The sequence below is a fragment of the Ranitomeya imitator genome, chromosome 2, assembly GCF_032444005.1.
Source record: "Ranitomeya imitator isolate aRanImi1 chromosome 2, aRanImi1.pri, whole genome shotgun sequence".
Lineage (NCBI taxonomy): Eukaryota > Metazoa > Chordata > Amphibia > Anura > Dendrobatidae > Ranitomeya > Ranitomeya imitator.
Window position 1 is genome coordinate 581974252 of NC_091283.1, and position 276805 is coordinate 582251056.

Sequence of the window (276805 nt, forward strand, 5' to 3'; positions counted from 1 at the left end):
GACAAATGTAACTTTTGTGACTGGCAGAACGGAAGGTGTAATCTTCCAACTTTTATAGATAACAACTACGGGAATGCCTGTCACAAATGAGAATATGATGAAGAAGTAGAATAGGAAGAATAATAACAGTGGAATAAAAAGAATATGTAGAATAGGAAGAATAATAATAGTTGAAGAAAATGAATATGAAGAATGTAATAAAAAAAAAAAATAGGTAGAAGATGAAGAAGAAGATGAATAAGGTGAAGAAGTTGATGTCAAGGATGCTGATGATGATGAAGATGAAAGTGTGGGAAAAGAAAAAAAAAAAAAGAAAAAAAAGAAGGGGAAGGGCGTGGAATAGTGAAACATCAATATCTGACAAAATAAAAAAAATTTACATACTCAATATCTTTTTCAATCCGAACGTCTTTAAAAAAAAAAAAAAAACATGCTATTCTATTTGATTGGACTAATCCTCATTGCCTTTAATGTCTCCGCCACCTCCCCCATACATCCTACATTATTCTTAGTTGTTTTCCTTCAGGTAGAATGAACCTACAAGGAAAGAAAGGGTTTATTTTAATTCCGATATTTTGGTCCCATTGACTTGCATTGGGATCGGGTATCGGTATCGGCGATATCCGATATTTTTTGAATATCGGCCGATCCAAACCGATACCGATACTTTCCGATATCGGAAGGTATCGCTCAACACTTGTCGTGACAGTTCCCCCATAGTATGACTGAGCCCCTAACCCCCACACCCAGTATGATGCCTCACGGTATTGCACACAATTTGATTACAAATACCCATGTTTTAAGTATTTCAGAGAAAACACACTTTAAAAGGGGCTTGGAATGAGGTGACTAAGAAGACTAAAAATCTAGGCAGTCCACCACTGGCCACTCTCGGCCAGATTCTGTATGATTGACAGATCTCTGCCTATCTATGTGGTTTGGGCAGCATGAATGATATGACAAGTTTCCTTCATGGATTTTTTTTTTCATAAAATTCCATTTTATAAACCGGTTTTACACATGATCCAACAGAAGGAAATAGAATGATATCAGATGAGCCATATATATAATAATGTATAACACAATGAGACATACAAGTATACAAGTAAAACTTAGATGATTTTTTTTTCATTTGTCATTCATATGTTTTTTTCTTTTTACAGCCGCATCTATTAAAAATCTCCAGGAACAATTACAGTTTCCTACAGAACTACAATGTAGTGATAAAAATAGGATGCTATACAGATCTATACGTATGGCATCTGTTTATTTGTGGACCTATAGGCTTCAATGAGCAAGTTTCATCTGAAACTAGTGCATGCTGTGATTTGTTTTTCCACACGCAGATATGGTACATGAAAATAAAAGCTTATATGTACTGCACCATTGAATAACATTGGTGCGAGTGCTGTCCAATATTTTTATGGACAACACTCGGACCGAAAAGGCGGTCATGTGAACAAGCCCTTTGATGTATTTGGGTAAACAATGTCGGAATACATTTTCTATCTTTTTTTGAATACAAGGTCTTTGGCCATTGGACACCCTCTTGAATAGTTTGATTCATTGCTTGCATTTGATAACATATCCTATTTACCCCTCTTGGAATTTTAATGATTGTGTTAAAATTTAAAGGTATTTTTTCCTTTTCACTAGCTGTTGTATGAAGAGTTAGAGAATATGAGAAAATCTGGTTTAACCACTACCTGACATCTTCAGTACATGTACCCAGCAGATAATGACTGTGCATAGCAGCCAGGATGCCTCTAAAAGCTGCGGGTGGAGCGGAGCTTTGACTGCGACTGTTAACCTGTTAAATGCCACTGTCAATCTTTTACAGCAACATCAACTATACATCCTTTGGACTTCCCATGACGCAATTGTGGTGCACCAAAGGATTGCTATGGTAGTCAAGGGGTCAGTGGAAGACTTTAATGCCTGCCTGTGTCTTATTTTGTATTAGAGTAAAGTGGGGTTGGTGCAATAGGTCTTGTGCCATCGTGTCACAGCACATAAGTGGAGGGGGAAAAGGTGTTCAATTCACCTCTGGTAGTTGTGCATGCCAGGCACAACGCTGATGCCAGAGGTGAATGATGGTGGTCCGGGAGAGCCTTGATACAGTGAAGAACGATGAAAGATGGGCGGTGGAGATCCACAGGGTGCCACGTTGAGTCAAGAACCACTCAGGTCACATAAGAGAAGTTGATTTATTCAACACACAACGTGTATCAGGGATGATCCGTCCCATTTATCAGGTCATTACAAAATGCATACCACACTCAGTGCTTTAAAGAGACAGGCACTGATGTTATTGCTTGATAATACCATACAGGCTTTAAAAATCATGAATACACATAAAAGTTACATGATTTATATAGGACAAAACAATAAAAAAATCAATAATACTAAAAATGAATTGTTGGAAAGAGGAGAAAAAAAATATTCTACTATGTTTTTGAAAATCGTTTTCCAGTATACTATATGGTAAAATCAATGACACCATTCAAAAGTACATCTTGTCCCATAAAAAACAAACCTTCATACATTTATGCAGGCAAAAAATATTATAACCCATGGAAAAGGGGATGACCTAATGATAATGCAAAAATGGGAATTGGCCATGTAGGGAAGGGGTTAAAAGTAAAGTTGTAAGAAAAGACGATCCAGCTTTCCATTGCAATGTTCATTAAAAATAATCTCCCCCTTACTTCATACACACTCAAAATATTTAAAGATTTACAATAAAAGGAATATCTTTAGTTAAAAGTTAAAGACAGCTGGAGAAATGGAGTGGATTTTTATAGGGAGGGAATACCCTTTTTCCCCTTTGCGTAAGATAGACATGTATAAGATGCTTATTGTTTTCTCTTTTCTTTTTGCTTTTCATCTCTGTGATATACTATAAAATAAAGTATTTGACAAATTAGAAAGGAAAAAAAGGAATATAATTATTAATAAGCGTCATTTACCATTGCAGACATTTTTGCATACTTTACTGCAAAGGGTTAATTTTAGCAGCATAAATTTTATGCATATGTACATATGTATGGACTGTGATTACCAATTCAATCAGAATGATCATTAATATAATAATTGGCATTCATTTCCAACAGGTTGTGTCTTGTTACTGGAACACAGTTCACTTGTTCCACTTTGGGAAATATCTCGTAATAACATTTTAGGCTAGGATCACACTTATACAGTACATACTTGTTTTTATAATATTGTGTAAGGGGTTGTAGGGGCATCATAGTATGAAAGGCTGTAGGGACATTATTGTTAGGGTTGGCAGAATGCATCAAATATATATATTAGTAGTAGGTGCGTTGGCAACCTGGGGTCCACCGTGCAGGCGAGTATCTGCTGCTAGAAAACAGGTGGAACTATATAGCGGTATAAGTAAACTCTGTTACCTCACAGAGTCGCTTTATGACAAGAGAACGCTGTGCCCTGTTATCCTCACAGAGGAACACAGCTATTAACAAGAGTGAACAGTGGTCATGCAGTCAACAGCATGCGCAAAACTCCTCACCGGAGGTGCCAGTATTCTAGGGGCTTATTTCAGCCGGGCCCTGAATCCATACACACGAAACTCCTCACCGGAGGTGCCGGTATTCTAGGGGCTTATTTATTATTCAGCCGAACCCTGAAGACCACACTGGCGCTGAACATGTAACATAGTTGATACTAGCGAATAGCCGTGTGGCCATGCAAACTTTATATAGTTGCAGCAACTTCAGGACCTTCCAAGAGGACCAATGGAAGCTGCTACAGGACCTGCGCATGTAACCCCCGACCTCCAATGAGAGGTCGTCCCTTGGGCATGCTCAGTAGTGGAAAAGCAGGACTTTGCCCCAAAAGCATCTGCTCGTCGAGGAATAGTGCTAGTTACAATGACAGAGCCTGAAAAGGCAGCAGTAACCATCCGCACAGTATCAGGCTGAGCCAGACGCTGGGACCGATGTCTCCTCTGAGCAGAGTCCACTGCGGCTGGAGGAGAATGGGAACCGCAGCAGACATGGTTCGAGATTCCGCCTGTGCAGCGGCGGGAACTCGACCCCTAACAATCATCATGCTGAGTGAAGGGTTGTGGTTACATCTTACTTTGTGAGGGATGTGAGGACATCATACTTGTGAGGGATGGACTGTAGGGACATCATGATTGTGTGGGGGCCATAATACTGTGTGAGGGGCTGTGGAAACATCTTGCAGTGTAAGGGGTTAAGAGTACATCATCATTGTGGGAGACAAACATTTGGGATTTCTTTTTTGTGAGCCCATAAAACTGTATTGGGAGCTGTGGGGACATCATACTTATATGAAGGGTATAATACTGTGTGAGGGGCTGTGAAAGCATTATACAGAAGGGTGTGAGGAGCTGTGAGGACATCATACTGTGTGGAGTTACCGGGGGTGTCATACATTGTGTGGAAGGAGCTGTTAATCAAAGAACATCTACTTATTAAATATACTTAAAGTTGAATAACAGGAGCAGTATGATTTATAATCATTATAAAAAGCAGTAAATGGTATGGTTTTGATTAACTACTTGATGTTATTATCTAGCGGTGATTGGCTCAATCTCGAGCCATGGTGACTTGATTGATGATGTGCAAGCCTAGGTTCCTTTGTCCACAATGTGAAACATAATCAAAAAGTTTAAAACACATGGCAATGTAGCTAATCTGGATGGCAGATAAAAATTGGTTTTCAAGATTCCTGGAATTGTACTTGAATCCTTGAGATTGGTGATATTTTTCAATAATTTTGGATCTCAAGTCCTCTAAAAGCTCTCTTCTCCTCCTTCTGTTTTCCATGCTCAGTGTGGCACACACAGACCTATATTGCAAACACTAAGTCAACTTTCCCCCTTGTATCTGGTTTCATAATGTTCACACCTATTACTTGCTACAGGTCAGTTTGAACGAGCATTACAAACTTGAAACAAAGTTATTTACCCGCATTTTTGGAAAGGTGACAACAATTTTGTCCAGCCCATTTTGGGTTTTTTTTGTATAAAATTATGTCCAATTTGCCAATTTTTCTCTTTTTTTGTGCTGTTCCAATACATAGAAAGGAAATAAACATGTGTGTAACAAAACATCTGTAATTGCAATAATTTTCTGGAAGAAATACTTCACTGTCTCTCACAATTTCAAGGGTGCAAACACCACTGTCTCTCACAATTTCAAGGGTGCAAACACTTTTTCCATGACTGTACATAGCTATCATGGTTCCTTTAAGAAGACAACACATAACAGTAGTGTGAACAGAGTCTAGCTTCACTTACATTATGACTTAACAGCTGTATGTATCTATAAATTAATTTATAGAACCCCTTAAAGTCATCATCGTTTCCCTGTTGATGTTCTCCTCAAATTTGGCAACATAGCCAGGTCTGACCTATAATGAGGATGTTGTAATACTGTAAACTTTTACATTCATTGCATCATATAATTATATTTCATTAAAACTGGCCTATGACAATCTATCAGCCATCTAATATGAAAACAATCTTTATTATATTTGACTCAGTCAATAGCGCAAAATATCTTCCTTACTTCTTTACACTACTGATACTTCTCAATCACTGCCAGGGAGTAAATAAAAGGGATCTGGGTTCTCTTGGACTAAATGTCATGAGCATCTAAATAAAGACATTATCAATTATATTTTGGGTTGGCTTTATATGTTGCATTTGTCACTTGCATTTTTTTATTTTTCAGGAGCTACAGGCAAATAGGCCATAGGTTCCTTCTGGCTATGGGACCTTGGGCACTACTAATGACCTGAATGGTCACTTAGACTGATTACTGCATTTATTATATGTAGGGGAAAAAATATTAGATCAAGAGAGTCTTTCAGATGTATAGTCATATAAAGTATAATTAAAGATTGGGGTAGATGGCTCAGCTGCACAGGGCACAAGTGATGAAAAGTTGTGGTGTTACTGTTGGTGGTCACAATGTATGTTTCTCACTCTTGACACGTTGGCCCCCGATTCATTAGGACAGGCTTTTTATATATGAATCTCAATGAAGGATACCGTGGATTAAGATGAGCTCATTCATTGTTGGAGCTGACCAAGACTGGCAAAAAAGGGACAAAAGTCGCAAATGTTTTTTGTTACAGAAATATTTTACTACATTTCAAAGACTTTTATGCCAGAAAACTGGAGAAAACTCCTTGATGAATTGGGGCCATAGTTTTCTCTCCTTACGGGCTCATTGAGACGCCCGTTTTATGGTGGTTATCAAGCATAGCACTCATACCTGTGATAGTCTTTGGAGATATTCACTTGTCCGTGATTGGGTACATGTCCGGTATTCATCCGAGTGTCAGATCTTGTCTAATTTACTACACACACAGCATGCAGGTGCCTGTTTGCAAACTTTGTGATTTTCCTTTAGCTTTTAAAATGTTGTGAACTTTTTCCACCATATGTAATGGAGTTTGCTTGGTCACTTCTGTTGTTTGTGTTTTATTATTTACTAGCTGAAGAGCCTGGCATTGCCTGGCCATAGTGTTATGCTAGGCAATTCAGTAACACAATGTACATAGCGATCAGAGCACATACAGTGATCTGACAATAACCCAAAATAATAGAACGAGCTCTGAGACGTGGAAACTCTGTAGACCGCAATTCCTGATCCTCTCCAAACACAACTAGAGGCAGCTGTGGATTGCGCCTAAGGCTCCCTATGCAACTCGGCACAGCCTGAGAAACTAACTAGCCTGAAGATAGAAAAATAAGCCTACCTTGCCTCAGAGAAATACCCCAAAGGAAAAGGCAGCCCCCCACATATAATGACTGTGAGTAAGATGAAAAGACAAACGTAGGGATGAAATAGATTCAGCAAAGTGAGGCCCGATATTCTAGACAGAACGAGGATAGGAAAGATAACTTTGCGGTCTACACAAAACCCTAAAGAAAACCACGCAAAGGGGGCAAAAAGACCCTCCGTACCGAACTAACGGCACGGAGGTACACCCTTTGCGTCCCAGAGCTTCCAGCAAAACAAATAGACAAGCTGGATAGAAAAAATAGCAACAAATAGCAAAGAAGCACTTAGCTATGCAGAGCAGCAGGCCACAGGAATGATCCAGAGAAACACAAGTCCAACACTGGAACATTGACAGGAAGCATGGATCAAAGCATCAGGTGGAGTTAAGTAGAGAAGCAGCTAACGACCTCACCAGATCACCTGAGGGAGGAAACTCAGAAGCTGCAGTACCACTTTCCTCCACAAACGGAAGTTCCCAGAGAGAATCAGCCGAAGTACCACTTGTGACCACAGGAGTGAACTCTGCCACAGAATTCACAACACCATAGTAAATATCTGTGGTTAGTTATAGCACCTCACTTCTCTTATTTTCCCATCACGCCTCTCATTTTCCCCTCTCATCTCTCATTTTCTCCCTTACACCTCTCATTTTCCCCCTCACTCCTCTTATTTTCCCCTTCACTACTCTCTTTCCCCCTAGCACTTGTCATTTCGACCTCACATCTGTCATTTTCCGATCACTCCACTATTTTCCCTCACTCCTCTCATTTTGCACTCACACCTTTTCATTTTCACCTCACACCTCTCATTTTCCCCTCAGTATATACATGTTTGTCATCTCCCTTATATATGGTATACACCTGTATGTCATCTCCTGTATATAGTATATACCTGTATGTCATCTCCCCTGTAAATAGTATATACCTGCTGTATGTCATCTCCTCCTGTATATAGTATATAACTGTGTGTCATCTTCTCCTGTATATAATATGTACCTGTATGTCATCTCCTCCTATATATAGTATATACCTGTATGTCATCTCCTGTATATAGTATATACCTGTATGTCATCTCCCCTGTATATAGTATATACCTGCTGTGTGTCATCGACTCCTCTATATACCTATGTGTCATCTCTTTTATATAGTATATACCTGTATGTCATCTCCTCCTGTATATAGTATATACGTGTGTCATCTCCCCTGTATATAGTATATGCCTGTGTCATCTCCTCCTGTATATAGTATATACCTGTGTGTCATCTCCTCCTGTATATAGTATATATCTGTATGTCATCTCCTCCTGTATATAGTATATACCTGTATGTCATCTCCTCCTGTACATAGTATATACCTGTGTGTCATCTCCTCCTGTATATAGTATATACCTGTGTGTCATCTACCCTATATATAGTATATATGTGTGTGTCATCTCCTCCTGTATATAGTATAAACCTGTGTGTCATCTCCTGTATATAGTATATACCTGTGTGTCATCTCCCCTGTATATTGTATATATGTGTGTGTCATCTCCCCTGTATATAGTATATACCTGTGTGTTATCTCCTCCTGTATATAGTATATACCTGTGTGTCATCTCCTCCTGTATATAGTATATACCTGTGTGTCATCTCCCCTGTATATAATATATACCTGTGTGTCATCTCCCCTTTATATAGTATGTACCTGTGTGTCGTCTCCCCTGTATATAGTATACCTGTGTGTAATCTCCCCGTATATAGTATATATCTGTGTCATCTCCCCTGTATATAGTATGTACCTGTCATCTCCCCTGTATATAGTATATACCAGTGTGTCATCTGCTGTATATAGTATATACCTGTGTGTCATCTCCTCCTGTATATAGTATATACCTGTGTGTCATCTCCTCCTGTATATAGTATATACCTTTGTGTCATCTCCCCTGTATATAGTATATACCTGTGTGTCGTCTCCCCTGTATATAGTGTATTCCAGTGTGTCATCTCCTGTATATAGTATATACCTGTGTGTCATCTCCTCCTGTATATAGTATATACCTGTGTGTCATCTCCTCCTGTATATAGTATATACCTTTGTGTCATCTCCCCTGTATATAGTATATACCTGTGTGTCATCTCCCCTGTATATAGTATATACCTGTATGTCATCTCCTGTATATAGTATATACCTGTATGTCATCTCCCCTGTATATAGTATATACCTGCTGTGTGTCATCGACTCCTCTATATACCTATGTGTCATCTCTTTTATATAGTATATACCTGTATGTCATCTCCTCCTGTATATAGTATATATGTGTGTCATCTCCCCTGTATATAGTATATACCTGTGTGTCATCTCCTCCTGTATATAGTATATACCTGTGTGTCATCTCCTCCTGTATATAGTATATATCTGTATGTCATCTCCTCCTGTATATAGTATGTACCTGTATGTCATCTCCTCCTGTATATAGTATAAACTTGTGTGTCATCTCCTCCTGTATATAGTATATACCTGTGTGTCATCTACCCTATATATAGTATATATGTGTGTGTCATCTCCTCCTGTATATAGTATATACCTGTGTGTCATCTCCTGTATATAGTATATACCTGTGTGTTATCTCCTCCTGTATATAGTATATACCTGTGTGTCATCTCCTCCTGTATATAGTATATACCTGTGTGTCATCTCCCCTGTATATAGTATGTACCTGTGTGTCGTCTCCCCTGTATATAGTATACCTGTGTGTAATCTCCCCATATATAGTATATATCTGTGTGTCATCTCCCCTGTATATAGTATGTACCTGTATGTCATCTCCCCTGTATATAGTATATACCAGTGTGTCATCTCCTGTATATAGTATATACCTGTGTGTCATCTCCTCCTGTATGTATATACCTGTGTGTCATCTCCTCCTGTTATAGTATATACCTTTGTATCATCTCCCCTGTATATAGTATATACCTGTGTGTCATCTCCCCTGTATATAGTATATACCTGTGTATCATCTCCCTTGTATATAGTATATACCTGTGTGTCATCTCCCCTGTATATAGTATGTACCTGTGTGTCATCTCCCCTGTATATAGTATGTACCTGTATGTCATCTCCCCTGTATATAGTATATACCAGTGTGTAATCTCCTCCTGTATATAGTATATATCTGTGTGTCATCTCCCCTGTATATAGTATATATCTGTATGTCATCTCCTCCTGTATTAGACCGCGTTCACACGTTATTTGGTCAGTATTTTTACCTGAGTATTTGTAAGCTAAATTGGCAGCCTGATAAATCCCCAGCCAACAGGAAGCCCTCCCCCTGGCAGTATATATTAGCTCACACATACACATAATAGACAGGTCATGTGACTGACAGCTGCCGTATTTCCTATATAGTACATTTGTTGCTCTTGTAGTTTGTCTGCTTATTAATCAGATTTTTATTTTTGAAGGATAATACCAGACTTGTGTGTGTTTTAGGGCGAGTTTCATGTGTCAAGTTGTGTGTGTTGAGTTGCTTGTGGCGATATGCATGTAGCGACTTTTGTGAGATGAGTTTTGTGTGGCAACATGCGTGTAGCAACTTTTTGTGTATCGAGTTGCATGTGACAGGTTAGTGTAGCAAGTTGTGTGCAGCAAGTTTTGCGCAAGGCGAGTTTTGCGCGTGGCGAGTTTTATGTGTGGTGCGTTTTGAGTATGTGCAAGTTTTGTGTGAGGCAACTTTTGCATGTGTTGCAACTTTTGTGCATGTGCCAATTTTTCCGCGTGTGCAAGTTTTGCGTGTGGCGAGTTTTCCATGAGGTGAGTTTTGCACATGTGGCGAGTTTTGCGTGAGCCTAGTTTTGCGAGTGGTGAGTTTTGCGCATGGCGAGTTTTGAGCCGCGACTTTTGTGTTTCGACTTTTATGTGGCGAGGTTGGTGTGTGTGGTTAAATGTGTGCTGAGGGTGGTATATGTGTTCAAGCACATGGTAGTCTGTGGCGCATTTTGTGTGTGTGTTCATATCCCCGTGTGTGGTGAGTATCCCATGTCGGGGCCCCATCTTAGCAACTGTACGGTATATACTCTTTGGCGCCATCGCTCTCACTCTTTAAGTCCCCTTTGTTCACATCTGGCAGCTGTCAATTTGCCTGCAACACTTTTCCTTTCACTTTTTCCCCATTATGTAGATGGGGCAAAATTGTTTGGTGAATTGGAACGCGCGGGGTTAAAATTTCGCCTCACAACATAGCCTATGACGCTCTCGGGGTCCAGATGTGTGACTGTGCAAATTTTTGTGGCTGTAGCTGCGACGGTGCAGATGCAGATCCCGGACATACACACATACACACAAACACACACATTCAGCTTTATATATTAGATTTTTTGTTTGACAGTAAAATTAGCTAAGCTACGCTGCTTAGTTGCTGCAATCAATATAGGCGTGAAAAAATGAAAAAGTATGGAGGGCACCACTATACTGTGCTGAAAGAGGGGTTCTCCAAAAGCATCCTAATGAATAATGATGAAAAGCAAGAGAAAAAGCAACATGCCCACAAAGATGGGAACACCCAAATTTTAAATAGAAAAAGGTGACAATATAAAATCAATCAAATAAAAGCTCCGGACAAATAACAATTGTGTATCAAATGTGTATAGAACCAAAATCTTATGGTGCCAATAGAAACAATCCATTATAACATTTGTATGCGTGTATGTGAGGAAGCGCCAAAGCCATAGTTGTGGCTGAGCATATCAGATCTTGCGTGTTCTGGTCCCCCTTCACATAAAAAACTGTCTTTTAATCAGTGTACGTGCCTCTCTGTTCTCCTTTTCTTTAGGATCTCCTCAAGGTTGCTGGAGGCATTCTCCATACGTTTGCGTACAAACAGACACAGTCTGGTTTGTCTGTGCCCATCCTTACTTGATACAACATAGCATAGGGCTCCATACAGTCCTTATTCTTCACTTTCCATGCACCTCTTCCTACGGTCTTCAGTACGTGCCCGGGTCCTACCATCTCTTGCGGTAATGCATCGTCCTCCCTGTTCAGACTCACTATGCTCAGGAGTTTCCTCGTCCGTTTCGCACAGGATCTGAGGATATCAGCCCATGCAGTAAGCTGTCACATTATAGAGCCACCAGCATCCCTGTACTGTTGTGACTGCTGCTGTAACCTCTTCTCCACCACTGCTGGCACACTGTTGCTCAGGTTCTACTTCTGGCCCACTGGGCCCTGGATGGCTGGGCTTCTCACTTCTAACATTATGGAGCTACTGGGTAGCTCGGGCCCTAAGGCCCACCCAAGCTGTTCAGGCTCCCTAGCCCCTCTGACTCTAACCAGGAAACTGTTCCTGCCTTACCCCAGTAAATTCCTCCTATAATCAATGGTTTATTATATGCCCATCTTGTGGCCCAACTAAGGTACTACACTGTCCCTATACGATTATGGAAAAAACACTACACATAGTAGTATAAAACATTCATATAATAGTAGAAGACATCATATAAATAGCAAAATGAAATTATCTTTACACAGTGCAGCAACCAGGACATGATTAAAGGAGAAGGGGTGTGTACCAGTCTTTGTGAACCCTTACTCCTATTCACAGCACAATATGAGTGACTATATGTAAGAGCAAGGAACAAAAAATGCAAAGATGTCCCAGTGTATGCTCATACAGGAATTGCTAATATAATAGGTTGGCCCACTAAATAACCAGAAGAAGATGAATCATGTGTGAAAGACATGAATGGAATGAATAGCCAAACCAGTTCCTATGGCATAGCGGGGAGAGGCAGCCTAGAACGTAAACCCATTAGTGTGGGAAAAGAAGGATCAGGTAAAGAGCCATGAATGCTGGAAGGAATAAAGGGGGGTACAAACCCCACACATAATCGCCACAACCACTGTGGCTTCTTCAGGGGCAGATAATGCCAAAATAGTTGTGAAATCCAGAGGCAGTGGAGCGGGACATGCTCATAGTGGAAATACATCTATTTCAAGCAATTAAGTTTTATGCACCCAGTGATGGACCTAAACCTGTAAACGCATTTGTAGCCAGTATTAGATGTTTAACGTTAGTTTGCTTATTAAAGGGTCTCTATCAGCACAGTAGGATTGTCTAAAACAAGTACCCGTGCTCGTTGCATCATCGCGGGGCCAACATTTTCATGCACCTTCACATCTTTTCACTTTGGTCACCACTCTCACCTCTGGCTTTTATAGTGTCAAATACTATAAAAGTAAATGACAGTCATTGTGTGCTGACAGAGTCCCGTTAAAAAAGTCATACTGTATGTTTTCTAAATAATTTTCGGTGTCCATTTCTCAAAAAAAAAAAAAGTAACTCGCATGTCACCAAATATACCAACCTACTGAGTCACAATGTATATGGTGGTTCATAGTGTTTGGTGTAATGCAACATCCACTTGTATAGGCAAGTAACATATATCCATGTCTTTTTTAAATTAAATTTTACTTGCAACACTCAAGTCTGCCAGAATGCATGTCTACATGTACAGGAAATATATATATCTTTGCACCGTGTTAGCCAGTAGATAGAATAATATAAAATATAGAATATCTAGAATATATATAGAATATATAATAGAATATAATATATAATTATTATATTTAATAATTTAATTTATAATAATTATATAATGTACAGTACAGACCAAAATTTTGGACACACCTTCTCATTTAAAGATTTTTCTGTATTTTCATGACTATAAAATTTCATGACTGAAAATTGTACATTCACATTGAAGGCATCAAAACTATGAATTAAAACATGTGGAATTATATACCGTATATAGAGTTGAGCGACCTTGACCTTTTTAGAGTCGAGCCGGGTTTCGCGAAACCCGACTATCTCAAAAGTCGGGTCGAGTGAAATCGGCCAATTATGACGTAAAGTCGGGATCGACCGAAACACGAAACCCAATGCAAGTCAATGGGGCAGCATAGTCGGCAGTGAGTGGGGGCCAGGAAAACACCTAGAGTGCCCATTTTAATGTCAAAACCATCCATTCTTCTTAATGAAGCTTGTCAAGCGTAATTTACCTTATAATAATTGGAAGGCATTTGAAATTGGGGGTCATTTGGCTAAAGTTGTGGTGGGTAGGGCTGGTTCAAGTAATTAGTGGGCCCAGGAAATCTGGACCACGTCACGGCAGTGGAGCAGGGAGAGGTAAGTATTTCAACTTTGCAAGTGCTGTGAACCTGAGCAAGCAGGGGGGGCCCACTCGTTGGCATTGGCACTGGCACAGGGCCCCTCAAAGTACAGCGGTGTGTTTGCACGGCGGGGGCGCCTCCCACCAGCAGCAACACTTTTGCGTACTATGAGAGGCCCTGTGCCAGTGACGTCGCCAACTAGTATTCGTCCCCCCCACCTGATGAAGGAACCTGCACTTTCATCTGCACCTTCCTCTTTGTCCCCGTGTAAGGTGGTATGGTATGCGGGAAGAGCAACCTGACTTTCAGCAGGGTCACAATGTTGTTGTGTAGCGTGCACGGGGAATGTTGCGTTATGGGTCAATGTACCAGCAGACTCATCTATCACTGGCTGGGCAATGGGCAGGATGAGGAGGAAACACAGATATAGGCCCAAAGAATAAAGTTGGCTAAATGCAGTTCAAAATTGCTAACACAGGAATAACCAGGGGGCATTGCAGTGGAGGACAACTGGAATGAGAGGCTGACACAGAGAGTAGGCCCAAATCAGTAAGTAGTCGAAATGCAGTTCAAAATTGGCAACCGTAGTAAACAGGCGGCACAGCTTTGTTCAGTGGAGGAGAACAGCAAGGAGTGGCAGACACCGATAGTAGGCCCCAACCCAACTAGTAGGCAAAATGCAGTCTAACATTAACAACTACTTAACGAGCGCCTGAAAACGGAATTTCAGGACAGGAAACCAGGAGAACAGCAAGGAGTGGCAGACACCGATAGTAGGCCCCAAACCAACTAGTACGCCAAATGCAGTTGTTCCGTTTAACCACAATTTAATGAGAGCCTGAAGATAGAAGTTCAGGAAAGGCAACCTGGAGAACACCTTGGAGTGGAACACACCATCTCTCTACACCCCATACCCAATTTGTAGGCCTAATGCAGTGTAGTTTCCAAGAACTACTAAACGAGAGCCGGAAGATCGAAGCTCAGGAAAGGCAACCTGGAGAACACCTTGGAGTGGAACACACCATCTCTCTACACCCCATACCCAATTTGTAGGCCTAATGCAGTGTAGTTTCCAACAACTACTAAACGAGAGCATGAAGATCGAAGCATTGGCGAGGAAACCTGGGGAACACCTTGGAGTGGAACACACCATCTCTCTACACCCCATACCCAATTTGTAGGCCTAATGCAGTGTAGTTTCCAAGAACTACTAAACGAGAGCCGGAAGATCGAAGCTCAGGAAAGGCAACCTGGAAAACACCTTGGAGTGGAACACACCATCTCTCTACACCCCATACCCAATTTGTAGGCCTAATGCAGCGTAGTTTCCAACAACTACTAAACGAGAGCATGATGATCGAAGCATTGGCGAGGAAACCTGGGGAACACCTTGGAGTGGAACACACCATCTCTCTACAGTGGAACACACCATCTCTCTACACCCCATACCCAATTTGTAGGCCTAATGCAGCGTAGTTTCCAACAACTACTAAACGAGAGCCGGAAGATCGAAGCTCAGGAAAGGCAACCTGGGGAACACCTTGGAGTGGAACACACCATCTCTCTACACCCCATACCCAATTTGTAGGCCCAATGCAGCGTAGTTTCCAACAACTACTAAACGAGAGCCGGAAGATCGAAGCTCAGGATAGGCAACCTGGGGAACACCTTGGAGTGTAACAAACCCTCTCTCTACACCACGGAAGGGCTGATTCTTAGGAAGGAAGGCTGTCGGAAAGAAGCAGGGCGCGTCCGAGGGTGATTATATTCTTATTAGGTATATACTCACCCTCGGACGCGCCCTGCTTCTTTATTTGTAATGAATGTTTATTTGCAATGTGGTTTTGACTTACTCTATTTTTTTGGTAAATAATGATTTTATTATTTTCATTGTTTTGCATCTTCTTGGCAATAATATAAAGAAGACGCGACAGGACAACACTCGGTGGATGCCATATCTGTGTTTAAAATTGAAAAAACCTTTCAGTTACTACTTGCAGGAGAAAGTTATTGTAGCTGGTGGCCATTTTTAGTACTGTACCAGATTTTTGTTGTATGTGTTTGTTTTTAATGTTAAAATGTCTGCATTTGATATCTCTCCAGTATTTTCTTTTTTATAAGCAAAATACTTATTTTTATATTTTCTGATGTTGGTTCCAGGGGTACACGGGCAGCAGTGGTGTGGTCAGTGGAGGCCTAGTGGAAGGAGTGACCGCAGACAGGCATCGAAGGCCTAAAATAATAACACATGGCTGTAGGCAATTTTAAATTGGTTCCAGGGGTACACGGGCAGCAGTGGTGTGGTCAGTGGAGGCCTAGTGGAAGGAGTAACCACAGACAGGCATCGAAGGCCTAAAATAATAACACATGGCTGTAGGCAATTTTAAATTGGTTCCAGGGGTACACGGGCAGCAGTGCCCTGGTCAGTGTAGTAGTAGTTGAAAGAATGGACCGCAGACAGGCATCGAAGGCCTAAAATAAAAAAATTGGGCTGGCTGTAGGCAATTTTAAATTGGTTCCAGGGGTACACGGGCAGCAGTGGTGTGGTCAGTGGAGGCCTAGTGGAAGGAGTGACCGCAGACAGGCATCGAAGGCCTAAAATAATAACACATGGCTGTAGGCAATTTTAAATTGGTTCCAGGGGTACACGGGCAGCAGTGGTGTGGTCAGTGGAGGCCTAGTGGAAGGAGTGACCGCAGACAGGCATCGAAGGCCTAAAATAATAACACATGGCTGTAGGCAATTTTAAATTGGTTCCAGGGGTACACGGGCAGCAGTGCCCTGGTCAGTGTAGTAGTAGTTGAAAGAATGGACCGCAGACAGGCATCGAAGGCCTAAAATAAAAAAATTGGGCTGGCTGTAGGCAATTTTAAATTGGTTCCAGGGGTACACGGGCAGCAGTGGTGTGGTCAGTGGAGGCCTAGTGGAAGGAGTGACCGCAGACAGGCATCGAAGGCCTAAAATAATAACACATGGCTGTAGGCAATTTTAAATTGGTTCCAGGGGTACACGGGCAGCAGTGGTGTGGTCAGTGGAGGCCTAGTGGAAGGAGTGACCGCAGACAGGCATCGAAGGCCTAAAATAATAACACATGGCTGTAGGCAATTTTAAATTGGTTCCAGGGGTACACGGGCAGCAGTGGTGTGGTCAGTGGAGGCCTAGTGGAAGGAGTGACCGCAGACAGGCATCAAAGGCCTAAAATAATAACACATGGCTGTAGGCAATTCTAAATTGGTTACAGGGGTACACGGGCAGCAGTGGTGTGGTCAGTAGAGGCCTAGTGGAAGGAGTGACCGCAGACAGGCATCGAAGGCCTAAAATAATAACACATGGCTGTAGGCAATTTTAAATTGGTTCCAGGGGTACACGGGCAGCAGTGGTGTGGTCAGTGGAGGCCTAGTGGACGGAGTGACCGCAGACAGGCATCGAAGGCCTAATATAATAACACATGGCTGTAGGCAATTTTAAATTGGTTCCAGGGGTACACGGGCAGCAGTGCCCTGGTCAGTGTAGTAGTAGTTGAAAGAATGGACCGCAGACAGGCATCGAAGGCCTAAAATAAAAAAATTGGGCTGGCTGTAGGCAATGTTAAATTGGTTCCAGGGGTACACGGGCAGCAGTGGTGTGGTCAGTGGAGGCCTAGTGGAAGGAGTGACCGCAGACAGGCATCGAAGGCCTAAAATAATAACACATGGCTGTAGGCAATTTTAAATTCGTTCCAGGGGTACACGGGCAGCAGTGGTGTGGTCAGTGGAGGCCTAGTGGAAGGAGTGACCGCAGACAGGCATCGAAGGCCTAAAATAATAACACATGGCTGTAGGCAATTTTAAATTGGTTCCAGGGGTACACGGGCAGCAGTGCCCTGGTCAGTGTAGTAGTAGTTGAAAGAATGGACCGCAGACAGGCATCGAAGGCCTAAAATAAAAAAATTGGGCTGGCTGTAGGCAATTTTAAATTGGTTCCAGGGGTACACGGGCAGCAGTGGTGTGGTTAGTGGAGGCCTAGTGGAAGGAGTGACCGCAGACAGGCATCGAAGGCCTAAAATAATAACACATGGCTGTAGGCAATTTTAAATTGGTTCCAGGGGTACACGGGCAGCAGTGGTGTGGTCAGTGGAGGCCTAGTGGAAGGAGTGACCGCAGACAGGCATCGAAGGCCTAAAATAATAACACATGGCTGTAGGCAATTTTAAATTGGTTCCAGGGGTACACAGGCAGCAGTGGTGTGGTCAGTGGAGGCCTAGTGGAAGGAGTGACCGCAGACAGGCATCGAAGGCCTAAAATAATAACACATGGCTGTAGGCAATTCTAAATTGGTTACAGGGGTACACGGGCAGCAGTGGTGTGGTCAGTGGAGGCCTAGTGGAAGGAGTGACCGCAGACAGGCATCGAAGGCCTAAAATAATAACACATGGCTGTAGGCAATTTTAAATTGGTTCCAGGGGTACACGGGCAGCAGTGGTGTGGTCAGTGGAGGCCTAGTGGAAGGAGTGACCACAGACAGGCATCGAAGGCCTAAAATAATAACACATGGCTGTAGGCAATTTTAAATTGGTTCCAGGGGTACACGAGCAGCAGTGCCCTGGTCAGTGTAGTAGTAGTTGAAAGAATGGACCGCAGACAGGCATCGAAGGCCTAAAATAAAAAAATTGGGCTGGCTGTAGGCAATTTTAAATTGGTTCCAGGGGTACACGGGCAGCAGTGGTGTGGTCAGTGGAGGCCTAGTGGAAGGAGTGACCGCAGACAGGCATCGAAGGCCTAAAATAATAACACATGGCTGTAGGCAATTTTAAATTGGTTCCAGGGGTACACGGGCAGCAGTGGTGTGGTCAGTGGAGGCCTAGTGGAAGGAGTGACCGCAGACAGGCATCGAAGGCCTAAAATAATAACACATGGCTGTAGGCAATTTTAAATTGGTTCCAGGGGTACACGGGCAGCAGTGGTGTGGTCAGTGGAGGCCTAGTGGAAGGAGTGACCACAGACAGGCATCGAAGGCCTAAAATAATAACACATGGCTGTAGGCAATTTTAAATTGGTTCCAGGGGTACACGGGCAGCAGTGCCCTGGTCAGTGTAGTAGTAGTTGAAAGAATGGACCGCAGACAGGCATCGAAGGCCTAAAATAAAAAAATTGGGCTGGCTGTAGGCAATTTTAAATTGGTTCCAGGGGTACACGGGCAGCAGTGGTGTGGTCAGTGGAGGCCTAGTGGAAGGAGTGACCGCAGACAGGCATCGAAGGCCTAAAATAATAACACATGGCTGTAGGCAATTTTAAATTGGTTCCAGGGGTACACGGGCAGCAGTGGTGTGGTCAGTGGAGGCCTAGTGGAAGGAGTGACCGCAGACAGGCATCGAAGGCCTAAAATAATAACACATGGCTGTAGGCAATTTTAAATTGGTTCCAGGGGTACACGGGCAGCAGTGCCCTGGTCAGTGTAGTAGTAGTTGAAAGAATGGACCGCAGACAGGCATCGAAGGCCTAAAATAAAAAAATTGGGCTGGCTGTAGGCAATTTTAAATTGGTTCCAGGGGTACACGGGCAGCAGTGGTGTGGTCAGTGGAGGCCTAGTGGAAGGAGTGACCGCAGACAGGCATCGAAGGCCTAAAATAATAACACATGGCTGTAGGCAATTTTAAATTGGTTCCAGGGGTACACGGGCAGCAGTGGTGTGGTCAGTGGAGGCCTAGTGGAAGGAGTGACCGCAGACAGGCATCGAAGGCCTAAAATAATAACACATGGCTGTAGGCAATTTTAAATTGGTTCCAGGGGTACACGGGCAGCAGTGGTGTGGTCAGTGGAGGCCTAGTGGAAGGAGTGACCACAGACAGGCATCGAAGGCCTAAAATAATAACACATGGCTGTAGGCAATTTTAAATTGGTTCCAGGGGTACACGGGCAGCAGTGCCCTGGTCAGTGTAGTAGTAGTTGAAAGAATGGACCGCAGACAGGCATCGAAGGCCTAAAATAAAAAAATTGGGCTGGCTGTAGGCAATTTTAAATTGGTTCCAGGGGTACACGGGCAGCAGTGGTGTAGTCAGTGGAGGCCTAGTGGAAGGAGTGACCGCAGACAGGCATCGAAGGCCTAAAATAATAACACATGGCTGTAGGCAATTTTAAATTGGTTCCAGGGGTACACGGGCAGCAGTGGTGTGGTCAGTGGAGGCCTAGTGGAAGGAGTGACCGCAGACAGGCATCGAAGGCCTAAAATAATTACACATGGCTGTAGGCAATTTTAAATTGGTTCCAGGGGTACACGGGCAGCAGTGGTGTGGTCAGTGGAGGCCTAGTGGAAGGAGTGACCGCAGACAGGCATCGAAGGCCTAAAATAATAACACATGGCTGTAGGCAATTTTAAATTGGTTCCAGGGGTACACGGGCAGCAGTGGTGTGGTCAGTGGAGGCCTAGTGGAAGGAGTGACCACAGACAGGCATCGAAGGCCTAACATAACAAAAATGTCAATACAATGGTATTGTCAGTGGCAGGCATTGAAGGATGTCAGCGCATAGACTAAACATTGGTGGAGCTGTGAGATAATTTTGCAAGTGGTAGAGCACTGTTTGAGCTGGGGTGGGGGGAAACTGTCTTGTGGCCGGCGGTACAGGCCCAGGGCCCCTCATATTACAACGGTGTGTCTGACATTGGGTGCGCACCACCACCGCCAGAGACACTTTATTGTACTAGGAGGGACCCAGTGGCAGTGCCGTCGACCAAAAGCGGGCTCACCCACCTCTTCAGACAAACTGCACTCTCACGGGTGCTGTCGCCAAGTGTTGATACCACGGCCCCGTGTGGGGAGTTTGGCCATTTAGTGAGGTGTAAACATGTCGTATGCTGGACAATCAGGTGCAGAAAATTACGAGATTGGAAAAGGCATTCAGAATAGTCCACAGGCAAGACCTTTTCATAGGAAAGCTAGGTGTCAGCCGGGCAAGGTGGGGCAAAAGATTTCGAAATCCAGTTGTGGTTCATTTTAATGAAGGTTAGATCATCTACATTTTGGGTAGCCAGACGAGTCCTTTTTTCTGTTAGTATTGAACCTGCAGCACTGAATACTCTTTCTGATAGGACACTAGCTGCCGGGCAAGCAAGCTCCTGCAATGCATATTCTGCCAATTCTGGCCAGGTGTCTAATTTTGATGCCCAGTAATCAAATGGGAATGACGGTTGAGGGAGAACATCGATAAGGGATGAAAAATAGTTTGTAACCATACTGGACAAATGTTGTCTCCTGTCACTTTGAATTGATGCTGCAGTACCTGTCCTGTCTGCGGTCATAGCAAAATCACTCCACAACCTGGTCAGAAAACCCCTCTGGCCAACGCCACTTCTGATTTCTGCCCCTCTAACTCCTCTGGTCTGCTGGCCCCTGCAGCTCGTGTGAGAACGATCACGGGCGCTGTGTGCAGGGAATGCCAGAAGCAAACTGTCAACAAGAGTTGATTGTTTGGTTGCTAATATTAGTTCCAAGTTCTCATGTGGCATTATATTTTGCAATTTGCCTTTATAGCGAGGATCAAGGAGGCAGGCCAATCAGTAATCGTCATCATTCATCATTTTAGTTATTCGTGTGTCCCTTTTGAGGATACGTAAGGCATAATCCGCCATGTGGGCGAAAGTTCCAGTTCTCAAATCTGCGGTTGTGCTTGGTTGAGGGGCAGTTTCAGGCAAATCAACGTCACTTGTGTCCCTCAAAAAACCAGAACCCGGCCTTGCCGCGCCACCAATTTCCAGTGGCCCCGGAAAAGCTTCCTCATTAAAAATATAATCATCCCCATCATCCTCCTCGTCCTCCTCCTCCTCTTCGCCCGCTACCTCGTCCTGTACACTGCCCTGGCCAGACAATGGCTGACTGTCATCAAGGCTTTCCTCTTCCTCAGCTGCAGACGCCTGATCCTTTATGTGCGTCAAACTTTGCATCAGCAGACGCATTAGGGGGATGCTCATGCTTATTATGGCGTTGTCTGCACTAACCAGCCGTGTGCATTCCTCAAAACACTGAAGGACTTGACACATGTCTTGAATCTTCGACCACTGCACACCTGACAACTCCATGTCTGCCATCCTACTGCCTGCCCGTGTATGTGTATCCTCCCACAAAAACATAACAGCCCGCCTCTGTTCACACAGTCTCTGAAGCATGTGCAGTGTTGAGTTCCACCTTGTTGCAACGTCTATGATTAGGCGATGCTGGGGAAGGTTCAAAGAACGCTGATAGGTCTGCATACGGCTGGAGTGTACGGGCGAACGGCGGATATGTGAGCAAAGTCCACGCACTTTGAGGAGCAGGTCGGATAACCCCGGATAACTTTTCAGGAAGCACTGCACCACCAGGTTTAAGGTGTGAGCCAGGCAAGGAATGTGTTTCAGTTGGGAAAGGGAGATGGCAGCCATGAAATTCCTTCCGTTATCACTCACTACCTTGCCTGCCTCAAGATCTACAGTGCCCAGCCACGACTGCGTTTCTTTCTGCAAGAACTCGGACAGAACTTCCGCGGTGTGTCTGTTGTCGCCCAAACACTTCATAGCCAATACAGCCTGCTGACGTTTGCCAGTAGCTGCCCCATAATGGGAGACCTGGTGTGCAACAGTGGCAGCTGCGGATGGAGTGGTTGTGCGACTGCGGTCTGTGGACGAGCTCTCGCTTTTGCAGGAGGACGAAGAGGAGGAGGAGGGGGTGCGAACGGCTACAGCCAATTGTTTCCTAGACCGTGGGCTAGGCAGAACTGTCCCAAACTTGCTGTCCCCTGTGGACCCTGCATCCACCACATTTACCCAGTGTGCCGTGATGGACACGTAACGTCCCTGGCCATGCCTACTGGTCCATGCATCTGTTGTCAGGTGCACCTTTGTGCTCACAGATTGCCTGAGTGCATGGACGATGCGCTCTTTAACATGCTGGTGGAGGGCTGGGATGGCTTTTCTGGAAAAAAAGTGTCGACTGGGTAGCTCGTAGCGTGGTACAGCGTAGTCCATCAGGGCTTTGAAAGCTTCGCTTTCAACTAACCGGTAGGGCATCATCTCTAACGAGATTAGTCTAGCTATGTGTGCGTTCAAACCCTGTGTACGCGGATGCGAGGCTAAGTACTTCCTTTTTCTAACCATAGTCTCATGTAGGGTGAGCTGGACTGGAGAGCTGGAGATCGTGGAACTAGCGGGGGTGCCGGTGGACATGGCAGACTGAGAGACGGTGGGAGATGGTATTGTTGCCACCGGTGCCCTAGATGCAGTGTTTCCTACTACGAAACTGGTGATTCCCTGACCCTGACGGCTTTGGCCTGGCAAAGAAACCTGCACAGATACTGCAGGTGGTGCGGAAAATGGTGGCCCTACACTGCCGGAAGGGATGTTGCGTTGCTGACTAGCTTCATTGGCCGAGGGTGCTACAACCTTAAGGGATGTTTGGTAGTTAGTCCAGGCTTGCAAATGCATGGTGGTTAAATGTCTATGCATGCAACTTGTATTGAGACTTTTCAGATTCTGTCCTCTGCTTAAGGTAGTTGAACATTTTTGACAGATGACTTTGCGCTGATCAATTGGATGTTGTTTAAAAAAATGCCAGACTGCACTCTTTCTAGCATCGGATACCTTTTCAGGCATTGCAGACTGAGCTTTAACCGGATGGCCACGCTGTCCTCCAACAGGTTTTAGCTTTGCCGCGCGTTTTGGGCAAGATACGGGCCCGGCAGATGGAACCTGTTGCGATGTTGATGCCTGCTGCGGCCCCTCCTCCTCCGCTTCAGAACTGCTGCCGCCTGCACCCTGTTCCCCCAATGGCTGCCAATCGGGGTCAAGAACTGGGTCATCTATTACCTCTTCTTGTAGCTCGTGTGCAACTTCGTCTGTGTCACCGTGTCGGTCGGTGGTATAGCGTTCGTGATGGGGCAACATAGTCTCATCAGGGTCTGATTCTTGATCAGCACCCTGCGAGGGCAATGTTGTGGTCTGAGTCAAAGGACCAGCATAGTAGTCTGGCTGTGGCTGTGCATCAGTGCACTCCATGTCAGATTCAACTTGTAATGGGCATGGACTGTTAACTGCTTCACTTTCTAAGCCAGGGACGGTATGTGTAAAGAGCTCCATGGAGTAACCCGTTGTGTCGCCTGCTGCATTCTTCTCTGTTGTTGTTTTTGCTGAAGAGGACAAGGAAGCGACTTGTCCCTGACCGTGAACATCCACTAACGACGCGCTGCTTTGACATTTACCAGTTTCACGAGAGGAGGCAAAAGAGCTAGAGGCTGAGTCAGCAAGATAAGCCAAAACTTGCTCTTGCTGCTCCGGCTTTAAAAGCGGTTTTCCTACTCCCAGAAAAGGGAGCGTTCGAGGCCTTGTGTAGCCAGACGACGAACCTGGCTCCACAGCTCCAGACTTAGGTGCAATATTTTTTTTCCCACGACCAGCTCCACCACTACCACTACCCTCATTACCAGCTGACAATGAACGCCCCCGGCCACGACCTCTTCCACCATACTTCCTCATTGTTTTAAAAACGTAAACAAACTAACGGTATTTGTTGCTGTCACACAAATTACACGGTGAGCTATAACTTCAGTATGATTTAGCTACCCCTTTACAGGTGAGTGAGACCACAACGAAAATCAGGCACAATGTTACACACTCTGTTGTTGGTGGCAACAAATGAGAGAGATGCCACACACGCAGGACTGTCACTGAAGCACAAATGTAAATATTAATCTCCCACTGATTTGATTTTTTTTTTTTTTTCAGGGAGACTTTAGGAAAAAAAAAATAGAATAAAATGATTTTTTCAGGAAGAATTTAGAAACCAAATAAAATTAAATGATTTTTTCAGGGAGAATTTAGAAAACAAATAAAACAAAAAAAGGCTTTCTATGGCCCACTGAGTGAGAGATGACGCACACAGGAGTCAGGAGTGGCACACAAGCCCAGAGGCCAATATTTATCTCCCACTGATTGATGTAGTGATTTTTTCAGGTAGATTTTGGAGCCAAAATCAAGCTAAAAAAAATAATAGGCTTTCTATGGCCCACAATTGGAGAGACAGAGAGAGAGAGATGGCACACCCAGGAGTCAAGACTGGCACACAAGCAGAAAGGGCAATATTAATCTCCCACTGATTTGTTTTTTTTTTTTCAGGGAGACTTTAGGAAAAAAAAATAGAATAAAATGATTTTTTCAGGAAGAATTTAGAAACCAAATAAAATTAAATGATTTTTTCAGGGAGAATTTAGAAAACAAATAAAACAAAAAAAGGCTTTCTATGGCCCACTGAGTGAGAGATGACGCACACAGGAGTCAGGAGTGGCACACAAGCCCAGAGGCCAATATTTATCTCCCACTGATTGATGTAGTGATTTTTTCAGGTAGATTTTGGAACCCAAATCAAGCTAAAAAAATAATAGGCTTTCTATGGCCCACAATTGGAGAGAGAGAGAGAGATGGCACACCCAGGAGTCAAGACTGGCACACAAGCAGAAAGGGCAATATTAATCTCCCACTGATTTGTTTTTTTTTTTTTTTTTTCAGGGAGACTTTAGGAAAAAAAAAAATAGAATAAAATGATTTTTTCAGGAAGAATTTAGAAACCAAAGAAAATAAAATGATTTTTTCAGGGAGAATTTAGAAAACAAATAAAACAAAAAAAGGCTTTCTATGGCCCACTGAGTGAGAGATGACGCACACAGGAGTCAGGAGTGGCACACAAGCCCAGAGGCCAATATTTATCTCCCACTGATTGATGTAGTGATTTTTTCAGGTAGATTTTGGAACCCAAATCAAGGTAAAAAAAATAATAGGCTTTCTATGGCCCACAATTGGAGAGAGAGAGAGAGAGAGATGGCACACCCAGGAGTCAAGACTGGCACACAAGCAGAAAGGGCTATATTAATCTCCCACTGATTTGTTTTTTTTTTTGTTTTTTTCAGGGAGACTTTAGGAAAAAAAAAATAGAATAAAATGATTTTTTCAGGAAGAATTTAGAAACCAAATAAAATAAAATGATTTTTTCAGGGAGAATTTAGAAAACAAATAAAACAAAAAAAGGCTTTCTATGGCCCACTGAGTGAGAGATGACGCACACAGGAGTCAGGAGTGGCACACAAGCCCAGAGGCCAATATTTATCTCCCACTGATTGATGTAGTGATTTTTTCAGGTAGATTTTGGAACCCAAATCAAGCTAAAAAAAATAATAGGCTTTCTATGGCCCACAATTGGAGAGAGAGAGAGAGAGAGATGGCACACCCAGGAGTCAAGACTGGCACACAAGCAGAAAGGGCAATATTAATCTCCCACTGATTTGTTTTTTTTTTTGTTTTTTTTTCAGGGAGACTTTAGGAAAAAAAAAATAGAATAAAATGATTTTTTCAGGAAGAATTTAGAAACCAAATAAAATAAAATGATTTTTTCAGGGAGAATTTAGAAAACAAATAAAACAAAAAAAGGCTTTCTATGGCCCACTGAGTGAGAGATGACGCACACAGGAGTCAGGAGTGGCACACAAGCCCAGAGGCCAATATTTATCTCCCACTGATTGATGTAGTGATTTTTTCAGGTAGATTTTGGAACCCAAATCAAGCTAAAAAAATAATAGGCTTTCTATGGCCCACAATTGGAGAGAGAGAGAGAGAGAGATGGCACACCCAGGAGTCAAGACTGGCACACAAGCAGAAAGGGCAATATTAATCTCCCACTGATTTGTTTTTTTTTTTGTTTTTTTTTCAGGGAGACTTTAGGAAAAAAAATAGAATAAAATGATTTTTTCAGGAAGAATTTAGAAACCAAATAAAATAAAATGATTTTTTCAGGGAGAATTTAGAAAACAAATAAAACAAAAAAAGGCTTTCTATGGCCCACTGAGTGAGAGATGACGCACACAGGAGTCAGGAGTGGCACACAAGCCCAGAGGCCAATATTTATCTCCCACTTTTTTTTTTTGTTCCAGGGAAAATTTATAAACCCAATAAAAAAAATAATAAATAGGCTTTCTATGGCCCACTATCTGAGAGCCAGAGAGAGATGGCACGCTTAGGACTGGCACACAAGCCCAAAGGCCAATATTAATCTCCCTTTTTTTTTGTAAGGGAGAATTTATAAAACCAAAAAAAAAAAAAATAAATAGGCTTTCTATGGCCCACTATTTGTGAGAGAGATGGCACGCTCAGGACTGGCACACAAGCCCAGAGGCCAATATTAATCTCCCACTTTTTTTTTTTTCCAGGGAAAATTTATAAACCCAATAAAAAAAAAATAAATAAATAGGCTTTCTATGGCCCACTATCTGAGAGAGAGAGATGGCACGCTTAGGACTGGCACACAAGCCCAAAGGCCAATATTAATCTCCCACTGATTGATTTATTGATTTTTTCAGGTAGAATTTAGAACCCAAATAAAGCAAAAAAAAAAAAAAATGGGCTTTCTATGGCCCACTGAGTGAGTGATGATGCACACAGGAGTCAGGAGTGGCACACAAGCCCTAAGGCCAATATTTTTCTCCCACTGATTGATGTAGTGATATTTTCAGGTAGATTTTAGAACCAAAATCAAGCAAAAAAATAAATAGGCTTTCTATGGCCCACTGAGTGAGTGATGATGCACACAGGAGTCAAGAGTGGCACACAAGCCCTGAGGCCAATATTTTTCTCCCACTGATTGATGTAGTGATTTTTTCAGGTAGATTTTATAACCCAAATCAAGCAAAAAAATAAATAGGCTTTCTATGGCCCACTGAGTGAGAGATGACACAGACAGGAATGGCACTCTAGCAAAAATGTCAATCTTAATCTCCCACAAAAAAAAAAAAAAAAAACAGGGAGTGTCCTTCAATTACTATCTCCCTGCAGTAATCTCAGCCAGGTATGGCAGGCAGCAATAAGGAGTGGACTGATGCACAAATTAAATAAAAAGTGTGTACAAACCAAAAAGATAGCTGTGCAGAAAGGAAGGAACAAGAGGATTTGTGCTTTGAAAAAAGCAGTTGGTTTGCAAAGCGGCATACACACAGCAATGCAGCTATCAGGGAGCCCTCTAGGGCAGCCCAATGAGCTACAGCGCTGAGGGGGAAAAAAAAAAAAATGTAGCTTCCACTGTCCCTGCACACCGAAGGTGGTGTTGGGCAGTGGAAATCGCTACAGCACAAGCGGTTTGGTGGTTAATGGACCCTGCCTAACGCTATCCCTGCTTCTGATGAAGCGGCAGCAACCTCTCCCTAAGCTCAGATCAGCAGCAGTAACATGGCGGTCGGCGGGAACTCCCCTTTATAGCCCCTGTGACGCCGCAGACAGCAAGCCAATCACTGCAATGCCCTTCTCTAAGATGGTGGGGACCAGGACCTATGTCATCACGCTGCCCACACTCTGCGTTTACCTTCATTGGCTGAGAAATGGCGTTTTTCGCGTCATTGAAACGCGACTTTGGCGCGAAAGTCGCGTACCGCATGGCCGACCCCGCACAGGGGTCGGATCGGGTTTCATGAAACCCGACTTTGCCAAAAGTCGGCGACTTTTGAAAATGAACGACCCGTTTCGCTCAACCCTAACCGTATATACTCGAGTATAAGCCGACCCGAGTATAAGCCGACCCGAGTATAAGCCGACCCCCATAATTTAGCAACAAAAAACTGGGAAAACTTATTGACTCGAGTATAAGCCTAGGGTGGAATCTGCTGCTCCACTCCTATGGGAGTGGAGTCCATATTCATTACTTTAATGAGCGGCACCAGTGACTGCTGAACAGGGGAAGAAGCTGCCGTGCCCGGAAACCGTGGGACATGCAGGCACCGCCTCAGGAGCGCCAGGAGCAGGTGAGTATTTGACAGTCCTCGCTCCCCCTCACCCGCCGACCATGACTCGAGTATAAGCCGAGAGGGGCACTTTCAGCCCATTTTGTTGGGCTGAAAATCTCGGCTTATACTCAAGTATATACGGTACTTAACAAAAAAGTGTGAAACAACTGAAATTATGTCTTATATTCTAGGTTCTTCAAAGTAGCCACCTTTTGCTTTGATGACTGCTTTGCACACTCTTGGCACTCTCTTGATGAGCTTCAAGAGGTAGTCACCGGAAATGGTCTTCCAACAATCTTGAAGGAGCTCCCAGAGATGTTTAGCACTTGTTGGCCCTTTTGCCTTCACTCTGCGGTCCAGCTCACCCCAAACCATCTCGATTGGGTTCAGGTCTGGTGACTGTGGAGGCCAGGTCATCTGGCGTAGCACCCCATCACTCTCCTTCTTGGTCAAATAGCCCTTACACAGCCTGGAGGTGTGTTTGGGGTCATCGTCCTGTTGAACAATAAATGATGATCCAACTAAATGCAAACCGGATGGAATAGCATGCCGCTGCAAGATGCTGTGGTAACCATGCTGGTTCAGTATGCCTTCAATTTTGAAAAAAAAAACAACAGTGTCACCAGCAAAGCACCCCCACACCATCACACCTCGTTCTCCATGCTTCACGGTGGGAACCAGGCATGTAGAGTCCATCCGTTCACCTTTTCTGCATCGCACAAAGACACGGTGGTTGGAATCAAAGATCTCAAATTTGGACTCACCAGACCAAAGCACAGATTACCACTCGTCGTCTAATGTTCAATCCTTGTGTTGTTTAGCCCAAACATGTCTCTTCTGCTTGTTGCCTGTCCTTAGCAGTGGTTTCCTAGCAGCTATTTTACCATGAAGGTCTGCTGCACAAAGTCTCCTCTTAACAGATGTTGTAGAGTTGGGTCTGCTGCTAGAACTCTGTGTGGCATTGACCTGTTCTCTAATCTGAGCTGCTGTTAACCTGTGATTTCTGAGGCTGGTGACTCGGATAAACTTATCCTCAGAAGCAGAGGTGACTCTTGGTCTTCCTTTCCTGGGGCGGTCCTCATGTGAGCCAGTTTCTTTGTAGTGCTTGATGGTTTTTGCCACTGCATTTGGGGACACTTTCAAAGTTTTCCCAATTTTTCGGACTGACTGACCGTCATTTCTTAAAGTAATGATGGCCACTCGTTTTTCTTTACTTAGCTGCTTTTTTCTTGTCATAATACAAATTCTAACAGTCTATTCAGTAGGACTATCAGCTGTGTATCCACCAGACTTCTGTATAACACAACTGATAGTCCCAACCCCATTTATAAGGCAAGAAATCCTACTTATTAAACCTGACAGGACACACTTATGAAGTGAGAACCATTCCTGGTCACTGTTAGAATTTGTATTAAGGCAAGAAAAAAGCACAGGTACAAAAAAGGTACATCTTTGTAGACAAGTATATTTCTATATAGAAGTATGTATGTTAGAAAAAAAAAAGTAAACAATCTTTTCCCCTATTAAATTACAAAATTAAATGATTGACAATTACAATAATCCACATTTTAATACACTCTTTAAGTATCACAAACCAGTAAATGATGTGGACATATTGGGTATCACTGTAACTTACAGTCTTATTATTTATGTTGATCAGTAAGTGGTGTAAACAATTGTGTGAACGATTAAAATATTAATACAAATGTAACACTGGTGCCGGAGAGCAGATTAGAGCAGTCTGAGGCAGAAGGACGGGTGAAGGGGCCGTACAGCCTTAGGTTCTGTAGCTCCTAGATAGTGAGATACAGAAGGAAGAACAGCCTTTAGCTAACGTGCCGGAGAGCAAAGCACAGGAGTGTGACAACAAGGGAGAATAGCTGCGACTGGGCTACGTCCCTGATAGAGCGCAGATACCGGGAACCAGAAGACCGAGGTTGTGTCATACTCTTGGAGACACAGCAGAAACCGGTAGGACAGCTATACTATACGTAACTTGTCCGCCCTATTGCCCAGGAGACACAGTGACACATAGGACCCCGGTCATGATAGAGACCCTGTAAAAAGGCTCAAGTCACCTGTCATACGGGTTTGTGTCCCACTTCAATAAAGGACAGAGATAACTGAGAGGACCTTGCTGAGAAGCCATAGGCAGTAAGGGACTATAATACCACAGCGCTAAGAGGAAGGCTTTTAACTTCACCTGGTAAAGCTGAACTCTGAACTCGCTTCCAAGCCAGCCGGACCCTGCCTGTACCTGTGATCTGGTGCCCTGGACTGTGGCTGCCTGCTACCATCAGTAAACCAGGTAAAAAGACTGCACAACTGCGTCCTTCGTTCTTTACTGCGCCACTCACCATCTTCCATCTATTCACCAGGAGCCCTGGGGTTCTACTTCACCTGTGGGAAGTTATACCATCTGGCTGCCATAACATCACCCCAGAGGACCCCTTTAAGAAGTGTTGGTCATCCCTGACCTAATACCACAGGTGGCATCACAAACTTTCTTTATTTCAAAAACCCCTTTAAAGACAGTCCCTTTAACATGGGCTCCCAGGGCCACGGACCGGGTCGCCACTGCCGTGACGTATCCCTTTAAGTACCGGACCCGATACCGAGTACCCCACGGCCCTGGAGGGCTTTTCACATATATGCTTGACTGCATGATTACACTATGTACTGTATATGCCTGCACAATGTGTAAATGTGTGCATAATGTATTAACATGTGCATATTTTATATATGTTTGCTTGATGTAAATATTCAAAAAACAGTATTACTAAAAACTCTGTGTTATTTAAATGCACTTTTGCTTTTTTACTTAGTTACATCAGGGTTTTCGTTTACTTTTTTTTCTTGTAGGTTTTAATGTTTTGTGGCCAAAGTGAACATGCGTTTAACCTCTGCATGTGTACCAACTTAAGTTAAGCTCAATTTTGTGTTTTTTTTGTGTGTTTTTTTTTTACACATGCAGGTGGTGCCTGACAGAGGGGGAGGGGAGAAAGAAGACATAAGAAATGCACAAGGGCCCTCAGTTTCTGTCCCTGCTTGAGGAAAATTTGTCAATTTAAGTATGGTACAAAAAGGCCGTGTGAGAATAAGGGTGGTGTCTGACCCTATCTCCTATTCTGGAACAGTGTAAACTGTAACCTGCGCATACCTCATGTCATGCGTACTTCACATCCTTTGCATTATTACAAGTGGCATCACAGTGCCTTGTTTGTGGAGCCTTTCCACATTTTGTCTCTGCTCGTACCTGTTTTGTTGGAAGTAACTGTTGGAACTCATCAACACAGTGGTCTTGACTACTTCAACGCAAGTTCTGGGCAATACAGGTGCTGTGTTGATGGGAAGCAGCATTAAATAGTACAGTGGTGGTGTCAGATGGTCCTTGGCACTGAAGGGTAGAACTAGTCAGCAGGTGACCAGCTTGGGTTACATCAACCTTGAGACATGTCAAACTCCAGTCTCTGGGCCAAATCTGGCTCGCAGGGTGATTATATTTGACCTACGATGCCAGCACCCCCCCATTATACTATATGGAGGACTATATGGGGCCCACTATTCTGCATGGAGGACTATGTGGGCCCCATTATTCTGTATGAAGGACTATGTGGGTACCATTACACTCTATGGAGGACTATGTTGGGCCCATTATACTGTATGGAGGATAGTGTGGGCCCCATTATACACATTATACAGTATGGAGGACTATGTGGGGCCCATTAGTCTGTATGGAGGACTACGTGGGGCCCATTATACTATAAAGAGGATTATACGGGACTATGTGGGACACCTTATACTATGTGGAGGACTTTGTGGGGCCCATAATACTGTATGGAGATCACAGTTGGGGTTATCATACTGTGTTGAGGTCACCATACTTTGCTGGGAGGGTACAGTAAGGTCATCTTACCGTGTGTGTGGGGAGGGTACTGTTGAAGAATTCACTATGTGGTATCATACTGTGTTTGGGGGGAGGCACTTTTGTTGCCATCTTATTTTATTATCTGTATTATTTATTAATTAAAGGTTTTTGATCCTTTGCGATTAGATAATTAATATTCGACCATTGTGCCATAGGCTTTTACTGCACTTATGTCACATATTATATTATTTCAGTATGCCCATTTATGATTATATTATGGGTTTACTTTATTCTAAGATCTATTAATTAAAATGTACTTTGTTTTCTGGGACAACCCCTCACTTTCTCTCATCATTTGCACACTTCATGGCAATTAAGGGACTAATGGCAATTAAGGGACTTTTATGGCGGTGCATCTATTGGGGAAGGGTCTCCGCTCCTGGCCAGTAGATCAGGGTCCTGCCTTCCCAGTTTAAATCCCCCTCCAAGGGATCCATCCTCTTCACCCAGCAGCCCGGGTTCTAATTCCCTCCCTCATAATTGAATATTTTTTACATTTTTGCTATGGAATACAATGTCATACAAGTCACAGCTGCATTCATAGTGGAAAAAAATTGGTCAAGGGCAGACTTGCACACCATGATTGATGTCAGCATATCACTTTCTTTCCTATTCTGATTGGAACATTTGCTTCCTCTAGTGGCCAGCAGAGGAAAAAATATTAACATTTTCCAAAACATAAAACAATTAATTTTTTTAAACTACCACTTAGTACTAATTTTTAGTACTTAATAATTATAGTATTTTCGAATTAATAGGAAAAATATTTTTGAGACACATTCCTTTTAAAGATAATAGGTCCCTCAACTCTGAAAATCATTTAAGTTCATCATGCTGAAAATTAATAATAATACCTAAGATGTAAAACAGATTTGTGGCAGCAGGTTTTACATGTAATTCTTATAAATTCACCTAAGCAGTCAGTAAATGTAGTGTACGATGAATCTATATCAAATCTATTATTTATAGTGGTCACACAAATCATCATAAGTAAAGTTTCCTTGAAATGTTACATCAGGGCGCCATCTTGTGGTTAAATGCAACCAGAACAGGTTGAAGATGTCGCAGGTGTAACATTAGTTCTGTACTGTATTTAGTACTTACCGCTAGGGTTGAGCGAAACGGGTCGTTCATTTTCAAAAGTCGCCGACTTTTGGCAAAGTCGGGTTTCATGAAACCCGATCCGACCCCTGTGCGGGGTCGGCCATGCGGTACGCGACTTTCGCGCCGAAGTCCCGTTTCAATGACGCGAAAAGCGCCATTTCTCAGCCAATGAAGGTAAACGCAGAGTGTGGGCAGCGTGATGACATAGGTCCTGGTCCCCACCATCTTAGAGAAGGGCATTGCAGTGATTGGCTTGCTGTCTGCGGCGTCACAGGGGCTATAAAGGGGAGTTCCCGCCGACCGCCATGTTACTGCTGCTGATCTGAGCTTAGGGAGAGGTTGCTGCCGCTTCATCAGAAGCAGGGATAGCGTTAGGCAGGGTCCATTAACCACCAAACCGCTTGTGCTGTAGCGATTTCCACTGCCCAGCACCACCTTCGGTGTGCAGGGACAGTGGAAGCTACATTTTTTTTTACCTCAGCGCTGTAGCTCATTGGGCTGCCCTAGAAGGCTCCCTGATAGCTGCGTTGCTGTGTGTACGCCGCTGTGCAAACCAACTGCTTTTTTCAAAGCACAAATCCTCTTGTTCCTTCCTTTCAGCACAGCTATCTTTTTGGTTTGTACACACTTTTTATTTAATTTGTGCATCAGTCCACTCCTTATTGCTGCCTGCCATACCTGGCTGAGATTACTGCAGGGAGATAGTAATTGAAGGACAGTTCCTTTTTTTTTTGTGGGAGATTAAGATTGACATTTCTGCTAGAGTGCCATCCCTGTCTGTGTCATCTCGCACTCAGTGGGCCATAGAAAGCCTATTTATTTTTTTGCTTGATTTTGGTTCTAAAATCTACCTGAAAAAATCACTACATCAATCAGTGGGAGAAAAATATTGGCCTCAGGGCTTGTGTGCCACTCATTTTTTTTTTTTTTTTTGCTTTATTTGGGTTCTAAATTCTACCTGAAAAAATCAATAAATCAATCAGTGGGAGATTAATATTGGCCTTTGGGCTTGTGTGCCAGTCCTAAGCGTGCCATCTCTCTCTCTCAGATAGTGGGCCATAGAAAGCCTATTTATTTTTTTTTTTTTTATTGGGTTTATAAATTTTCCCTGGAAAAAAAAGAAAAAAGTGGGAGATTAATATTGGCCTCTGGGCTTGTGTGCCAGTCCTGAGCGTGCCATCTCTCTCACAAATAGTGGGCCATAGAAAGCCTATTTATTTTTTTTTTTTTGGTTTTATAAATTCTCCCTTAAAAAAAAAAGGGAGATTAATATTGGCCTTTGGGCTTGTGTGCCAGTCCTAAGCGTGCCATCTCTCTCTGTCTCTCAGATAGTGGGCCATAGAAAGCCTATTTATTATATTTTTTATTGGGTTTATAAATTTTCCCTGGAACAAAAAAAAAAAGTGGGAGATAAATATTGGCATCTGGGCTTGTGTGCCACTCCTGACTCCTGTGTGCGTCATCTCTCACTCAGTGGGCCATAGAAAGCCTTTTTTTGTTTTATTTGTTTTCTAAATTCTCCCTGAAAAAATCATTTTATTTTCTTTGGTTTCTAAATTCTTCCTGAAAAAATCATTTTATTCTATTTTTTTTTTCCTAAAGTCTCCCTGAAAAAAAAACAAAAAAAAAAACAAATCAGTGGGAGATTAATATTGCCCTTTCTGCTTGTGTGCCAGTCTTGACTCCTGGGTGTGCCATCTCTCTCTCTCTCTCCAATTGTGGGCCATAGAAAGCCTATTATTTTTTTAGCTTGATTTGGGTTCCAAAATCTACCTGAAAAAATCACTACATCAATCAGTGGGAGATAAATATTGGCCTCTGGGCTTGTGTGCCACTCCTGACTCCTGTGTGCGTCATCTCTCACTCAGTGGGCCATAGAAAGCCTTTTTTTGTTTTATTTGTTTTCTAAATTCTCCCTGAAAAAATCATTTTATTTTATTTGGTTTCTAAATTCTTCCTGAAAAAATCATTTTATTCTATTTTTTTTTCCTAAAGTCTCCCTGAAAAAAAAAACAAAAAAACAAATCAGTGGGAGATTAATATTGCCCTTTCTGCTTGTGTGCCAGTCTTGACTCCTCGGTGTGCCATCTCTCTCTCTCTCTCCAATTGTGGGCATAGAAAGCCTATTATTTTTTTTAGCTTGATTTGGGTTCCAAAATCTACCTGAAAAAATCACTACATCAATCAGTGGGAGATAAATATTGGCCTCTGGGCTTGTGTGCCACTCCTGACTCCTGTGTGCGTCATCTCTCACTCAGTGGGCCATAGAAAGCCTTTTTTTGTTTTATTTGTTTTCTAAATTCTCCCTGAAAAAATCATTTTATTTTCTATGTTTCTAAATTCTTCCTGAAAAAATCATTTTATTCTATTTTTTTTTTTCCTAAAGTCTCCCTGAAAAAAAAAAAAAAAAAAACAAATCAGTGGGAGATTAATATTGCCCTTTCTGCTTGTGTGCCAGTCTTGACTCCTGGGTGTGCCATCTCTCTCTCTCTCTCCAATTGTGGGCCATAGAAAGCCTATTATTTTTTTAGCTTGATTTGGGTTCCAAAATCTACCTGAAAAAATCACTACATCAATCAGTGGGAGATAAATATTGGCCTCTGGGCTTGTGTGCCACTCCTGACTCCTGTGTGCGTCATCTCTCACTCAGTGGGCCATAGAAAGCCTTTTTTTGTTTTATTTGTTTTCTAAATTCTCCCTGAAAAAATCATTTTATTTTATTTGGTTTCTAAATTCTTCCTCAAAAAATCATTTTATTCTATTTTTTTTTTTCCTAAAGTCTCCCTTAAAAAAAAAAAAAAATCAAATCAGTGGGAGATTAATATTTACATTTGTGCTTCAGTGACAGTCCTGCGTGTGTGGCATCTCTCTCATTTGTTGCCACCAACAACAGAGTGTGTAACATTGTGCCTGATTTTCGTTGTGGTCTCACTCACCTGTAAAGGGGTAGCTAAATCATACTGAAGTTATAGCTCACCGTGTAATTTGTGTGACAGCAACAAATACCGTTAGTTTGTTTACGTTTTTAAAACAATGAGGAAGTATGGTGGAAGAGGTCGTGGCCGGGGGCGTTCATTGTCAGCTGGTAATGAGGGTAGTGGTAGTGGTGGAGCATCAGCTGGTCGTGGGAAAAAAAATATTGCACCTAAGTCTGGAGCTGTGGAGCCAGGTTCGTCGTCTGGCTACACAAGGCCTCGAACGCTCCCTTTTCTGGGAGTAGGAAAACCGCTTTTAAAGCCGGAGCAGCAAGAGCAAGTTTTGGCTTATCTTGCTGACTCAGCCTCTAGCTCTTTTGCCTCCTCTCGTGAAACTGGTAAATGTCAAAGCAGCGCGTCGTTAGTGGATGTTCACGGTCAGGGACAAGTCGCTTCCTTGTCCTCTTCAGCAAAAACAACAACAGAGAAGAATGCAGCAGGCGACACAACGGGTTACTCCATGGAGCTCTTTACACATACCGTCCCTGGCTTAGAAAGTGAAGCAGTTAACAGTCCATGCCCATTACAAGTTGAATCTGACATGGAGTGCACTGATGCACAGCCACAGCCAGACTATGCTGGTCCTTTGACTCAGACCACAACATTGCCCTCGCAGGGTGCTGATCAAGAATCAGACCCTGATGAGACTATGTTGCCCCATCACGAACGCTATACCACCGACCGACACGGTGACACAGACGAAGTTGCACACGAGCTACAAGAAGAGGTAATAGATGACCCAGTTCTTGACCCCGATTGGCAGCCATTGGGGGAACAGGGTGCAGGCGGCAGCAGTTCTGAAGCGGAGGAGGAGGGGCCGCAGCAGGCATCAACATCGCAACAGGTTCCATCTGCCGGGCCCGTATCTTGCCCAAAACACGTGGCAAAGCCAAAACCTGTTGGAGGACAGCGTGGCCATCCGGTTAAAGCTCAGTCTGCAATGCCTGAAAAGGTATCCGATGCTAGAAAGAGTGCAGTCTGGCATTTTTTTAAACAACATCCAATTGATCAGCGCAAAGTCATCTGTCAAAAATGTTCAACTACCTTAAGCAGAGGACAGAATCTGAAAAGTCTCAATACAAGTTGCATGCATAGACATTTAACCACCATGCATTTGCAAGCCTGGACTAACTACCAAACGTACCTTAAGGTTGTAGCACCCTCGGCCAATGAAGCTAGTCATCAACGCAACATCCCTTCCGGCAGTGTAGGGCCACCATTTTCCGCACCACCTGCAGTATCTGTGCAGGTTTCTTTGCCAGGCCAAAGCAGTCAGGGTCAGGGAATCACCAGTTTCGTAGTAGGAAACACTGCATCTAGGGCACCGGTGGCAACAATACCATCTCCCACCGTCTCTCAGTCTGCCATGTCCACCGGCACCCCCGCTAGTTCCACGATCTACAGCTCTCCAGTCCAACTCACCCTACATGAGACTATGGTTAGAAAAAGGAAGTACTTAGCCTCGCATCCGCGTACACAGGGTTTGAACGCACACATAGCTAGACTAATCTCGTTAGAGATGATGCCCTACCGGTTAGTTGAAAGCGAAGCTTTCAAAGCCCTGATGGACTACGCTGTACCACGCTACGAGCTACCCAGTCGACACTTTTTTTCCAGAAAAGCCATCCCAGCCCTCCACCAGCATGTTAAAGAGCGCATCGTCCATGCACTCAGGCAATCTGTGAGCACAAAGGTGCACCTGACAACAGATGCATGGACCAGTAGGCATGGCCAGGGACGTTACGTGTCCATCACGGCACACTGGGTAAATGTGGTGGATGCAGGGTCCACAGGGGACAGCAAGTTTGGGACAGTTCTGCCTAGCCCACGGTCTAGGAAACAATTGGCTGTAGCCGTTCGCACCCCCTCCTCCTCCTCTTCGTCCTCCTGCAGAAGCGAGAGCTCGTCCACAGACCGCAGTCGCACAACCACTCCATCCGCAGCTGCCACTGTTGCACACCAGGTCTCCCATTATGGGGCAGCTACTGGCAAACGTCAGCAGGCTGTATTGGCTATGAAGTGTTTGGGCGACAACAGACACACCGCGGAAGTTCTGTCCGAGTTCTTGCAGAAAGAAACGCAGTCGTGGCTGGGCACTGTAGATCTTGAGGCAGGCAAGGTAGTGAGTGATAACGGAAGGAATTTCATGGCTGCCATCTCCCTTTCCCAACTGAAACACATTCCTTGCCTGGCTCACACCTTAAACCTGGTGGTGCAGTGCTTCCTGAAAAGTTATCCGGGGTTATCCGACCTGCTCCTCAAAGTGCGTGGACTTTGCTCACATATCCGCCGTTCGCCCGTACACTCCAGCCGTATGCAGACCTATCAGCGTTCTTTGAACCTTCCCCAGCATCGCCTAATCATAGACGTTGCAACAAGGTGGAACTCAACACTGCACATGCTTCAGAGACTGTGTGAACAGAGGCGGGCTGTTATGTTTTTGTGGGAGGATACACATACACGGGCAGGCAGTAGGATGGCAGACATGGAGTTGTCAGGTGTGCAGTGGTCGAAGATTCAAGACATGTGTCAAGTCCTTCAGTGTTTTGAGGAATGCACACGGCTGGTTAGTGCAGACAACGCCATAATAAGCATGAGCATCCCCCTAATGCGTCTGCTGATGCAAAGTTTGACGCACATAAAGGATCAGGCGTCTGCAGCTGAGGAAGAGGAAAGCCTTGATGACAGTCAGCCATTGTCTGGCCAGGGCAGTGTACAGGACGAGGTAGCGGGCGAAGAGGAGGAGGAGGACGAGGAGGATGATGGGGATGATTATATTTTTAATGAGGAAGCTTTTCCGGGGCCACTGGAAATTGGTGGCGCGGCAAGGCCGGGTTCTGGTTTTTTGAGGGACACAAGTGACGTGGATTTGCCTGAAACTGCCCCTCAACCAAGCACAACCGCAGATTTGAGAACTGGAACTTTGGCCCACATGGCGGATTATGCCTTACGTATCCTCAAAAGGGACACACGCATAACTAAAATGATGAATGATGACGATTACTGGTCATAACCGTCATTCCCATTTGATTACTGGGCATCAAAATTAGACACCTGGCCAGAATTGGCAGAATATGCATTGCAGGAGCTTGCTTGCCCGGCAGCTAGTGTCCTATCAGAAAGAGTATTCAGTGCTGCAGGTTCAATACTAACAGAAAAAAGGACTCGTCTGGCTACCCAAAATGTAGATGATCTAACCTTCATTAAAATGAACCACAACTGGATTTCGAAATCTTTTGCCCCACCTTGCCCGGCTGACACCTAGGTTTTCTATGAAAAGGTCTTGCCTGTGGACTATTCTGAATGCCTTTTCCAATCTCGTAATTTTCTGCACCTGATTGTCCAGCATACGACATGTTTACACCTCACTAAATGGCCAAACTCCCCACACGGGGCCGTGGTATCGACACTTGGCGACAGCATCCGTGAGAGTGCAGTTTGTCTGAAGAGGTGGGTGAGCCCGCTTTTGGTCGACGGCACTGCCACTGGGTCCCTCCTAGTACAATAAAGTGTCTCTGGCGGTGGTGGTGCGCACCCAACGTCAGACACACCGTTGTAATATGAGGGGCCCTGAACCTGTACCGCCGTCCACAAGACAGTTTCCCCCCACCCCAGCTCAAACAGTGCTCTACCACTTGCAAAATTATCTCACAGCTCCACCAATGTTTAGTCTATGCGCTGACATCCTTCAATGCCTGCCACTGACAATACCATTGTATTGACATTTTTGTTTTGTTAGGCCTTCGATGCCTGTCTGTGGTCACTCCTTCCACTAGGCCTCCACTGACCACACCACTGCTGCCCGTGTACCCCTGTAACCAATTTAAAATTGCCTACAGCCATGTGTTATTATTTTAGGCCTTCGATGCCTGTCTGCGGTCACTCCTTCCACTAGGCCTCCACTGACCACACCACTGCTGCCCGTGTACCCCTGGAACCAATTTAAAATTGCCTACAGCCATGTGTTATTATTTTAGGCCTTCGATGCCTGTCTGCGGTCACTCCTTCCACTAGGCCTCCACTGACCACACCACTGCTGCCCGTGTACCCCTGTAACCAATTTAAAATTGCCTACAGCCATGTGTTATTATTTTAGGCCTTCGATGCCTGTCTGCGGTCACTCCTTCCACTAGGCCTCCACTGACCACACCACTGCTGCCCGTGTACCCCTGGAACCAACATCAGAAAATATAAAAATAAGTATTTTGCTTATAAAAAAGAAAATACTGGAGAGATATCAAATGCAGACATTTTAACATTAAAAACAAACACATACAACAAAAATCTGGTACAGTACTAAAAATGGCCACCAGCTACAATAACTTTCTCCTGCAAGTAGTTAACTGAAAGGTTTTTTCAATTTTAAACACAGATATGGCATCCACCGAGTGTTGTCCTGTCGCGTCTTCTTTATATTATTGCCAAGAAGATGCAAAACAATGAAAATAATAAAATCATTATTTACCAAAAAAATAGAGTAAGTCAAAACCACATTGCAAATAAACATTCATTACAAATAAAGAAGCAGGGCGCGTCCGAGGGTGAGTATATACCTAATAAGAATATAATCACCCTCGGACGCGCCCTGCTTCTTTCCGACAGCCTTCCTTCCTAAGAATCAGCCCTTCCGTGGTGTAGAGAGAGGGTTTGTTACACTCCAAGGTGTTCCCCAGGTTGCCTTTCCTGAGCTTCGATCTTCCGGCTCTCGTTTAGTAGTTGTTGGAAACTACGCTGCATTGGGCCTACAAATTGGGTATGGGGTGTAGAGAGATGGTGTGTTCCACTCCAAGGTGTTCCCCAGGTTGCCTTTCCTGAGCTTCGATCTTCCGGCTCTCGTTTAGTAGTTGTTGGAAACTACGCTGCATTAGGCCTACAAATTGGGTATGGGGTGTAGAGAGATGGTGTGTTCCACTGTAGAGAGATGGTGTGTTCCACTCCAAGGTGTTCCCCAGGTTTCCTCGCCAATGCTTCGATCATCATGCTCTCGTTTAGTAGTTGTTGGAAACTACGCTGCATTAGGCCTACAAATTGGGTATGGGGTGTAGAGAGATGGTGTGTTCCACTCCAAGGTGTTCCCCAGGTTTCCTCTCCATTGCTTCGATCTTCATGCTCTCGTTTAGTAGTTGTTGGAAACTACGCTGCATTAGGCCTACAAATTGGGTATGGGGTGTAGAGAGATGGTGTGTTCCACTCCAAGGTGTTCCCCAGGTTTCCTCTCCATTGCTTCGATCTTCATGCTCTCGTTTAGTAGTTGTTGGAAACTACGCTGCATTAGGCCTACAAATTGGGTATGGGGTGTAGAGAGATGGTGTGTTACACTCCAAGGTGTTCCCCAGGTTTCCTCTCCATTGCTTCGATCTTCCGGCTCTCGTTTAGTAGTTGTTGGAAACTACGCTGCATTAGGCCTACAAATTGGGTATGGGGTGTAGAGAGATGGTGTGTTACACTCCAAGGTGTTCCCCAGGTTTCCTCTCCATTGCTTCGATCTTCCGGCTCTCGTTTAGTAGTTGTTGGAAACTACGCTGCATTAGGCCTACAAATTAGGTATGGGGTGTAGAGAGATGGTGTGTTACACTCCAAGGTGTTCCCCAGGTTTCCTCTCCATTGCTTCGATCTTCCGGCTCTCGTTTAGTAGTTGTTGGAAACTACGCTGCATTAGGCCTACAAATTGGGTATGGGGTGTAGAGAGATGGTGTGTTACACTCCAAGGTGTTCCCCAGGTTTCCTCTCCATTGCTTCGATCTTCCGGCTCTCGTTTAGTAGTTGTTGGAAACTACGCTGCATTAGGCCTACAAATTGGGTATGGGGTGTAGAGAAATGGTGTGTTACACTCCAAGGTGTTCCCCAGGTTTCCTCTCCATTGCTTCGATCTTCTTGCTCTCGTTTAGTAGTTGTTGGAAACTACGCTGCATTGGGCCTACAAATTGGGTATGGGGTGTAGAGAGATGGTGTGTTCCACTCCAAGGTGTTCTCCAGGTTGCCTTTCCTGAGCTTCGATCTTCCGGCTCTCGTTTAGTAGTTGTTGGAAACTACGCTGCATTAGGCCTACAAATTGGGTATGGGGTGTAGAGAGATGGTGTGTTACACTCCAAGGTGTTCCCCAGGTTTCCTCTCCATTGCTTCGATCTTCCGGCTCTCGTTTAGTAGTTGTTGGAAACTACGCTGCATTAGGCCTACAAATTAGGTATGGGGTGTAGAGAGATGGTGTGTTACACTCCAAGGTGTTCCCCAGGTTTCCTCTCCATTGCTTCGATCTTCCGGCTCTCGTTTAGTAGTTGTTGGAAACTACGCTGCATTAGGCCTACAAATTGGGTATGGGGTGTAGAGAGATGGTGTGTTACACTCCAAGGTGTTCCCCAGGTTTCCTCTCCATTGCTTCGATCTTCCGGCTCTCGTTTAGTAGTTGTTGGAAACTACGCTGCATTAGGCCTACAAATTGGGTATGGGGTGTAGAGAAATGGTGTGTTACACTCCAAGGTGTTCCCCAGGTTTCCTCTCCATTGCTTCGATCTTCTTGCTCTCGTTTAGTAGTTGTTGGAAACTACGCTGCATTGGGCCTACAAATTGGGTATGGGGTGTAGAGAGATGGTGTGTTCCACTCCAAGGTGTTCTCCAGGTTGCCTTTCCTGAGCTTCGATCTTCCGGCTCTCGTTTAGTAGTTGTTGGAAACTACGCTGCATTAGGCCTACAAATTGGGTATGGGGTGTAGAGAGATGGTGTGTTCCACTGTAGAGAGATGGTGTGTTCCACTCCAAGGTGTTCCCCAGGTTTCCTCGCCAATGCTTCGATCATCATGCTCTCGTTTAGTAGTTGTTGGAAACTACGCTGCATTAGGCCTACAAATTGGGTATGGGGTGTAGAGAGATGGTGTGTTCCACTCCAAGGTGTTCCCCAGGTTTCCTCGCCAATGCTTCGATCATCATGCTCTCGTTTAGTAGTTGTTGGAAACTACGCTGCATTAGACCTACAAATTGGGTATGGGGTGTAGAGAGATGGTGTGTTCCACTCCAAGGTGTTCTCCAGGTTGCCTTTCCTGAACTTCTATCTTCAGGCTCTCATTAAATTGTGGTTAAACGGAACAACTGCATTTGGCGTACTAGTTGGTTTGGGGCCTACTATCGGTGTCTGCCGCTCCTTGCTGTTCTCCTGGTTTCCTGTCCTGAAATTCCGTTTTCAGGCGCTCGTTAAGTAGTTGTTAATGTTAGACTGCATTTGGCCTACTAGTTGGGTTGGGGCCTACTATCGGTGTCTGCCACTCCTTGCTGTTCTCCTCCACTGAACAAAGCTGTGCCGCCTGTTTACTACTGTTGCCAATTTTGAACTGCATTTCGACTACTTACTGATTTGGGCCTACTCTCTGTGTCAGCCTCTCATTCCAGTTGTCCTCCACTGCAATGCCCCCTGATTAGTCCTGTGTTACCAATTTTGAACTGCATTTAGCCCACTTTATTCTTTGGGCCTATATCTGTGTTTCCTCCTCATCCTGCCCATTGCCCAGCCAGTGATAGATGAGTCTGCTGGTACATTGACCCATAACGCAACATTTCCCGTGCACGCTACACTGCAAGATTGTGACCCTGCTGAAAGTCAGGTCCCCCTTCCCGCATACCATACTACCTTACACGGGGACAAACAGGAAGGTGCAGATGAAAGTGCAGGTTCCTTCATCAGGTGGGGGGAGGAATACTAGTTGGCGACGTCACTGGCACAGGGCCTCTCATGGTACGCAAAAGTGTTGCTGCCGGTGGGAGGCGCCCCCGCCGTGCAAACACACCGCTGTACTTTGAGGGGCCCTGTGCCAGTGCCAATGCCAACGAGTGGGCCCCCCCTGCTTGCTCAGGTTCACAGCACTTGCAAAGTTGAAATACTTACCTCTCCCTGCTCCACTGCCGTGACGTGGTCCAGATTTCCTGGGCCCACTAATTACTTGAACCAGCCCTACCCACCACAACTTTAGCCAAATGACCCCCAATTTCAAATGCCTTCCAATTATTATAAGGTAAATTACGCTTGACAAGCTTCATTAAGAAGAATGGATGGTTTTGACATTAAAATGGGCACTCTAGGTGTTTTCCTGGCCCCCACTCACTGCCGACTATGCTGCCCCATTGACTTGCATTGGGTTTCGTGTTTCGGTCGATCCCGACTTTACGTCATAATCGGCCGATTTCACTCGACCCGACTTTTGAGATAGTCGGGTTTCGCGAAACCCGGCTCGACTCTAAAAAGGTCAAGGTCGCTCAACTCTACTTACCGCCATCTGGCTAATAAGGAGTCAAGAAATAGAAAGACACAGCTCCCTGTTGCTTGACGTGTTTTTCACAGATAGAACATATCCCTAGTATAGTCAATGGGTCTGTTCACATGTGACTATTTTTTCTTTTTGCGAACCAAGTAGTCCAGGCAAAAATGTGGAGACATGTTCAATATTATTCAAAGCGTCAGATTGAAATAAGCAATGCCAGTCTATGGAGTCATGGTCTGCTAGATAGGAGAAGGAAGAGAAGTTTATTTTTTTTATCCAAGGAAAACTGATGAAACTCGGACATAACTCGGATGAAACAAGGACAATTTTTCTCATACTAAAAATAAGGATATCGGAACGAACCGATGTTATGCGGCTTTCTAATAAGGCTTCTTTCACACTTCCGTTTTTATAATTTGCACAGGATCCGTCAAAATGTTGAAATGATGGATCCTGTGCAGATTGTAAAAACGTGTGCACTGGGCCCGTTTTTCTGACGGACCTGTCGAGGCTATGTCCTCCTGTTGTGTATGCGTCTTCGCAGCGGTTTTCCGCTGCAAAAACGTATACACAACACAATCCAGGTTAAAAATAATAATTAAAAAAAATTGCAATATTTTTACCTATTGATGCATAGGCAGCATCAATAGTAAAAAGAGAGAGCGAGCGAGAGAGAATTTCCCTGACGGGAAATTCTTCCACCCATTCTCAGTTTCAAAAGACGGGACCCGTCGCTTGGTTCCTGCTTTTGACAGTCAGCAATGTCCATAGGCGTCCATAGGCTTCCATTATAGCCAACGTCGGGCAGCGCAGGATCCGTCGCTGAGCGATTTTCCTACGTGCAGAAAAAACGTTCCTCTGAATGTTTTCTCCACCCGATGGACAGCGATTTTCCAACGGATCCAGTGCACGACGGATGAAACGGATGGCCACCTGTCACAATCCGTCGCTAATACAAGTCTATGGGATAAAACAGGATCCAGCAAAACATTTGCGGGATCCTGTTTTTTCAAAAATCGACGGATTTCGACGGGAGCTAAAAGACGGAAGTGTGAAAGAGGCCTAAGCTTGCAATTGTAAGGTAAGTGTGGGGTAGGGGGATGGCTTTTTGCTCCTCAACAGTTTTCAAATGGAAATGTGTTTATGAGACAGGTGGCGTGGTCCCCATTTAAAGGGACCCTGCCCCCAGTTTTATATCTAAACCTTGACTAAAACATTTTAAGGCATAATAATGGGGTTACTGCAGCCCCTTTATCATACCTCCCAACTTTTATCGAACAGAAAGAGGGTCAAACCATGCTCATGGCCACACCCAAATCCACACCCATTTACCATTTCTTTCCATCCTTGCAGGACGAGCTTTTAGAGGGAGTGGGAGGCAGACTCCTGAGAATGTGGGACTATCTCCTGTATCCAGGACAGTTGGGACTAGAGATAATTGGATCGATTCGGTCCAGCATCAAGGTCAGTGCTGCTTGGCAACTTGACAAGAGACCCGCAAAACTCTTACTTTCCTGGGTCCCTGGTATGGCTCTTGATTAGGAAAAAGGGGGATGTATCTTGCTCCAATTAAAATGAAAAACTAGATGAAAATACCATTTCCATAACGGGAAAAGTTAAATTCATGATAGACATGGTATGAAGTGTTTCAGATGCCGGCGTCCTTTGTCAGAACTGCTAAGATGGTAACATAGGGGAGTTTTATAGGCAAAGTTACAAACAGAAGAATTAATGAAGTCACATGGTGTGTAACATGTGCAATTTATTTGCATAGATCTAATTAGTATAATATCCCACCAATCTCCACTGACAACAATGAAAAGAAATATAAATTCACAAATTAAAAATATCAAAACAAGCAGGTAACATTTTCTGTCATCCATCAGTAGTGGAACATAATTTCACTGCACATGTTCAGACCATCAGGGCAGGGGTGGATTAACCCCTTAGTGACAGAGCCAATTTGGTACTTAATGACCGAGCCAATTTTTGCAATTCTGACCACTGTCACTTTATGAGGTTATAACTCTGGAACGCTTCAACGGATCCCGCTGATTCTGAGATTGTTTTTTCGTGACATATTGTACTTCATGATAGTGGTAACATTTCTTTGATATTACTTGCGATTATTTATGAAAAAAACGGAAATATGGCGAAAATATTTAAAATTTTGCAATTTTCAAACTTTGTATTTTTATGCCCTTAAATCAGAGAGATATGTCACGAAAAATAGTTAATAAATAACATTTCCCACATGTCTACTTTACATCAGCACAATTTTGGAAACAAAATTTTTTTTTGTTAGGGAGTTATAAGGGTTAAAAGTTGACCAGCAATTTCTCATTTTTACAACACCATTTTTTTTTAGGGACCACATCACATTTGAAGTCATTTTGAGGGGTCTATATGATAGAAAATAATGAAGTGTGACACCATTCTAAAAACTACACCCCTCAAGGTTCTCAAAACCACATTCAAGAAGTTTATTAACCCTTTACGTGCTTCACAGGAACTGAAACAATGTGGAAGGAAAAAATGAACATTTAACTTTTTTTTGCAAACATCTTAATTCAGAACCATTTTTTTTATTTTCACAAGTGTAAAAACAGAAATGTAACCATAAATTTTGTTATGCAATTTCTCCTGAATACGCCAATACCCCATATGTGGGGGTAAACCACTGTTAGGGCGCACCGCAGAACTTAGAAGTGAAGGAGCGCCGTTTGACTTTTTCAATGCAGAATTGGCTGGAATTGAGATCGGACGCCATGTCACGTTTAGAGAGCCCCTGATGTGCCTAAACAGTGGAAACCCCCCACAAGTGACACCATTTTGGAAACTAGACCCCTTAAGGAACTTATCTAGATGTGTGGCGAGCACTTTGAACCCCCAAGTGCTTCACAGAAGTTTATAACGTAGAGCCGTGAAAATAAAAAAATCGCTTTTGTTTACACAAAAATGATCTTTTTGCCCACAAATTCTTATTTTCACAAGGGTAACAGGAGAAATTAGACCACAAAAGTTGTTGTGCGATTTCTCCTGAATACGTCGATACCTCATATGTGAGGGTAAACCACTGTTTGGGCGCACCGCAGAGCTTGGAAGTGAAGGAGCGCCGTTTTACTTTTTCAATGTAGAATTGGCTGGAATTGAGATTGGACGCCATGTCGCGTTTGGAGAGCCCCTGATGTGCCTAAACAGTGGAAACCCCCCACAAGTGACACCATTTTGGAAACTAGACCCCTTAAGGAACTTATCTAGATGTGTGGCGAGCACTTTGAACCCCCATGTGCTTCACAGAAGTTTATAACGTAGAGCCGTGAAAAAAAAAAATCGCATTTTTTCTACAAAAATGATCTTTTTGCCCACAAATTTTTATTTTCACAAGGGTAACAGGAGAAATTAGACCACAAAAGTTGTTGTGCAATTTCTCCTGAGTACGCTGATACCCAATATGTGGGGGTAAACCACTGTTAGGGCGCACCGCAGAGCTTGGAAAAGAAGGAGTGCCGTTTTACTTTTTCAATGTAGAATTGGCTGGAATTGAGATCGGACGCCATGTCGCGTTTGGAGAGCCCCTGATGTGCCTAAACAGTAGAAATCCCCCACAAGTGACCCCATTTTGGAAACTAGACCCCCCATGGAACTTATCTAGATGTGTGGTGAGAACCTTGAATGCCCAAGTGCTTCACAGAAGTTTATAATGCAGAGCCGTGAAAATAAAAAATATTTTTTTTTTCCACAAAAAAGATATTGTAGCCCCCAAGTTTTTATTTTTACAAGGGTAACAAGAGAAATTGGACCCCAAAAGTTGTTGTCCAATTTGTCTTGAGTATGCTGGTACCCCATATGTGGGGGTAAACCACTGTTTGGGCGCACGGCAGAGCTCGGAAGGAAGGAGCGCCGTTTTGGAATGCAGACTTTGATAGAATGGTCTGCGGGTATTATGTTGCATTTGCAGAGCCCCTGATGTACCTAACCAGTAGAAACCCTCCACAAGTGACCCCATTTTGGAAACTAGACCCCCCAAGGAACTTATCTAGATGTGTGGTGAGAACTTTGAATGCCCAAGTGCTTCACAGAAGTTTAGAATGCAGAGTCGTGAAAATAAAAAATATTTTTTTTTTCACAAAAAAGATTTTGTAGCCCCCAAGTTTTTATTTTCACAAGGGTAACAGGAGAAATTGGACTGCAATAGTTGTTGTCCAATTTATCCCGAGTACGCTGATGTGCCATATGTGGGGGTAAACCACTGTTTGGGCGCACGGCAGAGCTCGGAAGGGAAGGAGCGCCTTTTTGGAATGCAGACTTTGATAGAATGGTCTGTGGGCATTATGTTGCGATTGCAGAGCCCCTGATATACCTAAACTGTAGTAACCCCCCACAAGTGACCCCATTTTGGAAACTAGACCCCCCAAGGAACTTATCTAGATGTGTGGTGAGAACTTTGAATGCCCAAGTGCTTCACAGAAGTTTAGAATGCAGAGTCGTGAAAATAAAAAATATTTTTTTTTTCACAAAAAAGATTTTGTAGCCCCCAAGTTTTTATTTTCACAAGGGTAACAAGAGAAATTGGACCCCAGAAGTTGTTGTCCAATTTATCCCGAGTACGCTGATGCCCCATATGTGGGGGTAACCCACTGTTTGGGCGCACGGCAGAGCTCAGAAGGGAGGGAGCACCATTTGACTTTTTGAGCGCAAAATTGGCTGTCGTGTTTGGAGACCCCCTGATGTACCTAAACAGTGGAAACCCCCCAATTCTAGCTCCAACCCCTAACCCTAATCCCAACCTGATCCATAATCCTAATCACTAACCCTAACCATAATCACAACCCTTACCCCAAAACAACCCTAATGTCAACCCTAACCATAACCCTAATCAAAACCCTAAATCCAACACACCCCTAATCCTAATCTCAACCCTAACCTCAAACCTAACCCTAATCCCAATACACCCCTAATCACAACCCTAACCTTAACCCTAATCCCAAACCTAACCCTAATCCCAAGCGTAACCCTAATGCCAACCCTAACCCTAATACCAACCCTAATCCAAACCCTAAACCTAATCCCAGCTCTAACCCTAACTTTAGCCCCAACCCTAGCCCTAACTTTAGCCCCAACCCTAACCCTAGCCCTAAGGCTACTTTCACACTTGCGTTGTTTGGCATTCCGTCGCAATCCGTCGTTTTGGACAAGAAACGGATCCTGCAAATGTGCCCGCAGGATGCGTTTTTTGCCCATAGTATTGCCGACGGATCGTGACGGATGGCCACACGTCGCGTCCGTCGTGCACTGGATCAGTTGTGTTTTGGCGGAGCGTCGGCACAAAAAAACGTTCAATGAAACATTTTTTTGTACATCGCATCCGCCATTTCTGACCGCGCATGCGTGGCCGTAACTCCGCCCCCTCCTCCCCAGGACATAGATTGGGCAGCGGATGCGTTGAAAAACTACAGCTGCTGCCCACGTTGTGCACAATTTTCACAACGTGCGTCGGTATGTCGGGCCGACGCATTGCGACGGCCCCGTACCGACGTAAGTGTGAAAGAAGCCTAACCCTAAATTTAGCCCCAACCCTAACCCTAAATTTAGCCCCAACCCTAACCCTAAATTTAGCCCCAACCCTACCCCTAACCTAACCCTACCCCTAACCTAACCCTAGCCGTAACCCTACCCCTAACCCTAACCTAACCCTACCCCTAACCTAACCCTAGCCGTAACCCTACCCCTAACCTAACCCTAGCCCTACCGCTAACCCTAACCCTACCCCTAACCCTACCCCTAACCTAACCCTAGCCCTAACCCTACCCCTAACCTAACCCTAGCCGTAACCCTACCCCTACCCTAACCCTACCCCTAACCCTACCCCTAACCCTACCCCTAACCCTACCCCTAACCTAACCCTAGCCCTACCCCTACCCCTAACCTAACCCTAGCCCTAACCCTAACCTAACCCTACCCCTAACCTAACCCTAGCCGTAACCCTACCCCTACCCTAACCCTACCCCTAACCCTAACCCTACCCCTAACCCTAACCCTACCCCTAACCTAACCCTAGCCCTAACCCTACCCCTACCCCTACCCCTAACCCTACCCCTAACCCTAACCCTACCCCTAACCTAACCCTAGCCGTAACCCTACCCCTACCCTAACCCTACCCCTAACCCTAACCCTACCCCTAACCCTAACCCTACCCCTAACCCTACCCCTAACCTAACCCTAGCCCTAACCCTACCCCTACCCCTACCCCTAACCCTACCCCTAACCCTAACCCTACCCCTAACCCTAACCCTAATTTTAGCCCTAACCGCTGTTCTCCTGCCGGCCGGCAGATGGAGACAGATGGCGGGCGCACTGGGCATGCGTCCGCCATGTTCTTCTGCCGGCGGCCAGGAGGAGCAGCAAGAGGATCCAGGGACCTAGGTGAGTATGATAGGGTCCCCGATTCCCCCTATTTCTCTGTCCTCTGATGTGCGATCACATCAGAGGACAGAGAATTACACTTTACTTTTTTTTTTTTTTTTGCGGTCGCCGGTAAACAGTTAATTACCGGCGATCGCAAAACAGGGGTCGCTAAAACCGACCCCCGATCATGCTCTTTGGGGTCTCGGCTACCCCAGGCAGCCGAGACCCCAAAGATTCTCCCGGTGCCGGCCGGCGGGCGCACTGCGCATGCGCCCGCCATTTTGAAGATGGCGGCGCCCACCGGGAGACACGAGGAGCATCGGGGGAGCTAGGTGAGTATTGGGGGGCCACCTGGGACCCCTTTTCTCTGTCCTCCGATGTGCGATCACATCGGAGGACAGAGAAATTAAAAAGAGATCGCTTTTTTTTTTTTTTTTGCGATCGCCGGTAAACGGTTAATTACCGGCGATCGCAAATGCGGGGAGGGTTAAAAACCCCCCGAATCATGTTCTCTGGGGTCTCGGCTACCCTCGGCAGCCGAGACCCCGGAGAAAATCGGCCTGTGGGGGGCGCTATACACTTTTTCCACAGCGCCGTTAATTAACGGCGCTGTGGTTTAAGTACCCTTAGCGGCCGCCGTTAAAAGGCGTATCGGCGGTCGCTAAGGGGTTAAGGGTAGCCTGGGCCCGGGCTGTTCAGACTCTGTGGGCCCCCTGGTCATGTGACAGGGTCATGCGACCGGGTCATCATATACCTGAACCAGATTATTCCAGAAACATAGTTGCTGCATGAAACTCCACTTCTCACCTATCACACATTAACAGTTCCCATCACCAGATCACACATATAACCGGCAGCTTTTGTTTTGGCCAAAAGATTTTTCAAGCCGCCACCATAACACAGTAGACACTTTTGGCCGGGCCCTACTCTGCTGTAACCTATTAAATATTTGTTAAAATATGCAATACAATTTAGGTATATTTTTATTTATTTTCAATTTTTAAAATGACCAATAATATCACATACAAGGAACAAATACAACACCATGACCAGACCACATATTACCACCAGTGACCGAATAATATCACATACAAAGAACAAATACCACCGCACCATGACCAGACCACATATTACCATCACAAAGTGACTAAATGGCACATACAAGGAACAAATACTGCAACACCATGACCAGACCAGATATTACCACCACTTAGTAACTGAATACTACGATACTGATCAGTAATAAAAAAACACAATACTATCACCATAAGTGCCAGTATTCACAGGAGATCTGTACTTAGTATGTAGTGTCTGTGTAGAGGTAATACAGTGATCACTGGTGGTATTATACACAGGACCTCTGTATATAGTATACAGTGTATAGTGTCAGTGTATAGGTAACACTGACTCACCAGTGACGTCTCTAGATGAAGTCCTTCATTCATCTTTCATCCAACACAGACCACCGTCATTTCTTCCAGCCAGGACTTGTCTCTACAGGGAATAACACAGTTATCTCGAGCTCCACTTTCAGAACACATTACTTAATTTTTCACAACTTCTACATTACATCACATGAAGAAAAAAAGGCGACATAGTATCACTCTACACAGTAGCAGGACCACCCCCCCATTTAAAACAGTATCTTCAAAAAATAAAATAAATATGTCACTGCAGTAATAATATCGCTTAATTAGCCCCCATGGTAATAATATCCCCCATTCTGGCCCCCGTGTGTCTCATTCCTGGCTCCAGCCCTCATGACATGAGTATCCATTCTGCCCCATATGATCTCCCCATCCTGCCCCATCTGTCTCCATCGTATCCATCCTGTCCAATGATCCTGCACAATCTGTCTCCAATCCTACCCCCAGTGTCTCTAATCATGCCCCCATGTCTTTCATTCTGCCTCGTATCTCCATTCTACCCCTATGTCTCCAGTCCTGCCCCCAGCGAGTCCACCATTCTGCCCCCAGTGTCTCCACCATTCTGCCCCCAGTGTGTCCAGCATCCTGCTCCCAGTGTGTCCAGCATTCTGCCCCCAGTGTGTCCAGCATTCTGCCCCCAGTGTGTCCAGCATTCTGCCCCCAGTGTGTCCAGCAATTCTGCCCTCAGCGTGTCCAGCATTCTTCACCCAGCATGTCCAGCATTCTGCCCCCAGCATGTCCAGCATTCTGTCCAGTGTGTCCAGCATTCTGCCCCCATGTATCCAGCATTCTGCCCCCAGCGTGTCCAGCATTCTGCCCCCAGTGTTCCAGCATTTCTGCCCCCAGTGTCTCCAGCATTCTGCCCCCAGTGTCTCCAGAATTCTGCCCCAGCATGTCCAGCATTCTGCCCCCAGTGTGTCCAGAATTCTGCCCCCAGTGTGTCCAGCATTTCTGCCCCCAGTGTCTCCAGCATTTCTGCCCCCAGCGTTTCCAGCATTCTGCCCCCAGTGTGTCCAGCATTCTGCCCCCAGCGTGTCCAGCATTCTGCCCCCAGCGTGTCCATCATTCTGTCCCCAGCATGTCCAGCATTCTGCCAACAGCGTGTCCAGCATTCTGCCCCAAGCGTGTCCAGCATTCTGCCCCAAGAGTGTCCAGCATTCTGCCCCCAGCATGTCCAGCATTCTGCCCCGGGGTCCCCTGGATCGCCGCTCTAAAAAAAAAAACATGAGTTCTTATCTGGCCGCTCTCCTGCAGCGGGCGGCGAAGCGCCCTCCCTCCACGCAGGTGAAGCTCGCACTCGCCGGCGGCTGACAATGACGTCAGATGCCTGCGAAGTGCGCGCTGTGACTCACGTCAGCTGGCAGCCTCCGATTGGCTTGCGGCTGTTAACTATTGACGTGCAGGCACGAGACCACACCCGCACATCAATAGCGTTAAACTGCCGCAGCGGCGGTAGGGTAGTCTGTCTCCATCGTATCCATCCTGTCCAATGATCCTGCACAATCTGTCTCCAATCCTACCCCCAGTGTCTCTAATCATGCCCTCATGTATTTCATTCTGCCTCGTATCTCCATTCTACCCCTATGTCTCCAGTCCTGCCCCCAGTGTGTCCACCATTCTGCCCCCAGTGTCTCCACCATTCTGCCCCCAGTGTGTCCAACATCCTGCCCCCAGTATGCCCAGCATTCTGCCCCCAGTGTGTCCAGCATTCTGCCCCCAGTGTGTCCAGCATTCTGCCCCCAGTGTGTCCAGCAATTCTGCCCTCAGCGTGTCCAGCATTCTTCACCCAGCATGTCCAGCATTCTGCCCCCAGCATGTCCAGCATTCTGCCCCCAGCATGTCCAGCATTCTGCCCAGTGTGTCCAGCATTCTGCCCCCATGTATCCAGCATTCTGCCCCCAGCGTGTCCAGCATTCTGCCCCCAGTGTTCCAGTATTTCTGCCCCCAGTGTCTCCAGCATTCTGCCCCCAGTGTCTCCAGAATTCTGCCCCAGCATGTCCAGCATTCTGCCCCCAGTGTGTCCAGAATTCTACCCCCAGTGTGTCCAGCATTTCTGCCCCCAGTGTCTCCAGCATTTCTGCCCCCAGCGTTTCCAGCATTCTGCCCCAGCGTGTCCAGCATTCTGCCCCCAGCGTGTCCAGCATTCTGCCCCCAGCGTATCCAGCATTCTGCCCCCAGCATGTCCAGCATTCTGCCCCGAGCGTGTCCAGCATTCTGCCCTAAGCGTGTCCATCATTCTGCCCCAGCATGTCCAGCATTCTGCCCCGGGGTCCCCTGGATCGCCGCTCTCAAAAAAAAAACATGAGTTCTTATCTGGCCGCTCTCCTGCAGCGGGCGGCGAAGCTCCCTCCCTCCACGCAGGTGAAGCTCGCACTCGCCGGCGGCTGACAATGACATCAGATGCCTGCGAAGTGCGCGCTGTGACTCACGTCAGCTGGCAGCCTCCGATTGGCTTGCGGCTGTTAACTATTGACGTGCAGGCACGAGCCCACACCCGCACATCAATAGCGTTAAACTGCCGCAGCGGCGGAAGGGTAGGAGCCCGGTAAGCAGATGAGACGGGGCCTGATGCGGGCCCCCTCTGCCCACCAGACCCCATATGCCAGTCAGGGTGTGGTGTATTAGGAGCTGGGAGGTTTATTTACAGAGATTGGTGTCTGGAGTTTTGGTTGCATGTTTAACCTGTTTTCCTTCCTAGTTTTTTCCTTCTCTTTGGGTTACCTCTGTGTTTGTGTGAGCATTTGGTGAGTTTGAGACTTTCAGTTACCTTGTCTGTATACCCTGTTTATTGTTGTATTTATACACTGGTGCAGTCCACCTCCTTTAGGGGGTGAGGGGGCGATTGATAGGGCCTGCACAGGAGACAGGGATACGTTGGCGGTTCAGGCCTCCTAACCATCATAGGTACCCCTGAGATAAGGGAAAGTCAGGGCCCCATTATAGTGGCAGGGACAGGTGCGGGTCTCATTTCGCCGTCCTGCCCCTTTATCGCCATTAACGGCGTGACAGCACCCCAGTTACGTATCATATGTGATAATATGGTGTTAGGAGTCGAGTTTCCTCTGCTGCACAGGGGGAATCTCGATCTGTGTCTGCTGCGGTCTCCCATTCTGCTTCGGCCGCAGTGGGCTCTGCTCAGCGGAGGCGTCGCTCCCAGCGTCTTGCTGGGACTGATTCTGTGCAGGGGGTTACTGCTGCCTTTTCTGGCTCTCCTGTTGTACCCTGCACTGATCTGCGGCGAGCGGGCTTCTCTGGGACTAAGTCCTTATTTGCACACACTGAGCATGCCCAGGGCAAGCTCTCCCGTTGGAGATCGAGGGTCACATGCTCAGGCACTGCAGCACATCCCATTGGTCCTCTTGGCAGGTCCTGAAAGGGCAAAACTTCTGTAGCTACTTCCTGTGCTGCAACTATATAAACTGCGCATGACCGCACGGCCATGCGCTAGTATTGTCTTGATATAATGTGTGTGTGTAGATGGATGTATGTCGATGGATGAAAGCTCCTAAGTATCCCTCCCTAGTGTTGTTGACTGCTCGTGGATGATGGTAGCTATCTAGCGCCCGACTAGCCATCTGCACGTAACACACATCACAGCGTCCAATTGCTGTGTCTGCCAGTACTGCGCCGTGCGCTTCCTCTGCGCTTTCCTTACCCAAGCCTGGGTGGTTAGTGGCGTCCGTCAGTGCGGCACCGCATGCACTCTCGTGCCTCTATATACTATTTAATAGTTTCCTTACACACCCAGTTGCGGTGTTGTGCCAGCAAGTGTCTAATCGGATTTCAATCCTGAGTTGGGGGTTGTGTTCGCTAACTTCTTGCTCGCGCTCTATGTGCGGTACCGCGGTCCTGTGACGCAACAGGATCGCTTCCTTCACGCAGGGTGAAGTTAACCCGTGCGTGTATACTTATAGTACCGCCATATAGTCCGTCTTACTAGCAGCAGGGTTTATACCTGCACGGTGGACCTCGGACTGCGAACGCACCTAGTTTCTTATCATCTATACTTGGTGCGTTCTGCCAGTCCCTAATATAATACTAGCGCCAAGGTCTGGCTAGTAAATGGCGGACATTCAGCAATCTTTGCGGTATATCCAGCAGCTGGAGGGTAGGTTGACAGCTCTCGAGAGCTCAACCTCAGCTGTGGATGTTACCGCAGTTGCTGTACAGGCTGCTAGCGTGGCTGCAGCAACCTTGTCCACTGCCACCCCTGTTCCGACATTATCTTGCCTCCCGTTGCCAGAAAAATTTTCTGGAGATTGCAAAACTTGTAGGGGATTCGTGAGTCAGTGCTCTATCCACCTCGAGCTCCTGGTTGCACGTTTTCCTACAGAGCGGGCTAAGGTGGGATTTATTGTCTCTCTTGTCGGACAGGGCGTTGGAGTGGGCTACGCCGCTGTGGGAGCGTGGTGATCATGTGGTGCAGAGTGCTCCGTTGTTCCTGAGCACTCTGAAAAAGGTCTTTTTAGGACCTCAAGTCACCCATGACACAGCGCTCCAACTACTGGCATTAACTCAGGGTGAGTCCTTGGTCAGCCATTTTTCCGTCCGCTTCCGTACTTTAGCTTCCGAGCTGGAGTGGTCGGATAAAGCCCTTATCCCCATATTTTGGAGGGGCCTGGCTGACCATGTTAAGGACGCTCTGGCCACTGGGGAGATTCCTGCCACACTGGAGGAGTTAATAACTGTTGCTACTCGTATTGACCTCCGTTTTAACGAGCGGAGGTTGGAGCGAGCCCAGTGTAGGCAGAAGTTTCGGCTGGCTCCCACCTTCGCCAAACCTTTGGAATCTCCAGTCCAGGCATCCGAGTCACATGAGGCCTTAGAGGTGACACGAGCGGGATCCAAGTCTCAGTCCGCCCGTGCACATAAGGTCCGTCATGTTTGCCAGCAGTCAGGACATCTTGCCTCCAAGAGTCCTCAGCGGTCGGGGAAACGTCAGCGTCTAGTGGCAGTTGGAGGAGGTACACTAGACACGGCGACGTTTGCCTCAAAGTTGTCCTTCAAGGGGACAATTACCATAGGCCCATCCACTCTTACGGTCGAGCTATGCGTGGATTCTGGGGCAGAGGGTAACTTTATGTCTTCCGCTTTTGCCCAGCGTCACGCAATACCCTTGGTGATGCTCGCCAAGCCAGTAACCGTAATGGGCCAACACTACCTTCACAGGTTACCCACCAAACCATTCCTTTCACGCTATCTGTGTCTCCATCACATCAGGAGATAATCTCCCTATTAGTCATTCCTGAGGGAATTGATGAGGTCCTGTTGGGGATACCATGGCCTCGCTACCATTCTCCTCATATTGAGTGGTCCTCTGGGAGAATTTTGGGATGGAGTAAATCCTGTGAGGGTAGATGTCAGAGGGAGTGCGTTCAGGTTGCTACTACACAGGTACCCGCAGATCTTTCCTCTCTCCCCAAGCACTATTGGCCCTATGCAGACGTGTTCTCCAAAAGAGCTGCGGAGACCCTTCCGCCTCACCGCCCCTATGACTGTCCTATTGACCTCTTGCCTGGTGCTGAGCCTCCCCGGGGTCGAGTCTATCCGTTATCTCTCCCGGAGACGGAGGCAATGTCCCAGTACATCCAAGAGAATCTGGCAAGAGGATTCATTAGGAAGTCAGTGGCAGGGGCTGGGTACTTCTTCGTACAGAAGAAGACTGGAGACTTACGTCCATGCATAGACTACAGGGGTCTTAACGCCATCACCGTTAAGAACAAGTACCCATTACCCCTGATATCTGAGCTCTTTGATAGGCTACAGGGAGCAAGGGTATTTACAAAGTTAGATCTGCGGGGTGCTTACAACCTGATTCGCATCCGTGAGGGGGATGAATGGAAGACGGCTTTTAACACCAGGGATGGGCACTATGAATATCTGGTGATGCCCTTCGGGCTCTGTAATGCCCCAGCCGTTTTCCAAGACTTTGTGAACGACATCTTCCGGGATATGCTCACCACCTCGTCGTAGTCTATCTGGATGATATTCTCATCTACTCTCCAGATATTGACTCCCATCGGAGAGATGTTCGCAAAGTCTTCGACCTCTTACGGGCAAACTCCCTCTACGCCAAGTTGGAGAAGTGTGTGTTTGAGCAGGAGTCCTTGCCTTTCCTTGGTTATATCATCTCTGCCCAGGGTTTGGCTATGGATCCTGCCAAGCTACAGGCTGTAATGGACTGGCAGGAACCCCATTCTCTTAAAGCGGTGCAGCGCTTTATGGGGTTCATTAATTACTATCGCCAGTTCATTCCACACTTCTCAACTTTGGTAGCTCCCTTGGTTGCCCTCACCAAGAAGGGAGCAAATCCCAAGTTGTGGTCAGAGGAGGTCTCCAAGGCCTTTCTCTCGATTAAGTCACACTTTGCTAGCGCTCCCATCCTACATCGCCCCGATATAGATAAACCATTTATCTTGGAGATGGATGCCTCATCCGTTGGTGCTGGAGCAGTCCTTTTCCAAAAGGATGCTCAAGGTCTGAAGCGTCCTTGCTTCTTCTTCTCCAAGACCTTCACACCAGCGGAGAGGAATTATTCCATCGGGGACAGGGAGTTGCTAGCCATGAAGTTGGCTTTTTCAGAGTGGAGACACCTCTTGGAGGGAGCTCGCTTTCCCTTCCAAGTCTTCACTGACCACAAGAACTTGGTGTATATACAGACGGCCCAGCGGCTGAATTCTCGCCAGGCTAGATGGTCCCTGTTCTTCTCCCGGTTCCATTTTACTCTCCATTTTCTCTCCTGGGAGAAGAACGTTCGTGCCGACGCTCTCTCCCGCTCCGTAGTGTCATCTGAGGAGGAGGAGCCTCGGCTTATTGTCCCGTCTGAGAGCCTGAGAACTGTAGCTCCGGTTTCGCTAGAGTCTGTGCCCCCGGGCAAGACTTTCGTGCCAGCTAACTTGTGACCGGAGGTTCTCTCTTGGGCTCACTCCTCCAGAGTGGGTGGGCATTTTGGGACCAAGAGGACATCTGAGCTTTTGGCGAGAACATACTGGTGGCCGCATATGGCCCGAGATGTCAGGGACTATATTCAGGCATGCGTTTCTTGCGCCCAGAATCCGTCTCCTCGGCCACGGCTTGCTGGGTTGCTTTACCCTCTACCGGTGGCAGACAGGCCCTGGGAGATGGTCGGGATGGACTTTGTGGTGGGCTTACCCAAGTCGCGTGGCTGCTCCATTATTTGGGTTGTCACCGACCATTTCTCTAAGATGGTGCATTTGGTGCCGCTTCCTCGGTTACCCTCAGCACGGGCCTTGGCGGTGTTGTTCATTAAGCACGTTTTCCAATTGCATGGTATGCCTGATAAGATTGTCAGCGATCGGGGTCCCCAGTTCGCGTCTCGGTTTTGGAGAGAGCTCTGCCGTTTACTCAGCATAGAGTTAAACCTCTCCTCTGCATACCATCCCGAGACGAATGGGTTGGTGGAGAGAACCAACCAGACTCTGGTGACATATTTGCGACATTTCGTCTCTGCTAGGCAGGATGACTGGGCATCTTTGCTACCTTGGGCGGAATTTGCCTTGAACAACGCCATAGCCGATTCCACTGGTCAAACTCCCTTTCTCCTTAATTACGGCCAGCATCTGCGTGTCCCTGTGCCCATGCCCGTGTCATCCACTGATTCTAGGGTGGAAGACTGGGCGGTGGAGGCACGTGACATCTGGGACCGCACACAGGATGCCATCCGGGCCTCCAAGGAGAGAATGAGGGTTTCGGCTGATACACACCGGCACCCCGCTCCGGTCTTTGCTCCTGGCGACTTAGTGTGGCTCTCCGCCCGTAACATCAGGCTGCGAGTTGAGTCCACTAAGTTTGCTCCTCGCTACATTGGCCCGTTTAAGGTTCTGGAACAGGTCAACCCTGTGGTCTACCGTTTGGCTATTCCTCCACGCCTTGGTATCACCGATACTTTTCACGTTTCCCTCTTAAAGCCCGTTCATTTGTCCCGGTTTTCTGAGTCATCTGCTGGGACATCGGGTTCATCCACGGATGAGTTTGAGGTGAATGCTATTGTGGGGTGCAAGGTGGTACGTGGCAAGAAATTTTATCTGGTGGACTGGAAGGGTCACGGCCCAGAGGATAGAACCTGGGAGCCTGTGGAGCACATTCGGGCTCCGCTGCTTATTGCAGCTTTTGAGCGTAGTGAGGCTCAAGGAGGGGGGGGGCCCTAGGAGGGGGGGGTAATGTTAGGAGTCGAGTTTCCTCTGCTGCACAGGGGGAATCTCGATCCGTGTCTGCTGCGGTCTCCCATTCTGCTTCGGCCGCAGTGGGCTCTGCTCAGCGGAGGCGTCGCTCCCAGCGTCTTGCTGGGACTGATTCTATGCAGGGGGTTACTGCTGCCTTTTCTGGCTCTCCTGTTGTACCCTGCACTGATCTGCGGCGAGCGGGCTTCTCTGGGACTAAGTCCTTATTTGCACACACTGAGCATGCCCAGGGCAAGCTCTCCCGTTGGAGATCGAGGGTCACATGCTCAGGCACTGCAGCACATCCCATTGGTCCTCTTGGCAGGTCCTGAAAGGGCAAAACTTCTGTAGCTACTTCCTGTGCTGCAACTATATAAACTGCGCATGACCGCACGGCCATGCGCTAGTATTGTCTTGATATAATGTGTGTGTGTAGATGGATGTATGTCGATGGATGAAAGCTCCTAAGTATCCCTAGTGTTGTTGACTGCTCGCGGATGATGGTAGCTATCTAGCGCCCGACTAGCCATCTGCACGTAACACACATCACAGCGTCCAATTGCTGTGTCTGCCAGTACGGCGCCGTGCGCTTCCTCTGCGCTTTCCTTACCCAAGCCTGGGTGGTTAGTGGCGTCCGTCAGTGCGGCACCGCATGCACTCTCGTGCCTCTATATACTATTTAATAGTTTCCTTACACACCCAGATGCGGTGTTGTGCCAGCAAGTGTCTAATCGGACTTCAATCCTGAGTTGGGGTTGTGTTCGCTGACTTCTTGCTCGCGCTCTATGTGCGGTACCGCGGTCCTGTGACGCAACAGGATCGCTTCCTTCACGCAGGGTGAAGTTAACCCGTGCGTGTATACTTACATTACCGCCATATAGTCCGTCTTACTAGCAGCAGGGTTTATACCTGCACGGTGGACCTCGGACTGCGAACGCACCTAGTTTCTTATCATCTATACTTGGTGCGTTCCGCAAGTCCCTAACATATGGTTTGTGATAAAATTTGTCTTATTATTTTTTGATGGAATTGTCTTGAGAAAATTATAGTAAAGCTATTTATATATTTTATAATTCTGATCGTGTTGCTACTTCACTTACTCTATTGGTACAAGTTAGTTGGTTGTGAAGAGGATCATAGTTGCTGATTTTATAGAGGAATTTGTTTGGTTGTTTGTGATAGATGTTATTTGTTAACTATTTTGTGTGGTATAACCATTTGTTTTAAAGGTATAAAAATAAAAGTTTGAAAATTGTGAAATTTTCACCTGTCAAATTTTCAATATGATTTTCATTTATTTATGAAAATATTAACCAAAATTTACCACCATCATGAAAGACAACATGTCTTTAAAAACTCTCATAATCACTGGGATATATTAAAACATTTCAGAGTTATCTAATATATAAAGGTGAATGTGTGTGTGTATGTATGTATGTATGTATGTCCGGGATTGGCATCTGCACCGTCGCAGCTACAGCCACAAAATTTTGCACAGTCACACGTCTGGACCCCGAGAGCGTCATAGGCTATGTTGTGAGGTGAAATTTTAACCCCGCGCTTTCCAATTCACCAAACAATTTTGCCCCTATCTACATAATAGGAAAAAAGTGAAAGGAAAAGTGTTGGAGGCATCGCAGCTACAGCCACAAAATTTTGCACAGTCACACATCTGGACCCCGAGAGCATCATAGGCTATGTTGTGAGGTGAAATTTTAACCCCACGCCTTCCAATTCACCAAACAATTTTGCCCCTATCTACATAATGGGGAAAAAGTGAAAGGAAAAGTGTTGGAGGCGTCGCAGCTACAGCCACAAAATTTTGCACAGTCACACGTCTGGACCCCGAGAGCATCATAGGCTATGTTGTGAGGTGAAATTTTAACCACGCGCTTTCCAATTCACCAAACAATTTTGCCCCTATCTACATAATGGGGAAAAGTGAAAGGAAAAGTGTTGGAGGCAAATTGACAGCTGCCAGATGTCAACAAGGGGGACTTAAAGAATGAGAGTGATGGTGCCAAAGAGTATATACCGTACAGTTGCTAAGGTGGGGCCCCGACATGGGATACTCACCACACACGGGGATATGAACACACACACAAAATGTGCTTGAACACATATCACCCTCAGCACACATTTCACCACACATACACCAACCTCGCCACATAAAAGTCGAAACACAAAAGTCGCCGCTCAAAACTCGCCACGCGCAAAACTCGCCACATGCAAAAACTAGGCTCACGCAAAACTCGCCACAAGTGCAAAGCTCACCTCACGGAAAACTCGCCACACGCAAAACTTGCACACGTGGAAAAATTGACACATGCACAAAAGTTGCAACACATGCAAAAGTTGCCTCACACAAAACTTGCACATACTCAAAAGGTACTACACATAAAACTCACCACGTGCAAAACTCGCCATGCGCAAAACTTGCTACACTAACCTGTCACATGCAACTCGACACACAAAAAGTTGCTACACGCATGTTGCCACACAAAACTCATCTCACAAAAGTCGCTACATGCATGTCGCCACACGCAACTCAACACACACAACTTGACACATGAAACTCGCCCTAAAACACACACAAGTCTGGTATTATCCTTCAAAAATAAAAATCTGATTAATAAGCAGACAAACTACAAGAGCAACAAATGTACCATATAGGAAATACGGCAGCTGTCAGTCACATGACCTGTCTATTATGTGTATGTGTGAGCTAATATATACTGCCAGGGGGAGGGCTTCCTGTTGGCTGGGGATTTATCAGGCTGCCAATTTAGCTTACAAATACTGAGGTAAAAATACTGACCAAATAACGTGTGAATGCGGCAAATAACGTGTGAATGCGGTCTAATACAGGAGGAGATGACACACAGGTATATACTATATACAGGAGAGATGGCACACAGGTATATACTATATACAGGAGGAGATGACACAGATATATACTATATACAGGAGGAGATGACACACAGATATATACTATATACAGGAGGAGATGACATACAGGTATATACTATATACAGGGGAGATGACATACAGGTATATACTATATACAGGAGCAGATGACCTACAGGTATATACTATATACAGGAGGAGATGACACACAGGTATATACTATATACAGGAGCAGATGACCTACAGGTATATACTATATACAGGAGGAGATGACATACAGGTATATACTATATATAGAAGGAGAAGACATACAGGTATATACTATATATAGGAGGAGATGACATACAGGTATATACTATATACAGGGGAGATGACACACAGCAGGTATATACTATATACAGGGGAGATGACAAACAGGTATATACTATGTACAGGAGATGACATACAGGTGTATACTATATATAAGGGAGATGACAAACATGTATATACTGAGGTGAAAATGAGAGGTGTGAGGTGAAAATGAAAAGGTGTGATTGCAAAATGAGAGGAGTGAGGGAAAATAGTGGAGTGATCGGAAAATGACAGATGTGAGGTCGAAATGACAAGTGTTAGGGGGGAATGAGAGGAGTGAGGGAGAAAATGAGAGGTGTGAAGGAGAAAATGAGAGATGTGAGGGGGAAAATGAAAGATGTGATTGGGAAAATGAGAGGCGTGATGGGAAAATAAGAGAAGTGAGGTGCTATAACTAATCACAGATATTTCCTATGCCCAGGCAACGCCGGGCTCTTCAGCTAGTTACCACATAAAGTGAATCTGGTCAGATTTGGAAAATGAGGCTCCGTTATTAATGTACAAAGTGGCTCGGTCCTTAAAGGGTTAATGAGTGGTTAGTATTTTTATTTTTAAACAGTACCCAGTACACAATGAACATGAATTTTTCCTTTTGAACATATCTTTTATTGGAATTTTACAAAATGTGTCACAATGATAATCACCTATTTACAAAACAAAGAAGCCCAGTAGCCAGCCCGATAGGAACAAACATCTCAACTTCCGTTCAGTGCTATATACACAATTGATGTGTACTTTTAATTGTTAATAATTTGTCTTATCAAAACACCCCATTGCCCTATATTTTTAAAAGGAGTTAGGCAAACCGTAATAGAAAAACAAAGTTCAGTAGAGCGTTTTATTTTTTATAATAAAAATGCCCCCATAAGTAAATTGCTTAGTTATTTAGATTTGAAAAATTCCTTATAATAAATTGTGAATTATCTAATTGGAAGCAACATTAATTGTTAATGACCCCTTAACATCAGAGAATTTATCACACGAGAAGTCCACGAAGAGACATCGCTGACCGGGTCTGTATGGTACAATGTCTACTTTGCTGACAGATCTTTGGTTCTTGCTCAGATAGGGTACTCTGTAGGTGAAAACAGAAAATTTATATAAGGTATAAAATTGGTGTTATCTTTCCATGGCTTTTACCAAAACAACATTCATGATTTTTTTTTTTAGGCTTTGTACTAGATTAATTTCATTGTGTGTATTATACTGGTGAAAGGCAGATGAGACACTGCCAGATACCTCTACTGGTGTCTTGTCTTTTGACTGTACAAAACAACCAGAGATGTCGAACTCCAACATGCCCGATCCTAGTTACCTATGGCATTGGCTGTTAGAAGATAAATCAACAAGCATATGCAGCTGACAACTTAACATTTTGGGTTTAAATCATTTAATCCCAGTTTCTGCTGTAGGAGCTATGTGGTTTTACATTACCACAATAATAATTCCACAATTATTTTCAATCAATGGGACACCAAGTTATACACAGTAATTCTGAAAGACAAGGCAATCTATCCGTAGGCAATATAAAAAAAGTTATGTTACTGATCCATAAAAAAAACACATACAGTGGGCTATAAAAACTGACGCGTTTCGAGAGGTACACCACTCAATCATAGTATAGTAAAAAAAAATCACATCAGTACACATTAAATAGATGGAAAGGATCAATCACAAGCAAGAATAAACCAATGGTGAAATTCAAGACAACAATAATCAAGACATTGGAAACACATGAAGGAGAAGAAAAAAAAACACAACTTTGTTTTGATTAATCTATTTAATATGTGCTGATGCGATTTTTTAGTATGCTACGATTAAGATTATTATTATTATTATTTATTTATATAGCACCATTAATTCCATGGTGCTGTAAATGAGAAAGGGGTTACATACAGAGTTACAGATATCATTTACAGTAAACAGGTTTACAGTGACAGACTGGTACAGAGGGGAGAGGACCTTGTCCTTGCAGACTTACATTCTATGGGATAGTGGGGAAGAGGCAATTAGATTAGTGTATCGCTTGAAAAGCATAATTTTTTTTACATCCCCTTGTATGTCTTATTTTTTGATGGATCTTCAATAAAATAACTTTATAGTGCCTACGGATGAATGTGTGAAATTTCCTTTTCTACTACTTATTATAGGACATAACCCAAACCGAAAAAAGAGGGGGAGCAAATGCCAGTAATAAAATTTCAATCACTTTATTAGGAATAATTTTTTCTAAAAAAGATAAAAAAGATACAAATGCATAATACAGCTGCCCAACTGGGTAGTTGACCCCTATTATTTACATCAATGTCTCCAGAATTTACCAGAGGTAAATATCCAAGGTCTGTGCTTTGCTGGATTAGAAAAAGTCTCCCTACCGAGACAAGAGGGAGATCTGCACCGCATCCTATTGCAAAGAGAGGCGAGGTGGATAATGCGCGCAGCTGCATTGGGACCCCTTGGTCTCAATGAAAAAGTGGATATGTCGGTGTTTCTTTGAGAAGAAATATTAGTATTTTGGAGTTCCTGTTTATTGCGGTGCTTATTTGTAATGTTTTTAATTGCATGTGTTATTGATTTTCATTTTTATTCTGAAAAAGTGGTGTTGTATCCATGGTGACATTTTGGAAGTGGGAGGAGTTACAAGAATTGCACAGGTAAAAGAACCCTCCTTGTTTCCTGTTAACGTCAGGACCCGTTGAAGTGCCGTCTGCACGAAACGGCCGTCGTCCGTTTGTTTCCACTTTCCTCCCTGCTGAGTTTTTGTATGTCCGAATAAAGGAATGACGAATTTCCGGTGAGTGCGCTCCATTTTCTTACTATTGTCTTGCCTTATGAACTTGTTTTTTGGGAGCAGCACCTAAGGTGTTTATGGGGCTACAGCATTACGGCTAAAACAGCTTAGAGGGGTTAGAGATAATTGAGTCTAACTAATTGCAGCAGTGCGGAAGTGTTTTTCTTTCTTTTTTGGTTCTGGACATAATCTATTATAGGACATGTTGAAATGGATTGTCCAAATGGTACAACCCCAATAGAGTCGTTTTGGTGAAACATGAATTCCATTAGTAGCAATCATTAATGCATCAGTCTTCTTCGTTTGTCTTCTGATTGTACTTAAGTGTTTAAAGAAACAGCTATTTGTTCAATTTTTATCAGACACGACCATGGTAATAAGCAATGGTTATAAACTTGAAACACTAAAGACCCCATACACAATAAACTAATGTCAGTCAGTCAGTCTAGTGGTTATGGGGGCCTTGGACAACTGATTGTTGGGGATATCTACCGGGCATGTCCGATTTCAGACTACCGATTTCTTTATGCTCCTGGAGAGACAAATGTCTGGCGACAGTTTTCACAGAGTACACCAGAGAATTCAGCCGAAAGTACACTCCTGTGTGAGAGCTGGCAGAGATGGTTGCCGGCTGAACAATCTAGTGTGCATGGCTAGCTTTAGACAGACTGAAATTAATTGTTCATCTTTAAATTGCCTTTCAAAAGATCTGATTGTAGACTAATTAAATTGCTTCAAAAATCCTCGGTACCCATATACAGGTTCAATTTAGTCAGTCCTTCTTGTCATTTTTAGTTATGTAAGCAATTGATTTTTTTTGCAAGCTTTACAGATAGCAGAAAATGACATTTGAAATGGTTGATGACCATATAAAATGTTGGTAGAAAACCACCTTGATATGAGATTTTATCAGCGATATGTGTGCAGCGCAAATATTTTCATTACATACATCCATTAAGATATTATGCCAGATCTAAAGTTCCTCCTATGAAAATAGATTTGAAGATGTGGTTCTCCAAGTATCATGGTATACCGGTGCGCACTAGTATGCAGTTTATTATTTTTTTTGTATTAAAATACTTACTCAATTGTGACTTTCTCTTTTATGAGCCCACTTCCCTCAACAATCACAACACAGTTATGGACTTCTTCTGTTGTCGGATTGGTGAATGCAATCTCTACGCTCAGAGGTTTATTTAGGTGGGCTTGATCTGTGATCTGAAATGAATAAGACAGATATCACACCTCAGAGTATGTTAGTGACACAAATTACTTTTTGAAAGACAATCAATGATGAATCCCGATTGCAGAGATGAAAAATATACATAAATATATTTAAACTATGACCATCCATGGAAGTACTTGCATAATATTAGTATCATAAGGTCCCTAGAAAGTGTGTATTACAGTAACCCAAACTAATATCTGCCGATGGTTAGCTGCTAGAGATATTAATGTCATGGTAAAAAAATTAAGAAAAATGGTAAAGAAAACGTGATAAGCAAAAGAAGGTATGCGATTGCCCAGGATCACAAAGGAAGGCCCCAGGTTGATTGTCCAAGAAGAAAACACCATGAAATGAAAAATGACAGGATTTTACATTTAATTTGCTTATTTTGAGACTCCTGCCATGAGGTAACACTGTTCTTTGTAGCAAAAGGAAGAGGATGGTCCAATCCAGACAAAAATTTAAAAGTATTTGATTATAAAATACCTTCATCACAATGGGTGGATTCTTCAGCAAAATCACAGTCTCCACCAGGAGCTTTCCGCCTTTCTCGTCTTCACATACGGCCACCACTTTAATCATGTTGTCTGTAGTTATGGCATTTTCATAGTCAGCATAGGGTATAGTGTATGGGATGTTTTTTTCTGAAAGAAGTGAAGAGTGCAGAATGTCAAATCAACTTTTGTAGTTCATCTGTGTTGAAACTCCTTGCATGTGTGCAGAAAACCCTCAAGAACCCTCTAAGACGAAGAACATAATCCTTTGTGGTAGGGAAGTGATATTCAGGACCCTGCTGGCCTAGAAAGAATCCAAGCCTGTGTTGCATTGAGGAAAAAACTCGCTAACAGGTCTTGTATTTCTTCACATAGATCAACTTGTAAAGGTATCTTAACATTTGAGGATGTGTGGCACTAAAGTACCGCCGATTAACAACTTCCTTGCATGAATAAACAATCCAGTCATTTAATGATTAGTTACAGCGTGCACTAAATGATCAGTAATACATAATTCAGTGTGCATAGGCTGATATTGCATTCTGTAGCACTCTGTGGATGACCTGATGAACCATCAACCTGTGTAGACTACAACATCATTAATAAATAAGAGTTCCCAGGAATACTCAGTCACAGTTATCTTGAGGTGCAAATGGACCTTAACTCAAGGGTGTTGGACCAGATCTGAACAGTCTCTACTCTGATCAAAGCTGCCTGAGAAATTAGTTAAAAGGAAGCGTTCAATTAGAAACTCACAAGATAAACTATTTGCATGTGCATTTAGCTCTTCTGAAGGCAAATCCAGCAATACCTTTACATGGCAATGTGTTCCTCAGTGAGAAATCAGTGTTTAAATTAATAATCAAATGGGTATTGTAGATTTGAAGCCTCTGTCACTCCAGCTCTATTCCCTCCTTTTTCCTTTAACTGAAGTCACATCGCATAGAGGATGTTCATCAAGCAGGAGGTGGCAGCACTTTGGCAGGAATGAACTGGAGTGACAGAGGCTTCAGATCTACCATAGCCAATAGCATATAAATTGAATTGCTGATATCTCATTAATCAAGGAACAGACTAGCCATTCAAAAGTATTGTGGGACTGGTCTTTAAAAGGAGTCTCTCAACAGCATTTTGCACACCAAATTATTTATTTATATCATCAAGGATAGTTATAAGTCATCCTCTCATTTAAGTAACTAGGCACTATGTAAGGCTTAATTTCCTTTATTGCCATGCTGGACAAGAGCTGATCACTTAGTATCAGGTTTGACAAATTACTGCTGATCACTGAAATTATTTTTTAAAAATGTAAAGATATTTGTAAACATATGCCACTTAAAAAAAAATCCAAAATATATTTTTTTATTAATTGCAAAGCTAAATAATTACCTTTAAAAAATAAATAAATAAATAAATAAATAAATAAATAAATAAATAAATCTACCTTCGTTTGACCCCAGTTTCACAGACTGAGCGTTGGCTAGGACATCGTTGACTGTGGCATTGGTGTATACAATAGCAGATGCAGTCAAGTGTACTTGTAGACTCATTTCATTAGTGCTTGTGTTTTTTAGATCCAAGCTGAATGTGACATCTTGGCCTACTTCTATGTCACTGCTGCTCGTAAAACTGCCACTAAACTCAAGCTTTGGGGCAGCTTCTGAGTGACTTGCTGAGAATGCGACTGTGCTTCTTCTGAGACCACTACCTTTCAGCTTACTTTGAGCCTTCCTAAATATTTCTCTTTCTTTGGGGGTGCCTGAAAATGTACAAAAACTTGATTAATTACAGTAACCGATCCCCTATAAAATTTGCCAAAGGTCTGTGTAGGCACAGAATAATCACTAGTCAAATTTGGCTATGGAAATACCAGGTACGGTTCGTATGGCTGCCATTACAGCTTTTGTAAGGTTTGCAGATCTGCTTAATTACTAACCATATTGCTGTATATAGAAGCAGTTTTACCATTTTGACTCCTTGGGATCCACCTAAGATATTTAATGATTACCATATTAAATACCAGCTTTTCCATCAACACACATTACTAATACAGTAAATGAGTAATTTTTGCCAATTTGGTACCTCAGACAAATTTGCTGCTAAGGTTGTTTTTACGATTTTCAATTTACCCATTAATGAATTAAGGGAAAAGAATCTTCTAATCAAGACAATCATTTCTTAGAAAGAGTGTAAAGCTATTGAAACAAGTATTTCGCTCTAGAGGACTCATCATAGGCATTGATCATGTAGACAACTCGGATTTTAGTGAGAATTAAAATTTGCCCTATGATTGTCCTGCAGGGAAACACTTGTTGCAAGATTACCGATTAAAATAGGAACCCACTATATTCATCTGTAAAGAACCTTCCTAACAAAGGAAATGGCCACATTTCAAACCTTTTTTTGTTTTGATGTAAAAAGAAAGATGTCTTTACCTTCAGGATATTTGTAATTGTTGGTGACATCAACACGCTCATCTGAATTAATAGCCTTGGTGCTAGTAAATCTTCCTACTGTGCTTGTGTTTAATTTATTTATTTTCTTGGACTCATCAGCAGAGATCAACCAGGTCCTTACGTCGGCATTCAATTCGGCAAATACAAAAGGTGCATCATAGGCCAAGTCCACATCACCCTCTTTAATAGCCTTCACAGAGCAAGGTCCAAGACGATATAACTCTGTCACAGAAATGAGACTGAATAGTTAGAAAGAGGTGGTAGTAAAACAAAAATGGCAACTGAACAAAGACTTAATTATGCCTACTAATTCTTCTCAAAGTGCTAATGAGGGGATGAAAAATCGCTACCAGCCTTTCAATGAATTATATTCTGTGTGCCATCTTTTATTGGTGAACCTCCCTGCAATGTAGGGTAAGGTGATACAGTGAACAAATAAACATGCCTTACAGTGCATAACTACCATATATACTCGAGTATAAGCCGACCAGAGTATAAGCCGAGGCACCTAATTTTGCCACGGAAAACTGGGTAAGCTTATTGACTCGAGTAAAAGCCGGGTACACATTGTCCCTTCATCCCTGTCCTGCTCTGTGTGGCTCCCTCTGTCCTATCCTGCTCTGTGGCTCTCCCGGTCCCCTCATTGTATGCGTTGCTTCCCCAGTCCCCTCATTGTATGAGTGGCTCCCCCGGTCCCCTTGAAGTATGCATGGCTCCCCCTTCCTCCCCCACCATATGCGTGACTTCCCCTTCCTCTCCGTCATATGTGTGGCTCCCCTGTCCTCCCCCATCATGTGCGTGGCTCTCCCTCCTCCACGTCATATGTGTGACGCCCCAGGGTCCTGGTTGTCACTGTGGCATGGGGAGAGATGTCACGCTTTGGAGAAAATTCCTTTTAACAGGTAATTAGCATATATAACACCGTTCTGACTCCAGGCCAGAAGAGGAGCTCTACACTCGACTTCAGGGAAGCTGCTCTCTCTGGACGGGAGGAGGGGTTAGTTGCTAGGCAGTTGGTGAGAGTTAGACAGTTGTTGCCGGACAGCAGACTGGAGCAGTCTGAGGCAGAAGGACGGGTGAGGGGCTGTACAGCCTGAGGTGCTGTAGCTCCTAGATAACGAGATACAGAAGGAAGAACAGACTTTAGCTAATGTGCCGGAGAGCAAAGCACAGGAGAGTGACAACAAAGGAGAATAGCAGCGATTGGGCTACCTCCCTGACAGAGCACAGATACCGGTAACTGGAACCGAGATTGTGTCATACTCTAGGAGGCACAGCAGAAACCAGTAGGACAGCTAGACTACATGTAACTTGTCTGCCCTAATACCCAGGAGACACAGTGACACATAGAGCCGGGGTCATGATAGAGACCCTGTAAAAAGGCTCAAGTCACCTGTCATATGGGTATGTGTCCCACTTCAATAAAGGACTGATATAACTGAGAGGACCTTGCCAGAAGCCTTAGGCAGTAAGGGACTACAATACCACCACGCTAAAAGGAAGGCTTTTAACTCCACCTGGTTAAAGTGGACTCTGAACTTTATTCCAAGCCAGCCAGACCCTGCCTGTACCTGTGATTTGGTGCCCTGGACTGGGGCTGCCTGCTACCATCAGTAAACCAGGTAAAAAGACTGCACAACTGCGTTCTTCATTCTTTACTGCACAACTCACCATCTTCCATCTAGTCACTGGAAGCCCTGGGGACCTATTTCACCTGTGGGAAGTTATACCATCTGGCTGCCATAACATCACCCCAGAGAACCCCTTTATGCAGTGTAGCTCATCCCTGACCAAATACCACAGGTATATAGTTAAATAAATAGGGCAGCACACTGCAGCGCCAAAACATGCAAACTTGAAAAAACGAAATTTGAACTGCATTACTGCACTAGAAATATGAAAAATGAGAGCTTTTAGCGCACAAAAATGGCCAATTTTATGTGTACCTCGTAGCCACGTTAAGGCATCTCTCTTATACGAGGTCCTACGCTTGACCTACCTCACTGAGAATAAACGTCTCCATCTGAATGGGTACATGTAAAAACCTCTTCTTGGACTCAAATTCTCTCTCTATGTGGAGGGGTATTGGACCTACTATAATTAAAACACCTGAAGCTAGGAGGCGGGGAGTGCACGATCAGAAGGCTAGAGAATACATTTCAAAAACCTGACCTGCACATCCAAACATAGACTGAGTGTGAACAGGTGCTGAACCCAGAGTCGCCAACTCGTATATAGTTAAATAAATAGGGCAGCACACTGCAGCGCCAAAACATGCAAACTTGAAAAAACGAAATTTGAACTGCATTACTGCACTAGAAATATGAAAAATGAGAGCTTTTAGCGCACAAAAATGGCCAATTTTATGTGTACCTCGTAGCCACGTTAAGGCATCTCTCTTATACGAGGTCCTACGCTTGACCTACCTCACTGAGAATAAACGTCTCCATCTGAATGGGTACATGTAAAAACCTCTTCTTGGACTCAAATTCTCTCTCTATGTGGAGGGGTATTGGACCTACTATAATTAAAACACCTGAAGCTAGGAGGCGGGGAGTGCACGATCAGAAGGCTAGAGAATACATTTCAAAAACCTGACCTGCACATCCAAACATAGACTGAGTGTGAACAGGTGCTGAACCCAGAGTCGCCAACTCGTATATAGTTAAATAAATAGGGCAGCACACTGCAGCGCCAAAACATGCAAACTTGAAAAAACGAAATTTGAACTGCATTACTGCACTAGAAATATGAAAAATGAGAGCTTTTAGCACACAAAAATGGCCAATTTTATGTGTACCTCGTAGCCACGTTAAGGCATCTCTCTTATACGAGGTCCTACGCTTGACCTACCTCACTGAGAATAAACGTCTCCATCTGAATGGGTACATGTAAAAACCAGTGTGCTGCCCTATTTATTTAACTATATACGAGTTGGCGACTCTGGGTTCAGCACCTGTTCACACTCAGTCTATGTTTGGATGTGCAGGTCAGGTTTTTGAAACAAATACCACAGGTGGCGTCACAAATTTCTTTATTTCAAAAACCCCTTTAAAGATTGTCCTTTTAACATGGGCACCCAGGGCCACGGACTAGATCGACGCTGCCGTGACACATCCCTTTAAGTACCGGACTCGGTACTGAGTACCCCTTGGCCCTGGTGGGCGTTCCATATGCGTGGCTCCTCCTTCCTCCCCATCATATGCATGGCTCCCCGTCCTCCCCCGTAATATGCCTGGCTCCCCCATCATATGCGTGGCTCTACCGGTCCCCTCCTTGTATGCGTGGCTCCCTTGTCCTCCCCATCATACGCATGGCTCCCCGTCCTTCCCGTCATACTCACCCTCCTCGGTCTGTTGCTGCATGTCCCTGCATATCCGTTGTCCCGGCGCGGCACTGGCAGCTCTCCTATGCTGAGCGGTCACGTGGTACCACTCATTAAGGTAATGAATATGCCCTTGGGAATGGAGTCGCGTACATATTCATTTCCTTAATAAGTGGTACCACATGACCGATCAACACAGGAAGAGCTGCTGCGCCAGGACAACGGAGATGCAGGGATGTTCAGCGACGGACCGAGGAGGGTGAGCCGCCGGTTCCTGCCGCTGCTCCTCCGCTCCTCTCCCCCTCCCCTGCTGACTTTCTGGGACAATGACTGGTGTACAGTATAAGCCGAGGGGGCATTTTCAGCACAAAAAAAGTGCTGAAAATCTCGCTTATACACAAGTATATACTGTAAGTGCCAAACAGTATGCTGACCAAGTCACAAAGCCATAAAGGCCACACTTTGGCCACATTACACCTATAGACAATATACTAGAAAGTCAAGTGACTTGAAATTAAATTGACCTCAGTATGTGTGTGAAATAGGTAGAGTAGGTGGTGAGCCAATAGAGTAGGTGGTGAGCCAATGATGACAATGGTTGATGATAATGCTCTGTATACCACTGCAGAATATGTTGGTGCTATGTAAACAATTAAAAAATATATAAAACAAATGGTTCTTAATGAGAATGCCTTACAGGTCTGCCACACACTGCAAAACTATTACCTATACAGTGCAAGTAGTACAAAGTTGCATTGCTACATAATGTAAAACAGTCATACAGCACCCAAATAATGACAGTACACAGTGGCCACATAGCAGCTCCATATATATCATATAACTGTGCCATGTACAAATACAGTGGCTCACAAACCTTTTCACCCCCTTGACTTTTTTTTTAACAATTTTGTTACATTACTATCTTTGATTAAATATTTTTGTAATCCGATTTGTGTGTGATGCATCAGCACTAAAATATTCCAGGTTGGTGAAATGAGAAAAATATAGGCATAAATTAAATTTAAGTGACCAAATAACTAAAAGTTGGCATGTGTATACGTATTCACCCCTTTTACTATGAAGCCCCTAAAAATTCTGGTGCAAACAATTCCCTTCATAAGTCATATGCTTTGTGAAAGGAAGTCCACCTGTGTTCATTCCAAATGTCACATGGTTAGTCAGTATATACACACCTTTTCTGAAAGTCCAGGGGATGTAACACTATTAAACAAGAGGAACCATTACCCAAAAAACACCATGAGGACCAAGAAGACCTCCAAATAAGTCAGGGACAAAGTTGTTGAGAAGTACAAGTCAGGGTTCGATTATAAAAAAAAACATTCCAATCTCTGGTGATCTCCCTGGAGCACCATCAAATCCATTATTATCAAATGGAAATAACATGGTAACACAACAAATCTGCCAAGAGATGGCACCCGCCAAAAAAACTCCCAGCCCGGTAAAGGAGGGCATTAATCAAAGAGACAACAGAGAGACCAAAAGGTAACTTTGAATGAACTGCAGATTTCCCAAGCAAAGACTGAAGTATCTGTCCATATGACCACAATAAGCCGTACACTACATAGGTGGCCTTTATGGAAGAGTGAGAAGAAAAAGACCGTTACTTACACACAAATTGTAAAGCTCATTTTGATTCTGCCAAAAGAAATGTGGGAGACTCCACAAAAGTATGGAGTAAGGTGCTGTGGTCACACAAGATCAAAATTAGACTTTTGGCCACCAAGGTAAACACTATGTCTTGTGCCAAAACAAAACAGCTCATCACCCCAAGAACACCATCCCCACAGTGAAATATGGTGGTAGCAGAATCAGTCTGTGGGGATCTTTTTGCAACAGGGACAAGGAAAATAGTCAAGATGAAGATGGATGATACCAAATACAGTGATCTTCTTGACCAAAACCGTTTTCATTCTGTCAGTGATTTGAGACTGGGATGGGAGTTCAACTTCCAAAAAGACAATGCCATACTGCTAAAGCAATACTTGAGTGGTTTAATGGGAAATGTGTAAATGTTTTGGAGTGGCCTAGTAAAAACCCAGACCTTAATCCAATTGACAATCTGTAGTCAAACTTGAAGATTGCTCTCCATCAGAGGAAACCATCTAGCTTGAAGGAGCAGGAGCAGTTTTTTCATGAGGAATGGGAATAATCAAAGTGGCAAGATGAGAAAAGCTCATAAAGACTTATTCAAAGTGACTTGCTGTAATTGCCACCAAAGGAGGCTCTACATAGTTCTGACTTAAAGAGGATGAAATGCTATGCACACTGAAGTTTTCAGATATTTAGTCCTATTTGCTGTTTGCTTCACAATAAAAAGAAAACCAAATGTTCACAGTTGTAGGCATGTAATTTACATGAACTGTTGCAAGCCCCCCCCAAAAAAAAACGGGGGGGGGGGGGCGGGGTGAATACTTTTGCAAGCCACTGTAATAGTGCTAGACTTTTAGACACAACCTTAGGGTACCAGGCCTTCTATAACACCCTCCAAAGCATGAGTAATTCATTCACATTCACCCTGTGTAATCTAAGCAACAAACATTTATTATTGTACCTTCACTTAATTCCTGTGGAGTGGAGTCCAAAACCTGCCATCCATCATAAGCAGAGCCTAGGTCACTTCTGGTAAACCAAGCTTCTACCCAAACATGAAAGTTCCTATGAAGTCAAAACAGTTTTCAGAGATATACCAGTTTCTGACTTGCTATATCGCAGTATCGCAGATTCAGTATCAGAAATCTGCTTACATGGAAAATTTCTTTTAGCCCACATGCCTAAAATGTTATCCCTTCTGTAATCTTCATATGCCATTATACTGTAGAAGAGGCGTAGCTAGTGTTTTGGTTCAGGGGGCGAAGCTTCTGAGTGGGCCCCTAACCAGGTAACCTTGATTACAACTCGCTGATGCGTACTAGTAGTGGAGGAGAACCTCAGCAGATGACCGCGCTGTTACTGAAGATAATCTCTATATAACGACCAACATGGATATTACCGCCATATGGTCAGTGGTAGATACCAGCCCTGCAGAACATATAAGAGATCACTGCACAGTTACAGATAATGTCTTACCGCTGATGTCCTTTCTGATGGAATCATTAATTTTTCCCGCCTTTTCCACCTGGCCCAGACCGACATGAAAACTTCTTCCAGCTACAACTCGTCTGCAAAGAATACAACAAAGACACGTTTCACTTCTCACATTCCTGCCCCATTACCATCTATTCCCACCCTGCACAAACTCCTCATCCTGCTGATATCCCAATACTGAGCCGCTGCCATATGTGTCCCTATTACTGCACCTGATACCCCAATACTGAGCCGCTACTGCCGTATGTGTGCCTATTACTGCCCCTGATACCCCAATACTGAGCCGCTGCTGCGGTATGTGCCCCTATTACTGCACCTGATACCCCAATACTGAGCCACTGCTGCCGTATGTGACCCTAATACTGCCCTTGATACCCCAATACTGAGCCGCTGCTGCCATATGTGTCCCTATTACTGCCCCTGATACCCCAATACTGAGCCGCTGCTGCCATATGTGTCCCTATTACTGCCCCTGATACCCCAATACTGAGCCACTGCTGCCATATGTGACCCTAATACTGCCCCTGATACCCCAATACTGAGCCGCTGCTGCCATATGTGTCCCTATTACTGCCCCTGATACCCCAATACTGAGCCGCTGCTGCCATATGTGTCCCTATTACTGCCCCTGATACCCCAATACTGAGCCACTGCTGCCATATGTGTCCCTATTACTGCACCTGATTCCCCAATACTGAGCCACTGCTGCCGTATGTGACCCTAATACTGTCCCTGATACCCCAATACTGAGCCGCTGATGCCATATGTATCCCTATTACAGCATCTGATACCCCAATACTGAGCCGCTGCTGCTGTATGTGTCCCTATTACTGCACCTGATACCCCAATACTGAGCCGCTGCTGCCGTATGTGTCCCTATTACTGCTCCTGATACCCCAATACTGAGCCGTTGTTGCCATATGTGTCCCTAATACTGCTCCTGATACCCCAATACTGAGCCGCTGCTGCTGTATGTGTCCCTATTACTGCCCCTGATACCCAATAATGAGCCACTGCTGCCGTATGTGACCCTATTACTGCCCCTGATACCCCAATGCTGAGCCGCTGCTGCCGTATGTGTCCCTATTACTGCCCGATACCCCAATACTGAGCCGCTGCCGAATAATAAAGCCCTGTGTGCCCCTTTCATAGTCACAGTAACCTGGGTTCCCCTATAACAATAAGTGCCCACTTTACGTTTAATAATGTCCCGAGTCTCCCCCTGTACAGCTCCCCTATACACAGCATGATGCTCTCTTATACACAGTATAATGCCCCCTCACTGTATAGTACCACCCACACAGTATACTGACCCCTTAGTAGCCCCCAAACTGTTTGATGGCTCCAACAATGTATAATGACCCCCGCACTGTAATCTCCATACTGTATGATGGCCCGCTAGATAGCCCCCATATACAGTAGCATAATGCACCAAATAGTCCACAATATAGTATAATGCACTCCCCATAGGCAGACTCTATAGTATGAGGCAGCCCCCATAGTCAGACCCTGTAATAAGTCAGCACCCCCAGTCAGACCCTGTAATAAGGCAGCACCCCTATAGTCAGACCCTGTAATAAGGCAGCACCCCTATAGGCAGACCCTGTAGTAAGGCTGCCCGCATAGTCAGACTCTGTAATAAAGCAGCCCCCCTAATCAGACCCTGTAATAAGGCAGCCACCATAGTCAAACCCTGTAATAAGGCAGCACCCTATAGGCAGACACTGTAGTAAGGCAGCACCCCCATAGTCAGACCCTGTAATAAGGCAGCACCCCCAGTCAGACCCTGTAATAAGGCAGCCCCCATAGTCAGACCCTGTAATAGGGCAGCCCCATAGTCAGACCCTGTAATAAGGCAGCCCCCTCATAGTCAGACCCTGTAGTAAGGCAGCTGCCCCATAGGCAGACCCTGTAATAAGACAACCCCCTCATAGTCAGACCCTGTAATAAGGCAGCTGCCCCATAGGCAGACCCTGTAATAAGGCAGCCCCCTCATAGTCAGACCCTGTAATAAGGCAGCCCCCCATAGGCAGACCCTGTAATAAGGCGGCCCCCTCATAGTCAGACCCTGTAATAAGGCAGCCCCTCATAGTCAGACCCTGTAATAAGGCAGCCGCCCCATAGTCAGACCCTGTAATAAGGCAGCCCCCCCATAGGCAGACCCTGTAATAAGGCAGCCCCCATAGTCAGACCCTGTAATAAGGCAGCCCCCATAGTCAGACCCTGCAATAAGGCAGTCCCCCATAGTCAGACCCTGTAATAAGGCAGCCCCCATAGTCAGACCCTGCAATAAGGCAGCCCCCACAGTCAGACCCTGTAATAAGGCAGCCCCCTCATAGTCAGACCCTGTAGTAAGGCAGCTGCCCCATAGGCAGACCCTGTAATAAGACAACCCCCTCATAGTCAGACCCTGTAATAAGGCAGCTGCCCCATAGGCAGACCCTGTAATAAGGCAGCCCCCTCATAGTCAGACCCTGTAATAAGGCAGCCCCCCATAGGCAGACCCTGTAATAAGGCGGCCCCCTCATAGTCAGACCCTGTAATAAGGCAGCCCCTCATAGTCAGACCCTGTAATAAGGCAGCCGCCCCATAGTCAGACCCTGTAATAAGGCAGCCCCCCCATAGGCAGACCCTGTAATAAGGCAGCCCCCATAGTCAGACCCTGTAATAAGGCAGCCCCCATAGTCAGACCCTGCAATAAGGCAGTCCTCCATAGTCAGACCCTGTAATAAGGCAGCCCCCATAGTCAGACCCTGCAATAAGGCAGCCCCCACAGTCAGACCCTGTAATAAGGCAGCCGCCCCATAGTCAGACCCTGTAATAAGGCAGCCCCCCATAGGCAGACCCTGTAATAAGGCAGCCCCCACAGTCAGACCCTGTAATAAGGCAGCCCCCATAGGCAGATCCTGTAATAAGACGGCAGATTTCCCCCCCCCCAAAAAAAAAAATACTTACTCTCTTCTTCCTGGTTCCTGCGCTGCTCCTGCTGATCTCCTGACAGCGGGCGCCAGGCAGTGACGTCATCGCGCCCGCTGTCAGTGTCAGAGACGTCAGATGGCGACACTGACAGGGGGATGATGGGAGAAGGAGCGTAGCGCTCCTTCTCCCTTCATTGCGATCAGCTGTATCGGCTAAATGCCGGTACAGCTGATCTTCCGATGACGGCGGGAAGCCCACTGCTGGCACCGGGCCCCCCCGTCTGCTCAGGGGCCCCATATCGGCAGAGCAGGGAGATCGATTCTCCCTGCTCTGCTGCAGAATGTAACTGTATCGGCGCGCAGCTCCGGGTGGGCCCCCTCAGAGCACCGGGCCCAGGGCGCCCGTACCCTCTCCCCCCCAGTAGCTACCCTACTGTACTGTAGTAAAAATTTTGTTGCATCCATAGGCCTCGATTCATCATTGCCTTTGCGCCTGTTTTTGTCTTGTTTTTCACCCAAATTAACTTTTTATGTGCACTTTTTTTGAACTTTTTGTTATGTACTTGTATGTATTTTTTTTTCTGCTTCATGAGTCGAAAGAATCCTTAATTGCTAAACTTAATTCAGGAATTGTGACTTTAAAATGTGAAATTGAATTTCTGTCCTCTTTGGGGTATTTTTGAGTATGTATCTGCCACCTTAAGAAGATAAAATATTTCATGAAAGGATAAAAAGTAAAAACATTTTTGGTTTTGTGTCAAATTCATGAATTGCGTGCCCCAATTAGATGAGTTTGACCAATTTGGACAATAATGCAATATCAGGCTGCTCTGGTGTATTAAAGAATCCTTAGGACAAATATGAGTTTTCCACAATGTGTTTCAAAGCTGGACTAGTGTCTTATAAAAGTGAAAAACAAACAAACAAGGATTCCATTTTTCCCCAAAATGTCTGTTTTAACTGTCTTGTTCAAGCACTGTTTTGAACTGAAGGTATTGGAAATATTTGTACACCCGCTTCAGCTTCTCTGCTCGACTTTGCCATGCTCAGACTGAGTACATTTGTCAGGAGTATGAGCATAGGGGAGGAAAGAAGTGAAGCTGACACAGTAGGGTAAGGAGGAGAACCGGGCCACGGGTACCTGTCCTTTGTCGGGTCCAGAACTGTCGAGGCTGTCTCTTCTGTTTTCCAGGGGAAAGAGTAAGAGATCGGACAGACCTTTCACTCGGAAGCTGGGGGTGTGGCTAAGCGGCAGTAGCCACAGCGCACGCAGAAGCAGTTAGTCTTGCCGGGAACAGGCAACGTGCAGCACACAGAGAGGAGTGCTCTGTCCCTGGAGCACCGGGACTGCGCCAGCCCAAGGCCGTGTACTCCCGCAGTCTCCAGCGAGGATTCCAGAGAGTGAAGTGCAGTGTACCCGGTAACTGGCAGAGAACGAGGTGCTGTGCGCTTCATGACCGTGAGTACAGCGCACATGCCGCATAGAGAAAACTGGGTACTGGACAGACGTTTGTGGCCCACCTTACCAGTATATACCTGTCTGCTCATGTTGGACCCCGATAGTGCTGCGGCCTTGTTTGCTCCAGCCGCATATACTTATAGACTAGGGGCTCAGTGGGAGGTGCCAGAGACCGAACGCTGTCACCAGAAGACGGACTGCCGTTACTAGCAGAACCTTTTTTTTGGACAAGCACCGCACCAGCCGTTGTTGGCGCTACTAACCCTCAAGTAGTATCTACAGTCTGAGGAACATCTGACACGATAAGTGTACAAAAAGAACTGCCGTTTCCATGTTCATTAACTCTGCATATCCTTTCAAATTGGACTGATTATTCCCTCGTTTAAGCCTTCATCTCCCTGCAAGGAGTTAACCCCCTGTTCAATTAAAATGGTAAAAATTGTTAACCCTTGCTCTGCCTCCTGTCTGTCACTGCATTCCGACCCTACTCACAGTAGTATAGACATTTAGTAGTATTGCCCTGTATGCAGTTTAAAACAGATCATCTAAAGTGCATGAAGCAAAAACTTAAAATAGCCCTTTCAGCATGAAGTTTCAGAAGGAAGCAAATTAAAGGGAACCTGTCAGCAGTTTTGGCCGCTATAAGACGTGGCCACCGCCTTTCAGGGCTTATCTACAGCATTCTATAATGCTGTAGAAGCCCCTTGTCCAACCTGAAAAATTAGAAAAATAAGCTTTATTATACTCACTCCGGGGAGGGGGGGGGGGGCTCGGGTGCGGTCAGATGGGTGTCGCCGGTCCGGCGGCTCCCATCTTCTTGCGACAACGCCCTCCTGCTTGCCTAGTGGCTTCCCGGCATCACGCTCCAGCGCAGGTGTACTTATCTGCCCTATTGAGGGCAGAGTAAAGTACTGCAGTGCGCAGGTGCCGGGAAAAGTCAGAGAGGCCCAGTGCCTGCGCACTGCAGTACTTTGCTCTGCCCTCAACAAGGCAGATAAGTAAGCCTGCACGGGATCCTGATGCAGGAGAGCGATGAAGCAAGCAGGAGGGTGGTGTTGCAAGAAGATGGGAGTCGCCTGATCCGGACCTGCTATACCCATAGGACCGGACCTGTTGAGTACAGTAAAACCTTCAGTGAGCACAGTAAAACTTATTTTTTCTGCAGTTTTTATTTTTTATTTTAGTTTATTTTTTATTTTTCTATTTTTCTATTTTTGTACAGTGAGTACAGTAAAACTAATTTTTCTTCTCTTGCAGGTCGGATTGGGGGCTTTTCTACAGCATTATAGAATGCTTATAGCGGCCAAAACAGGTGACAGGTTCGCTTTAAGGTAATGGTGCATATTACAAAGATTCACGATTGTGCAAAGTGATAAAAAAAAGTTAAAAGATGCATTCCCATCTATATTTTTTAACTAAATGTGTGTATGTAGTTATGTAGTGTGATTATAAAAGACTTCCAGCTCACGCACAGAGCACAGAGGCTAGTCAGAGGCTAGTCTGAAGAGAGGTGACATCGCCAATAAGAGGAACAGAATGGTGCTGGATCATGGTAAAGGCAGTGGTGGGTGGTGGTGGTGGTGGGGGGGAGGGGTGGAAGTGTATATACAACACCCACAAGACTTAGGGATATTTGGCTTTCGGGTGAAATTTCAGGATGAACCTAAAATGCACTCTGCATTTTTAAGGTGACCTTAATGTGACTGTCGCTAAACTTTGGAATGCCAATGTCCAACTGCTCAGTGTTTCAGTACTCGTTGCAAAACTTGTTGTTCTCTAACAAGGAGCCTAATGGCAAAATTCATAACAGGTGTTTGGTCCAAAAATCAGCCAATACATTTTGGGGTTCAATTAGAATTGATATTTAAAAAGTCCTCCACATCACACTGTTCAAATTTTGACATTATGAGACCAAGTTGACACCTAACAATTGATCAACAGAACCTCCCCAATGTGAGTCTTCAAGTAGGATGTTCCCAGGTGAAAGTGGTGATGGAGTTTAGCATATCAGAGTGTCATCAACAGGTTCCAACAGAGACAGAAACTGGAAGAGTCACAAAAAGGTAGAGAATTTGATTCCGTCCTTTGGCCACATCCTACGCTGATGACTGATTCATAGTGAACAATGCTTTTTGGAATTGTATGATTAATGCCACACAACTCCAGACACATTTAACAGAGGTGAGAGGCACCAAGTTTCATGTCAGACCATTCGAAACAGTTTACATTAATGCTGTCTGCATGCTAGAAGACCTGCATAGGTACCTGACCACATAACCAGGCACAGGCGTCAGTCTTGCATGGACCAGGGAGCCTCAGTGCTGTTCACTGATTGAAGTAGATTCACGCAGAGCAGAAATGTTGGCGCCAATGATGTTGGAGACATCAAGGAGAAAACTATTCATCAGCCACTGTTGTCAATAAAGAATTGCCTTATAATTTGTGAATGATACAGTGACAAGCACCAACTACCTGAAGAACAAAATTAATCCAGTCATTGTGCCTCTGAATGAACAACACACGCCTAATTTCATTTTCATAGATGACAATGCGTCAGCTCAGTGAGGTCGCATCATTAGGGAATGGCTGCTGAAAACTGGGGTACATCAAATGGCATGGCCTGCACATGTTTTGGACCTGAGTCCCAGTTTTTTATGGGATCAGCCGAGTCTCATTGTAGAGGCTCGTAACTCTGTTCCCCAGAATCTCAATGACCTGAGGCCACCCTTCGGGAAGAGTGATATGCCATGCCTCAGCAGATAATAACTCTACTTGTGAACAGCATGAGACATCGTTGTCAAGCTGTAATTTAGCTCAAGGCCACATGACAAGTTATTGAGACATTCACATTTTTTTGTTGGGGTATATCCACCACTGTTGACTTTTCTTTTAGTAAATTGTTGAGTTGAGGAAATTACTATTGCATGCCTATACTAAAATGCCGTACTTTCACAATAAAATGTCACTCTAGAGTGAACTTTAAGTTTTTGGTAAATTTCACCCGAAAGCCAAATAACCCAACTTTGTGAGTAATGTATATATTACATACACACACACACACACACACACACACACACACTATGTACAAGATTATATTGTGAGTTTGCCATATAGACCCATCATATCACAATCATTTAATGCACAAATAAAATGCCAGATAACACGGCTATATACAGTCCAAATAATATATTATTATTATTTATTTATATAGCACCATTGGTACCATGGTGCTGAACATGAGAATGGGTTACATACAAGTTACAGATATCACAGTAAACAAACTAACAATGACGGACTGATACAGAGGGGAGAGGACCGTGCCCTTGCGGGCTTACATTCTACAGATGGTGGGGAAGGAGACAGTAGGTTGAGGGTTGCAGGAGTTCCGGTGTTGCTGATGTATATATCATACACTACTAAATATCACTCATTTAAATAATGGTTGCAATGTAATTCTGAGGTTTCGCTCCATGTGCCTTCCTGGGTCATATCAGCTTAAGTTTCCACTGACTTAAACAATCCTTCCCTTTTAGCTATGTGTAATATGATGAATAAAGCCTTCTATACAAATGTATTTAGGCATCGACTAACTGGACAAGAGTTCGACAGCAGAAACATAAGGGGAAGTTACATAAAAGAAAAAGAGAAAGAGAGAAAGAAAGAAAGAAAGAAAGAAAGAAAGAAAAAGAAGAAAAAGAAAAAGAGAAAGAAAGAAAAAGAGAAAAGAAAGAAAGAAAGAACAAAAGGAAAAAAGAAAAAGAAGAAAAAGAGAAAGAGAAAGAAAGAAAAAGAAAAAGAAGAGAAAGAAAGAAAAAAGAAAAAGAAAGAAAAAAGTAAAAGAAAGAAAAAGAGAAGGAAAGAAAGTAAGAAAGAAAGAAAGAAAGAGAACGAAAAAGAGAAGGAAAGAGAGTAAGAAAGAAAGAAAGAAAGAAAGAAAGAACGAACGAACGAACGAACGAACGAAAGAAAGAAAGAAAGAAAGAAAGAAAAAGACGTTGTGCTGATTTCCACACCCATTCTGGTGTCCCCCAAGGCAAAAACATTTTGAATTGGCCCCAGTCTGGGACTGGAGTATAGAAACTTTTGAGGACACATTGCTACAGCAGCTTTGCATTCCCTTCATCCTTAAGATCAGATCAGGAATACCCCATTTAATTCTCACCATATACTGTCTGATGTTTCTTCAGTTTCTTCTCCATCTTCATCAAAATAGCGGTCAATAAAGAGATTCTCGTCTGTATCATGGGCTGAGGAAAAATTAGTGATGACCCGTGCAGGTATACCCAGACATCTCAGCACTATAAATTATAATATGAATGAAATGGGTTAACATCTTAGCCATTTGTATAGATAACCATGTAGAACGAAAGAAGCACTTTAATCAAAATGTTTATCCTCCCAATCATTATATAACATTCTGTACTTACAGTTGCTCCTTTTCACTTCTACCCAGCTAATTCGTCTCTTTTGCATTAGGGAAATTGCAAAATTAAAAAAACGGACTAACTGAATCCTTCTAAGCTCTATGTAGAAATAGGAAGTCAATGTTCTCAATATTTCCTGTTTGAGTCATGAGTCTCTGCAAATGTCCATGACAGGGGTTAGGAGGAGGTAGCAACTGGGTCACTCATGAGTTGAAGAGAGGAATTATAAATATAGGGAAAAGTGACTTCCTGTTTTTATATAGGAGCAGAGAAAAGATTTATCTGGGTAGAAAGGCAAAATAAGCATATAATATGATAATTGCAAAATTTTCAAACACTTAATTTTTATGCCCTTAAATTAGGAGAGTTATGTCACACAAAATACCGTAGCTAAATAGTTAATAAACATTTTAAAAAATAAAGCTAGTGCAAAGTAGACATTTGGTAAACAATTTGTTTTTTGTTACGAAGTTAGAAGGGTTAAAACTTAAAAGCAATTTCATATTTCCAACAAAATTTACAAAACCATTTTTTGGGGGGGAGACCGCATCACATTTGAAGTGGATTTGAGGTTCTACGTGACTGAAAATTCCCAAAGGTAACACCATTCTAAAAACTGTATACCTCAAGGTGTTCAAAACCACATTCTAGAAATGTATTAACTACTTGATGGTGGCCCGATTCTAACGCATCGGGTATTCTAGAATATCTATGTAGTTTATTTATGAAGTTTTTTTAGAATAATGCAATTTATACACAGGATTCCAATTGGCAAAGCGTGGCTCAAATTCCGCGCCAATTCGCGGCCGGACTGCGTCTGTCGCTGATGGTTCGCGGCCAGCTGGGCGTGACCAATCAGTGAAGCCAGCGCCGACTCCAGGTTTTTGAGGGCCCCGGGCAAAAGAGTCTCAGTGGGCCCCCCTCTTTAACACATAACACGATTCATGATGCACAGATACAGCAGAGAAATATATCACAGCCAAGTAGAATATAACACAGCCCACGTAGCATAGAACACAGCCGACGTAGCATACAGCACAGCCACATAGCATATAGCACAGGCCACGTAGTATATAACACAGCCCACGTAGCATATAGCACAGCCCATGTAGCATATAGCACAGCCACGTAGCATAACAGCCACGTAGCATATAGCACAGCCACGTAGTATATAGCACAGCAACGTAGTATATAGCAAAGCCCACATAGTATAACACAGCCACGTGGCATATAGCACGGCAACGTAGTATATAGCACAGCCCACATAGTATATAACACAGCCCATGCAGTGTATAACAGCCCACGTTGTATATAACACAGGCCACGTAGTGTATAACACAGTTCACGTAGTATATAACACAGCCACGTAGTATACAGCACAGCCACATAGTATATTGCCCAGCCATGTATATTGCACAGCTATGTAGCATATAGCACAGCCCACGTAGTGTATAACAGCCCAAGTAGTATATAGCACAGCCCACGCAGTATATGGCACAGCCCATTTAGTATATAACACAGCCCATGCAGTATATAACACAGCCCACATAGTATATAACACAGCCCACATAGTATATAGCAATGTGGGCACCATATCCCTGTTAAATAAAAGAATTAAAATAAAAAATAGTTATATTCTCACCTTCCGGCGGCCATCGGATCCAGGCAAGGCATTTAGCGATGCTGCTCGCGACGCTCTGGTCCCAAGAATGCATTGCGGTCCCGCGAGATGATGACGTAGTGGTCTCGTGAGACCGCTATGTCATCATCTCACAAGACCACAATACATGGCCAGAAGCGTCGCGAGGAGCGGGAAAGGCGCCGGAAGGTGAGTATATAATGATATATTTTTTAAAAATTATTTTTAACATTAGATCTTTTTACTATAGATGCTGCATAGGCAGCATCAATAGTAAAAAGTTGGTCACACAGGGTTAATAGCAGCATTAACGGACTGTGTTACACCACGGCATAACGTGGTGTAACGCAGCCATTAACCCTGTGTGAGCGCTGACTGGAGGGGAGTATGGAGGGGGCACTGACAGAGAGTCGGAAGGGGCAAATTCGCGGCTGGACTGTGCCCATCGCTGATTGGTTGCTGCCTGCCGGCTGCGACCAATCAGCATCGCGGGATTTCCGTGACAGACAGAAAAACCGACAGACAAACAGACGGAAGTGCCCCTTAGACGATTATATATATAGATTCAGATGCTTCACAGGAATTAATGGAATGTGGAAGGAGAAAATCGAACATTTTACTTTTTTTCACCAAAATTATACTTTAGATGTAATTTTTTTTATTTTCACGAGAGTAACAGGAGAAAATGCACAACAAATTTTGGGGGTTATTTTTTTCCTGAGTACGCAGATACCACATATGTGAGGGGAAACTACTTTTTGGGCACACGGCAGGGCTCAAAGTATGAAGTGACATTTTGGAACACAGATTTTGAATGAATGTTCTGCAGGTGTTATGTCATGTTTGGAGAGTCCTGATGTGCCGAAACAGTGGAAACCCCCCGCAAGTTACCCCATTTTGTAAACTAGACCCCTCAAGGAATTTATTTAGATGTGTGGTGAGCAGTGACACCCTATATTTATTAGGTTAACAAGGAAAAATGGACCACAACATTTGTTGTGCAATTTCTGTTGAGAAAACCAATACCCTGAATTAGGCCAAAAACTACTTTTGAGGCACACTGCAAAGCTTAGAAGGGAAGAAGCGCCATATTGGAGTTGAGATTTTGCTGTATTGGTTTGAGGGTGCCATGTCACATTGTTAGAGCCCCTGAGGTAGCAGAACCCCAATAAGTGACCTCATTTTACGAACTACACCTCTCAATGAATTCTTCTACAGGTGCAGTGATCATATTGACAAAACAGGTGTGTAACAGAATTTTATACCATTGGGCAAGGAAGAAAACATAAATCACATTTTTACCACCAAAATTTAGATTTAGCCCTAGATTTTACATTTTCACACTGGGAAACAGGTTAAAATGGCATCAAAATGTGTCACACAATTTCTGCTGAATGTGGAAATATGTGGCTATACAGTTTTGCTTAGCCATACAGCGCGACTAAGGAGGCATTGAGCGCTATTTTCCTCCTGGAGTGCAAATTTTGTTATAATAGTTTGCAGACTCCATATTTAGAGCCTCACCCAGTGCTAGAAAAACAGTATCCCCCTTCAAGTGACCCCATATTGGATATTACACCCCTTTGGGAATTTATCTACAGGTGTGGTGATGATTTTGACTCCATGGGTGTTTTCCAGAAAAAAAACAGCAGTGGATGTTGAGGAGTTAAAATTGCTGCCGTGGTAGTGATCAGTATGTTTTGGTGACCAGTACAATACTCCCAGCTTATGCTTCTGGAGACATACTGTAGACCTGTAAATTAGGCGGCCAGCTATAGCAGATGCTCGATTTGGTTTAGGCACACTGTGGTGCTCAGAATGCAGGGGGCATTTGGATTTAGGAGTGCAGAATTTGCTGAATTTCTTGGGGGGAGGGTTGGTGAGGGCAAGGAGCTACACCGCTTTTCCGGAGCCTTCATACTACCAATAACGTGGAAGCCCCCCCATATTTCGGTTAACAGATGATGGAGCTGGGCATGGACTTTTTTTTTGCGGATTGATTTGAAGCTTTTGTTGAAACTTTTTTCATAACATTTGGGATCACATTTATCTGGAGCTTTACGCTGAGCATTTATATTGGGGTTTCCATCATCAAAATCTCCAAGTTATGTGATTCAGATGAGACCCCCAAGGGATCCGCTCACTATAATGCAGCAGCAAAGTTACTCTGGACTCTGTCTGGCCTCTGTTCAGTGATGTCTTTCTTTTCAGAGGTACACAAAACAGTGGTTGACCGTCTTTTTAGGCGTGCATAAAAGCACGGATCATAGGCAGCCACACGGCGTCTACAGGTCTTGGCCCCAGGTTTTCAATTTGTATAAGGGCTAATATGAGATATTACACAAAAAACTGTGGTCCATTTATCCTCAGTGTGCCTATACCCTACATATCATTGGGAACTACTTTTCAGGTGAGTGGAAAGCTCAGAAGGAAAGGGTGTAGTGCTGATTTTGTTGTTATAGTTTGTGGGCTGGCCTCTGAGGTGCCAGAACAGCAGAACCCCCTCCATAAGTTACCCTATTTTACAAATTACGCCTCAATGAATTTATTTAGGGGTGCAGTGATTATATTGACATCACAGGTATCACAAAATGTTATACCATTGGGCGATGAAGAAAAATTTATTACATTTTATCATCATATATTTTACATTTTAACATGGAAAAATGGATAAAAATGGCATCAAAGTTTTTCAAACAATTTCTGATGAATGCATGCTTTGGCATCTGCAGATCAGTGATATTTTAAGATTACAGGTAGTTTCAACAGTCAAGGCACGTTTATCCTTGTTACAATGAAGCAGTAGTATACATGCTTGACCACTGCTCTATTCATTTTCTATGCGATAGCCGGAGACAGCTATTTGTAGCATTCGCCAGTCCTACAGAGAATGGATTAAGCATCAAACTGCAACCTGCATTCTAATGTAGATAAATGTACCCATTCTGGTGATGAGTTGGGTTCCCAGGACACACTCTGATCTCGAAAATATCACTTCTCCTTTTCACATAACTTTTGAGCCTTCCAATGGAGGTACGTGTTGGGAGGATTTCCTGATGTATAGTATAAACACAGTAAAGTATTTTACAGACCTGTACAGAGAACTCCAGCAAAGACCCAACATTGCCCAAATTTAACAGGTCCACTTTCCATCCACTTGCGGAGGATGTCAGCGCTTCCATTCCATTTTGTTGGTCTCTCTCCTGTGGAATAATCCCCGCTCCAGTTCCCCATGACTACTCCGGAGTCATCTTGACTATTAATCTTAAAACAAGAATATGTGTACAAGATTTACAATGATCAAGTAAACGAGTACATTTCTATTAAGTCATGGGGTGGGTGCGGGGCTTAAGCAGAATTGTAGATTCATCCATTATGTCTAGGTATATAAAAGTGGCATATAGTGCTCGGATCCAAAAACAGACAGATAATGGCTCAGATTCATCAAAGCAATTTCACGAGAACTCTGGAATAAATTGCTTTGAGGAAAGGGAAAAAAACACACCATGCAGAATTTTGGCACAACCTTGAAGTTGCACTAAAATTATGAGTTTTGCAGTTTTCATGCCAGTTTTGACAAAATGGGCGTAACTGAGTACATCTTGGGTCTGACACCACGACTTGGCCGATTTATGAGTGTCTGTGTCATTCCTTATGCCAGTAATCTTAATCCAGTTAGGAACTAAAGTAAGATTTCTGGAATGGCAGACAGAGGTGTACACTAGAGTTGAGCGACCTTGACCTTTTTAGAGTCGAGCCGGGTTTCGCGAAACCCGACTATCTCAAAAGTCGGGTCGAGTGAAATCGGCCGATTATGACGTAAAGTCGGGATCGACCGAAACACGAAACCCAATGCAAGTCAATGGGGCAGCATAGTCGGCAGTGAGTGGGGGCCAGGAAAACACCTAGAGTGCCCATTTTAATGTCAAAACCATCCATTCTTCTTAATGAAGCTTGTCAAGCGTAATTTACCTTATAATAATTGGAAGGCATTTGAAATTGGGGTTCATTTGGCTAAAGTTGTGGTGGGTAGGGCTGGTTCAAGTAATTAGTGGGCCCAGGAAATCTGGACCACATCACGGCAGTGGAGCAGGGAGAGGTAAGTATTTCAACTTTGCAAGTGCTGTGAACCTGAGCAAGCAGGGGGGGCCCACTCGTTGGCATTGGCACTGGCACAGGGCCCCTCAAAGTACAGCGGTGTGTTTGCACGGCGGGGGCGCCTCCCACCGGCAGCAACACTTTTGCGTACCATGAGAGGCCCTGTGCCAGTGACGTCGCCAACTAGTATTCCTCCCCCCACCTGATGAAGGAACCTGCACTTTCATCTGCACCTTCCTGTTTGTCCCCGTGTAAGGTGGTATGGTATGCGGGAAGGGGGACCTGACTTTCAGCAGGGTCACAATCTTGCAGTGTAGCGTGCACGGGAAATGTTGCGTTATGGGTCAATGTACCAGCAGACTCATCTATCACTGGCTGGGCAATGGGCAGGATGAGGAGGAAACACAGATATAGGCCCAAAGAATAAAGTGGGCTAAATTCAGTTCAAAATTGGTAACACAGGACTAATCAGGGGGCATTGCAGTGGAGGACAACTGGAATGAGAGGCTGACACAGAGAGTAGGCCCAAATCATTAAGTAGTCGAAATGCAGTTCAAAATTGGCAACAGTAGTAAACAGGCGGCACAGCTTTGTTCAGTGGAGGAGAACAGCAAGGAGTGGCAGACACCGATAGTAGGCCCCAACCCAACTAGTAGGCCAAATGCAGTCTAACATTAACAACTACTTAACGAGCGCCTGAAAACGGAATTTCAGGACAGGAAACCAGGAGAACAGCAAGGAGCGGCAGACACCGATAGTAGGCCCCAAACCAACTAGTACGCCAAATGCAGTTGTTCCGTTTAACCACAATTTAATGAGAGCCTGAAGATAGAAGTTCAGGAAAGGCAACCTGGAGAACACCTTGGAGTGGAACACACCATCTCTCTACACCCCATACCCAATTTGTAGGCCTAATGCAGCGTAGTTTCCAACAACTACTAAACGAGAGCATGATGATCGAAGCATTGGCGAGGAAACCTGGGGAACACCTTGGAGTGGAACACACCATCTCTCTACAGTGGAACACACCATCTCTCTACACCCCATACCCAATTTGTAGGCCTAATGCAGCGTAGTTTCCAACAACTACTAAACGAGAGCCGGAAGATCGAAGCTCAGGAAAGGCAACCTGGAGAACACCTTGGAGTGGAACACACCATCTCTCTACACCCCATACCCAATTTGTAGGCCCAATGCAGCGTAGTTTCCAACAACTACTAAACGAGAGCCGGAAGATCGAAGCAATGGAGAGGAAACCTGGGGAACACCTTGGAGTGTAACACACCATCTCTCTACACCCCATACCCAATTTGTAGGCCTAATGCAGCGTAGTTTCCAACAACTACTAAACGAGAGCATGATGATCGAAGCAATGGAGAGGAAACCTGGGGAACACCTTGGAGTGGAACACACCATCTCTCTACACCCCATACCCAATTTGTAGGCCTAATGCAGCGTAGTTTCCAACAACTACTAAACGAGAGCATGATGATCGAAGCATTGGCGAGGAAACCTGGGGAACACCTTGGAGTGGAACACACCATCTCTCTACAGTGGAACACACCATCTCTCTACACCCCATACCCAATTTGTAGGCCTAATGCAGCGTAGTTTCCAACAACTACTAAACGAGAGCCGGAAGATCGAAGCAATGGAGAGGAAACCTGGGGAACACCTTGGAGTGTAACACACCATCTCTCTACACCCCATACCCAATTTGTAGGCCTAATGCAGCGTAGTTTCCAACAACTACTAAACGAGAGCATGAAGATCGAAGCAATGGAGAGGAAACCTGGGGAACACCTTGGAGTGGAACACACCATCTCTCTACACCCCATACCCAATTTGTAGGCCTAATGCAGCGTAGTTTCCAACAACTACTAAACGAGAGCATGATGATCGAAGCATTGGCGAGGAAACCTGGGGAACACCTTGGAGTGGAACACACCATCTCTCTACAGTGGAACACACCATCTCTCTACACCCCATACCCAATTTGTAGGCCTAATGCAGCGTAGTTTCCAACAACTACTAAACGAGAGCTGGAAGATCGAAGCAATGGAGAGGAAACCTGGGGAACACCTTGGAGTGTAACACACCATCTCTCTACACCCCATACCCAATTTGTAGGCCTAATGCAGCGTAGTTTCCAACAACTACTAAACGAGAGCATGAAGATCGAAGCAATGGAGAGTAAACCTGGGGAACACCTTGGAGTGGAACACACCATCTCTCTACACCCCATACCCAATTTGTAGGCCTAATGCAGCGTAGTTTCCAACAACTACTAAACGATAGCATGATGATCGAAGCATTGGCGAGGAAACCTGGGGAACACCTTGGAGTGGAACACACCATCTCTCTACAGTGGAACACATCATCTCTCTACACCCCATACCCAATTTGTAGGCCTAATGCAGCGTAGTTTCCAACAACTACTAAACGAGAGCTGGAAGATCGAAGCAATGGAGAGGAAACCTGGGGAACACCTTGGAGTGTAACACACCATCTCTCTACACCCCATACCCAATTTGTAGGCCTAATGCAGCGTAGTTTCCAACAACTACTAAACGAGAGCATGAAGATCGAAGCAATGGAGAGGAAACCTGGGGAACACCTTGGAGTGGAACACACCATCTCTCTACACCCCATACCCAATTTGTAGGCCTAATGCAGCGTAGTTTCCAACAACTACTAAACGAGAGCATGATGATCGAAGCATTGGCGAGGAAACCTGGGGAACACCTTGGAGTGGAACACACCATCTCTCTACAGTGGAACACACCATCTCTCTACACCCCATACCCAATTTGTAGGCCTAATGCAGCGTAGTTTCCAACAACTACTAAACGAGAGCCGGAAGATCGAAGCAATGGAGAGGAAACCTGGGGAACACCTTGGAGTGGAACACACCATCTCTCTACACCCCATACCCAATTTGTAGGCCTAATGCAGCGTAGTTTCCAACAACTACTAAACGAGAGCATGATGATCGAAGCATTGGCGAGGAAACCTGGGGAACACCTTGGAGTGGAACACACCATCTCTCTACAGTGGAACACACCATCTCTCTACACCCCATACCCAATTTGTAGGCCCAATGCAGCGTAGTTTCCAACAACTACTAAACGAGAGCCGGAAGATCGAAGCTCAGGAAAGGCAACCTGGGGAACACCTTGGAGTGTAACATACCCTCTCTCTACACCACGGAAGGGATGATTCTTAGGAAGGAAGGCTGTCGGAAAGAAGCAGGGCGCATCTGAGGGTGATTATATTCTTATTAGGTATATACTCACCCTCGGACGCGCCCTGCTTCTTTATTTGTAATGAATGTTTATTTGCAATGTGGTTTTGACTTACTCTATTTTTTTGGTAAATAATGATTTTATTATTTTCATTGTTTTGCATCTTCTTGGCAATAATATAAAGAAGACGCGACAGGACAACACTCGGTGGATGCCATATCTGTGTTTAAAATTGAAAAAACCTTTCAGTTAACTACTTGCAGGAGAAAGTTATTGTAGCTGGTGGCCATTTTTAGTACTGTACCAGATTTTTGTTGTATGTGTTTGTTTTTAATGTTAAAATGTCTGCATTTGATATCTCTCCAGTATTTTCTTTTTTATAAGCAAAATACTTATTTTTATATTTTCTGATGTTGGTTCCAGGGGTACACGGGCAGCAGTGTTGTGGTCAGTGGAGGACTAGTGGAAGGAGTGACCGCAGACAGGCATCGAAGGCCTAAAATAATAACACATGGCTGTAGGCAATTTTAAATTGGTTCCAGGGGTACACGGGCAGCAGTGGTGTGGTCAGTGGAGGCCTAGTGGAAGGAGTGACCACAGACAGGCATCGAAGGCCTAAAATAATAACACATGGCTGTAGGCAATTTTAAATTGGTTCCAGGGGTACACGGGCAGCAGTGGTGTGGTCAGTGGAGGCCTAGTGGAAGGAGTGACCGCAGACAGGCATCGAAGGCCTAAAATAATAACACATGGCTGTAGGCAATTTTAAATTGGTTCCAGGGGTACACGGGCAGCAGTGGTGTGGTCAGTGGAGGCCTAGTGGAAGGAGTGACCGCAGACAGGCATCGAAGGCCTAAAATAATAACACATGGCTGTAGGCAATTTTAAATTGGTTCCAGGGGTACACGGGCAGCAGTGGTGTGGTCAGTGGAGGCCTAGTGGAAGGAGTGACCGCAGACAGGCATCGAAGGCCTAAAATAATAACACATGGCTGTAGGCAATTTTAAATTGGTTCCAGGGGTACACGGGCAGCAGTGGTGTGGTCAGTGGAGGCCTAGTGGAAGGAGTGACCGCAGACAGGCATCGAAGGCCTAAAATAATAACACATGGCTGTAGGCAATTTTAAATTGGTTCCAGGGGTACACGGGCAGCAGTGGTGTGGTCAGTGGAGGCCTAGTGGAAGGAGTGACCGCAGACAGGCATCGAAGGCCTAAAATAATAACACATGGCTGTAGGCAATTTTAAATTGGTTCCAGGGGTACACGGGCAGCAGTGGTGTGGTCAGTGGAGGCCTAGTGGAAGGAGGGACCGCAGACAGGCTTCGAAGCCCTAACATAATAAATTGGGCTGGCTGTAGGCAATTTTAAATTGGTTCCAGGGGTACACGGGCAGCAGTGGTGTGGTCAGTGGAGGCCTAGTGGAAGGAGTGACCACAGACAGGCATCGAAGGCCTAACATAACAAAAATGTCAATACAATGGTATTGTCAGTGGCAGGCATTGAAGGATGTCAGCGCATAGACTAAACATTGGTGGAGCTGTGAGATAATTTTGCAAGTGGTAGAGCACTGTTTGAGCTGGGGGGGGGAACTGTCTTGTGGCCGGCGGTACAGGCCCAGGGCCCCTCATATTACAACGGTGTGTCTGACGTTGGGTGCGCACCACCACCACCAGAGACACTTTATTGTACTAGGAGGGACCGAGTGGCAGTGCCGTCGACCAAAAGCGGGCTCACCCACCTCTTCAGACAAACTGCACTCTCACGGGTGCTGTCGCCAAGTGTCGATACCACGGCCCCGTGTGGGGAGTTTGGCCATTTAGTGAGGTGTAAACATGTCGTATGCTGGACAATCAGGTGCAGAAAATTACGAGATTGGAAAAGGCATTCAGAATAGTCCACAGGCAAGACCTTTTCATAGGAAAGCTAGGTGTCAGCCGGGCAAGGTGGGGCAAAAGATTTCGAAATCCAGTTGTGGTTCATTTTAATGAAGGTTAGATCATCTACATTTTGGGTAGCCAGACGAGTCCTTTTTTCTGTTAGTATTGAACCTGCAGCACTGAATACTCTTTCTGATAGGACACTAGCTGCCGGGCAAGCAAGCTCCTGCAATGCATATTCTGCCAATTCTGGCCAGGTGTCTAATTTTGATGCCCAGTAATCAAATGGGAATGACGGTTGAGGGAGAACATCGATAAGGGATGAAAAATAGTTTGTAACCATACTGGACAAATGTTGTCTCCTGTCACTTTGAATTGATGCTGCAGTACCTGTCCTGTCTGCGGTCATAGCAAAATCACTCCACAACCTGGTCAGAAAACCCCTCTGGCCAACGCCACTTCTGATTTCTGCCCCTCTAACTCCTCTGGTCTGCTGGCCCCTGCAGCTCGTGTGAGAACGATCACGGGCGCTGTGTGCAGGGAATGCCAGAAGCAAACGGTCAACAAGAGTTGATTGTTTGGTTGCTAATATTAGTTCCAAGTTCTCATGTGGCATTATATTTTGCAATTTGCCTTTATAGCGAGGATCAAGGAGGCAGGCCAACCAGTAATCATCATCATTCATCATTTTAGTTATGCGTGTGTCCCTTTTGAGGATACGTAAGGCATAATCCGCCATGTGGGCCAAAGTTCCAGTTCTCAAATCTGCGGTTGTGCTTGGTTGAGGGGCAGTTTCAGGCAAATCCACGTCACTTGTGTCCCTCAAAAAACCAGAACCCGGCCTTGCCGCGCCACCAATTTCCAGTGGCCCCGGAAAAGCTTCCTCATTAAAAATATAATCATCCCCATCATCCTCCTCGTCCTCCTCCTCCTCTTCGCCCGCTACCTCGTCCTGTACACTGCCCTGGCCAGACAATGGCTGACTGTCATCAAGGCTTTCCTCTTCCTCAGCTGCAGACGCCTGATCCTTTATGTGCGTCAAACTTTGCATCAGCAGACGCATTAGGGGGATGCTCATGCTTATTATGGCGTTGTCTGCACTAACCAGCCGTGTGCATTCCTCAAAACACTGAAGGACTTGACACATGTCTTGAATCTTCGACCACTGCACACCTGACAACTCCATGTCTGCCATCCTACTGCCTGCCCGTGTATGTGTATCCTCCCACAAAAACATAACAGCCCGCCTCTGTTCACACAGTCTCTGAAGCATGTGCAGTGTTGAGTTCCACCTTGTTGCAACGTCTATGATTAGGCGATGCTGGGGAAGGTTCAAAGAACGCTGATAGGTCTGCATACGGCTGGAGTGTACGGGCGAACGGCGGATATGTGAGCAAAGTCCACGCACTTTGAGGAGCAGGTCGGATAACCCCGGATAACTTTTCAGGAAGCACTGCACCACCAGGTTTAAGGTGTGAGCCAGGCAAGGAATGTGTTTCAGTTGGGAAAGGGAGATGGCAGCCATGAAATTCCTTCCGTTATCACTCACTACCTTGCCTGCCTCAAGATCTATAGTGCCCAGCCACGACTGCGTTTCTTTCTGCAAGAACTCGGACAGAACTTCCGCGGTGTGTCTGTTGTCGCCCAAACACTTCATAGCCAATACAGCCTGCTGACGTTTGCCAGTAGCTGCCCCATAATGGGAGACCTGGTGTGCAACAGTGGCAGCTGCGGATGGAGTGGTTGTGCGACTGCGGTCTGTGGACGAGCTCTCGCTTCTGCAGGAGGACGAAGAGGAGGAGGAGGGGGTGCGAACGGCTACAGCCAATTGTTTCCTAGACCGTGGGCTAGGCAGAACTGTCCCAAACTTGCTGTCCCCTGTGGACCCTGCATCCACCACATTTAGCCAGTGTGCCGTGATGGACACGTAACGTCCCTGGCCATGCCTACTGGTCCATGCATCTGTTGTCAGGTGCACCTTTGTGCTCACAGATTGCCTGAGTGCATGGACGATGCGCTCTTTAACATGCTGGTGGAGGGCTGGGATGGCTTTTCTGGAAAAAAAGTGTCGACTGGGTAGCTCGTAGCGTGGTACAGCGTAGTCCATCAGGGCTTTGAAAGCTTCGCTTTCAACTAACCGGTAGGGCATCATCTCTAACGAGATTAGTCTAGCTATGTGTGCGTTCAAACCCTGTGTACGCGGATGCGAGGCTAAGTACTTCCTTTTTCTAACCATAGTCTCATGTAGGGTGAGCTGGACTGGAGAGCTGGAGATCGTGGAACTAGCGGGGGTGCCGGTGGACATGGCAGACTGAGAGACGGTGGGAGATGGTATTGTTGCCGCCGGTGCCCTAGATGCAGTGTTTCCTACTACAAAACTGGTGATTCCCTGACCCTGACTGCTTTGGCCTGGCAAAGAAACCTGCACAGATACTGCAGGTGGTGCGGAAAATGGTGGCCCTACACTGCTGGAAGGGATGTTGCGTTGCTGACTAGCTTCATTGGCCGAGGGTGCTACAACCTTAAGGGACGTTTGGTAGTTAGTCCAGGCTTGCAAATGCATGGTGGTTAAATGTCTATGCATGCAACTTGTATTGAGACTTTTCAGATTCTGTCCTCTGCTTAAGGTAGTTGAACATTTTTGACAGATGACTTTGCGCTGATCAATTGGATGTTGTTTAAAAAAATGCCAGACTGCACTCTTTCTAGCATCGGATACCTTTTCAGGCATTGCAGACTGAGCTTTAACCGGATGGCCACGCTGTCCTCCAACAGGTTTTGGCTTTGCCACGCGTTTTGGGCAAGATACGGGCCCGGCAGATGGAACCTGTTGCGATGTTGATGCCTGCTGCGGCCCCTCCTCCTCCGCTTCAGAACTGCTGCCGCCTGCACCCTGTTCCCCCAATGGCTGCCAACCGGGGTCAAGAACTGGGTCATCTATTACCTCTTCTTGTAGCTCGTGTGCAACTTCGTCTGTGTCACCGTGTCGGTCGGTGGTATAGCGTTCGTGATGGGGCAACATAGTCTCATCAGGGTCTGATTCTTGATCAGCACCCTGCGAGGGCAATGTTGTGGTCTGAGTCAAAGGACCAGCATAGTAGTCTGGCTGTGGCTGTGCATCAGTGCACTCCATGTCAGATTCAACTTGTAATGGGCATGGACTGTTAACTGCTTCACTTTCTAAGCCAGGGACGGTATGTGTAAAGAGCTCCATGGAGTAACCCGTTGTGTCGCCTGCTGCATTCTTCTCTGTTGTTGTTTTTGCTGAAGAGGACAAGGAAGCGACTTGTCCCTGACCGTGAACATCCACTAACGACGCGCTGCTTTGACATTTACCAGTTTCACGAGAGGAGGCAAAAGAGCTAGAGGCTGAGTCAGCAAGATAAGCCAAAACTTGCTCTTGCTGCTTCGGCTTTAAAAGCGGTTTTCCTACTCCCAGAAAAGGGAGCGTTCGAGGCCTTGTGTAGCCTGACGACGAACCTGGCTCCACAGCTCCAGACTTAGGTGCAATATTTTTTTTCCCACGACCAGCTGATGCTCCACCACTACCACTACCCTCATTACCAGCTGACAATGAACGCCCCCGGCCACGACCTCTTCCACCATACTTCCTCATTGTTTTAAAAACGTAAACAAACTAACGGTATTTGTTGCTGTCACACAAATTACACGGTGAGCTATAACTTCAGTATGATTTAGCTACCCCTTTACAGGTGAGTGAGACCACAACGAAAATCAGGCACAATGTTACACACTCTGTTGTTGGTGACAACAAATGAGAGAGATGCCACACACGCAGGACTGTCACTGAAGCACAAATGTAAATATTAATCTCCCACTGATTTGATTTTTTTTTTTTTTTTTAAGGGAGACTTTAGGAAAAAAAAAATAGAATAAAATGATTTTTTCAGGAAGAATTTAGAAACCAAATAAAATAAAATGATTTTTTCAGGGAGAATTTAGAAAACAAATAAAACAAAAAAAGCCTTTCTATGACCCACTGAGTGAGAGATGACGCACACAGGAGTCAGGAGTGGCACACAAGCCCAGAGGCCAATATTTATCTCCCACTGATTGATGTAGTGATTTTTTCAGGTAGATTTTGGAACCCAAATCAAGCTAAAGAAAATAATAGGCTTTCTATGGCCCACAATTGGAGAGAGAGAGAGAGAGATGGCACACCCAGGAGTCAAGACTGGCACACAAGCAGAAAGGGCAATATTAATCTCCCACTGATTTTTTTTTTTTTTTTTTTTTTTCAGGGAGACTTTAGGAAAAAAAAATAGAATAAAATGATTTTTTCAGGAAGAATTTAGAAACCAAATAAAATAAAATGATTTTTTCAGGGAGAATTTAGAAAACAAATAAAACAAAAAAAGGCTTTCTATGGCCCACTGAGTGAGAGATGACGCACACAGGAGTCAGGAGTGGCACACAAGCCCAGAGGCCAATATTTATCTCCCACTGATTGATGTAGTGATTTTTTCAGGTAGATTTTGGAACCCAAATCAAGCTAAAAAAAATAATAGGCTTGCTATGGCCCACAATTGGAGAGAGAGAGAGAGATGGCACACCCAGGAGTCAAGACTGGCACACAAGCAGAAAGGGCAATATTAATCTCCCACTGATTTGTTTTTTTTTTTTTTTTTTTCAGGGAGACTTTAGGAAAAAAAAAATAGAATAAAATGATTTTTTCAGGAAGAATTTAGAAACCAAATAAAATAAAATTATTTTTTCAGGGAGAATTTAGAAAACAAATAAAACAAAAAAAGGCTTTCTATGGCCCACTGAGAGAGATGACGCACACAGGAGTCAGGAGTGGCACACAAGCCCAGAGGCCAATATTTATCTCCCACTGATTGATGTAGTGATTTTTTCAGGTAGATTTTGGAACCCAAATCAAGCTAAAAAAATAATAGGCTTTCTATGGCCCACAATTGGAGAGAGAGAGAGAGATGGCACACCCAGGAGTCAAGACTGGCACATAAGCAGAAAGGGCAATATTAATCTCCCACTGATTTGTTTTTTTTTTGTTTGTTTTTTCAGGGAGACTTTAGGAAAAAAAAAAATAGAATAAAATGATTTTTTCAGGAAGAATTTAGAAACCAAAGAAAATAAAATGATTTTTTCAGGGAGAATTTAGAAAACAAATAAAACAAAAAAAGGCTTTCTATGGCCCACTGAGTGAGAGATGACGCACACAGGAGTCAGGAGTGGCACACAAGCCCAGAGGCCAATATTTATCTCCCACTTTTTTTTTTTGTTCCAGGGAAAATTTATAAACCCAATAAAAAAAATAATAAATACGCTTTCTATGGCCCACTATCTGAGAGACAGAGAGAGATGGCACGCTTAGGACTGGCACACAAGCCCAAAGGCCAATATTAATCTCCCTTTTTTTTTTAAGGGAGAATTTATAAAACCAAAAAAAAATAAATAAATAGGCTTTCTATGGCCCACTATCTGAGAGAGAGAGATGGCACGCTTAGGAGTGGCACACAAGCCCAAAGGCCAATATTAATCTCCCACTGATTGATTTATTGATTTTTTCAGGTAGAATTTAGAACCCAAATAAAGCAAAAAAAAAAAAAAAAGGGCTTTCTATGGCCCACTGAGTGAGTGATGATGCACACAGGAGTCAGGAATGGCACACAAGCCCTGAGGCCAATATTTTTCTCCCACTGATTGATGTAGTGATTTTTTCAGGTAGATTTTATAACCCAAATCAAGCAAAAAAATAAATAGGCTTTCTATGGCCCACTGAGTGAGAGAGATGACACAGACAGGGATGGCACTCTAGCAGAAATGTCAATCTTAATCTCCCACAAAAAAAAAAAAACAGGGAGTGTCCTTCAATTACTATCTCCCTGCAGTAATCTCAGCCAGGTATGGCAGGCAGCAATAAGGAGTGGACTGATGCACAAATTAAATAAAAAGTGTGTACAAACCAAAAAGATAGCTGTGCAGAAAGGAAGGAACAAGAGGATTTGTGCTTTGAAAAAAGCAGTTGGTTTGCACAGCGGCGTACACACAGCAATGCAGCTATCAGGGAGCCTTCTAGGGCAGCCCAATGAGCTACAGCGCTGAGGGGGAAAAAAAAAAAAATGTAGCTTCCACTGTCCCTGCACACCGAAGGTGGTGTTGGGCAGTGGAAATCGCTACAGCACAAGCGGTTTGGTGGTTAATGGACCCTGCCTAACGCTATCCCTGCTTCTGACGAAGCGGCAGCAACCTCTCCCTAAGCTCAGATCAGCAGCAGTAACATGGCGGTCGGCGGGAACTCCCCTTTATAGCCCCTGTGACGCCGCAGACAGCAAGCCAATCACTGCAATGCCCTTCTCTAAGATGGTGGGGACCAGGACCTATGTCATCACGCTGCCCACACTCTGCGTTTACCTTCATTGGCTGAGAAATGGCGCTTTTCGCGTCATTGAAACGCGACTTTGGCGCGAAAGTCGCGTACCGCATGGCCGACCCCGCACAGGGGTCGGATCGGGTTTCATGAAACCCGACTTTGCCAAAAGTCGGCGACTTTTGAAAATGAACGACCCGTTTCGCTCAACCCTAGTGTACACCACTTGTCAGACACTCCAAATTCATTAAGAGAAGTGCAACTCTTCATGAATCAGGAACATCTGACTCCACCACAACCACTTACCAACTAGAAAAAAATAAAATAAATAAATAAGGGCCGGTTTTAATGAATCAGTGCAAAAGCCTTTCATGGCATGGTAGTGGGAGTAAGAAGGAACTTCTCTAGAATGGGAATAAACAATATGCTTTTAATGGTGGAAATAACTAAAATCATTTGAAAGGATATCCGAGATAGGGAGGTTGAAAGTTTTTATTTTTTTTTATGCATGAAATATGTATTTCAGTGTCAAAAACGCATGATATATGCTTGTACATTTTCTCCTATCATGTATAAAATTGAGATTACATAACTACTGTTAGAGTTTAATAATGCCATGACTTTGGAAATCTCTAATTTTGCTTTACAAAAATTACTTGACTTTTTTATGAAATTCAAATTTGCCAGCTTAGCCTATTATCCCCCAAAATTGAATTGCCACAAATAAATTCACCTTGAATCGCAATACTATAAAGCTTTTAATTTCCCAGCAAATATGAAAAACAACAGCTTTATTTTTTTAAAAAGGTGTAGTACTGTACTTCGCCCCGTTGAGCTCTTTAAGGCAAGCACAGCCTTATTAGCATCCAAGTGACCAGAACATATCAGGCTAGGGAAAAACAGATTGTGACAAGAAAAAAAAGGAAAAAAATATGGCTTATCCATATCACAAGCTGGGAAGCACAATTTCATGAAATTAGTGTTAATCAATTGCGGATTGATTCGTTCATCTACAACAATAGATGTCTAATTAGACAACTAGAGGGTCAGTAAACAGGTCAATATGCCTTGTTTTTACTGCTGCATCTGCTCTAAATTATTTGTTCTCTGCTTTAGTTTTAAGTTATATAGTTCTAACAAAATACGGTGTTTTTAATTTAGCGCTAATTTTCATGGTCTGTACTAAGGAAGCATTGCTCATTGGATAATAATGGAGAGCTGTCGATATATAAGCACCCAAAGAATCTTATGAACAATGCTCTCTTGGTAAAGTGCATAAAAATTTGCACCAAATAAAAAAGGCCAATATCTCTTGAACTATTTCATGGATATAAAACAAACAAAAGCAGAATATTCAGGAGAACGAACAAAAAAGGACCGGTTACTAGATCAAAAGTGGCCAGCTTGTGCTCCTGGTATTCAAATTATTTAGCAAAGTAAAGGAGAATTTTTCACCTATACAGAATGTGGACAGTTGCATGGGGCAACATATTAATGTAATGGTCAAAGACAAGAACTGTGAGAAATTAAGAGATATTAGGCCATTTAAAAAGGTCTAAAAATAATTTCACGGGCCTATGAAAGTTTTTTTTTTTCAGGACACCAATATAATGGTCTGAAAATTATTAGGTATATTGAAGTGTTAACAGTATCTTATGATCACTATATTTTTGGACTTGTAACACTGACCAATATGGGTTATGTCTGTATTTATACAAAGTAGTCCTTACCATGGCACTTAACACTCTTCCCACATGGACTGGATCATTTCTCAAATTCACATCTTTCCTAGGATCTCTTCTATGTTGTGTGCTATTGTCTAATATTTTTAAAGTGATATCCAATATTTTATCTTGAAACTGCAAATAAAACAAATATTACAATGGAGAAAAATCAATAGAACTAGAGAAAACAACACACACGAGAGTAGAATTGAGTGAAACTTTTGCTAGATTCTACAAATTTTGAAAGGAAATGTGATTTGCAGACAATCAATTCTCTGCAAATTAAAGTACTCCAACTGCTGTGTAGAACATTAACAACACTGTTTTTTCTTCCTCAAATACGTTGCTGCCAAGCTTCAATTTTTTTTTGCTCTGAACGCAATATAACAGCAACATTTTTGAAAAATCGATGAAGTTCTAAATGCCATTGAAAACCTGTGGTTAATCCTCAGAGCAGGTAGACAAAAAAAAAAAAAATTGGGCTAAACTCCAAGCATTGGTTAGACAAGGATAGGTTGTCAGTCAGGATTTGGCCCGGGAGCTGATATTGAACGTTGAGGGCGAATTGCAGAGGTCTTAAAAAATAAGGGTCAACACTTGACAAATGCATCAAGTTTATACAAAGCTTCAATATTTACAGCTATTCAATTACTTTCTTCTGCACAATGCGTAGAGCCAAATACAGTCTGACAAATCCATAGGTTTATATAATTAAACTTTTTATACCAGCCATGCTGTATTTATATTCCATGTCCATACACTGTGTAAAGGACCAAATTCAGCATCATAAAAAGCATTCATTCACCACAGTCAGTCACGGCATCATTTTATATGATGACAGGCCACTTTAATGACAAACCCGCTGTTCTAAAACATGGCAGAATTTACCTGCCCAAAGTCCCAAGGCCTTGGTCTTGGAGTGCTTGAACTTCCATAAAAAATGATCCCGGTTTCATTTAGAACATATTCTCTCTTCTCGTCTTCATTTTCCATGTACACCGCATCGCCTGGGTTGGTAGTAGAACATTTGTAAATGATTTTCTCCACAGCAATAATTAATATATCGATGCCCTCTATCCATGTAAAAGAGCATTCATTAAAACCTTGCACATTAAAAATCTGGATCTCACCAGCATTTGAATCCACAGGCCTACTTTTACAGCTGCTTAATATATGTATTCTAGGACTCCTAGGACAACACCTTTTTCTTCCTTCTAGACTTTTTCAGTCTCCTCATACAAACAGTTGACAAATTTAATTAAATCTTTCATATTTGACTTGGAATTAGATTGAGCAACAAATGTATCCCAGTGGCTCATGTTGGAGAAGAAATTTGAAAGACTAGGATAAGGATAAGCTTAGGAAAGCACAGGATATAGAATAAGGATTAAAAGTTTTAGCATGTAAGATAGGAAATGTTTGAGGATAGGATTAGCCCAGTAGGTGGGCACTAGTGCTGATAAAAATGGGGGCACTTCCTGGTTAGTGGACACTCAGGTCAGTTAATTAAGTGTACAGTGGAGTTCAAGTTCAGGTGGGGTTGGGTGCTTAGGGCTAACATGGACCAACCGATCAAGAGTGTGAGGCCAAATGGAGTTCTCGAATAGACATTCCAATGGCGTCTAGAGCCTAGAGCTCTGGCCAGGTACCAAGGAGCAGGCCTGGTCTTTTGGCATCACGAGGACTGTGGACCTAGAATTACATGGGTGGCAGGTGGCTGATCCTGGGTGCACAACGAGAAATCCCTGAGACTGACAGAATCAGTGTGCTTGGGGGGTAGTCCTGAACAGATGGGTGACAGAACAGAAGAGGAGTTGTACTAAGGAGGAAGGAAGTATGAATTACTGTGCCCTATCCCATCTGTACCTATCTGATGAACTTGGACTGTTTAATAAAAGTTTGACTGTTGCAAAAATCTGGTGTCCCATGAATTGTGTGCAGTGGCTCCTGAAGATGGAAGCCTGGACGACTATCAATAATGCTTAGGGTGACATGACTGCAGATACTGAATGCAGACCCGTCTGGTACCTCAAAAGTTAACTTTAAATAACAGGACTGAAAAATTCAGTAACAGCTTGTGTTCGACACAATGTCTAAAACACACATCAAACTCTGGCCTGTGAACCAAATCTAGATATCAGGCAATTATATTTGGTTCTCAACACTAGCACAGTCATCATGGATGACGATACCATTGAAAGCAATGATCAAAGAAGGAAGGTGTCCGCTCCCACCATCATTGTACTTCTGCGTCTGATACTGCAGTGCAGTGGGAGATACAGGTGTATCTCACAAAATTAGAATATCATCAAAAAGTTAATTTATTTCAGTTCTTCAATACAAAAAGTTAAACTCATATATTATATAGAGCCATTACAAACACAGTGATCTATTTCAAGTGTTTATTTCTGTTAACGTTTTCGATTATGGCTTAAAACTAGTGATGAGCGAATATACCCGTTACTTGAGGTTTCTCGAGCACACTCGGGGGTCCTCCGGGTTTTTTTTTAGTGCTCGGAGTTTTAGTTTTTAGCGCCGCAGCTGAATGATTTACATCTGTTAGCCAGCATAAGTACATGTGGGGATTCCCTAGCAACAGATCATTCAGCTGCGGTGCTAAAAACTAAAACTCTGAGCACTAAAAAATACTCGGAGGACCTCCGAGCATGCTCGAGAAATCTCGAGTACGAGAGTATATTCGCTCATCACTACTTAAAACCAATGAAAACCCAAAAGTCATTATCTCAGTAAATTAGAATACTTCACAACACCAGCTTGAAAAAATTATTTTAAAATCCGAAATGTTGGCCTACTGAAATGTATGTTCAGTAAATGCACTCAATACTTGGTCGGGGCTCCTTTTGCATCAATGTAGCGTGGCATGGAGGCAATTAGCCTGTGGTACTGCTGAGGTGTTATAGAAGCCCAGGTTACTTTGATAGCAGCCTTCAGCTCGTCTACATTGTTGGGTCTTGTGTCTCTCATCTTCCTCTTGACAATACCCGATAGATTCTCTATGGGATTAAGGTCAGACGAGTTTGCTGGCCAATCATGCACAGTCATACTGTTGTTTTGAAACCAGGAATTGGTACTTTTGGCAGTGTGGACAGGTGCCAAGTCCTGCTGGAGAATTACATTTCCATCTCCACAAAGCTTGTCCGCAGAGGGAAGCATGAAGTTCTCTAAAATTTCCTGGTAGACGGCTGCACTGACTTTGGTCTTGATAAAACACAGTGGACCTACACCAGCAGATGACAAGGCTCCCCAAACCATCCCTGATTGTAGATACTTCACACTAATGACTTTATATAATATATGAGTTTCACTTTTTGTATTGAAGAATTGAAATAAATTAACTTTTTGATGATATTCTAATTTTGTGAGATGCACCTGTATATCAATATTTTGCGCCCACTGTGCTGAGCAGTAAAGTTTTTCAGCGCGCTCGCTGCCAAAATCAGAGCAGTGGGGGACCAGGAAGAATGGATTGCTTTTTTTTTAAATTAATGTTGGGCCTTTATATAGTATTGATCATTTGAAAAAACTAATTGTAGACATTTTTTTAAAGAAATATCAAGGTTGGCTCTTGACTTTGTCCAAGTTTTTTATTTTGTCTCCCTGAGTTTTTCAGTTCGACATCCTTGGTCGAACACATATCTGACAACAATATATCAGCAGCTTTTTCTTCTTAAAAAAAAAACTATTATGTTTAAATGCTGTCACTTGGTTCTCCACCTAAAAATTAACGTGCAGCAGAAGTACCTATTGGCAGTACATATTGTATTCATTACCCTGCCCTTTATGCTACCTGGTGAGAAGCTGGCATTTGCTTGTAGCTAGGGTTGAGCGAAACGGGTCGGCCATTTTCAGAAGTCGCGACTTTTGGCAAAGTCGGGTTTCATGAAACCCGACCCAACCCCTGTGTGGGGTCGGCCATGAAGTCGGCGATCTTCTGAATCTGGTATCGGAATTCCGATCCCGAGTTCCGATATGTTTGCAATATCGGAAATCGGTATCGGAATCCATATTTAAGTGTAAAATAAAGAATTAAAATAAAAAATATCGCTATACTCACCCTCTGACGCGCCCTGGTACTAACCGGCAGCCTTTCTTCCTTCGAATCAGCGCTTGCAGTACCTTGCGGTGACGTCGCGGCTTGTGATTGGTCGCGCGACCACCCATGTGACCGCTCGCGCGACCAATCACAAGCCGCGACGTCACCGCAAGCGCTGATTCTTAGGAAGGAAGGCTGCCGGAAAGAAGCGGGGCGCGTCCGAGGGTGAGTATATACCTAATAGGAATATACTCACCCTCGGACGTGCCCTGCTTCTTTCCGGCAGCCTTCCTTCCTAAGAATCAGAGCTTGCAGGACCTTGCGGTGACGTCGCGGCTTGTGATTGGTCGCGCGAGCGGTCACATGGGCGGTCGCGCGACCAATCACAAGCCGCGAAGTCACCGCAAGGTCCTGCAAGCGCTGATTCGAAGGAAGGAAGGTTCCCGGTTAGTACCAGGGCGCGTCCGAGGGTGAGTATAGCGATATTTTTTATTTTAATTCTTTATTTTACACTTAAATATGGATCGCAGGGCCTGAAGGAGAGTTTCCGCTCCTTCAGACCCTGGGAACCATTGGAAACCCAATGCACTGCATTGGGTTTCGAGTTTCGGCCGACCCCGACTTTTTTATAGGATCGGCCGATTTCACTCGACCCGACTTTTGAAAAAGTCGGGTTTCGTGAAACCCGACCCGATCCTATAAAAGTAAAAGTCGCTCAACCCTACTTGTAGCTCCTCGCATGAAATTCACAGTAAATGTAAGGCTTGGCAAAACTGGCTTTATTGCTTTAAGAGGAACAAGTGCACTTCATAATGCAAAGTGTGGGCTTGTTCAGTAACCTAAAATAACCCCGCTTACTGATTCCTCTCTCCTTCCAAGCACCACAGCAAGGAACACTTGGAGACAGGAGTTGACTGCTCCAACCTACAGTCCAAACTATACGAATATCAATCTATAGTAAACATGCAATGCAGATATATGGTTGCAAGTAGGGACATTTATATAAATTGGTAAAAAGATAAGGGACCCCATTACAGATTTTACTACTAGTTCCAGTAACCTCAAGTTACAGTTCAATTCTACCTGTAACACTATCATTAATTTATTATAGGAAGAAACATTTGTAGGCAACTTTAAAAAGGAAACTGTGAGCAACTTTTCTGCCATGTAATGAGACCCCAATTCCAGCGATGTCTCACTTAGGCCGGAGTCACACTACAGTGAGATACGGCCGAGTCTCGCAGGTTAAAAACAAGCTCTGGCACCGGCACTCCGAAGCGGAGCCTGCAGCTCCATGTATTGCTATGCGGCTGCATGCTCCGCTCCGGAGTGCAGGTGTCAGAGCTTGTTTTTAACCTGCGAGACTCGGCCGTATCTCGCTGTGTGTGATCCCGGCCTTAGTCACAGTTTTCTTTGCTGCAGATCTTGCAGAGCTCCGTTGTTGATATGTTTATATCCTCTCCCAAACCCCAGCTTTCTGTGTACATTGAATAGTGCTGAGGGTGTGGTTGGACTAGGAAGCACGAGGCAGCTTGTCCTGTAGTGATAATTTACTGTTGGTAAAACACTGGATTGAAATTGCAAAACAATGCCAAGTAAGTTACACATCTGTGCAATCAGGGTCTCTGCTGCTACATTATGGTGCTTTCAGATTACATGTCTAAAACCTGCTGACAACTTCTCTTAACAACATGTATTGTATATTACACTATATTGATTAGTTAAATATATTGCAGATATAACAATACCTTTAGCCCAAGGGTTAAAAAGCACATATACATGTCCTAGACTTTCTGAAGTGGTACCCGATCCACTGGAGAAACTCAGTGTCATTGCATAACTTCCAATAACTGCATTCACGGGGGAGTTGATGGTGATTGTCAATGTGTTCGTCTTCTGGGTACTGCTTGCACTCCAGGGCACTCCATTGCTAGGACTAGGAATTATAATTGGCAAGTCTATATTTATAGATCCTACAAAAAGGTTTAGAGAAAAATGCAAAATACCGTTAATAAACTAATATACCCACTTGATTTAAATAATGGTACCACCCATTGTCTTCAATGTGCATACCCAAGCTTTACCTTCATTGTGTAGATTTTCAATGTGTGTATCCATGCCATTACTTCAAAATGTGTAGACCCTGGCCCTTCAGTAGAGTAGCTACAGGGTAGGGGGGCGGGTGTTCAGCCGCACTGTGCCCCACACTCTGATGGGCTCACCCAGAGCTATGCTACTTTTAACCATATAAGCATGCGCAGCGCGTAGATACAACCCTGCCCCCAAGTTCAGCTGTATTGGCATCTGCAGATGCAGTTGAAAGCATTGGCAGCACGGTGAATCAGTGATTGGCACGTCAGCATTGCAGCACTGGGGTCCTGGGTTCAAATCCAACAGAGGACAACAACTGCAAGAAGTTTGGATAACTACGGGGTGCATTATATTCTATATTATGTGGGGTCTATTATAACATTTGGAGGGCTATGTGGGAGCCTTTAAACGGTATAAAAGCAATTAAACAGTGCAAAGGTTTTTGTGGGGTACATTATAGTGCGTGGAGGGCTGTGTGGGGGCCATTATATTGCATGGAGGACTGTGTGGGGGTCACAGTTGCAGGCTCATACTTGCCATACTTTTCTAGGGGAGTTAAAGGGTGGGGTTCAGTAGGATCATCATGCTGTGCATGTGGAGGGTACTGTGAAGGAATTCACTGTAGGAATATCTTAATGTTTGCAGAGTACTTTTGTTGACATACTTTACAAGTGCAATGAAAGGGGATCGATGGCACATAGTACCACCCAGCAGGTGCAGTAATAAGGACACATATGGCAACAGCGGCTCAGCATTGGGGTGTCAGCAGGATGAGGAGTTTGCGCAGGTTGGGGATAGATGAGGACGGTGTCTGAAATGTGAGAAGTCAAATTTGCGTTTGTTGTAATCTCTGCAGACGACTCTTGGCTGGAAGAAATTGTCATGTCAGTCTGGGCCAGATGGAAAAGACGAGAAAAACTGAATGGCTCCATCAGAAAGAACGTGAGCTCTAAGTCACCATCAATAGCTGTACTCTGATCTCTTATACGCTCTCCAGGCCTGGTATGTACAACTATATGGTCACCATATAGCAGTATATCAGTGTTGTTCTTTGTATAGTGTTTTTTAGTAACAGCTCTGTCATCTGCTGAGGTTCTCCTACATCCATCATTAGGTTGCGCCACCATAGTTGTAATCAGGGTTACCTGGTTAGGGGCCCACTCAGAAGTTTCTGTAAATCAAACCCCTAGCTACGCTTCTGGGCCATTGCTTTCATAATGACACCAATGGCCATTACCCTCAATGTGTAGATCTAAACCAAACCCTTTCCTGTATTGTATTACAAGCCCAGTGTGTAAACTAGGGCTATTGCCTTCAGTACATAGATTAGGGTCACTAGGTCCAATGTTTTGATATGAGCTATTATCTTAACCCTGCTGTTCTGTTCGGTCTGGGGAGACCTATTTTGAACTTTGGTATTTTTTGGGGTGTTCAAGATGCGGTTCTGAAACTTGTGGTTGATTGACTTAAATGAGGATGGGTCGGTCGGCCACGGGTTTCAGAGCCGCATCTTGAATATTTTAAAGAATATTGAAGTTCAAAGTCGGTCATTTTTGACCAACAGAACAGCAGGGTTAAAAGAGGGTATATATACCTTAACCCCTTTCTGACCTCGGACGGGATAGTACGTCCAAGGTCAGATCCCCTGCTTTGATGCGGGCTTTGGCAGTGAGCCCGCATCAAAGCCGGGACATGTCAGCTGTTTTGAATAGCTAACATGTGCCCGCAATAGCGGCGGGTGGAATCACGATTCACCCGCCGCTATTAACTAGTTAAATGACGCTGTCAAACGCTGACAGCTGCATTTAACTCCCGCTTCTGGCGACCGGGCCGGAAATGAGCGCATCGTTGACCCCTGTCACGTGATCGGGGGTCAGCAATGCATCGGCACAACAACCAGAGGTCTCCTTGAGACCTCTATGGTTGTTGATGCCGGATTGCTATGAGCGTCATCCTGTGGTTGGCGCTCATAACAATGCAGGAATTCAGCCGCATAGGAGCGATCTGAGCTTCGATCCTATGTAGCTGAGCTGATCAAGTTGTGCCAGCTTCTAGCCTCCCATAGAGGCTATTCAAGCATGGCAAAAGTTAAAAAAAAAAAGTTTTAAAAAATATGAAAAAAAATATATATAAAAGTTCAAATCACCCCAATTTCGCCCCATTCAAAATAACAATAAAAAAAAAAAAAAATCAAACCTACACATATTTGGTATCACCGTGTTCAGAATCGCCCGATCTATCAATACAAAAAGGATTAACCTGATCGCTAAACGGTGTAGCGAAAAAAGTCAAAACGCCAGAATTATGTTTTTTTAGTCGCCGCGACATTGCATTAAAATGCAATAACGGACAATAAAAAGAACGTATCTGCACCAAAATGGTATAATTAAAAACGTCAGCTCGGCGCACAAAAAATAAGCCCTCACCCAACCGAGATCCTGAAAAATGGAGACGCTACAGGTATCGGAAAATGGCGCAATTTTTTTTAGCAAAGTTTGGAAATTTTTTTTCATCACTTTAATAAAAAAGAACCTAGACATGTTTGGTGTCTATGGACTCTTAAGGACCTGAGGAATCATAATGGCAGGTCAGTTTTAGCATTTAGTGAACCTAGCAAAAAAGCCAAGCAAAAAACAAGTGTGGGATTGCACATTTTTTGCAATTTCACCGCACTTGGAATTTTTTTTCCCATGTTTTAGTACATGACATGCTAAAACCAATGATGTTGATCAAAAGTAAAGCTCGTCCCGCAAAAAATAAGTCCTCACATGGCCATATTGAAGGAAAAATAAAAAAGTTATGGCTCTGGGAAGCAGGGGAGTGAATTAGCCTCCATGAGTAGATGCAGATCATTACCTTCACTGTGTAAACCTAATTTATTGACATGGACCATTACTTTCTATGTGCAGACCCAACCCACCATTGTTAATAAATATATCCAGGCTATTACCTTCAACGTACAGTATATATACTCATTTCATTACTTTTAAAGTATGGACCCAAGTCATTTCAAGACAATGGTTCCCATTATAAACTTAATGTTTGTCTTAAAGCTGCTATTACATTATGAATTTGCGACTTTACAGAATTGAACATTGAAAAAAAACTAAAAAGCTAAAATTAAATTTTTACCTGATGTCATGTTTAATTTGATATTGTCTGAAGACCGCGCTGGTCTGTTGAATGTGAGTTCAATAGTGAATTCTTCTCCTCTCCTCACAATGAGATTTTTGCTCATAAACTCACTGGTTCGGTGTGCCAATGCATTTTTCCTTTGCTGGACATTGGTGCTTTGCAGCTGCAATGCTACACAACAGCAACAAAAAAAGAAAGCACAATATTTTACATAAGATCAGTTATACTATACATACAGTATATCCATACCGAGTAGGTCTGCTCAAACAAAAATGATGGCCAAAGCAGAGACACTATTATAACTAGTGGGTGACTTGGAGGATCCATGAGAGACACAGTAGATCAAAGAAGATTACCTCAATCATAAATGGACCCCTCAGACCTTGCAATAAGCAGAACCTTGTTAAATTAGTTTTGTCTGCAGTGTTACTTTACAGATTCACACAAGTATATACTGTACATGGGATGGTATTTGGACCAATGTTATTTAATAGGGTAGTGCAGTGACCTGTTTTCCCCCCTCAACCACCCCACACTGACCGAATGTCAGTGAAGAATAAAAAAAAACAACAACAAAAAAAACATGTGGCATGCTAAGATTGCTGAGATTTCACTCCGAATATGGAAGCTACTCACTTGTTCAAGTCTGTGGGTGCTTGGATAACGCTGGACTACACTTGAATGACATCAGATTTCCACGCACTGACAATGGAGAAGATGGAGGAACTTTGTTCTCCATCTTCTCCTCACCTGTGCTATGATTCTCTCCTTCGAGAGAATCTGATCAGACTAAGCTAACACTCCGAATAACACTGTGATCAGAGTTTAATACCATATAAACGATCAAATTCTTGGAATACAGAACATATGCTGGCATGACTCTAGCTGTCAAGCATATGGTCTAGAAGCAATGCCCAAATTAATTAATTAACTGGAAACTCATCTTAAGCCTTTGTTATTGTAGGTCACAGTCCTGTATGTTTAACTGCACTAAAATAAATTATATACACTAAAAAGTTCTTCTTTTTTGCGGTGGGGCACTTAACCCCTTCACGACCTATAGGTACATCATAGGTCATGTATACTCCAGCCGTCATGTGCTGAGAAAGATGCGGGCTCTGGTGCTGAGCCCGCACCTTTTTCAGCAAAAGACAGCTGATTTGATCAGCTGTCATGTGCCCCTTACAGCCACTGGTGGAATCACAGTCCAAATGCGGCTGTTAACATGGTAAATGCCACTGTCAATCTCTAAACAGCGGCATGTAACATGATCATGCCGGAAGCGTGTCACAACCACCGCCCATTGGTGCCCCTGGCACATGAGTTAGCATGAAAACCATGCGCCTGCAGAAGACCCCCGTGCTGGTCATTCCTGACCTGTTTGAATGATTTCAGATGATGATTTTACCTAGCGGGGTTGAAGCTCTCCTAAGGAGGCTGTTGAAGCAGGTAAAATGTAGAAAACATTTGAAAAAAAAATAATGAAAAAGCAAATATTAAGTTCAAATCACTTCCCTTTTGCCCCATTCGAAGTAAAACAAAAAAATATATATATAGATATTTGCTATCTCTGTTTTCAGAAACGCCCAGTCAAAATATAAACTAAATTAATCTGATTGCTAAAAGGCATAACGAGAAAGAAAGAAAAAAAAAAACGTCATAATTAAGTGTTTTTGGATACTGCAACACTGCAATAAAAGGCAATAGCAGGCAATCAAAACCTCATACAGTATCTAGCCCCAAATGGTATCAATAAAAACGTCAGCTTGGTACGCAAATAATAAGTCCTCACACAGCCACAAATACTCAAAAATGGAGACGCTAAATAAAATGGCGTTTGATTTTAAAAAAAATAGTGATGTTGTTCAAATGTGCAACTTGTTACGCAAAAAACAAGCCTTCATGCGGTCATATTGACAGAAAAATAAAAAAAAAGTTATGGCTCTGGAAGAAGGGTATCAAAAAACGAAAACACAAAAAACGGAAAATCCCAAGGTCGTGAAGGGGTTAGAGAGAACCTGCTAGCAGGATTGTGCACAGTGTCAGGTCGGTGCCGTTATCAGCGCCGTCAGCAGTCTGCATTATGAATACCTAAGCAGAGCACCACATGAAGACCCCTACAGGCTGCATCGGAGCACGAGCATATCATTAACTCACAACTAAAAATAAAGATTAAACAACAACCACAAGACGGATTTCACCAACCAAGGTATCATTGTAATCAGTATAACGGCGCCGACCTGACAGTGTGTGTAGGTTACTGTGCACAATCCTGCTGACAGATTCGCTTTACAGACCCAATTAAAATCCAAGTAGAATTTGAGCTTTCTTTTTGACTAAAAATGATCACATCCATAGAACCTTACAATCAGTTCAGAGTCAAGAGTTTTATTTTATAACAATGTCACTTGCCCAAGATAATGGTTCCATTCCATGGACGTGATCGTACATGCTGGCTTGTTTTATCTATGTACTCAATGACAGCACAAAGTTGTTCCAGTCTGTAGAGATTGATCTAGAATACAATTATGATCTGGAGATTGCCATTTTATTTAATCAATATCTAAATCAGGTTATTACAAGTATCATTAATTTTTATCCTGCCCTTCATGAATTTATTTTTTTTATTTTTTGCACATCAAAACATCCTTCATTTCCAACTTAACAAGTTAATGAGAATGATGAATGAGATACAGACACCCTCTTGCCATGTTCTATCATGTATCCACAATTTACATAAAACGAGTTGTGCATCATTCATATTCCTCTGTGTTCTATAATATATAGCCTTGTTTTACTTTATCATTCTGTTCTGGTTTGACTGCAAGGCTAAATTGTTAAAGAGTAGGTCCAGATTCAGTCCTCCATAATACCCTTTAGGTGGGTGGCAGTCAAGGGATGGAGACCACAACCAATTGCTGAAAATAGCACGCAGAAGCCCTGAGCTTCTGCATGATGTCATACCCAATCCGCCGGGGGTCTCACTACCCTGATCGCCAGCAATCTAAATCTTCTGGAGGACAGCTGTGATTTGAAATAAAAAAAAGTAAAAACTGGAGTTAATCATCAATATTTTTGTTGCCCTGTGTTTGTACTACATGATTATATTATATAGATTTATCACATACCATCGGGATGCAGGTTATGGTATCGGGCCTCCTGATGAGCCAGAGGGGCGAAACGCGTTGAGGCGGTACTTATGAGAGGCGGACGGCATGTTATGCTTGAGATGAGTACTCTACTGGATCTGAACTTATCATTTTACTCATTACAGCACCTGCACAGTATATCATAGAGGGGTACTAATTGCATGATGGAGTATATCTATTATTTGTACCATTATCTGTGCAAATTGGAATGTTAAGGTATTTGAGATACAGAAGTCTATGACTGTGCACAGGGTGCAACATTGACAGCTATTGTGCTGAATCTATATAATTGCTGTCTTATGCCTATTTACATGTTCTCTATTGTTTTATAGCATGGTGTGGGGATTAGGATTCCTTATATATAGGAGTGATCTATGTCTAGTTGTCAGGGGCAGCTTCAGCTAAATATCTGGGTAGTGGGACACAATTGGACCCGTAGGGTTTATCTAGGGACCCTAGGGCCAGCCATCGTAGAGCGGGGGCGCCACAACGTTTCCCCTAGGGCGACAACCCCCGCAGATAGGCAGGCACCTGTTTAGGAATCATTATAGGAGCACTCATCCCTATAACAAATTTTCACGGTGTGTTTGGTGTGTATGGTATGGCCACAGGTTGGTGGTATTTTAATATAACCTTTTCATTACTCCCTCATACACTTTAAAAAGTCACTAGCATGTGTGCATTCACAACTAGTTATGCAATGATGGGAGTAGCTGTGTTGTTGTTCCACCTGTCATAGAATTGCATTTCCTTTAATTACTGTAATTAAAAGAGCAATAAACTCACATTATGTATCTGGCTGTTCGTGTTCCAGTCACATTTTCAATTATTTCGATTGTATTGCATATTCACGAAAACTATGACTTGTGTTGTATGAAAACTATGACTGATGTTAGGAGTGTCTTTTTTGCAGTATCTACCTTCCTAAACTTTAAGAATGACTTGGCAAAGTGCATCATAAAAATCTGAACATAAAATGAGACATAGAATGACATGCAATGACTGCGTCTTCTCACCTTGATCAGTGCAGTCTTTATCCTGCTTTGTCATGTATGAAAGTGTTGAGGGAAAAATTGAGAGCAGAAACCACATTTTAAAATTTTCTCTAAAACATGAGACAGATAATACTATGAGGTAGTAATACTATTAAGCTGGTCACCCCCAACATGCTTGTTAAACCACTTATATGGGAATGTAGGGTAAGTGGCCCCTATACAATTCATACCTGTAGGCTAGATTATAATAGTATAGCATAAAAAAAAATAATTTCCTATGCAAACAGGGTCTTGGGTGCACCCTTTGAGTGACTAAAAGCTCAGTGCATCATTTCACCCCCTCAATTGGCATGCTAAGCACTTCGTTATGACGTAATTGACAGTGCTCAACCAACCTCTGCCTGAACTCAATCAGAACGGACACTGTAGCCTAGCATTTATCCTAAGTCATATTGCAAGACTCGTGAAAGGGTTGATTGTGACTTGTAGGATCGCTACTTCCAACAGGTGGCGCTATAGAATTCAAGTCTGTTTTCTCTCTCAAGAGGCAATTTGCACTTTTTACCTCAATCTTTTACCCTAGTCATTCTCAGTGTCATTGCTGGTTCCAATCTGTGATATATTATCAAGCGGTGGCCGCAGACAGGAGCCATCAATTGGCTCACACAATGACCCTATGAAAATGCAGCTTTCGTGCAGAACCGCTTGTCATATCTTAGTGCAGCGCCCCAGAGTCCTGGTCATTGCAGTAATGTCGCTCTGCCACTAAGGGGAATGATGTTATGTCTGATTGCACTAAAGGAGTTCACCTGACCAGGTATCACAGTCACACATTACACTTCACACTCCGGCCACCAGGGGGAGCAAAAGGCACTATGTATTAGGCCACTCCTCACACTCTGGTAAAACTGGGGGTTGGATAGGAAGTTAGTCAGAACGCAGCCTGTGAGAGCTCCAGGGAGGACCTGTCAGGGGTGGGTTCCTAGCAGGTACCTAGCAGAAAGGACAGAACGTGACGGAGCCGCGCCTGCACTACCTTGCGGCGGCATCCTAAGAAAGGACACGAAGTGAAGGATATTGTGGAGAAGTGAGAAACGAGATCACAGCACAAAGGAGAACCAGTAGGAGTCGTGCTCCGAGATCGGCAACATCCTACTGAGGCGCGTAGCCGGTGGCCGGAACGCCGAGGAAGTAACTGACTCCAAGCATTACTTCAAACAGCGGCAGGACAGTTGATTACAGGTTGGCTGTCTACCTTAAATCACCTAAGCAGACATAGGGGGCAAACGTGGAGAGGGGCATCTCTAGGGTCCCAGAATAGCTCCGAGCCTACCTGTCATACGGGTGCATCCTATCTAGATAAACTTGGGGGATGGAGAAGAGAAAGAACTTATATGAGAGTTGTGAGGACTATCCCGTGGTGCTCAGCAGGGAAGGACTATAACACACAGGCGCTAGTTGGTAGACACCGATTTCCACCTACAAAGGGAACTCTGGATGTGCCTTCGGACCGGCCGGTCTCAGCCAGCCCTGTTAGCAGTGCTCTGGATTGCGGATCCCGAAGTCATCAGTAAAAAGGTAAAGAGACTGCAACCCTGTGTCCTCGTTATTAACTGCGCCGCACATCATCGCCACCTACACTACTGGGAAGCCCTGGGGATATACTTCACCTGTGGGAAGGTATTCCATCTAGCTGCCATAACACCACCCCAGTGGGGACCCAAGCAGCATCGGTCACCCTGACTGAACACCACAGGTGGCGTCACGAAACCTTGACAAACTGTTAGGAGTCGAGTTTCCTCTGCTGCACAGGGGGAATCTCGATCCGTGTCTGCTGCGGTCTCCCATTCGGTATCGGCCGCAGTGGGCTCTGCTCAGCGGAGACGTCGCTCCCAGCGTCTCGCTGGGGCTGATTCGGTGCATAGGGTCACTACTGCCTTTTCTGGCTTTCCTATGGTACCCTGCACTGATCTGCGGCGAGCGAGCCTCTCTGGGACTAAGTCCTTGTTTACTCACACTGAGCATGCCCAGGGCAGGGTCTCCCATTGGAGGTCGAAGGCCACATGTTCGGTCACATGCTCAGGTGCTGCAGTACATTCCATTGGTCCTTCTGGAAGGGCAAAAACTTCGGTAGCAGCTTCCTGTGCTGCAACTATATAAACTGCGCATGACCGCACGGCCATGCGCTAGTATTGTCTTATGTTATGTGCTTTGCGCCAGTGTGGTCACATGTATGTGTGTTCAGGGACCCGGCTGAAATAAGCCCCTAGAATGCTGGCTCCTTCGGCGAGGAGATTGAGTCTGAGTGTATTCAGGGACCCGGCTGAAATAAGCCCCTAGAATGCTGGCTCCTCCGGCGAGGAGTTTTGTGTGTTTGTGTGACCACTGACTGCTCTCTGTTTGGGCAGTTAGCCTGTGCCTCTGTGGAGTCTAACAGGGCACAGTGCTTTCATTTCACGGCTACTCAGTGAATTAACTGAGTTAGTCTATACCGCCATATAGCTCCGCCGTTTGCTAGCAGCAGGTACTCCTGCATGGTGGACCCCTGGCTGCGAACGCACCAATATCAATAAACATCTCTATTTACTCGGTGCGTTCTGCTAGCCCTAACACAAACTTTCATCACCTTTCACTGTAAGCCCCTTAGCAGGGTCACAGACCGGGTCCAGCCACCGCCACCGTGACAACCCTAGAACCAAGACAGAGAGGACCGGTACCGAGTAACCCACGGCCCTGTGTCTGGGGGCGCTCCATTAACAGTGCTAAAGACAATCAGTAGCTCTTCACCTCTGCAAGGACACAGAAGTTTCATTCACAGCATGTCATTATGTGCTCTCATCAATGGCTCAACTGTGGACACCGCACTGCCACTACAGACAGAAGACCGTAGGCCCCAAACTCCCCTCATTTGCATACAGAGGTTGGGGGGCAGTCTTTTTTACAATGAAATATAGAAACCAAGCAAGACAACAAATATTTAGTAGAACTGATTTAGAGATTCCTACAGTATAGTATAAAAGTCAAAGTATTAAAAGAAGTTACTCCTACAAACAAAACGGAAGTAAATGCCATAGTAGAAAAATGAAACATATTTTTATTGAACATATACGTACAATACATTTAAATTCATAGGGCTTGCATGTCGTAGCAATCTCACGTGAGCCCATTGAGAGCGAGTGTAGACTGTGCCCGAATGGGAGGAGAGTATAATTGTTTGTTTGGTTTGTCTCCTCCACTCATTAATAAAAAAAATCAGGGCAAAAAGGGGCTGTCCTAGTAGTGGACAACTTCTTTTAAAGGCTATGGGTTGAACTAGATGGACTTAAAGTCTTCCTTCAACCTTAATAACTATATATATATATAATGCAGAGTGCTGAAAATACAGACAAAGGGAGGCTCAAAATGGAGGCAATACATGACCTGTAATAGCAGAGCAGAACCCCGACGCGCGAGTTATCATATCAAATTCCCCCAAGGAAGAAGCTAAACGCGAAACGCGCATCGGGGTTCTGCGCTGCTATCACAGGTAATGTATTGCCTCCATTTTCAGCACTCTGCATTAACCGCTAGTATTGGCTATTTGCTACATCCTTGTCACTTGGCACTTTATTCTAATTTCTTGAATTGCTTATTTCTGTACCTTGCAGCTTAAGCACTATTTATAGGGCACTGTGCTACCAACTTTTGGTCTGGACTTTATACTGAGTATTACAGTATTTTGAGCACTTTCATGTGGCAGTATGTCACTAATTTGATTATTATTAAGTACTGTGCAGTTTCATTGCCTTTTATGGAATAAGGGCAGCCTTTTGTCCTGTCTCCTGGCTTGGGTGAACTACCTCACTATTAATTTAAATTATTTATTATTGTTTTACCCAGCCTTGGAGCTTTGCATCGGGTTGTATTAATGTTTTACATTTTTCTGATAGGCTGATAGGGCTGAACAGTTCTTATGATTACATACAATTTTTGAACTGGTAACTATTTATTGTTTGGAGTGCAATGCACTGTGTTAGCAGCTATTTTGTATTGTATCCCTCTTTACTTTTAAATGTATTGTATGTATATGTTCAATAAAAATACGTTTTATTTTTCTACTACAGCATTTACTTCCGTTTTGTTTGTAGGAGTAGTATAATTGGAAGTGCCTTTCATTACGCAAAAATATTTCTTGGTTTAACATTAAAAGAAGTTGTCCACTACTAGGACAGCCCCTTTTCGCCCTGATTTTTTTTTTATTAATGAGTGGAGGGGACAAACCAAACAAACAATTATACTCTCCTCCCATTCAGGCACAGTCTACACTCTCTCTCAATGGGCTCACGTGAGATTGCAACGACATGCAAGCCCGGGGCCCAATCAGTGCTAGCGCCACTGACCCCACCTTTGGATATATAAATTATCAAGAGAAAGTGAGTGCTGTGGCTGTCCGTTAACTTCCTCTTGATTATTTATGTGTCCGGAAGTGAGGCCAGTGACTCAAGAGCTAATTAGGCACAGGGCTTACATGAGCACAGGGCTTATGTGAGCCCTGGAAATGCAAGTGCTGACACTGCTGGACTGGTGCTGGCTAGTATAAAAGGGTTTTACTTTAACAGGAGCAAACATTCAGGATGAGAAAGGGGTTCTTCTAGTAGCAGTTAACCCCTTTAAGTTTGGGGTTATGGTTAAAATAAACTAGTCAGACCTTCATGCCCCAACAGCCTGTGGCTACTGATATATACCATAGGTCATAGTTCTGTCTTGACCATGTTCTGTTTCTATAAGGATGGCTCTAAAAGAATAACAGCAGAAATATGCCAGAAACATAACCCCCTGCTATAGATGCTTTATTTTTATTACTATGCATTATTGCTACCAATCTGACAATCGATCTGCTTCATCCTCAGGTATGTCCACTGGTTGCAATATCATCACCATCACCCATCTTTACTCATCCCTCTCACCCAGTATCTGTCTGCTGTTCCTGGTATGTCAACTGGCTTTAATATCATCACCGTCACCCATCTTTCCTGATCCTTCGCACCTTGTATCTGTCTGCTATTCCTGGTATGTCCACTGGCTGTAATATCACCATCACCCATCTTTCCTGATCCCTCTCACGCTGTATCAGTCTGCTATTCCTGGTACGTCCACTGGCTGTAATATCATCACCGTCAACCATCTTTTCTGATCCCTCACACCCTGTATCCGTCTGCTATTTCTGGTATATCCACTGGCTGTTATATCATCACCATCACTGTTATGTAGGCAATCCAGTGACACAGTGTGCCAGCAATCAGAGCACACACAGTGATTTGACAATAACCCAAAAACAATAGAACGAGCTCTGAGACGTGGAATCTCTGTAGACCGCAATACCTGAACCTATCTTAAACACAACTAAAGGCAGCTGTGGATTGCGCCTGTCACTACCTATGCAACTCGGCACAGCCTGAGGAGCTGACTAGCCTGAAGATAGAAAAACAAGCCTGACTTGCCTCAGAGAAATACCCCAAAGGAAAAGGCAGCCCCCCACATATAATGACTGTTAGCAAGATGAAAAGACAAACGTAGGAATGAAATAGATTCAGCAAAATGAGGCCCGATATTCTAGATAGAGCAAGGATAGCAAAGAGAACTTTGCAGTCTACAAAAAACCCTAAAGCAAAAAACCACGCAAAGGGGGCAAAAAGACCCACCGTGCCGAACTAACGGCACGGCGGTGCACCCTTTGCGTCTCAGAGCTTCCAGCAAAAACGAATAGACAAGCTGGACAGAAAAAGTAGCAACAAAAGCAAAGAAACACTTATCTAAGCAGAGCAGCAGGCCACAGGAAAGATCCAGAAGCTCAGGTCCAACACTGGAACATTAACAAGGAGCAAGGAAGACAAAATCAGGTGGAGTTAAATAACAAAGCAGCCAACGAGCTCACCAGAACACCTGAGGGAGGAAGCTCAGAAGCTGCAGTACCACTTGTGACCACAGGAGTGAATTCAGCCACAGAATTCACAACAGTACCCCCCCCTTGAGGAGGGGTCACCGAACCCTCACCAGAGCCCCCAGGCCGACCAGGATGAGCCACATGAAAGGCACGAACAAGATCTGGAGCATGGACATCAGAGGCAAAAACCCAGGAATTATCTTCCTGAGCATAACCCTTCCATTTAACCAGATACTGGAGTTTCCGTCTAGAAACACGAGAATCCAAAATTTTCTCCACAATATACTCCAATTCCCCCTCCACCAAAACCGGGGCAGGAGGTTCAACAGATGGAACCATAGGTGCCACGTATCTCCGCAACAACGACCTATGGAATACATTATGTATGGAAAAGGAGTCTGGGAGGGTCAGACGAAAAGACACAGGATTGAGAATCTCAGAAATCCTATATGGACCAATAAAACGAGGTTTAAATTTAGGAGAGGAAACCTTCATAGGAATATGACGAGAAGATAACCAAACCAGATCCCCAACACGAAGTCGGGGACCCACACGGCGTCTGCGATTAGCGAAAAGTTGAGCCTTCTCCTGGGACAAGGCCAAATTGTCCACTACCTGAGTCCAGATCTGCTGCAACCTGTCCACCACAGAATCCACACCAGGACAGTCCGAAGACTCAACCTGTCCTGAAGAGAAACGAGGATGGAACCCAGAATTGCAGAAAAATGGAGAGACCAAGGTAGCCGAGCTGGCCCGATTATTAAGGGCGAACTCAGCCAACGGCAAAAAGGACACCCAATCATCCTGGTCTGCAGAAACAAAACATCTCAGATATGTCTCCAAGGTCTGATTGGTTCGTTCGGTCTGGCCATTAGTCTGAGGATGGAAAGCCGAGGAAAAAGACAGGTCAATGCCCATCCTGCCACAAAAGGCTCGCCAAAACCTCGAAACAAACTGGGAACCTCTGTCAGAAACAATATTCTCAGGAATGCCATGCAAACGAACCACATGCTGGAAGAACAAAGGCACCAAATCAGAGGAGGAAGGCAATTTAACCAAGGGCACCAGATGGACCATTTTAGAAAAGCGATCACAGACCACCCAAATGACTGACATCTTTTGAGAAACAGGAAGGTCAGAAATGAAATCCATCGAAATATGTGTCCAAGGCCTCTTTGGGACCGGCAAGGGCAAAAGCAACCCACTGGCACGTTAACAGCAGGGCTTAGCCCTAGCACAAATCCCACAGGACTGCACAAAAGTACGTACATCCCGTGACAGAGATGGCCACCAGAAGGATCTAGCCACTAACTCTCTGGTACCAAATATTCCAGGATGACCAGCCAACACCGAACAATGAAGTTCAGAGATAACTTTAGTAGTCCACCTATCAGGGACGAGCAGTTTCTCCGCCGGACAACGATCAGGTTTATTCGCCTGAAATTTTTGCAACACTCGCCGCAAATCAGGGGAGATGGCAGACACAATGACTCCTTCCTTGAGGATACTCGCCGGCTCAGATGAACCCGGAGAGTCGGGCACAAAACTCCTAGACAGAGCATCCGCCTTCACATTTTTAGAGCCCGGAAGGTACGAAATCACAAAATTGAAGCGGGCAAAAAATAACGACCAACGGGCCTGTCTAGGATTCAAGCGCTTGGCACACTCGAGATAAGTAAGGTTCTTATGATCAGTCAATACCACCACGCGATGCTTAGCTCCTTCAAGCCAATGACGCCATTCCTCGAATGCCCACTTCATGGCCAGCAACTCTCGATTGCCCACATCATAATTACGCTCAGCAGCCGAAAACTTCCTGGAAAAGAAAGCACATGGTTTCAACACTGAGCAACCAGAACCTCTCTGTGACAAAACCGCCCCTGCTCCAATCTCAGAAGCATCAACCTCGACCTGGAACGGAAGAGAAACATCTGGTTGACACAACACAGGGGCAGAACAAAAACGATGCTTCAACTCCTGAAAAGCTTCCACAGCAGCAGAAGACCAATTAACCAAATCAGCACCCTTCTTGGTCAAATCGGTCAATGGTTTGGCAATGCTAGAAAAATTACAGATGAAGCGGCGATAAAAATTAGCAAAGCCCAGGAATTTTTGCAGACTTTTCAGAGATGTCGGCTGAGTCCAATCCTAGATGGCTTGGACCTTAACCGGATCCATCTCGATAGTAGAAGGGGAAAAGATGAACCCCAAAAATGAAACTTTCTGCACACCGAAGAGACACTTTGATCCCTTCACAAACAAAGAATTAGCACGCAGGACCTGGAAAACCATTCTGACCTGCTTCACATGAGAGTGCCAATCATCTGAGAAGATCAAAATGTCATCCAAGTAAACAATCAGGAATTTATCCAGATACTCACGGAAGATGTCATGCATAAAAGACTGAAACACAGATGGAGCATTGGCAAGTCCGAACGGCATCACTAGATACTCAAAATGACCCTCGGGCGTATTAAATGCAGTTTTCCATTCATCTCCTTGCCTGATTCTCACCAGATTATACGCACCACGAAGATCTATCTTAGTGAACTAACTAGCCCCCTTAATCCGAGCAAACAAGTCAGATAACAATGGCAAGGGATACTGAAATTTAACAGTGATCTTATTAAGAAGGCGGTAATCAATACATGGTCTCAGCGAACCATCCTTCTTGGCTACAAAAAAAAAACCCTGCTCCCAGTGGTGATGACGATGGGCGAATATGTTCCTTCTCCAGGGATTCCTTCACATAACTGCGCATAGCGGAGTGTTCAGGCACAGATAAATTAAATAATCGACCTTTAGGGAATTTACTACCAGGAATCAAATTGATAGCACAATCACAATCCCTATGCGGAGGTAGGGCATCGGACTTGGGCTCTTCAAATACATCCTGATAATCAGACAAGAACTCTGGGACCTCAGAAGGAGTGGATGACGAAATAGACAAAAATGGAACATCACCATGTACCCCCTGACAACCCCAGCTGGATACCGACATAGAGTTCCAATCCAATACTGGATTATGGGTTTGCAGCCATGGCAACCCCAACACGACCACATCATGCAGATTATGTAGCACCAGAAAGCGAATAACTTCCTTATGTGCAGGAGCCATGCACATGGTCAGCTGGGTCCAGTACTGAGGTTTATTCTTGGCCAAAGGTGTAGCATCAATTCCTCTCAACGGAATAGGACACCGCAAAGGCTCCAAGACAAACCCACAACGTTTAGCATAATCCAAATCCATCAGATTCAGGGCAGCGCCTGAATCCACAAACGCCATGACAGAATATGATGACAAAGAGCAGATCAAGGTAATGGACAGAAGGAATTTGGATTGTACAGTACCAATGACGGCAGACCTATCGAACCGCTTAGTGCGCTTAGGACAATCAGAAATAGCATGAGTGGAATCACCACAGTAGAAACACAGACCATTCAGACGTCTGTGTTCTTGCCGTTCAACTCTGGTCATAGTCCTATCGCACTGCATAGGCTCAGGTTTAATCTTAGACAATACCGCCAAATGGTGCACAGATTTACGCTTGCGCAAGCGTCGACCGATCTGAATGGCCAAAGACATAGACTCATTCAAACCAGCAGGCATAGGAAAACCCACCATGACATCCTTAAGAGCCTCAGAGAGACCCTTTCTGAACAAAGCTGCCAGCGCAGATTCATTCCACAGAGTGAGTACAGACCACTTCCTAAATTTCTGACAATATACCTCTATATCATCCTGGCCCTGGCACAAAGCCAGCAAATTTTTCTCAGCCTGATCCACTGAATTAGGCTCATCGTAAAGCAATCCGAGCGCCAGGAAAAACGCATTTACATTACTCAATGCAGGGTCTCCTGGCGCAAGAGAAAATGCCCAGTCCTGAGGGTCGCCACGCAAAAAAGAAATAATAATCAAAACCTGTTGAATAGGATTACCAGAAGAATGAGGTTTCAAGGCCAGAAATAGCTTACAATTATTTTTGAAATTAAGAAACTTAGTTCTATCACCAAAAAACAAATCAGGAATAGGAATTCTTGGTTCTAACATAGATTTCTGATCAATAGTATCTTGAATCCTTTGTACATTTGTAACGAGATTATCCATTGAAGAGCACAGACCCTGAATATCCATGTCCACACCTGTGTCCTGAAACACCCAAATGTCTAGGGGAAAAAAAAGACTGAACACAGAGCTGAGAAAAAAAAATGATGTCAGAACTTCTTTTTTCCCTCTATTGAGAATCATTAGGTTGGCTCCTTGTACTGTTATCTAGGCAATCCAGTGACACAGTGTGCCAGCAATCAGAGCACACACAGTGATTTGACAATAACCCAAAAACAATAGAACGAGCTCTGAGACGTGGAATCTCTGTAGACCGCAATACCTGAACCTATCTTAAACACAACTAAAGGCAGCTGTGGATTGCGCCTGTCACTACCTATGCAACTCGGCACAGCCTGAGGAGCTGACTAGCCTGAAGATAGAAAAACAAGCCTGACTTGCCTCAGAGAAATACCCCAAAGGAAAAGGCAGCCCCCCACATATAATGACTGTTAGCAAGATGAAAAGACAAACGTAGGGATGAAATAGATTCAGCAAAGTGAGGCCCGATATTCTAGATAGAGCGAGGATAGCAAAGAGAACTTTGCAGTCTACAAAAAACCCTAAAGCAAAAAACCACGCAAAGGGGGCAAAAAGACCCACCGTGCCGAACTAACGGCACGGCGGTGCACCCTTTGCGTCTCAGAGCTTCCAGCAAAAACGAATAGACAAGCTGGACAGAAAAAGTAGCAACAAAAGCAAAGAAACACTTATCTAAGCAGAGCAGCAGGCCACAGGAAAGATCCAGAAGCTCAGGTCCAACACTGGAATATTGACAAGGAGCAAGGAAGACAGAATCAGGTGGAGTTAAATAACAAAGCAGCCAACGAGCTCACCAGAACACCTGAGGGAGGAAGCTCAGAAGCTGCAGTACCACTTGTGACCACAGGAGTGAATTCAGCCACAGAATTCACAACACATCACCCATCTTTCCTGATCCCTCTCACCCTGTATCCGTCTGCTATTCCTGGTATGTCCACTGGCTGTAATATCATCACCATCACCCATCTTTCCTGATCCCTCTCACCCTGTATCCGTCTGCTATTCCTGGTATGTCCCCTGGCTGTAATATCATCACCATCACCCATCTTTCCTGATCCCTCTCACCCTGTATCCGTCTTCAGGGCAGGCTCCAGTTTTTTGAGGGCCCCGGGCGAAAGAGTCTTAGTGGGCCCCCCTTTAACACATACCACGATTCATAATCGCATATAACACAGCCATGTAGTATATAACACAGCCCACGTAGTATATAGCACAGCCACATAGTATATAGTACAGCCAACGCAGCATATAACAGCCCATATAGTATATAGCACAGCCACATATTATATAACAGAGCCCACGTAGTATATAACACGGCCCACGTAGTATATAGAACAGCCATGTAGTATATACCACAGCCCACATAGCATATAACAGCCCATATAGTATATAGCACAGCCACATAGTATATAACACGGCCCATGTAGTATATAGAACAGCCATGTAGTACATAGCACAGCCCACGTAGCATAAAACCGCCCATATAGTATATAGCAAAGCCCACATAGTATATAACACAGCCATGTATTATATAGCAGAGACATGTAGTATACAGCACAGCCCACGTAGCATATAACAGCCCATATAGTATATAGCACAGCCCACGTAGTATATAACACAGCCATGTAGTATATAGCACAGACATGTAGGATACAGCACAGCCCCCCTTCCCCCAAGAATGGCCCCATAATCCAGTACTCACTGTTATAGTTACAAAAAAAAACACTCCTCACCTCTCAACATGCCCACTTTGCGCGCTGCTCCCTGCTCCGATCTTGGCGGCTGCCACTGCACTGCCTGACACACGGCGAGTGCGTGAAGATGTCATTGCGCACCCGCAGCGGCAGTGTCAGAGGCATAGTGCGGAATGATGGGAGACAGAGTCAGGTGATCCTCTCTCCTCCATCATTTGCTTTGAACTTTACCGGCAGACGCTGCCGTTATAGTTCAATGCGGCAATGGAAAGGGAAATTTCTTTCCCTTTCCACCACACCTACTCTCATCATGTTGACATACGCTCTAAGGCCGGCTTCACACTTGCGAGTTCTACGGACGTAAGAGTGCAGAAACTACGTCCGTAAAACTCGCAAAAAATACTGCACAATTATTCTCTATGCCCCTGCTCCTATCTGCCGTATTTTACTGATCAGTATTATACGGCTTTCTACGGCCGTACAAAATCGCAGCAAGCTGCGTTTGTCACCGTACTGCGCAAGAAATACGCCAATGAAAGTCTATGGAAGCATGAAAAATACGGATTACACACGGACAAGCAGTGTGACTTGCGAGAAATACGCAGCGCTGTTAGAGAGAAAAGCCGGTAATTCAGTGCGGTGTACAGTAAAATCACACTGACAGCTTACAGTCCAATAGGTAGAATAAATGTGTACACATAGAATAGGTATATAAAAAAACATAATAAACCAACAATATACTTAACCTCCGCAGATCTGTAACGTCCAACGATGTAAATCCTTCTGAAGGGGTTAAAACATTTTGCAGCAAGGAGTTCCGCTAATGCAGGCTGCTCCTTGCTGCAAAACCCCGGGGAATGAGGCTAAATATAGATCAATGATCTATATTTAGCTTCATTTGCGGTGAGGCGCCCTCTGCTGGCTGTTCATAGATCGTGGGAACTTACCTAGAAAGCTCCCAGGCTGGTTTATTATGTTTTTTTACTTACAGAACGAGGGTCTTCAGTGACTGGATTGGGCGTAGAATAAAATACTCCAACAACCATTGTTTTTATTTCATTAAAATAATTTTAAATAATGTGTTTGTGTTTTATTTAACCCTTTACTACAATTGGATTAATAATGGATAGGTGTCATAATTGACGCCTCTCCATTATTAATTAGGCTTAATGTCACCTTACAATAGCAAGGTGGCATTAACCCTTCATTACCCCATATCCCACCGCTACACGGGAATGGGAAGAGAGTGGCCAAGTGCCAGAATAGGCGCATCTTACAGATGTGCCTTTTCTGGGGTGGCTGGGGGCAGATATTTTTAGCCGGGGGGGGGCCAATAACCGTGGACCCTCTCCAGGCTATTAATATCTGCCCTCAGTCACTGGCTTTACTACTCTGGCGGAGAAAATTGCGTGGGAGCCCACGCCAATTTTTTCCGCCATTTAACCCTTTATTTTAAGAGCTAGAACGGCCAAATTTTGCAGATACACACTACTGACATTAGTAGTGTGGAATCTGCAAAAAAAATGGAGAGAAGACATGGTTTACTGTATGTAAACCATGTCTCAAATCATGTCGGGTTTAGGAAGGAGAAAGAAAAAGCCGGTAATTGAATTACCGGCTTTCAAGCTGTATAGCGCTAGAATAAATATTAATATATATACATATATGTGTCTACTGATATATATATATATATATATATATATATATATATATATATATATATAGACAGTATATATATATTTTTTTTCTTTTTGGGACACATGGATCACTTCTATAGTGGTATGTTGGTTTTGCAAGCCTGCGAGAAAACCACGCAGTACGGATGCCATACGGATTACATACGGAGGATGCCATGCGCAAAAAACGCTGACACACCCTGCCTACGGAGGAGCTACGGACCACTATTTTCGGGACTTTTCAGCGTATTACGGCCGTAATATATGGACCGTATTTTCATACGCTGAGTGTGAAGCCGGCCTAACAGTTTTGGCTCCATTACTCCTCACTCTCCTTCGCTATCTCCAAACCCCAGCCCCCTCTAACCAAGTAACAATCTCTCCTAACTCCTGCCTCCCCACCTGACCTCCTCCGCTGACTTGTACCTCAACCTCAGATCTCTCCTAATAAAACACAAAACAAGCCACCCACTCTCCTTCTCCCACCTACTTTGTCTCTCTCTGCTTCTTATCACTGCTGGCAACAATCCTTGACCCCCACATCTCATACCTCCCATTATTACCCCTTCGATCGCTCCCAACCCAACATAAACACCTGAAATCTTGCCTACCCCAAATCCTTACCCTTGATGCCCACCACCCTGCTCCCTCTCTCTGGATCACTCTGGAATGCCAGTTCCATCTGCAATAAACTCCACGTGATTCACAACCTCTTTACCTCTCATAATCTTTCCTTCCTGGGCCTCACTGAAACATGACTGACACCCTCTGACACAGCCTCCCCTGCTGTGCTATGTTGTGGCTTTCACTTCACCCACACTCCTCGTCCTGGCAACAGACATGGTGGAGGAGTCGGCCTTCTCCTTTTACCCAATTCCACTTTTACCCTCCTTTATCCTCCCCTCTCTTTTGAAGTCCACTCTGTCTATATCTACTCTCCATCCAGCCTCCAAATGACTGTCATATACCAACCTCCAGGCCCGACCACTGCCTTTATTGACCAATTCTCCACCTGGCTCCTTCACTTTCTGTCTGCTGACATTCCCACATCATCATGGGTGACATCAACATCCCCATTGACACCCACCAGTCAGCAGTCTCCAAACTCCTGTTCCTAGCTTCATCCTTTGGACTTACTCGGTGGTCCTCCTCAGCCACCCAAACAGATGGACACACATTAGACCTGGTCTTCACCCATTTCAACTCCCTATCTTCACAACCTACCTGCTCCCTCTATCTGACCACCATCTACTCACTTTCTCATTACTGTCCTCCACACCTGTCAACCATGTCCGGCAATATGCACACACCCACAGAAACCTCGCACATCTAGACCCTCGCACACTCTCTGACTCTATTCAACCACTGTCCTCCATAGCTTCACTCCACAACACAGACACTGCAACTAGTTTCAGCAATGCCACTCTGGCATCAGCCATCGACTCGGTCGCCCCTGTCATACATAGCAGAGTGCGACGAATCAATAGTCAACCCTGGAGCAATAACATCACTAAAAAGCTTTGGCAAGTATCCAGAATTGCAGAACGGCATTGGAAGAAAATGCATTTGCAAGATGATTTCACTGCACTCAAACGAGCAACACTTGCATTCAAATCAGCTCTCACCTCTGCTAAACAGGCATATTTCACATCCCTTGTATCTTCTTTATCTCACAACCCCAAACAGTTGTTCAACACTTTCAACTCTCTCCTCCATCCACCGCTGCCCCCTCCGACTTCCTTAATCTCTGCTGAGCACTTTGTCACGCACTTCAAAAATAAGATAGACCAAACAAGGCAAGTCTTTGTTGTTGGGTATTGGGTAGACTAAAGCTGATTACCCAGGCTCCTGCGATATCCCTCAGACTAGGGAAAACCCTGTCTGTCCCTCTCCCAGAATTTACACTGATGGTGTGCTTGTCTGGGCCACCAGGCCTAACCCTGACTCCTGTTTCAGCCCTATGCTGAAACCTCCACCCGCCACCCAGTGATAAGACCACACACCAACCTACACAGAAAGTACAGACAGAGAAAACCAAAAACGCACCATGCCGCAGACACACAGGAAAACACTATAATGTGCACAGGGCAAAAATAAACACAGATATAGGAAGGAGAAATATGACAAAGGATAATTCACCACCAGATACGATACTTCAACTCCTAGACCACCACTCCAGACCGAGATCACCAGGCACAAGACACAAGCTATAATCGGCGATGCCCAAAGTCCAGAATGACTATTTAAAGGCCACGGGCGTGAGCCAACCTCCAACAAGATTACCAGCCAGATTAACCCTGGATAACCTGGATAAAATCTAGCCGGCGCCACTGAGCGTATAGTGGACAAATGTGGAATTACCGCTGTCTGTCGGATGCCCTAGTGTGAACAGTGTCCGACATGACAGTTGTCCGACCACCACAACCCCTTTGTATGCCAGACCAATGCCCTAACCCCATAACTTCCCTCTCCAAAATCACTGAAGGACAGCTTGCTCATCTTCTCTCCAAATCACATTTCACCACTTGTGCACTTGACCCCATCCCATCCCACCTCCTCCCCAACCTCACCACTACAATAATCCCAACCCTAACCCATTTCTTTAATCTGTCACTAACTTCTGGTACCTTTCCCTCTGCTTTCAAACATGCCACAATCACACCTATCCTCAAAAAGCCATCCTTTGATCCGAGTGCTATGTCCCGCTACCTCCCCATATCTTTGCTCCCATTTGCTTCCAAACTACTTGAGCATCACGTCCATGCTGAACTTTCCTCTCACCTTGCATCTAACTCTCTCTTCAGCAACCTACAATCTGGCTTCCTTCCCCACCATTCCACTGAGACTGCCCTGACCAAATTTAGGAACGACTTACTTACAGCCAAAGATAACAGATAATTCTCTATACTCCTCCTTCTATACCTGTCCTCTGCCTTCGACAAAGTTGACCACTGCCTCCTACTACAGATCCTCTCCTCCTTTGGTGTCAAAGACCTCACCCTATCCTGGATCTCCTCATATCTCACCAACCGCACATTTAGTGTTTCCTACTCCCATACTACCTCTTCATCTCACCCCCTCTCTTTTGGTGTTCCTCAAGGGTCTGTCCTAGGACCTCTTCTCTTCTCAATCTATACCCTTCACCTGGGACAACTCATAAAGACCTATGGCTTCCAGTACCATTTATATGCTAATGACACTCAGATCTACATCTCTGGCCCAGATGTCACCTCTCTGCTATCCAGAATCCCAGAGTGTCTATAAGCCATATTCTCCTTCTCCTCTCGCAACATCCTCCTTTGTGGCCTACCTTCTAACATTCTCGCACCCCTCCAGTCCGTTCTTAACTCTGCTGCCTGACTAATTAATCTCTTTCCTCGCTACACTCCTGCTTCCCCTCTTTGCAAATCCCTTTACTGGCTCCCAATCTCCCTGCTTATCCAGTTTAAACTACTAACACTGACCTACAAAGCCATCCATAACCTTTCTTCTCCGTATATTTCCAAACTAATCTCTCAATATCTTCCCTCACGTAATCTCCGGTCCTTCCAAGACCTCCTTCTCTCCTCCACGCTTATTCACTCCTCACCCGATCGCCTCCAAGACTTCTCCTGAATATTCCCCCTTCATCTGGAATTCTGTGCCCCAACAAGTCCGGTTATCCACCACATTTGGATCCTTCAAACGGAACCTGAAAACCCATCTCTTCAAAGACTTCAAAGAAGCTTACAACCTGTAATGACCACACGACCACCTCAAAACCATTGGAGCTACTGCAACCCCTGACCTACTGTCTCCTTCCCCACATTCCTGTAGAATGCAAGCCCACAAGGGCAGGGTCATCTCCCCTCTGTATCATTCTGTCATTGTTAGTTTTGTTTACTGTAAGTGATATTTGTATTTTGATGTAACCCCGTCTCATGTATATGGAATTAATGGTGCTATATAAATAAATAAATAATAATAATAATAATATATACCATATTCGGGGTAGGAGACTAATGGGCTGCCAAATGCTTTGTTATAAATAATCACATTAGGATAAAATATTGACCCATTGTAACCACATACTGTAAGTTTTAGCATTTAGTAACACTGTTGTAATAAGTACAGGACAAAATAATTACATGTTGATGAAATCAACAGAAAACATTACTTACCTGCAGGGCAGTATTTACAGCTCATGCTGCTACAAGCACTAAAAGGTCAATTTTATTGGGTCAGTAATAGGGGAATGAGCACTCAAAAGTGCACATTCCAAATTAACAGCCTGAGTAAACATCCCATGACATACAAGTAAAAATGCTCTTTCGAGTAACTAGTGTCTTTTTCCTTTCACAAAAAAATTCTAGCTACTGGTCCCTAAACAGATGCAAACTCCATATTCATACTATTTGTACGTTTTACCGGACAAACGCTTGAAATTTCTGAACCTGTCCAGATTATAAACATGAGCATAAAAAAGGTGTGATGTACTGTATGAATGATTTACTGCTTAAGAAAATATGCATCTTCAAAGAAAGCCAAGTACAGATTAATAAAGCTACAAAAAATTTACCCATCGTGGTACCCATTTTTTGTGGAAAGAAAAATCAATGTTCAGGGCATTACAAATGGAGGGTGCAAACATTTCATGATAAAATAGTGAAATAAAGTAATACCTGGGGCAACTTTAAAAGGTGGACAATATTTCTTTTGTACACATGGTAAAAGGTACTGACCAGTCACAAATTGGTTCAGTAACCCACAATATTATGCAACTTGTTTCATGTAAGTCATACCACAAACTTTGCGATATTCTGTGCCTCAAGCTTTTATTTTCACCCCCAAGCAAGATAAGATGTTTTTTTTGAGAGATTAGAGGACATTTTTGATACACTAGGGTAGTTTATAGTAGGCAAATAAACATGTACTCAAGGCATATTGATGACACTAATACTATTGTAGTCTATGGGCACACATTCATGATTTTTCGCATTTTTTCCACATTTCGTCCGTTTTCCGTAAAAAAAAAAATGTTAAAAAAGCTTACATTAAGCATCCCATCATTTTAATGCGTTCCGCAATTTGTGTGCACATGCTGCGTTTTTTTTCCATGAAAAAAACGCATCGCGGTAAAAAACGCAGCATGTTCATTAATTTTGTGGATTTTTCGCGTTTTTGCCGCTAAATTATTGCATTAGGAAGCTGCGGAAAAAACTTTAAAAATCCGCAAACGAGCAAAAAAGGCAAAAAAAAAAAAAACGCGAGCTGATTTCCTGCAGAAAAAGTCCGGTTTTGTTCAGGAAAATTCTGCTGACATTCCTGAACATGTGCACATAGCCTTACCCTTAAGATTTGCAGGATTGGAAAATATAAAAGTCCCCCGAAGGAGAAGACAGATGTAAGAAATGTTTTACAAATGGGATGCAAGGTGGATTATTCTGACAAGGGCTATGGGTTCCACAGGGTTTAATGAGAAAAAATACCTGATTATCTTTTCCATAAGGTTCAATATTTTGTGTATTTTATGAGATATTGTAATTAGTCATGGTGATTAAACTAGGTAATAGATGCATTTGCTTGAGGTTACCATGACCATTGGTACAGTGAGCATTCAAACGGGAGGTCATGACAACATGATGCAAGTAGGCCAGTAAAACATCACTTAATGCAAATTGATTGTAGTCTTAAGGTACCGTCTCACAGTGGCACTTTGGTCGCTACGACGGCACGATCCGTGACGCTCCAGCATCGTAACAATATCGCTCCAGCGTCGTAGACTGCTGTCACACTTTGCAATGTACGACGCTGGAGCGATAGTTTCATGACGTATGTGCGATGTAGAAGCCGTTGGTTACTATGCGCACATCGTATACAATATCGTGCACACCTTTGTTACACGATGCGATCATGCCGCCACAGCGGGACACTAGACGACGAAAGAAAGTTTCAAACGATCTGCTACGACGTACGATTCTCAGCGGGGTCCTGATCGCAGGAGCGTGTCAGACACAGCGAGATCGTAAGGATATCGCTGGAACGTCACGAATCGTGCCGTCATAGCGATCAAAATGCCACTGTGTGACGGTACCCTTAGTATGCACCTTGCAGAGTCCCTGTGATTTCTAATCATTGCTTTTTATGTGAATGGCACAAGTATTTTTTATTTATTTAATACAGTTGACAGGTGCCAACACATTTAGTTTTTCTTATTTGGAAGCCCCACTAATAGCTTAGTCTGTATTAACACCACAGAGCAAATTAGGCATTATGGGTTTCCCAGGATGATCAGTGGTTGTATCATCCAACATGTTGAATCCTCCAGAGGGAAAAGGATATGTTCTTTGTAGCCACCCTCTGCTCTACCTAATAGACACAACTCTATTGACTCAAAATAGGACATTTAAAAGGTTTTTCGTTTAAAGATGACTTTGCTTCCACGTTTCTAAGTGAGCTTCTGCTGTCACAGGAGTGGTCTGACTATCGCCACACGACATTATGAGCTGCACATAAAATCCTAAGATTTGTAAGGCTACTCATGGTGGCAGTGGGGGTGGATGACCAAGCTGAATTTGCCCAAAGATGGTTCATGGAAGAAAAAGAAATATTGAGACTCAAGAGGAGACAGAGTTTGGAAATAACCGGAAAGCAGACGTAGACATCTAGCAGAAGACCAATGGAGATGTAGGTGTTAAAAAAAAAATAAATAAAGATCTCCAAGCTGTTCTCAAAACCATGCATACAAACAATGTTATATATTATACCCAGAGTATAATAGAGAAAGCCCCAAATGCAATAACACCATAAACAGGATTGTCATATGTCACAGACCTGTGAGAGCTCTGGAGAAAAGTAATTGGAACAATTAAGCGCAGATCAATATCTGAGCATCCATTAGTATGTGCATTTAATTATGTAAAATTGGCAGGCTAAAACAAAATAATCAACTGTGAAATTGCAGGTCTATGCTAATAAAAATAATAATCAGCGAGTGGATCATCATGAATTGCCAAAGATCTTGCGTGGACTCCCCTCACCTTCAAGTACTATCTCAGATACTGTCTTCTACTGCTCGTTGCTCAGTTAATCGGCCTCTGCCATCATAATCAGTCTTGGATTTTCCCAACCAACAGTATGTGACGCCCAGGAGACCGGGATACCCAGCACCGGACCAATGGAGTCTGTCTCTTGAGGGGGATGTCACGGGTGGCTTGACCCGGTGCTGTGGCCTCAGGCAATGCACAGTGTAAGGGGTATCATGAGGGGACAGGCACTTACTTGATCAGCAGCAGGTTCTCCCAGCGGTGACGATCCCGATCCTGGATAGATGGCTATTGTCCAAATGAAAGACTGAGGCACTGAAACGTTTAACCAGTTTACTTTAACATAAAAGGATTTACAACTAGTGTTGAGCATTCCGATACCGCAAGTATCGGGTATCGGCCGATACTTGCGGTATCGGAATTCCGATACCGAGATCCGATATTTTTGTGATATCGGGTATCGGTATCGGAAGTGTAAAATAAAGAATTAAAATAAAAAATATTGTTATATTCACCTCTCCGGCGGCCCCTGGACATCAGCGGGAGGATCCGGCGTCCGGCACGGCTTCTTTCTTCAAAATGCGCGCCTTCAGGACCTGTGGAATGACGTCCCGGCTTCTGATTGGTCGCGTGCCGCCCATGTGACCGCCACGCGACCAATCAGAAGCCGCGACGTCATTCCTCAGCTAAAGTCCTAGAATGAGCGCCTTCTAGGACCTGAGGAATGACGTCGCGGCTTCTGATTGGTCGCGTGGCGGTCACATGGGCGGCACGCGACCAATCAGAAGCCGGGACGTCATTCCACAGGTCCTGAAGGCGCGCATTTTGAAGAAAGAAGCCGTGCCGGACGCCGGATCCTCCCGCTGATGTCCAGGGGCCGCCGGAGAGGTGAATATAACAATATTTTTTATTTTAATTCTTTATTTTACACTTTAATATGGATCCCAGGGCCTGAAGGAGAGTTTCCTCTCCTTCAGACCCTGGGATCCATGAGGATACATTCCGATACTTGATGTCCCATTGACTTGTATTGGTATCGGATATCGGTATCGGCGATATCCGATATTTTTCGGGTATCGGCCGATACTATCCGATACCGATACTTTCAAGTATCGGACGGTATCGCTCAACACTATTTACAACCAGTCCTGTCACCGGAGTCTGTATGGGAACTCTGAGTTACTTTGACCCTGCCGGGGTCTTCGCCTCTTATTGTGCGCAATTTCTGTGTGGCCCTGCTGCTGTATGTGAACTGGCTGCCGGCCCAATCTGTCCCCTCCGGGTCCTGGTTCGACGGGCAACCCGAGTCCTTTTATCGGTTTACCCCCTCTGGGAGTACCGCTGAACTCTGTATCTGTTGCTGCGTCCGGCCCTAGTGAAGCTGATATCACCTCACGTTTTTCCGGTTGCTGTATTATATATAATGAATACAGCCACGGATCCGGTATCCGTCTTTGCGCCTGTTCTGGGTAGTGATTAATGCTACCCGGTTCTCACAATGTCCTTTTTCTCTATCCCTCTTCTCCTCAGGCCGGTGATTTAGGCTTGGTAACAGTCACAGGGCTGTTAGAGATTCAACTGTATGACCTCTCACTATCAGCTCCTTGGCCCAACTGCCATTTCTTCTCTCAGACCAGAATGGATCAAGGGGAGTCTCTGGAGCTCCCCCTTCTGGCCGGAGGTGGTAGTGCAGTCTTGCTATTTTAGTATTTGTACTTACTGTCAGTAACTATTTTTGTGGCAAATACCCCTAGGGGTGCCACAAGTACATCACATCATATCTTTTTCGGAAACCACATCCCTATATTGTAACCGACCCTGACTACATCCATTATTACTCACCAGGGCACCATTTCTGTAAGTCCCAAAAAACGGCAGGGTAAAAGACAACTGAATTCTTGGGTCCAGAAAAACAAATCTGCTTTATTACCTGCAACATTATACCTAACAATTCAAGTAACGCTGGCCTGTCTCCAATTCCTAACCATCTGCCTTTTTCTATAACTCTTCATCACCTGCTTAACTGTGTCGCCCGTGTCTGTGTCACCGCAAAATGGTCACATATGAACTATTTTATATGTGTATTGCAAATGATGGGAGTTATGCTTTCTCTGCTATTGACCCAACTGCACACATAATTTACCCTGCCCCCTTACTCTGCCTGAAGCTTAAAGCTTTGCACAGATACCCTAACTGTGAGGAGAGGGGCGTAATTAGTCTGTGAAGGGACAGCGGAAAAGAAAATGGAGAATGGTGAGGGAGGAGAGATATGTGCTTCCTCCAGGGACCGTGCTGAGAAGGATCAGGGTATCAGCTCCTAGGACATCAAGACTTCCAGAGTCGGGTGGTAAGCTGAGATGCTTTGTGGTCTTCATAGCCAGCAGTGAAGTGTTTTTCCCAGGACCTTCGTAGCAACAGAGAATCAGTGAGAGATTGTGTAAGAATAAACACGTGCTTCACATAGGATTCACGCTTCAGGTTGCCGGGGTAAAAAACACCGTGAGTACTTGGTTGTACTGGAAGTTTCAGACTCCAGGAAACCTTTGTCCCAGAAGGGATTAGAGTAGAGGGGAGTTTATACTGAATCACAGCAGAAAGATATAACTCCCATCGTGCAGAGCAGACTTTACACCTGGTGAGAGTTGTATTCCATCCTCTGAAGCTGTATTTGGACTTCAGTAAATGGTAAAGTGACTTTCCTTGTCGCCTGCCTTATTATTCTGCACCATCTATTTTGATCACTATCCCTGGGGGCCAGCTCTAGTTGGAGCGGAGTTATACACCTGAACTGCCATCATCACCTACCCCCCAGGGATCATCTGCAGTGCTGGCCATATCACAGCCGAACACTCCAACTGGTGTCACAAACTCTTTTTTCTAATTTTTGTTTTCCTTTTTATTTTTTTATTTTAGTCCCTGTTTCACAGTTCCCGAAGCACTGGCACTGGGCATGGCCACCATCCCCGTGACCCCCAGAATCCAACGCTGCCTGGCTACCTAGTACTCCGCTCTGGACGATACAAACCACATAGGGTCGTCTGTGACGTATTTCCCCTTCGCAAATTTAGACATGAAGGCTAAAGCAGCCATGTGACTACTTAAAATAGACAAACATCTGCATTAGATGCTTTCCCAATCATGTGTAACAATGCCACCCTTTCCCCATTAGACTAGTACTCTTTCCCCATCCAACGGATGTCACAAATCCAATACAGCTACATATTTCACTCAAGTGCCTGGAGTCACCAATTCTTTGACCACTTTCAATGGCAATCCCATACCAGGTTCCATAATCTTTGGCAAGTCTTCTCAGTGCTGCTCTGCAACAGGCGCCAGCTCTCAAAACAGACCCCACTGAGACCTAGAAAGAGCATTAGCAATTGAATTAGTGACCACAGGCACATGAGATGCCTGCAACTGTACATTCATGTCTAGACAATGCCCCACCACATGCCTCATCAAGTTTACCACCGGGAGGGGACTGAGCCAACATATGATTGATGCACTGCACCTCCATCGTATTGTTGTGTAAAAACACAACTCTTATTCCTCAAAGATTCGCTTCCAATCTCTACCTTAACAATTGGAAACAATTGGAGCACAGCTATGTTCTTTGTCAACCCATTAAGTCTCTATGCCTCAGGCCACTCCCCCACACCACTTATTTTAACCCCTTACCGGCATCGGACGTACTATACCGTCCGATGCCGGCTCCCCTGCTTTGATGCAGGGCTCCGCGGTGAGCCCGCACCAAAGCCGGGACATGTCAGCTGTTTTGAACAGCTGACATGTGCCCGTAATAGGCGCGGGCAGAATCGCGATCTGCCCGCACCTATTAACTAGTTAAATGCCGCTGTCAAACGCAGACAGCGGCATTTAACTACCGCTTCCGGCCGGGCGGCCGGAAATGACGTCATCGCCGACCCCCATCACATGATCGGGGGTCGGCGATGCTTGTGAATGGTAACCATAGAGGTCCTTGGGACCTCTATGGTTACTGATTGCCCGTCGCTGTGAGCGCCACCCTGTGGTCGGCGCTCACAGCACACGTGCAATTCTGCTACATAGCAGCGATCAGCAGATCGCTGCTATGTAGCAGAGCCGATCGGGTTGTGCCTGCTTCTAGCCTCTCATGGAGGCTATTGAAGCATGGCAAAAGTTAAAAAAAAAAGTTTAAAAAAATGTGAAAAAAATAAAAAAAACATAAAAGTTTAAATCACCCCCCTTTCGCCCCAATCAAAATAAATCAATAAAAAAAATATCAAATCTACGCATATTTGGTATCGCCGCGCTCAGAATCGCCCGATCTATCAATTAAAAAAAAGTATTAACCTGATCGCTAAACAGCGTAGCGGGAAAAAAACTCGAAACGCCAGAATTACGTTTTTTTGATCGCCGCGACATTGCATTAAAATGCAATAACGGGCGATCAAAAGAACGTATCTGCACCGAAATGCTATCATTAAAAACGTCATCTCGGCACGCAAAAAATAAGCCCTCAACCGACCCCAGATGATGAAAAATGGAGACGCTACGAGTATCGGAAAATAGCGCAATTTTTTTTTTTTTAGCAAAGTTTGGAATTTTTTTTCACCACTTAGATAAAAAATAACCTAGTCATGTTTGGTGTCTATGAACTCGTAATGACCTGGAGAATCATAATTGCAGGTCATTTTTAGCATTTAGTGAACCTAGCAAAAAAGCCAAACAAAAAACCAATGTGGGATTGCACTTTTTTTGCAATTTCACCGCACTTGGAATTTTTTTCCCGTTTTCTAGTACACGACATGCTAAAACCAATGACGTCGTTCAAAAGTACAACTCGTCCCGCAAAAAATAAGCCCTCACATGGCCAAATTGACGGAAAAATAAAAAAGTTATGGCTCTGGGAAGGAGGGGAGCGAAAAACGAACACGGAAAAACGAAAAATCCCCCGGTCATGAAGGGGTTGGTATGTGTCAAAGCCATGTGACCCCGTGGCATCGGTTACCAGTTCCAAATCTACGTTAGAAATAACCTCGTTCATCCAAATGGATCATCCAAGGTAAATCTCTAAAAACTGCAACCACATAAGCAAATCTGATTTCTGGCCTACACTTGAATGGATGAAATGGGTTGGATGAGAAGCCGAAGCGATGGCCCAAGTCAACCTCCTGGGCAAATATTCTCCCCATCAGTAAAACCTGGCAAGCAAAGTTAAGCTTGTCTAGTAATGACTGTAGCTGGTGCAAGTGCATCTTGTGGGCCTCTTGAATGCAAGCCCCAAGATCCTCCAACTTGTCTGCTGGCAGGCGACACTCCATTAACACAGTGTCTAACTCAATCCCCAAAAAAACTTAAGACAGCTGTCGGGCCTACAGTTTTTTTCAAGGGCTACCAGAATCCCCAAATTAGGCCGGGATCACACATACGCGAGATACGGCCGAGTCTCACAGGTGAAAACCCAGCTCTAGCACCGGCCCTCCGGAGCAGAGCGTGCAGCTCCATGTATTGCTGTGCAGCTGCACGCTCTGCTGCGGAGGGCCGGCGCCAGAGCTGGGTTTTCACCTGCAAGACTCAGCCGTATCTCACGTATGTGTGATCCCGGCCTTACACGTCACTTGTTTCATGTTCTGTAAAAGAATGGCACATATGGGGGACTCAACCAGTCCAATACAAAAGGTAGCTGTCTGAATAATGCGTAATAGGCTCTAAACCAGTTTCATCTCTGACAACCTACTCAACAAAAGCTTCTCAAAATACACACAGGAGTGTTTGCCTATGGGATGTCCAATCAGCATAAAAACCTCCCTCAATGGCACTTGTAGGGATTGTACTCACGTGGGTGCGACAGGAGGAAGACAGGAGGCTTGTTCAATTAAAAGTTCATGTGGGTTTATTACTTCATAAACCCAGAAGCAAAACAGAAAACAAACAGCCTTCAAATCAGGCAAACAAAATACAAATGTCCATATCAGGGCTCTGCTCCGCCAAGCCTGTGGGCACACAGGCTGAGGTAATGTCCAGTATACAGGCTCGGTCTGAAGCCAAACACACACAGGAGGCCTTCTCACTCCCAACATACAGACTGTTAGGGTGGTCTGCAAGTCGGACCCTCAGGGATATTGGATGGCTGCCAGATGTGTGAGTTCTCCGGAGAAATGATGGACAGAGACAGACGTAATCTGTTTCAGAAGCCATAACTTTATTGGAAACGGACAGTCAGTTATATACACTTTTTTATATACACCCTCATGTGACAAACACCAGGCTGTTAACCACACCCAAAGGTGAGGTACAGTATGTGGGTAGCTAGACTCGCTCATCACTCACAGCTACTCGTAACCGTGTCTCAGGTGCAGCAAACGAACCTTAGTTCTATCATGCACTAGAGAAAATACTCTGGGTTACATCACAGAGACAAGCAATCTCTGCAATACATACCTCTCATCTACTACGCGACCATTAGCCACACTACACAACCTAAGGGGTCATACCCATATGTGTGAAAAAAAGTTCCGATTTCTGTCCAGAAATGTAGGACTAGTGCTGTACAAGTGTCCTGCGAGTACAATCAGATTTTTCAGAACTGCACACGTGGTCAAAATTGTTGGTATTCCTCGTTTAATGGCAGAAAAACCCACAGTGGTCACATAAATAACTTGAATCTGACAAAAGTAATAATAAATAAAAGATCTATGAATATGAACAAACGAAAGTCAGACATTGCTTTTCAACCATGTTTCCACAGAGTTTAAAAAAAAATAAAACTCATGAAATAGGCCTGGACAGAAATGATGGTACCTTTAACTTAGAAAAAAAAAGGTGTTTGTTCCAGCTCCTTGGGTAGAAATCTTCAAAATTGTATTCCAATAATTAAAACATGACAATAGACATGCTCCAAGACCACACCACGTGTGCACAGGGACAGCCAGCGACGCGTTTCGATCGCAACAGCGATCTTCGCCAAAGCTGCTACTCACTGCAAATAACCAATATTTAAATATGAGCTAAACCAAGCAATCATTGGCTTGAAATCACATGACATGTAAGGTCCTACAACAATGTCTATGAACAAACAATATATGAACAATTCAAAAACAGCATACAAAAGAATATGTACAATAAAAAACATATTCATTGTAAATGAAACATGATTTCATTACATCTGTTCAGTCCGTCTGGGAATCTGGTGCCAAGATAATAAATCCAGTACGCTTCACGGCTTAGCTGCCGGTGTCTGCCATCTCCACCATATAATTAATTATTCACTTTCTCCAATCCACAGACTTGCAAGGAAGAAACGTTACAAGCATGCCGCTGAACAAAATGTTTCGCTACTGAAGATATGTTACGAGAATAATTAATATTAGTGCTGTTAGAGATATCATTTAGATGTTAATCAATGCGAGTTTTTAATTTTCTGGTTGTACAGCGAACATAAGCTAATTTACAAATATCACAATCAATTTTCTATACAACTAATTTAGTGTTGCAATTAATGAAACTCTTAATATTAGATTTTTGAGTATTGTCATGATTGTAAAAAAATTTAGTATTAATAGCTTGTTTATATGTTTTACAATTTTTTGTTCCACATTTATAACTACTTCTCGTACTCAACGAGGTCTCCTGAGAAGTACGAGATATGAACATACTGGGAGATAAAATATTACTTATAGTAGGTGCCTTCCTTGCTACTACATTACGCTCATTTTGCAATATCAATGCAAGTGTGGGATCCTCATATAAGATTGAAAGAAATTTTTTTATAATATTCCTGATTGAATAGAATTGGGAACTAGATTGCAGACATAAAAAAGGTCTATGAGCAACAGACTCCTCAGTTGAGCTATTAGAAGCTATTAGAAATTAGATCTTCATGATTTTTAGTTGCCACTCTATCTAGGGCTCTATTTAACATCCAATTTAGATAATCCCTTTTTAAATTTTTTTTTACAAGACTGCTTTAATTCTGTGTTTTTAATTTTGCAAATCATTACATGTTTGCGGTGGAATCTTACAATTATGAACACCACTGTTATGATCTGGTGATTAGGGAGCGACATGCGTCTAGCTCTGAGCAGGTGGCAACTATACTGACCGCAGACCCTAAGCTCAACACAACACTAGAAGCAGCCGTGGAATGCTCCTAACTCGGCCTAGGCATCTCGTCACAGCCTAAGAGCTATCTACCCCTAAAGATAGAAGCAGGAAAACTATCTTGCCTCAGAGAAAATCCCCAAAGGATAGATTAGCCCCCACAAATACTGACTGTGAGAGGAGAAGGAAATGACATACGTAGTATGAAACAAGATTTAGCACAGGAGGCCACTTCTAGCTAAATAGAAATAGTACAGAACAGAACGCTGTGCGGTCAGTAAAAAAAAACTAGAAAAAGTCCACCGCAGGGAAATGCAAAAATCTCCACACCTGACTAAAGGTGTGGAGGGCAAACTCTGCTGCCCAGAGCTTCCAGCTTAACTGAATAGATCCATACTGAAAAGCTGGACAAATGAACAAAAACAAAGAAAGTGCTGAACAACAAGTGCACAACAAGAGAACCCCAAAAGGACAAGCAAGGACTTAGCTTTGATGAACTGGTCAGAGTGTCAGGAAAGTCCTAAGAGCAATGACTCCAGGCAGGAACAATTGACAACTGGCATTGAATGAGGGATAAGGCCAGACTAATATAGCCGAGCCAGAAAGACGATCAGTGAAAACAGCTGCTGAAGCTAAATCCAAGAAGCAGCCATACCACTAAAAACCACAGGAGGGAGCCAAAGAGCAGAATTCACAAAAATGCTACGTACAACCACCGGAGGGAGCCCAAGAGCGGAATTCACAACAGTACCCCCCCTTAAGGAGGGGTCACCGAACCCTCACCAGAGCCCCCAGGCCGATCAGGATGAGCCAAATGAAAAGCACGAACCAAATCGGCGGCATGAACATCGGAGGCAACAACCCAAGAATTATCCTCCTGGCCATAACCCTTCCACTTGACAAGATACTGAAGCTTCCGCCTCGAAAAACGAGAATCCAAAATTTTCTCAACCACATATTCCAACTCCCCCTCAACCAACACCGGGGCAGGAGGATCAACACATGGAACAACGGGCACAACATATCTCCGCAACAAAGATCTATGGAAAACATTGTGGATGGCAAAAGAGGCTGGAAGGGCCAAAGGAAAAGACACAGGATTGATAATCTCAGAAATCTTATAAGGACCAATAAACCGAGGCTTGAACTTAGGGGAAGAAACCTTCATAGGAACATGACGCGAGGACAACCAAACCAAATCCCCCACACGAAGCCGAGGACCAACACACCGACGGCGGTTAGCAAAACGCTGAGCCTTTTCCTGGGACAACGTCAAATTGTCTACCACATGAGCCCAAATCCGCTGTAACCTGTCCATCACAGAATCAACACCAGGACTATCAGAAGGCTCAACCTGCCCTGAAGAAAAACGAGGATGGCAACCAAAATTACAAAAGAAAGGTGAAACCAAAGTAGCCAAACTGGCCCGATTATTAAGGGCAAACTCGGCCAACGGCAAGGAAGTCACCCAATCATCCTGATCAGCAGACACAAAGCATCTCAAATAGGTTTCCAAGGTCTGATTAGTTCGCTCAGTTTGGCCATTGGTCTGAGGATGGAACGTCAAAGAAAAAGACAAATCAAAACCCATCCTAGCACAAAAGGCCCGCCAAAACCTGGAAACAAACTGGGAACCTCTGTCAGACACAATATTCTCCGGAATGCCATGCAAATGAACCACATGCTGAAAAAACAATGGAACCAAATCAGAGGAGGAAGGCAATTTAGGCAAAGGTACCAAATGGACCATTTTAGAGAACCGGTCACAAACCACCCAGATAGCAGACATCCTCCATGGAAATATGCGTCCAAGGCCTCTCCGGGACGGGCAAAGGCAAAAGCAACCCACTAGCGCGGGAACAGCAAGGCTTGGCTCGGGCGCAAGTCCCACAGGACTGCACAAAAGCACGGACATCACGCGACAAGGAAGGCCACCAAAAGGACCTAGCAACCAAATCTCTGGTACCAAAAATCCCAGGATGGCCAGCCAACACTGAACAATGGACCTCAGAAATCACCTTACTCGTCCATCTATCAGGAACAAACAGCTTCCCCACAGGACAGCGGTCAGGCCTATCAGCCTGAAATTCCTGAAGCACCTGCAGCAAATCAGGGGAGATGGAAGAAAGAATCACCCCTTCCTTAAGAATGCCAACCGGCTCAAGGACTCCAGGAGAGTCCGGCAAAAAACTCCTAGAGAGGGCATCCGCCTTAACATTCTTAGATCCTGGAAGATATGAGACCACAAAATCAAAACGGGAGAAAAACAGGGACCACCGAGCCTGTCTAGGGTTCAGCCGCTTGGCCGACTCAAGGTAAATCAAATTCTTATGATCGGTCAAGACCACAATGCGGTGCTTGGCTCCCTCAAGCCAATGTCGCCACTCCTCAAATGCCCACTTCATAGCCAACAACTCCCGATTGCCGACATCATAATTGCATTCCGCAGGTGAAAACTTTCGGGAAAAGAAGGCACATGGCTTCATCAAGGAACCATCAGAATTCCTCTGTGACAAAACGGCCCCTGCCCCAATCTCAGAAGCGTCAACCTCAACCTGAAAAGGAAGAGAAACATCCGGTTGACGCAACACAGGGGCAGAAGTAAATCGGCTTTTAAGCTCCTGAAAGGCCTCAACAGCCTCAGAGGACCAATTAGTCACATCAGCGCCTTTCTTCGTCAAATCGGTCAGGGGTTTAACCACACTAGAGAAGTTGGCAATGAAACGGCGATAAAAATTAGCAAAGCCCAAAAATTTCTGAAGGCTCTTCACAGATGTGGGTTGAATCCAGTCATGAATGGCTTGGACCTTAACAGGATCCATTTCTATAGATGAAGGAGAAAAAATAAACCCAAGAAAGAGACCTTCTGAACTCCAAATAGGCACTTAGACCCCTTCACAAATAGAGCATTATCATGAAGGATCTGGAATACCATCCTGACCTGCTTCACATGAGACTCCCAATCATCGGAAAAAAATCAAAATATCATCCAAATACACAATCAGGAATTTGTCAAGATAATTGCGGAAAATATCATGCATGAAAGACTGGAACACAGATGGAGCATTAGAGAGCCCAAATGGCATCACAAGGTATTCAAAATGGCCTTCGGGCGTATTAAATGCAGTCTTCCATTCGTCACCCTGTTTAATACGATCAAGATTATATGCCCCTCGAAGGTCAATCTTGGTAAACCAACTAGCCCCCTTAATCCTAGCAAACAAATCAGAGAGCAAAGGTAAAGGATATTGGAATTTGACCGTGATCTTATTAAGAAGGCGATAATCAATACAGGGTCTTAAGGAGCCATCCTTCTTGGCAACAAAAAAGAATCCTGCTCCCAATGGTGACGAAGACGGCCGAATATGCCCCTTCTCTAAAGACTCCTTAACATAGCTCCGTATGGCGGTATGCTCTGGCACAGACAGGTTGAAAAGTCGGCCCTTAGGGAATTTACAGCCAGGAATCAAGTCAATAGCACAATCACAGTCCCTGTGTGGTGGAAGGGAACTGGACTTGGGCTCATCGAATACATCCTGGAAATCTAACAAAAATTCAGGAATATCAGAAGAGGGGGAAGAGGAAATTGACATCAAAGGAACGTCACTATGTACCCCTTGACAACCCCAACTAGTCACAGACATTGATTTCCAATCCAGCACTGGATTGTGTACTTGTAACCATGGAAAACCCAGTACAACAACATCATGTAAATTATGCAACACCAGAAAACGGCAATCTTCCTGATGTGCAGGAGCCGTGTACATAGTCATCTGCGTCCAGTACTGAGGTTTATTCTTGGCCAATGGTGTAGCATCAATACCCCTCAAGGGTATGGGACTCTGCAAAGGCTGCAAAGAAAAACGACAGCGCCTAGCGAATTCTAAGTCCATTAAGTTCAGAGCAGCGCCTGAATCCACAAATGCCATGACAGAAAAAGATGACAATGAGCAAATCAGGGTCACAGACAGGAGAAACTTAGGCTGCACAGTACTAATGGTAACAGATCTAGCAACCCTCTTAATACTCTTAGGGCAATCAGAAATAGTATGAACAGAATCACCACAGTAAAAACACAGCCCATTCTGACGTCTGTATCCCCTCTGTTCCGCTCTAGTCAAAATCCTATCACATTGCATGGGCTCAGGACTTTGCTTAGAGCACACTGCCATATGGTGCACCACGTTGCGTTCGTGCAGGCGCCGATCAATCTGAATGGCCAGAGACATAGATTCGCTCAAACCAACAGGCGTGGGAAACCCCACCATAACATCTTTAAGGGCTTCAGAAAGACCCTTTCTGAAAATTGCTGCCAGAGCATCCTCATTCCATTTAGTGAGCACAGACCATTTTCTAAATTTCTGGCAGTATAATTCTGCCGCTTCCTGACCCTGACACAGGGCCAACAGTGTTTTCTCAGCATGCTCTACAGAGTTAGGTTCGTCATACAATATTCCGAGCGATTGAAAAAATGCATCTACATTAAGCAATGCCGGATTCCCTGACTCAAGTGAGAATGCCCAGTCCTGAGGGTTGCCACGCAGTAGAGAAATAACTATCTTTACTTGCTGAACGGGGTCACCAGAGGAACGGGGTTTCAGAGCAAAAAACAATTTCAGTTATTTTTAAAGTTCAAAAACTTAGATCTATCCCCGTAAAACAAATCCGGAGTAGGAATTCTAGGCTCTAAGGCCGGAGTCTGAACCACATAATCTTGAATACTCTGTACTCTTGCAGCAAGCTGATCCACACGCGAAAACAAACCCTGAACATCCATGCCTGCATCCAAATCCCGAATCACCCAGAGATCAAGAGGAAGGAAAAAGACAAAAGAAACTAAAGAAAAAAATGGCTCAGAACTCTTTTTCTCTTCCTTCTTTTGAGAGGCATTCAGCTCATTTTTGGACAGTTGTACTGTTATGATCTGGTGATTAGGGAGCAACATGCGTCTAGCTCTGAGCAGGTGGCAACTATACTGACCGCAGTCCCTAAGCTCAACACAACACTAGAAGCAGCCGTGGAATGCTCCTAACTCGGCCTAGGCATCTCGTCACAGCCTAAGAGCTAACTACCCCTAAAGATAGAAGCAGGAAAACTATCTTGCCTCAGAGAAAATCCCCAAAGGATAGATTAGCCCCCACAAATAATGACTGAGAGGAGAAGGAAATGACATACGTAGTATGAAACAAGATTTAGCACAGGAGGCCACTTCTAGCTAAATAGAAATAGTACAGAACAGAACGCTGTGCGGTCAGTAAAAAAAACTAGAAAAAGTCCACCGCAGAGAAATGCAAAAATCTCCACACCCGACTAAAGGTGTGGAGGGCAAACTCTGCTGCCCAGAGCTTCCAGCTTAACTGAATAGATCCATACTGAAAAGCTGGACAAATGAACAAAAACAAAGAAAGTGCTGAACAACAAGTGCACAACAAGAGAACCGCAAAAGGTCAAGCAAGGACTTAGCTTTGATGAACTGGTCAGAGTGTCAGGAAAGTCCTAAGAGCAATGACTCCAGGCAGGAACAATTGACAACTGGCATTGAATGAGGGATAAGGCCAGACTAATATAGCCGAGCCAGAAAGATGATCAGTGAAAACAGCTGCTGAAGCTAAATCCAAGAAGCAGCCATACCACTAAAAACCACAGGAGGGAGCCAAAGAGCAGAACTCACAAAAATGCTACTTACAACCACCGGAGGGAGCCCAAGAGCGGAATTCACAACACACCACATAGCTTCAAACCAAGAAATGTACAACCAGAAAATTAAAAACTCGCATTGCTGATCATCTAAATGATATCTCTAACAGTACTAATATTAATTTTTCTCGTATCTACATATCTACAGTAGCAAAACATTTTGTTCAGCGGCATGCTTGTAACACAATACATAAAATGCATAATACATAAGTATACACAGTAAATAGTAATCCTTATTTTTTTATAGCGCTAACATATTCTGCAGCGCTTTACAGTTTGCACACCTTAACATCACTGTCCCCAAAGGGGCTCACAATCTAAATTCCCTATCAGTATTTGGAGTGTGGGAGGAAACCGGAGTACCCGGAGGAAATCCATGCAAACACGGGAAGAACATACAAACTCCTTGCAGATGTTGTCCAAGGTGGGATTAGAACACAGGACCCCAGTGCTGCAAGGCTGCAGTGCTAACCACTAAGGCCGGCGTCACACACAGCGTATCAAAATACGGTCTGTATATTACGGCCGTAATACGCTGAAAAGTCCCGAAAATAGTGGTCCGTAGCTCCTCCATAGGCAGGGTGTGTCACCGTTTTTTGCGCATGGCATCCTCCGTATGTAATCCGTATGGCAGCCGCAATGCGTGTTTTTAGCGCAGGCTTGCAAAACCGACATACCGCTATACAAGGGATTCATGTGTTAAAAAAAAAACAAAAAACATATATACTGTCTCTCTCTCTCTCTCTCTCTCTCTCTCTCTCTCTCTATATATATATATGTCAGTAGACACATATGTATATATATTATTGCTTCATACAGCGCGAGATAGCAGAAAGCCGGTAATTCAATTGCCGGCTTTTGCTTTCTCCTTCCTAAACCCGACATGATATGAGACCTGGTTTACATACAGTAAACCATCTCATATCACCATTTTTTTGCATATTCCACACTACTAATGTCAGTAGTGTGTATGCAAAATTTGGCCGTTCTAGCTAGTAAATTAAAGGGTTAAATGGTGGAAAAAATTGGTGTGGGCTCCCGCGCAATTTTCTCCGCCAGAGTAGTAAAGCCAGTGACTGAGGGCAGATATTAATAGCCTAGAGAGGGACCATGGATATTGCCCCCTCCCGGCTAAAAACATCTGTCCCCAGCCACCCCAGAACAGGCACATCTGGAAGATGCGCCTATTCTGGCACTTGGCCACTCTCTTCCCATTCCCGTGTAGCGGTGGGATATGGGGTAATGAAGGATGTCCAATCAGCATAAAAACCTCCCTCAATGGCACTTGTAGGGATTGTACTCACGTGGGTGCGACAGGAGGAAGACAGGAGGCTTGTTCAATTAAAAGTTCATGTGGGTTTATTACTTCATAAACCCAGAAGCAAAACAGAAAACAAACAGCCTTCAAATCAGGCAAACAAAATACAAATGTCCATATCAGGGCTCTGCTCCGCCAAGCCTGTGGGCACACAGGCTGAGGTAATGTCCAGTATACAGGCTCGGTCTGAAGCCAAACACACACAGGAGGCCTTCTCACTCCCAACATACAGACTGTTAGGGTGGTCTGCAAGTCGGACCCTCAGGGATATTGGATGGCTGCCAGATGTGTGAGTTCTCCGGAGAAATGATGGACAGAGACAGACGTAATCTGTTTCAGAAGCCATAACTTTATTGGAAACGGACAGTCAGTTATATACACTTTTTTATATACACCCTCATGTGACAAACACCAGGCTGTTAACCACACCCAAAGGTGAGGTACAGTATGTGGGTAGCTAGACTCGCTCATCACTCACAGCTACTCGTAACCGTGTCTCAGGTGCAGCAAACGAACCTTAGTTCTATCATGCACTAGAGAAAATACTCTGGGTTACATCACAGAGACAAGCAATCTCTGCAATACATACCTCTCATCTACTACGCGACCATTAGCCACACTACACAACCTAAGGGGTCATACCCATATGTGTGAAAAAAAGTTCCGATTTCTGTCCAGAAATGTAGGACTAGTGCTGTACAAGTGTCCTGCGAGTACAATCAGATTTTTCAGAACTGCACACGTGGTCAAAATTGTTGGTATTCCTCGTTTAATGGCAGAAAAACCCACAGTGGTCACATAAATAACTTGAATCTGACAAAAGTAATAATAAATAAAAGATCTATGAATATGAACAAACGAAAGTCAGACATTGCTTTTCAACCATGTTTCCACAGAGTTTAAAAAAAAATAAAACTCATGAAATAGGCCTGGACAGAAATGATGGTACCTTTAACTTAGAAAAAAAAAGGTGTTTGTTCCAGCTCCTTGGGTAGAAATCTTCAAAATTGTATTCCAATAATTAAAACATGACAATAGACATGCTCCAAGACCACACCACGTGTGCACAGGGACAGCCAGCGACGCGTTTCGATCGCAACAGCGATCTTCGCCAAAGCTGCTACTCACTGCAAATAACCAATATTTAAATATGAGCTAAACCAAGCAATCATTGGCTTGAAATCACATGACATGTAAGGTCCTACAACAACGTCTATGAACAAACAATATATGAACAATTCAAAAACAGCATACAAAAGAATATGTACAATAAAAAACATATTCATTGTAAATGAAACATGATTTCATTACATCTGTTCAGTCCGTCTGGGAATCTGGTGCCAAGATAATAAATCCAGTACGCTTCACGGCTTAGCTGCCGGTGTCTGCCATCTCCACCATATAATTAATTATTCACTTTCTCCAATCCACAGACTTGCAAGGAAGAAACGTTACAAGCATGCCGCTGAACAAAATGTTTCGCTACTGAAGATATGTTACGAGAATAATTAATATTAGTGCTGTTAGAGATATCATTTAGATGTTAATCAATGCGAGTTTTTAATTTTCTGGTTGTACAGCGAACATAAGCTAATTTACAAATATCACAATCAATTTTCTATACAACTAATTTAGTGTTGCAATTAATGAAACTCTTAATATTAGATTTTTGAGTATTGTCATGATTGTAAAAAAATTTAGTATTAATAGCTTGTTTATGTTTTACAATTTTTTGTTCCACATTTATAACTACTTCTCGTACTCAACGAGGTCTCCTGAGAAGTACGAGATATGAACATACTGGGAGATAAAATATTACTTATAGTAGGTGCCTTCCTTGCTACTACATTACGCTCATTTTGCAATATCAATGCAAGTGTGGGATCCTCATATAAGATTGAAAGAAATTTTTTTATAATATTCCTGATTGAATAGAATTGGGAACTAGATTGCAGACATAAAAAAGGTCTATGAGCAACAGACTCCTCAGTTGAGCTATTAGAAGCTATTAGAAATTAGATCTTCATGATTTTTAGTTGCCACTCTATCTAGGGCTCTATTTAACATCCAATTTAGATAATCCCTTTTTAATTTTTTTTTTACAAGACTGCTTTAATTCTGTGTTTTTAATTTTGCAAATCATTACATGTTTGCGGTGGAATCTTACAATTATGAACACCACTGTTATGATCTGGTGATTAGGGAGCGACATGCGTCTAGCTCTGAGCAGGTGGCAACTATACTGACCGCAGTCCCTAAGCTCAACACAACACTAGAAGCAGCCGTGGAATGCTCCTAACTCGGCCTAGGCATCTCGTCACAGCCTAAGAGCTAACTACCCCTAAAGATAGAAGCAGGAAAACTATCTTGCCTCAGAGAAAATCCCCAAAGGATAGATTAGCCCCCACAAATACTGACTGTGAGAGGAGAAGGAAATGACATACGTAGTATGAAACAAGATTTAGCACAGGAGGCCACTTCTAGCTAAATAGAAATAGTACAGAACAGAACGCTGTGCGGTCAGTAAAAAAAAACTAGAAAAAGTCCACCGCAGGGAAATGCAAAAATCTCCACACCTGACTAAAGGTGTGGAGGGCAAACTCTGCTGCCCAGAGCTTCCAGCTTAACTGAATAGATCCATACTGAAAAGCTGGACAAATGAACAAAAACAAAGAAAGTGCTGAACAACAAGTGCACAACAAGAGAACCCCAAAAGGACAAGCAAGGACTTAGCTTTGATGAACTGGTCAGAGTGTCAGGAAAGTCCTAAGAGCAATGACTCCAGGCAGGAACAATTGACAACTGGCATTGAATGAGGGATAAGGCCAGACTAATATAGCCGAGCCAGAAAGACGATCAGTGAAAACAGCTGCTGAAGCTAAATCCAAGAAGCAGCCATACCACTAAAAACCACAGGAGGGAGCCAAAGAGCAGAATTCACAAAAATGCTACGTACAACCACCGGAGGGAGCCCAAGAGCGGAATTCACAACAGTACCCCCCCTTAAGGAGGGGTCACCGAACCCTCACCAGAGCCCCCAGGCCGATCAGGATGAGCCAAATGAAAAGCACGAACCAAATCGGCGGCATGAACATCGGAGGCAACAACCCAAGAATTATCCTCCTGGCCATAACCCTTCCACTTGACAAGATACTGAAGCTTCCGCCTCGAAAAACGAGAATCCAAAATTTTCTCAACCACATATTCCAACTCCCCCTCAACCAACACCGGGGCAGGAGGATCAACACATGGAACAACGGGCACAACATATCTCCGCAACAAAGATCTATGGAAAACATTGTGGATGGCAAAAGAGGCTGGAAGGGCCAAAGGAAAAGACACAGGATTGATAATCTCAGAAATCTTATAAGGACCAATAAACCGAGGCTTGAACTTAGGGGAAGAAACCTTCATAGGAACATGACGCGAGGACAACCAAACCAAATCCCCCACACGAAGCCGAGGACCAACACACCGACGGCGGTTAGCAAAACGCTGAGCCTTTTCCTGGGACAACGTCAAATTGTCTACCACATGAGCCCAAATCCGCTGTAACCTGTCCATCACAGAATCAACACCAGGACTATCAGAAGGCTCAACCTGCCCTGAAGAAAAACGAGGATGGCAACCAAAATTACAAAAGAAAGGTGAAACCAAAGTAGCCAAACTGGCCCGATTATTAAGGGCAAACTCGGCCAACGGCAAGAAAGTCACCCAATCATCCTGATCAGCAGACACAAAGCATCTCAAATAGGTTTCCAAGGTCTGATTAGTTCGCTCAGTTTGGCCATTGGTCTGAGGATGGAACGTCAAAGAAAAAGACAAATCAAAACCCATCCTAGCACAAAAGGCCCGCCAAAACCTGGAAACAAACTGGGAACCTCTGTCAGACACAATATTCTCCGGAATGCCATGCAAATGAACCACATGCTGAAAAAACAATGGAACCAAATCAGAGGAGGAAGGCAATTTAGGCAAAGGTACCAAATGGACCATTTTAGAGAACCGGTCACAAACCACCCAGATAGCAGACATCCTCCATGGAAATATGCGTCCAAGGCCTCTCCGGGACGGGCAAAGGCAAAAGCAACCCACTAGCGCGGGAACAGCAAGGCTTGGCTCGGGCGCAAGTCCCACAGGACTGCACAAAAGCACGGACATCACGCGACAAGGAAGGCCACCAAAAGGACCTAGCAACCAAATCTCTGGTACCAAAAATCCCAGGATGGCCAGCCAACACTGAACAATGGACCTCAGAAATCACCTTACTCGTCCATCTATCAGGAACAAACAGCTTCCCCACAGGACAGCGGTCAGGCCTATCAGCCTGAAATTCCTGAAGCACCTGCAGCAAATCAGGGGAGATGGCAGAAAGAATCACCCCTTCCTTAAGAATGCCAACCGGCTCAAGGACTCCAGGAGAGTCCGGCAAAAAACTCCTAGAGAGGGCATCCGCCTTAACATTCTTAGATCCTGGAAGATATGAGACCACAAAATCAAAACGGGAGAAAAACAGGGACCACCGAGCCTGTCTAGGGTTCAGCCGCTTGGCCGACTCAAGGTAAATCAAATTCTTATGATCGGTCAAGACCACAATGCGGTGCTTGGCTCCCTCAAGCCAATGTCGCCACTCCTCAAATGCCCACTTCATAGCCAACAACTCCCGATTGCCGACATCATAATTGCATTCCGCAGGTGAAAACTTTCGGGAAAAGAAGGCACATGGCTTCATCAAGGAACCATCAGAATTCCTCTGTGACAAAACGGCCCCTGCCCCAATCTCAGAAGCGTCAACCTCAACCTGAAAAGGAAGAGAAACATCCGGTTGACGCAACACAGGGGCAGAAGTAAATCGGCGTTTAAGCTCCTGAAAGGCCTCAACAGCCTCAGAGGACCAATTAGTCACATCAGCGCCTTTCTTCGTCAAATCGGTCAGGGGTTTAACCACACTAGAGAAGTTGGCAATGAAACGGCGATAAAAATTAGCAAAGCCCAAAAATTTCTGAAGGCTCTTCACAGATGTGGGTTGAATCCAGTCATGAATGGCTTGGACCTTAACAGGATCCATTTCTATAGATGAAGGAGAAAAAATAAACCCAAGAAAGAGACCTTCTGAACTCCAAATAGGCACTTAGACCCCTTCACAAATAGAGCATTATCATGAAGGATCTGGAATACCATCCTGACCTGCTTCACATGAGACTCCCAATCATCGGAAAAAAATCAAAATATCATCCAAATACACAATCAGGAATTTGTCAAGATAATTGCGGAAAATATCATGCATGAAAGACTGGAACACAGATGGAGCATTAGAGAGCCCAAATGGCATCACAAGGTATTCAAAATGGCCTTCGGGCGTATTAAATGCAGTCTTCCATTCGTCACCCTGTTTAATACGATCAAGATTATATGCCCCTCGAAGGTCAATCTTGGTAAACCAACTAGCCCCCTTAATCCTAGCAAACAAATCAGAGAGCAAAGGTAAAGGATATTGGAATTTGACCGTGATCTTATTAAGAAGGCGATAATCAATACAGGGTCTTAAGGAGCCATCCTTCTTGGCAACAAAAAAGAATCCTGCTCCCAATGGTGACGAAGACGGCCGAATATGCCCCTTCTCTAAAGACTCCTTAACATAGCTCCGTATGGCGGTATGCTCTGGCACAGACAGGTTGAAAAGTCGGCCCTTAGGGAATTTACAGCCAGGAATCAAGTCAATAGCACAATCACAGTCCCTGTGTGGTGGAAGGGAACTGGACTTGGGCTCATCGAATACATCCTGGAAATCTAACAAAAATTCAGGAATATCAGAAGAGGGGGAAGAGGAAATTGACATCAAAGGAACGTCACTATGTACCCCTTGACAACCCCAACTAGTCACAGACATTGATTTCCAATCCAGCACTGGATTGTGTACTTGTAACCATGGAAAACCCAGTACAACAACATCATGTAAATTATGCAACACCAGAAAACGGCAATCTTCCTGATGTGCAGGAGCCGTGTACATAGTCATCTGCGTCCAGTACTGAGGTTTATTCTTGGCCAATGGTGTAGCATCAATACCCCTCAAGGGTATGGGACTCTGCAAAGGCTGCAAAGAAAAACGACAGCGCCTAGCGAATTCTAAGTCCATTAAGTTCAGAGCAGCGCCTGAATCCACAAATGCCATGACAGAAAAAGATGACAATGAGCAAATCAGGGTCACAGACAGGAGAAACTTAGGCTGCACAGTACTAATGGTAACAGATCTAGCAACCCTCTTAATACTCTTAGGGCAATCAGAAATAGTATGAACAGAATCACCACAGTAAAAACACAGCCCATTCTGACGTCTGTATCCCCTCTGTTCCGCTCTAGTCAAAATCCTATCACATTGCATGGGCTCAGGACTTTGCTTAGAGCACACTGCCATATGGTGCACCACGTTGCGTTCGTGCAGGCGCCGATCAATCTGAATGGCCAGAGACATAGATTCGCTCAAACCAACAGGCGTGGGAAACCCCACCATAACATCTTTAAGGGCTTCAGAAAGACCCTTTCTGAAAATTGCTGCCAGAGCATCCTCATTCCATTTAGTGAGCACAGACCATTTTCTAAATTTCTGGCAGTATAATTCTGCCGCTTCCTGACCCTGACACAGGGCCAACAGTGTTTTCTCAGCATGCTCTACAGAGTTAGGTTCGTCATACAATATTCCGAGCGATTGAAAAAATGCATCTACATTAAGCAATGCCGGATTCCCTGACTCAAGTGAGAATGCCCAGTCCTGAGGGTTGCCACGCAGTAGAGAAATAACTATCTTTACTTGCTGAACGGGGTCACCAGAGGAACGGGGTTTCAGAGCAAAAAACAATTTCAGTTATTTTTAAAGTTCAAAAACTTAGATCTATCCCCGTAAAACAAATCCGGAGTAGGAATTCTAGGCTCTAAGGCCGGAGTCTGAACCACATAATCTTGAATACTCTGTACTCTTGCAGCAAGCTGATCCACACGAGAAAACAAACCCTGAACATCCATGCCTGCATCCAAATCCCGAATCACCCAGAGATCAAGAGGAAGGAAAAAGACAAAAGAAACTAAAGAAAAAAATGGCTCAGAACTCTTTTTCTCTTCCTTCTTTTGAGAGGCATTCAGCTCATTTTTGGACAGTTGTACTGTTATGATCTGGTGATTAGGGAGCAACATGCGTCTAGCTCTGAGCAGGTGGCAACTATACTGACCGCAGTCCCTAAGCTCAACACAACACTAGAAGCAGCCGTGGAATGCTCCTAACTCGGCCTAGGCATCTCGTCACAGCCTAAGAGCTAACTACCCCTAAAGATAGAAGCAGGAAAACTATCTTGCCTCAGAGAAAATCCCCAAAGGATAGATTAGCCCCCACAAATAATGACTGAGAGGAGAAGGAAATGACATACGTAGTATGAAACAAGATTTAGCACAGGAGGCCACTTCTAGCTAAATAGAAATAGTACAGAACAGAACGCTGTGCGGTCAGTAAAAAAAACTAGAAAAAGTCCACCGCAGGGAAATGCAAAAATCTCCACACCCGACTAAAGGTGTGGAGGGCAAACTCTGCTGCCCAGAGCTTCCAGCTTAACTGAATAGATCCATACTGAAAAGCTGGACAAATGAACAAAAACAAAGAAAGTGCTGAACAACAAGTGCACAACAAGAGAACCGCAAAAGGTCAAGCAAGGACTTAGCTTTGATGAACTGGTCAGAGTGTCAGGAAAGTCCTAAGAGCAATGACTCCAGGCAGGAACAATTGACAACTGGCATTGAATGAGGGATAAGGCCAGACTAATATAGCCGAGCCAGAAAGATGATCAGTGAAAACAGCTGCTGAAGCTAACTCCAAGAAGCAGCCATACCACTAAAAACCACAGGAGGGAGCCAAAGAGCAGAACTCACAAAAATGCTACTTACAACCACCGGAGGGAGCCCAAGAGCGGAATTCACAACACACCACATAGCTTCAAACCAAGAAATGTACAACCAGAAAATTAAAAACTCGCATTGCTGATCATCTAAATGATATCTCTAACAGTACTAATATTAATTTTTCTCGTATCTACATATCTACAGTAGCAAAACATTTTGTTCAGCGGCATGCTTGTAACACAATACATAAAATGCATAATACATAAGTATACACAGTAAATAGTAATCCTTATTTTTTTATAGCGCTAACATATTCTGCAGCGCTTTACAGTTTGCACACCTTAACATCACTGTCCCCAAAGGGGCTCACAATCTAAATTCCCTATCAGTATTTGGAGTGTGGGAGGAAACCGGAGTACCCGGAGGAAATCCATGCAAACACGGGAAGAACATACAAACTCCTTGCAGATGTTGTCCAAGGTGGGATTAGAACACAGGACCCCAGTGCTGCAAGGCTGCAGTGCTAACCACTAAGGCCGGCGTCACACACAGCGTATCAAAATACGGTCTGTATATTACGGCCGTAATACGCTGAAAAGTCCCGAAAATAGTGGTCCGTAGCTCCTCCATAGGTAGGGTGTGTCACCGTTTTTTGCGCATGGCATCCTCCGTATGTAATCCGTATGGCAGCCGCAATGCGTGTTTTTAGCGCAGGCTTGCAAAACCGACATACCGCTATACAAGGGATTCATGTGTTAAAAAAAACAAAAAACATATATACTGTCTCTCTCTCTCTCTCTCTCTCTCTATATATATATATATGTCAGTAGACACATATGTATATATATTATTGCTTCATACAGCGCAAGATAGCAGAAAGCCGGTAATTCAATTGCCGGCTTTTGCTTTCTCCTTCCTAAACCCGACATGATATGAGACCTGGTTTACATACAGTAAACCATCTCATATCACCATTTTTTTGCATATTCCACACTACTAATGTCAGTAGTGTGTATGCAAAATTTGGCCGTTCTAGCTAGTAAATTAAAGGGTTAAATGGTGGAAAAAATTGGTGTGGGCTCCCGCGCAATTTTCTCCGCCAGAGTAGTAAAGCCAGTGACTGAGGGCAGATATTAATAGCCTAGAGAGGGACCATGGATATTGCCCCCTCCCGGCTAAAAACATCTGTCCCCAGCCACCCCAGAACAGGCACATCTGGAAGATGCGCCTATTCTGGCACTTGGCCACTCTCTTCCCATTCCCGTGTAGCGGTGGGATATGGGGTAATGAAGGGTTAATATCACCTTGCTATTGTAAGGTGACATTAAGCCTGGTTAATAATGGAGAGGTGTCAATAAGACACCTATCCATTATTAATCCAATACTAGTAAATGGTTAATAAAACACACACACATTAGGAAAAAAGTATTTAAATGAAATAAAGACATAGGGTGTTGTAATAGTTTATTATACTCTCAATCCAATTGAAGACCCTTGTCACCTGAAACAAAGTTGAAATAAAAAATCAACAATATCCCATACTTTCCGTTGTTCAGTTTTGTCCCATGCTGTAAATCCATCTGAAGTGGTTAAATAATTTTACAGCCAGGAGCCTGCTAATGCAGCTGTGCTCCTGCCTGTAAAATCTGGTGAATGAATGGAATGCAGGGGAATGTAGCTACCTAGACTTGTGGTGCTGCGCCCTTTGCTGGTATAAACTCATTTGAACTCTAGCATGAGAAAATATTCAGAAAAATTCCCACACTGGAGTTCATATGAGTTTATGCCAGCAGGGGGCACAGCACCGCAAGTCTAGGTAGCTAAGTTCCCCTGCATTCCATTGATTCCCCAGATTTTACAGGCAGGAGCACAGCTGCATTAGCAGGCTCCTGGCTGTAAAATTATTTAAAGGGGTTCAGTTAACCCCCCAATGTATCCCCCCGGGGCCCCTAATGAATTTTATAAATATCTTCTGTTGCCGTTTTCGCCTGTGAGCGGCGCTATGGCGGCGGCTGAGTCTGAGTCACGTGACCCCCAGGCTGCAGCCATCGCTAACTTCTGCCGACGTCACGTCAATTTCCAGACTCTGGAAATTGACGTGAGGTCAGCAGCAGGCGTGACCAGCCTCCACAGACAGCAGTCACTCAAGAGCTGTGCTGGGGAGGGTGGGGCTGGGATCTGCGCGCGAGTGGGGCTGTGCTGTGCTTGGTTCTATGGGACGGGCGGGGCTGAGGTCTGCTGGCCGGCCGCGTTCATGTGCTGAGATGTGTGGCCGCTGCAGTGTTGGCGGCGGCGGTGGCCGGTGTGGGAGTGTGCGGGCGGGGGTTCTGCGGGGCTGTGGGGTCTCTGTGTGCAGGCATCGTCCGATGGGACTACAAGTCCCATCGGGCTCTGCCTGCTACAGTGACAGCAAGTGACACATTAGCCAATGATGGGACAGTAGTAGTCACACCATCCGGCTAATGTGTTGAATGTAAAAAAACAAAACCAAACACATACACACATATACATACATACAACATACATTACACTCATACAGAACATGCACCATGCGACATGCACCATGCGATAACATGCATCATGCGATGGCATGCGACATGCACCATGCGACGACATGCAACATGCACCATGCTACAACATGCGACATGCACCATGTGGCGACATGCACCATGTGACATGCACCATGCGACAAAATGCGACATGCAACATGTGGCGACATGCACATGCACCATGCAACGACATGCACCATGCAACGACATGCACCATACGACATGCAACATGTGGCGACATGCACCAACATGCGACATGCACCATGCAATGACATTCACCATGCAACGACATGCACATGCACCATGCAATAACATGCACCATGTGACAACATGCAACATGTGGCGGCATGCACCATGCGACGACATGCAAATGCGACATTCAACATGTGGCGACATGCACCAACATGCGACATGCACCATATACCATGCAACAACATGCGACATGCAACATGTGGCGACATGCACCATGCGACGACATGCACCATGCGACGACATGCACCATGCGACATGCAACATGTGGCGACATGCACCAAGATGTGACATGCACCATGCGACGACATGCACATGCACCATGTGATCACATGCACGATGCGACATGTGGCGGCATGCACCATGCGACGACATGTGACATGCACCATGCGACAACATGCAACATGTGGCAATATGCACCATGCGACAACATGCGACATGCAACATGTGGTGACATGCACATGCACAATGCGACAAGCAACATGTGGCGACATGCACCAACATGCGACATGCACCATGCGACGACATGCACATGCACCATGCGATGACATACACCATGCGATGGCAAAGCAACATGTGGTGACATGCACCATGCGACATGCACCATGTGACATGCACCATGCAATGATATGCGACATGCACCATGCAACATGCAACATGTGGTGACATACGACATGCACCATGCGGCAACATGCAACATGTGGCGACATGCACATGCACCATGCGACATGCACCATGCGACATGCACCATGTGACATGCACCATGCGACGACATGCACATGCACCATGCGATGACATACACCATGTGACGGCAAAGCAACATGTGGTGACATGCACCATGCGGCATGCACCATGCGACATGCACCATGCGATGATATGCAACATGCACCATGCGACATGCAACATGTGGCGACATACGACATGCACCATGCGACATGCACCATACGGCAACATGCAACATGTGGTGACATGCACATGCACCATGCGACATGCACCATGCGATGACATGCACCATGCGACATGCACCATGTGAAATGCACCATGCGACATGCACCATGCAACAACATGCGACATGCAATATGTGACGACATGCAACATGCCACATACAGTTCATACATACAGTACATACAACATAAATATAGACATACAGTACATATAACAGATTACATACCATCACTTGTCACTTTGATCCCGGAAGCCAGTGTCACCTGTAAAAAATATTAAAATAATAAACAAACACTATACTCCCTGTCCACAGATATCCAATTAAAACAAGTGACCCACAATGATCTCCCATGGGGAGCAGCAGCATCAGCTGACCTGACCGCTCTCCAGGGGCTCCAGGAATATAATGATGGGAGGTATCCTTCCACAATGTATTCCCCACAATGTATTCCTACGCCCCTGTGAGAAAATAGTCCCTAGTCTCACTTCTGGCACTGCTGTGTGAGAAAGCTCCCATGCAGCAAATGCCATAAAGTGAGACCAGTGAACTATAGTAATCTCTCAGTGATGCACTGCAGGAGCCATTGTCTCCTGTCAGTGGGTCACTGAAGGTCCTATAGAGCAGTGACATCACCTGATGTCACTGTTCTATAGGGGAGATCATCGTGGGACACTCGTTAATTGGACTACGGTGGACAGGGAGTATACGGTTTATTATTTTAAGTTTTTTGCGGGCGCTGAAGTATGGTAAGTATGGTTAAATTAAGAATATTAAAATACTTTTTTCTGGCTGTGTCTTTTTCTTTTTTTAACTCTTTCACTACTATAGGATTAATAATGGATAGGCGTCTTATTGACGCCTCTCCATTATTAACCCGGCTTAATGTCACCTTACAAAAGCAAGGTGACATTAACCCCTTATTTCCCCATATCCCACTGCTACACGGAAGTGGGAAGAGAGGGGCTAAGTGCCGGAATTGGCGCATCTTACAGATGCAGCATTTATGGGGTGGCTACGGGCTGGTATTTGTAGCTGGGGGGGCAATATCCATGGCCCCTCTCTAGGCTATGAACATCAGCCCGCCTTTCTGGCTATAAAATATAGGGGGACCCCACGTCATTTTTTTGGGGTGGGTCCCCCTATTTTAATAGCCAGTAAAAGCTACGCAGACAGCTGAGGGCTGATATTCATAGCCTGGGAAGGGCCATGGGTATTAACCCCTTCCCAGGCTACAAATATTGGCCCCGGCCGTCTGCTTTCCCCCTATGGCGCAGAAAATTGTGTGGGAGCCCACGCCATTTTTTGTTGCTTTTTTTAACGGAAACATATTGTTCATTAACCCCTTTCTGCCAGCTGATGTAATAGTACGTCAGCTGGCAGTATCCCTCGCTTTGAGGTGGGCTTCGGCGGTGAGCCCACTTCAAAGCCACAACATGTCAGCTGTTTTTAATACAAAAAAATTTACATGATCGCTAAATGGCGTAGCGAGAAAAAAAATCAAAAAACAAAATAGTTTTTTTGGTCGCCACGACATTGCATTAAAATGCAATAATGGGCGATCAAAAGAACATATCTGCACAAAAGTGGTATTAAAAACGTCAGCTCAGCACGCAAAAAATTAGCCCTCACCCGACCCGATATCTCAGAAAATATAAACGCTACAGGTATAGGAAAATGGCGCAATTATTTTATTTATTTTTAGCAAAGTTTGGAATTTTTTTTCACCACTTAGATAGAAAAAAAACCTAGACATTTTTGGTGTCTATGAACTAGTAATGACCTGGAGAATCATAATGGCAGGCCAGTTTTATGCTGTGTGCACACGTTGCAGATTTGGGTGCAAAATTTTCTGCACAAAATCTGCATCTCCTTGCAGAAAGCGCAGCTGCGTTTTTGATGCATTGTTTCACGTTTTTTTCACGTTTTTTGCACGGTTTTGATACGGGTTTTTCATGCGGGTTTGATGCAGTTCTTGGTGCGGTTTTTGGTGCATTTTTTGCGTGATTTTGATGAAATTTTTGGTGCAGTTTTCATGCGTTTTTGGTGCAGTTTTGATGCAGTTTTTGGTGTGGTTTTGATGCAGTTTTTGGTGCAGTTTTTGGTGCAGTTTTGATGCAGTTTTTGGTGCATCAAAGCAAGGTGACATTAACCCTTCATTACCCCATATCCCACTGCTACACGGGAATGGAAAGAGAGTGGCCAAGTGCCAGAATAGGCGCATCTTCCAGATGTGCCTTTTCTGGGGTGGCTGGGGGCAGATGTTTTTAGCCGGGGGGGGGCAATAACCATGGACCCTCTCCAGGCTATTAATATCTGCCCTCAGTCACTGGCTTTACCACTCTGGCGGAGAAAATTGCGCGGGAGCCCACGCCAATTTTTTCCGCTATTTAACCCTTTAAATTAATAGCTAGAGCGTCCAAATTTTGCACATACACACTACTAACATTAGTAGTGTGGAATATGCAAAAAAAGGGATATGACATGGTTTACTGTATGTAAACCATGACTCATATCATGTCGGGTTTGGAAAGGAGATAGCAAAAGCCGGCAATTGAATTACCGGCTTTTAAGCTATCTAGCGCTGTATGAAATTTTAATTTCTATACATATATGTGTCTCACTGACATATAATATATATATATATATATATATATATATATATATATATACCCCTATACTATGTGCAGACATTTATTTTAGCTATTCTATTCTAACCTGTCAGTGTGATTTTACTGTACATCGCACTGAATTGCCGGCTTTTCGCTAGAACACCGCTGCGTATTTCTCGCAAGTCACACTGCTGGTACGTGTGTAATCCGTATTTTTTTGGCTCCCATAGACTTTCATTGGCGTATTTTTTGCGCAATACGGTGACAAACGCAGCATGGTGCGTTTTTCTACGGCCGTAGAACACCGTATAATACGGATCAGTAAAATACGGCTGATAGGAGCAGGGGCATAGAGAAGCATTATACCGTATGCAATCTGCATTTTCAGCACCTCTCTTACGTCCGTAAAACACGCTAGTGTGAGGCCGGCTTAAGGGTGCAGAACCGCTGCAGTTCGGCACAAAAGAAGTGACATGCTGCGGAAAAATAAAGCTGCGTTTCGTTGCAGTTTTTTCCGCAGCATGTGCACAAGTCTGCGGCTCCCATAGACTCAGCGGCGGACCTACCGCCGGTTCAACCGGTGCAGCCGCACCGGGGCCCGGAGGTGGAGGGGGGCCCTTGCAGGCAGGCAGGGGCATACAGGGGCCCGGCTTTCTGCTGCAGCTGTAGATCGGTGGCCCCGCACTGTATTAGCCGTGTGTACAAGTGCCGGCCGGCATCCCCCATTGCAGACAGCAGGCTGTGTGTCTGCTGATCTGACGTCACCTGCGCGCCTGTTTCACTCTGCCGGAGGCCTGGAGAGGAGAGAAGAAGTTGGCAGAGAGCGAGCCATGGGGTCGGGGCAGGAGGTATGTGACGGGCTTCATCTCATTCCTGCTTTCTTATCTGCTTTCTGCAGAGGATCTATCTGTACTGTACTGAGATTTATTGCACCATCTTAAACTTATACAGATAAGGTCCCGGCTCCAGCGTCACCCAATCTGTATGAAAGCTGAAGCTGCAGCAATAAGTCACAGCAATATACTACGTGGCTCTGCTGTATACTATGTGTCTGGGCAATATACTACGTGGCTCTGCTGTATACTACGTGTCTGGGCAATATACTACGTGGCTCTGCTGTATACTACGTGTCTGGGCAATATACTACGTGGCTCTGCTGTATACTATGTGTCTGGGCAACATACTACGTGGCTCTGCTGTATACTATGTGGGCAATATACTACGTGGCTCTGCTGTATACTATGTGTCTGGGCAACATACTACGTGGCTCTGCTGTATACTATGTGGTAAGAAGAAGCACACTTCACAAGCAATGTAGTAAAATAGACCACAGTATATAGCAAAGGATTTCAGATCCGAAACGCGCGTCGGGGCGCGTTTGGCTCACACTCACCGCTATTTTCAGGTAAACCATGACATTTATATACATATTATGTGACTGTTTTCCTGTGCAGCTGCAGGTCACGGTATGACTATTTCTTACACTAAGCGATGGATTCGGTCTTACATTCAACAATAGATTCCATTCAGACTATGTGCACTGATCATTGCGATTGTCTGGTTTCCTGATGTACTTTTTCTTGTTTTGTACATGCATTTGCCGATTTAGTATATACTATGGGTAATTTATACATTAATAGTTGATATATACCATTGTTGTATGTACATTTGAGGATTATATAGTTTTATACTACGTATGCGGTGTTTGTGTTGGCCTATACACATTTTGTGTGGTTAGTGCCACTTTGCCATTTTCTTTTTTCTTTTTGTGTCCCTATGTATTACCAATAAATATATTATTTTTTTGAACTACGTTATACATCTTTTTGTGGTCTCTTTTCATGATTGTATTGATCCTTGTAGTTCGGTTTTTTTCTCTTTTGTTGTATTGTATACTATGTGGGCAATATACTACGTGGCTCTGCTGTATACTACGTGTCTGGGCAACATACTACGTGGCTCTGCTGTATACTATGTGGGCAATATACTACGTGGCTCTGCTGTATACTACGTGTCTGGGCAATATACTACGTGGCTCTGCTGTATACTATGTGTCTGGGCAATATACTACGTGGCTCTGCTGTGTACTATGTGGGCAATATACTACGTGGCTCTGCTGTATACTATGTGGCTGGGCAACATACTACGTGGCTCTGCTGTATACTATGTGGCTGGGCAATATACTACGTCGCTGGGCAATATACTATGTAACTTGACAATATACTACGTCGCTGGGCAATATACTACGTCGCTAGGCAATATACTACGTAACTGGGCAATATACTACGTCGCTGGGCAACATACTACGTCGCTAGGCAATATACTGTGTAACTTGACAATATACTACGTCGCTGGGCAATATACTACGTCGCCAGGCAATATACTACGTAACTGGGCAATATACTACGTGGCTGGGCAATATACTACGTGGCTGGGCAATATACTACGTGGCTGGGCAATATACTATGTGGACATGCATATTCTAGAATACCCGATGCGTTAGAATCGGGCCACCATCTAGTATATTATAATGTGAGTTCCTGCAGCCTGGTCAGTGCTCAGTGCATGTAACACTATATATGTGCACATAGTACAGTACAGTGGTGGCAAACCTACAGTACAGTGGTGGTGAACCTATAGCACGGGTGCTAGAGGGGGCATGCGTGCCATCTCCTCAAAACTAGCTCCGCCATCACTTTTCTCAGCCCGCGTGTAATCTCCCAGACCCTCATCACTAGCACCACAGCCACTCTGCTCCTAAGGGTAAGGTTCCACGTTCAGGATTGCCGACGCTTTGGACGGAGCGGAAAACTCACTCCGCCCAAAGCGCCGCTCCCTTCTATACGCCCGGTGATTCCGGATGTGTTCATTGCACATATCCGGAATCTCCGCACCCCATTCATAAGACCCTGTGATTTACCTTGCGGCGACAGAGCGTCGCCACAAGGTAAAGAGACATGCTGTGTTCTAAAAAGACGCAGGGCCGCCGGATGCGTGTTCACACGCATAGTGGAGACGAGATTTCATAAAATCACCTCCACTATATTGTAATATCTGGACGCTGCGGATTGAATACTGCGGTTGTACACAGCATTCAATCCGCAGCTAATCCGGATGTAATCTGGACAGTGAACATGCACCCCAACTCTCCCATCAGGCCGCACGCCGTTCCATCAGTCTGCGCTCTTGCTGAGGACGGGGATGGTGCGCGATCTGAGGAGAGTGACGGCGGCACTATTGCCGAGATGGTGCGCATGCCCACAGGTAGGACTGATATATGAAGAGACTAGATCAGTGTTGGAACGGACAGAGGTGAGTATTTTTTTTGTAATGCAAGGCCATTACACAGTATGGAGCAGTATATGGGGCCATTATACTGTATGTAGCATCATGTGGGGCCATTATACTGTATGCAGCGTCATATGTGGCCATTATAATGTATGCAGCATCATGTGGGGCTATTATATTGTATGCATCATCATGTGGGGCCATTATATTGTATGCATCATCATGTGGGGCCATCATACTCTATGTACCATCATGTGGGGCCATTATACAGTATTAAGCATCATCATGTGGGGTCATTATACAGTATGGAGCATCATATGTGGCCATTATACTGTATGTATCATGTGGGGCCATTATAAAGTATGCATCATGTGGGGCCATTATACGGTATGCATCATCATGTTGGGCCATTATAAAGTATGCACCATCATGTGGGGCCATTATACAGTATTGAGCATCAACATGTGGGGCCATTATACAGTATGGAGCATCATATGTGGCCATTATACAGTATGGATCATCATGTGTGGCCATTATACAGTATGGAGCATATGTGGCCATTATACAGTATGGAGCATCATGTGAGGCCATTATACAGTATGACGCATCATGTGTGGCCATTGCACAGTAGGCAGCATCATATATGGCCATTATACAGTATGGAGCATCATGTGTGGCCATTATACAGTATGGAGCATCATGTGGGGCCATTATACAGTATGGAGCATCATATATGGTCATTATACAGTAGGCACCATCATGTGGGGCCATTATACAGTATGGAGCACTATGTGAGGCCCATTTCACTGTATGGAGGAATATGTGAATATAGTTTGACATGCCTGGTTTAAAGGGTTATTCTCATCATGATAAAGGGTTACAATTGCAAAGAGGCTGTAAAAAACAAACAACTTGGCAATATTACTTTGGAATAAAAATCCTCTTCATTCTCAAGAACAGACCTCCACTGCAATCGGTGGCTAGTATCTTTGGCTTGGAGTGCAGTGCTTACAAGCTCTTTGCTATGGCGTGCTAATGTAGGAGATTTTCTAATCTAAAACCACAGTATTCCGGTTAAATTGCTGTGTTGGCACTTTGCAATAAATACCGTAAGTGGATTTTAGATTGCAGTTTGGGCACTCGGTCTCTAAAAGGTTCACCATCAGTGGTATAGTACGTAACATCTAGTACACAGATTAGTATATGGCTCATATTTAACAGACCTGGGCAAAATGTGGAAATCGGACCGGGCTATCTGTGATAACAAAACACCCGGAAACACTGGTCTGCAGGTCGCAATATACAGCTGACCTGCATCCAGATTTCATCGGGGACTCTGTGAGGGCACAAATTGTATATAGGGAGAGCTGTGTGGGGGCCCTCCCTGTAGTACGTCTTTTACATGATACTGTTGTATGGAATAATGCAGTCTACTACACGATTCCATACTTTTATTTGTAGTATTTTATCAGATACCAGACATATAATGTAATACAACATATAGGTACATGGTCAGGCTCTGCTGGTTCCCACAGTAATCACATAACCAAGAGGAAGCACTTCGCACACTTGCTGTCTTGTGCCAACTAGAGAGTCTGCAGTGTTCTATTCACTGACAGCGAACACTAGTTGTCACCTGACTGCAAGTCTGACTGTGCTGGAACCAGCAGAACCAAATCTTAGCCTTTGATAATGAGGGCAATCTAGTTTGTTGCTCGGAGCCAGATTGCACTCATCATAAGCAGCATGCTGGGCAGGGCGGGGGGCCCAGACAAATTTCTTGCACAGGGGCCCAAAGCTGTCAGTGTCCGCCACTGCATAGACTTGCATTGGTTGTGCACTACACTGCGGATTTGATTCAATTCTGTGCAGCAAAAAACCCTGCGGATCTGCAATCAAATCGGCAACGTGTGCACACAGCCTTAGCATTTAGTGAACCTAGCAAAAAAGCCAAGCAAAAAACAAGTGTGGGATTGCACTTTTTTTGCAGTTTCATCGCACTTTGTATTTTTTTCACATTTTCTATTACACGACATGGCAAAACCAATGGTGTTGTTCAAAAGTAGAACTTGTCCCGCAAAAGACAAGCCCTCACATGGCCATATTGATGGAAAAATTATGGCTCTGGAAAGAAGGGGAGCGATAAACGAAAAAGCGAAAAAAGCTCCAGGGGTGAAGGGGTTTAGAAACATGGATATGGACATATCTATGCAAATAGACATAAAGTAGATATATAGATACATATCTATCTATCTATCTGTGTGTAATGGAGTGTGGGTTGGACAAATGTAAAAGAGGAGGTTGGACAGAAATGACACCACAAATCTTTTTGAAGAGAGAGGAGGGAGGGGTTTGGGTGTGTTTTTGGAGTGGGTGTGCTAGGTTAGGGCTTAGTGGCCTGTGCAATGCATCATGGAACTTGTAGTATTAGAGCACAATAACTCAGGAGAAAGGAAGTTGTCGATTAACCCCATGAGAACTGGATCCAGCACTGAAGATGTGCTGCTACAGCATGATAAAATGTAATATTGCTAAAATAAACACATTGGATGTTTTCAGTGGCACATAATAGCAAGATTTCTGAAAAAAAATTATTGTAGTGGACAACTTCTTTATCCCCTTCAGATGAATTTACATCGTGGGACAAGACTGAACGACGGAAGGTATGGGATATTGTTGATTTTTTATTTTAACTTTGTTTCAGGTGACAAGGGTCTTCAATTGGATTGAGAGTATAGTAAACTATTACAACACCATGTGTCTTTATTTCATTAGAATACTTTTTCCATAATGTGTGTGTGTTTTAATAGCCATTTACTAGTATTGGATAAATAATGGATAGGTGCCTTATTGACGCCTCTCCATTATTAATCTGGCTTAATGTCACCTTATAATAGCAAGGTGACATTAACCCCTTATTACCCCATATCCCACCGCTGCAGGGGAGTGGGAAGAGAGTGGCCAAGTGCCAGAATAAATCTTACAGATGTGCCTTTTCTGGGGTGGCTGGGGGCAGATGTTTTTATCCAGGGGGGGGGGGCAATATCCATGGTCCCTCTCTAGGCTATTAATATCTGCCCTCAGTTACCGGCTTTCCTACTCTGGCGGAGAAAATTGTGCAGGAGCCCACGCCAATTTTTTCCATGATTTAACACAGCACTAATTTGCCGGCTTTTCAAAGGACACCGGTGCATAAAAATCGGACAGCAATATGGATGTCAAACGGATGTCATACGGATGTTGCGATTAAAAAAAAAAAATCGCATGACGATCGCATGATTTTCCTCCGTTTTTTCGGTCCGTAAATCGGACCATTTTTTTTCTCTCAAGTGGAAAAGAGCCCTTGGGGCTCTTTTCCATTTGCGAGAAATACGGCCGAGTCTCACATGTGAAAACCAAGCTCTGGCGCCGGCACTCCAGAGCAGAGCGTGTGGCTGCATAGCAACACATGGAGCTGCACGCTCCGCTCCCAAGTGCCAGCGCTAGAGCTTGGTTTTCACATGCGAGACACGGACATGTTTCTCGCAAGTGGAAAGGAGCCCTTAGTCTGACTCTGGCCTTTGGTGAGGGCTCCGGAGCTGAGCCTTCACCTTTCTGGGCACATGTCAGCTGATCTATACAGTTAACATGTGCCTGCAACTACTGTGGGTGGAATCGCGATTCACTTGCGGCTGTTAACTAGTTAAACGTCGCTGTCAATCTCTGACAGTGGCATTTAACACGCGCTTACCAGAAGCACATTATTTATTCTGCCTATAGACCTCTATGGTTGTCTTTGCCTGATTGCTATGAATGCTGACCAGTGGTCAGCACTCATAGCAAGTGAGCATTTCTGCTACACACAGGCGATCTGATCATCTGTATGTAGCCAAGGCGATTGCAGTAGTGCAGCTTCTTGTCTCCCCTGGAGACTATTGAAGCATGCAAAAAGTAAAAAAAATGTTTTTAAAAATATTTAAAAAATAAAAATATAGAAGTTCAAATCACCCCCTTTTTGCCCCATTCAAAATAAAATTAAAAAATATCAAATATACACAATTGGTTTAACCGAGTTCAGAATCGCCCAATCTATCAATATAAAAAAGAATTAACCTAATCACTAAATTGCTTAGAGAGAAAAAAATTCAAAAAACCAGAATTACTTTTTTTTTTGGTCGCCGCTACATTGCAATTAAATTAACGGGCGATCAAAACATCTTATCTAAACCAAAATAGTATCAATGAAAATCTCAGCTCTTTCCGCAAAAAATAAGCCCTCACCCATCCCCAGATCACAAAAAAAAATAATATGCTGCAGGTCTCGGAAAATGCTTTTTCTGGTTTTAGCAAATTTTGGAATTATTTTTTTCACCACTTAAATAACAGATAACCTAGACATTTTTGGTGTCTGTGAACTCATAATGACCTTGACAATCATAATGGCAAGTCAGTTTTAGCATTTAGTGAACATGGTATAAAAAAACAACAGCCAAAATACAACTGTGGAATTGCACTTTTTTTGCAATTTCACCACACTTGGAATTTGTTTCCCATTTTCCAGTACACGATATGTTAAACTCAATGGTGTAGTTCAAAAGTACAACTTGTCCTTTAAAAAAACAAGCCCCCACATGACCATATTGACAGATAAATAAATAAGTTAAGGCTCTGGGAAGAAGGGAAGAAGGGAAGCAAAAAACAGAAAATCAAAAACTGAAATTCCCATAGTCGTTAAGGGGTTAAAAACAGCACAAATATTTTACCTCACAGAAAGAATCTGCTGGGATCCTATGCTGTAATGTCTGTATACTCATACACCCAACCCCTCATTCCCTTCCAAGGAGATGCGGTATGATCAGCCATTACACACTACACAGCAGGGGCAATTTTATCTCTGCACAGGAACATTTTTGTGGGAAAAACACTTTAACTCTGTCCCACCTGAGACGTATCCTTATGACCTTGTGACCTGGGACGTATGGATACGTCCCGGCGATTTTGTGAACACTGAGGCTGGATGCACACGATTGCCGCCAGGTGTTAGCTGATTCTGACAACTAACATCCTGCACTCAGAGCTAAGAGCCGTCCCGCACTGCTCCCGGCACTTTAACCCCCTAAATGCTGTGGTCAAACTCATTCAATCACAGCATTTCAGGAAAGACAGCCTCTCTGCCCTAGAATTGGATATCCCGATCATTGCCATGGTGACCCGATGCTGTCATGACAACATCCCAGTCACCAGAGCTAGCAAGGTTGCTTGATCATGCTCAGAGTATGATCAACAAATTTGTCTGTCATCGCAGCGCTGACAGTTTGTATAGCATAGAAATGCTGCTGCATCCCGGTACTATACAAGTGATCAGCCTGCAAAAAATGTAAGTCCCACAGTGGGACAAAGTAAAAAAAATCTACTATATAATTGTCTAAGGGTCACTTCCGTCTTTATGTCCTTCTGTGTCTGTCTGTCTGTGACAGATATTCATTGGTCGCGGCCTCTGTCTGTCATGGAAATCCAAGTCGCTGATTGCTCGTGGCAAAACAGCCACGACCAATCAGCGATGGGCACAGTCCGGAAGAAAATGGCTGCTCCTTACTCCCCGCAGTCAGTGCCCAGTGCCCGGCGCCCGCATACTCCCCTCCGGACACCGCTCACACAGGGTTAATGCCAGCGGTAATGGACCGCGTTATGCCGCGGGTAACTCACTCCGTTACCGCCGCTATTAACCCTGTGTGACCAAGTTTTTACTATTGATGCTGCATATGCAGCATCAATAGTAAAAACATCTAATGTTAAAAAAATAAAAAAAATAAAAAATCATTATATGCTCACCTTCTGCCGCATTTCCCGCTCCTGGCTATGCTCCGGTGATCGCTCCATGCAACCGGCAGGTTCCGGTGGTATGGGAGAAGGACCTGCCATGACATCACGGTCATGTGACCGCGACGTCATCACAGGCCCTGCGCGCCTGCGTGAGAAGGACCTGCCATGATGTCACGGTCATGTGACCACAACATCATCACAGGTCCTGCATGAGAAGGACCTGGGAGGAGGGACGTGGCCCAGCTCAGGGGTGGGCGCAGCTTGTGGGAGGGAGCAGCTGAGGAGATAATAGGCAGCTCCTCATTTTGGACTTAGTTCTTCTACTGGCAGGGGGCCTGTTACCTGACGCAGCCAAGGGAACCATGTAACTAAGATTTGGACCTGTGATCCATTAGCGCCTCTCTGTGGTCACATGCTACATAAAACGGTAATTGTAACTTATCTATACTCTACCCTTGTACTACACTCTTGACTGTATACCTGTATATTTGTTCTAGTATATATCTGTATTTTTCCAGTGCGCCTTTTCGGTGATTAAATATAAAATTAATCTTTAGCTACTCTTTTCTCGATTCACGAATCCCCCATGTCCGCATGCTCAGTTGGTTATATTATATGCTACCCTAGGGTTGGTTTCTGACCCGATATAAGCCTGTTGTCAGACGGGGCTTGTAAATCGAACTGGTGGCAGCATACCGTACTGTGTTAGCTGAGGATTTTTGACAGTGACTGCCGGGAGGTTTATATATATATATATATATATATATATATATATATATATGTATATATATATATATATCCCCAGCCTGGTCTGCTGATATATATCCCCCCTCATTTGGAGCACCTAAATAACTCGTACCTGTAAGGGAAGCCTTTCCGGTGACTATTTGCCCTCGGTGCAGTTCCCTGACTGACCTGGGGCAGATCGCAGCTGGGTCCTTCTCTCCCCACCCCAGAGGTGAGTGAAGTCGACCCACCCTTCCCCTGTGCGAACTATCACAGCACCCTTTTGAGCTAGTACAGCCATAAGTCTTCTTGGGAATGATGCAACAAGTTTTCCAAACCTGGATTTGGGGATCCTCTGCTATTCCTCCTTGCAGATCCTCTCCAGTTCTGTCAGGTTGGATGGTGAAGGTTGGTGGACAGAAATTTTCAGGCCTCTCCAGAGATGTTCAATTGGGTTTAGGTCAGGGCTCTGGCTGGGCCAGTCAAGAAGGGTCTCAGAGTTGTTCTGAAGCCACTCCTTTGTTATTTTAGCTGTGTGCTTAGGGTCATTGTCTTGTTGGAAGGTGAACCTTCGGCCAAGTCTGAGATCCAGAGCACACTGGAAGAGGTTGTAATAAGATTATGCTAACGTTCTATGGAGACTGATGACATGGGCCAGAATGACGACAAACACGGTATATTGCAGCTCAAAAAAAAAAAATATATATATATATATATATATTGTAGGAAGATGAACTTCAGATGACTGATGTAAACTGTGGCTGTACAGATAAGCAAGCAATAGTCTCAAGAATATGCAGGTATTGGTAGTACAGACCGAGGGTGGAGTACAAGTCCAGCAATTCACAATCCAGAGGTCAGAGCCCGGGCTGGCTCGTAGTGGAGGGGAAGACCATAGTGGAGGTTGGTGCAAGCAGGTGTAGAGTAACAGAGTCTTTCCGGTGGTATGTAGATCCAGAAGCAAGCGGGGTATCCCGAGGAATAGAAGAAACAAGCAGGTTGCAAGTCTTTGAGCTTGGCAGCAAGTTAGGAACAAGATACACAAGCAAGGTATAGTGTGCAGAGTTACTTTATATATGCAGCAGACATGAAACAAGGAGTATCAGACAGGAAACAAGATGGCCCCTATGAGGCCAGCCACTCCATTTTAGGTAAGGGCAGAATCCAACAGAACTAAGGGCAAAAGCAGACAAAAACAAGTACGCAGTCCCAGTCCTTACAGAGGTTTTCATCCAGGATATCTCTGTACTTGGCCGCATTCATGTTTCCTTCATTGGTAACCAGTCATCCTGTCCCTTCAGCTGTAAAACACCCCCATAGCATGATGCTGCCACCACCATGTTTCACTGTTGGGATTGTATTGGGCAGGTGATGAGCAGTGCCTGGTTTTCTGCACACATGCTGTTTAGAATTATCACCAAAAGGGTCTATATTCGTCTCATCAGACTTCTTATTTCTCATAGTATGGGAGTCCTTCATGTGTTTTTTTAGCAAACCCAATGCAGGCTTTCATATGTCTTGCGCTGAGGAGAAGCTTCCGTCAGGCCATTCTGCCATAAAGACCCGACTGGTGGAGGGCTACAGTGATAGTTAACTTTGTGCAACTTTCTCCCATCTCCCTACTGCATCTCTGGAGCTCAGCCACAGTGATCTTGGGGTCACAGTAATCACTATGATCTTCTTTACCTCTCTCATCAAGGCACTTCTCCCATGATTGCTCAGTTTGGCTGGACGGCCAGGTCTAGGAAGACTTCTGGTGGTCCCAAACTTCTTTAATTTAAGGATTATGGAGGTCACTGTGCTCTTAGGGACCTTGAGTACTGCAGAAATTCTGTTGTAACCTTGGCCAGATCTGTGCCTTGCCACAATTCTGTCTCTGAGCTCCTTTGCCTGTTCCTTTGACCTCATGATTCTCATTTGGCCTGACATGCACTGTGAGTTGTGAGGTCTTATATAGACAGATGTGTGCCTTTCCAAATCAATTCCTATCAGTTTAATTAAACACAGATGGGCTCCTATGAAGGAGTAGAACCATCTCAGGAGGATCACAAGGAAATGGACAGCATGTGACTTAAATACGAGTGTCTGAGCAAAGGGTCTGAATACTTATGACCAAGTGATATTTCAGTATTTCTTTTTTAATAAATTTGCAAAAATTTGTACACTTATGAAAGAGACACCACTGAACAGAGGTCAGACAGAGTCCAGAGTAACTCTGCTGCCTCATTATAGTGAATGGACCCCTCGGGGGTTTCATCTGAATCATGTCACTCGGAGATTTAGATGGTAGCCCCAGAGTAAGTGGTCAACGTTGATCGCCGGATAAAAGAGTTACCAAATGTTATGTAAAATGTTCCCAATAAAAGCTTCAACTCAATCCACAAAAAAAACAAGCCTCCACTCAGGTTCGTCATCTGTTAGTTGAAATATAGGGGGCTTCCACTTTTCTGGTAGTACAAAGGCTCTGGAAAAGCAAAATGGTTCCTCGTCCCTCAAAAGAAATTCAGCTAATTCTGTGCTCCCAAATCCAAATGCACCCCTCCTTTCTGAGCCCCACAGTGTACCTAAAACACATACAGTGTGCACGTTTTGCATTTCTGAAGTGATGAGAGCCCACCTAACTTACGGGTGCATGCCTCCAGAAGCACAGGCTGGGCAGAACGTACTGGTGACTACAACAAACTGGTCACTACAGCGTACTGGTCACTACAATGGCAGTTTACAATTTTCACCTGGCAACATTCATTGCTGCTTGTCTCTGGAAAACACCCATTGAGTCAAAATAGTCACTATATCTGTAGATAAATTCCCAAAAGGGGTATAATTTCCAAAATGGGGGTCACTTGAGGGAGGATTCTGTGCTTTTAGCAATTAGGGCCTCTGGATATGGAGTCCGCAAACTTTTCTAAGAAAATCTGCATTCCAGGAGGCAAATAGCTCTTGGTCACTCCAGCAGTACTGTACAGCCACATATGGCGTATTGCCATGTTCAGTAGAAATTGTGGTACAAATTTTGGTGCCATTTTTACCCACTTTTGTGAAAATGTAAAATCTGAGGCTAAAACAGAATTTTGGTGGTAAAAATATAAAATTATTTTTTCTTCAAAATGGTATAAAATTCTGTGACATACCCGTGATGTCAATATGATCACTGCACCCCTAGATTAAGAAAGGTATAATTTGTAAAATTGGGTAAAATTGGGTCACTTATGGGGATTTCTGCTGTTCTAGCAACTCAGCACCTTTCCCAGTGGGTCATAGCACCCGCAAACCAAAACAGTAAAATCTGCTCTATAGCATGGTGCTCCTTGCCTTCTGAGCTTTGCACTGTTCCTGAAAATTTTACCCGATTATATGTAGGATATTGGCACACTCAGCATTTTTTTTTTTACAACAACCTGGGTCCATTTTTTCCTATTAGCCCTTAGAAAAATAAAAAACTTGGGGCTAAAACATTTTAGTGGTAAAAACGTAGTTTATTCTTTCTTCACCACTCAATGGTATAAAACCATCAAAACCATTCCAGCAAAATCTGAACTCTACCCTTCTGAGCTCTGCACTATGCCTCAAAAGTAGTATTCACATTCTGAAAATGCTATTTTTTTATTTTCATGTTTCAACGTTATAAACTTCTGTGAAGCACCCGAGGGTTCAATGTGCTCACCACACATCTAGATAGGTTCCCTGAGGGGTTTAGTTTCAAAAATGGTGTCTCTTGTGGGGGGTTTCCACTGTTTAGGCACATCAGGGGCTCTCCTAATGCAACATGGCGTCCGCTAATAATTCCAGTGCATTTTGCATTAAAAAAGTCAAAAGGCGCTCCTTCCCTTCTGAGTAGTGTTGAGCATTCCAATACTGCAAGTATCGGGTATCGGCCGATATTTGCTGTATCGGAATTCCGATACCGAGTTCCGATATTTTTGTGATATCAGAAATCGGTATCGGAGTGTGCGGTGCGTATGGTTCCAAGGGTCTGGAGGAGAGGAAACTCTCCTTCAGGCCCTGGGATCCATATTAATGTAAAAAATAAAGAATAAAAAAAAAAAATATGGCTATACTCACCCCTCCGAAGAACCCTGGCTGTCACCGCTGCAAGCGTCCGCCTCCGTTCCTGAGAATGTAGTGAGTGAAGGACCTTCGATGACGTCGTGGTCAGGTGAGCGATCACGTGAGCGGTCAGGTGACCGGTCACCTGATCACGACGTCATCGAAGGTCCTTCACTCACAGCATTCTTAAGGACGGAGGCGGACGCTTGCAGCGGTGACAGTCAGGTGTTATGAACAGGTAATTCAGAACCACAATGGACCTTGAAGTTCAGAGCACACAAAGTGACCTGACATTTACCAAAAACATATGACGAGCTCTGAGACGTGGAAACTCTGCTGACCGCAATCCCTAATCCTATCACACCACACTAGAGGTGGATTGCGCCTAACGCTCCCTATGCAACTCGGCACAGCCTGAGAAACTAACTAGCCCTGAAGATAGAAAAATAAGCCTACCTTGCTTCAGAGAAATTCCCCAAAGGAAAAGGCAGCCCCCCACATATAATGACTGTGAGTAAAGATGAAATACAAACACAGAGATGAAATAGATTTAGCAAAGTGAGGCCCGACTTACTGAATAGACCGAGGATAGGAAAGATAGCTTTGCGGTCAACACAAAAACCTACAAACAACCACGCAGAGGGGCAAAAAGACCCTCCGCACCGACTAACAGTACGGAGGTGCTCCCTCTGCGTCTCAGAGCTTCCAGCAAGTAAGAAAAACCAATATAGCAAGCTGGACAGAAAATATAGCAAACAAAAATAACATAAGCAGAACTTAGCTTATGCAGGATAGACAGGCCACAGGAACGATCCAGGAGGAAGCAAGACCAATACTAGAACATTGACTGGAGGCCAGGATCAAAGCACCAGGTGGAGTTAAATAGAGCAGCACCTAACAACTTAACCTCATCACCTGAGGAAGGAAACTCAGAAGCCGCAGTACCACTCTCATCCACCAAAGGAAGCTTATAGACAGAACCAGCCGCAGTACCACTCACGACCACAGGAGGGAGCTTGGCCACAGAATTCACAACAGTACCCCCCCCTTGAGGAGGGGTCACCGAACCCTCACCAGAGCCCCCAGGCCGACCAGAATGAGCCACATGAAAGGCACGAACCAGATCGGCAGCATGGACATCAGAGGCAAAGACCCAGGAATTATCTTCCTGACCATAACCCTTCCACTTAACCAAATACTGGAGTTTCCGTCTCGAAACACGAGAATCCAAAATCTTCTCCACAATATACTCCAATTCCCCTTCAACCAAAACCGGAGCAGGAGGATCAATAGATGGAACCACAGGTGCCACATATCTCCGCAACAATGACCTATGGAACACGTTATGGATGGAAAAAGAAGCCGGAAGAGTCAAACGAAAAGACACAGGATTAAGAACCTCAGAAATCCTATATGGACCAATGAAACGAGGCTTAAATTTAGGAGAGGAAACCTTCATAGGAATATAACGAGATGACAACCAAACCAAATCCCCAACACGAAGTCGGGGACCCACACAGCGCCTGCGGTTAGCGAAACGTTGAGCCTTCTCCTGGGACAAGGTCAAATTGTCCACTACATGAGTCCAAATCTGCTGCAACCTATCCACCACAGTATCCACACCAGGACAGTCCGAAGACTCAACCTGCCCTGAAGAGAAACGAGGGTGGAACCCAGAATTGCAGAAAAACGGCGAAACCAAAGAAGCCGAGCTGGCCCGATTATTAAGGGCGAACTCAGCCAAAGGCAAAAAGGACACCCAATCATCCTGATCAGCAGAAACAAAACATCTCAGATATGTTTCCAAGGTCTGATTGGTTCGTTCAGTCTGGCCATTTGTCTGAAGATGGAAAGCCGAGGAAAAAGACAAATCAATGCCCATCCTAGCACAAAAGGCTCGCCAAAACCTCGAAACAAACTGGGAACCTCTGTCAGAAACGATGTTCTCTGGAATGCCATGTAAACGAACCACATGCTGAAAAAACAATGGCACCAAATCAGAGGAGGAAGGCAATTTAGACAAGGGCACCAAATGGACCATCTTAGAGAAGCGATCACAAACCACCCAAATGACCGACATTCTTTGAGAGACGGGGAGATCCGAAATAAAATCCATAGAGATATGTGTCCAAGGCCTCTTCGGGACCGGCAAGGGCAAAAGCAACCCACTGGCACGAGAACAGCAGGGCTTAGCCCGAGCACAAATCCCACAGGACTGCACAAAAGAACGCACATCCCGCGACAGAGACGGACACCAAAAGGATCTAGCCACCAAATCTCTGGTACCAAAGATTCCAGGATGACCAGCCAACACCGAACAATGAACCTCAGAGATAACTTTATTCGTCCACCTATCAGGGACAAACAGTTTCTCCGCTGGGCAACGGTCAGGTCTATTAGCCTGAAATTTTTGCAGCACCCGCCGCAAATCAGGGGAGATGGCAGACAAAATTACCCCCTCTTTGAGAATACCCGCCGGCTCAGACAAACCCGGAGAATCGGGCACAAAACTCCTAGACAGGGCATCCGCCTTCACATTTTTAGAGCCCGGAAGGTACGAAACCACAAAGTCAAAACGGGATAAAAATAGCGACCAACGAGCCTGTCTAGGATTCAACCGTTTGGCAGACTCGAGATAAGTCAAGTTTTTGTGATCAGTCAAGACCACCACGCAATGCTTAGCTCCTTTAAGCCAATGACGCCACTCCTCGAATGCCCACTTCATGGCTAGCAACTCTCGATTGCCAACATCATAATTTCGCTCAGCAGGCGAAAATTTCCTGGAAAAGAAGGCGCATGGTTTCATCATCGATCAATCAGAACTTCTCTGCGACAAAACAGCCCCTGCTCCAATTTCAGAAGCATCAACCTCGACCTGGAACGGAAGCGAAACATCTGGTTGGCACAACACAGGGGCAGAAGAAAAACGACGCTTCAACTCCTGAAAAGCTTCCACAGCAGCAGAATACCAATTGACCACATCAGCACCCTTCTTGGTTAAATCAGTCAACGGTTTAGCAATACTAGAAAAATTATTGATGAAGCGACGATAAAAATTAGCAAAGCCCAGGAACTTCTGCAGACTCTTCAGGGATGTTGGCTGAGTCCAATCAAAAATGGCCTGAACTTTAACAGGGTCCATCTCGATAGTAGAAGGAGAAAAAATGAACCCCAAAAATGAAACCTTCTGAACACCAAAGAGACACTTTGACCCCTTCACAAACAAAGAATTAGCACGCAGGACCTGGAACACCATTCTGACCTGCTTCACATGAGACTCCCAATCATCCGAGAAGACCAAAATATCATCCAAGTATACAATCAGGAATTTATCCAGGTACTCTCGGAAGATGTCATGCATAAAGGACTGAAACACTGATGGAGCATTAGAAAGCCCGAATGGCATAACCAGGTACTCAAAATGGCCTTCGGGCGTATTAAATGCTGTTTTCCATTCATCGCCCCGTTTAATACGCACAAGATTATACGCACCACGAAGATCTATCTTGGTGAACCAACTAGCCCCCTTAATCCGAGCAAACAAATCAGACAGCAGCGGCAAGGGGTACTGAAATTTGACCGTAATTTTATTTAGAAGGCGGTAATCAATACAAGGTCTCAGCGAACCATCCTTCCTGACCACAAAAAAAGAACCCCGCTCCCAATGGCGACGATGACGGGCGAATATGACCCTTCTCCAAAGACTCCTTCACGTAACTCCGCATAGCGGCGTGCTCAGGTACAGATAAATTAAACAGTCGACCCTTAGGAAACTTACTACCAGAAATCAAATCGATATCACAATCCCTATGCGGAGGTAGGGCATTGGACTTGGGCTCATCGAATACATCCCGGTAATCAGACAGGAACTCTGGTACCTCAGAAGGGGTGGATGATGAGATAGACAGAAATGGAACATCACCATGTACCCCCTGACAACCCCAGCTGGACACAGACATTGATTTCCAATCTAATACTGGGTTATGGACTTGTAGCTATGGCAACCCCAACACGACCACATCATGCAGATTATGCAACACCAGAAAGCGAATATCCTCCTGGTGCGCAGGAGCCATGCACATGGTCAGCTGGGTCCAATACTGAGGCTTATTCTTGGCCAAAGGCGTAGCATCAATTCCTCTCAATGGAATAAGACACTGCAAGGGCTCCAAGACAAACCCACAGAGCCTAGCAAACTCCAAGTCCATCAAATTCAGGGCAGCGCCTGAATCCACAAATGCCATGACAGAATAGGAAGACAAAGAGCAGATCAAAGTAACGGACAAAAGAAATTTCAACTGTACCGTACTAATGATGGCGGACCTAGCGAACCGCTTAGTGCGCTTAGGACAATCGGAGATAGCATGAGTGGAATCACCACAGTAGAAACACAGCCCATTCTGGCGTCTGTGTTCTTGCCTTTCAGCTCTGGTCAAAGTCCTATCGCACTGCATAGGCTCAGGTTTATGCTCAGATAATACCGCCAAATGGTGCACAGATTTACACTCACGCAAGCGTCGACCGATCTGAATGGCCAAAGACATAGACTCATTCAGACCAGCAGGCATAGGAAATCCCACCATGACATCCTTAAGAGCCTCAGAGAGACCCTTTCTGAAAATAGCTGCCAGCGCACATTCATTCCATTGAGTGAGCACGGACCACTTTCTAAACTTCTGACAATAAATCTCTATCTCATCCTGACCCTGACACAGAGCCAGCAAATTTTTCTCTGCCTGATCCACTGAATTAGGTTCGTCGTACAGCAATCCGAGCGCCAGAAAAAACGCATCAATATTACATAATGCAGGATCTCCTGGCGCAAGGGAAAATGCCCAGTCTTGAGGGTCGCCACGTAATAAAGAAATAATGATTTTAACTTGTTGAACTGGGTCACCAGAGGAGCGGGGTTTCAAAGCCAGAAATAGTTTACAATTATTTTTAAAATTCAAAAACTTAGCTCTATCTCCAGAAAATAACTCAGGAATAGGAATTTTAGGTTCTAACATACGATTCTGAACCACTAAATCTTGAATGTTCTGTACTCTTATAGTGAGATTATCCATCAAAGAGGACAGACCCTGAATGTCCATGTCCACACCTGTGTTCTGAACCACCCTGATGTAAAGGGGAAAAGAAAGACAGAACACAGTGCAAAGAAAAAAAAATGGTCTCAGAACTTCTCTTTTCCCTCTATTGAGAAGCATTAGTACTTTGGGCCTCCAGTACTGTTATGAACAGGTAATTCAGAACCACAATGGACCTTGAAGTTCAGAGCACACAAAGTGACCTGACATTTACCAAAAACATATGACGAGCTCTGAGACGTGGAAACTCTGCTGACCGCAATCCCTAATCCTATCACACCACACTAGAGGTAGCCGTGGATTGCGCCTAACGCTCCCTATGCAACTCGGCACAGCCTGAGAAACTAACTAGCCCTGAAGATAGAAAAATAAGCCTACCTTGCCTCAGAGAAATTCCCCAAAGGAAAAGGCAGCCCCCCACATATAATGACTGTGAGTAAAGATGAAATACAAACACAGAGATGAAATAGATTTAGCAAAGTGAGGCCCGACTTACTGAATAGACCGAGGATAGGAAAGATAGCTTTGCGGTCAACACAAAAACCTACAAACAACCACGCAGAGGGGCAAAAAGACCCTCCGCACCGACTAACGGTACGGAGGTGCTCCCTCTGCATCTCAGAGCTTCCAGCAAGCAAGAAAAACCAATATAGCAAGCTGGACAGAAAATATAGCAAACAAAAATAACATAAGCAGAACTTAGCTTATGCAGGATAGACAGGCCACAGGAACGATCCAGGAGGAAGCAAGACCAATACTAGAACATTGACTGGAGGCCAGGATCAAAGCACCAGGTGGAGTTAAATAGAGCAGCACCTAACGACTTAACCTCATCACCTGAGGAAGGAAACTCAGAAGCCGCAGTACCACTCTCATCCACCAAAGGAAGCTTATAGACAGAACCAGCCGCAGTACCACTCACGACCACAGGAGGGAGCTTGGCCACAGAATTCACAACAGCCAGGGTCCTTCGGAGGGGTGAGTATAGCCATATTTTTTATTTTTATTCTTTATTTTTTACATTAATATAAATCCCAGGGCCTGAAGGAGAGTTTCCTCTCCTTCAGACCCTGGGAACCATCCAGGATACATTCCGATATTTGTGTCCCATTGACTTGTATTGGTATTGGAACTCGGTATCGGCGAGATCCGATATTTTGCCGGTATTTGCCGATACCATCCGATACCGATACTTGCAAATATCGGAAGGTATCGCTCAACACTAATGATCATATGTCATAAGGAAGGGTCCAACACAACTTGTAAGATGAAAAACAATGTTTTTATTGTTGTATTACTTTAGACAATTAATTAAAAAATGCTGAGGATACAACTTTGGTACATTTCCATTTGTTTCTGAAGATATTGTACAGTCTATAAAAAAATAAAGGGGTGTCAATAATGATGAGCAGGACTGTATTCTATGTGTATATGTCTATACTATCTGTTCTTTTCTGATGGGTCACGCTGTGATTTTACTGTATGTGGCTGATGAAATGTCAGGTTTTCAAGGAGAAGGGTGCTTAAAAATTGGACAGCACACGCATTGAACGTGTGCTCAGTGATTTTTTTCTTGTACCCATTATCTTGTTTTGGCTCATTGCAGTCTGAAATTCGCATCTGATCGCAATCCGATCTGAGATGATAAAAAAAAGTTGCAGATGATTACTGAGTCATTGAATAACATTGGTTCCAATATAATACGATTTTGTATTGGATTGCATTCGTCTGATTTCATTGCAAGTGGGAGCGAGCCTTAAGTCTGTGTGTGCTGTGGTTAGTACATTTCCAATCACTCTCTCCCCCTATCAATTGAATAGCGATATTTTGCCGGTATCGGCCGATACCGATACTTCCAAATATCGGAAGGTATCGCTCAACACTACTTCTGAGCTCTGCTATGCGCTCAAACAATGGTTTTCCCAACATATTGGGTATCGGTATGTTCAGGAGAAATTGCAGAAAAAAATTTGGGGGCCCACGTTTTCCTGTTACCCTTATGAAAATTAAAAAAATTTGGATCTGAAGTAAAAACATTTTCAGTATTTCAAAAATTTCTGTTAAGTACCTGAAGGTTTAACAAAAACTTCTTTACTGTAGTTTTGAGGGGTGCAGTTTTTTATAATAGTGTTGTTGGAAAAAGGAGAACTCACACTGGTTAACTTCTAACCCTTTTAACTTCCTAAGAAAAAAAGTTGTTTAAAAAATTGTGCTGATGTAAAGTAGACATGTCGAAAATGTTTTGTGAGACATTGATTTAAGGGCATAAGAATTCAAAGTTTGAAAATTGTAAAATTTTCCAAATTTTTGTCAAATTTACATTTATTTCCCAAATAAGTTAAATAGAAGAAATGTTACCACTATCATGAAGTACAATATGCCACTATAAAAAAAACAAACTCAGAATGAGGGGGATCCGTTGAAGTGTACCTGAGTTACAGGTGCTTCTCACAAAATTAGAATATAATCAAAAGGTTAATTTATTTCAGTTCAATACAAAAAGTAAAACTCATATTATATATGAGTCATTACAACCAGCGTGATCTATTTCAAGTGTTTATTTCTGTTAATATTGATGATTTTGGCTTGCAGCAAATGAAAACCCAAAAGCTTAAAACCGATTTTAAAATCTGAAATGTTGGCCTACAGAAATGTATGTTCATTAAATGCACTCAATACTTGGTCAGGGCTCCTTTTGTATCAATTACTGCATCAATGTGGCGTGGCATGGAGGCGATCAGCCTGTGGCACTGCTGAGGTGTTATGGAAGCCCAGGTTGCTTTGATTGCAGCCTTCAGCTTGTCTGTGTTGTGGGGTCTGGTGTCTCTCATCTTACTATTTACAATACCGCATAGATTCTCTATGGGGTTAAGGTCAGGTAAGTTTGCTGACCAATCAAGCACAGTGATACTGTTTTTAAAGCAGGTATTGCTACTTTTGGCAGTGTGGACAGGTGCCAAGTACTGCTGGAGAATGAAATTTCCATCTCGAAAAAGCTTGTTGGCAGAGGGAAGCATAAAATTTCCTGGTAGATGGCTGCGCTGACTTTGGTCTTGATAAAACACTGTGGACCTACACCAGCAGATGACATGGCTCCCCAAACCATCACTGATTGTGGAAACTTAACACTAGATCTCAAGCAGCTTGGATTGTGGCCTCTCCACTCTTCCTCCAGACTCTGGGACCTTGATTTCCAAATTAAATGCAACATGTATTTTCATCTGAAAGCAACACCTTGGACCGCTGAGCAGCTGTCCAGTTCTTCTTCTCCTTGGCCCAGCTAAGATGCTTCTGGCATTGTTTATTGGTTATGAGTGGCTTGACACAAGGAATGCGACAATTGTAGCCCTTGTCCTGTATAGGGCTGTGTGTGGTGGCTCTTGAAGCAATGTCTCCAGCAGCAGTCCACTCCTTGTGAATCTCCCCCAAATTTTTGAATGACCTTTTCTTAACAATCCTTTCAAGGCTGCGGTTATCCTTGTTGCTTGTGCACTTTTTTCTACCACACTTTTTCCTTCCACTCAATTTTCCATTAATGTGCTATGTGAACACCCAGCTTCCTTAGAAATGACCTTTTGTGGCTTACCCACCTTGTGCAGTGTGCCATTGACTGCCTTCTGTCAAGTCAGCAGTCTTCCCCATGATTGTGGAGCCTACTGAAACAGACTAAGGTTCCTTTTTAAATGCTTAGAAAGCCTTTGCCGGTGTTTTTTTGTTAATTATTCTAATTTAGTGAGATAATTACTTTTGTGTTTTCATTGGCTATAAGCCATAATCATTAACATTAACAGAAATAAACACTTCAAATATATCACTCTGTAATGACGCTATATAATATACGAGTTTCACTTTTTGTATTAAAGAACTGAAATAAATTAACTTTTTAATTATATTAAAATTTTGTGAGAAGCACCTGTATTACCTCAAAGTGACACTGGAATTTTACAGAATTGTAAAAATTGGCCTGGTTTTTAAGGTGGAAATCTCCTTGGAGGGGGTAAAGGGATTAAAGGAGATAACCAATGGTTGATCAACTATTCAGTATGGCAAGTGAAACAGTCATGTAATTGAACCCCTGTTTGTCACCATGAACCCACCACAACATGCATGCTTGATAAGGATAACAAAAACAAAATAAGCCTAATATTTATTGTTTTTTTTATATAAATAGCTTGCAGATGTAGCAAACCAACCTAGCTATTGGCACAACCTGGGTATGACAAAAAAAAGTTTAAAAAGCAGCAACCTACAATGTAGCATCAAAGTTGTAGCCAGAATCTATTAAGCTCCATCAGTAAATTGTTTAATTGCTTGCATGTCAAGTAAATTTGGTTTAGTGAATCCTTCATCCCTTAGAGATGTTTATGCATAATGATTATATACAAAAATGTTCCCCCCACCCCCCCAAAGTTTAGTAATAAACACAGCTTAAGACTCTGATGTGCTCCTAAACTGCAAAAAACAGTCACAAAATTTCTTGTAGCTATGGGATGGCTATTGCCAGCACCTTCAGAAATCTGCTCACAATCAGGTCTGGTTGTCAATAGAAAACTGAGCACGCTTCACACAATTTGCAGGTTCTTACAGTTGAACATGATAAAATTGTCAGTTCTTGAGATGGCAGAAGCTTCACCAATTCCAGCTCTGATCCCCATATTCACCTGGCCTCTGAGCCTCATATTGCACTGGCAGCCCTGAAAATAAATCATATGCTGAGTGAAATATTAAAAACATGTCAACTAAGGCCTTAAAATTCACAAAAATATTGGGCTTCACCCTAGCCATCCCGCAACATTTCTCTGCTTTGGGGGGGGAACTTGTATCCCTTAAATCATGTCATAAAAAGGTGAGGGGAGTGATTATATAAAATTTTACCAAAAGCTCTTCACACCAGGAAAAACACCTCAGAGTACCAACAAATCAAAATGCAATGGAATTTTATCATTGTATTTAAAAAATATGACAACCATAAACTTAAAGGTAACCAAGTGAAAAATTATATCAATAGAGCAAGGACTAAAAGGTTCAACACACACAACACAAGGTCAACCTATAATAATACAAATGTGAAGGGGGGAGGGGAGGAGATAGACAGGGAGCAGCTTTGTGTGACCACCAGCAGTCTGACTGTAGGGGGATCTGTCTCACATGGGAGCATCTAATGATGTACGCAGCATCCATTCCGCAGCAAATACGCCACGTGGAAACATACCCTAAGGAGTAGGGTTGAGCGAAACGGGTCGTTCATTTTCAAAAGTCGCCGACTTTTGGCAAAGTCGGGTTTCATGAAACCCGATCCGACCCCTGTGCGGGGTCGGCCATGCGGTACGCGACTTTTGCGCCAAAGTCGCGTTTCAATGACGCGAAAAGCGCCATTTCTCAGCCAATGAAGGTAAACGCAGAGTGTGGGCAGCGTGATGACATAGGTCCTGGTCCCCACCATCTTAGAGAAGGGCATTGCAGTGATTGGCTTGCTGTCTGCGGCGTCACAGGGGCTATAAAGGGGAGTTCCCGCCGACCGCCATGTTACTGCTGCTGATCTGAGCTTAGGGAGAGGTTGCTGCCGCTTCGTCAGAAGCAGGGATAGCGTTAGGCAGGGTCCATTAACCACCAAACCCCTTGTGCTGTAGCGATTTCCACTGCCCAACACCACCTTCGGTGTGCAGGGACAGTGGAAGCTACATTTTTTTTTTTTTCCCCCTCAGCGCTGTAGCTCATTGGGCTGCCCTAGAAGGCTCCCTGATAGCTGCATTGCTGTGTGTACGCCGCTGTGCAAACCAACTGCTTTTTTCAAAGCACAAATCCTCTTGTTCCTTCCTTTCTGCACAGCTATCTTTTTGGTTTGTACACACTTTTTATTTAATTTGTGCATCAGTCCACTCCTTATTGCTGCCTGCCATACCTGGCTGAGATTACTGCAGGGAGATAGTAATTGAAGGACACTCCCTGTTTTTTTTTTTTTTTTGTGGGAGATTAAGATTGACATTTCTGCTAGAGTGCCATCCCTGTCTGTGTCATCTCTCACTCAGTGGGCCATAGAAAGCCTATTTATTTTTTTGCTTGATTTGGGTTATAAAATCTACCTGAAAAAATCACTACATCAATCAGTGGGAGAAAAATATTGGCCTCAGGGCTTGTGTGCCACTCTTGACTCCTGTGTGCATCATCACTCACTCAGTGGGCCATAGAAAGCCTATTTATTTTTTTGCTTGATTTTGGTTCTAAAATCTACCTGAAAAAATCACTACATCAATCAGTGGGAGAAAAATATTGGCCTCAGGGCTTGTGTGCCACTCCTGACTCCTGTGTGCATCATCACTCACTCAGTGGGCCATAGAAAGCCCTTTTTTTTTTTTTTTGCTTTATTTGGGTTCTAAATTCTACCTGAAAAAATCAATAAATCAATCAGTGGGAGATTAATATTGGCCTTTGGGCTTGTGTGCCAGTCCTAAGCGTGCCATCTCTCTCTCTCAGATAATGGGCCATAGAAAGCCTATTTATTATTTTTTTTATTGGGTTTATAAATTTTCCCTGGAAAAAAAAAAAAAAGTGGGAGATTAATATTGGCCTCTGGGCTTGTGTGCCAGTCCTGAGCGTGCCATCTCTCTCACAAATAGTGGGCCATAGAAAACCTATTTATTTATTTTTTTTTGGTTTTATAAATTCTCCCTTAAAAAAAAAAGGGAGATTAATATTGGCCTTTGGGCTTGTGTGCCAGTCCTAAGCGTGCCATCTCTCTCTGTCTCTCAGATAGTGGGCCATAGAAAGCCTATTTATTATTTTTTTTTTGGGTTTATAAATTTTCCCTGGAACAAAAAAAAAAAAGTGGGAGATAAATATTGGCCTCTGGGCTTGTGTGCCACTCCTGACTCCTGTGTGCGTCATCTCTCACTCAGTGGGCCATAGAAAGCCTTTTTTTGTTTTATTTGTTTTCTAAATTCTCCCTGAAAAAATCATTTTATTTTCTTTAGTTTCTAAATTCTTCCTGAAAAAATCATTTTATTCCATTTTTTTTTTCCTAAAGTCTCCCTGAAAAAAAAAAAAAAAAAAAAACAAATCAGTGGGAGATTAATATTGCCCTTTCTGCTTGTGTGCCAGTCTTGACTCCTGGGTGTGCCATCTCTCTCTCTCTCTCCAATTGTGAGCCATAGAAAGCCTATTATTTTTTTAGCTTGATTTGGGTTCCAAAATCTACCTGAAAAAAATCACTACATCAATCAGTGGGAGATAAATATTGGCCTCTGGGCTTGTGTGCCACTCCTGACTCCTGTGTGCGTCATCTCTCACTCAGTGGGCCATAGAAAGCCTTTTTTTGTTTTATTTGTTTTCTAAATTCTCCCTGAAAAAATCATTTTATTTTATTTGGTTTCTAAATTCTTCCTGAAAAAATCATTTTATTCTATTTTTTTTTTCCTAAAGTCTCCCTGAAAAAAACAAAACAAAAACAAATCAGTGGGAGATTAATATTGCCCTTTCTGCTTGTGTGCCAGTCTTGACTCCTGGGTGTGCCATCTCTCTCTCTCTCTCCAATTGTGGGCCATAGAAAGCCTATTATTTTTTTTAGCTTGATTTGGGTTCCAAAATCTACCTGAAAAAATCACTACATCAATCAGTGGGAGATAAATATTGGCCTCTGGGCTTGTGTGCCACTCCTGACTCCTGTGTGCGTCATCTCTCACTCAGTGGGCCATAGAAAGCCTTTTTTTGTTTTATTTGTTTTCTAAATTCTCCCTGAGAAAATCATTTTATTTTATTTGGTTTCTAAATTCTTCCTGAAAAAATCATTTTATTCTATTATTTTTTTTCCTAAAGTCTCCCTTAAAAAAAAAAAAAAATCAAATCAGTGGGAGATTAATATTTACATTTGTGCTTCAGTGACAGTCCTGCGTGTGTGGCATCTCTCTCATTTGTTGCCACCAACAACAGAGTGTGTAACATTGTGCCTGATTTTCGTTGTGGTCTCACTCACCTGTAAAGGGGTAGCTAAATCATACTGAAGTTATAGCTCACCGTGTAATTTGTGTGACAGCAACAAATACCGTTAGTTTGTTTACGTTTTTAAAACAATGAGGAAGTATGGTGGAAGAGGTCGTGGCCGGGGGCGTTCATTGTCAGCTGGTAATGAGGGTAGTGGTAGTGGTGGAGCATCAGCTGGTCGTGGGAAAAAAAATATTGCACCTAAGTCTGGAGCTGTGGAGCCAGGTTCGTCGTCTGGCTACACAAGGCCTCAAACGCTCCCTTTTCTGGGAGTAGGAAAACCGCTTTTAAAGCCGGAGCAGCAAGAGCAAGTTTTGGCTTATCTTGCTGACTCAGCCTCTAGCTCTTTTGCCTCCTCTCGTGAAACTGGTAAATGTCAAAGCAGCGCGTCGTTAGTGGATGTTCACGGTCAGGGACAAGTCGCTTCCTTGTCCTCTTCAGCAAAAACAACAACAGAGAAGAATGCAGCAGGCGACACAACGGGTTACTCCATGGAGCTCTTTACACATACCGTCCCTGGCTTAGAAAGTGAAGCAGTTAACAGTCCATGCCCATTACAAGTTGAATCTGACATGGAGTGCACTGATGCACAGCCACAGCCAGACTACTATGCTGGTCCTTTGACTCAGACCACAACATTGCCCTCGCAGGGTGCTGATCAAGAATCAGACCCTGATGAGACTATGTTGCCCCATCACGAACGCTATACCACCGACCGACACGGTGACACAGACGAAGTTGCACACGAGCTACAAGAAGAGGTAATAGATGACCCAGTTCTTGACCCCGATTGGCAGCCATTGGGGGAACAGGGTGCAGGCGGCAGCAGTTCTGAAGCGGAGGAGGAGGGGCCGCAGCAGGCATCAACATCACAACAGGTTCCATCTGCCGGGCCCGTATCTTGCCCAAATCGCGTGGCAAAGCCAAAACCTGTTGGAGGACAGCGTGGCCATCCGGTTAAAGCTCAGTCTGCAATGCCTGAAAAGGTGTCCGATGCTAGAAAGAGTGCAGTCTGGCATTTTTTTAAACAACATCCAATTGATCAGCGCAAAGTCATCTGTCAAAAATGTTCAACTACCTTAAGCAGAGGACAGAATCTGAAAAGTCTCAATACAAGTTGCATGCATAGACATTTAACCACCATGCATTTGCAAGCCTGGACTAACTACCAAACGTCCCTTAAGGTTGTAGCACCCTCGGCCAATGAAGCTAGTCAGCAACGCAACATCCCTTCCGGCAGTGTAGGGCCACCATTTTCCGCACCACCTGCAGTATCTGTGCAGGTTTCTTTGCCAGGCCAAAGCAGTCAGGGTCAGGGAATCACCAGTTTCGTAGTAGGAAACACTGCATCTAGGGCACCGGTGGCAACAATACCATCTCCCACCGTCTCTCAGTCTGCCATGTCCACCGGCACCCCCGCTAGTTCCACGATCTCCAGCTCTCCAGTCCAGCTCACCCTACATGAGACTATGGTTAGAAAAAGGAAGTACTTAGCCTCGCATCCGCGTACACAGGGTTTGAACGCACACATAGCTAGACTAATCTCGTTAGAGATGATGCCCTACCGGTTAGTTGAAAGCGAAGCTTTCAAAGCCCTGATGGACTACGCTGTACCACGCTACGAGCTACCCAGTCGACACTTTTTTTCCAGAAAAGCCATCCCAGCCCTCCACCAGCATGTTAAAGAGCGCATCGTCCATGCACTCAGGCAATCTGTGAGCACAAAGGTGCACCTGACAACAGATGCATGGACCAGTAGGCATGGCCAGGGACGTTACGTGTCCATCACGGCACACTGGGTAAATGTGGTGGATGCAGGGTCCACAGGGGACAGCAAGTTTGGGACAGTTCTGCCTAGCCCACGGTCTAGGAAACAATTGGCTGTAGCCGTTCGCACCCCCTCCTCCTCCTCTTCGTCCTCCTGCAGAAGCGAGAGCTCGTCCACAGACCGCAGTCGCACAACCACTCCATCCGCAGCTGCCACTGTTGCACACCAGGTCTCCCATTATGGGGCAGCTACTGGCAAACGTCAGCAGGCTGTATTGGCTATGAAGTGTTTGGGTGACAACAGACACACCGCGGAAGTTCTGTCCGAGTTCTTGCAGAAAGAAACGCAGTCGTGGCTGGGCACTGTAGATCTTGAGGCAGGCAAGGTAGTGAGTGATAACGGAAGGAATTTCATGGCTGCCATCTCCCTTTCCCAACTGAAACACATTCCATGCCTGGCTCACACCTTAAACCTGGTGGTGCAGTGCTTCCTGAAAAGTTATCCGGGGTTATCCGACCTGCTCCTCAAAGTGCGTGGACTTTGCTCACATATCCGCCGTTCGCCCGTACACTCCAGCCGTATGCAGACCTATCAGCGTTCTTTGAACCTTCCCCAGCATCGCCTAATCATAGACGTTGCAACAAGGTGGAACTCAACACTGCACATGCTTCAGAGACTGTGTGAACAGAGGCGGGCTGTTATGTTTTTGTGGGAGGATACACATACACGGGCAGGCAGTAGGATGGCAGACATGGAGTTGTCAGGTGTGCAGTGGTCGAAGATTCAAGACATGTGTCAAGTCCTTCAGTGTTTTGAGGAATGCACACGGCTGGTTAGTGCAGACAACGCCATAATAAGCATGAGCATCCCCCTAATGCGTCTGCTGATGCAAAGTTTGACGCACATAAAGGATCAGGCGTCTGCAGCTGAGGAAGAGGAAAGCCTTGATGACAGTCAGCCATTGTCTGGCCAGGGCAGTGTACAGGACGAGGTAGCGGGCGAAGAGGATGAGGAGGATGAGGAGGATGATGGGGATGATTATATTTTTAATGAGGAAGCTTTTCCGGGGCCACTGGAAATTGGTGGCGCGGCAAGGCCGGGTTCTGGTTTTTTGAGGGACACAAGTGACGTGGTTTTGCCTGAAACTGCCCCTCAACCAAGCACAACCGCAGATTTGAGAACTGGAACTTTGGCCCACATGGCGGATTATGCCTTACGTATCCTCAAAAGGGACACACGCATAACTAAAATGATGAATGATGACGATTACTGGTTGGCCTGCCTCCTTGATCCTCGCTATAAAGGCAAATTGCAAAATATAATGCCACATGAGAACTTGGAACTAATATTAGCAACCAAACAATCAACTCTTGTTGACCGTTTGCTTCTGGCATTCCCTGCACACAGCGCCCGTGATCGTTCTCACACGAGCTGCAGGGGCCAGCAGACCAGAGGAGTTAGAGGGGCAGAAATCAGAAGTGGCGTTGGCCAGAGGGGTTTTCTGACCAGGTTGTGGAGTGATTTTGCTATGACCGCAGACAGGACAGGTACTGCAGCATCAATTCAAAGTGACAGGAGACAACATTTGTCCAGTATGGTTACAAACTATTTTTCATCCCTTATCGATGTTCTCCCTCAACCGTCATTCCCATTTGATTACTGGGCATCAAAATTAGACACCTGGCCAGAATTGGCAGAATATGCATTGCAGGAGCTTGCTTGCCCGGCAGCTAGTGTCCTATCAGAAAGAGTATTCAGTGCTGCAGGTTCAATACTAACAGAAAAAAGGACTCGTCTGGCTACCCAAAATGTAGATGATCTAACCTTCATTAAAATGAACCACAACTGGATTTAGAAATCTTTTGCCCCACCTTGCCCGGCTGACACCTAGCTTTCCTATGAAAAGGTCTTGCCTGTGGACTATTCTGAATGCCTTTTCCAATCTCGTAATTTTCTGCACCTGATTGTCCAGCATACGACATGTTTACACCTCACTAAATGGCCAAACTCCCCACACGGGGCCGTGGTATCGACACTTGGCGACAGCACCCGTGGGAGTGCAGTTTGTCTGAAGAGGTGGGTGAGCCCGCTTTTGGTCGATGGCACTGCCACTGGGTCCCTCCTAGTGCAATAAAGTGTCTCTGGCGGTGGTGGTGCGCACCCAACGTCAGACACACCGTTGTAATATGAGGGGCCCTGGGCCTGTACCGCCGGCCACAAGACAGTTTCCCCCCCCAGCTCAAACAGTGCTCTACCACTTGCAAAATTATCTCACAGCTCCACCAATGTTTAGTCTATGCGCTGACATCCTTCAATGCCTGCCACTGACAATACCATTGTATTGACATTTTTGTTATGTTAGGCCTTCGATGCCTGTCTGTGGTCACTCCTTCCACTAGGCCTCCACTGACCACACCACTGCTGCCCGTGTACCCCTGGAACCAATTTAAAATTGCCTACAGCCAGCCCAATTTATTATGTTAGAGCTTCGAAGCCTGTCTGCGGTCCCTCCTTCCACTAGGCCTCCACTGACCACACCACTGCTGCCCGTGTACCCCTGGAACCAATTTAAAATTGCCTACAGCCATGTGTTATTATTTTAGGCCTTCGATGCCTGTCTGCGGTCACTCCTTCCACTAGGCCTCCACTGACCACACCACTGCTGCCCGTGTACCCCTGGAACCAATTTAAAATTGCCTACAGCCATGTGTTATTATTTTAGGCCTTCGATGCCTGTCTGCGGTCACTCCTTCCACTAGGCCTCCACTGACCACACCACTGCTGCCCGTGTACCCCTGTAACCAATTTAAAATTGCCTACAGCCATGTGTTATTATTTTAGGCCTTCGATGCCTGTCTGCGGTGACTCCTTCCACTAGGCCTCCACTGACCACACCACTGCTGCCCGTGTACCCCTGTAACCAATTTAAAATTGCCTACAGCCATGTGTTATTATTTTAGGCCTTCGATGCCTGTCTGCGGTCACTCCTTCCACTAGGCCTCCACTGACCACACCACTGCTGCCCGTGTACCCCTGGAACCAATTTAAAATTGCCTACAGCCATGTGTTATTATTTTAGGCCTTCGATGCCTGTCTGCGGTCACTCCTTCCACTAGGCCTCCACTGACCACACCACTGCTGCCTGTGTACCCCTGGAACCAATTTAAAATTGCCTACAGCCATGTGTTATTATTTTAGGCCTTCGATGCCTATCTGCGGTCACTCCTTCCACTAGGCCTCCACTGACCACACCACTGCTGCCCGTGTACCCCTGGAACCAATTTAAAATTGCCTACAGCCATGTGTTATTATTTTAGGCCTTCGATGCCTGTCTGCGGTCACTCCTTCCACTAGGCCTCCACTGACCACACCACTGCTGCCCGTGTACCCCTGGAACCAATTTAAAATTGCCTACAGCCATGTGTTATTATTTTAGGCCTTCGATGCCTGTCTGCGGTCACTCCTTCCACTAGGCCTCCACTGACCACACCACTGCTGCCCGTGTACCCCTGGAACCAATTTAAAATTGCCTACAGCCATGTGTTATTATTTTAGGCCTTCGATGCCTGTCTGCGGTCACTCCTTCCACTAGGCCTCCACTGACCACACCACTGCTGCCCGTGTACCCCTGGAACCAATTTAAAATTGCCTACAGCCATGTGTTATTATTTTAGGCCTTCGATGCCTGTCTGCGGTCACTCCTTCCACTAGGCCTCCACTGACCACACCACTGCTGCCCGTGTACCCCTGGAACCAACATCAGAAAATATAAAAATAAGTATTTTGCTTATAAAAAAGAAAATACTGGAGAGATATCAAATGCAGACATTTTAACATTAAAAACAAACACATACAACAAAAATCTGGTACAGTACTAAAAATGGCCACCAGCTACAATAACTTTCTCCTGCAAGTAGTTAACTGAAAGGTTTTTTCAATTTTAAACACAGATATGGCATCCACCGAGTGTTGTCCTGTCGCGTCTTCTTTATATTATTGCCAAGAAGATGCAAAACAATGAAAATAATAAAATCATTATTTACCAAAAAAATAGAGTAAGTCAAAACCACATTGCAAATAAACATTCATTACAAATAAAGAAGCAGGGCGCGTCCGAGGGTGAGTATATACCTAATAAGAATATAATCACCCTCGGACGCGCCCTGCTTCTTTCCGACAGCCTTCCTTCCTAAGAATCAGCCCTTCCGTGGTGTAGAGAGAGGGTTTGTTACACTCCAAGGTGTTCCCCAGGTTGCCTTTCCTGAGCTTCGATCTTCCGGCTCTCGTTTAGTAGTTGTTGGAAACTACGCTGCATTAGGCCTACAAATTGGGTATGGGTGTAGAGAGATGGTGTGTTCCACTGTAGAGAGATGGTGTGTTCCACTCCAAGGTGTTCCCCAGGTTTCCTCGCCAATGCTTCGATCATCATGCTCTCGTTTAGTAGTTGTTGGAAACTACGCTGCATTAGGCCTACAAATTGGGTATGGGGTGTAGAGAGATGGTGTGTTACACTCCAAGGTGTTCCCCAGGTTTCCTCTCCATTGCTTCGATCTTCCGGCTCTCGTTTAGTAGTTGTTGGAAACTACGCTGCATTAGGCCTACAAATTGGGTATGGGGTGTAGAGAGATGGTGTGTTACACTCCAAGGTGTTCCCCAGGTTTCCTCTCCATTGCTTCGATCTTCCGGCTCTCGTTTAGTAGTTGTTGGAAACTACGCTGCATTAGGCCTACAAATTGGGTATGGGGTGTAGAGAGATGGTGTGTTCCACTCCAAGGTGTTCCCCAGGTTGCCTTTCCTGAGCTTCGATCTTCCGGCTCTCGTTTAGTAGTTGTTGGAAACTATGCTGCATTAGGCCTACAAATTGGGTATGGGGTGTAGAGAGATGGTGTGTTCCACTGTAGAGAGATGGTGTGTTCCACTCCAAGGTGTTCCCCAGGTTTCCTCGCCAATGCTTCGATCATCATGCTCTCGTTTAGTAGTTGTTGGAAACTACGCTGCATTAGGCCTACAAAATGGGTATGGGGTGTAGAGAGATGGTGTGTTCCACTCCAAGGTGTTCCCCAGGTTTCCTCTCCATTGCTTCGATCTTCATGCTCTCGTTTAGTAGTTGTTGGAAACTACGCTGCATTAGGCCTACAAATTGGGTATGGGGTGTAGAGAGATGGTGTGTTACACTCCAAGGTGTTCCCCAGGTTTCCTCTCCATTGCTTCGATCTTCCGGCTCTCGTTTAGTAGTTGTTGGAAACTACGCTGCATTAGGCCTACAAATTGGGTATGGGGTGTAGAGAGATGGTGTGTTACACTCCAAGGTGTTCCCCAGGTTTCCTCTCCATTGCTTCGATCTTCCGGCTCTCGTTTAGTAGTTGTTGGAAACTACGCTGCATTAGGCCTACAAATTGGGTATGGGGTGTAGAGAGATGGTGTGTTCCACTCCAAGGTGTTCCCCAGGTTGCCTTTCCTGAGCTTCGATCTTCCGGCTCTCGTTTAGTAGTTGTTGGAAACTATGCTGCATTAGGCCTACAAATTGGGTATGGGGTGTAGAGAGATGGTGTGTTCCACTGTAGAGAGATGGTGTGTTCCACTCCAAGGTGTTCCCCAGGTTTCCTCGCCAATGCTTCGATCATCATGCTCTCGTTTAGTAGTTGTTGGAAACTACGCTGCATTAGGCCTACAAATTGGGTATGGGGTGTAGAGAGATGGTGTGTTCCACTCCAAGGTGTTCCCCAGGTTTCCTCTCCATTGCTTCGATCTTCATGCTCTCGTTTAGTAGTTGTTGGAAACTACGCTGCATTAGGCCTACAAATTGGGTATGGGGTGTAGAGAGATGGTGTGTTACACTCCAAGGTGTTCCCCAGGTTTCCTCTCCATTGCTTCGATCTTCCAGTTCTCGTTTAGTAGTTGTTGGAAACTACGCTGCATTAGGCCTACAAATTGGGTATGGGGTGTAGAGAGATGGTGTGTTACACTCCAAGGTGTTCCTCAGGTTTCCTCTCCATTGCTTCGATCTTCCGGCTCTCGTTTAGTAGTTGTTGGAAACTACGCTGCATTAGGCCTACAAATTGGGTATGGGGTGTAGAGAGATGGTGTGTTACACTCCAAGGTGTTCCCCAGGTTTCCTCTCCATTGCTTCGATCTTCCGGCTCTCGTTTAGTAGTTGTTGGAAACTACGCTGCATTGGGCCTACAAATTGGGTATGGGGTGTAGAGAGATGGTGTGTTCCACTCCAAGGTGTTCTCCAGGTTGCCTTTCCTGAGCTTCGATCTTCCGGCTCTCGTTTAGTAGTTGTTGGAAACTACGCTGCATTAGGCCTACAAATTGGGTATGGGGTGTAGAGAGATGGTGTGTTCCACTGTAGAGAGATGGTGTGTTCCACTCCAAGGTGTTCCCCAGGTTTCCTCGCCAATGCTTCGATCATCATGCTCTCGTTTAGTAGTTGTTGGAAACTACGCTGCATTAGGCCTACAAATTGGGTATGGGGTGTAGAGAGATGGTGTGTTCCACTCCAAGGTGTTCCCCAGGTTTCCTCGCCAATGCTTCGATCATCATGCTCTCGTTTAGTAGTTGTTGGAAACTACGCTGCATTAGACCTACAAATTGGGTATGGGGTGTAGAGAGATGGTGTGTTCCACTCCAAGGTGTTCTCCAGGTTGCCTTTCCTGAACTTCTATCTTCAGGCTCTCATTAAATTGTGGTTAAACGGAACAACTGCATTTGGCGTACTAGTTGGTTTGGGGCCTACTATCGGTGTCTGCCGCTCCTTGCTGTTCTCCTGGTTTCCTGTCCTGAAATTCCGTTTTCAGGCGCTCGTTAAGTAGTTGTTAATGTTAGACTGCATTTGGCCTACTAGTTGGGTTGGGGCCTACTATCGGTGTCTGCCACTCCTTGCTGTTCTCCTCCACTGAACAAAGCTGTGCCGCCTGTTTACTACTGTTGCCAATTTTGAACTGCATTTCGACTACTTACTGATTTGGGCCTACTCTCTGTGTCAGCCTCTCATTCCAGTTGTCCTCCACTGCAATGCCCCCTGATTAGTCCTGTGTTACCAATTTTGAACTGCATTTAGCCCACTTTATTCTTTGGGCCTATATCTGTGTTTCCTCCTCATCCTGCCCATTGCCCAGCCAGTGATAGATGAGTCTGCTGGTACATTGACCCATAACGCAACATTTCCCGTGCACGCTACACTGCAAGATTGTGACCCTGCTGAAAGTCAGGTCCCCCTTCCCGCATACCATACCACCTTACACGGGGACAAACAGGAAGGTGCAGATGAAAGTGCAGGTTCCTTCATCAGGTGGGGGGAGGAATACTAGTTGGCGACGTCACTGGCACAGGGCCTCTCATGGTATGCAAAAGTGTTGCTGCCGGTGGGAGGCGCCCCCGCCGTGCAAACACACCGCTGTACTTTGAGGGGCCCTGTGCCAGTGCCAATGCCAACGAGTGGGCCCCCCCTGCTTGCTCAGGTTCACAGCACTTGCAAAGTTGAAATACTTACCTCTCCCTGCTCCACTGCCGTGACGTGGTCCAGATTTCCTGGGCCCACTAATTACTTGAACCAGCCCTACCCACCACAACTTTAGCCAAATGACCCCCAATTTCAAATGCCTTCCAATTATTATAAGGTAAATTACGCTTGACAAGCTTCATTAAGAAGAATGGATGGTTTTGACATTAAAATGGGCACTCTAGGTGTTTTCCTGGCCCCCACTCACTGCCGACTATGCTGCCCCATTGACTTGCATTGGGTTTCGTGTTTCGGTCGATCCCGACTTTACGTCATAATCGGCCGATTTCACTCGACCCGACTTTCGAGATAGTCGGGTTTCGCGAAACCCGGCTCGACTCTAAAAAGGTCAAGGTCGCTCAACTTTACTAAGGAGCATTATAATAATAATACTGGAAAGTCTATGCCTGATGAAGGGACCTGAGTAGTCTCGAAACCTTGCAATTTGTTACCATCTTTCAGTTAGCCATTAAAAGGTATCAACCACTCAGGACTCTCAATTCTAAACATTTTTAATAATAATACTGTTATTTTTAACCCCTTCACCCCGAAGCCTGTTTTCACCTAAGTGACAGGGCCATTTTTTACAATTCTGACCATTGTCATTTTATGAGGTAATAACTCTGAAACGCTTCAACGGATCCTGGTGATTCTGACACTGTTTTCTCGTGACATATTGTATTTTATGATAGTGGCAAAATTTCTTTGATATTACTTGCATTTATTTGTGAAAAAAACGGAAATTTGGTGAAAATTTTGAACCAATTTAAAATTGCCTACAGCCATGTGTTATTATTTTAGGCCTTCAATGCCTGTCTGCGGTCACTCCTTCCACTAGGCCTCCACTGACCACACCACTGCTGCCCGTGTACCCCTGTAACCAATTTAAAATTGCCTACAGCCATGTGTTATTATTTTAGGCCTTCGATGCCTGTCTGCGGTGACTCCTTCCACTAGGCCTCCACTGACCACACCACTGCTGCCCGTGTACCCCTGTAACCAATTTAAAATTGCCTACAGCCATGTGTTATTATTTTAGGCCTTCGATGCCTGTCTGCGGTCACTCCTTCCACTAGGCCTCCACTGACCACACCACTGCTGCCCGTGTACCCCTGGAACCAATTTAAAATTGCCTACAGCCATGTGTTATTATTTTAGGCCTTCGATGCCTGTCTGCGGTCACTCCTTCCACTAGGCCTCCATTGACCACACCACTGCTGCCTGTGTACCCCTGGAACCAATTTAAAATTGCCTACAGCCATGTGTTATTATTTTAGGCCTTCGATGCCTGTCTGCGGTCACTCCTTCCACTAGGCCTCCACTGACCACACCACTGCTGCCCGTGTACCCCTGGAACCAATTTAAAATTGCCTACAGCCATGTGTTATTATTTTAGGCCTTCGATGCCTGTCTGCGGTCACTCCTTCCACTAGGCCTCCACTGACCACACCACTGCTGCCCGTGTACCCCTGGAACCAATTTAAAATTGCCTACAGCCATGTGTTATTATTTTAGGCCTTCGATGCCTGTCTGCGGTCACTCCTTCCACTAGGCCTCCACTGACCACACCACTGCTGCCCGTGTACCCCCGGAACCAATTTAAAATTGCCTACAGCCATGTGTTATTATTTTAGGCCTTCGATGCCTGTCTGCGGTCACTCCTTCCACTAGGCCTCCACTGACCACACCACTGCTGCCCGTGTACCCCTGGAACCAACATCAGAAAATATAAAAATAAGTATTTTGCTTATAAAAAAGAAAATACTGGAGAGATATCAAATGCAGACATTTTAACATTAAAAACAAACACATACAACAAAAATCTGGTACAGTACTAAAAATGGCCACCAGCTACAATAACTTTCTCCTGCAAGTAGTTAACTGAAAGGTTTTTTCAATTTTAAACACAGATATGGCATCCACCGAGTGTTGTCCTGTCGCGTCTTCTTTATATTATTGCCAAGAAGATGCAAAACAATGAAGATAATAAAATCATTATTTACCAAAAAAATAGAGTAAGTCAAAACCACATTGCAAATAAACATTCATTACAAATAAAGAAGCAGGGCGCGTCCGAGGGTGAGTATATACCTAATAAGAATATAATCACCCTCGGACGCGCCCTGCTTCTTTCCGACAGCCTTCCTTCCTAAGAATCAGCCCTTCCATGGTGTAGAGAGAGGGTTTGTTACACTCCAAGGTGTTCTCCAGGTTGCCTTTCCTGAGCTTCGATCTTCCGGCTCTCGTTTAGTAGTTGTTGGAAACTACGCTGCATTGGGCCTACAAATTGGGTATGGGGTGTAGAGAGATGGTGTGTTCCACTCCAAGGTGTTCCCCAGGTTGCCTTTCCTGAGCTTCGATCTTCCGGCTCTCGTTTAGTAGTTGTTGGAAACTACGCTGCATTAGGCCTACAAATTGGGTATGGGGTGTAGAGAGATGGTGTGTTCCACTGTAGAGAGATGGTGTGTTCCACTCCAAGGTGTTCCCCAGGTTTCCTCGCCAATGCTTCGATCATCATGCTCTCGTTTAGTAGTTGTTGGAAACTACGCTGCATTAGGCCTACAAAATGGGTATGGGGTGTAGAGAGATGGTGTGTTCCACTCCAAGGTGTTCCCCAGGTTTCCTCTCCATTGCTTCGATCTTCATGCTCTCGTTTAGTAGTTGTTGGAAACTACGCTGCATTAGGCCTACAAATTGGGTATGGGGTGTAGAGAGATGGTGTGTTACACTCCAAGGTGTTCCCCAGGTTTCCTCTCCATTGCTTCGATCTTCCGGCTCTCGTTTAGTAGTTGTTGGAAACTACGCTGCATTAGGCCTACAAATTGGGTATGGGGTGTAGAGAGATGGTGTGTTACACTCCAAGGTGTTCCCCAGGTTTCCTCTCCATTGCTTCGATCTTCCGGCTCTCGTTTAGTAGTTGTTGGAAACTACGCTGCATTAGGCCTACAAATTGGGTATGGGGTGTAGAGAGATGGTGTGTTCCACTCCAAGGTGTTCCCCAGGTTGCCTTTCCTGAGCTTCGATCTTCCGGCTCTCGTTTAGTAGTTGTTGGAAACTACGCTGCATTAGGCCTACAAATTGGGCATGGGGTGTAGAGAGATGGTGTGTTCCACTGTAGAGAGATGGTGTGTTCCACTCCAAGGTGTTCCCCAGGTTTCCTCGCCAATGCTTCGATCATCATGCTCTCGTTTAGTAGTTGTTGGAAACTACGCTGCATTAGGCCTACAAATTGGGTATGGGGTGTAGAGAGATGGTGTGTTCCACTCCAAGGTGTTCCCCAGGTTTCCTCTCCATTGCTTCGATCTTCATGCTCTCGTTTAGTAGTTGTTGGAAACTACGCTGCATTAGGCCTACAAATTGGGTATGGGGTGTAGAGAGATGGTGTGTTACACTCCAAGGTGTTCCCCAGGTTTCCTCTCCATTGCTTCGATCTTCCAGCTCTCGTTTAGTAGTTGTTGGAAACTACGCTGCATTAGGCCTACAAATTGGGTATGGGGTGTAGAGAGATGGTGTGTTACACTCCAAGGTGTTCCTCAGGTTTCCTCTCCATTGCTTCGATCTTCCGGCTCTCGTTTAGTAGTTGTTGGAAACTACGCTGCATTAGGCCTACAAATTGGGTATGGGGTGTAGAGAGATGGTGTGTTACACTCCAAGGTGTTCCCCAGGTTTCCTCTCCATTGCTTCGATCTTCCGGCTCTCGTTTAGTAGTTGTTGGAAACTACGCTGCATTGGGCCTACAAATTGGGTATGGGGTGTAGAGAGATGGTGTGTTCCACTCCAAGGTGTTCCCCAGGTTTCCTCTCCATTGCTTCGATCTTCATGCTCTCGTTTAGTAGTTGTTGGAAACTACGCTGCATTAGGCCTACAAATTGGGTATGGGGTGTAGAGAGATGGTGTGTTACACTCCAAGGTGTTCCCCAGGTTTCCTCTCCATTGCTTCGATCTTCCAGCTCTCGTTTAGTAGTTGTTGGAAACTACGCTGCATTAGGCCTACAAATTGGGTATGGGGTGTAGAGAGATGGTGTGTTACACTCCAAGGTGTTCCTCAGGTTTCCTCTCCATTGCTTCGATCTTCCGGCTCTCGTTTAGTAGTTGTTGGAAACTACGCTGCATTAGGCCTACAAATTGGGTATGGGGTGTAGAGAGATGGTGTGTTACACTCCAAGGTGTTCCCCAGGTTTCCTCTCCATTGCTTCGATCTTCCGGCTCTCGTTTAGTAGTTGTTGGAAACTACGCTGCATTGGGCCTACAAATTGGGTATGGGGTGTAGAGAGATGGTGTGTTCCACTCCAAGGTGTTCTCCAGGTTGCCTTTCCTGAGCTTCGATCTTCCGGCTCTCGTTTAGTAGTTGTTGGAAACTACGCTGCATTAGGCCTACAAATTGGGTATGGGGTGTAGAGAGATGGTGTGTTCCACTGTAGAGAGATGGTGTGTTCCACTCCAAGGTGTTCCCCAGGTTTCCTCGCCAATGCTTCGATCATCATGCTCTCGTTTAGTAGTTGTTGGAAACTACGCTGCATTAGGCCTACAAATTGGGTATGGGGTGTAGAGAGATGGTGTGTTCCACTCCAAGGTGTTCCCCAGGTTTCCTCGCCAATGCTTCGATCATCATGCTCTCGTTTAGTAGTTGTTGGAAACTACGCTGCATTAGACCTACAAATTGGGTATGGGGTGTAGAGAGATGGTGTGTTCCACTCCAAGGTGTTCTCCAGGTTGCCTTTCCTGAACTTCTATCTTCAGGCTCTCATTAAATTGTGGTTAAACGGAACAACTGCATTTGGCGTACTAGTTGGTTTGGGGCCTACTATCGGTGTCTGCCGCTCCTTGCTGTTCTCCTGGTTTCCTGTCCTGAAATTCCGTTTTCAGGCGCTCGTTAAGTAGTTGTTAATGTTAGACTGCATTTGGCCTACTAGTTGGGTTGGGGCCTACTATCGGTGTCTGCCACTCCTTGCTGTTCTCCTCCACTGAACAAAGCTGTGCCGCCTGTTTACTACTGTTGCCAATTTTGAACTGCATTTCGACTACTTACTGATTTGGGCCTACTCTCTGTGTCAGCCTCTCATTCCAGTTGTCCTCCACTGCAATGCCCCCTGATTAGTCCTGTGTTACCAATTTTGAACTGCATTTAGCCCACTTTATTCTTTGGGCCTATATCTGTGTTTCCTCCTCATCCTGCCCATTGCCCAGCCAGTGATAGATGAGTCTGCTGGTACATTGACCCATAACGCAACATTTCCCGTGCACGCTACACTGCAAGATTGTGACCCTGCTGAAAGTCAGGTCCCCCTTCCCGCATACCATACCACCTTACACGGGGACAAACAGGAAGGTGCAGATGAAAGTGCAGGTTCCTTCATCAGGTGGGGGGAGGAATACTAGTTGGCGACGTCACTGGCACAGGGCCTCTCATGGTATGCAAAAGTGTTGCTGCCGGTGGGAGGCGCCCCCGCCGTGCAAACACACCGCTGTACTTTGAGGGGCCCTGTGCCAGTGCCAATGCCAACGAGTGGGCCCCCCCTGCTTGCTCAGGTTCACAGCACTTGCAAAGTTGAAATACTTACCTCTCCCTGCTCCACTGCCGTGACGTGGTCCAGATTTCCTGGGCCCACTAATTACTTGAACCAGCCCTACCCACCACAACTTTAGCCAAATGACCCCCAATTTCAAATGCCTTCCAATTATTATAAGGTAAATTATGCTTGACAAGCTTCATTAAGAAGAATGGATGGTTTTGACATTAAAATGGGCACTCTAGGTGTTTTCCTGGCCCCCACTCACTGCCGACTATGCTGCCCCATTGACTTGCATTGGGTTTCGTGTTTCGGTCGATCCCGACTTTACGTCATAATCGGCCGATTTCACTCGACCCGACTTTCGAGATAGTCGGGTTTCGCGAAACCCGGCTCGACTCTAAAAAGGTCAAGGTCGCTCAACTCTACTAAGGAGCATTATAATAATAATACTGGAAAGTCTATGCCTGATGAAGGGACCTGAGTAGTCTCGAAACCTTGCAATTTGTTACCATCTTTCAGTTAGCCATTAAAAGGTATCAACCACTCAGGACTCTCAATTCTAAACATTTTTAATAATAATACTGTTATTTTTAACCCCTTCACCCCGAAGCCTGTTTTCACCTAAGTGACAGGGCCATTTTTTACAATTCTGACCATTGTCATTTTATGAGGTAATAACTCTGAAACGCTTCAACGGATCCTGGTGATTCTGACACTGTTTTCTCGTGACATATTGTATTTTATGATAGTGGCAAAATTTCTTTGATATTACTTGCATTTATTTGTGAAAAAAACGGAAATTTGGTGAAAATTTTGAACATTTTACAATTTGAATTTTGAATTTTTATACCCTTGCATCAGAGACTCATATCACACAAGTTAGTTAATAAATAACATTTACCACATGTCTACTTTACATCAGCACAATTTTGGAACCAAATTTTTTTTTTGTTAGGGAGTTATAAGGGTTAAAAGTTAAACAGTGAATTCTCATTTTTTCAACAAACTTTACAAAACCATTTTTTTAGGGACCACATCACATTTGAAGTCACTTTGAGGGGTTTATATGATTTAAAATGCCCAAAAGTGACACCATTCTAAAAACTACACCCCTCGAGGTACTCAAAACCACATTCGAGAAGTTTGTTAACCCTTCAGGTGCTTCACAGGAATTAACGGATTGTGGAAGGAAAAAATTAACATTTAACTTTTTCACATAATGATCTTTTAGCAACAATTTTTTTTATTTTGACAAGGGTAAAAGGAGAAAATGGACAACTAAAGTTGTTGTGCAATTTCTCCTGAATACATTGATACCCCATATGTGGGGGAAAACCACTGTTTGGGCACACGGCAGGGCTCAGAAGGGAAGGAGCGCCGTTTGACTTTTTCAAACCAAAATTGGATGGAATTGAGATTGAACGCCATGTCGCATTTGGAGAGCCCCCGATGTGCCTAAACAGTGGCAAACCGCCACAAGTGACCCCATTTTGGAAACTAGACCCTTCAAGGAACATATCTAGATGTGTGGTGAGCACTTTGAACCCCCATGTGCTTCACAGAAGTTTAGAACGTAGAGGCATGAAAATAAAAAATCACATTTTTTCCCCCAAAATGATCTTTTAGCAACAATTTTTTTATCTTCACAAGTGTAAAAGGAGAAAATAAACCACTGAAGTTGTTGTGCAATTTCTCCTGAATACACTGATACCCCATATGGGGGGGGGGAAACCACTGTTTGGGCGCATGGCAGGGCTCGGAAGGGAAGGAGCGCCATTTGACTTTTTCAAACCAAAATTGGCTGGAATTGAGATCGGACGCCATGCTGTGTTTAGGATGCCCCTGATGTACCTAAACAGTGGAAAACCGCCACAAGTGACCCCATTTTAGAAACTAGACCCTTCAAGGAACTTATCTAGCTATGTTTTAAGCACTTTGAACCCACATGTGCTTCACAGAAGTTTAGAAAGTAGAGGCGTAAAAATAAAAAATTACATTTTTTCCCCAAAAATGATTTTTAGCAACAATTTTTTTATCTTCACAAGTGTAAAAGGAGAAAATGGACCACAAAAGTTGTTGTGCAATTTCTCCTGAATACACTGATACCCCATATGTGGGGGAAAACCACTGTTTGGGCACACGGCAGGGCTCAGAAGGGAAGGAGCGCCGTTTGACTTTTTCAAACCAAAATTGGATGGAATTGAGATTGAACGCCATGTCGCATTTGGAGAGCCCCCGATGTGCCTAAACAGTGGCAAATCGCCACAAGTGACCCCATTTTGGAAACTAGACCCTTCAAGGAACATATCTAGATGTGTGGTGAGCACTTTGAACCCCCATGTGCTTCACAGAAGTTTAGAACGTAGAGGCGTGAAAATAAAAAATCACATTTTTTCCCCCAAAATGATCTTTTAGCAACAATTTTTTTATCTTCACAAGTGTAAAAGGAGAAAATAAACCACTGAAGTTGTTGTGCAATTTCTCCTGAATACACTGCTACCCCATATGGGGGGGGGGGAACCACTGTTTGGGCGCATGGCAGGGCTCGGAAGGGAAGGAGCGCCATTTGACTTTTTCAAACCAAAATTGGCTGGAATTGAGATCGGACGCCATGCTGTGTTTAGGATGCCTCTGATGTACCTAAACAGTGGAAAACCGCCACAAGTGACCCCATTTTAGAAACTAGACCCTTCAAGGAACTTATCTAGCTATGTTGTGAGCACTTTGAACCCCCATGTGCTTCACAGAAGTTTAGAAAGTAGAGGCGTAAAAATAAAAAATCACATTTTTTCCCCCAAAATGATTTTTAGCAACAATTTTTTTATCTTCACAAGTGTAAATGGAGAAAATGGACCACTAAAGTTGTTGTGCAATTTCTCCTGAATACACTGATACCCCATATGTGGGGGAAAAACCACTGTTTGGGCGCATGGCAGGGCTCAGAAGGGAAGGAGCGCCATTTAACTTTTTCAAACCAAAATTGCCTGGAATTGAGATCGGACACCATGTCGTGTTTGGAGAGCCCCTGATGTACCTAAACAGTGGAAAACCATCACAAGTGACCCCATTTTGGAAACTAGACCCTTCAAGGAACTTATGTAGCTATGTGGTGAGCACCGTGAACCTCCAAGTGCCTCACCAAAAATTATAAAATAAAACACATTTTTTCTACAAAAATGATCTTTCAGCTATGATTTTTTTATTTTCCCAAGGGTTATAGGAGAAAATAGATAGAAAAAGATGTTGTGCAATTTTTCACGAGTACGCCGATATCCCATATGTGGGGAAAAACCACTGTTTGGGCACATGTCGGGGCTCGGAATGGAATAAGTGACGTTTTGGATTGCAGACTTTGATGGAATGGTCTGCGGGCATCATGTTGCATTTGCAGAGCCCCTGATGTGCCCCAACAGTGGAAATCTCCCACAAGTGACCCCATTTTGGAAACTGGACCTCCCAAGGAATTTATTTAGCTATAAAGTGAGCACCATGAACCTTCAAGTGCCTCACCAAAAATTATAACGTTGAGTCGTGAAAAAAATAAAACACATTTTTTCACAAAAATGATCTTTTAGCTACGATTTTTTTTTCCCAAGGGTTATAGGAGAAAATAGAAAAAGATGTGCAATTTTTCACGAGTACGCCGATACCCCATATGTGGGGAAAAAACACTGTTTGGGCACACGTCGGGGCTCGGAATGGAATAAGTGACGTTATGGATTGCAGACTTTGATGGAATGGTCTGCGGGCGTCATGTTGCATTTGCAGAGCCTCTGATGTACCTAAACAGTGGAAATCCTCCACAAGTGACCCCATTTTGAAAACTACACCCCTGAAGGAATTTATCTAGAGGCATAGTTTTATAGTATTGATTATAATTCTTTTGGTTTTACTGGTGTATGAATTTATAATGTGGCGGTATGTGCAAGATGTGCGGGGTACATCAGAAAATAAAAGTGTGTTGTGTCAACAGGGTATAAACTAATTTTATTAATTTGTGGACGTGTGGTATGCTTTGAAGCAATCCTTAATGTAAAGGCCAGGTTTCTCAGGGCAGGTTTTACAATGGTAAATTGTGTCCTTTCGGATTCCCCTCTTGGAACATACTCTGCACCGTTTTTGTGATCGTCCTGTCCTCGCTGTTTGGGGAACCTGTCCTGGGAAATGTTGACCTGGGACAATACGGGCATTATCAGATTCAGAAGTACTGGGACCCTCACCTCTCTGAGTGCCAAACATTAGGGCCTTGATGACTACCTCCTGAAACTGAAGGGAGGTTCCCCCCTTATTGCCTGTAGATCGGAACAGCACAAAAGCATTGTACACTGCCATCTGTACAATGTGCACGGCCAATTTTTTGTACCATACTTTGGCTTTTTGCATGGCACTGTATGGTTGGAGGACCTGATCTGAGAGATCCACACCCCCCATGTACCGATTGTAATCCAGGATACAATCTGGCTTTGGGACTTGTGTTGTGGTCCCACGAACAGTGACAAGGGTGCTGTTGTCACGGTGTATGGTGGTCAGGATAAGGACATCCCTTTTGTCCTTATACTTGACCACCAGCATGTTGTCGCTGCATTGGGCTCTGCTTTCCCTTTTTCTCAGCATTTGCCCAATTAGCGGCTTAGGGAGGCCTCGCTGATTTTTTTTGCAAGGTGCCACATGCACCTGTACCTCTGGCAGAGAGGGCCTTGAAGAGTGGGATGCTGGTGTAAAAGTTGTCAATGTAGAGGTGATAACCCCTATCCAGCAGTGGGTGCAGCAATTTCCACACAATTTTCCCACTCAACACAAGGATGGGAGGGCATTCAGGGGGGTTAATCTGGGTGTCCTTCCCCTCGTAGACCCTAAATCTGTGGGTGTACCCTGAGGTGCTCTCGCACAGTTTGTACAGCTTTATTCCGTACCTGGACCTCTTACTGGGCAGGTATTGTCGGAATTTTAGTCTCCCTTTGAAGTGAACAAGAGATTCATCAATAGCGATGTCCCTCTGGGGTATGTACGCCTCAGAAAATTTTTTGCTGAAGTGTTCAACCACTGGCCGAATTTTATATAGATGATCAAAGTTTGGATCGTCTCAAGGAGGATACTGTGCATTATCACTAAAATGCAAAAATTTTTGGATTCCTTCAAATCGAGTCCTTTTCATGGCCATGCGGAATACCGGTGTACTGTAGAGATTGTCAGTACTCCAGTATTGCCGAAGCTTTGCCTTTTTGATTATGCCCATATGCAGCACAATTCCCCAAAATGTCATCATCTCTGCTGCATTTACGGGGGTCCATCTGGGGTGTGATGACGTGGGATTTTGGGTGAAAAATTGTTGAGCATACAGGTTCGTCTGGGCCACCATAAAATTTATTATTTCATCACTGAAAAAGAATTTGAAGAAGTCAATTTCAGTGAGGCCAGTGGTGTCAAACTGGATTCCTGAGCTGCTGCTGAAATCCGGAATGACGGGCTGAAAATTTTCAGGGGGTGCAATCCATACAGGATCGATTGCTGCAGGAGTTGCCTGGGTCCTACGGCACCTTGTTGGGGGTCCTTCCTCACCAGATGAGGAGGAGGATGAGGATGAGGAGGAGGAGGAATAGAGGAATGTGGGATCTTCCTCACTGGCTGTATCCGTGTCGGACGCAAGGATGGCGTAAGCCTCCTGGTAAATAGCGCCTTGTTGACGAATGGGCCATTTTTTTTCCCAAACCCTGGGGATGTGTGTGTAAGTGGTGCTTTTACACGTGTATTGTGTGGGGCTTGTGCATAGGGTACTTTTTATTATAACCAATCAGAGAGAAAAAACAAGTAGTGAGAAAAAATGTAGAAGAAACCAGAAAAAAAGATGAAAAGAAATATCAGATGTAAAAAAATAAGTTTGTTAAAAAAAAAGTATAAATTTACCCCACGCAACTAAATCTTTTTTTGCAAAAGAAAAAACGAACGCCACTAACAGTGTGACGTACGCTCCCCTAATGAATGTGCTAAAAATTAGGCGACGCAACTAATTATTCTTTTTACAAAAGAAAAGTGAACGCCACTAACAGTGTGATGTACGCTCCCCTAATGCACTCGCTAAAAAGTAGACGACGCAACTAATTATTCCTTTTACAAAAGAAAAGCGAACGCCACTAACAGTGTGACGTACGCTCCCCTAATGCACTCGCTAAAAATGAGACAACGCAACTAATTATTCTTTTGACAAAAGAAAAGCGAACGCCACTAACAGTGTGACGTACGCTCCCCTAATGCACTCGCTAAAAATGAGACGACGCAACTAATTATTCTTTTTTTTTAAAAGAAAAGTGAACGCCACTAACAGTGTGACGTACGCTCCCCTAATGAACGCACTAAAAATTACACGACGCAACTATTCTTTTTACAAAAGAAAAGTGAATGCCACTAACAGTGTGACGTACGCTCCCCAAATGCACTCGCTAAAAATTAGACGACGCAACTAATTATTCTTTTTACAAAAGAAAAGTGAACGCCACTAGCAGTGTGACGTACGCTCCCCTAATGCACTCGCTAAAAATGAGACGACGCAACTAATTATTCTTTTTTTTAAAAGAAAAGTGAATGCCACTAACAGTGTGACGTACGCTCCCCTAATGAACGCGCTAAAAATTACACGACGCAACTATTCTTTTTACAAAAAAAAGCGAACGCCACTAACAGTGTGACGTACGCTCCCCTAATGCATTCGCTAAAAATGAGACGACGCAACTAATTATTCTTTTTACAAAAGAAAAGTGAATGCCACTAACAGTGTGACGTACGCTCCCCTAATTCATTCGCTAAAAATTAGACGACGCAACTAATTATTCTTTTTACAAAAGAAAAAACGAACGACACTAACAGTGTGACGTATGCTCCCCTAATGAACGCGCTAAAAATTAGACAACGCAACTAGTTATTCTTTTTACAAAAGAAAAGCGAACGCCACTAACAGTGTGACGTGCGCTCCCCTAATGCACTAGAGATTATCCGGCGATAGCAGATTTTTTTATGCAAAGAAGACGCTACCTCCCTACCTATTAAACTACTCAGTACGATTTTTTTTTTCTAAAAGATGATCGGTCATCACTAACGCTGTGACGCCGGCAACTAGGGTTGAGCGAAACGGGTCGAGATTTTTCAAAAGTCGCCGACTTTTGGCAAAGTCGGGTTTCATGAAACCCGACCCGACCGCAGTGTGGGGTCGGCCATGAAGTCGGCGATCTTTTGAATCTGGAATCGGAATTCCGATACCGATTCCCGATATGTTTAAGATATCGGGAATTGGTATCGGAATTCAGATTAAAGTGTAAAATAAAGAATTAAAATAAAAAATATCGCAATACTTACCTCTGACGCGCCCTGGTACTAACCGGCAGTCTTCCTTCCTTAGAATCAGCCTTCCAGGACCTGGCGGTGATGTCGCGGTGACGTCGCGGCTTGTGATTGGCCGCGCGGCCGCCCATGTGACCGCTCGCGCGACCAATCAGAAGCCGTGACGTCACCGAAGGTCCTTCAAGCGCTGATTCTTAGGAAGGAAGGCTGTCGGAAGGAAGCAGGGCGCTTCCGAGGGTGAGTATATTCCTATTAGGTATACCTATTAGATAGATAGAATAGCTGCATTGATCTTACCAGTGTCCCGACTCTCACTCTGCTGCTTCCTGGTTGTTAGGTGAATATTCATGAGCTTAATGAGCGGCAGTGGAAGCAGGAGAGCGCGGGGACACTGGTAATGCTATTCTCGCTTCTATCTATCTTTCTATCCTATCATCTTTCTAACCTATCTATCCTATCTCTCCTATCATCTATTGCAAAGGTGATCATGGTTATTTGGGGTTATCCATCCAGGACCTTTGTATTTTTTTTTCTTAATGGGCTAAGAATTCACATGCAAGTAGTTAACTACCTGCCTGTTCTGCCGTTGCTGAGCATTCTGCTTAATTTAACCTCACTGTTGGGAGAGGTGAGGGTCAGGCTATGTGCACACGTTGCAGATTTGACTGTGGAATTTTCTGTGCAGATTCTGAATTTCTTGGCAGAAAACGCAGGTCAGAATCTGCGCGCTTTTTTGCTCTGTGCACACGTTGCAGATTTTTGTGCGGATTTCTTCCTTTTTTTTTTTACCCCTGCAGATTTTGAAAATAGAAGAGGTGCAGAAATGCAGCAGATCTGCACAAAGAATTGACATGGTCCTTTTTTAAAATCTGCTGCGTTTTCTATGCAGATTTTTCTGCACCGTTAGCACAGCATTTTTTTTTGCCATTGATTTACATTGTACTGTAAATCACTTGCGGAACTGCAGCGTTTCTGCGCGGAAAAAAAAAGCTGCAGTTCTGCAGGAAATCTGCAACGTGTGCACATAGCCTAATGCTTCTCATGATTTCAGCAGATATGCAGAACAATAAGTCAACTATTCTCTAATTCCTCCCATTAACCAAAAGCACAATATTGTTAAAGATATTTTATCTAATAGAGTGGATCTTTTATGAATTGTGCAGCTTTCTAATTTAAAAGAAATATTACCAAGTTTGCATTAATACCTTAATTCATTACTTGTAAATTAATTTATTTTTTTCTGTTTATAACTATTGTTTATGAAACAGTGTGATCAGCAGTGCTATGGGTGTGGTTGGGGCGTGGATATGGGTGTGACAAGTGGTGAACCGGGTGTGTCCTAAAATTTGCTGCGGCGTGATGCAAACTTTGTCCCTCTTTCCCTTCTTCAAAAGTTGGGAGGTATGGGTAACTGAGAACTTGGATCAATAACTCTGAGCTATGGCCCTCCAGTACACATAATACATAGTCTAATATATAACCGTGGTTATACACCAAAAGGTTAACATTGTGAATATGGTTTCATTACAAATCCTTATTCCATTTATGGGATTGTTCTGGTGAATGAGTCAGTAGGCAGTGTCATATGTATACATTTATACATGTCACCGGACACTATGGGGTCTCTGATGTTACCAGCTTTTAAAGGATGTGGATAATAATCAGACTGAAGATCCATATAGTCTCCTACAGATTCCTGGTCTCAACATGCAGAGAAAGGGAACAAATTATACAGCACTGATAACATGGTGGTCTGATACAAGAAAGTCATAAATCACCATACAGCATGTAGGCTATATACATGTACGGTGACCAATAACCTGTATGCAGGATGCTAGACATGAGGAATAATGAGAACAGTATATTCTCTATACTGGTCCATCGTCAATATAACATGCCCCTGGTCACAGGATACTCCTCCACTAGTATCTAATATGTGTCCTCCCTGCTATTCCATCTTGAGCAGAGTAAAATGCCTGTCCTTGTACTGCTCTTCCTGTCATACATTCCTCAGAGTTACCACATCATACCACAACTATGAGAAGCTGCAGACATCACATCTGAGGTATAAAACCAATCACTGTATAATGTGCCTGTCAGCCATGTTTGCAAAGTGAATGCAGTGGCAGTTAGTGAGGCTGGTACATGAGACAATGGAGGAACACAATGTCTGAGGAAAAACTTCCCTGTGTATGTTATCATATACACCATACCATAAGAACACCTCAATTAAGAACTCAAGGGTGCTAGGATATAATTCACCAGTTCAGTACACAAAGATAGAAAATCCTATCCTATCCCTAGAAGAAGGCACTACGCCGAAACGCGCATTGGGGTGGGTGGCATCACGGTCCCTCAGGTAATCCATTTGATAGTCCATGTTATTTTTCCTCATTGGTCTTGCTCTTTACTCACTTTGATGCTGCTTGTCAACAGTTATGTGAGTGTATATCGTGCTTAGTGTATGTACACTGTTCAGATTTACATCCCATGTGTTAGATACATATTGATATGAATATTTGCACAATACATTTGCACTTTTTGTGCTGACCAATAGGCCTACACCTTTTTACACTGGTTTTCGTACTGAATACCTGTTGGTTGCTGTGGTGTCACCTTTTTGGCGAATCCCTATTAAGTCTTTATACTTTGCAATTTTATCTTAGTGTTCTTTTCTATAGGATTTTCTTCCTGTGTATGTTATGTAGATGACAGACGTGAGAAGTGAAAATTGCTGAGTTCTGTGAGATAATAAACCTAGGTTTATACTACCTGAGGATGTAGAAATGCTTATGCCACCTCTTTTGGTAGGAGCAAGGAAGAGACAGTGAGATAGCAATGCTACGTGCCCACGATGGGCATTTATCCAGTTTGTGACGCTACGTATTTAACAGAAGCATACAGTCAAAATTACGTGAAATAATTATCTCCCCTCTACTCCTCTTTGATCAGACTTCATCTGGAATATTGTGTCCAGTTCTGGGCACCACATTTTAGAAGAAGGCATGAACCAACTTTAGCAAAGTCAGACAAGAGAGACCAGAACGGTGAACAGTCTGCAAAGAATGTCTTATGAGGAACAGTTAGGGGTTTAGCTTGCAAAAGAGAAGACTGAGAGGAGACTTAATAGCTGTCTACAAATATCTGAAGGGCTGTCACATTGTAGATGGATCAGCATCAGTTAGAAAAAACTTTTTGATGGGGAGGGTGATCAATGAGTGGAATAGGCTGCCATGAGAGGTGGTGAGTTCTCTTCAATGGAAGTCTTCAAACAGAGGCTGGACAGACATCTGTCTGGGATGGTTTAGTGAATCCAGCCTTGAGCAGGGGGTTGGACATGATGACCCTGGAGTTCCCTTCAGATTCTATGATTCTTGGATGTATACACTCCTGAGGTCTCTAGATATATCAACCCACCACTATTTAGGGCAACTTTCTTTTATTATGTTATGTAAATTAGGTTACTTGTGCGCGTTTTGTCCATTTATGTGTCAAGCGTTAAATAATGTGCAAAGGTATTATTAGTGTCTTCCGTGTGTTGTTTACTGTACATGGATTAAGCTAATGAATGGAAGTGCAAACTTTGGGGAACCCCTCTCACCCTTCATTTTTGATAATCAAAGGTAAAGCAGACAGCTGTGAGCCGATATCATCAGATTGGGAAGATGACCTTGTTATTTGTTCCTTCCCATCCTAAAAATACCAGACCGCAACCGCTCCAGAGAAGGAGCATCACATGACATGTGCCAATTCTGGTGCTTCGCTCCTCCCAATTGCCTTGCTACACTGGCAATCGGGGAAATGGTGCTCCCGGTTGAAGTTAGCTGCATGTTTAGGGTAGGAAGGGCCCAATATCCATGGACCTACCCAACATGATAATATCAGCTCACAGCTGTCTGCTTTAACTTTGCTGGTTATCAGAAATAGGGGGGCACCCATTTAGTTTTATTTAATTTGCTTAATACATATACAGTAAGCTACACATCAAAGGCGCTAATCATATATCTCACCGATATCTATCATCTTACTCTATCTTTGCACAAGTTGTTTTTATTAACTTTTATTGACATACTTAGGTGCCGATTACATGCATTTCTGATGTGGTACATTGTGTATACTCACTAAATACGCATGCTTTTTTTACCTGCAAATTTTCTGTGTCTAATGCTATTCTATGGGACATTCCTTCTTTATTCTTTTATCACATTCCTCACCTCCACTTATGCACAATCACAGAATAAAAATAAAAATTAAAAGTCAGATTGAAGACTTTACAGATTTTCTCCCTCTACTAATTATACATACAGTACATCTTTGGATGAAATCAGGTAAGTGAGCCTGAATGTTTATACTAATACCTTTGTTTGGGTGTAGAATATAGGAATGGAAGAATGTACAATCATAAATAACCAGGACAGTATCAATCATCCTACCATCTCTTAAGGGGATTGGCTTGTCTTAGGTTACAAATCTGCGCCCATGTGACCGCAAGTAGACTAGACTTGCACTGAGCAAAGCCGCACACGTCTAGTTGGCAAGTGACTGCATTTATGCAAATTGCTTATTTGCAATCATGCGCCCACCCCCCGGAGAAACCTCGCAGTGCGTAGTGCACGCATACATCAGGGTCTGTAAATGAGAATATTTTTCTACAGTAAAGGTACCTTCACACATAACGATATTGTTAACGATATCGTTGCTTTTTGTGACGTAGCAACGATATCGTTAATGAAATCGTTATGTGTGACAGCGACCAACGATCAGGCCCCTGCTGGGAGATCGTTGGTCGCTGAATAAAGTCCAGAACTTTATTTCGTCGCTGGACTCCTGCTGACATCGCTGGATCGGCGTGTGTGACACCGATCCAGCGATGTCTTCACTGGTAACCAGGGTAAACATCGGGTAACTAAGCGCAGGGCTGCGCTTAGTAACCCGATGTTTACCCTGGTTACCATCCTAAAAGTTAAAAAAAACAAACGCTACATACTTACCTACAGCCGTCTGTCCTCCAGCGCTGTGCTCTGCACTCCTCCTGTACTGGCTGTGAGCGTCGGTCAGCCGGAAAGCAGAGCGGTGACGTCACCGCTCTGCTTTCCGGCCGCTGTGCTCACAGACAGTACAGGAGGAGAGCAGAGCACAGCGCTGGAGGACAGACGGCTGTAGGTAAGTATGTACTGTTTGTTTTTTTTTACTTTTAGGATGGTAACCAGGGTAAACATCGGGTTACTAAGCGTGGCCCTGCGCTTAGTTACCCGATGTTTACCCTGGTTACCGACATCGTTGGTCGCTGGAGAGCGGTCTGTGTGACAGCTCTCCAGCGACCAAACAGCGACGCTGCAGCGATCCGGATCGTTGTCGGTATCGCTGCAGCGTCGCTTAATGTGAAGGTACCTTTAGTGACCAACATGCATTACCAATAACAATATAAAGTTACATTAATAATTAGACCTGCTTAGCAGCATTACTAGGATGAATGTCATTTTATTAGAGGTTTGTCCTTTTTCTGAAAATTTAACCGAGCAAAATAACTTTTAAGTACAGGACAGAGAAATATACTACAACTATATGGTCTATGTTAAACTAAATTGTAATGTTCACCAATCTTCTATACAAAGGGCAGTACTATGTTGTAGTTCTATGCAATGACACATCCATATCCACTGCTATTTTTTGACTTGGCTCTTTAAATGCCACAAAATGACATTGATACCAAGACCCTACTTTTAAATGAGTAAACTGACGGCTCTTGCTTGGATTTTCTTTTCATTCATTGATTTCATAGCAAACAATGGAAATCAGCAAGTGAAGGGCTTGTCGAGGGTCAAGGGCAGAAGCCAACAGTGTAAAAATGTATGTAAAAAAGCCGGGTGAACTGGTGATTTTTGATGATCTGGATTACCTGGCTCCGCTTACCAAAAAGACTGAGGATTTTGGGATGAACACTCATTTAAGATTAAATTATCGCAATTAAAATCATGCCCACCAGCGGCTTATACTAAGTTTGGTTTGGTGGGTTTCCAATGGGAGCCATTTAGCAAATTTAGTGTCTCAGTTCCCAGCAGGGAGCCTGCTCTGTCGAATTGCTTGCAGAGCCCCAGTTCCCCCAGTTCACCCCCAGTTTACCTTAATGATTGGTCATTCACAACCAACGTGGGGACATTGATTCTTATTTATTTTATTTTTAGATAAAAAATATTCTGCTTTCTACTGACCATATCTAGTCTTATCCTTGCCCCATAATTATTGGCAGATTAGCGCCTTGACGAGGCATTTTCTGTAAGCCCTGAATGAGGTTACCTGGGGCTATTAAATTAAATTAGCAGACTGGGAGTTTAGATACAGCAATATTATAGCATTGTAGTTAGTGTCTACATCTACTGAAGGGTACCAGCCCACTGTGTAGATCCTCAAGGAAGACTACATCCGTAGACTCCATCTGTAGAATCCGCAATAATATTATATCATGCAAATAAAACAAACATTTCTATAGTCCATAGCAAATGCATGCAGCAGCCTCAGTATAAGGGAGTTAACTGAAGTTGCATATAAATCAGAGTTTCTGCAATCTTTGTCTTCCAAGATGCCTGAACATTTATATTTCTTCAGGTAATCCAGTGTGCCTTAAGGTTTAACTGTTCATAAATGGATTGTCACTACGGTATGCCCAATAAAGAAACGAGCTATACAAATAGATACTTACTTGACGAGCTTCCTCCCATGATTGTGTTCAGATGGTGAACTGATCAACTGACTGGTTCTTGCCTCAGTATATTGGTCTTATATCGCAAACATCAACCCCCCTCCAGGATCATCCTTTAAACATTTAAATGAGATGGGAATGGCTCACCTTAATCATTTTAAGTCTTGTCTTAGGATTTCACAAGGTTGGGTGTGTGCAGCATAAGGCTTGACAGAGTTTATGTCAATTTTGATTACTCAGAGAAAGTCATTAATTATCGAGGCGGCTGCAACAAGGCAAAAAGATGGAATGGACAGGGGCAATGTATGTGCATCTCTATTACCATTACCAATGGAAATTGCAGAAAAAGGACAGCGGGCGCAGCAAGAGGAGAGACCCATGCACATTACTCATTGCCTGGATAGAGTGACCAAGAGACTGAGCCCATGTTCGTTCACCTACCTCACATGCTAAAAGTTGCGCTATAGCATGGTGCTGCACTTACATATGTTTTAATATGTATGTCACATAATTAATAGGTTTAGATTCTGCAAAACACTGCTGGCAGATTGGAGTACCCTTTTAGGTCATTTCTCCATGACATTGATTACCTATCAATTGGATAAGTGATAATTTGATTGGTGTACGCTTTATGCTACTTTCCCACTATGCACTATTAATGTACATTTTCTGCAACTACATTGTAAGTTAGGTTACTTGTTTTCTTTGAATTTAATGCAGATTTGCCTCTTGTTCCTATGTTATCCTTAAAATAAATCAGCTTTTGTTTTTTATACTTCCGGTATTTATTTTTGACAAAGCTTTATTGATAGTCATTTGTGAACCATGTGTTTATGGTGCGTTTCCAGAGCAATAACGCATTAACCGCGTATTTTTATTTTACCTGTGGATTTTCACCATTTAGTGCAAATCTAAGGGGAAAATCTGCATGTGGTGCCCCTGCGGGTCCAGTCACCACAGAGGTATTGCACCTCAGCCAGAGGTGTTGTACTCCGCTCTCGGATAAGGAGGGGACACTACCCAGTACCTACACACTAGCATCCAACACTAGACCTCTATAGGCCTGGAGGGAACTAGGCAGAGGGTGTGGGTGGAGAGAATAGAGTTGTCATGGAAACAAGAGGGAGGAGTTAGTTTGTGAGCTAGTCAGTTGGAGCTGGGGACTTGCGGAATGAGGAGCTCGTCCCAGCACCAGAGGACAGAGAGAGGGAAGAACAAAGATAGAGATAAGCTCCTGAGAGAAGAGAAAGAAGGGGTCCTAAGATCACAGGTAGTGAGAAATCCACCCATGGGGCCCAAATCCATTCCGACCATAGTTGGGTGGAGGGACCAGGTCACAATAGGGACTGGCCCCAGACTAGTGGAGAACTACAAGGCTCAGCTAGCTAACCGGAGGCTGTGGCATCTGTATGTGCCACAGCCACAGCCATACACATTCACTGAAAAGGCAGCCGTACAGGATCAAGGGGTCAACAGAAAGAGTAACCTGACAGGACCTGAGGCTGCTGGCTTGGGACACTGTGAGTGAAGGCGCAGGGCAGGAGAAGCAGGAGCCAGCACAGTGAGACGGCCAGGAAGGAACATAAGAAGGGGGTTCTGGCAAAGTGTACCCTGAATTATCTGAGAGCTGACTGGACCACAGACCTGGAGGACACAGCACCTGGCTGGGGATGGCATAAGAACTGTGAGAAAAGTGTGGAAACTGCACCCTGCTGTGTCCTCTGAATTATTGCTGCGCCACCTGCCCTGCACTACAACCACCATCATCACATTTAGCACCATATCTGCCCTGGGGCCTAGCTCTACCCGGGGAGAGCTGTACTAACTCTGCTGCATCACCAACTGCCCCAGTGGATCTGAACTGCAGTGTCGGCCATCCATTGCTGAACATTATAGGTGGCGTCACAAACAATCTCCCCATAATCTTTATTCCCCTTTAATTTTCATTTCACTGTTATTGGACGCCCAGGGCCACGGACCAGGTAACTGCTGCCGTGACCACCCCTTTAAGAACCGTGGGACCCAGCCCAAGTACCCCACGGCCCTAGCGGGTGCTCCATGCACATAAAGGTCAGCGTACCTGCAAGAGAAAGTAATGTGGATTTGTATCACGCACTGTAAGTCAGTTTATACAGCAAGAAAAAAAAAAAGAAGACCGTGAATATGAGATTTCTGCATAAACTCATCCACTTTAATGCAACTAAGACAGTGCAATGTAAGACAGTGAAAAAAGTTCAGCATCAAACACTCATACTGCTCACACAGTCTAAGGGCTCTTTCACAGTCAGCGTTCTGGTACATGTGGTGACAGTTTTCACACGTACCTGAGACACTTACACAGGTAGACCCATTCAAGTGAATGGCTCTGTGCATGTCAGTGCGATTCCATGGACAAAACACACTGACATGTCCATTTTTTTAAAAAGCAGCACTGTCCAAAAAAAAGGTTCCGCGCACGTATGCACACTGATGACATCCGTCTGTCATCAGTGTGACATGTACCAGTGCCTGGGAATCAGCGGTACTGTTCACGTTGTTCCCCAGCACCATCACCGCTATCACATTACTGTCCCCTGCTCACTCTGCGATCAGCGTTAGCAGGGGACAATGTACCAGTGCCTGGGAATCAGCGGTACTGTTCACGTTGTTCCCCAGCACCATCACCGCTATCACATCACTGTCCCCTGCTCACTCTGCGATCAGCGTTAGCAGGGCACAATGTTGATAGCTGTATTCAGCTGATAACAGCAAGAGCAAGCAGCGACTGATGGGAATATTCATCAGACGCCACCTGCGCTATAAAAACAAAACAAAAAACACGACAGGGGTTCCCCTCAGCTGTCAGCTTTATCAAGGCTAGATATCAAGAATAGAGAGATCCCCATGGAGTATTTTTTTAATTTAATAACTTAAAAGTGGAAGGGGGAGGACACCATGCTTTTTTGTTTCATTTTAATAATTAAAAATATGGCATAGTGAGTCCATTTTTGTTGATAATTGGTCAATTGAAAACAAGCACAGAGATACCAGCACTAAACACAATGTGCGTACCTTGATGGATCCACAGCAGCCTGGCAGCGCTTTCACTTCACGGATACAGGTGCAGCTCCCCAGACCTGCAGTGTCATCAGGAATCTGAGAGAAGAAGTGAAGGGGTGGCACTCTGATTTCCGTAAAAAAAAGTTGTTTATTCAATACATCAAGATTAAAATTGTGGAGGCTGGGGAGTCGGTTCTGTGGTGGACAACGGCTGTTTTGCATGCTTCTTATGCTTCAAAGGGTCCAGGTTGATAACAAGCCTTGCTAAAGCTAAGGGTTGCTGCCCGCAGCTGTCAATTTTGCCTGGCTGGTTATCAAAAACACAGGGGAAGCCCACTTTTTTTTCCAATTTATTTATATCGCAGGGGGTGGTTGATGACTACTCTTATCAGCCATCGCCTGCTCTCGCTGTTATCGGTTGAACACAACTCTCAACATACTCCCCTGCTGGCACTGATTGCTACATGAGCAGGAGTGAATGATGAAAACCGTCTTCAGCATCAGGGGCCAGGTAACAGCACTAACAGTACCGCTGCTTCCCAGGCGCCAGTATGTGTGATATTTTTGTGGCACATGGGCAGCACACAGGTGCCATACGTAGTACACACACAGACACTGATATCTATCATACCGGAAATATCAGGATGTGTGAAAGAGCGTTAAAATTTTATTTTGCTTAAATTTCTGCTTTGGTATTTTCCTACATAGGACTTAGTTTTATGTTAAAAGCTTGGTACATCAGTAACATTGTTAAGTTATCCTCCATCCAAAGAATAGGGGATAACCTTTTTTGCTGGGTGGCCGAAAGTTGGGATCCTGAGAATGAGGCTTTACAGAGCCCTTTCTAAATTGTTAGGAGGTGGAGTTTGCCCACCTCTACTCATTCTATTGTGCCCAAGCAGTGATTAAATTAATGCAGAACAATTTCACTGCGTTCTAGTTGTGCGTACTGCAGACCAGAAGTTCCGGTTGATTAAGTTGGAGCACAACACTCAGGATATGACACAGTGGGACTCGACTGGATTACAATATGTGGTCCACTGACTGGAAGTTGTGCACCAGGAAGGGAGCCATTGCTGTATATCATGCGTGCATGCTTGAAAAAGCACATCAAGTGTAAGTTCCTCCATGAGATCCATCCGTTCCTGTCAATGTCCATACATGGGGCAGTCTTAGTAGCTATGCTGAAATTTTGATAATGCAGCAGTTTTTTGGCTATTTACTAGTTAATCCTTTTTTCTAAAATCCCCTGATGAGACTTGCAATAGGTAGAAACGCATCAGGCAGACCATGGGTAAATAATCAGAGCCATTTATTCTTGAATCTGATCATGCTCCACAAATGTTAAGGGTGGAGTAATCGACTCCGAAGCTGGGCGAGATCACTCCTTTATGATTTATGCCAATATATGCTATATGGGACAGGCCTAGTTGCAGTGTATTTGTTTGATAATAATTGTAATCAGTGACTGGCATTGAGATAACTGCATTTACTAACGGGATGACATTTACATATGCACTATTATACCTGCATTGTCGTTGGTTATGAGATATTAAGGACCTATCAATGCAAGTGTAGGCAGGTTCAGGGATGTAGGGAATGCAGAGCAACGGTCAACAACAATGTGATTTAATTTATAAGGGCTCATACCCATATGCGAGAAAAAAAACGGTCCGATTTCCGGAGCAAAAAACGGATGAGTGCTATGCGAGTGTCATGCGAGTACAATTCGATTTACACACCTAGCTTCCGATATACATTTGAGTGCATTGCGATTGCTATCCGATTGCAGTGGAATTTTAACATGAGCTTTTACATACAGCAGTACTCTGTATGTAAAACTCATGTTAAAATCGCATTGTAATACACAACTGTACACATCCTTTTAAACCAAATATTCTTCAAAAGATATATATACAGTATGTATACACAGTATACATATATATATATATATATATATACTAGATAGATAGTAGAAAAAAATTGGAACAGCACAAATCCTATACTTATCTTTGGGTGCAGAGCCCAAACAACCCGTCCAATGGTTATTTACCAATCCAGATAGATCACAAAAACAGGCAGCACTCCATATTCTTAACCCCTTCATGACCCAGCCTATTTTGACCTTAAAGACCTTGCCGTTTTTTGCAATTCTGACCAGTGTCCCTTTATGAGGTAATAACTCAGGAACGCTTCAACGGATCCTAGCGGTTCTGAGATTGTTTTTTCGTGACATATTGGGCTTCATGTTAGTGGTAAATTTAGGTCAATAAATTCTGCGTTTATTTGTGATAAAAATGGAAATTTGGCGAAAATTTTGAAAATTTCGCAATTTTCACATTTTGAATTTTTATTCTGTTAAACCAGAGAGATATGTGAGACAAAATAGTTAATAAATAACATTTCCCACATGTTTACTTTACATCAGCACAATTTTGGAAACAAAATTTTTTTTTGTTAGGAAGTTATAAGGGTTAAAATTTGACCAGCGATTTGTCATTTTTACAACGAAATTTACAAAACCATTTTTTTTAGGGACCACCTCACATTTGAAGTCAGTTTGAGGGGTCTATATGGCTGAAAATACCCAAAAGTGACACCATTCTAAAAACTGCACCCCTCAAGGTACTCAAAACCACATTCAAGAAGTTTATTAACCCTTCAGGTGCTTCACAGTAGCAGAAGCAACATGGAAGGAAAAAATGAACATTTAACTTTTTAGTCACAAAAATTATCTTTTAGCAACAATTTTTTTATTTTCCCAATGGTAAAAGGAGAAACTGAACCACGAAAGTTGTTGTCCAATTTGTCCTGAGTACGCGGATACCTCATATGTGGGGGTAAACCACTGTTTGGGCGCACGGCAGGGCTTGGAAGGGAAGGAGCGCCATTTGACTTTTTGAATCAAAAATTGGCTCCACTCTTTAGCGGACACCATGTCACGTTTGGAGAGCCCCCGTGTGCCTAAAAATTGGAGCTCCCCCACAAGTGACCCCATTTTGGAAACTAGACGCCCCAAGGAACTTATCTAGATGCATAGTGAGCACTTTGAACCCCCAGGTGCTTCACAAATTGATCCGTAAAAATGAAAAAGTACTTTTTTTTCACAAAAAAATTCTTTTAGCCTCAATTTTTTCATTTTCACATGGGCAACAGGATAAAATGGATCCTAAAATGTGTTGGGCAATTTCTCCTAAGTACACCAATACCTCACATGTGGGGGTAAACCACTGTTTGGGCACATGGTAAGGCTCGGAAGGGAAGGAGCGCCATTTGACTTTTTGAATGAAAAATTATTTCCATCGTTAGCGGACACCATGTCGCGTTTGGATAGCTCCTGTGTGCCTAAACATTGGCGCTCCCCCACAAGTGACCCCATTTTGGAAACTAGACCCCCCAAGGAACTTATTTAGATGCCTAGTGAGCACTTTAAACCCTCAGGTGCTTCACAAATTGATCTGTAAAAATGAAAAAGTACTTTTTTTTCACAAAAAAATTGTTTTCGCCTCAATTTTTTCATTTTCACATGGGCAGTAGGATAAAATGGATCATAAAATTTGTTGGGCAATTTCTCCCGAGTACGACGATACCTCATATGTGGGGGTAAACCACTGTTTGGGCACTCGGCAGGGCTCGGAAGGGAAGGCGCGCCATTTGACTTTTTGAATGGAAAATTAGCTCCAATTGTTAGCGGACACCATGTCGCGTTTGGAGAGCCCCTGTGTGCCTAAACATTGGAGCTCCCCCACAAGTGACCCCATTTTGGAAACTAGACCCCCCAAGGAACTTATCTAGATGCATATTGAGCACTTTAAACCCCCAGGTGCTTCACAGAAGTTTATAACGCAGAGCCATGAAAATAAAAAATAATTTTTTTCCTCAAAAATGATTTTTAGCCTGGAATTTCCTATTTTGCCAAGGATAATAGGAGAAATTGGACCCCAAATATTGTCGTCCAGTTTGTCCTGAGTACGCTGATACCCCATATGTGGGGGTAAACCACTGTTTGGGCGCACGGCAGGGCTCGGAAGGGATGGCACGCCATTTGGCTTTTTAAATGGAAAATTAGCTCCAATCATTAGCGGACACCATGTCACGTTTGGAGAGCCCCTGTGTGCCTAAACATTGGAGATCCCCCAGAAATGACACCATTTTGGAAACTAGACCCCCAAAGGAACTAATCTAGATGTGTGGTGAGGACTTTGAACTCCCGAATGCTTCACAGAAGTTTATAACGCAGAGCCATGAAAAAAAAAAAAAAATATTTTCTCAAAAATGATCTTTTAGCCTGCAATTTTTTATTTTCCCAAGGGTAACAGGAGAAATTTGACCCCAAAAGTTGTTGTCCAGTTTCTCCTGAGTACGCTGATACCCCATATGTGGGGGTAAATCACTGTTTGGGCACATGCCGGGGCTCGGAAGTGAAGTAGTGACGTTTTGAAATGCAGACTTTGATGGAATGCTCTGTGGGCGTCACGTTGCGTTTGCAGAGCCCCTGATGTGGCTTAACAGTAGAAACCCCCCACAAGTGACCCCATTTTGGAAACTAGACCCCCAAAGGAACTTATCTAGATGTGTGGTGAGCACTTTGAACCCCCAAGTGCTTCATAGAAGTTTATAATGCAGAGCCGTGAAAATAATAAATCCGTTTTCTTTCCTCAAAAATAATTATTTAGCCCAGAAATTTTTATTTTCCCAAGGGTTACAGAAGAAATTGGACCCCAAAAGTTGTTGTCCAGTTTCTCCTGAGTACGCTGATACCCCATGAGTGGGGGTAAACCACTGTTTGGGCACATGCCGAGGCTCGGAAGTGAAGTAGTGACGTTTTGAAATGCAGACTTTGATGGAATGCTCTGTGGGCGTCACGTTGCGTTTGCAGAGCCCCTGATGTGGCTTAACAGTAGAAACCCCCACAAGTGACCCCATTTTGGAAACTAGACCCCGAAAGGAACTTATCTAGATGTGTGGTGAGCACTTTGAACCCCCAAGCGCTTCATAGAAGTTTATAATGCAGAGCCGTGAAAATAATAAATACGTTTTCTTTCCTCAAAAATAATTATTTAGCCCAGAATTTTTTAATTTTCCCAAGGGTAACAGGAGAAATTTGACCCCAATATTTGTTGTCCAGTTTCTCCTGAGTACGGTGATACCCCATATGTGGGGGTAAACTACTGTTTGGGCACATGCCGGGGCTTGGAATTGAAGTAGTGACGTTTTGAAATGCAGACTTTGATGGAATGCTCTGCGGGCGTCACGTTGCATTTGCAGAGCCCCTGATGTGCCTAAACAGTAGAAACCCCCCACAAGTGACCCCATTTTGGAAACTAGACCCTGAAAGGAACTTATCTAGATGTGTGGTGAGCACTTTGAACCCCCAAGTGCTTCATAGAAGTTTATAATGCAGAGCCGTGAAAATAATAAATACGTTTTCTTTCCTCAAAAATAATTATTTAGCCCAGAATTTTTTATTTTCCCAAGGGTTACAGGAGAAATTGGACACCAAAAGTTGTTGTCCAGTTTCTCCTGAGTACGCTGATACCCCATGAGTGGGGGTAAACCACTGTTTGGGCACACGTCGGGGCTCAGAAGGGAAGTAGTGACTTTTGAAATGCAGACTTTGATGGAATGGTCTGCGGGTGTCACGTTGCGTTTGCAGAGCCCCTGGTGTGCCTAAACAGTAGAAACCCCCACAAGTGACCCCATTTTAGAAACTAGACCCCCCAAGGAACTTATCTAGATATGTTGTGAGCACTTTGAACCCCCAAGTGCTTCACAGACGTTTACAACGCAGAACCGTGAAAATAAAAAATCATTTTTCTTTCCTCAAAAATTATGTTTTAGCAAGCATTTTTTTAGATTCACAAGGGTAACAGGAGAAATTGGACCCAAGTAATTGTTGCGCAGTTTGTCCTGAGTATGCTGGTACCCCATATGTGGGGGTAAACCACTGTTTGGGCACACGTCAGGGCTCGGAAGTGAGGGAGCACCATTTGACTTTTTGAATACGAGATTGGCTGGAATCAATGGTGGCGCCATGTTGCGTTTGGAGACCCCTGATGTGCCTAAACAGTGGTAACCCCACAATTCTAACTCCAACACTAACCCCCCCACACCCCTAACCCTAATCCCAACTGTAGCCATAACCCTAATCACACCCCTAACCACAACCCTAATTCCAACCCTAACCCTAAGGCTATGTGCCCACGTTGCGGATTCGTGTGAGATATTTCCGCACCATTTTTGAAAAATCCGCGGGTAAAAGGCACTGCGTTTTACCTGCGGATTTTCAGCGGATTTCCAGTGTTTTTTGTGCGGATTTCACCTGCGGATTCCTATTGAGGAACAGGTGTAAAACGCTGCGGAATCCGCACAAAGAATTGACATGCTGCGGAAAATACAACGCAGCGTTTCCGCGCGGTATTTTCCGCACCATGGGCACAGCGGATTTGGTTTTTCATATGTTTACATGGTACTGTAAACCTGATGGAACACTGCTGCGAATCCGCAGCCAAATCCGCACCGTGTGCACATGGCCTAATTCTAAAGGTATGTGCACACGCTGCGGAAAACGCTGCGGATCCGCAGCAGTTTCCCATGAGTTTACAGTTCAATGTAAACCTACGGGAAACAAAAATCGCTGTACACATGCTGCGGAAAAACTGCACGGAAACGCAGCGGTTTACATTCCGCAGCATGTCACTTCTTTGTGCGGATTCTGCAGCGGTTTTACAACTGCTCCAATAGAAAATCGCAGTTGTAAAACCGCAGTGAAATGCGCAGAAAAAAACGCGGTAAATCCGCCATAAATCCGCAGCGGTTTAGCACTGCGGATTTATTAAATCCGCAGCGGAAAAATCCGCAGAGGACCAGAATACGTGTGCACATACCGAAACCCTAACCCTAGCCCTAACCCTAACCCTACCCCTACCCCTAGCCCTAACCCTAGCCCTAACCCTAGCCCTAACCCTAACCCTACCCCTACCCCTAGCCCTAGCCCTAACCCTAGCCCTAACCCTACCCCTACCCCTAACCCTACCCCTAACCCTAACCCTACCCCTAACCCTAACCCTACCCCTAACCCTAACCCTAACATTAGTGGAAAAAAAAATTTTCTTTATTTTTTTATTGTCCCTACCTATGGGGGTGACAAAGGGGGGGGTCATTTATTATTTTTTTATTTTGATCACTGAGATATAATCTATCTCAGTGATCAAAATGCACTTTGGAACGAATCTGCCGGCCGGCAGATTCGGCGGGCGCACTGCGCATGCGCCCGCCATTTTGGAAGATGGCGGCGCCCAGGGAGAAGACGGACGGGACCCCGGCTGGATCGGTAAGTATGATGGGGTGAGTGGGGACCACGGGGGGGGGATCGGAGCACGGGGGAGGGAATCGGAGCGCGGGAGGGGTGGAACGGAGCACGGGGGGCGTGGAACGGAGCACGGGGGGCTGGAATGGAGCACGGGGGGGTGGAACGGAGCACCGGGGGGTGGATCGGAGTGCAGGGGGGGTGATTGGAGCACGGGGGGGTGATTGGAGCACGGGGGGAGCAGACAAGAGCACGGGGGGGAGCGGAGCACTGAACGGAGGGGAGCCGGAGCAGTGTACCGGCCAGATCGGGGGGCTGGGGGGGCGATCGGAGGGGTGGAGTGGGGGCACATTAGTATTTCCAGCCATGGCCGATGATATTTCAGCATCGGCCATGGCTGGATTGTAATATTTCACCAGTTATAATAGGTGAAATATTACAAATCGCTCTGATTGGCAGTTTCACTTTCAACAGCCAATCAGAGCAATCGTAGCCACGAGGGGGTGAAGCCACCCCCCTGGGCTAAACTACCACTCCCCCTGTCCCTGCAGATCGGGTGAAATGGGAGTTAACCCTTTCACCCGATCTGCAGGGACGCGATCTTTCCATGACGCCACATAGGCGTCATGGGTCGGATTGGCACCGACTTTCATGACGCCTACGTGGCGTCATGGGTCGGGAAGGGGTTAAAGGTGATATGCAGGTGTTTATTGAGCCCACATCTCCATGCAACGTTTCGGCTCCAACTGAGCCTTTCTCAAGCAGTGAACAAATATTCTTAACACATATATATAGGGACTTAACCCTACCATCCCCTGAGTGCAGCCAATCAATAAATCTCATTAGAATACATATGATTACAATATAAAATGTATTAGTGCCAGCTGTGTACTATTAAAAACCTCATAGGACAATTCCTATATACAGGGACCATCTATTGTAAACTATCATACCTTAGGAGAGACATATCCATTAATGGAGGAAGCAGCGGGCAGTCAGCGTACCCTAGCTTCTACTAGATAGATAGCTAGATTAAAAGCCGGCAAATGATCTGCTGCGTACAGTATAGAATAGAATAGGTTTTAATAGAATAGATAGAATACATACAGTAGATACACAAAGAACAGGTGTGTGTGTATATATATATATATATATATATATATATATATACTAGATTGTGGCCCGATTCTAACGCATCGGGTATTCTAGAATATGCATGTCCCCGTAGTATATGGATAATGAGGATTCCAGAATTCGCGGCAGACTGTGCCCGTCGCTGATTGGTCGAGGCAACTTTTACATCATCATCGTCGCCATGGCAACCATATGACATCTACGTCGATACTGTGCCCGTCGCTGAATCAGAAACGTGGGATTTCTACGTCCTTTATGACATCATCGTCGTTGTGCCCGTCGCTGATTGGTCGAGTATATGGACAATGATCATTCCAGAATTCGCGGCAGACTGTGCGCGGCAGACTGTGCGCGGCAGACTGTGACTGTCGCCACGGCAACCATTATGACATCATCATCGCTGTGCCCGTTGCTGATTGGTCGAGGCCTGGCGGCCTCGACCAATCAGACGCGGGATGTCTACGTCCTTTATGACATCATCGTCGCCGTGCCTGTCGCTGATTGGTAGAGGCCTGGCAGCCTCGACCAATCAGAGACGCGGGATTTCTACGTCGATACTGTGCCCGTTGCTGATTGGTCGAGGCCTGGCGGTCTCGACCAATCAGAGCCGTGGGATTTCCAGGACAGACAGACAGACGGAAAAACCCTTAGACAATTATATATATAGATATATGTCAGTGACACACATATATATATACTGTATATATGTATTTATATTGCATAGAGATATAGATAGAAGATTAGCCATTAATTCATTTGTCGGCTTCTGTAAAATCAATGCAGGAGCCGACAGGATAGGAGATATGGTTTACATACAGTAAATCCATGCAGAATAGTTAGATATATAGATGTGTGTGATCAATACAATTAGTACAGTGTGTGCAAATTGGGGGACATATATTAATAAAAGATTCTTTTCGGGGGAAAAAATGTCATGGGCTCCCGTGCAATATTCTGCGCCAGAGAGGGAAAGCCAGTGACTGGGGACAGATATTGATAGCCTAGGAAGGGACCAAAGTTATTGGCCCTCAGCTAAAAACATCTGTCCCCGACCACCCCAGAAAAGGCACATCTCTAAGATGCGCCAATTCTGGCACTTAGCCTCTCTCTTCCCACTGCCCTGTAGTGGTGGCATATGGGGTAATAGTTGGGGTGTTGATGTCACCTTTGTATTGTAAGGTTATATCAAGCAGTCTTAGTAATGGAGAGGTGTCAATAAGACAATCTTCTGGTTGCAACGGACGGTTACCAGTTTTGCTCGTTGAGCCCCTAGTCCATTAAAGGGAACCTGTCACCTGAATTTGGCGGGACCGGTTTTCGGTCATATGGGCGGAGTTGTTGGGTGTTTGATTCACCCTTTCCTTACCTGCTGGCTGCATGCTGGCTGCAATATTGGATTGAAGTTCATTCTATGTCCTCCGTAGTACACGCCTGCGCAAGGACAGTCCTAACCCAACTTTTTTCTTTTTTTTAATCAAAATAATGTTAACTAAGCACCCTATATTTTCATGCACTTTTGCCATTTATTTACTTTTTGTTTTTTTGTGTTTTTGTCTTGGGTTTTGACTACAAAAGTGTTAATGTTTTTATTTACCAAATTTTTAGTTTAAAAATTACCATTTAATTAAGTTTGAAAAGACAGACGCAAGTTAAGACAAGCAATCACATGACTGCATGTTTTATTCTCAAAACTGATTTAATTAAACAGTTAGTAATGTGTATGTTAATTTCTTCTAGGTTGCTGAGTCATTCAAATTTCTAATTTCAGTAATGTGTGGCAGGTGACATTGACTTAATTAAACATTTTAGTGCAAGTAGCACATAACAGCCAAAAGAACTCAAACTTTACAGTATAAAGTCCTATATTTTTTTGATACAGGAAAGATATATATCTTAGTTCCGTGTTAGCCAGTAGATAGAAAATTATTTAGAATTGAGAGTCCTCAGTGGTTGATACCTTTTAATGGCTAACTGAAAAGACGGTAACAAATTACAAGCTTTCAAGACTACTCAGGCCTTTTCATCAGGCAAAGACTAATACAAATTCTGAAGAATCAAATATTTATACACAACACAGCAGAAAGATAATGCAATGGATAAGACAAGTGACGTGAAGTAGAGCTATCATTATGGGAGAGGGGGATAAACAGTCATGTCCATAAATATTGGAACAGTTCATATATAAGGAGTGTGAATGTCATAAATGTGATTTATGTCTTTCTACATCAATTAAGGAATTTGCTCCTCAAGCTTGTGGGGGCATCACAACACAGAACCAGACCCCAATCAGAGGACAATAAAACATTCATACTCCTTATCTATGAACTGTTCCAATATTTATGGACACAACTGTTTATCCCCCTCTCCCATAATGATAGCTGTGCTTCACGTCACTTGTCTTATCAATTGCATTACCTTTCTGCTGTGTTGTGTATAAATATATGATTCTTCAGAGTTTGTATTAGTCTATGCCTGTTGAAGAGACCTGAGTAGTTTTGAAAGCTTGCAATTTGTTACCATCCTTTCAGTTAGCCATTAAAAGGTATCAACCACTGAGGACTCTCAAGTCTAAATAATTTTATATTGTTTTGAGTTCTAAAGTCTGAATCGATAAGCTATTCCAAATTTCTACCTAAAAGATAAAAATGCCCCAAGACACTTAATAGGGAAAAATCTTCTGTCTTTAAAAGGGGTTGTCCACTACTAGGGTAACCCCTTCTCATGCACCACGCTTGGCCCCAATAAAATAAAAAAAAAGTTTATACTCTCCTTCGTGCCGACACCTGTCCAGCAGCATCCACACTCACATTCCTGGGGCTCTCCTATGGTTGTTGTGATACATTAGTCTGATATCACCATCTATGCGAAATTGAACATGAAGAGGAATTGAGAGCAGCCCTGACTTCCTCTTAATGTTCAATTTGTGCGAAGGTGGGCAGTGATGCCAGCGCTGATTGGGCACCTGGCTCGTATCCCTGATAATCAAGAAATTGTAGACATTTATACAGTCATTATTAACCTACAACAGTGAAGGAGATAATATAGCATTTATGGTGTGGGGTATCCCTTTGAATAGTGTTGGTGTGGGGTATCCCTTTGAATAGTATGGATGCCTTTGTTGGAGAGATTGCTCTACCCATTCAGGGCTAGAAGGTGGATATCAGCATCAGCACAAGTGGAGGTCACAAGTTTGAGTGTTCCAAAGACTATTTAAAAGTTGACATGATTCGACAGCTACTTTTTACTGCAGATATTGTCTCTCTGAATGTGTGCTGTACTGCATTGTGAAAAGGCAAAGTGATGGTCATGGACTTTCCATAGTCATCACTATTGGCAAAAGTGCTCTGCAGTAGCTTGAGTAGGCTGCATGGGAGCGCAAGACAATTTTTGAGTGACTTTTCTTGTTACTACATTTTATATTTAATCTAAAAATTAGATTAAATTTTAGAAAAGTATATGAAAGATATTCCAAAGGGGGCAAGAGAGTGCAGTACATACAATCACATAAGAAAAGGGGATAACAGAAGAAAAATACTAGATCGGATATCACAGAGATGGCATTGATCTTTGTGAAGGGGAGCTTTTAGTTTTGGAAACGATACAGAACTACATTGAGATGCATCTCCCATCACTGAACAATGACAATAATTCAAAATCTGCTTTTAACACATAAGGGTTAATCCAACATACTTCCCTTGGAACATTAAATAGGGTTGGTTAATGGGATGTAACCCAAGTCCCCCCAAAATTAGGAGATCTCCCAACGGTCAGGATATCTGCCACCCTGTTGGTCTTAGGTGGGAGAGCTTCTTACTATATTTCCCATCAAGATTTTAGCTTTCGATAGATAAAGTTACACAAGTTTTATATCAGTCATAGTGACTTGTACAGGCATTATGAGGTCAATTTTGCCATAATGAAAAAATAAAAAATGCACTTCCGTTTCTTTTACACACACACACACACACACACACGCACGCATGCACGCATGCGCACACACACACAGTTCATAAAAATTATATGGTAAAATGAATGGTGTAATTTAAACTACAACTAATCCTGCAAAAACAAAACACTGATATGGCCATGCCAATTGAGACTATACATTATGGCTTTGGAAAAGGGGATTGTCCACGACTCATAACAGCTATGCTCACCCCTGATGTGGGTGCCATTCCAGAAAAGTCCGCAACTTGTCTTCAGGCATTTGGGTGACATATCAATGCCCAAACAGCATTCACGCCATGCCCTTCTTTCGGACAAAGCAGACATCTGGCCAGAGGAAGTCAGAGCAGCAGCAGCTTTCACTTCTTCTTCTTTCGTGTGTCAGTTTAGTCTGAAGGATGTGAGAGTGACGCAGTTGCTGATTTGCTGCAAGTCTTGAGTGAGAGTGTCACATAAGCTCAGGAAGACTAGGTGCAGACTGTCAAAATGGAGCCCATACCTGAGGCAAGTATAGCTGTTATTTTACATGAGGGAAATTTAGTGATTGAAAAATGGTTGTCTAAGTAGAGGACAACCCCTTTAAATTCAGGATCTCTGGTGATCAACGACAGTGCAAAGATAAATATCAGCATTCCAAAGACAAAGGGTCAAAGGAAGGGTTGAGCGAAACAGATCGGACAAATTCAAAAGTCGCCGACTTTCGGCAAAGTTGGGTTTCATGAAACCCAACCCGATCCTAGTGTGGTATCGGCAATGAGGTGGGCAATCTTCGCGCAAAAGTCGCGTTTCATATGAAGCTTTCAGCACCATTTTTCAGCCAATGAAGGAGGACGCAGAGTGTGGGCAGCGTCATGACATAGGTCTCGGTCCCCACCATCTTAGAGAAGGCCATTACAGTGATTGGCTTGCTTTCTGCGGCATCACAGGGGGTATAAAGGGGCGTGCACGCCGCCCTCCATCTTACTTCTGCCGATCTTAGCATAGGGAGAGGTTGCTGCAGCTTCATCAGAAGAAGGTATATAGTTAGGGAGGGAAGATTAACCCCCAAACTGCTTGTGCTGTAGCGATTTCCACTGTCCAACACCACCATTTTTTTGCAGGGACAGTGAAGGCTATATTTTTGTGCATCAGCTCTGTAGCTTATTAGGCTGCCTTATAAGGCTCCCTGATAGCTGCATTGCTGTTTGCACCGCTGCTGTGCAAACCAACTGCTTTTTTTAAAGCAAAACTCCTGTTGCTCCTTTCTGCACAGTTCTCTTGTTTCTTTGTCCACACTTTTGTGTGCAGCAGTCCTTTTTATTGCTGCCATACTTTTCCTGAGATCATTGTAGGGAGATTGAAATTGTACTACAGTCCTTGTATTTTTTCATATATCTTCCAGCCACTTTCTGCCACTTACATTGTGTTGTTTTGTACACTGAGCCTGAGTTTTGGTTTAGTCTCCCCCCAAAAAAGTGAGATTCAAATTCTCACAAAGTGGATACACTTCAGTCCTGTTAATTTGTTGCATGTCAGCCAGCCACTTTCTGCCACTTAGATGCTTCTCAGGGGGCAATAGAAACTGGTGGCATTGCAAGGTCAGGTACAGGGTGTTTGCGGGACACAAATGTTGTTGATTTGCAAGAAAGTGCTCCTCAACCCAGCACGAGCAGTGAATTGACACCTGGAACACTGGCCCACATGGCTGATTATGCCTTGCATATCCTAAAAAGGAACCCCCGCATTATCAAAATGATGACCGATGACGATTACTGGTTGGCCTGCTTCCTGGATCCACGATATAAAGGAAAATTACAAAATATCATGCCACATGAGAACCTTGAGCAACTATTGGCTACCAAACAAGGAACTCTAGTAGACCGTTTGGTTCAGGCATTCCCAGCACACAGCGGCGGTGATGGTTCTCAACCGAGCCGTAGGGGGCAACATGGCAGGGGTGTTAGAGGTGCACAAATCCGAATTGGCGTTGGACAGAGGGGTTTTATGACCAGGTTGTGGAGTGATTTCGCAATGACCGCTGACACGACAGGTACTGCTGCATCGATTCAAAGTGACAGGAGACAGCATTTGTCCAGTATGGTTACGAACTACTTTTCCTCCCTTATCGATTTTCTCCCTCACAGGTCATTCCCCTTTGATTACTGGGCATCTAAAATAGACACCTGGCCTGAATTGGCAGAATATGCATTAAAGGAGCTCGCTTGCCCAGCTGCTAGTGTGCTATCACAAAGAGTCTTCAGTGCTGCTGGTTCAATACTGACCGAAAAAAGGACACGTCTGGCTACCCAGAATGTTGATGATCTAACCTTCATTAAAATGAACCAATCATGGATTTCAAATTATTTTGCCCCACCTTCCCCTGCTGACACGTAGCTTGCCTGAAAAATGTCTTGCTTTTGGCCTCCTCTTACTGACTTCTCCAATTCCTCCATTTGCAGCTGCTGAATGTCCATCATAGGCCATTTTTATACCTCCCTAAATGGGCTGACTCCCCCCACAGGGCCGTGGTCACCACTTGGAGCAAGCACCCGTGTGAGTGCCGTTTGCCTGGACAGGTGGGTGGGCCCACTCTTGGGCGACAACACTGGCACAGGATCCATCATATTACAATGAAGTGTCTCTGACGGTGGTGGTGCACAACCAACGTCAGACACACCATCGTAATATGAGTGGCCCTGTGCCAGTACCGCCGCCCACGAGAGAGTGTTCCCCCCAGCTCGAACAGTGCTCTACCACTTGCAATACTTACCTCTCCCTGCTCCACCACTGTGTAGTCTGTGGTGTTAAATCCTTCAATGGCACTGCCAATACAAATTTGTTGAAATGATAGATGATAGTTAAAATATCCGGGGGCCCTGGCCTCCATTTAGACCAGTTACTACTTTGCGCCTATTACCACTGTCTGATACCCAGCAGAGGAGCCCACCCCTGTACCTAGCTATGCCACCTGTTTATTTATGAACATTTTTTGGCAGACATTTAGCCCACTTTATTATTTGGGCCTAATAACTTAGTCTGCTACTCATTACAATTTTCCGACACTGAGCAAAGCAATGTCGCCTGTTTATTTATGAACAATTTTTTGCCAGACATTTAGCCCACTTTATTATTTGGGCCTACTAACTGTGTCTGCCACTCATTACAGTTTTCCTCCACTGAACAAAGCAATGCCACCTGTTTAGTCCTGTTACCAATTTTGAACTGCATTTAGCCTACTTTATTATTTGGGCCTATATCTGTGTTTCCTCCTCATCCTGCCCAATGCCCAGCCACTGCTAGAAGAGTCTGCTGGTACATTGATCCAGACCAGTACACTCTCCTTGCACTCTACACAGCCAGAATCTGACCTTGCTGAAAGTCAGGTTCCCCTTCCCGCATACTATACCACCTTACACGGGGACAAAGAGGAAGGTGCAGATGAAAGTGCAGGTTCCTTCATCAGATGGGGGGGCATACTCATTGGTGACGTCACTGGCACAGGGCCCCTCATAGTACGCAAAAGTGTCTCTGCCAGTGGGAGGCGCCACCCGCCGTCAAACACACCGCCATACTATGAGGGGCCCTGTGCCAGTGCCAACGAGTGGGCCCCCCCTGCTTGCTCAGGATCACAGCACTTGCAAAGCTGAAATACTTACCTCTCCCTGCTCCACCGCCGTGACGTATTCCGTGTTTCCTGGGCCCACGAAAATCTTGAGCCAGCCCTACCCCCCACAACTTTAGCCAAATGACCCCCAGTTTTCAATGCCTAACTATTATTATAAAGAAAATTAAGATTGACAAGCTTAAGTAATAAGAATTGATGTTTTTGGCATTAAAATGGGCACTGTAGGTGTTTTCCTGTCCTCCACTCACTGCCGACTTTGATTCCCCTTTGACTTGCTTTGGGTTTCGTGTTTCAGTCGGCCCCCGACTTTTTTTTTACAAAGTCAGGTTTTGTGATACCCGACTCGAAAAAAGTAAAAGTCGCTCAACTCTAGTTGAAACTGTCAAAGGAAGTAAAAAAGGGAAAATTCAAAATATCAAAATCCCTGGTGTTCAGCAACTTGTCAACACGTTTCCTCCCAGCAGACAAAATCACGTTTTTTAACCGTTTAAAAACAATCCTATAAGCAATGAATAAATCACTAGCATTTTTGAACCAAACCAGCTTACAAAAAGATTCTCATGTCTTCTAGGCTTTTTTAGGCTTCCCATTGACTTCTGAGAACCTTGATGAATGGTCCGTCACTTGTTTTAAATGTATCGTGTTCTGGTGTTTTAAAAAAACTGACACACTAAAGACACTGAAAAAATGGAGCATATAAAAAGCAAGCTGTTTTTCCATATAATTGGAATAGTGTTATGTGAACACTTTCAGGTCCTTGGAAGTTGACCTGCTGACAAGGAAATAAAAAAAAAAAGTTTGTACGTAAACGCATGTGCACATGGAGTTTTCTTTAGGGATTTCCTGATGTGTTTTTTTTGCATACATAGTAGCATAGTTTTTAAGGTTGAAGGAAGACTATAAGTCCATCTAGTTCAACCCATAGCCTAACCTAACATGCCCTAACATGATGATCCAGAGGAAGACAAAAAAAAGCCATGTGGCAAAGAGTAAGCTCCACATTGGGGGAAAAAATTCCTTCCCGACTTCACATACAGCAATCAGACTAGTTCCCTGGATCAACACCCCAACAAGGAATCTAGTATATACAATGCCTACAAGTAGTATTCAACCCCCTGCAGATTTAGCAGGTTTAATAAGATGCAAATAAGTTAGAGCCTTCAAACTTCAAACAAGAGCAGGATTTATTAACAGATGCATATATCTTACAAACCAAAAAGTTTTGTTGCTCAGTTAAATTTTTATAAATTTTAAACATAAAAGTGTGGGTCAATTATTATTCAACCCCTAGGTTTAATATTTTGTGTAATAACCTTTGTTTGCAATTACAGCTAATAATCATCTTTTATAAGACCTGACCAGGCCAGCACAGGTCTCTGGAGTTATCTTGGCCCACTCCTCCATGCAGATCTTCTCCAAGTTATCTAGGTTCTTTGGGTGTCTCATGTGGACTTTAATCTTGAGCTCCTTCCACAAGTTTTCAATTGGGTTAAGGTCAGGAGACTGACTAGGCCACTGCAACACCTTGATTTTTTGCCTCTTGAACCAGGCCTTGGTTTTCTTGGCTGTGTGCTTTGGGTCGTTGTCTTGTTGGAAGATGAAGTGATGACCCATCTTAAGATCCTTAATGGAGGAGCGGAGGTTTTTGGCCAAAATCTCCATGGATGCGGACCAGATGGCCAGGCCCTTTGGCTGAGAAACAGCCCCACAGCATGATGCTGCCACCACCATGCTTGACTGTAGGGATGGTATTCTTGGGGTCGTATGCAGTGCCATCCAGTCTCCAAACGTCACGTGTGTGGTTGGCACTGAAGATCTCGATCTTGGTCTCATTAGACCAGAGAACCTTGAACCAGTCAGTCTCAGAGTCCTCCAAAAGATCATGAGCAAACTGTAGACGAGCCTTGACATGACGCTTTGAAAGTAAAGGTACCTTACGAGCTCGTCTGGAACGGAGACCATTGCGGTGGAGTACGTTACTTATGGTATTGACTGAAACCAATGTCCCCACTGCCATGAGATCTTCCCGGAGCTCCTTCCTTGTTGTCCTTGGGTTAGCCTTGACTCTTCGGACAAGCCTGGCCTCGGCACGGGAGGAAACTTTCAAAGGCTGTCCAGGCCGTGGAAGGCTAACAGTAGTTCCATAAGTCTTCCACTTCCGGATGATGCTCCCAACAGTGGAGACAGGTAGGCCCAACTCCTTGAAAATGGTTTTGTACCCCTTGCCAGCCTTGTGACCCTCCACGATCTTGTCTCTGATGGCCTTGGAATGCTCCTTTGTCTTTCCCATGTTGACCATGTATGAGTGCTGTTCACAAGTTTGGGGAGGGTCTTAAATAGTCAGAAAAGGCTGGAAAAAGAGATAATTAATCCAAACATGTGAAGCTCATTGTTCTTTGTGCCTTAACTACTTCTTAATACTTTAGGGGAACCAAACAGAATTCTGGTGGGTTGAGGGGTTGAATAATAAATGACCCTCTGAAAAGACTTTTCACAATTTAAAAAAAACAAAACAAAGAAATAACATTCTTTTTTGCGGCAGTGCATTTCACACTTCCAGGCTGATCTACAGTCCAAATGTCACAATGCCAAGTTAATTCCAAATGTGTAAACCTGCTAAATCTGCAGGGGGTTGAATACTACTTGTAAGCACTGTATACCCTATAACATACTTTTCAAGAAAGGTATCCAGTCCCCTCTTAAATTTAAGTAGTGAATCCACTCATTACAGCATTATACGGCAGAGAGTTCCATAGTCTCACTGCTCTTACAGTAAAGAATCCGCATCTGTTATTATGCTTAAACTTTATTCCCTCCAGACGTAGAGGATGCCCCCTTGTCCCTGTCTCAGGTCTATGATTAAAAAGATCATCAGAAAGGTCTTTGTTCTGTCCCCTCATATATTTATACATTAACATAAGATCACCCCTTAGTCTTCGTTTTTCCAAACTAAATAGCCCCAAGTGTAATAACCTATCTTGGTATTGCAGACCCCCCAGTCCTCTAATAACTTTGGTCGCTCTTCTCTGCACCCGCTCCAGTTCAGCTATGTCTTTCTTATACACCGGAGACCAGAACTGTGCACAGTATTCTAAGTGTGATCGAACTAGTGACTTGTATAGAGGTAAAATTATGTTCTCATGAGCATCTATGCCTCTTTTAATGCATCCCATTATTTTATTTGCCTTTGTAGCAGCTGCCTGACACTGGCCACTAAATGTGAGTTTGTCATCCACCCATACTCCCAGGTTTTTTTCATTGATGGTTTTGCCCAGAGTTTTAGAATTGAGCACATAGTTATACGTCTTATTACTTCTACCCAAGTGCATGACCTTACATTTATCCCCTTTAAAGCTCATTTGCCATTTATCAGCCCAAGCTTCTAGTTTACATAAATCATCCTGTAATATAAAATTGTCCTCCTCTGTATTGATTACCCTGCAGAGTTTAGTGTCACCTGCAAATATTGAAATTTCACTCTGAATGCCCCCTATAAGGTCATTAATAAATATGTTAAAAAAAGAGGGCCCAATACTGACCCCTGTGGTACCCCACTGCTAACCACGACCCAGTCCGAGCGTGCTCCATTAATAACCACCCTTTGTTTCCTATCCCTGAGCCAGCAATACGTCATAATAATGTTATTTTACACATGAAGGACAATGGCGGGGAACCTCTGGGTCTTTTAGGCTTTGAGGGTTTTACCAGGGGTTGACATAGCCCCGATGTAGCTGTGTAACAAGGTGGCATGGGGTGGTAGTCATGGGCGAGTCCACTAAGACACAGTCAGTGAGCACCGCAGCCCTTTGCAGATAGAAACACAGGTAAATTCCTGGTCCTGCAGCACATTCAGTTACCTCCAGCACATGGTTGTTCTCCTTACTGGAACGGCATCCTCTGGATGCACCACATGGCACGCTTCAGTTCCAACAGTAGAAAACTTTTAAAAAAGATGAGAAGAATGAGGTAACGCTTCCTGCGCTTTCCATATCAAAATATGCAGCATTGTGGGTTCTCATGCGGTCTGTGAGAACCAACAGTTTTTCGATGGGCACTTCCAAAGCTCCAGTGCCCGTTTCCATTGCTCGACAGTCCTTGGCAGTAAATTATTCTCCAGGGGTATACCCATCTCCCGACAGTGGAGCACGTCCTGCCATGGGCAAGCCTGCCCAGGCTCTGCTTTAAAATCCGAAACTTCCTTCCTCTTTTAGGCTGTTAATTCAGGTTTGCAGCTTAACTCCATCTATCCCTAGTCTAGTCATATGAGAAACACAGCACATACATTTATGAAACATCAGCACATAACATCAGAACATTAATACATAGTACACAACATAAATACATAGGCACACCAACAGGGTACCACATGGGGTACACATACCCAGCATATAGGATAGAGGGGGACAAATGAGGGTCTCCTTACTGCTGCACCAGGGCTCGGAGGTGGATGGGGGCCCCTTGCAGGCAGGCGCATGCTGTCCATAGTGGCAAACCACGGAGCTGCTATGGGGCCCCTCAGTCAAGGGGCTAGGTATGCTTGACACCGGGCCCCTCCCATTCAATCATGTGGATACCCAGACCCAGGTAGAGGGCGCTTCGCTGAGTTTGTGAGCATCATGCAGGAAGAGAGTTGCTGGCCTATGAACACTTTTCCCACCAGACTCATGAGAGCGCTCACTGACTGCTATCTGTCCTCCTGCATGCCGTGCCCCAATGGTGAGTATTCATCTGTAGAGTTAATGGGTCTGGCCGCACAGCACACAGGGGACAATAGTGGAGGAAGAGCAGGTCTTCCAGTGTGTCCAGGGGCAGACACTGGCAACTTGGGTCCCCCTGCTTATGATGAGTGCAATCCGACGACGGGACCTCAGTGCCTTGGTTGATAGACACATATCTATCTCAGTTATGATTTGGCTCTGCTTGTTCCAGCACAGTCATACTGTACATGCAGTCAGGTGACAACTAGAATGTCAGCCATGTCAGTGAATGCAGCATTGCAAGACATGGCCGACATACAACAGCAAGTGTGCAAAGCGCATACTCGTGAACACTGCTAGAATATTATATGTTTGCTATCTATGCCATATGGTGGTATACTATAAAAGCATGGACTAGTATAATAAACTGCACTATTTCATATTACCATATCCTGCAAAAGACGTACAAAAAAAAAAAAAAGAGCAATTTTAACAGTGGATGTTGAAACGAGTTAGTGTATAGCATCCAAAGGAGGCAACTGTTTAACATATGCATCATGGAGAATATGTTGAACAGACACATTTTTTGTCTTTAAGGGGTTATCCCTCACAAAAAAATAAATAAATAAATAAATAATAATCTTAATGATTGCAGGACAAGTTGGAAAATTATAGAAATATTCCAATCAGATCATGTCATCTGGAAGGTACCTGAAGGTAAATGTTTGTGATCTGGATTACTTATCAGGACTGTGGTTCCTGTATGGTCTTCAGTCTAATGATGGTTATTAGCAACTCCCAGTATCTCCTTACCATTGTTAAGAACATACTTGGAGTTTTAGTTTCATGTAATACAATTATACATGTGGCTGACCTGACACTGCAATTGATCCCTTTATTAAGCATGGTGATTTATTCCTGCACTGATGGTGGTTCTGGTGAAGGATTTCTGTACCGTTATTGGATTTGATCCTGTACACATGTATCAATCCATAACTTGTCAGATAATGAGTTTTGAAGGCTACGTGGGATGAGCGAACATAATCGGTGATACTGTGATATCACTCGAGTACTTGGGTGCTCGGCACTCTGCGATAATTAATTGATGCTCGATTTCGAGCTAGTCACACTGATGCCATTGCACAGCTCTGTTACAGTTGTTATTGGAGGGAGAGAGTGTTTATCCAAGCGTGTATGTGCACAGTTTTAACCAAGGGAGGAAGAGAGAGTTGCAGGAGCAGGGAATGTGGCTGAATACGGTCTGTAGACAGGGATTAGATGTTTGCAGCCCATTGCTAAATATATAGCTGCGGCAGTTAACTACATTTCTATTTTTTGGTTGAAAAAAATTTACTACATTGTCATCCATAAAGTATTAGTTGCTTTGTGGTACATTTCTGTGCTATACAACACTCTCAAAAAGCATTGAGATGTGACCCTCTACTGTCTTGGCATCATGGTTTGTTTTGAAGCTGGCCTTGGGAGAGAAAAAGAATTCTGTCACGCCCAACTTTTGGATCTCTCCAATGGCCCTTTCCCTCTGTATTGAGGAGTTTGCTGAGAAGCTCAAAAGGGTCTTTTCTTAGAACTTATACGTTCAGGTACAGCTTTCTTCTTATCCAAGGCCTTCTCTAAGAGGTCATCAAGGGCCGACCCAAACATGTATTTCCCTTTAAAGGGAATAGAGCACAACTTCATTTTTAAGTAACATTACTACTACAAGATTTTAACCAGAGTGCATGTCTCACAGAGTTTGATAAGCCTGATGACCTTGCTGCCACTCTTACCGATTCTGCAAATGCGTCTGCTAGAAATCCTGTTGGATAGACATCTCTTGAGAGTTCCCACCCCCTTCCTCTTCCAGGCTAATCTTTCTACTTTTAGCCACTGGGGGAATACTGAGGGAGGGTGTGGGCTGGGAGAAAGAGGCCAAGGAAGATTTAATCTCCTGATGGACTTGATTTCTTCCATTAAGGTAGGTCGTTCATCCCTGATGACCTTCTCAGTGCATTCTTTACATAAGGGTTTCTTATGGGAAGAAGCCAGATTTTTTTAGCACAGACTGCACATTTGCATGAGACTTTAGATTTTCTCCCTGGTGCAGGCTCATTGTCTCCCTGGAAGAGAGGGGAGTAGGATAAAAGCTACAAAATACCATACCTGCACCATGGAGACGGACCCCCAGTGTCAGACTACTTCCTGGGCCTGGAACAGCGTTGGACGGGAAGATCCTGACCCTTCCATGTTAAACACACAGGATCAGTCCTACTTTAAGGTGTCTTCTTATCTGGAGCTTTTATATGGGCAACCAGATATAGCACCTTCCTCTCATTGGAGGATCTCCTCCCCCTGATGTCCAGGTGTGAAAGCTAGGATCCTTGCAATCACAGGCAGCACCTTTAACCGTATTTTCCTGCAATGCATTCCAATGTGGAATGCAAAAAATCCAGTCATAATCAGTCAAAAGTCATAACCTGCTGCCACCTCCGTGATGCTCATGCTCCAGCATGACATGCTGGAAGCAACCCAGTAGACTTGCATTTCTCTCCCTGAGAGCAGGAGATAGGCTGCAGAGCTCAGAGAAGCATCCAGCCTGAAGAACTCCTCAGTCCTTGCCTGAAGGTGTGAACTGGAGGGGAGTCCTGAGTCCTTCATAGAGACAGGAGCAGCGTTTAGGGAGGAAGGGTAGGTTCACTCTGTCCCATGGTGCCCAGCTATCTTTTAATTTCCTTGGGTGCCTGCCACAAGCACAGCACACCCTCTAATGACCTCTTCATCCCTGATAGGAATAGGGAAACACTGGAGTGAGAATGTGAGAGGGACTATTTGACCTTTGCATTTCCTGTCCCTCTATGGGAGGGGATACGTTTTGCTGTCGTGCAGGGTTATTAGAGAAAAAATGTTTAAATTCCCCCCCCCATGTAAACTTGCACCAATTTTGAATGTTATTTTCAGTCCTTAAAGTGGAGAAAAAATGTGGCACCATTGTGGTCAGCAGCGATCTGGAAGTTAGAGCTCTTTCAGATGTCAGTGTGCCCAGTGCGTGTGGTGACAGTTTACACATGTACCGGAGACACTTACACACGTAGACAGTGCCTTTCAACAGACCATGTGTCGGTGGGCAAAATACGCTGACCTGTCCATTTTTTGACAGCAGCATGGGCCACAAAACGTGTCGCAAAATGTGCCGCACACATGCACACTTGTAACACACTGATGACATCCATGTGTCAGTGTGACATGTACCGGTGCCTGGGAAGATAGCTCACATTCTCTCCTGCTCTGCTGGCGATCAGCACAAGCAGGGGAGAATGTTGATCATTACATTCAACAGATAACAGGGAGAACAGGCTGCTGGGAGTATTCATCAGCCGCCGCCTGCGCTACAAATGAAAAATCCAGTGTGGGTTTGTCTGTATTATAATAACCAGACATATAAAACTGACAGCTTCAGGCTGCATCCCTCAGCTGTGAGCATTAGCAAGGCTGGTTACCAAGAATAGATAGGTCCTCAGGAGTCTTTTTCTTAAATATTTAAATAAATTAAAAAAACAAACAAATGCGTGGTGTCCCCTCCATTTTTGCAAACCAGCCAAGCTAAAGCTGACAGCTGAGGGCTGTTATTCTCACACTGGTAAGGGGCCATGGATATTGATGTCACCTTTGTATTGTCTGGTGACATCAAACCCACGGATTAGTAGTGGAAAAGACTCTACAAGACACCTATCCATTATTAACCCCTTCCCGAGCCATGACGCCACGTAGGCGTCATGAAAGTCGGTGCCAATCCGACCCATGATGCCTATGTGGCGTCATGGAAAGATTGCGTCCCTGCAGATCGGGTGAAAGGGTTAACTCCCATTTCACCCGATCTGCAGGGACAGGGGGAGTGGTAGTTTAGCCCAGGGAGGGTGGCTTCACCCTCCCGTGGCTACGATCGCTCTGATTGGCTGTTAAAAGTGAAACTGCCAATCAGAGCGATTTGTAATTTTTCACCTATTAAAACTGGTGAAATATTACAATCCAGCCATGGCCGATGCTGCAATATCATCGGCCATGGCTGGAAACACTAATGTGCCCCCACCCCACCGATCGCCCCCCCAGCCCTCCGATCTGTCCGGTACACTGCTCCGGCTCCCCTCCGTCCTGTGCTCCGCTCCCCCCGTGCTCTTGTCCGCTCCCCCGTGCTCCAATCACCCCCCCGTGCTCCGATCCACCCCCCGTGTATCATCCACCCCCCTCGTGCTCCGATCCACCCCCCGTGCTCCGTTCAACACCCCCCGTGCTCCGTTCCACCCCCCCGCGCTCCTATCCCCCGCATGCTCCAATCCCCCCCCCCGTGCTCCCCCCAACCCCATCATACTTACCGATCCTGCCGGGGTCCGTCCGTCTTGTCCCTGGGCGCCGCCATCTTCCAAAATGGCCGGCAGATTCGTTCCAAAGTGCATTTTGATCACTGAGATATAATCTATCACAGTGATCAAAATAAAAAAAATAATAAATGACCCCCTCCCCCATAGGTAGGGACAATAAAAAAATAAAGATTTTTTTTTTCCACTAAGGTTAGAATAGGGTTAGGGTTAGGGTTAGGGCTAGGGCTAGGGTTAGGGTTAGGGCTAGGGCTAGGGTTAGGGTTAGGGCTAGGGCTAGGGCTAGGGTTAGGGCTAGGGTTAGGGTTAGGGCTAGGGTTAGAGTTTCGGTATGTGCACACATATTCTGTTCCTCTGCGGATTTTTCCGCTGCGGATTTGATAAATCCGCAGTGCTAAACCGCTGCGGATTTATGGCGGATTTACTGTGGTTTTTCTGCGCATTTCACTGCGGTTTTACAACTGCAATTTTCTATTGGAGCAGTTGTAAAACCGCTGCGGAATCCGCAGAAACAAGTAACATGCTGCAGAATGTAAACCGCTGCGTTTCCGTGCAGTTTTTCTGCAGCATGTGTACAGCGATTTTTGTTTCCCATAGGTTTACATTGAACTGTAAACTCATGGGAAACTGCTGCGGATCTGCAGCGTTTTCCGCAGTGTGTGCACATACCTTTAGAATTAGGCTATGTGCACACGGTGCGGATTTGGCTGCGGATCCGCAGCGGATTGGCCGCTGCAGATTCGCAGCAGTGTTCCATCAGGTTTACAGTACCATGTAAACCTATGGAAAACTAAATCCGCTGTGCCCATGGTGCGGAAAATACCGTGCGGAAACGCTGCGTTGTATTTTCCGCAGCATGTCAATTCTTTGTGCGGATTCCGCAGCGTTTTACACCTATTCCTCAATAGGAATCCACAGGTGAAATCCGCACAAAAAATGCTGGAAATCCGCGGTAAATCCGCAGGTAAAACGCAGTGCCTTTTACCCGCGGATTTTTCAAAAATGATGCTGAAAAATCTCACACGAATCCGCAACGTCGGCACATAGCCTTAGGGTTAGGGTTGGAATTAGGGTTGTGGTTAGGGTTGTGATTAGGGTTATGGCTACAGTTGGGATTAGGGTTAGGGGTGTGTTGGGGTTAGTGTTGGAGGTAGAATTGAGGGGTTTCCACTGTTTAGGCACATCAGGGGTCTCCAAACGCAACATGGCGCCACCATTGATTCCAGCCAATCTTGTATTCAAAAAGTCAAATGGTGCTCCCTCACTTCCGAGCCCCGACGTGCACCCAAACAGTGGTTTACCCCCTCATATGGGGTATCAGTGTACTCAGGACAAACTGCGCAACAATTACTGGGGCCCAATTTATCCTGTTACCCTTGTGAAAATAAAAAAATGCTTGCTAAAACATCATTTTTGAGGAAAGAAAAATGATTTTTTATTTTCACGGCTCTGCGTTGTAAACGTCTGTGAAGCACTAGGGGGTTCAAAGTGCTCACCACATATCTAGATAAGTTCATTGGGGGGTCTAGTTTCTAAAATGGGGTCACTTGTGGGGGGTTTCTACTGTTGAGGCACACCAGGGGCTCTGCAAACGCAACGTGACGCCCGCAGACCATTCCATCAAAGTCTGCATTTCAAAAGTCACTACTTCCCTTCTGAGCCCCGAAGTGTGCCCAAACAGTGGTTTACCCCCACACATGGGGTATCAGCGTACTCAGGAGAAACTGGACAACAACTTTTGGGGTCCAATTTCTCCTGTAACCCTTGGGAAAATAAAAAATTCTGGGCTAAATAATTATTTTTGAGGAAAGAAAACATATTTATTATTTTCACGGCTCTGCATTATAAACTTCTGTGAAGCACTTGGGGGTTCAAAGTGCTCAACACATATAGATAAGTTCCTTTCGGGGTCTAGTTTCCAAAATGGGGTCACTTGTTGGGGGTTTCTACTGTTTAGCCACATCAGGGGCTCTGCAAACGCAACGTAACGCCCGCAGAGCATTCCATCAAAGTCTGCATTTCAAAACGTCACTACTTCACTTCCGAGCCCCGGCATGTGCCCAAACAGTGGTTTACCCCCACATATGGGGTATCAGCGTACTCAGGAGAAACTGGACAACAACTTTTGGGGTCAAATTTCTCCTGTTACCCTTGGGAAAATAAAAAATTGCAGGCTAAAAGATCATTTTTGAGAAAATATATATATATTTTTTTCATGGCTCTGCGTTATAAACTTCTGTGAAACACTTGGGGGTTCAAAGTCCTCACCACACATCTAGATTAGTTCCTTTGGGGGTCTAGTTTCCAAAATTGGGTCATTTGTGGGGGATCTCCAATGTTTAGGCACACAGGGGCTCTCCAAACGTGACATGGTGTCCGCTAATGATTGGAGCTAATTTTCCATTTAAAAAGCCAAATGGCGTGCCTTCCCTTCCGAGCCCTGCCGTGCGCCCAAACAGTGGTTTACCCCCACATATGGGGTATCAGCGTACTCAGGACAAACTGGACAACAACATTTGGGGTCCAATTTCTCCTATTACCCTTGGCAAAATAGGAAATTCCAGGCTAAAAAATCATTTTTGAGGAAAGAAAAATTATTTTTTATTTTCATGGCTCTGCGTTATAAACTTCTGTGAAGCACCTGGGGGTTTAAAGTGCTCAATATGCATCTAGATAAGTTCCTTGGGGGGTCTAGTTTCCAAAATGGGGTCACTTGTGGGGGAGCTCCAATGTTTAGGCACACAGGGGCTCTCCAAACGCGACATGGTGTCCGCTAACAATTGGAGCTAATTTTCCATTCAAAAAGTCAAATGGCGCGCCTTCCCTTCCGAGCCTTACCATCTGCCCAAACAGTGGTTTACCCCCACATGTGAGGTATCGGTGTACTCAGGAGAAATTGCCCAACACATTTTAGGATCCATTTTATCCTGTTGCCCATGTGAAATTGAAAAATTTGAGGCTAAAAGAATTTTTTTGTGAAAAAAAGTACTTTTTCATTTTTACGCATCAATTTGTGAAGCACCTGGGGCTTCAAAGTGCTCACTATGCATCTAGATAAGTTCCTTGGGGAGTCTAGTTTCCAAAATGGGGTCACTTGTGGGGGAGCTCCAATTTTTAGGCACACGGGGGCTCTCCAAACGTGACATGGTGTCCGCTAAAGAGTGGAGCCAATTTTTCATTCAAAAAGTCAAATGGCGCTCCTTCCCTTCCAAGCCCTGCCGTGCGCCCAAACAGTGGTTTACCCCCACATATAAGGTATCATCGTACTCAGGACAAATTGGACAACAAGTTTCGTGGTTCAGTTTCTCCTTTTACCATTGGGAAAATAAAAAAATTGTTGCTAAAAGATAATTTTTGTGACTAAAAAGTTAAATGTTCATTTGTTCCTTCCATGTTGCTTCTGCTGCTGTGAAGTACCTGAAGGGTTAATAAACTTCTTGAATGTGGTTTTGAGTACCTTGAGGGGTGCATTTTTTAGAATGGTGTCACTTTTGGGTATTTTCAGCCATATAGACCCCTCAAACTGACTTCAAATGTGATGGTCCCTAAAAGAATGGTTTTGTAAATTTCGTTGTAAAAATGAGAAATCGCTGGTCAAATTTTAACCCTTATAACTTCCTAGCAAAAAAAAATTTTGTTTCCAAAATTGTGCTGATGTAAAGTATACATGTGGGAAATGTTATTTATTAACTATTTTGTGTCACATAACTCTCTGGTTTAACAGAATAAAAATTCAAAATGTGAAAATTGCAAAATTTTCAAAATTTTCGCCAAATTTCCATTTTTATCATAAATAAACGCAGAATTTATTGACCTAAATTTACCACTAACATGAAGCCCAATATGTCACGAAAAAACAATCTCAGAACCGCTAGAATCCGTTGAAGCGTTCCTGAGTTATTACCTCATAAAGGGACACTGGTCAGAATTGCAAAAAACGGCATGGTCTTTAACCCCTTAGCGACCGCCGATACGCCTTTTAACGGCGCTGTGGAAAAAGTAAATAGCGCCCCCCAGAGTCGGATTTTCTCCGGGGTCTCGGCTGCCGGGGGTAGCCGAGACCCCAGAGAACATGATTCGTGGTTTTTTTTACCCACCCTGCATTTGCGATCGCCGGTAATTAACTGTTTGCCGGCGATCGCAAAAAAAAAAAAACGCGATCTCTTTTTAATTTCTCTGTCCTCCGATGTGATCGCACATCGGAGGACAGAGAAAAGGGGTCCCAGGTAGCCCCCCAATACTTACCTGTCTCCCCCGATGCTCCTCGTGGCTCCCGGTGGGCGCCGCCATCTTTAAAATGGCGGGCGCATGCGCAGTGCGCCCGCCGGCTGGCCCTGTGAGAATCTTTTACCGACCCCTGTTTTGCGATCGCAAAAAAAAAAAAAGGCAAAGTGTAATTCTCTGTCCTCTGATGTGATCGCACATCAGAGGACAGAGAAATAGGGGGATTCGGGGACCCTATCATACTCACCTGTGTCCCTGGATCCTCCTGCTGCTCCTCCTGGCCGCCGGCAAAAGACAATGACGGGCACATGCGCAGTGCGCCCGCCATCTGTCTCCATCTGCTGGCCGGCAGGAGAACAGCAGTTGGGGCTAAAATTAGGGTTAGGGCTAGGGTTAGGGTTAGGGCTAGGGTTAGGGTTAGGGCTAGGGTTAGGGTTAGGGTTAGGGCTAGGGTTAGGGCTAGGGTTAGGGTTAGGGCTAGGGTTAGGGTTAGGGCTAGGGTTAGGACTAGGGTTAGGGTTAGGGTTAGGGTTAGGGCTAGGGTTAGGGCTAGGGCTGGGGCTAGGGTTGGGGCTAGGGCTAGGGCTAGGGTTAGGGCTAGGGTTAGGGTTAGGGCTAGGGTTAGGGTTAGGGCTAGGGTTAGGGCTAGGGTTAGGGCGAGGGTTAGGGCTAGGGTTGGGGCTAAATTTAGGGTTAGGGTTGGGGCTAAATTTAGGGTTAGGGTTGGGGCTAAATTTAGGTTTAGGCTTCTTTCACACTTATGTCGTTACGGGGCCGTCGCAATGCGTCGGCCCGACATACCAACGCACGTTGTGAAAATTGTGCACAACGTGGGCAGCGGATGTAGTTTTTCAACGCATCCGCTGCCCAATCTATGTCCTGGGGAGGAGGGGGTGGAGTTACGGCCATGCATGCTCGGTCAGAAATGGCGGATGCGACGTACAAAAAAACGTTTCATTGAACGTTTTTTTGTGCCGACGGTCCGCCAAAACACAACTGATCCAGTGGACGACGGACGCGACGTGTGGCCATCCGTCACGATCTGTCGGCAATACAAGTCTATGGGTAAAAAACGCATCCTGCGGGCACATTTACAGGATCCGTTTCTTGTCCAAAACGACGGATTGCGACTGAATGCCAAACGACGCAAGTGTGAAAGTAGCCTTAGGGCTAGGGTTAGGGTTGGGGCTAAAGTTAGGGCTAGGGTTGGGGCTAAAGTTAGGGTTAGAGTTGGGATTAGGGTTAGGGTTTGGATTAGGGTTGGTATTAGGGTTAGGGTTGGCATTAGGGTTACGCTTGGGATTAGGGTTAGGTTTGGGATTAGGGTTAAGGTTAGGGTTGTGATTAGGGGTGTATTGGGATTACGGTTAGGTTTGAGGTTAGGGTTGAGATTAGGATTAGGGGTGTGTTGGATTTAGGGTTTTGATTAGGGTTATGGTTAGGGTTGACATTAGGGTTGTTTTGGGGTAAGGGTTGTAATTATAGTTAGGGTTAGTGATTAGGATTATGGATCAGGTTGGGATTAGGGTTAGGGGTGTGTTGGGGTTAGGGTTGGAGCTAGAATTGGGGGGTTTCCACTGTTTAGGTACATCAGGGGATCTCCAAACACGACAGCCAATTTTGCGCTCAAGAAGTCAAATGGTGCTCCCTCCCTTCTGAGCTCTGCCGTGCGCCCAAACAGTGGGTTACCCCCACATATGGGGCATCAGCGTACTCGGGATAAATTGGACAACAACTTCTGGGGTCCAATTTCTCTTGTTACCCTTGTGAAAATAAAAACTTGGGGGCTACAAAATCTTTTTTGTGGAAAAATATATATATATATATTTTTTTATGACTCTGCATTATAAACTTCTGTGAAGCACTTGGGCATTCAAAGTTCTCACCACACATCTAGATAAGTTCCTTGGGGGGTCTAGTTTCCAAAACGGGGTCACTTGTGGGGGGTTACTACTGTTTAGGTACATCAGGGGCTCTGCAAACGCAACATAACGCCCACAGACCATTCTATCTAAGTCTGCATTCCAAAACGGCGCTCCTTCCCTTCCGAGCTCTGCCGTGCGCCCAAACAGTGTTTTACCCTCACATATGGGGTATCGGCGTATTCAGGAGAAGTTGCACAACAACTTTAGTCATCCAATTTCTCCTGTTACCCTTGTGAAAATAAAAACTTTGGGGCTACAATATCTTTTTTGTGAAAAAAAAATATTTTTTATTTTCACGACTCTGCATTCTAAACTTCTGTGAAGCACTTGGGCATTCAAAGTTCTCACCACACATCTAGATAAGTTCCTTGGGGGGTCTAGTTACCAAAATGGGGTCACTTGTGGAGGGTTTCTACTGGTTAGGTACATCAGGGGCTCTGCAAACACAATATAATGCCCGCAGACCATTCTATCAAAGTCTGCATTCCAAAACGGCGCTCCTTCCTTCCGAGCTCTGCTGTGCGCCCAAACAGTGGTTTACCCCCACATATGGGGTACCAGCATACTCAGGACAAAATGGACAACAACTTTTGGGGTCCAATTTCTCTTGTTACCCTTGTGAAAATAAAAACTTGGGGGCTAAAAAATCTTTTTTGTGGAAAAAAAAAAATTTATTTTCACGACTCTGCATTATAAACTTCTGTGAAGCACTTGGGCATTCAAAGTTCTCACCACACATCTAGATAAGTTCCATGGGGGGGTCTAGTTTCCAAAATGGGGTCACTTGTAAGGGATTTCTACTGTTTAGGCACATCAGGGGCTCTCCAAACGCGACATGGCGTCCGATCTCAATTCCAGCCAATTCTACATTGAAAAAGTCAAACGTCACTCTTTCTCTTCCAAGCTCTGCGGTGCGCCCAAACAGTGGTTTACCCCCACATATTGGGTATTGACGTACTCAGGAGAAATTGCACAACAACTTTAGTGGTCTAATTTCTCCTGTTACCCTTGTGAAAATAAAAATTTGTGGGCAAAAAGATCATTTTTGTAGAAAAAATGCGATTTTTTTTTTCACGGCTCTACGTTATAAACTTCTGTAAAGCACATGGGGGTTCAAAGTGCTCACCCCACATCTAGATAAGTTCCTTAAGGGGTCTAGTTTCCAAAATGGTGTCACTTGTGGGGAGTTTCCACTGTTTAGGCACATCAGGGGCTCTCTAAACGTGACATGGCGTCCGATCTCAATTCCAGCCAATTCTGCATTGAAAAAGTCAAACGGCGCTCCTTCACTTCTAAGTTCTGCGGTGCGCCCAAAAAGTGGTTTACCCCCACATATGGGGTATTGGCGTATTCAGGAGAAATTGCATAACAAAATTTATGGTTACATTTCTGTTTTTACACTTGTGAAAATAAAAAAAATGGTTCTGAATTAAGATGTTTGCAAAAAAAAGTTAAATGTTCATTTTTTCCTTCCACATTGTTTCAGTTCCTGTGAAGCACGTAAAGGGTTAATAAACTTCTTGAATGTGCTTTTGAGAACCTTGAGAGGTGTAGTTTTTAGAATGGTGTCACACATTATTTTCTATCATATAGACCCCTCAAAATGACTTCAAATGTGATGTGGTCCCTAAAAAAAATGGTGTTGTAAAAATGAGAAATTGCTGGTCAACTTTTAACCCTTATAACTCCCTAACAAAAAAATATTTTGTTTCCAAAATTGTGCTGATGTAAAGAAGACATGTGGGAAATGTTATTTATTAACTATTTTTCGTGACATATCTCTCTGATTTAAGGGCATAAAAATACAAAGTTTGAAAATTGAAAAATTTTAAAAATTTTCGCCATATTTCCGTTTTTTTCATAAATAATCGCAAGTAATATCTAAGATATGTTACCACTAACATGAAGTACAATATGTCACGAAAAAATAATCTCAGAATCAGCGGGATCCGTTGAAGCGTTCCAGAGTTATAACCTCATAAAGTGACAGTGGTCAGAATTGCAAAAATTGGCTCGGTCATTAAGTACCAAATTGGCTCTGTCACTAAGGGGTTAAGGTCAAAATAGGCTGGGTCATGAAGGGGTTAATCCTATAGCTGTATTGTAAATAAACACACAGCTAGAATAAAAAGTCTTTTATCTCATATAAAAACAAAACGCTTATTCTAAAAAAAAGCAACATCTAAACCGTGTTTGTTATTTTTAAATAAAAATGGAAAAGTGTGTTTTGCTTTTATTTCAAATAAAAGTGTCTATTTACTATACAACTATTGGGTTAGCAATTGATAGACGTCTTATAAACCCCTCTGCATTACTAAGCCATGGGCTTGATGTCACCAGACAATACAAAGGTGACATTAACCCCCAAAATATTACCACCCAGGGATAGTGGAAAGAGGAGGCAAAACACCAGAATTGGCGCATCTAATAGATTAGCCTTTTTTGGGTGACTGCAGGCTGAAATTTTTCAACTGAGCAGGTCAATCCATGGCCCCCTATCAGCTTGAGAATAACAGCCCCCAGCTGTCTGCTTTAGCAAGGCTGGTCATCAAAAATGAAGGGGGACCCCACGCCCTCTATACTTGATAACCAGCCTTGCCAAAACAGCTGAGGTTTGCTGTACACAATAGTCCCATCAGCCGCCGGCTGCTCTCGCTGTTATCACTTGAATACAACTTTCAACATCGTCCTCTGCCGGAAAGGAGGAAGGGAATTTCCAGCACGTCCATCCAGTGTAGGTAAAATTTCTAAGTTTATTAGAAAAATATTTAGAATTGAGAGTCCTCAGTAGTTGATACCTTTTAACGGCTAACTGAAAAGATGGTAACAAATTGCAAGCTTTCGAGACTACACAGGTCTCTTCATCAGGCAAAGACTAAAACAAATTCTGAAGAATCACATATTTATGCACAACATAGCATAGGAAAAAAAAAAAAAAGAGGGGAAAAAAACCATGGATAAGCCAGGTGACATGAAGCAGAATTACCATGGGTGATAAACAGTTACGTCCATAAATATTGGGCCAATTGGACGTAACTGTTTATCACCCATGGTAATTCTGCTTCATGTCACCTGGCTTATCCATGGTTTTTTTCCCCTCTTTTTTTTTTCCTATACTATGTTGTGCATAAATATGTGATTCTTCAGAATTTGTTTTAGTCTTTGCCTGATGAAGAGACCTGTGTAGTCTCGAAAGCTTGCAATTTGTTACCATCTTTTCAGTTAGCCATTAAAAGGTATCAACTACTGAGGACTCTCAATTCTAAATATTTTTCTATCCACTGGCTAACACGGTACCAAGATATATTTCTTTCCTGTATCTAAGTTTATTAGAACATTTAAAAAAACTATTTTTAAAAAAGGAGAAAGACTCTCTGCCTGATGCGTTTCTGGCGCACTAGGGCGCCCTTAGTCATAGGAGCTATATTCATTTGCAACGGCTCACAAATGCATGTCTCAGCGTGTCAAGCTCCAACTTTTCCCTTTCCCCTCCTCTCTCCCTCAGACATTGTCCTCTGCCATTGCTGGTGGCATTCTGCAGCAAAACCTGATTTTTTGGCAGGAAAGAAGCTGCAGAAAAAACGCAAGTTTTGGTGTTCTTTTTTCCATGCGTTTTTTGGTTAACTTGTCTCTTTGTGCATGCTAATAAAGGTGAATAATTGAGTGCCCCCAGAGGGAAAAAAAACATACCTCTATGACCGGGCATGGGAGGAACGGGGTGCGGGGTAGGGAAGAAAAAATAAATTAAAAAAACGCACACCACTTGGACCATGAGAGCGCTGTCTGATTTTTACACAATGATGTCCTTTGAAAAGCCAGCAATTAATCTGCTGCATAAAGTAAAATCACAGCAGGACCTGACAGGAAAGAATAGTTAGATTACATACAGTATATACACATAGAATTGAAATATAGATGTCAGTGACATAATTAGTACAGTGCGTGTGCAGCTTACTGTACAAATCACATGACCACTCATACGCGATTGTCATACTTACTGTCACATGGCAAGTCTCTGCCTGATGAAGAGACCTGTGTAGTCTCGAAAGCTTGCAATGTATTACCATCTTTTCAGTTGGCCATTAAAAGGTATCAACCACTGAGGACTCTCAATTCTAAATATTTTTCTATCTACTGGTTAACACGGTACCAAGATATATATCTTTCCTGTATCACATGGCAATTAACTTCCTTCTCTCAATGAAGCAAGGACTGTACATTTTCGCTGAACATTGAAAGAATTAGGAAGAGCAGCTATTCGGCATGTGTAACTGAAACTGCTTAAGGAGGAGTGGGCGCCACAGTGACTTTTGCTCCAGGTGCAGGAAACCTATATTACATCAATTTTTATGTGATTTATACCGAAACATGAAGACATTAATCCTGAAGCCAAAAATCACTGCTATCTGTGATAGGATAAAGGCTTTGTCCATAGGCGGATGAGTCATTGTCATTGATCTGCCTACACGACTCACCTGATTGCCCCAGGATTTAGTTGAAATCTGGCTGACTTGACACTGAGCCTACTACTAATGTAAAGCAATTGTCAACTTTAAAAAGCCCTTCAATGTAAGTGGTTTCCTATAAAAGAAGAAGTCACCCATTTCTGGAATGCGTAGGAGAATGTAGTATAGAATTGAGTCGCTATTTGTTATGTAATGTCAAAGGCGGAGAAATTAGTGCATGAGTCACAGCAGTCTATTGCTAGTTATCACTACCATTACTGTCAAGGAATTGGACCAAATGTGGCATTAACCATCTGTTTAAGTAGAAATCATGGGGCCACATAAAAAGAGTCTTAATGGAGCCCTCTTCTAACACCCCAAAAAATAAAAAGTTGCACCTTGGTGCAGTAATACAATGGCATACCTCAACTTTTAATGATTAGAAAAAGTACACAAATTGTGGCACACACATAGTAATTTTGCCTCTATTGAAGGCCTATATTGTTCTTACCCAGTACAATACCCCTTTCATGGCCCCCATAGAATGTGATAACCCTTATAGTGTGTTTCCTCTGCTACTTGAATTGACAGCATGATGCTGCTGCAGTGCCCCAAAATACAGTACTCTGAACAGTGTGATGCTTACACAGTATGGTGCCAGTGGCCAGTGCCTACCCACACGCAAGCACACATGCACGCATGCACGCGTAACATGGTTGTTACAGTGGCATTGCTTTCCTCATGGGGAGAGCGATGTCATGCTTTGAAGTGAGTAAAAATCTCTTCTATCAGGTAACACAAGCATACAACATGTTCACACTCCAGGCCAGAAGGGGGAGCTCTGATCCAGCTTATGGGTTGGTCCCCTATATAAATATTCTGGTCTGGAGGGAAAGTTAGTTAGTTCCTGTCAGAGAGACAGAGGGGATGAAAGCCAGAGGTTCTGCAGCTCCTGGATAGTGATATACAGAAGGAAAGAACAGCTTGTAGTGAGCGTGCAAGAGAGCGAAGCACAGGAGAGTGTTATGGGCATGTTAGGTTAGGCTATGGGTTGAACTAGATGGACTTAAAGTCTTCCTTCAACCTTAATAACTATGTTACTATGTAGAGTGACAACTGGGGAGGACAGCTATGATTTGGCTACCTCCCTGCAAAGCCGGAAGACCAAGTGAATGTTTTTGATAAAGCCTACGCGAAACGCGCGTCAGGGACGTGGTCTGGGCTCCTCGGCATCAAGTTACTCTCATCATGGGTAAGCAACTTAGCTATTAAGGGCACTTCTCTTTCCTTTCTGTGGGGGCGCATTGTCACGGTGGCAGCCTCAGGGAATCCACTATAAGTTGTGTTGTTTCATTATATGATTGCTAGCATTACAGGATTACATGAAATCCAATATTGTTACTGCTATATATGGCTATATATATTTTTACAGTCTATAGTGCTCTGTACTAATACCATGATTATGTTCATTATTAATACTCTTTCTTATGCCTTGAACCCATGTGTTTCTCACTAGGGTGTTCATATTCCTTGTTTGTACTTCAATTGATATATTTTTGTATTTTTTATCATGTGTAATAAAGTTACTTTCTTTGAATATTACCATTGTGTATATAGTTATAGACCAGATTATCTCCAGTAAAATCAGTTCTAAATTCAAGCTGCCACTGCCATCTCTGGGGAAATATTTTCATATAGTCCTGTTGGCTCATTAAATTTTTTTTAGTTTGTCACCACCATTGAACTGAACTTACTCTACTGTTTGATCTGATTTATGGGAGAAACACGCCCCAACAGTGTATCAATCATCCAAACAGATTCTGCTATGTGTGTGGTTCTTTTACACCAAAAGGCCAAGTATGTTCAATCACTCATGATATTAAAATGATGTACCAGATGTACTTTAAGTGTCCAAAACCTGGGTCCCTCATGCGATATGTTCAAGTTGTTCAAATGGTCTTTGTGACTGGTTGAATAGGAGGAAAGTGGCTATGCCATTTGCTGTTCCCATGATTTGGAAAAAACACAAAAATCATAGTGATGACTGCTACTTTTGTTTTGTCAAACTGAAGGGCTTTTCTACAAAGAACAAACATAAGATTAATTACCCAGAACTTGAATCTGCGATTAGGTCAGTTCCAGATGATGGTACCTTGCCAGTTCTTGTACCACCATTGTCTGGATTGGATGAAAATGAAGTAGAACATGAAGACTATGGAGCTGAAGCTACTGGCAAAGACATGGAGTCCTCAAGTCAAGATGAGTATGCACCTGATGGAGCAGCCAGAACACTTTACTCAACATGAATTAAATGATCTCATCAGAGACCTTTCACTGTCAAAAGATAAAGCTGAACTTCTTGCATCTAGGTTGAAACAGAAGAATCTTCTTCATGATGACGTCAAAGTGTGTTATTACCAAAACAGAAGTAACACTTTAACACTATTTTTCACAGTTGATGGACCAATGGTGTACTGTAACAATGTGAATGGCCTCTTTGAAGAACTGAATCAAGAGTATTTTGTTGCAGATTGGCAATTGTTTATTGACTCATCCCAGGGAAGTTTGAAAGCAGTGTTGCTTCACAATGGAAATATGAAACAATCAATCCCTATTGCTCACTCATGCCATCTAAAGGAAAGTTATGAAAATCTTTCAGTTGTTTAGGATGCTACACAATATAAGCATCATCAATGGAATATCTGTGGAGATTTGAAAGTGATTGGTCTGCTAATGGGAATGCATGGAGGTTTCACAAAATATTGTTGTTTCTTGTGTTTATCGGACAGTAGAACTACAGTAAAGCATTATGTTCATCGTGATTGGGGACAGAGAAACATCTATGGTCCAGGTAGAGACAATGTTCAGCATAATCCTTTAGTTGCTCCAACAAAAATCTTTCTTCCTCCACTACATATAAAGTTGGGATGGATTTTAAAAACTTTGAGAAAGCCATGGCAAAGACAAATTCACAAGGGTTCCAGTACATTTCACAGAAATTCTCCAGCATTTCACCAGCAAAACTGAAGGAAGGGGTATTTGTTGGTCCTCAGATCAGAGAGGTTATGAGAGAGGATGTGTTTGAAGGAACTCTAAATGATAAGGAATTGAGATCTTGGAAAAGCTTCAAGTGAATCTGTGAAAACTTCTTAGGAAAACAAAATTCTCCAGAATATGTTGAAGGTGTTGAGGAACTGCTATATGCATACCAGTATCCTGGATGTTGCACGTCTCTGAAAATGCACGGTTTGCATTCATATTTAAATTTCTTCCCTCAAAATCTTTGGGATGTAAGCGATGAACAAGCGGTTTCACCAGGACATTAAAGCAATGGAACACCGCTACCAAGGGTTTTTAGAATAACTCAATGATGGCAGATTATTATTGGATGTTATACTTTTTATTATTATTATTATTATTATTATTATTATTATTATTATTATTTATATAGCACCATTAATTCCATGGTGCTGTACATTAGACAGGGTTACATCAAAATACAAATATCGCTTACAGTAAACAAAACTAACAATGACAGACTGGTCCCAGTGCAGTCCGATATATGCCTAGTCAGGACATGGAAGAGATGGAGAAATTAATTTCTCTTTCTCCTCCGCACCTGTTCTGCGATTTTCTGATGAGAGAGGATGGCACCATAGAGCACAGGCACGCGAATCACAGAGAGCAGGAGCCAAGTGTAATAGCATATCTCAGCCCATGCTCTCACATAGGATGTAAAACACTGGTGTGTCTCCGGCCTAATACAACTGTTCAATTGATTGGGGGAGAGAGTGATTGGAACTAGCCGCAGCATACACAGACTAAGAACTCGCGCCTCTTGCGATGTAATCAGACGAGTGCAATCTAATAAAAAATCATATTGATCTCTGCCAAATGATAACCTATGGGGCAGCCCACATCTGCAATTATTTTCTCATGCCTATTTGGCATGCGAAATCAATCGCAGATGGCTGCGATTGCATCCCTGAATCTGATTGCACGCATCCATATAAGTCTATGGGTGTGAGTGAAACACTGCTCTGTACTCAGATATCACCTGAGTGCAATGGGATTCCTGTGAATGCTGGCAATGGTGGAGATGGAGAAATTAATTTTTGTCTCCTCCGCAGCTGTGCTGTGATCATCTTATGTGAGAGAATCGGAGCACAGAGCACTGACACTCTGATTATGCTTGCTGCAGAGCTGGAGCCGAATGTCATAAGCATATTGCGGCCTATGCTCTCACATAGGATGTAAAACGCTGGTGTGTCTCCAACCTAATTCAGTTATTCAATTGATAGGGGGAGAGAGTGATTGGAAATGTGCTAACCACAGCACACACAGACTTAGGGCTCGCTCCCACTTGCAATGAAATCAGACAAATGCAATCCAATACAAAATCGTATTGTATTGGAACCAATGTTATTCAATGACTCAGTAATCATCTGCGACTTTTTTTTATAATTTCAGATCGGATTGTGATCAGATGCGAATTTCAGACTGCAATGAGCCAAAACAAGATAATGGGTACAAGAAAAAAATCACTGAGCACACGCTGTCCGATTTTTAAGCACCCTTCTCCTTGAAAACCTGACATTTCATCAGCCACGTACAGTAAAATCACAGCGTGACCCATCAGAAAAGAACAGATAGTATAGATATATACACATAGAATATAGTCCTGCTCATCATTATTGACACCCCTTTATTTTATTATAGACTGTACAATATCTTCAGAAACAAATGGAAATGCACCAAAGTTATATCCTCAGCATTTTTTAATTAGTTGTCTAAAGTAATACAACAATAAAAACATTGTTTTTCAACTTACAAGTTGTGTTGGACCCTTCCTTATGACATATGATCTTACATCTCTTTTTTTTCACCTTTTGCTGCCTAGCATCATATCCCGCCCTTACTCCCTATACACACAGCAAACACTAGTACGGCACTCCTCTTTTGTGTCTTGTGTTCTCTTTTTGCCCCCCTATCTCTTGAATTTTTTCTTATCATATTGTTTCTTTGGGTATTTTCCCTATCAACCAGGGCCTTGTAGGGACAGTAAGGGCAGCCATCGAGGAGCGTGGGCGCCACTGATGCTTCTGGTAGGGTGCCAACCTCCATTGGTAGGCAGGAAAAAGCTTTAAGGTGTGTGCAGAGTCAAGAGAACCAAATATCCAGTGTGGTCACTTATGATAATGGTATATATTTACCATCAATAGCTAATCCCTGCCCCCTCCTGCCTACACCAACTTGTTAGTCTTGTTTTTTTACAATATGTCTTTTGGACGCATCACTACCACACCAGTTTAATACTGGTGGCCCAGCTGACACATACTAGTGTCTTAACCTATCCTAGTGAAGCAGGTACAAGGATGCAGTAACGGTCGGAGGCAGAGCAAGGGTTAACAGAAGGACTTAATGTAACAGCGTTACTCCACACAGGGAGAGGATAAATGGAGGGGAAAGGTATCAAGGTATCAAGACTTATCGATCTGACATAGATGAGGAACAGTCTCTGTGATGATGGCAGTGACGTCCTGGCTTGAACACTTGAAGGATCCGGAGTCATCTTGGTCCGGAAGAGGTCCTGGGTCCTGATGTCGCCAGTGGTCCTAAGATGTCCGGTCGTGTGTTCTGAAACCAAGAGGAGAACCGCTGGAGAAGTGACAGTCTTTTCTTTTAAGCGCCAGAACAGCACTGCAGTAAGTGGGAGCAGATATATCAGGCACCTGTATTTGGATTATGGCCTGGTTGCTCTGTCTCGAGGTACGTCCCCTGCGGTCGGGTCGTGAAGAGGAATTACTCATGCTCAGTGGTGTTATGGGAGTCGGAACTGTCAGGGATACCGGGTGGCATTTCTGCCTTTCATCTCCAGCAAGTCTCCGTGGGCCCATCCGGCTTGGGCCTACTTTGTCTTGACTATACAGCATGGGAGGACTCACAGTCGACCTCCGTGCACTACAGCTTCCCTCCACCACTCTGCCTGTTCCCGCGCACTGTCGCTTTTTATATTCTCCACGCCCTGGTTTCAAGATCAAAGGTCTGTCCAGAGAACTAAGCTTACCCCCTGCAACTCGAGTGACAGCACTGATGGTTCCAGACTTGTCCCGGACAAGGCACATCAGGATTGGCTCTCCTCCTTACACTAGCAATACATATTTTTCTCTTTATGCTGCCCCTTCTGTTTAGTCAGGGTCACTTATGGCTAATGGAACGCTCGCCAGGGCCGTGGGGTACTCGGTACCGGGTCTGGCACTTAAAGGGAAGTGTCAGGGTGGGGGCGACCCAGTCCATGGCCCTGGGCGCTCATGTAGAAGGGAAGGTCTTAAAAGGGGTTTGAATAAAGTTTGTTTGTGATGCCACCTGTGGTACTTGGTCAGAGGTGACTGACGCTGCTTAAAGTGGTCCGCTGGGGTGATGTTATGACAGCTGGGATGGTATGGCTTCCCACAGGTGAAGCTGGGTCCCTAGGGCTCTGATGTGTTTGGCAAGGATGGTGTGGTGCAGTCTCTTTACCTTTTTACTGAAGGGTTCAGGTATACACAGTCCAGGGTACCGGATCACAGGTGTCGCTGGTCCAGCTGACTTGGAAGTGAATCTGGAATCCCCCTTACCAGGTGTGATTGGAAGCCTTCTGTCTAGCGCTGTGGTGTTGTAGTCCCTTGCTGCCTTAGGCCTCACACAAGGTCCTCATGTTTTCTTTCTGTCCCCCTTTAGGTAGGACACTACCTGTACAACAGGTAGCTCAAGCCCTTTTACAGGATCTCTATCACAACCCGGACTCTATTTGCTACTGTGGCTTCAGGTGTCAATGGTGGACAGGTAACTTGCCATCTGCTGTCCACCAGTTTCTGCCATGGGGCATAGAGTTACCCCCACAACCTCTGTCTTCCGGCTACCAGTATCTGCTCTCAGCGTGGAGGAAGCCCAGTCGCAGCTTCTCTCTCCAGCTCTTCACTTCGCCTTTGCTCCTTCCTCCTTCATGCTCTCTACAAACTGTTCCTTTCCTTTATTTTCCTTTCCTCGGTCTGCACGGCCCCTCACTTTCCTCACAGGAGCTGCAGATCTTCTCGCCTGCACAGCCCCTTTCCTCTGTCTCTCTCACAGACTGCTCACTAACTTCCCCTCCAGCCAGAATATATATGGGGAGCCACCTACAAGCTGGATCAGTTTTGCATGCTTTTGAATACCTGGGCATGGCACCAGGAGATGGAACAGGATCCTTGATGCAAACAACTGGCTAAGACGATGGTGCAGACAACAAGGATTTGGATTCCTGGACCACGGTGTGAATTACTGGTATGATGGACTCCTCGCCAGAGACGGACTACACCTCAACAAACCTGGGAAACACACATTCGCCAGAAGACTCGCTACACTCATCAGGAGGGCGTTAAACTAGAAGAAGAGGGGACGGGAAGAAAAACATTAGACTCGAACAAAGACGACCCAGGAAAACATACTCAGAAGGGAGGTAAGAACATTTCTAAAACAATCCACAGTGAGGAGATTGGAACAAAACAAAATCCTCTAAACTGCATGCTCGCAAACGCCAGAAGCCTGACAAACAAGATGGAAGAACTAGAAGCAGAAATATCTACAGGTAACTTTGACATAGTGGGAATAACCGAGACATGGTTAGATGAAAGCTATGACTGGGCAGTTAACTTACAGGGTTACAGTCTGTTTAGAAAGGATCGTAAAAATCGGAGAGGAGGAGGGGTTTGTCTCTATGTAAAGTCTTGTCTAAAGTCCACTTTAAGGGAGGATATTAGCGAAGGGAATGAGGATGTCGAGTCCATATGGGTTGAAATTCATGGAGGGAAAAATGGTAACAAAATTCTCATTGGGGTCTGTTACAAACCCCCAAATATAACAGAAAGCATGGAAAGTCTACTTCTAAAGCAGATAGATGAAGCTGCAACCCATAATGAGGTCCTGGTTATGGGGGACTTTAACTACCCGGATATTAACTGGGAAACAGAAACCTGTGAAACCCATAAAGGCAACAGGTTTCTACTAATAACCAAGAAAAATTATCTTTCACAATTGGTGCAGAATCCAACCAGAGGAGCAGCACTTTTAGACCTAATACTATCTAATAGACCTGACAGAATAACAAATCTGCAGGTGGTTGGGCATTTAGGAAATAGCGACCACAATATTGTGCAGTTTCACCTGTCTTTCACTAGGGGGACTTGTCAGGGAGTCACAAAAACATTGAACTTTAGGAAGGCAAAGTTTGAACAGCTTAGAGATGCCCTTAATCTGGTAGACTGGGACAATATCCTCAGAAATGAGAATACAGATAATAAATGAGAAATGTTTAAGAACATCCTAAATAGGCAGTGTAAGCGGTTTATACCTTGTGGGAATAAAAGGACTAGAAATAGGAAAAACCCAATGTGGCTAAACAAAGAAGTAAGACAGGCAATTAACAGTAAAAAGAAAGCATTTGCACTACTAAAGCAGGATGGCACCATTGAAGCTCTAAAAAACTATAGGGAGAAAAATACTTTATCTAAAAAACTAATTAAAGCTGCCAAAAAGGAAACAGAGAAGCACATTGCTAAGGAGAGTAAAACTAATCCCAAACTGTTCTTCAACTATATCAATAGTAAAAGAATAAAAACTGAAAATGTAGGCCCCTTAAAAAATAGTGAGGAAAGAATGGTTGTAGATGACAAGGAAAAAGCTAACATATTAAACACCTTCTTCTCCACGGTATTCACGGTGGAAAATGAAATGCTAGGTGAAATCCCAAGAAACAATGAAAACCCTATATTAAGGGTCACCAATCTAACCCAAGAAGAGGTGCGAAACCGGCTAAATAAGATTAAAATAGATAAATCTCCGGGTCCGGATGGCATACACCCACGAGTACTAAGAGAACTAAGTAATGTAATAGATAAACCATTATTTCTTATTTTTAGTGACTCTATAGCGACAGGGTCTGTTCCGCAGGACTGGCGCATAGCAAATGTGGTGCCAATATTCAAAAAGGGCTCTAAAAGTGAACCTGGAAATTATAGGCCAGTAAGTCTAACCTCTATTGTTGGTAAAATATTTGAAGGGTTTCTGAGGGATGTTATTCTGGATTATCTCAATGAGAATAACTGTTTAACTCCATATCAGCATGGGTTTATGAGAAATCGCTCCTGTCAAACCAATCTAATCAGTTTTTATGAAGAGGTAAGCTATAGACTGGACCACGGTGAGTCATTGGACGTGGTATATCTCGATTTTTCCAAAGCGTTTGATACCGTGCCGCACAAGAGGTTGGTACACAAAATGAGAATGCTTGGTCTGGGGGAAAATGTGTGTAAATGGGTTAGTAACTGGCTTAGTGATAGAAAGCAGAGGGTGGTTATAAATGGTATAGTCTCTAACTGGGTCGCTGTGACCAGTGGGGTACCGCAAGGGTCAGTATTGGGACCTGTTCTCTTCAACATATTCATTAATGATCTGGTAGAAGGTTTACACAGTAAAATATCGATATTTGCAGATGATACAAAACTATGTAAAGCAGTTAATACAAGAGAAGATAGTATTCTGCTACAGATGGATCTGGATAAGTTGGAAACTTGGGCTGAAAGGTGGCAGATGAGGTTTAACAATGATAAATGTAAGGTTATACACATGGGAAGAGGGAATCAATATCACCATTACACACTGAACGGGAAACCACTGGGTAAATCTGACAGGGAGAAGGACTTGGGGATCCTAGTTAATGATAAACTTACCTGGAGCAGCCAGTGCCAGGCAGCAGCTGCCAAGGCAAACAGGATCATGGGGTGCATTAAAAGAGGTCTGGATACACATGATGAGAGCATTATACTGCCTCTGTACAAATCCCTAGTTAGACCGCACATGGAGTACTGTGTCCAGTTTTGGGCACCGGTGCTCAGGAAGGATATAATGGAACTAGAGAGAGTACAAAGGAGGGCAACAAAATTAATAAAGGGGATGGGAGAACTACAATACCCAGATAGATTAGCGAAATTAGGATTATTTAGTCTAGAAAAAAGACGACTGAGGGGCGATCTAATAACCATGTATAAGTATATAAGGGGACAATACAAATATCTCGCTGAGGATCTGTTTATACCAAGGAAGGTGACGGGCACAAGGGGGCATTCTTTGCGTCTGGAGGAGAGAAGGTTTTTCCACCAACATAGAAGAGGATTCTTTACTGTTAGGGCAGTGAGAATCTGGAATTGCTTGCCTGAGGAGGTGGTGATGGCGAACTCAGTCGAGGGGTTCAAGAGAGGCCTGGATGTCTTCCTGGAGCAGAACAATATTGTATCATACAATTATTAGGTTCTGTAGAAGGACGTAGATCTGGGTATTTATTATGATGGAATATAGGCTGAACTGGATGGACAAATGTCTTTTTTCGGCCTTACTAACTATGTTACTATGTTACTATGTTAATACCTGATAAAAGGAATCCTTCCTTGCTTTCAAGTGTGACATCACTCTCCCCATGAGGAAAGCAATGCCACTGTAACAACTAGGAACCTGGGGTGTTACACTAACAGGGACAGCCGTCAAGGAGTGGGCACACCACTATCATATTCCCTAGGGGGCCAACCTCCACTGGTAGGCAGGCAAAAATATAGACTTTAGTATAGGGCAGTGGTAGAAAGTCCCTTAAAGTATATATTGATTTCTTACTTTTTGTGTGTATGTATGTCTGTTTTTGGATGGCTGCATTACAGTATTTTAATACATATCTGATAAATATAATTTTAGGTATTTTTTTCTATGATAAACTATTTTATGAGAGACTACACTTCCATTTTTTTCTGATAAGCCAGCAGCTGACGTTGGGTTGCAGTTGACTGGGCACATGGCAGCGATGTCATGCAAACCTATTGCTTTGATGCTGAAGAGAGCTGCTGGCTTCAGAGCACAACAAAACGCCGCAAAGGAGTGGGGGAAAGGTGAGTGGGAGTGTTTATTGTTTTTTTTATATATATATTGAGCAACAGCAGTGAAGGCAGGATGGGGCAGAGCAAATACCAGGATAGGGGACATACTCCAGGATAAGGGGGAGCATATACCAGGATAGAGAGACATGTACCAGGATGATGGAGCATATACCAAGATGGTGGAGCATATACCAAGATGGGGGAGCATATACCTAGATGGGGGAGTGTATATCAGAATGGGGGAGCATATGCCAGGATGGAAGGAGCATATGCCAGGATGGAAGGACATATACCATAATGGGGAGCATGTAAAAGGATGGGAGAGAATATTCTTTGTATCTTTAGTCTGGTACCATTGCTTGTATCTGTTTCTGCACAATGTTGCTCCTGGCTGCTGTCTGCTGCACCATTTGCTCTCTGCTGTCCCCACCTGCTTTCTGCATGAGTTGTTTTTTCTAATCTAAAACCTCAGTATTCAGGTTAAATTGCCGTATTGACATTTTGTGATAAAAAGTGGGTTTTGAGTTGCAGTTTGGGCACTCGGTCTCTAAAAGGTCCATCATCACTGTTCAAAAAAATTAACTGAAAACCAATATATATATACACTCCCTGACATAAGTTATGTCGCTTATCCATGTTATGTAAATAAAAGCTTTTAACCTGAGTTTAAATTCATCGATTGGGTGTATAAATTATTCTTTTGAAAGCTGGAACCCTCCGAAATGTGGTTTAGGTTAAGAAAATAAATTGGCATCAATGCAGAAATATTGATCAGTTAATGGACACAGAATGGTAAGATTTTGGCAAGACAAAAATGTTGTCGCCCACAGAAAGTGATGTGATATTCCAACAAATAATTAACTTAAAATACAAATATATGTTGCATAACATTGGTGAATGAAGTTGTGGTGCTATTAGAGTCATATTTAATATTTTGTGTGACTTCCATGAGCTTGAAGGACTGCATTCATGCCGTTCAACAATGATTCAAACAATTTATTAATGAAGTCATCAGGAATAGCAAAGAATGCAGTCTTACATGCCTCCCAGAGTTCATCTAGATTCTTTGGATTTGTCTTCCAAGCTTCCTCTTTCATCCTACCCCAAACATGCTCAATGATGTTCATGCCTGGTGACTGGGCTGGCCAGTCCTTGAGCACATTGATCTTTTTGCCTGGAGGAACTTTGTTGTAGAGATGGATGTATGAGATGGAGCACCATCCTGTTGCAGAATTTGACCCCTTTTATGATTTGGAATATAAGAGGTAGCTAATACTTCTTGATATTTAAGGCTATTGATATTGCTTTCCACCTTGCAAATGTTTCGCACACCCCCGTACTGAATGTAACCCCAGACCATGATCTTTCCACCACCAAATTTAACTGTTTTCGGGGTGTATTTTGGATCCACGTGGGCTCCAGTAGGTCTCCTGTAGTATTTGCAGTGGCTGTGGTGTAATTCTACTGAAGATTCTTCAGAGAAATCCACCTTCTGCCACTTTGCCAGCATCCATCTGTTTAGCAGGCTGTGGGACTTTGCAAATGCCACACTGTTTATTTTCCTTTTGTTTAGTGCTGGCTTCTGGGCATTGATTCGACCATGGAGGCCATTTTGAGACAGAATCCTACAACCTGTTCTAGTTGACACAGGGACTTGAGGTGACCAGGCCTGTTGGAGCTCTGCTGCAGTGGAAGAGGGACATGCTTTGGATTTTCTAACCAACAAACGTTCCTCCTGAGCAGTTGTCTTGCGGGGTTTGCTGGACCTGGGCTTGTCAAACACATCTCCAGTCTCTTCAAATCTTTTTTTAATTCTTTGTACTTGATGCTGAGACACATTAAAGGTGCCAGCCACCTCTGCAGTGGATTTGGTCTTCAGCCTCTTGATAATCCAGGCTTTGGTCCTAGGGTGGATTTTTGGCATGTTGTCAGAGCTCAAGTTCAGTTCAAGTGAAGGTATGGGGTGCTGGGTTTCTTTTTATACACACACTCATTAACAGATCATTTACTGAGCACAGGTGAGGATGTAAACTAAGATTTGGTGCATTATATGACCAAGCGACAAAACTTTTGTCTTGCCAAAATCTGACTGTGTCCATTAACTGATCAATATTTCTGCATTGATGCCAATTTATTTTCTTCACCTAAACCAGGACGGTTTCAGCTTTCTAAAGAATAATTTGTACAACCAATGGATGAATTTAATGTCAGGTTATAAGCTTTTATTTACATAACATGTATAAGCGACATAACTTCTGTCAGGGAAAGTATAAAGCTTCTCCAAAAATAATCAAACTTTTCACTGACCAATCCAATTGGAGTAGGAAAAAATAATAAGACATAATATTATTAAAAGTTATTTAAAAATTCACTGTGCAACTGTAAAGTCTAAAACACTGAAAAGTGCCAGATTAACCATCACTGTTGGAGCACATTACTTCACTAAAATGGCATCTAAATCAGTGCGTATGCATACCGCGATCTCTGGTGCCATTTAATTGAAGACACTGTACATGTGAATTCATAGACACAGTGTCTTCAAAAATGGCCTAAAATTATAAAATGTACCAATAAAAATGCTCACCACCTGGAAAGAGATCGGGTTCAATAGCTAATATATATATATACATATATATATATATATACATATATATATATATATATATATAAATGAAAAAATGAAAACAGCACAACAAAATGAAAAAAAGTGGACTTTATTGCCCAAATGGCGTGGCAACGTTTCGGATGTGATATCCTTTCTCAAGCCTAGCTTTTTTTCGTTTTGTTGTGCTGTTTTCCTTTTTTCCTTTTTATATTTAAGAACCATTTGAACAGTGGTTGGGGAAGTTTTGCAC

At 44.2% G+C, this 276805-nt stretch overlaps 1 protein-coding gene across 3 annotated transcripts; it reads right to left on the reverse strand.

Moving 5' to 3' along the window:
• Positions 1 to 64797: 64797 nt before the first annotated feature.
• On the reverse strand, positions 64798 to 224432 carry LOC138665079 (protein-glutamine gamma-glutamyltransferase E-like). Of its 3 annotated transcripts, none has more exons than XM_069752247.1 (14): positions 224322 to 224369; positions 192113 to 192221; positions 114629 to 114802; positions 111154 to 111378; positions 106240 to 106358; positions 105358 to 105486; positions 91149 to 91320; positions 86156 to 86291; positions 77084 to 77187; positions 71166 to 71408; positions 70175 to 70489; positions 68723 to 68880; positions 68093 to 68226; positions 64798 to 65292 (listed from the first exon to the last, which is right to left on the reverse strand). In XM_069752247.1, the coding sequence occupies exons 2-14, from the start codon at positions 192204 to 192206 to the stop codon at positions 65142 to 65144; spliced, it is 2154 nt and encodes a 717-aa protein (XP_069608348.1). In that variant the 5' UTR covers positions 192207 to 192221; positions 224322 to 224369; the 3' UTR covers positions 64798 to 65141. The 3 variants fall into 3 exon arrangements, with proteins under 3 accessions (XP_069608348.1, XP_069608349.1, XP_069608350.1); XM_069752248.1 differs by having other exon boundaries at positions 64812 to 65292; positions 192189 to 192221; positions 224322 to 224381; XM_069752249.1 differs by lacking the exon at positions 192113 to 192221 and having other exon boundaries at positions 64812 to 65292; positions 224322 to 224432.
• Positions 224433 to 276805: the final 52373 nt, after the last annotated feature.

Bases quoted from the DNA above. Each gene is read 5' to 3' on its own strand.
- LOC138665079 (XM_069752247.1), bottom strand. From the start codon at position 192,206: ATGAGGCTCAGAGGCCAGGTGAATATGGGGATCAGAGCTGGAATTGGT. The intron at 106,359-111,153 runs GTATTGTTATAT...CTACCAACCCAG, and splicing joins TTTTAACCCTTGGGCTAAAG to GCGATGCGGTGTACATGGAA. The intron at 71,409-77,083 runs GTACAATAATAA...TTTCTGTGACAG, and splicing joins TCCACAGGAATTAAGTGAAG to AGTTATATCGTCTTGGACCT.